Source organism: Rhineura floridana, chromosome 4, assembly GCF_030035675.1.
Source record: "Rhineura floridana isolate rRhiFlo1 chromosome 4, rRhiFlo1.hap2, whole genome shotgun sequence".
Classification (NCBI taxonomy): Eukaryota; Metazoa; Chordata; class Lepidosauria; order Squamata; family Rhineuridae; genus Rhineura; species Rhineura floridana.
The window spans coordinates 82,257,946-82,501,738 of NC_084483.1; the positions used below are offsets into that span (position 1 = coordinate 82,257,946).

Consider the following 243,793-nt stretch of genomic DNA (forward strand, 5'->3'; position numbering starts at 1 on the left):
TGGCTAGTAGCCATTGATAGCCCTGTCCTCCATGAATTTGTCTAATCTTCTTTTAAAGCCATCCAAGCTGGTGGCCATTACTGCATCTTGTGGGAGCAAATTCCATAGTTTAACTAAGCGCTGAGTAAAGAAGTACTTCCTTTTGTCTGTCCTGAATCTTCCAACATTCAGCTTCTTTGAATGTCCATGAGTTCTAGTATTATGAGAGAGGGAGAAGAACTTTTCTCTATCCACTTTCTCAATGCCATGCATAATTTTATACACTTCTATCATGTCTCCTCTGACCCGCCTTTTCTCTAAACTAAAAAGCCCCAAATGCTGCAACCTTTCCTCGTAAGGGAGTCGCTCCATCCCCTTGATCATTCTGGTTGCCCTCTTCTGAACCTTTTCCAACTCTATAATATCCAATAATGCCAAAAGTTTCTGGATATCTCTCCTTTCAAAAGAAGACAAGTCGTGATAAGCACTATCCCTGGAACATCTCACCATTTGGGAAGTAGGGAGAGCATAATGATATGGAGACCTTTTTCAACACTGATCTCATAAATATCAATTAAACAAGCTACAAAAGTATTTGCAAAATTGTGGCAGTGGATTATAATTCAGACATTAACAGCAAGTTCTCTTATTTAGGAACTTATTTACTAATACTGAATTATGAATTGGATTTTGAAAGCCGGCAACACTGATTTTGCCCACAAAACATTATTTAAACACAGTAGGATGCAACTTAAATAAGCTGAACTCTTTTGCCTCATGCCACTTTCCATGACATCCCCCAAAATATGTGTAACTATTAGCAAATAACATCTGATCTGCTTTGTGTTCTCAATATGTGATGAGGATCCATGCATGGTGCCCATGGGCGGAAATAGGTTAGGGACCCCACGCTATTCTTAAGAATGCCACTTCAAGCTCAGTGGAAGAAAGGCAATAAAAAGCTAGCATCCCACTCCATGTATGCCATCATTAAAACAAGAAATACAAACTGCAACATCATTGTATAGACACATGCATACATAGAAAAAAACTCACCAAATTATTTTCTCTCTCATTTAGTGCCAGCAATTAAGTGACCCAACAGCTAGAAACAGTCATTTAATTACTTTAATCTTCTCCTGTTTTGCATCGCTGGAAAATATTTAAATGACAATGCACAGAGCTAAGGTTAAAATGTTTTAAAATAGAGAAAAAGAAGTGAAGACTCTGTTGACATTTTTAAGCTGCTGCAGTTTGCCATTTCAAAGAGAAATACACGGGGGGGGTTCTTTCTTTCTTTCCACAGCAAGATATTAGTGATATGGAAGGGGGAGGGGGAGGGGTATGACTGCTACTGAACAAGGCAATTATGTTACCATAGACTTTACAACATGAAGATTTATTTTGGCTTGAGGCAAAGTTTAGATTAAATAGATGGTGCCGCAATGACTACAAATGCTCATAAAACACTAAGCCATTACCACAACTTTAATGGATAATTTAGGATTCAAGGCATCTATAGTAGTTTATAATAGTATTTCATTCATTTTAAAATTCAGTTACAGTTTCTCAGAGCCCCATTTCCAGTATTTAGCTAAATGGCCTTGGCAGCCCTAAGTATTTATCATTTCTTTTATTAATAGCTAAACTTACCAAAATTTACACAGGCAAAGAGTAAGATCCACAAATTCATTATGAATTCAGAAAGCCGCCTCATTGTTTTCTCCTCAGTGATCTTGGCTTCTCTTTCTTGAAATGTCTACTAGAAACTATCTGTAAGATACTCAGAATTACACCAGTGATAGAAAAAAGCATTCTTAAAGAACTGCAGTTAAAAAGCCAAACCGCATGTAATGATAAACACCACTTTAGAAAAAAGCACACTTAAACTGGTCACTTTTATTTTAAAGAAAAAGTAGGCACTAAGGGCTGATCCAGAACATGCTCCTGATCCAGACCAGACTCTGTGCCAGATTTCTGCCAAAAATCCACACATCCTAACTCAGGTGTGGGGAACCTTTGGTCCTCCAGATGTTCCTGAACTATTTATTTGAACTTTCACATGACATTAAAGTAACTTCTGGAAATCTGTGAAATACAGTGAAAGTTTAGTGCTTATTTCTGTTAATTGCTTCCAGGAAAAATCCATTTGCAACCCCATTAACCCAGAGAATCATGGGAGTAAAGTGACAGAATTTAGGGTTGTAGGGTTACCAGATCTCCAGCTTTTGGTTGGGAACTCTGGCTTTCGGGGGTGCTCTCCAGATCTCCAGGCAAATCACCCCCCTGTCCTTGGATCTCCAGTTTTCTAGACTGGCTGCTTGGCTGCAGTATGTGTGTTCTGGTCTTCCAGCCATGCATGCGCCAAAATCCGCATCCACCAGTGGAGATGCCTTGGCTATGGACTTCTAAGAAGTGCGACAAGCAGCAAAGTGAAGGGAGGCTAGAGCTGATAGAGCTGCTGCCACCCTGCGGACTGCTGGGACATGGAGTCCCAAGCCAAAATGCTGGGTACATGCAGCACTTGGGAAAGGAGGACTCCCTTTCCCAAGAAGCACCATGTGGTCACTATCTTCCTCGCCCTTTTTTCCCTTTTCCTCCTAAGCCCCAGCTGCAACAGACTCTCTAGCTTGGGGTGGAGATACGTGGGCTGGTGAAACAAGAAATTGCTCTCCATCGTCTTTCTTTTTTTCTTCTGTGTAAGTTTTCATTTACTCAGAAATACCTGCTGCAGCCTTGTGACCCCTTTGGGAACCCTCCCATGGTAGTTATTTGCAAGTAAGCATGTTCTTTCTCCAGGATGAAGACTGTAATCCTAAACACACTTAGTTGGGAGAAAGTCCACTGAATTTTGTGGAGATTACTTTGGAATAACTAGGTTTGGGATTGGACTTTAGAGTCTTTTCCTCTAAAACATATTGGGTCAACCAGAAAAGACTTCATCTTATTTTTCTATTGTAAACACCTCAGGGCAGAGACCCATCTTTTTGCTTCTCATACACTGCATTAATTATTATTTATAATAAACTGCAATTGCCAGGGGCATTATCAGAGGAGGTTGAGTCCTGGGTCTTTTGTCCTAGACCCAGATCTGCTGCTCCCCCCTTTTTATTTTTCTCACAGGGCAGCAAACTGCAGTGCCAGTGAGACCCCAGGCTGAATACACATCATACATTTAAAGTGCAAGGCTTCCCACAAAGAATCATGGGAACTGTAGTTTACCCCTCACAGAGCTAAAGTTTCATAACAATCTACATTTCCCAGGATTCTTTGGAGAAGGACCAATGTGCTTTAAATGTATTGTGTGTACACTCACTATTTTAATTTGCCCAAAGCACTCTATACATCTATGCAGATTTTTGCTCAGAGTCTTTCAAGAACCTAGCAACACCTCAGACCATTATGCAGCAGTCACAAGTAACAATCTCCCAGCCTTTTTGGCTAAATGGTGGGGTATAAATGCTTTAAATAAATTAACACGAAAAGCAGCTACGTAAAGGAAACAGAGGATTAAGGGTTGTTTTTACTGCTGCTGTCCAATATAATCATCATCCACTTCTTCTGAATAAGTCTACAATCCAATACATGTCTACTCAGAAGTAAGCGCCATTGGGTTCAATGTGACTTACTCCCAGGTAAGTGTATATTCACTAATAGGCAAAAAAAAAACCCTTGTGGTTTATGAACGTACGTATGGCCCACAGATATTTCTACCAAACTTTAAAAAGCAGGGAAATTTGGCAGCTATAGTGAATGCACCAGTGGAGCAGGAGACCTGACCTCCTGTCAGAGATGTTGGACTGCCCTACAAATTTGTCAAAATGCAAACAGATTTTGGGTTGGTCTTTCACAGTCCAATCCACTTCCCGTGTAGCTTGGAAGAATTGGGTAACATGTGCCTCTGAGCATATGGTGAGTGGTGGCAACACCTCTCATCTCCAAAGATGGAGAATTACATTTTTGTATGTTTGTTGGTCTTCTTACTTTGCTTCTTTCCTGTGTTACTACTGTTTCTACAGAGAATCTAATCAAGAAAATGGAGGAATTCAAGAGGCAGCTGGACAGCCATCTGTCGGGAATGGTTTGATTTGGATTCCTGCATTGAGCAGGAGGTTGGACTTGATGGACTTATAGGCCCCTTCCAACTCTACTATTCTATGATTCTATGAAAATTATATTTTTCTCATTATTCATCCAAGAAATGTGTCAAATTTATTTTTATTAATTTCAAAGCCTTTTTATTGGTCAATGTCATATGATGGCGAAGACAGCCTTTTGTGTTTCAAACTGGATGTTATGCTCTATTTCTATTTTGGGCACATTAACAGTTGAATCTTAAACTGCAGTTTTATGTAAAATTACACAGATTACAATATGTTGCTACTTAAGCAATGACTCTAGCTGTTGGAAAATCAAACTTGGCCTGACCAAGATGCATGTTTTCAGCCTGCTATGCTTAAACTACTCCACTTAAGGAAATGTGGGCATGGTCAATTAAAGACATACAGCACACCCAGAATATTGCTAGAATATATTTCACCTCCCATTGTTTTCTCTTGTGCAAACAGAGACACTTCTCATGTCGAATGGAAACTATTGTGCAGAACAGTCAGTGCCATTATTCCACAATTGTTTTTGGAGCTTTTTTTTTAGTGTTGCAAAGTGTTGCTGTATTTACATATTCACAGAAACAGAAGCAAACAAAATGATTTACTATAGGAAGCTTCACTAAAATTGCAAACTAAATCAAACATATTTGAAGTGACTATCTGAACCATATCAACTGTTTTAATATTGTTGCTTCCTCCCTGCTAAAACAAGATCAGCACAGCACATGTCTTGTTTCTGTTCTTTGGGTTGATTGCAGTTGTTGCCCCCATTCACCATACGCTCAGAGGCACATTTTACCAAATTCTTCCAAACTACAAAGAAAGTAGATTAGACTGTTAAAGACCAACCCAAATTCTGTTTGCATTTTGACAAATTAGTAGGGCAGTACAATATCTCAGAAAGGAGGTCAGGTCTCCTGAACATTCTGAACGGTATCATTCTTTTTCAGCATTTCCCCCACCTCTTTATTCTACAGCAGGCACATATAGTTTCCCACCCAAATTTAAATCAAAGCTGTCCCTGGCCACATCCACACCAGACCTTTATTTATCTTTAGACAATCATGGCTTCTCCCAAAGAGTCCTGGGAAGTGTAATTGAAGTGAAGGATGCTGAGAGTTGCTAGGAGATGCTCTGTTCCCTTCACAGAGGTTCAATCAGAGCGGCTGACTGTTAAACCACTCTGGCCACTGGAGCTCTGTCAGAGGAATAGGAGTTTCCTCTCAGTACCCTTTACAAACTACACTTCCCAGTGTAGAACGCTGACAGTTGGTTCTTACTGAGCATGCCCAACCTTATCATTCAGTTCAATGCTAAATTTCTTAAATTAATTAAAAATCAGCCAGGCATTTTTTTGTAACTTCAACTGCAGAAGATGAAGGTCAGGGTATGGGACAAGGTCAGTAATAGGATTACAGGTACTTTGTGAACATGGCTGATTTTTAATTAATTTCAACAAATTATGAGAACTCTGACAGAAAAAAAGTCCACAAGGGGTCTGGTTTTTCTCTCTCTCTTTTTACACTTTGAACTCTCAATTCTCTCGGACTGTTTTGTGTATCACCATGAAAATGTAGAGGGTTATTAAGCAAGCGTTTCTGAATTCAGGACTATACGTTTTGTAAGGTTTTGTTTTGAAATGAGCTTATGGGAAGCATCAGAATGGCATGAGGGGTATTTCCAATTTAACATTGCGAAATGCGAAAAATCCATGCTGACTAGTATACATTCACTCTTGTGGCTGTAAGATTAGACTGTAGTATAGTCACAAGCTTTGAACTAACTTTAGCTATTGATTCATTTACACATTCAAAGGTTTAAATAGTCCCTAATCTCTGCCACGGACTCCTCTTTTTTATCCCAGGATAAGTAATAAGAAGGTTTTAAGTATTTCTTGGTTGTTGTTTTTTAAAGTAGTTTTGTGTGTGCTCGTTGTAGAAAGACCAGGTGTGTCAGTGTATAAATAAAAAAAAATTTTTTTTGCTCTGCCAAGTTTACCTCTGGCAACATTATGTTCTTTTATTTCAATTTTTTAAAGCGGGGGGCTTTTCTTTGCTTTTTTTTAGGCCTTCTACATGGTTCTGAATTGCAACTTCTCAGGACCCAAGATCAGAACCATAACTGGAAGTCCTAAGGTTCCACATGCCTGGTGTATTCCTTCTATGTTTTTATTTTTTTGTTTTGGTACTGTTGCCCAAGATGTTAGCTTCCAGAGGAAACCAAGGCAGCTCACAAAAAGAAATAAAGCAAATCCACACAATACATTTAAAGCACAAGCAACTCACATTTAAAGTACATGACTTCCCCCAAAGAATCGTGGAAAGTGTAGCTCCCCCCTCTTAGTTAGAGTTCCAGCCATCCATGACAAAGTACAGTTCCCATGATGCTGTGGTGGGATTCATGTGCTTCAAAGGTGTGTTGAATGTGCTTTAAATGCATAGTGTGGATCCGGCCTACGTATGCTATTTATTCATTAGTGAGTTGAAAAGAACAATTTTAAAATATACTTTTTTAAACAGGGGAAGGGATGTAGGTCAGTGGTAGGGCATATGCTTTGTATGCAAAGGTCCAGTGCTGGCAGGGTCTCACTCACTCACCAACATCTCAGTCCTAACCATATCTACTCAGAAGTAAATCCTGTTGAGTTCTATGGGGTCTATTCTTAGTTAAGTGTGTTTAGAACTGCAGCCTTCAGAGGCATCCATCTTTACTCCCGAATGCTCCCATCTAGCATCTCCACAACACTAGGCTCCTTTCTTCCTACAATGGCCTTCTGGTGACTGGCCTGGCTTGAGGGTACTTAAACCCTTCTTGCCAGAATCAAGTAGGCTTGATTAAATGTTCCCTAGCAAGTAGACTAAATTTAATGTTCATTACCCAAGCTCTCTAAGCAGGTGAGAAGAAATGATCTCATTACTTCAGCTGGACCTGGAAACACCCTCATTTAGCTTTGATTAAGACAACTGTACATGTGGACATCACCAAATAGTCAATACAGGAATCAAATTGATTATGTAATTGGTAGCAGAAGTTGGAGAAGTTCCATACTTTTTGCAAAAACAAGACCAGGAGCAGACTGTGGTCCAGATCATGAACTGGTAATATTGAAAATCAGAGTAAAGCTAAAGAAGAGCAACAAATCAACATAATGCCAATATATGATTTAAATAACATCCCAGAAGAATATAAAGATCAAATAAGGAACAGATTGGAGGCTTTAAACTTGGTGTGGCCTGAAGGCACTTAAAACCTTCTTGCCAGAAACAAGTAGGCTAGATTAAATGTTTCCTATCCATGCTCCCTAAGCTGGTGACGAGGAATGACCCTGTCACTTCAGCTGCACCAGGGAACACCCTCATTTAGCTAAGATTTCTACCTTAATTTCCAATCAGAGAATTTTTTTTTAGTGGTATGCTCCAAGCAACTGTGGTTAATGTATCATGATTAATGACATCACTAGGGCGTGCCCCATGACATCACTAGGGCCAATCCATGACATCTCAGGTTTTGGGATGCTTCTGACCTGGCAACCCTAATCAGAATACAATTCCTTTCTGCCATTTTCATGGGTGAATCATTGGGGAACAGAAATGCACCTATGAAGAAAGGTTGGGGGAGTAACAACATATCCAATGACATTAGAATCATAGAACTGTACAGTTGGAAGGGTCCTGTAAGGCCATTAAGTCCAACCCCCTGCTCAATGCAGGAATCCAAATCAAAGCATTCCCGACAGATGGCTGTCCAGCTGCTTCTTGAATGCCTCCTTTTTTGTTTTCAGGTCATCTCTAAGCTTTTTGTGAAGCCACATTGGCTTCTTCTGTTGTTTCCCCCCTTTTTTCTTTGTTGGAATTGCTTGTCATTGCGTTTTTAGAATTTCCTTTTTTAGAAACTCCCACCCATCTTGGACTTCTTTTCTCATTAGGGTCGCTTGCCATGGAACAGTACTTGTTCTGAGTTTATTAAAATAAGCTGTCCTGAAGTCCAGGGTGCACATATGGCTACTCTCAGCTTTTGCTTCTGTTAAAATCAAGAATTCAAGTATGGTGTGGTCACTTCCCCCGAGAGTTCCCATAACTGCCACTTCATCCACCAAATAATCTCTATTGGTTAGAATCAAGTCCAGGATAGCTGATGCTCTGGTTGCTTCCTCCACTTTCTGTAGGAAAACATTATCTCCAACACAAGTCAAAAATTAATTGGAGGGGCCGTGTTTGGCAGAATTTGTCTCCCAACAGATATCGAGATAATTGAAGTCCCCCATTACTATACATCATGCCTCCTCAAAACATTGGCAATTTGCTTTTCAAAAGTTACATTTTTGTCTTCTCCTTGATTGGGTGGTTGATAGTAGACTCCAAGCACCGCATTCCTTTTATTATTTGCCCCATTAATTTTAATCCAGATACTCTCAGTAGAGCTACCAAGCTCATCTTCCTGTACTTCTGTGCAGGGATATATATTTTTAACATATAGCACAACTCCACCTCCCTTTTTATTCCTTCTGTTCTTTTTGAACAAGTTATATCTCTCACTTGCTGTATTCCAGTCATGGAAGTCATCCCACCAAGTTTCAGTTGTACCTATCAAGTCGTAATTACCCTCCTGTATTAAGAGTTTAAGTTCGTCCTGCTTGTTTCCCATGCTCTGTGCATTAGTATGGGCCAGATTCAAAGTGCTAGTTTTGACTTATAAAGCCTTACATGGTGCGGGACCACAATACCTTGCGGAACGCCTCTCCCGCTATGAACCTACCCGCTCACTATGTTCAACATCTAAGGCCCTCCTCCGAGTCCCGTCCCATAGGGAAGCTCGGAGGGCTGTTACTAGATCTAGGGCCTTTTCAGTAGTAGCCCCTGAATTGTGGAACAGTCTCTCCGATGAGGTGCGCCTGGCGCCTACTCTTCTATCTTTTCGGCGCCAGGTTAAAACCTTTTTATTCTCCCAGGCATTTTAATTGCTTAATGTTAAGTTAATTTTATATCAAGTTGTTAAATGCTTAAGCTGTCTGTTTTAGGGATTTTATCTGATTTCTTTTTTACTGTATTGTATTTTATTCCTTGCTGTGAACCGCCCAGAGAGCCATAGGCTAGGGGCAGTATAGAAATGGAATGAAATAAAATAAATAAAAATAGTATACAGACCTCCAAGACCATGTGATTTATGGCTTCACTTCCTTACTACATTTTTCTGAGGACTGTTACTGGGCCCTATTAGAGCCGATCTCTCTGTTCCTGTTGCTCTGCACAAGCCTTCATCAGTCGTTACCACCAAGTTTATGTCTCCCTCCCCCTTAGGATTCAGTTTAAAGACCTCCTGATGAACTTCTCCATGCTGTGGCCAAACACGTTCTTCCCAGTTCTTGTGAGATGTAACCCTTCACTTGCCAGTAGTGCATCTTCCAGGAAGCATAGCCCGTGGTCCCAGAATCCAAATCTCTCACATTGGCACCTGGGGCATCACGAGGGGGGTGCGGGGGGTGCGGACTGTGATGTTCCTATATTAATGTATATATGGTAAGTGTTGGTTGTTTAGAAGATACATGGTAAGTGGAGTGAAAGAGGAGGGGGAGTGAATGGGCAGTAGAATGCTAGATGATTGGCTGAGTGTTTAAAATGGCTGAACGTATAAAAGGAAGAGTGAGAGTGGAATCGGGGGGGAGAAGAGAAAGAGTGGGTTGTTTGGTGGGTTTGAGAGAGTGGTTTACCAGGAGAGAGTGGAGAAGGAGGGGGGTGGAGTTCGGATTAGTATTGAGTAAAACCATATGCTTATGTGCCTTAAGAAGAAATCTTGTTAATCTTGTTAGCTTTGTTATCTTTAATAAATACTTAATTTGGTTTACCAAAGGCCTGATCCTTGGCTGGGGTTTCACAGACCAGAAGGGAGGGTAAGGTAATGACCAAGGCTGAAGGGAAACTGTAACAAATGGTGGCAGCGGTGAAGAGAATAACAATACCAGTATTCAGAGTCTCTGGGAATACTAGTATTAGGACGTGCCTGGTGGTTGCCTAGCAGGGTGATCTGTTGAGATCTGTGCTAGAGCGTGGAGAGAAACCATAAAAAAGGACAGTCCAGACTAGTGGAGTCCCTGGTGGTGCCTAGTGACAGGCAGTAGCCACGCGCAGGTAGGAACCTGACAGGGAGAGCCAGGGAAGGGCGTCACATGGACCACACCAGGTGACACCATCAGAGGGGGGTGATTCTCAGCTTTCATTTAAAAAAAATTAAGTTTCTAAGTGGTCCGGTTCTCGAGATATACATAAAAACGTCAGCTGTCCCCGTTAAATCTTTTTTTAAACTACTGTATAGCACTTCGTAGCTTTAACCCTGCCCATTCAGGATTGCAGCCAATCAGTGAAGTGTTTGTTTGACCTGTGGGAGTGTCTAGTAAACCTCATTGCAAGACCAGAAAATGGTGGTTTCCCCCCCTGTTTATCTGAAAATCTCATAAATTGGGTAAGTATATACATTTCAGTTTTTTCCCCTCTTGTGTGTAGGAGTCAGATCCTGGGCAGTGTTTTGAAAACCTTCCCAATACTTGCTTTTGTGGGGGTAAAAGTATTACTGATCCCATATCTCCAGAGTAAATCCCATTGAATTCAATAGGATTTACTTTTGAGTAGACATGGTTATGAATGTGCTGAAAATCAATGGGACTTTGGAGTGAATGTAAAAAAGAATTGTGTTTGTGTTCTCTTTCTGTCCCCTCCCCCTCCTCCAGTCCTATTTTAAAGCAAGTAGGCAGGGCTTACTTAGGTATTACAGTTTTTATTCTGTAGGAAACTAATACTGATTTTTTAAAAACTAATACTGATTTTTCTGCAATGACCAACTCGTTTGACAATAAACTATTATATGGGCTGTATGTATTTATACATCTGCAGTATGTGTGTGTGTAGTCTTTCCATCAACCCTGTGAGGTAGGGCTGGAAACCAAGACAGCTCACAACAAGAAATAAAGCCATTTAAAATCCAATAACCATAAAGCAAGAATAAACAGTTGGAAAACAGCCTAAAGAGGCATGATTCTGAATTTTGGGTTGGGTGAATGAAGTTTATTTATTTATTATTTGATTTATATCCCACCCTTCCTCCCAGTAGGAGCCCAGGGCAGCAAAAAAAAGCACTAAAAGCACTTTAAAACATCATAAAAACAGACTTTAAAATATATTAAAACATCTTTGAAAATATTTTTTAAAAGCTTTAAAAAAACATATTTTTTTAAAAAAGAAAAAGCTTAAAAACATATTAAAAAGCAATTCCAACACAGACTCAGACTGGGATAAGGTCTCAACTTAAAAGAACAAGTTGAAAGAACAAGTTCCTTATCACTTGAGGCTGTAGTTCTCTGCACACTTCCCAGTTTGAGTAAGCCCCACTGAATACATTGGGACTTGCTTCTGAGTAAACAAACATCGGATTGCACTATAAATATATTTACAGATTGTGTAATTCATAAACATATTTGAGAGTCATATTTATATAAATATTTCTTCATACTGTGTCCCAATTAAGTATTTGATTTTACACTATGGTTGTAGTGTTGGCGTGTGCGTGTATAGATCATACAAGGATGGAATCCAAGAGTCGCATAGAACAGGAATAAGCCAGGCCAGGCAAGTTTCTTGTAAGAGTCTTTACTAGGCAAAGACATTAGACACAGTTCTCTTCACAGACAGCTTTTCCCCCACACTGAGCTTTTCCAAGCATCCCACCTTATCAGGCTTCCCAGCCAGCTGCTGACCTTGGCAAACCTGGCGCTCTGTTCTCACAGCTTAACCCTTCTGCTTCAGGTTTCACTCTCTTTGCTAAAAACCCTGTCTGTGAGTCTCACAGCCTGCTTCACTGACCAATAGCCTCCACCTGAGACTCACAGATTACAAAACTTCATTGTTCATTATTACATTTCTACAATATTAACTTTTCATTACAATACATATCAGTACATGGTTTGTTTTCTTACAGTTTCTATTTACATTTTTCAATTCAGTTCTTGTTTCTTTATTTCTTTATTCACACAGGTTTTACAGAGTCATTTTTGTTCACTTTTATTTGATAATACATTTGTATTTCATTCCTCAACACAAAACTTCCACATGAGATCCATTGTTTCTTTATCTATTGGTCCTTCTTTTTCCCATTCTACTGGATATTTATCTGTTTCATTATTCTGTCGTGTAACATTAAATGTGAATCTCTGAGGTGGTTGACCTTTCCTTTTTCTTTCTGACCTCCTAACATTATCTATTTCCATTTCTTCCTCACTCTCTATTCTACTTGGACCTGCACCTGTGTCTGCACTTGTACTTGGCACTTCTGTATCTTGCATTGCCATGTCTTCACTTCTCAGCCTTTTTACAGTACGTTTGCCACCGTGTATTAGATCAGTCAATGCAGTTCTTAATGGAATTTGCTGCCCAAAAGGAACATCTGCTGCTTCCTGCTTGCTTGCACTATCTAGGATAACTGTTTGACTGTCTCTCCAAGGTTTATCTATCACCTTTATGCTTCTGCTTAACACTACTTGTTGTTTCTCAGGCAACCAAACTCTATAATATGAATTCTGAAATCCCAAAATGCGTCCTGCCTGAGCTCTTGAGCCTAATTTACCATGCCTTTTCTGTTTTGCAACATGTACCCAGCATTTTGCCCCAAAACGCTCTATGTGTTTCACCCTGGGCTTTCTTCCAGTCAGTTTCTCATAGGGAGACATGCCTATTGTTCTGTGCATAAGGCGGTTCTGAATATAAACAGTGTACAAAATACATTCACCCCAATAAGTGTTATTCATATCTGCATCTGCTAGCATGGCTCTCATTGAATCCTGCAATGACCGGTTCCTCCTCTCTGCAGTTCCGTTGGAGGATGGGCTGAAGGGAGCAGTGAGACTCTGTATTATTCCCTTCCTTTCCAAATATGTTTTAAATGAATTACTGGTAAATTCCCCACCTTGATCTGATTTGATATTTTTGATAACAACCCCATATTGTGTCTCTGTCCTCTGTATAAATGCCTTCAATTTCTCTTCTGCTTCACTTTTCTTTTTCAATAAGAACACATGTGTAAATCTGGAGAAGTCATCCACAATCACTAAATAAAACCTTGCTCCACCTTTTGAGCACTGGAAAGGTCCAGCCAAATCCACATGTATGAGCTGATAGGGTTCAGTGGTCGTGCTTTCACAGCTCTTATTTACCGGAGTCACAGTCATTTTTGTTTTATAGCATACCTCACACTCATCCACATGCTCACAATGTGTTAATTTCAAATCTTGACTATGCTTTGGGGTGTTTTGTACCTTTTCAAAATGTGCGTGTGCTAATTTTTTGTGCCATTCATGTAAACAATTATCATGTTTATTTTTATTAACTCCTATCCAAGCACACATGGGTTTATCAAGATTGCACTCAACCATAAACATTTGGTTCTGTAATTTCCCTTGCATGCATATTTCACCATCTTTTCTCACAAAACATCTATCCCCTTCAAATGTAATTTTACAACCTATTTGAGCCAATTTTCTTACTGATAGAATGTTATATTTTAAACCAGAAACCAATAACACATCTGTTAATATAGTTCCCAAATTACTCAACCTGAGCGTGCCTTTCGCAATCGCGTCCTGAGACGATCCGTCAGCCAGATAAATCTTCTCCTGCGCCGGCTTTGAAGTGTAAAATAAACTAGAGTCTGTGATTAGGCAATTAGACGCTCCACTGTCGAGAAGCCACTTAGAGTTAATGAGTTTATTGTCCTCCTTAGTAACAAAGTTCACGCTTGTTCTCTGACTTCCAAAGTCCCTGTTATTTCTCTTCTTTAAACAATGTCTCTGTATATGTCCACGGGACCCACAAAAGTAACATATTTTATTCTCTTGCCTGCTTCTTTGATTTTGTTGTTGTTGTACAGCCACAGTCTCTTTTAACTCTGTTTTCTTATTCTCTTGTCTTCTATTCCACTCTTGTTGAAGTTTCTGTTCTACAAAGTCCAAATTCAGATGTCCGTCGGGTAAAGTTTCCAGACTAGAGACCATGACATCCCATTTTTGATCAAATGAAGATAACAGTATATAGACCATCTGAATGTCACTATGATGCACTCCTCTATCTTGCAGCTCAGCATTTAATCTACGAAATTCAGCCAGATGCTCTGTCATAGTCACTTCATCTGTAAAACGCATCTGATAAAGTTTCCGTGCTAAACACAGCCTGCTCCCAGCAGTTTGCTGCACATGAGCGGCTCTTAGCTTCTCCCACATCTGATTAGCTGTCGGCTCATTACTCACCAGCAACAGTTGTGAATCAGACAGCCCCAGAGTAATAAAAGCCTTCGCTTTCTCGTCTTTCTTCAACCACGCTGCTGAAGGAGCTGCCGGAGGGGGTTTTTCTACGACATCATTCAAATCTTCTTTAATCAGAACTGCTCTCATTCTCCATTTCCAGCTGGAGTAGTTTACAGCATTCAGTCTCTCCATCGGCATCCCAGATAACAGGTTTCCAGCCATGTTGTCCACTCTTACTTGCCTCTTTCTTGCACTTTGGTTCTCTCTGCACCAACGTCATGTCAACGGCTCTCGAACCCGCTACCTTGTATGATAAGCTGGGCCCATAACCCCTGTTGGCGTGTGCGTGTATAGATCATACAAGGATGGAATCCAAGAGTCGCATAGAACAGGAATAAGCCAGGCCAGGCAAGTTTCTTGTAAGAGTCTTTACTAGGCAAAGACATTAGACACAGTTCTCTTCACAGACAGCTTTTCCCCCACACTGAGCTTTTCCAAGCATCCCACCTTATCAGGCTTCCCCGCCAGCTGCTGACCTTGGCAAACCTGGCGCTCTGTTCTCACAGCTTAACCCTTCTGCTTCAGGTTTCACTCTCTTTGCTAAAAACCCTGTCTGTGAGTCTCACAGCCTGCTTCACTGACCAACATGTAGATGATTTTTTCCTCTACATTTTAAGTGTGCCCTTCTTCCTGGGGGTGGTCATGGTTCTCCATTGTTTTCATCCTGAGGGGAGGACAGGCTGAGAGATGGTGAGTAGCACATTTAAGGTCTCTTCACCTCCCCCCCTTTTTTATTTGTATTTATTTTATATTTCTCCAATATCTTCCCCTGGCTGTTTTTATGTATTTTAAATATTTTTAGATTAAATAAATAGGAAATCATAATTGTGAACCTCCCTAAAAGCAATTTACCTATCCTTATGTTTTGGCAAAGTGATGGTGTGAAGGCATGCTGGTAGAACTAGAGACCATGTTTGAGGCATGTTATAAGGTGTTTGAGGACTTTGTCACACATTGCTTTTTGAGACCTGTAGATTCATGTTGGAAAGAACACGTGCACATATTGAATGGTGGCTTGGGTGCTGTTTTTTCAGTCTACGCTGCATGCGTAGTGAAGGTGATACATCATCTAGCAGCTAGCTTCATAACGTGAGAATGAAAAAAATGTGGATCACCATTCACTTGTTTACTTTTCTCACTATTGAGACCACTTCATATATTACTTTTTCATACACAGAAATTTAATCTTTGTATAGGAAAAAGTATTTTGTAAAATGTGAAAGACAGTGGCTGCCCAGTCAGTATAACCACTGTACAAGATCTACTCAGCCACTGTAGTTACCTTTTCGTTTTGAGTGCCCTTTTGTCTGGGTCTTGGTTCAGGTGTGTATCCAACTTTGATGTGCTTATGAAAGGGGTGTGCAAGTAGTGCCCCCCCAAGTGTGGAGGCTTGGACAAACATTGTGTTATGGAAAACCAAAGTCTGTGTGAAAGTACATATTTGGGAATGCCATCAGTGTAATCCTAAACACACTTAATAAATAATATCGAACTTGCACGTCACAAAATATATTACGGTCATGTCCATAAGCACCAGGAGGGTAGTCGCCCAGGGGATCTTAGTTCCTCTGCTGTTTTGGGAACAGGGTCCCTATGTCTCCAAGCATCCTACAGTCAGCATGAAAAGGGAGTGTGTTAGTCACTGAGAAGAGTCTTCTAATAGGCTTCCTTGCCTTTCCTGCTGATTGGAGCCAATCAGAGTGAAAGGAGGTGAGTCAGCCACTGAGAAGACTCTTCTCAATTGCTAATGCTCTCCACTTACATGCTGATTGGCTCCTAGAGATGTTTGTTGTTGTGAGATAATGCATTAACAAAGATCTCATTCTTAATCCAGGAGTAAAAAAGGGTGTATGTGGCTGCAACTATCATGAAGGGACTCTGCACTTCTGCATTTTCTACTAAACAACTGATAAATACCTATGTAACTTTGTGTCTGGAGACTTATTATTAAGAATCACTTTCCATAACTGTAAGGACGTATGTCCACACGCAAGCATCCCAGGCACCTAAATGAGGGGTGAGAGCAGCATAGGGACATAAGCAGGTGTCTTATACCAGGGGTTCCCAAACTTTTCTTCTACATAGACCATTTGAAAATTGCTGAGGGTCTGAAAGTATCTGAAAATTTACTATGGGCATATGCAAGATAATTAACTCCCATTAGTGATAAGAGCAAGAATTTGGGCTGTGCGTATGATATTGTAATTTAAAGGTGTAATTTTAATTTTGCTAGTTGTTTATGTCACTACTATTGCCATTACATTCAGTGATATACGGGAATTACGATTTACGAGTAACATTAGTACAAAAAACATTCCTAAAGATTCTGTATGGTCTGGTACGGGAGGAGGTCCATGGGGGTGACACCATGAGTTACTGCACCAGGTGACACCATCCCCAGTGACGCCACTGATTGGCACCACGTTTGTAGCCATTCATTCACACGGAGTATTTTTCTTTCCCTTTCTACTCCTCTTCTAAGTACCGGAAGGATGGATGAAAACACTATCTGGGCCCTAGTCCTTCAGTTTCCTTCCCAAAGCTTCAAAGTCTATTATGATTTCTTCATAGCTCCATTTGGCAGTATATTTGTTTCCACATGGATGAGGAGAAAGGGATACCTGTCGGTGGGCTTGATGAATGATGGCAACCCTTCCGTCACATCTCTAATCCATCCTCCTGGTAGACAGCATACCTGGCAAGTCCAATTAATTGTTGTGTCACACCACACCCAGTGGTGTCAATGAAATTAAGCACAACATGACGGTATATTGGTCAAAAAGCAGCAGTTTCATAATGCATTAGGTACTGAAGTAAGAAAGGAATGTTAGAAATTGGGACAGAAGCACTACCAGTATAATCAGTAAAACTAACACAATAAGCTCATGTCTGAATGCAACATATATTGATGCATATACTGTATATGCTAAGAAAGGGTTCTGAAAACAAAAGGAAAGAGACATTCCAGTTGTTCAAAGAAAGCCATACAGGTATTTAGAAATTTATAGCTTAACATTACTGCATTTACTGCAGTAATTCAGTATTTAGACTGGCAATGGTATATACAACATTTGAAAGGATATGAATGTAACACTCATCTGGCGACACTTCAGCTTTACAAGAGAATTATACAGATGGATGCCTTGGCCTAGTTACTACCTCTTTTCATTGTAATTAAGGTTTCAAAGAGCTTCTTCACTATACTCAGCCATTTTATAAGTTGCCAAAGAGGAATTATTTCTCCACAGTTACTAGTATCTAAGACCCACGCAAGAGGGCAATTTAAGATAATGATGATACTGAAAGATTCCATGTGTCATTCATTTGACAACAGGCATTTGAAGAAGTCCCTGGCTGCAGGGATGAGACTGTGCTGGGACCATCCAGGGGCAAGCATTTCCACCTGCCTTGCCCCACCCCTCTGCCTGGGCCTTATCAGGAGGAGCTGCAGGCTGAGTCGTGTTGCTGCAGGGATGAGACTGTGCTGGGACCATCAAGGGGCAAGCATTTCCACCTGCCTTGCCCCCCACCCCTGCTCTTCGTGACATTTTTCTGGGGACTGCCCTTTACCAGGAAGATGAATGCTTTTGGTTTGCTGTTCCTGATTTTTTAGAGATGTTAGGACTTCGTTAGTTTGATTTTTTGTGTGTGTAAATTGTATTGTTTTTATTTGTATTTTGTATTTGTATTTTTTTGTGTGTGTAAGCCACCTTGGGGGCCTATTTGGCCGAAAGGCGGCCTAGAAATAAAACATTACATTACATTACATGCCAGTAATTATACCCTGGATCTTGCTCATGACTATTCAGAGACTCTCACAGAAATACACTGGTGAAAAATATGCAAGGGTTATAACTCTTCAATTAAAGGACATACATGTGTGCATTGAAAGGTAACATTCTTCTATGGCTTGCTCTTCTTACATTACATTATGGAGAGTAAAAGAACCATATTAACATATCTAAATATATAGGGTTGTATTCAATGTAGTGCTAAGGAGATTGTTCTGTCAGCACAAGAATTTCACAAGACAGTATGATCTCCCCGCTTCTTCCCCCAAGCACTGTTCTAGGGGCTTCTTTGCAGCATACTTGGAGAATCACGGAGGGAGGAGAGGTGGCAAGTCCCGTTGCACTAGTTGGAATCCTTGCACTGGCTTCCGCTAGCGTACGATAGTTGAACGGCCTATATTAAATTATATAGCCAAAAGAGAGGCTGTATACAATAGCCAGAGTGGATTTTTCACATTAAGCAATATTAAATTGAAAATACCCCCATGCCATTCTGAGGCTTCCCATAAGCTCATTTCAAAACAAAACCTTACAAAACTTATAGTCCTGAATTCAGAAACGCTTGCTTAACAACCCTCTCAATTTTCATGGCAATTCACAAAACAGTCCGAGAGAATAGAGAATTCTGTCTAAAAAGAGGGAGAAAAACCCTAGAGCCCTTGTGGATTTTTTCTGTCAGAGTTCTCATAATTTGTTGAAATTGATTAAAAATCAGCTATGTTCACAGATAACCTGTAATCCTATTACTGACCTTGCCCCATACTCTGACCTTCATCTTCTGCAGTTTAAAAGTTTTTTAAAAATGCCTGGCTCAATGATAATGTCGGGCATGCTCAGTAAGAACCAACTGTCACTGTTCTAAAAGCCAGAGTCACAGCTGCTTTGTTTGGCTAATCAGGGGGCCACATCCACACCAGACTTTGATTTCATGTGAGACAGTCATGGCCTCCCCCAAAGAAACCTGGGAAGTGTAGTTTGTGAAGGGTACTGAGAGGAGACTCCTATTCTACTGACAGAGTTCCAGTGGCCAGAGTGGTTTAACAGTCAGCCGCTCTGATTGAACCTCTGTGATGGGAACAGGGGGTCTCCTAGCAACTCTCATCACCCTTTACTAACTACATTTCCTAGGATTCTTTGAGGGAAGCCATGACTGTCTAAAGAGAAATAAAGGTCTGGTGTGGATGTGCCCTGGGTCAGATTTGGTTTAAATTTGGGTAGGAGGCCAAATGTGCCTGCTGTAGAATAAAAAGGTGGAGGAAAAGCTGAAAGCAATTATACTGTCCACCATGTTTTCCTTTTGGAAAGGAAAGGGGCTTCCCCTCTTCCCAATGCCCACCCACCCAATCTCCTCCCCTCCCTGCCCCTCCCCTGGGTCACTGTTGGACTACAACCTGGGAGACCAGGGTTCGAATTCCCACACAGCCATGAAGCTCACTGGGTGACCTTGGGCCAGTCACTGCCTCTCAGCCTCAGAGGAAGGCAATGATAAACCCCCTCTGCATACTGTTTACCATGAAAACCCTATTCATAGAATTGCCATAAGTCAGGATCAATGTGAAGACAGTCCATTTCCATTTTCAAACATGATTGCACAGAAATAAATCCCATTGAACTCAAAAATATGCAAATGATCAAACCCACCCTCCCTTCTCCTCCCTCCTATCTCCTCCCTCCTATCCCCTCCCTCTTGCACCTTCCCTCACCCTTCTCCTTTGCCCCACCCTCTCTTTCCCCATCCCCTCTTCCTCTTCCTCTTCCCCTTCTCCCCCTCCCCTTCCTCCTCCCCATTGTCAGTGTTACTTATCTTAAGCATGATTGCACGGGAGTAAATACCATTGAACTCTATAAGCATGCAAATGATCAAACCTGCCCTCCCCTCCCCCTTCCTTTGTCCCCCTCCAATCCACCCCTCCCCTCCTCCTCCCCATGGTCAGTTTTACCTATCCTAACCATGATTGCATTGGAGTAAATCCCATCAAACTCAATAAGCATGCAAATGATCAGAACTGCCTTTCCCCTCCTTCCCCTCTTCCTTTTTCCTCCTTCCCCCCTGGTCAGTTTTACCTATCCTAGGCATGATTGCACAGGAGTAAATACCACTGAACTCAATAAACATGCAAATGATCAAACCTGTCCTTCTCTTCCCTCCCCCTCCTGCCTGCTCCCATCCCCCTTCTCCCCTCTGCTGTTCCTCCCCTCCCTCCTCCTCCTCACTCCAATTCCCCTGTGGACAGTTTCACCTATCCTAAGCATGATTGCACATGAGTAAATCCCACTGAACTCAAAAAGTATGCAAATGATCGATCCCTTCTCAGCAAACTTGCACAGGATTACATTTCTTATCTCCTGGATTAAAAAGCAGGGACATTCACTAATAGGCAAATAGACTTGTGGTTTAAGAATGTACCTATAGCCCATAGATCTTTCTATCCAACTTTAAAAAGCAGGGAAAATGGGCAGCTATAGTGAATGCACCAGGGGAGCAGGAGCCCTGACTTCTTCTTTGAGATATTGTACTGCCCTACAAATTTGTCAAAATGCAAACAATTTGGGTTGGTCTTTCACAGTCCAATCCACTTGCTGTGAAGCTTGGAAGAATTTGGTAGCATGTGCCTCTGAGCATATGGTGAATAGTGGCAACACCTGCAATCAGCCCAAATAATAGAAAGAAGACGTGCTGTGCTGATCTTGTTTTAGCAGGGAGGAAGCAACATTATGAAGACAATTGATATAGTTCAGATGGTCACTGTAAATATGTCTGATTTACTTTGCAATTTTAGTGAAGTTTCCTATAGGAAATCATTTTCTTTTGTTTCTATTTCTGTGAATATGTGAAGTACAGCAACACTTTGCAAAATTTACACTAAAAAAACTCCAAGCATAATTGTGGAATAATGGCACTGACTATTCTGCAGAATAGTCTCCAGTGGATGTCAGAAGTGTCTCAGTTTGCACATGATAAAACAGTGGGAGGTGAAATATATTCTAGCAAAATTCTAGGTATGCTCTACGTTTTTAATTGACCATGCCCACCTTGCCTTAAATGAAGTGGTTGAAACATAGCAGGTTGAAAACATGCGTCCTCCTTTTTCTAACAGCTAGAGTCATTGCTGAAGTAACATATTGTAATCAGTCTGAATTTACATTAAACTGCAGTTTCAGATTCAACTGTTAATGCACCCAAAATAAAAACAGAACATAACCCGTAATTTGAAACACAAAAGGCTATCTTCACCACCATATGACATTGACCAATAAAAAGGCTTTGTAATTAATAAAAATAAATTTGACACAGATTTCTAGGATGAATAATGAGGGAAATAAAATTTTCTAGATTAGATTCTCTGTAGAAACATTAGTAACACAGGAAAGAAGCAAAGTAAGAAGAACACCAACATACAAAAATATAATTCTCCATCTTTGGAGATGGCAGATGTTGCCACCACTCGCCATGTTACCCAATTCTTCCAAGCAACACAGGGAGTGGATTGGACTGTAAAAGACCAACCTAAATGGTGTTTGCATTTTTACAAATTTGTAGGGCAGTGCAATATTTCAGAGAGGAGGTCAGATCTCCTGCACCCCTGCTTATTTAATTGCTGCCCAATTTCCCTGCTTTTTAAAGTTTGATAGAAATATCTGTGGGCTATAGGTACGTTCTTAAACCGCAAGGTGTTTTTCCTATTAGTGAATATATGTTAAATTTCTAATAGAAGGCAGTAGCAGCACAGAGAATGTTATACTAGTAAAATTCTGAAATGTTAAAGAGTAGCAGCAATGTTATTTCAGTTACCCTTTCAGTGAGATGTTTTAGACTACAACTACTTCATGTAATGGAACTTGTGGCCACCACCTACCCACATCTTCTCATTGACATTTAAGGAAGTTATGTGATCTGATGTCATCATGTTCAGAATTTTGCCATCCTTCCATTGCTTCATTGACTCCACATCCAAAGGGGGGGGAATGCTGCCTGTAATGACATATCAAACATCTTCTTTAACTAAAAATGATTTATGTATTTTATTTGTTCATTTTATTAATTATATTCCACTTTTTGGCCCTCAGTGGACACCCCAAAGTAGCCCACATAAAAACAAATTTTAAATAAACTTTTATGGCTATTTTAATTATTTTAAGTAAACCGCTTAATTTTAAAAAATGGATTAAGCAGTATGTCGTGAGCCAAGCAGGGAGAGGGCAGATAGACAAGAGCACAATAGAGGATGAGGACTTGGACTGGGAACCCAGGGAGGCGGCAGACAGTAGGGTGGACTCACAGGGTGCCCCAGCCCCCATCTGCGACAGCTCAGGCCCCTCAGCTCCTGACTCCCCTGTTGAAGTGCCACCTGGCCTGTCTGACACTCTCCAACTGGACAAGCCACCGCCAGAGATTTAACACATCAGACATTTCCCAACCAAGCATTGCCCAGCTTCCCATGACTAAACTGACAGTTAGCAGCCTCCCTCTATTCGAGGGGGAGGCTGAGATCAAACCACCTTCACCCCACACTCAGAAGAACTTGAGGCAGGAAGTTCAACAGACTAAACTGAGGTGGAGTCTTCATTTGCATGCGCAATCCAAGCCTATTTAAGCGGACTGGGAGGGGAACCCAACTGCTGAATCAATGTTTTAGAGTTGCAAAGTCATGCTTAGTTAGAGCTAGAACAGAGCTGAGTTCCTAGGAAGAGTAGTTAGGTTAATGAGGCGAACTGCTTTGGATGTATCTATTACTTTAATAAAAAGAAAAAAAAGTCACAGCGAAGTCTGAATCCCTCACCTTCAGGCAGGACACAGTATATAAATATTGCCAAATAAAATAAAAATAAATTCAAATACAATAAATCTGAGAACAGAATAAAACCAACATAATAAGGGGATTAATCACATCCCTACCAGCTACACCTCCACAAACGCTGAATACAGCAAACAGTCAGAGCCATATAGGAGAAGGTGGTCTTGTGCTATTTAAAGCTTTATGTGTAAGAATTAGCACTTTTCAGTGGATTTGCACCCAAAAGTTTTTCTGTGTTTCAAAATGTATCTTCATGTTACAGTCTGGATTCAGCCATGGTTTTCAACGCTTTTGTAGGACATGATCTGCTAAAGTCTACTTGATTGCTAAGACTGGTTCAATTCTGCACTGAAGCAGCCAGGAAGTTTGCCACACATTTAAGGACAAATCAGCACAGGGCCATGTGAATCAATTATAAACCACGTACAGCAGTGTAGCTGAGCCAAGACAGGTGGGGTAGAGCACTGTTGCTTTTCACACAGTGGGAGCAATGATGTCATCTCCCAGGATGCTATTTGCCAGTCTTCTGCATGCCAAATAATTAAATAAGCTTTTCTCAGGAGGCAAGCAGGTAAGGCAACACTAGGAAGAAAGCCATAATATAAACCCATCAAGATGATGATGATGATTACTTATCCTTCTTTCACCATTAGGTCTCAAGGTCCCAGGGTAAGTGACAGCAATTTATAACTACAATATTAAAATAAATTTAAAACAAATTACAGACAAGAAAATAAGGTAGGTCCTATTCAACAATCCCTCCTAAAAGAAGAGTTGGAAGCTGTTAGGAGCATACGGAGCAAGAAGCAGAAACAGTAGTCTGGGTTCCAAATACTTTACTTGTTCCTTGGTAGACAGGCAATACATGACAGTAGCATACTCCAACATACATAACATCTCCTAGCCTTTTCCCCCACACCACACATTCTTTTCCTGCGGTTTTATGGACCTTGGGCTTGTTTAGTGATTAGTGGCTCCAGCTGCTTGATTGCTGCAACTTGAGCCTCGTTATCTCCCTGGCTCTTCTTGGAGTTGGCTTAACTCTTTCCTTCCTACTTTGTGGAGTAAACTCTGGCTCTTTATTCTGCCAACAGTCCCCACTGTGCTTCACAAAGAATACATACATTATTTACAGAACATTTGGTTACATTGTACATTGTATTTCGTAACATTTATTTCACAGGTATACAAGTTCAACTTATACCTAGTTCACTTATTTACATTCGATTACCAAGTCATCCAATTGTTCCACATAATCCCTGCCCCCGTCTAGTCTCGCGAACCAAACTTTAAAATCCTGTTCGGTCCAGTCATCGTCCTTTTATATGTTACAGATGTTATTGCTCTTAGTATCTATTTCCTCTTGCATGGCTGCTTGCCATTTTTCTTTTTCTGTTTTAGGGAAATCATTTAGTACTTCATAAGATGTGGGCTCTGCTCTATGATCGTGTGTAGTTATCATGGACACCGTGAACCTATCCGGTGGTCTACCCAGGTTGGCTCTTTGAGATCTGCGGGGTTCTATTTCCAGATCTGCATTCTGTGTTTCTACAGCGTCTATGATGCTGCTTTGTTCTCTACCCACAGTAGAGTCAGCTTCAGCTGTTTCCTGCTTAATTACTGCAGGTGTGCTTATTTCTCCTGCGTGTAATTGTGGTTTTACTGTGAGTTTCTTTGGAGTTTCACATCCTAAATCAACCATAATACTTTCTCTGTTTGTTTCCCAAGTTTTGTCATTTCCATTTACATTTCTGCTTACAATAACATGTTGCTTACTTGGTACCCACACTCTGTATGCAGAGTGTTGATATCCTATCACGTTTCCTTTAATTGCCCTAGGGGCCCGTTTGCCTTTCCTTTGGGCTTTTGGGATATGTGCCCAACAAGGCGTTCCAAAAGCTCTTATGTGACTTAACTTCGGCTTACAACCGTAGAGCTTTTCATAGGGACTGCAATTAACTGCTTTAGCAAACAATCTGTTTTGCACATAATTTGCGTAGATAAGACTTTCTCCCCAAAACACCGATGACAATGATGAGTCATATAACATTGTTCGCAACATTTCTTGAAGATAGCTATTTCGGCGTTCAGCCAAACCATTTTGAGAGGGAGTAAAAGGAGCCGTTAGGGACTGTTTTATCCCTTTCTCCTTTAAGAAATCCTGTAACCCTTTTGATAGAAATTCACCTCCTCTGTCTGAGTACAGCTGTGTCACCTTATCATCAAATTTGTTTTCCACCCATTTTATAAAGTGTTTTATATGTGCTTCTGCTTCCGCTTTGTGCTTAAGCAGATACACAAAACTATACCTGGTGAACGCATCTACTAGTACCAAATAAAATCTGGCACCACCCTTGGACTTCCGGAATGGACCAGCTAAATCCATATGGATTAATTCAAATGCTCTTGATACTTTTATATCACATGTTTTCTGTATGGGCGTTATTGCTGATTTATGTCCTTTACAGATGTCACAGTCAACATAATTTGCACAGCTTTTGTACCTTATGTCAGCGCTGTGTTTGGGCGTCTCTTGCAAGGTTGCAAAACAAGCATGCCCTAGTCGTCTATGATACATATGTATACAGCCATCGTGAGGCGGCTTGTTTAGAATTACATTAGCTACGCATTCAGGATTTTGCCTTATCACATATAGGGAGTTTTCTAGAGTTCCTTTGGCTGTTACCACACCCCATTTGCTGATGTCGCACACCCCTTTTGAGAACCTTACATCACATCCCATATTGTTTAACTTTATAACAGACATTATGTTGTTATCTAATTGAGGCACGTATAATACATTTGTTACTAGAGTTTGGATACTTGACATAAACGATGTACCCTGCCCTTTTACCTCTCTTTTTGTGCCGTCTGCTAACGTTACGTTTTCACATACAGGGGAGAGTGTGTGAAACAGCTTTGTTTCTTTAGCAAGGCAATGGGTTGCACCAGAATCAATAACCCATTCTGTTTCTTCTGTAACTGACTTAGTCTCTTCTTCAGCTCTCACAACACGCACTGAGTAAAGTTCCTTTTTATGTCTCTCCTTTTTTGCTGAACACTGTTTCCGCAGATGCTTATCTGATCCACACTTGAAGCATAGTCTTACAGTATAAGCTTTTGTCCTTTCGTCTCTCTGTGTTGGACTGCTTGTGACTTGCTTCTGTTCTCTCTCATGTCTTCTTTCCCATTCCTGGATTAGTTTACCGGACACATATTCCAGAGTGAGATTATTTTCATCCATAGTTTCTAATGCGCATACTAACACATCCCAGGAGTCGTCTAACGTAGAGAATATCAAATAAACCTGTTGCTGAGGAGAATATATTACATCCCTCTCCTGAAGCTCTGCAAACAGGCTATTTATTGTTTGTAAGTGTTCATGCATGGAGCCTCCTTCCTTTAGACGCGTTTGAAACAGCTTCCTCGCAAGTCTTACCTTGCTTCCTGCTGTTTTTCTGATATGTACATCTCGAAGGGCTTGCCAAACGGACTTCGCATTTTGCTGGTTTCTTACGTAGAGAAGCTGGCTGTCCTGTAGTCCCAATATCACACAGGCTTTAGCCTTTTCGTCCAGACGTAGCCATTCTTCAGAGGGTGGATCCGTGGGGGGGTTCATTCAATAATACACCAAAGACCCTCTCTGAGTAAATACATTTCCATCCGGACTTTCCAGCTGGCATAACTGGAGTCATGGAGTCACTCTAAGGGCAATAGTGATGGATATGCCGCCATCACCGCCTCTCACCTTCGGAATACAAGTTAACTGTGTTCTTCTGTGTTATTTTTGCTCCGTAGCCCAAGTTATTGGTCTGGGCCCATCACCCGATGTTGGAAGCTGTTAGGAGCATACGGAGCAAGAAGCAGAAACAGTAGTCTGGGTTCCAAATACTTTACTTGTTCCTTGGTAGACAGGTAATACATGACAGTAGCATACTCCAACATACATAACATCTCCTAGCCTTTTCCCCCACACCACACATTCTTTTCCTGCGGTTTTATGGACCTTGGGCTCGTTTAGTGATTAGTGGCTCCAGCTGCTTGATTGCTGCAACTTGAGCCTCATTATCTCCCTGGCTCTTCTTGGAGTCGGCTTATCCCTTTCCTTCCTACTTTGTGGAGTAAACTGCTGGCTCTTTATTCTGCCAACAAGAAGTTGTTTTACAAGCAACTTCTCCCATCAAGTATAACGATCTGGAACAGGAGCCACAATCATTCCATCCACTGTGCTAGCATATCAGCCTGTCATCATCTGTATTAGATTAGTCTTCTGCACTGGAGCAGACAAAACAGATAAGGGCAGGAAGAAGTCATTCTGGCATTGCAGCAGATTAAGCATCTTGTACAAAAGAAAGAGGAAAGGAGTCTTCTTCTCTCCCAAGGCCTTTATTCAAGTTTTTGTGCAATGTATGGATCGGCTATGATGTCCTTGCTTCTCTTGCCAACTGCTGATGAACCCCACACAATAGGTGGATCTGGCAATTTGTCACTAATCCAAAACTACAAAGAAAATCATGATGCAATGGTCTCACTTGAGGTTGTCTTAATTATCTGGGTTAAATTTATTCATTTTTTCATCCATTCTACAACTGTAACATCAGCGGCATGTGCCAATACTAGAAACTGGTACCTAATGATTATGAAGTAAGTTGCCATGTTATAATTAACAGACTGAAATGTTTATGTTACAGTTAGTTGGCATTCTACATGAAGTCAATTTATTATCAGGCAAATCTAAGTCAGAATGAGTAGGAATACATATAGACTACACTGCAAAAAATAGGTTGACTTTAAAATGTAATACACTTTCGAAAGAACTGAAATTAACTATTTAAGAGTATGATTCACTAATAGGCAAAAAACTGTGCAGTTTAAGAATGTACCAGTAGCCCACAGATATTTCTATCAAACTTTAAAAAGCAGGGAAATTGGGCAGCTATAGTGAATGCACCAGCAGGAGACCTGACCTCCTCTCTGAGATATTGTAATGCCCCACAAATTTGTAAAAATGCAAACACCATTTGGGTTGGTCATTCACAGTCCAATCCACTTGCTGTGTAGCTTGGAAGAATTTGATAACATGTGCCTCTGAGCATATGGCGAGTGGTGGCAACACCTGTAACCAGTCCAGGTCTCCTGCTCCCCTGTTGCATTCACTATAACTGCCCAATTTCCCTGCTTTTTAAAGTTTGATAGAGATATCTGTTGGCTATTGGGATGTTCTTAAACTGCAAGGTTTTTTGCCTATTAGTGAATTTCTCTGCTTAATGCGGGAGGTAAGAAATGGGATCCTGTCCAAGTTTGCTGAGAATGGATTGATCATTTTGCATGCTTATTGAGTTCAGTAGGATTTACTGCTCTGCAATCATGCTTAGCATAGATGAAACTGACCATGGGGAAGGAGGAGGGAGGGCTGGAGTGGGCAGGGGAGGGGAGGAGGAACCGAGGAGGGAGAGGAAAGGGGAAGGAGGGGAAAGGCAGGTTTGATCATTTGCATGCTTATTGAGTTCAATGGGACTTACTCCTATGCAATCATGGTTAGGATAGGTAAAACTGACCATGGGGCAGGAAGAGAGGGAGGGCAGAGTAGAGAGAAGGAAGAAGGGGGGAGAGGGGAGCAGAAGGAAGGGTATGGGGAAGGAGGGGATTGGAAGGGGAGAGTGAAGGAAGAGAGAGGAAAGCAGCAAAAGGGAGGTGATGGGAGGAAGGAAGAGGGGAAGGCAGGTTTCATCATTTACATGCTTATTGAGTTCAATGGGATTTATCCTCATGCAATCATGCTTAGGATAGGTAAAACTGTCCATGGGAGAGGGGGAGGGGAGGGGAAAGGAAGTGATTGGAAGGGGAGGGGGAGGGGGAGGGAGCGGCAAGAGGGAGGGGATAGGAAGGAGGAAGAGAGGAGGACAGGTTTGATCATTTGCATGCTTTTTTAATTCAGTGGGATTTACTTCTGTGCAATCATGCTTAGCATAGGTGAAACTGACCTGGGGGAGGAGCAGGGAGGGGAGTAGGGAGGAGAGGAGGAGGGCAAGAAGCAGAGGGGGACAGAGGATGGGGAGAGAATGTGAGGGGCAGGGGAGATTGGGTGGGTGGGCACTGGGCAGAGAGGAAGTCCATTTCCTTTCCAAAAGGAAAACACTGTGAACAGTATCATTGCTTTTCAGCATTCCCCAAACCCTTTTATTCTACAGCAGGCACATGTAGCCTCCTACCCAAATTTAAACCAAAGCTGTCCCTGGCCATATCCACACCAGACCTTTATTTCTCTTTAGACAGTCATGGCTTCTCCCAAAGAATCCTGGGAAATGTAGTTAGTGAAGGGTGCTGAGAGTTGCTAGCAGATGCCCTCACAGAGGTTCAATCAGAGCGGCTGACTGTTAAACCATTCTGGCCACTGGAACTCTGTCAGGGGAATAGGAGTCTCCTCAAAGTACCCTTCACAAACTACACTTCCCAGGATGCTTTTGGGGAAGCCATGACTGTCTGAAGTAAAATAAAGGTCTGGTGTGGGTGTGGCCCCCTGATTCAGCAAGCACAGCAGCTCTGAGTCTGCCTTTTAGAACACTAACAGATGGTTCTTACTGAGCATGTGCAGCCTTATCGAGTTCAATGCTAAATTTCTTAAATTAATTAAAAATCAGCCAGGCATTTTTTAAAAACTTTTAAACTGCAGAAGATGAAGGTCAGACTATAGGACAAGGTCAGTAATAGGATTACAGGTACTCTGTGAACATGGCTGATTTTTAATTAATGTCAACAAATTATGAGAACTCTGACAGAAAAAGTCCACAAGGGGTCTGGTTTTTCTCTCTCTCTTTTTACACTTTGAATTCTCAATTCTCTCTGACTGTTTTGTGTATCACCATGAAAATTTTGGGGGTTGTTAAGCAAGCATTTCTGAGTTCAGGACTATAAGTTTTGTAAGGTTTTGTTTTGAAATGAGCTTATGGGAAGCCTCAGAATGGCATGGGGGTATTTTCAATTTAACACTGCAGAATGCAAAAAATCCATGCTGACTATAGTATACAGCCACTCTTGTGGCTGTATAATACCTTGGAAAAGGTGACAAATACTAAGTAAAATAAAATATTGGAAGCTCTATAAAATGTATTGGTCCAAACTGCATATATTGCATATATCGTGATCAGGTAGAATGGCAACAACACAATCCTATGCATGCCTACTCAGATGTAAGCACCATTGAGTTCAATGGGTCTTACTCCCAGGTAAGTATAGGTTTGCAGCCCAAATCAAAATCAACATAAGAGAGCACTCTTATTTATTATTATTAAATTAGCTCTACCCCTCTTTCTACACAGTATTCAAAGTGTTTGATATATAAAACCTCAGGTAATCACTAAATGTCCTTTTTCCAACATTCTGAATCTTCTACTTTATTAATGTAACTGCTTATTACTCTTCTGAAACCAGCAAAGATATCAACAGAGTTCTACAGAATTTGGGGAACCATTCCACAGAGTTTGGGATGCAGTTTTAATAACTAAGCTTACTTATGCGTTGATGCATTGATGATGGTAGGATAACTGAGACTTGTTTTATAAATTGGTGGTCATCATTTGAAATGTTTTGTAACAAAAAATAAGGATGATGTCTGGTTATATACTTTTAAAAGATATGCCTATTATATATTTTCTGCAGCTTTTAGCAGTTATTTTTAAAAGGATGAAAATGTAAAGTAAGCCACAATGGCTAACAAGTGTGTCAGACAAACATATTAATCTGCCTGGAGTTAAAGCTGAAATGTTAATGAGTTGGAAATGTGCCTAGCCCTATTTAGAGATAGAACCAATTACTTCAGTGATTGGATCCAATCTTTTCTTAGGCTTGAGTAAGTTCAGCAATAAAATTGACTCAGACTTTTGTCAAATGCTTTTCCAGAGGTGTTAGAAGTTCCCCCACAATCTTAGATGGAAGGCAATTTAACAATAAGTTGATCTAATTAGCCTTGCTATTTCTATAAAACAGCTAAGTCAATAGAAATTTGAACAAAAGGTCTGTGAACTAATTGATGCTGTAGTTAGGAGCAATAACAATAATTTTGATCAGAGAAATATTTGTCCTTTTCTTGCTCTGATTATTTATACAGCCACAAGAGTGGCTGTTTACTACAGCCGGCATGGATTTTTTGCATTCCGCCATGTTAAATTGAAAATACCCCCATGCCATTTTGCTGCTTCCCATAAGTTCATTTCAAAACAAAATCTTACAGAACTTATAGTCCTGAACTCAGAAACGCTTGCTTAACAACAGGCTGCTGAGACGACGTGTATTCCCCTGACAGACCTTTAGTGCCAGAATGGTTTAACAGTCAGCTTCTCTTCTGAGGACTGTACCTCTGGGAGAGGAATAGGCCATCCCTTAGTAACTCGACACCCTTCACAAACTACACTCCCCAGGATTCTTTGAGGGAAGCCATGACAGTTTAAAGTGGAATAAATGTATGGTGTGGATGTGGCCAGGTATACTTTTGGTATAAATTTCAGTGGGAGAATGTGATGTTCCTATATTAATGTATATATGGTAAGTGTTGTTGTTTTAGAAGATACATGGTAAGTGGAGTGAAAGAGGAGGGGGAGTGAATGGACAGTAGAATGCGAGATGATTGGCTGAGTGTTTAAAATGGCTGAATGTAAAAAAGGAAGAGTGAGAGTGGAATCGGGGGGGAGAAGAGAACTGAGTGGGTTGGTTGGTGGGGTTTAGAGAGTTGTTTGCCAGGAGGGAGGTGGAGTTCGGATTAGTATTGAGTAAAACCATATGCTTATGTGCCTTAAGAAGAACTCTTGTTAATCTTGTTAGCTTTGTTATCTGTAATAAATACTTAATTTGGTTTACCAAAGGCCTGATCCTTGGCTGGGGTTTCACAGACCAGAAGGGAGGGTAAGGTAATGACCAAGGCTGAAGGGGAACTGTAACAAATGGTGGCAGCGGTGAAGAGAATAATACCAGTATTCAGAGTCTCTGGGAATACTAGTATTGGGACGTTACTGGTGGTTGCCTAGCAGGGGGATCTGTTGAGATCTGTGCTAGAGCGGGGAGAGAAACCATAAGAGAGAGCGGTCCGGACTGGTGGAGTCCCTGGTGGTGCCTAGAGACAGGCAGTAACCACGAGCAGGTAGGAACCTGACAGGGACAGCCAGGGAAGGACGCATCACATGTGGTGTCAGTAGCGGTGGGATACGAACAACAGAGAATCCAGATACAGTGGTGTGGCAAACAGAAATAACAAAACAAGATTTCTTGTGAGAGTGACTGGCAAAGAGTGTGTGGCAAAGAGTGAGTGAACTCAAACACCATGGCTGAATATATAAAAATGAAAAGAGAGGAGCTGGTGGAGAAGTGCATAACATTCAATTTACCTCACAAGGGTAAAGGGGTAGATGAATTGAGGGTAGCACTTATAGGATTTGCAACTGCCCAGCAAAAACAACCTGTCAGAGAAGAGACCCCAGAAGGATATTTAAGCAATCCCGCTTATATAGAGTACATGAGAGAGAAGTTAAGATGGGAGGCTGAGGAAAAAGATAAGCAGAGGGAGTTGGAAGCTGAGAGATTGAGGAGGGAGGCTGATGAGAAAGAAAAGCAGCAGGTCTTTGAGACTGAGGAAAAAGATAAACAGCGAGAGTTGGAAGCTGAGAGATTGAGGATGGAAGCTGAGAAGTTGAAGATGGAAACTGAGAGAATGAGAATGGGGTTTGAGGAGAGGGAGAAGCAACGAGCAGTGGATGCCGAATTACAAGTAGAAAAGTTAAAATTTGAAAGAGAGAAGTTTCATTCTGATGAAACAAGAAAGGACAGAGATGGAGCAAAAATAAAAATTACTCCAAAGGACTTTGCTGTCTATGAGCCTGGTCAAGATCCTCAAATTTACCTCAGCACCTTTGAAAAAGCAGCTCAGTTGTGGGGGCTACCTGAAGATAAATACATGCAGTATTTATCAAATCTGATTAAAGGGGAATTGGCTGAGGTATACCAATATTTCCCCTCAGACAGGCCCGTCACCTATGCTGAATTCAAAGAAGCAGTGTTTAAAAGATTCAGACTGGGGCCTGATTATTTTAGAAAGCTTTTCAGAAATTGCCAGATACAGACAGGGAGGTCTTTTGTGGAACTGGGAGCAAAGTTGATGGATATATTTGGAAAGTGGATGAGTAGTGCCAAAGCTCAGTCAGTGGAAGAGGTGAAAAGCCTCATGATACTGGATCAATTATACCATCAGTTACCACCAGAAATAAGGCTCCTGGTCGAAGACCGTTCCCCTACATCTGTGCAGGAGGCTGCAGAGATGGCGGATCACTTCGCCTCCAATAGAACTGGCTGGGTGGGAAAAACATCAAGAGAGTTTAAACCCAGACCATATAGTGCTGGCAGAAGGGATGTGGTACCACAGCGAGTGAGTCCTCCATTACAATCTGAAGGGCACAGGACACCCCAGAGTGGATCTGTGTACCCTAAAAGTGAGGAGAAATTATGCTACAAATGTGGTAGACCGGGGCACCTACCTTTTCAATGTGAGGTTGCCAACCCCATTAGTAATCCTGCTCAGACAAGGACAGTGAAAACAGAGCCCAAGGCTTTAGAAACAGCGAAAAAGGTTCAGTTCTGCCAGATAAACTGGACAGAAGTAACAGACCTTGATTCAAGTCTGAGAGAGGAAGTGAGTGTACAAGGGGCAAATTATTGGGCATTGCTTGATACTGGTGCCGCTCAGACATTACTGAGGCCAGATTTAATAAAATCTGAGGTAATATTACCTCAGGAAACTGTGACTATCCAAGGAGTGACAGGTCAACCAGAAAGTTTGCCTGTGGCCCTGGTGGATATGACTTGGAGAGGCCGAGAGGGCCGATATAAAGTAGGCATTAATGCCCAGCAACAAGAACCAGTAATACTGGGAAGGGATGTAATGGGCGACCAAGGAAAGATCTATGTAGTGACCAGACAGCAACTTGGCAGAGAAAAAGAAGCTATATTAAGGGGGGCTGAAACAAACAGGGTGGAATCTGTTAACCAGCCTCAGGTCACCATAGCAACCACTAGCAGGCCTGCTGAAGGAGACAAACTGTATCAAGTGGTCTCTGGGGAAGAAGCAGATCAATTCAGGGAAGAGCTGCATAAAGATATAAGTTTGAAGCAGATAAAGGAACAAGCCCTGACCCAACAGATTCCTTTCACTGACAAACTGAGGAATCAAGTTGTGTGTGAGAATGGGTTTTTATATAGACTGTGGATGCCTGCTGAGAGAAAGGATGAATGTGAACCAGTGAAACAAATGATGGAAGTGGTGAAAGAGAATTTGAGTCAAGCTCAGCAGAAGCAACGTTACTGGTATGACAGAACAGCCAGGGAACGTGTGTATGATGTGGGAGACATGGTTATGGCGTTCATACCCAGGAAACATGACAAATTACAGGCTAACTGGGAAGGTCCATATACCATCAGAGAAAGGCTTGACACAGTGACATACGTAATCACCACAGACCAATTAAACAAAAGCAAAGTGGTTCATGTAAATATGTTAAAGCCTTACCATACCAGGGATGCAAAGGTGTTGCAAGTTACCTTATTCCCTGAGGGAAGTGGGCCTGAACTTCCAGATTTGGTACAGGAAAGCAAAGACAAAGGAGGGGTAGATCAAGTGGAATGGTCAGAGGAGGTAGAGGAGGAAGTAAAAGAAGAGATTCTGAGAGTTTTGAAAACCTATAGGAATCTCTTTAGCAACAAACCTGGCCGAACCAGTATAGTTATACATTCCATTGATACTGGAGATCATGCCCCAATCAGATCTGTTCCGTACCGTGTGAATGGGAAAGTTTTGAATGAGATCAAAAAGGAGGTGGAAGATATGCTGGAATTAGGAGTGATCAGGGAATCCATCAGTCCCTGGGCCTCAAGTATTGTCCTGGTTCCGAAAAAAGATGGAACGAACAGGTTTTACATTGATTATCGGCTAATCAATAAAATTACTGTCCCAGATGCGTATCCTATGCCTAGGGTAGACGCAATGTTAGAGTTATTGGGGGCAGCAACCATTATCTCTACACTAGATCTCTGTAAAGGATTTTGGCAAATGGAACTAGAGGAATCCAGAGCCAAAACTGCCTTCAGTACACCAGATGGGTTATATGAGTTTGTGACCTTACCCATGGGACTAAGGAACTCACCAAGTTCGTTTCAGAGGCTAATCAATACTGTGTTGCGAGGCATGTCAGATTTTGCAGTGGCCTATATCGATGACGTAGCCATTTTTAGCAAGTCGGTGCCTGAGCATGTCCAACACCTGACAACAGTATTGGAGGCCTTAAGAAAAGCAGGGCTCACAATAAAAGCTAAGACATGCCAGTTTGGACTAAAGGAAGTAATCTATTTAGGATATAAGGTGGGGAGTGGGAAAATCACCTCCTTATGGAGCAAGGTGGAGGCAATACAAGCGTGGCCGATCCCCTTAACCAAAAAACAAGTAAGGGCATTTCTGGGTGTGGCTGGATTTTATAGGAAGTTTATGAGAAATTTTGGGGAAATAGCAACCCCCTTGCATGAATTAACGAAGAAGTGTTCTGAGCGTGTGGTATGGACGGATGAATGTCAGAAGGCTTTTGATCTACTGAAGCAAGCTTTGTGCCAAGGACCCATATTAATAGCACCAGACTATGAGAAACCATTCACCGTGGCTACAGATGCGTCGGACCTGGCGCTGGGAGTCGTCTTGCTACAGGAGAGAGAAGGCACCAGATATCCAGTGGCGTACCTGAGTCGCAAGCTGACGCCGAGGGAGAAAAACTATTCGTCGGTCCAGAAGGAGTGCCTAGCGGTCATGTGGGGACTGAACAAGTTGCGGCCATACGTGTGGGGATGAAGATTCAGAGTGACTACGGATCATCGGGCCTTGTTATGGTTGCAGACTATGAAAAACCATAACACTATGCTGCAGAGGTGGTCCTGGGCCCTACAGGACTATCAAGTGGACTTCCAGTTCATCAAAGGCAAGGACAATGTACTGGCCGATGGACTTTCCAGGCAAGTGGCTGGGACTGCAGTGACGTGACCAGACAGAGGAACAAAGAAAGACATTTTCCCCATAGAGACTTTTATTTGTCAACGCGATGTATAAATCCTGGAACAGGAATAATACTCTGCTGTTGTTTAAGGGGGGGGAAATGTGATGTTCCTATATTAATGTATATATGGTAAGTGTTGTTGTTTTAGAAGATACATGGTAAGTGGAGTGAAAGAGGAGGGGGAGTGAATGGACAGTAGAATGCGAGATGATTGGCTGAGTGTTTAAAATGGCTGAATGTAAAAAAGGAAGAGTGAGAGTGGAATCAGGGGGGGAGAAGAGAACTGAGTGGGTTGGTTGGTGGGGTTTAGAGAGTTGTTTGCCAGGAGGGAGGTGGAGTTCGGATTAGTATTGAGTAAAACCATATGCTTATGTGCCTTAAGAAGAACTCTTGTTAATCTTGTTAGCTTTGTTATCTGTAATAAATACTTAATTTGGTTTACCAAAGGCCTGATCCTTGGCTGGGGTTTCACAGACCAGAAGGGAGGGTAAGGTAATGACCAAGGCTGAAGGGGAACTGTAACAAATGGTGGCAGCAGTGAAGAGAATAATACCAGTATTCAGAGTCTCTGGGAATACTAGTATTGGGACGTTACTGGTGGTTGCCTAGCAGGGGGATCTGTTGAGATCTGTGCTAGAGCGGGGAGAGAAACCATAAGAGAGAGCGGTCCGGACTGGTGGAGTCCCTGGTGGTGCCTAGAGACAGGCAGTAACCACGAGCAGGTAGGAACCTGACAGGGACAGCCAGGGAAGGACGCATCACAGAGACTACATGTGTCTGCTGTAGAACAAAAACATGGAGGAAATCCTGAAAAAAATGATACTGTTAACAATGTTTTCCTTTTGGAAAGGAAAGGGGCTTTCCCACTGCCCAATGCCCACCCCAATATCCTCCCCTCCCTCCCCTTACCTTTCCTCCCCTCTTCCTTCTCTCTCTCTGGACACTCTCTCACACAGTCAGATAATTCAAAAAAGCAATTATTGAATCGGGAACAAAAGATCTAATTCTATCCTTCTAACAGATTAACAGCATGGATTTTATGGATCATTGCTAGCTACAGCCAACTAAAAGCAAGAGAATACTTAACTGAAAAGTGGGCTCTCTGTTTTTAGGAACTTGCCTGTGAAATGGACACAATGGCAAACTTTGCTTCTGGATATTAAGTGTAGTGAAACAAAGGTTAATCCTGGTTGCACCACAACCATTGCCCCCTTAGGAAGGAGAACAAAATGGCAGAAACAAAAAAAAAATAACAGAAGATCAGAACAGCCTTAAAAATTACCTAGTTTTATTACCATTTAACCCGTTTCATCCAGCACTCTGTGACAAGCTTCACAAAACCTATGCATAACAAGTCCAGAGATCTCTGGGCAAGGCAGACCATGCATTGTGTGCAGTAAACACACAAAATATAGATGGACACAGACCATTTTTTTTATTAATAGACAAAACTCAAAGCACTTTGAGTCACAGCTAGCCATTCATCAGAGAAACTCTGCCAGGTTGTGCTTGCCAGGGTGGCGGAGTTTTATTTTGATTTTTAGCTGGCCCTGGTGCAGCTGAGGAGCCCTCAGGGATCTGTGGAGGTTGGATCCATCAGCAACTCTTTGTCGGCCCTGCATCCAAACCCTCCCATGAACACTAGGTGGTTAGGATTGCAGTCTAAGATTATTTACTAATAGGCCTCATTTTATTGGAAATACTGAAAAATGGACCATTATTGGGGTTTCTGCTATTCTTATATTTGACAGGGATGTCACATTAATTCCAGATTTTATGAAAACTCATATTAAAATAAAAGAATCTTGTCAAAACTCAAGTCATCTTCAACAGGTAATCTGCACAATATGCTTCACAGAAAAACAAAACATGAAGTGAAAGTATTATAGCCACTAATTTTCTTCCAGTTTCTGAGAAAAAAAATATTTTAAACAGTTCCAAAAATATAGATGATCACTCCTTTTGACAGTTTTATTTGTGTAGCATTCAATGCCTGTTTCAACACATTTCTAACTTGCTGATCTTGCTTTCTTAGCCAAATTTCTAAGAAACAAGGATGTGTGTTGAGTTTTTTAATGGCTACTCTATAATCTTGAAGATTTGCAGAGTTTTACCATGTTGCTAGCATTTATTTGATACATTCATAGGCCAAACTTCAATACAGTAAAATCAATACACTTGGAAAAATACAGCAAAGGCATAAAACAGCTCAAGTCAGCTAAAGACATCAAGATTGGTCTAGTTTCTCTGAAGAACACAATCATAAACCAAGTGCCAGAACCAAGACCTTCTCCCCATTCAACACAAGTCTAACTTCAGTTGGTAAGTAGACTCTGAAGATAGCCTCTGATGAAGAATAACTAAAAAGTCTGGATCTGAAAAGTTACTTCGAAGGAGTAGGAGGAGCTAATAGGAGGCTACTGATATTCTCCTTGATACACAGCATCTATTCTCATGGGGGACCTAGAAACTGACTACAAGAAGACTTCAAGTAGTACATGTCTGACAGGAAACAATATTCTTAATTTTTTTAAGAAAAACAATAGAAGTAATAGTAATACAGAATGCATCAGTTTCTGCTAGGGTTGCCAGCTCAGAAGCATCCCAAACCCTGAGATTTCAAGGCAGGCCCTAGTGATGTCATTATGCATGATACATTAAGCATCAACCACAGTTGCTTGGAGCATACTATTCAAACAAAACAATTTCTCTGATTGGATATTAAGATAGAAATCTTAGCTAAAAGAGGGTGTTTCCAGATGCAGATGAAGTGATGGGATCATTCCTTCTCACTTGCTTAGGGAACCTGGATAGGGAACATTTAATCTAGCCTACTTGCTGCTGCCAAGAAGGGTTTAAGTGCCCTCAGGTCAGGCCAGTCACCAGAAGGAATGTAGGAAGAAGGGAGACTAATGTTGTGGAGATGTTAGATGGAGCACTCAGGAGTAAAGATCAATGCTCCTGAAGGCTGCAATTCTAAAACACACTTACTGAAGGACTAAACCCCATATAACTCAACAGGACTTTCCTCTGAGTAGATATGGTTGGGATTGTGCTGTTGGTAAGGCTTGACTAGGGATCCTCTGCAAAGATATCCTGGAATGCCTGTCCCTGCCTTTTAACATGAGTGCCCCGAACTTCTTTAGAGACTTGACCCATCACTGCAGAGAGACGTTTGAGAAATGAGTAAGACTAAGAAGATTCTCTACCCTTTCCTGTCTACCCTGTGATCTGCTATAAACTCACTATGACAGTCAACTCAATTCCAGTGAGTAATAATTGACAGAGAGAAAACACACATGGTTTGGTCTACCTTTAGAGGCAGTAGCTTGGGAACAACAACAATAGCAGCCATACTTCCCAGTATGTGAATTCTCTTTTACCATTGCTGGGCAAGAAAGAAACCATCATGCAACCAACAAGGTGCATCAACAGTGGGTTTACAGAGAATGAACTGAGTGCATGGAACTTTCATGGATGTAAGGGAGTGAGGTCAGAGATAAATTAAATGCAAATAGAAAAAGAAAAAGATAGTGATGATTTCCTAAATGCAATACTATACCAACCACCAAAAAATCCCATGAATAAGGCAGAAAACTCAGCATCCGACAAGTCAGGGTTCCTAACAACAACAAAAAACCTCAAAAAACCTGGCAGCCAGTCAGCCAATCTCACAGAAATCCTTACGCAGCACAACCTGTTCTGGGGTTCCAGTTAGCACAGAAGAGTACATCATGATAGCTGACATGAGTGAGACCCTTGTCGGCACATAATATCTCTGCTCTGAAATCTGGACTGGTTTTCTATTTGCTATCAGGTCAAGTTCAAGGTGTACTATCCATGTTACAGGTGCCACAAAGTACTTGTTCTGCTCTTGTAAGAAATCAGGCCTTGTGGCAGCACCTATGCTTTGGAACTCCCTGCCTATTGACATTAGGCAGGGACCTTTTTGGCACCTGCTAAACACATTTTTGTTTAGGCAAGCCTACCCAGGCATGTAGAAGCTATTGTGTGTGTTTTTACTCATTTTTGGTTTTATTATTTCAAATGTTTTAAAATACCTGCCTTTAACTCTTTTTGTTAATAATTTTATTGTTTTAATTCCTCCTGTAAACCACTTTGAGGTTTTCTGCAATAAAGCAGTATATAAATGTTGCAAATAAAATGCATAAATAATTTTTTGAGTCACTGTGACCCTTGGGTCTCTTTCCTCTTTTAGGAACAAAGGAATCTGCCTTATACCAGCTTAGGTCATTCGGTACCATCTGGCTCAGTACAGTACTGATGACATGGACTAGCATTGGCTCTCCAGGAGTCCAGGCGATAGTCTTTTCCAGATATTGGATTTTGGACCTTTGCATGCAAAGCATGTGTCCTGCCACTGAGCGACAACCCTTCCCCTGTTTAAAAAAGTACCTTTTAAAATGGTTCTTTTCAATTCACTAATAAATGCACAGGATACCTAAGGCAGATCCATACCATTCATTTAAAGCACATTCAACATACATTTGAAGCACATGAATCCCACCACAGAATCATGGGAACTGACATTTAAAGATGGTGGAAACTATAACTGTGAGGGGGAAACTACACTTCCCAGGATTCTTTGGGGGAAGTCGCACATTTTAAATGCGAGTCGGATGTGCTTTAAATGTATTGTGTGGATCTGCATTACTTCATAAACCTTGCCTGTATATAAATCATTTTAATTAATCGTTTAACATGAAGATCAGCTACAAAGTTTACTGGGTGGCCATGGGCTACTTACCATCCCTCAGTCTAATCTTCCCCTCAGGTGAAAACAACGCATACAATCCATAAAGATATTTATAGTGCAATCTTATGCATGTTTACTCAGAAGCAAGTCTGAATGTATTCAGTGGTGCTTACTCAAACAGAGAAGTGTGCATAGGACTGCAACCTCAAGTGATAAGGAACTTCATTCACCCAACCCAATACTCAGAATCATGCCACTTTAAGCTGTTTTGCAACTGTTTTATACTTGTTTTTATGGTTATTGGATTTTAAAAGGATTTCTTGTTGTGAGCTGCCTTGGTTTCCAGTCAGCAATCTTACCTCGCAGGGTTGTTGAACAGACTCTATACATACACACACACTAGATATATAAAAATACATACAACCCTTATATTAATTTATTGTCAAAACCAGTTGGTCATTGCAGAACATTTTTGTAAAAATAAACCCACCTTTACATTTCCTACAAAATGAAAGCAGTGCCACCTTAGTAAGTCCCACCTAATTATTTAAAAATAGGATTGGAGGGAGAGAGAAAAATTTACAACACAATCCTTTATTTTCACTCAAAAGTCTCATTGATTTACAGCATGAGCCTAAACATGCCTACTCAAAAGTACGTCCTACTGAATTCAGTGGGGTTTACTCCCAGGTATGTGGGATTAGCATTGCAGCTTTACTCCCAGAAAAGTGAGTACAGGATTAAAGCTTCATATTGGGATGGTTTTCAAAACAAACTATGAAGTAGACAAATAAACTGCCCTCTTCAACAGCCCAGGAAAATTTAAACTTACCTAACTCCTTATCATTAGAAAAGTATAATACACTGTAATAACATCATAAGCTGTATGCATACTTTTATTGTAATCATAATTGAAATTGTTTACTGGACATACCTACCAAGATCCTGCTGTGATTCTACATTTCCTGCTACATTATTGTGCACAGAAAGGTACTTACATGCTGCTGCTGAAAAGCTATAAACTTACTCGTAATGTGCAGACAAGCAGGAAAAGGAAACTGTTTTCAGGATTTCCATAGATCCTAGCTATTGCCTGGAGGTCAACAAATCCCACATCAATCACAACCCTGACTTCACTTATTAGCTAAAAACCTGAAAGGGTGGGGATTAGGGTAGCCAGCTAGCCAGAAGTTGGGGGGGGGGATCTGACATTTTTGTATATATCTCTTGTGTATGCCTCTTCCACTTAGGTACTTAATTTTATTTTATTTTAAATGAAAGCTATGAGTCTGGAGATTGAGATGACTCTCCCAGAGATCCTGAGAGGACCCACAAAAACCAGAGTCTCCAGGCAAAAACCTGGCAACCCTGGTTTCTGCTAAGGATCCTGTGATGTTTAGTCAAACCGTTAGTTCTAGGGTTGCCAGGCTCAGGGTCTGAGAATGATTCTGTACCTTTAACAGAAGAGCCAATTCAGCCAAGTGCAGGTTTTCTTGCAATACTGTAATGGGAAAAACCACAAATTCTTCCTTCCCCTGCACAACTTTTAAAGGTACAGACCTCTTGGTTGCCAGGCCCAGCCTCCAACTTATCTCTCAAGTTCCCTGCCAACCTCTTTTCCCTCTCAGGCATTAGCCACCAGAGTGCCCTCTGATATATAGGCCTCTGAAGGCTTGCTGTCAACAGCTGGATCTCTCCACAGCTGTTCCTTATGTTTCTGGTCTCCCAGCCCTTCTTCCTCAGCAAGTTCTATTGACTGGTGTCCTGATCCTGCATCCACATAGGAGGGGACAGTGAGGCAGTCGTGGGCAGTCTTTCACAGTAGCCTTCATGACATGCAAACAGCACATGCAAATTAGGTCCATCCATAAAGCCTATACACTTGCACTATTCCCTTACAGCACTGTTCTTCACCTTTGGATCCCCAGATGTTGCTGGAGTACAGCTCCCATCATCTCTGGCCATTGGCCAAGATGGCTGAAGATTATGGGAGTTGTAGTCTAACAACATCTGGGGATCCAAAGTTGAAGAACAGCTCCTTAGAGGTTCCTCACTTCTACTCTCAATTAATTTTAATAGTGCAGAAGAAGTTTGTAAAGCTGAAAGAATCTGGCTTGATGTATATTCAAGCAACATTTTTGGACCTTAAGCATCTAACCAAAGTACATCAAATGATCCAATAATTTTGAATCTGAAATCTTATATTCCTAGCCTTGAGATCAGGGGTAAGGAACCTGTGGTCCTCCAAGTGTTGTTGGACTTCAACTCCCACTGGTCCCAGGTAGCATGGCCAATGGTCAAAGATGATAAGAATCTTAGTCTAGCAACAGCTGGATGACCAGTTGTCCTATTCCTGCTTTAAAGTATGAAGTGACATTTCCAAAATACAGAGTTCTTAGCACATCCCCCTGCCATTTGGAGTGTTTTCCCCACACTCTGACTTTAAAAGTCTCAATTTTGCCTGAAAAGGTGAACTATTTCAGGACTAGTATCGAAGGGCAAAACTGAAAGTGTACATTAGCTTTCCTCTATTGGCATGGAGAAAAGGAGTGGTTTCTACTCTCCTATCAGTAAGTATGGGACCTACCAAATCAAGGTTCATGGTACAGCTATTGAACTGGTCTTTGAGACTCTTAGAGAAGTAAAGAGCACTATATGGGAAACACTGAGAAACTCTCTGATAGAATAACATGAAAGCAGTATTATCCATCAGTGTCAGAATCCCACATCCCAAACAGACATACAATGTTCCTATGTGCCCCTTGCACATTTCTCCCACAGCAGAAAAAAAGAAAATCCTACCAGAGAAACCCTTTCCTTTGTTTTAGTAAATCTTCTCCATCAAAAATATTGTTGCACGCCTCCCCCAATCTGTGAGCAGTGAGATTTCGAGGGTCCCTGCATTCCTCCAGGGTTTGGTTTCCTTTGGGAAGAAGATCAGCGGAGACTATGGTGTCTTTATGAAATATGGTTTATTTATTTACACACATTCCAACCTGAGCTCATGGATGGAGGGGTTCAATGCATCAGCAGTCCAATATCCAGCTTTTCCATCTGGGTTACAGGAGGCACCCCAAATGCCATGGCAGAGAGCCAGTCTCTCTCTGCCTGCCTTCAGTTTCCAGCAAATCTCTAGACACAACTCAAAACTACAAGCCTCTGCTGGGCTCCAGGAGGAGAGGGGATCCTCTCCTCAAGAGTTTCAATGACAAAAGGGTCTCCCTGGTCCATTTACCATTGCTAGGCAACTGATCGGCCCATTATCTTACCTGGCCAATCTATTTGGTTAACAAAAGACTCATTTGACCAGCAGAGAGTTCCTCATTCCAAGGCACAGGATCCCAAACCAGAGGCTGGAAAGGGGACCCACAGGAATCATCCATCCCAATCCCCATGCTCAATGCTCATAACAATATGTAGCCTTTAAGAAAAATCTCAAGATGGATCTGAGGGCCTTTTTTCTCTTGGCTTTTTCCTCCCCAACCTCTTTTCTTTTCTTTTTTGGTACCCATTTTGCAAGGGCTTTGGGGAAACTAGTGGCTTATCATCATATGTATCATAGCCTTCATCCAGACAGTCTGTATCATACAGGACTCAGGAAGAACCAATGGACTTAGCTGTGCCTAACTCCAGCATTATATCTTTTTCACATATGTTTCTAGAAAGATATAGAAAGGTGGTCTCTTCTGGTCTAAAGGCTAGGATGTCCCAGTCGTCATATATCATAGAGAGTAATACAAAGGGTGATCTTCCAGTTCATAGCAGACTCCTTAAACAAGGAGTCCCCTTCTACCTCCTTTCCCTCTTGGGCAGAGCAATCCAAATGTCAGGGAGCCGGAGGAAGGGGGATCGGTGGGGGAGGAGCTGAGCAGAAAGCTCTGTGGGATCCTCCTCCCACTTGGGAGCCGCCGGCCTGTCTGAACACTGGCTGCATCGGGAGCCATGTGCACAAGCTGGCATGGAAGCACCAGCTCCGATGAATAGGCCTCCTGAGCAGCAAGCGCTCCCCTTAGGCCACAATGACAATATTTTCATGAGACTTAAGTTACTTATTTTTTATTTATTCTTTTATTAAATGTATATCCCATCCTTCCTCCCTGGGCGGCAAAAAAAAAAACACTAAAAATACTCTAAAACATCATAAAAACAGACTTCAAAATATATGAAACCAAAAGATCTTTAAAAACAATTTTAACATGCTTTAAAGGATAGACAACATATGTTCTATGAACCAATTGACACTGAACATACAGTTCTATCTTGATTTTCAAGGACAACATATAATTGTCAAGCAAAAGGTATTGTCTCGGTAGCTCCATTGTTTTGGCTATGTGGGACCAAAATAGAGACTAATACCTTAATCTTTAATTTGCCCTCACTAGCTATATCTTCAAGGGCATAAGGTTTCCATACTGCTCAAAGTATAGCTCTCATATTGCAAACACTTGCAAAGACAAGTGTGAAGTACTAGTTCTCCTCTGTTCAGCACTGGTTAGGCCTCATCTTGAATACTGCATCCAGTTCTGGTCTCTGCACTTCAAGAAGGATGCAGACAAACTGGAACGGGAGTAGTATAGGAAGGGTTCAGAGGAGGGCAACAAGGACGATCAGGGGACTGGAAACAAAGCCCTATGAGGAGAGACTGAAAGAACTGGGCATGTTTAGCCTGGAGAAGAGAAGACTGAGGGGAGATATGATAGCACTCTTCAAGTACATGAAAGGTTGTCACATAGAGGAGGGGCAGGATCTCTTCTCGATCGTCCCAGAGTGCAGGACATGGAATAATGGGCTCAAGGTGCAGGAAGCCAGATTTTGACTGGACATCAGGAAAAACTTCCTAACTGTTAGAGCCATACGACAATGGAACCAATTACCTAGAGAGGTAGTGGGCTCTCTCCGACACTGGAGGCATTCAAGAGGCAGCTAGACAGCCATCTCTCAGGAATGCTTTGATTTGGATTCCTGCATTGAGAAGGAGGTTGGACTCAATGGCCTTGTAGGCCCCTTCCAACTCTACTATTCTATGATTCTTTGATTCTATGACAGCCTCTGCAAGCTCACAAAACTCATCCCTTTTCCACAGTCTGCAGCGGGAAAGAGCCACTTGCCTGTAGGGGGTTGCTGGGCTGGACAACAGTCAAAGTTGCAACTTCCATCTGTTAGGGAGCTACGCTGGCTGAAGTCCCTCATCCTGGTTCAGCCAAAGCCAGCTGAGCAGAGGCTGGGGTCAGTCCTGAGAAAGGGGTGTTCCAGGGGAGTGGTAGGGATGTGGTAGGGGCCGGATGGGGCAGGGGAAAACTTACCCCTGGTCTAAAGTCCATTCAGCTTGATCATGTAACCTAACAACACAGCAGAAGTTACACTGGCAAAAACACTGGTAAATCAAACTATTTTAAAGCCTTGTTTTTCCTGTGCTAGGCTTGAGCTCCACCCCTGAATGGAGTTTGGAATAGGAGTAAATTTCACTAGTATAATCTACCCAGGCTGGCTTCTTATTGTTTGGATTGTGCTGTCCCTGTCTCCAGCTGCCTCTTGAAGTGCTGCATCTCCACTTTATCTTATGCAGATAGACAAACACATTAGGGTCAATCCATTTAAAGTCATGAAATGCAACCTTGGCCTTGACTGACCTTTTCTGGATCTTGTCCTTTTATACCATAAATATACTTTGTTTTCCAACTTCATTTGTTAAAAATACACTTTTGCAGTTCGTCATGGTGCTCTTACCTCAATAAGCAAAGTAGCCCTTTGAATGCTTAATTATGCCACTAATCAATCTTTTCCATTAAAATCTGGTGAAGTTGACAACCAAGATAATTACTGCAGAATCATCTTAATTTAAAAAATTGACTTCTAATTAAAAGTCATTGTTTACTTTTTCAGAAAGCCATTACGATTCAGGACATGGCTGACCTGTTTATTTAGGTAATAGTAGTAATAGTGATACCTAGAAAAAAGAAATAGAAGATGCAAGACCAGCATCGGCCTCTGTTGAGAAATGTGATACTGTCCTTATATCCTGAATAACTGAGGAATAGTTCTGCAAGTAAATCAAGAGTGCTTTTGTGTCACTCATGGGTCTCTTCATATTTCTTTCTGGAAAAATAATTTATTGTGGATTTCCATTTCTAAGATTTGTTTAAAATAACATGGGTACATATGAACATTCCCCAACATCAGCTGGGTGTGCTACTTCATGAACATGTTTTATAAAAATGACCTAAATAGTCTTATATCTGCCTAAAACAAATATATTTTCTTTGATTATTAGATGGGGAATGTCTTCCACTTAGTATGAAATGGGTTCAGGTAACTGCTGCGTTTTCCTATTATTTTTTATAACTTGGGATAAAAGCAGATGAGAATATACCAAGGCATGATTTAGCAAAGTTTACATGTAGCCCTTTGGTAAACCAGTCGTATGTAGCAACCTGTCAAGCAGTAAGAGAATTTCACTACACATCTCATGCAGGTGGCCTATAAAAAATTCTTCCAGTTGACTGAGAGCTGCTTATCCATGAGCAGAGCACATCCAGCTGGGACCTGAACAAATATTACTTGTCCATGTGCTGGATCATTTAGATGCAAGCCACAGCCACATAGGATCTGTTCATGGACGGGTAACTCCTATGCAGCTAGGAGAATGTTGAAAGGGTACTGAAAAATCAGCAAAAGGCTTTTCTAAAGGACCAAAAAAACAAACCATTCATAAATGTTGATATGCTACATGAAAGTTGGTATTAAAAAACCACCCCAAATAAATGTATGTATGTATGTATGTATGTATGTATGTATGTATGTATGTATGTATGTCCAGGACTTCCAAATCAGGTATTTGGGACTTCGTCTTCATGGACTTAAATTCAAAACATATTTTGAACATGCATGAAAGTTAGGGAACTCTACATCCTGGCTGGAATCCTCATTTAAGGAACTTTATGTAAGCCTGTTTGAACTTTTTTTTAAAAAAGAGGAAAAATATTAAGGTTATGCCATATTATAACCTTCTTTTGAAACTCCCCTCAATTTTGAAAGAAATTTGCTATGTTGCATAAGGGGCTGTAGTTCAAGACAACTAAACCTGAAGCCCGTTGATATCTACTTGCACAGGGTGTGGCCACACCAAGGCCTCAGCACCAGGTTCGGGGGGGGCTGAGGTTGGCTGCCCCTACCCAAGTTTCAGGTGGGGGGCTACTGGAATGGCCTGCACCAGGGTGGCTCCCTGATGCCCATTCAACTGCCTTCCAGTTCCCCCCACCAGTAGGCTGGGGAGGGAGTCATTGGCTAGCAGTCCTTACCTATGCTGTGCCAACCTGGATTGTGGCTGTACCAATAAAAGTTGTGGCCATGTTTTCCTCAGTTTTTGTCTCTATGTGTCTCCGCTTCTGAACACTCATGCCCTGCACATGGGGGGGGGCACAAGCAAAAGGGTCTTATCCTGGTGTCAAAAAGACATTAAATTTTGTAGCAGGCAAGCCTCACTGGAGACGGCATGCCATAACCAGAGTTCTGCTACCAAAAAGGCCCTTTCATCTCAACTCATGAAGGCAAGATGTGCATGATCCTTTTGCCCACACATGCAGCCCTTTTGCTCCTCCTTTTGCAATGCATAGCAATCAAACAGGATATCTCTAATTAACCATTAATTTCATCCAGACTAGGAAACTATAGTTACCAGCTGCTGAAATTGGTAAACATAGTCTCCAAAATAGGAAACTATGGTTAATTCTATATTTCCTGGTTTAATTGCATGAAGGTTGGAGAAAAGGGGTTGTGAACATGGGGAACATCACACATTTGGGCTAACAAGTGCTAAGGGTTGAAGGCGGTCCCATATTACCTGACCTGAAAGTACTGGTACATATATTATTGATTTAACATGTTTAGAGGACAACTAAAGAAAAAGACTGTGTAGCTTGTACTAGCCAAGGATGTTCACACACACAATTTTCATTGCCAGAAGATTGCTAGAAACACATGCTAGAGTAGTTGCTCATTGCAGCTCTATGAAATCTAGTGACATAAAACATGTCCTCTCCACCAATGTCCTATAAAATTTCAGGTTTGCCTTTTTAATTGCCAGAACCAACTCAACGTATCATCTAATTAAATGTGCCATTTATGGAGTGGCTTCTGATTTGCTTAATTTTTTACTATTACTGGAGCTCTGCTAAGTATCCAGCTAGAGAAATTTTGAGCGTAAGTGCACTTTATCCATTTCCATGGGCCTATTAACTAAATATTTACTCATTTGTACCCTGGTAAGGGCCTATTGTGAACATATCAAGTGAATTTACAAAGAAGACATCATGCAAATCAGTAAACAAGAGGAAAACTAAAGGTGCTCCCAGGCCATCAAAAGCACTGCATTGTTAATGTAATCAGGAATGTGTCTTGACTCCAAAACTCTATACAATAGGAAGCTGCTTAATAGTCAAGTCAGACCATTGGTGTACCTCAGAATTATCTACACTGAGAATTTGAGATTGGACTCTTTCCCAGCAGTACCTGAAGATGCTATGGACTAAACCTAGGAACTTTTGCATACAAAGCAAGAGGCCTATCACAGAGCCACAGTCCTTTCCATTCCTTCCCAAATAGATTATCTGTGCCAATTAGCAATCATCGCTGACCTACATCAGGGTGAAGCATAAAAAGAAACTGAGAAAGTTACAATTCCCTCCACACTTTGCATCAGGAGTGGGAACCTTTTCAATCCAGCACACAAAGTTGAGATCACCCAACCCGGGGGAGGGGCACTTTGATAGGTGGGTTGCTCCACACATCTGATGTCACCATTTGATAAAGAGAGGTGGGATATAACTTTTTTTTAAATAAAGAAATAAATAATGCACACCCATACTTAAACATATCCCACAACTGCAAAGCAATGCATTCTCTCTATATTCATGTCAATGTTTATAGTATCCTTCCCTCGTTCACCAATAATCAAGTTCAAGGACAGATAGAGGAACAATTGTTATAATCAAATATTCCACATACAAATTGCACAATGGACCTCTGGCATTATTTGAATTAAGAAAAGGCTAAACCAATAGATAACTAATGCAACCTGAGTTCAGGCATATTAAAACATGCAAGTCCTTTATTAAAAATACATTTGGAGATTATGGTTTTTTTAAAAAAAATCAACTGTCACATCTGGAGCACTGATGCACAGTAAGGAAGAAGAGATACATGAATTGGGGATATAGTCTGAATATGAGACGCTGACAAAAATCGTTCTGGGAAGGTAGATTAGCACAAACTCAAAAAGTATCCATAAACCACCATATCTCGCAGTATTAACATTTAATTATGGAAGCAGAAACACTTTGTTTTTCTAGGCATGCCCCTAAGCAAATTCTAAACTATCAGTGATAGTGCTGAAGCATCTACCTGTGTAAAAACGGCAGCAATGTGGAACACAACAGAGGGGGAAAAACAGACCATCACTTCATACTATGCAAAGGGAGGTGCAGGTAATTGGAAGGGTCAATGGCTATATCAGTCAAAGAAATAGTTCCCCTTGAGAAGGAAACTGATTGTCCTGCATTTATTCAACAGCTAACCAACACTTAGCAGGCTTCCCTTTGCATATTATTGGTGCCAGCCCAATGAGGCAGAAAATTGCATCGTGTCATTTAATTTCCCAATCTTTGTTTTCATTGTGTTAATCTTTTGGCTTTGCTTCACTTCATAATTTGAAGGCTCAGCTAGAAGCAAACCAAATGGAAATTCAGCTTACTTTCATATTTAGCTGAATGCGTCCAATGCAATTTGGGGAAGTTTAATTCTGCGTAATCCCACCCATGAATAATAATCATTTGGTTTTGTATGCAGACGTATTACTGTTTATTAAGCCTGCCTTAAAATTCTTGGGAAATATGCCCAAAAGTCAGTCACCAAAACATGATTAACAAATTAGTTTCAGGAAGGAAGTTGATAGTTTTAAAAAAAAAAATAGGAGGAAATGCATGACAGTTACTGGGGAAGGGATGGGTTTTAAAAAGCTCAGGAAACATTTCAAGGTGACATTTTTCAACTTTGAGGATATTTAAAGTGATGTAAACCTCATTTTCAAGATTAACCTTTATAGGGCTGCAAAGCTATGATTAATTACCCAGGGATAAGTCCCACTGAACACAGTAAGACTTACTTCTTAGTAAACTTTACTCTTTCTTACTGTGGGCTGCCCAGTTGGCACTGACTCATGACAGGGCTTTCTCAGTGCCTGGGGATTGTGGAATGCACTTCCTGGTGAGGTGTGTCTGTCTCCCCCATTATTGATTTTCAAGAGGAATTCAAAACATTTCTGCTGCTTACCCAGGCATCTGATGGCTGAAAGTGTCCTGCTCAGAGTGCGAGTCACGAAACGGAGGTGAGACTGGAATTAATTCCTGTTTTATTAGAGTAACATCAAAGGCAATGCGTTTCATAGACGTAGCTATGCTAACTCACTACAGTCCCTAACTAAGCTACCTAGGCGTACTCTGCAGCGTGTGAAGAAAGTTGACTCAGTAACCGGGTCAGGGGGTTGCCACCTTAAGTAGGGAAGGTCTTCGCCCGTCATCTCTGACTCCTTTGAAGTCCCACCTTCTCACGATGTCTCATGCGGGGCGAAGGGGGGTGAGCCTCCACCGGCTCATCTGACAGCACAGGCTCAATAGATGCCTCAGGAGGCGGAAAAGTTTTTTGAAGTGCCAGGCAGGGAATCCTGGGGAGGTGGAGCTGGCACACCCGCCTGGTCATCCCCCAATGGCTCTGTTGGGGCATCTGTAGGTGGAGTGAAGTATGTTTCGGCAGAAGAACTGTCTGTGGGAGGCTGTCAACTACTCCCCCTCCCTCATTGTCCTCGAAAGTCTCATCTACCTCTGATTCCTGCCCCTGCTCTATCTGAGGAGGCTGGGGCTCGGCCTGCTCCCCATCCTGATCCCCCTGGGAGAGCTGGGGCTCAACAGAAAGATACTGTTCATGGCAACCCTGAAGAAATTGGGTAAGAGAATGTAATTGTTTTTAAATAGTTTTTTAAATGTTTTAATTACATTATTTAAATGATGTATTTACCACTCAAGGCTCTTTTGAGAAGGGTACATGGAAGCCCCTAGGATCCATCCCACACCCAGCCTAATAAAGCAAAGTGACAATTACCTTCTGCAAATACTCCTTTATTTATTTATTTATTTACTCCATTTGTATACCGCCCCATAGCCGAAGCTCTCTGGGTGGTTTACAGCAATCAAAAACATTAAAACAAATATACAATTTAACACACATATTTTAAAAACAATTTAAAACACAATTTTAAAATTTAAAACAATATAAAAACAATTTAAAACACATGCTAAAATGCCTGGGAGAAGAGGAAAGTCTTGACCTGGTGCCGAAAAGATAACAGTGTTGGAGCCAGGCGCACCTTGTCAGAAATATCATTCCATAATTTGGGGGCCACTACTGAGAAGGCCCTCTCCGTTGTTGCCACCCTCCGAGCTTCCCTTGGAGTAGGCACCCGGAGGAGGGCCTTTGATCTTGAACGTAGTGTATGGGTGGGTTCGTATCGGGAGAGGTGTTCCATCAGATATTGTGGTCCCAAGCCGTGTAAGGCTTTAGAGGTCAAAACCAGCACCTTGAATTGAGCTCGGAAACATACGCAGCCAATGCAAGCGGGCCAGAATCGGTTTTATATGTTCGGACCATCTGGTCCCTGTTACCAATCTGGCCACTGCATTTTGCACAAGCTGCAGTTTCTGAACCATCTTCAAAGGCAGCCACACATAGAGTGCATTGCAGTAATCTAATTTGGAGGTCACCAGAGCATGGACAACTGAAGCCAGGTTATCCCTGTCCAGATAGGGACGTAGTTGGGCCACCAACCGAAGTTGGCAGAAGGCAGTCCGTGCCACCGAGGCTACCTGAGCCTCAAGTGACAGAGATGGTTCTAGGAGAAGCCCCAAGCTACAAACCTGCTCCTTCAGGGGGAGTGCAACCCCATCCAGAACAGGTTGGACATCCATCATCTGGTCAGAAGAACCACCCGCTAGCAGCATCTCAGTCTTGTCTGGATTGAGCCTCAGTTGATTAGCCCTCATCCAGTACATTGTCGCAGCCAGGCATCAGTTCAGCACATTGACAGCCTCACCTGAAGAAGATGAAAAGGAGAAATAGAGCTGTGTGTCATCAGCATACTGATGGCAACGCACTCCAAAGCTCCGGATGACCGCACCCAATGGTTTCATGTAGATGTTGAACAGCATGGGGGACAGAACTGACCCCTGCAGAACCCTATACCAGGGTGCCGAGCAATGTTCCCCAAGCACCACCTTCTGGAGGCAACCTGCCAAGTAGGAGTGGAACCACCGCAATGCAGTACCTCCCACTCCCAACTCAGCCAGTCTCCCCAGAAGGATACCATGGTCAATGGTATCGAAAGCCGCTGAAAGATCAAGGAGAATCAACAGAGTCACACTCCCCCTGTCTCTCTCCCGACAAAGGTCATCATACAGGGTGACCAAGGCTGTTTCCGTGCCAAAACCAGGCCTGAAACCCATATGAAATAGATCCAGATAATTGGTCTCATCCAAGAGTGTCTGGAGCTGGCCTGCAACCACTCGTTCCAGGACCTTGCCCAGGAATGGAACATTTGCTACCGGCCTATAGTTATTAAGATTTTCTGGGTCCAGAGAGGGTCTCTTCAGGACTGGTCTCACTACTGCCTCTTTCAGGCAGCCAGGAACCGCCCCCTCTCGCAGAGAGGCATTAATCACTTCCCTGGCCCAGTCGGCTGTTCCATCCCTGCTAGCTTTTATTAGCCAAGAAGGGCAAGGATCCAGCACAGAAGTGGTTGCACGAACCTGTCCAAGCACCTTGTCAACGTCCTCAAGCTGCACCAACTGAAACTCATCCAAGAAATCGGGACAAGGCTGTGCTCTGGATACCTCGCTTGATTCACCTGCTATAACACTGGAGTCTAAGTCCTGGCATAACAGTTTATGCATAACAGTTAAGGGTCTAGACCCTAGAGGTCCCTGGTGTCCCATTCACTTCATAAGATCCACCTCTGCAGTCCACGCGCAGCCTCCAAAGTCATAAAATAATAAAACAGTAGAGTTGGAAGGGGCCTATAAGGCCATTGAGTCCAACTCCCTGCTCAATGTAGAAATCCAGCTTAAAGTATACCTGACAGGTGCCTGTCCAGCTGCCTCTTGAATGCCTCCAGTGTTGGAGAGCCCACCACCTCCCTAGGTAATTGATTCCGTTGTCATACCTCTCTAACAGTTAGGAAGTTTTTCCTGATGTTCAGTTGAAATCTGGCTTCCTGTAACTTTAGCCCATTGTTCCGTGTCCTGCATTCTGGACAATGAGAAGAGATCGTGGCCCTCCTCTGTGTTGCAACCTTTCAAGTATTTGAAGAGTGCCATTATACCTCCCCTCAGTCTTCTCTTCTCAAGACTGAACATGCCCAGTTCTTTCAGCCTCTCCTTATATGGCTTTGTTTCCAATCCCCTGATCATCCCTGTTGCCCTTCTCTGAATCCATTCCAATTTGTCTGCATTCTCCTTCAAGTATGGTGTTCAGAAATGGACATAGTACTCAAGATAAGGCGTAAGCAATGCCAAATAGAGGAGAACTAGTACTTCTTGTCTTGTTGTCCAGTCTCCTCCAACAATCTGCTTCAGGGCATTCTTAGTTCCATAGTTTAACTATGCGCTGAGTAAAGAAGTACTTCCTTTTGTCTGTCCTGAATCTTCCAACATTCAGCTTCTTTGAATGTCCACGAGTTCTAGTATTATGAGAGAGGGAGAAGAACTTTTCTCTATCCACTTTCTCAATGCCATGCATAATTTTATACACTTCTATCATGTCTCCTCTGACCCGCCTTTTCTCTAAACTAAAAAGCCCCAAATGCTGCAACCTTTCCTCGTAAGGGAGTCGCTCCATCCCCTTGATCATTCTGGTTGCCCTCTTCTCAACCTTTTCCAACTCTAGAATATCCTTTTTGAGATGAGGCGACCAGAACTCTACACAGTATTCCAAATGCGGCCGCACCATAGATTTATACAACGGCATTATGATATCGGCTGTTTTATTTTCAATACCTTTCCTAATTATCGCTAGCATGGAATTTGCCTTTTTCACAGCTGCCGCACACTGGGTCGACATTTTCATCGTGCTGTCCACTACAACCCCGAGGTCTCTCTCCTGGTCGGTCACCGCCAGTTCAGACCCCATGAGCGTATATGTGAAATTAAGATTTTTTGCTGCAATATGCATAATTTTACACTTGTTTATATTGAACTGCATTTGCCATTTTTCCGCCCATTCACTCAGTTTGGAGAGGTCTTTTTGGAGCTCTTCGCAATCCCTTTTTGTTTTAACAACCCTGAACAATTTAGTGTCGTCAGCAAACTTGGCCACTTCACTGCTCACTCCTAATTCTAGGTCATTAATGAACAAGTTGAAAAGTACAGGTCCCAATACCGATCCTTGAGGGACTCCACTTTCTACAGCCCTCCATTGGGAGAACTGTCCGTTGATTCCTACTCTCTGCTTTCTGCTTCTTAACCAATTCCTTATCCACAAGAGGACCTCTCCTCTTATTCCATGACTGCTAAGCTTCCTCAGAAGCCTTTGGTGAGGTACCTTGTCAAACGCTTTTTGAAAGTCTAAGTACACTATGTCCACTGGATCACCTCTATCTATATGCTTGTTGACACTCTCAAAGAATTCTAATAGGTTACTGAGACAGGACTTTCCCTTGCAGAAGCCATGCTGGCTCTGCTTCAGCAAGACTTGTTCTTCTATGTGCTTAGTTAATCTAGCTTTAATAATACTTTCTACCAGTTTTCCAGGGACAGAAGTTAAGCTAACTGGCCTGTAATTTCCGGGATCCCCTCTGGATCCCTTTTTGAAGATTGGCGTTACATTGGCCACTTTCCAGTCCTCAGGCACGGAGGAGGACCCGAGGGACAAGTTACATATTTTAGTTAGCAGATCAGCAATTTCACCTTTGAGTTCTTTGAGAACTCTCGGGTGGATGCCATCCGGGCCCGGTGATTTGTCAGTTTTTATATTGTCCATTAAGCTTAGAACTTCCTCTCTCGTTACCACTATTTGTCTTAGTTCCTCAGGATCCCTTCCTGCAAATGTTAGTTCAGGTTCAGGGATCTGCCCTATATCTTCCACTGTGAAGACAGATGCAAAGAATTCATTTAGCTTCTCTGCAATCTCCTTATCGTTCTTTAGTACACCTTTGACTCCCTTATCATCCAAGGGTCCAATCGCCTCCCTAGATGGTCTCCTGCTTTGAATGTATTTATAGAATTTTTTGTTGTTGGTTTTTATGTTCTTAGCAATGTGCTCCTCAAATTCTTTTTTAGCATCCCTTATTGTCTTCTTGCATTTCTTTTGCCAGAGTTTGTGTTCTTTTTTATTTTCTTCATTCGGACAAGACTTCCATTTTCTGAAGGAAGACTTTTTGCCTCTAAGAGCTTCCTTGACTTTGCTCGTTAACCATGTTGGCATCTTCTTGGCCCTGGCGGTACCTTTTCTGCATTCTCATAGCTGGGTTCATAATAAAGGATCTTGACATGAGTATCTGTGTCAGATGGGCCCTGGCAGAAACAACCCTTTCTGCGAACCCTTAAGTTTTGTAAGACTTGAGAGGCAGCAAAAGCATCCTGACTCAGGAGGATTTAAACCAAATTCCTACATTTCAATAACGTCAGAAGAAAGGTGAGGCTATCTGGACAGAGGTTGTGAAATCATTTGACCTCTAAGGGATAAGGGTTCGATCATTCCAAACAGGAATTTGCAGTAACATTTCTCTGGAGACCAAAGTCTTATCAGTAACACATCTGGTAGAACCAACCATTACTTGCAACTCCAAAGTTTTCCATAGTTCTTCACTTGTCACATCAGCACTCCCACACACATACAATTTACATGTTACTCAATGTAATTCAGAACAACATTTAAGGTCTTGATTCTGTGGGTTCCGGCAGCATTTTCTCATGGCTCCCACGATCCTGATACCTTACATCACTCTCTAGGAACATCAAATCGCTACCTGGGACAATTGGATGAAAGAAAGGGTTAGATCTCTAGCTACTGGTTAAGGGCAGAGCTTTGGCTCTTGGGCTAGATACAGAACTTATTCCTGACGTTGAGCTCTAACATTCTTCAGGAAATATATACCTCTGTCACATTCTTTCTTTCCTTGAATGTAGGTTGATGTGTTTTTTATGCCTGAAGTGTCTAGCAGGAATGTCTTTCTTAATCTGCCTTAGCTCTAGGGACTGCATGTGTGATGCTAGGTAAAACGCTGCCTGTAATCTCAATTGCAGACATGTTTATTATTCTCCTGCTTCCTCTTTCAATAAACCAACCTTTATTTTATCTTTTGTGTGCTCCTTTGGGCATGGTAGGTATGGGTATACACATGTAAAGTAACATGTGGGTTACTTCCAGCTAAAGATTCCACTATGTTCTCAGGGTGCATTTTGAGTCTCATGGACATGCATGCAGGGATTCACATGTATACATGTAACACCAGACATAGCTTCTAGCCAATGCTTTCATTCCTGGTTGTGCTGAATGTAGTGTGGCCAGGATGATGTGAGACAGTGTGATTTCCCCATTTTAAAAAATATTTTATGGTAGACATTCATGTTGATGACTTGTGAATGGTTTGAATTTTTATTAGGCAGTTTCTCAAATGGCCACCCCCTCCACACCCAGTTTAAGACACAAGCCACTATGAGATCCCATGAAGTTAATCTTGAAATTTGATCAGGCTGACAAGCTAGGTTTGGGGGAGCTTCTGATATTCTGAAAAGCATCCTTATGCTGCCAAGTTAACTCCAAGGAATTCCTTCTTTCCAGCAGACAATGGTTGCCTTACTTCTGTAGAAGAAAAACATCCTGGGGAAAACTGAAGCTCTTGTTTTGTTTTTGGAATAGGTACATCATAGGTTGCATGTATCTTATTTTAGGTTGGATGCATATTAGAAGCATCAGTGTGGTGGCCCAGGAAAGTGAGATGCAAGTTCTAATTTCTTGCTTCTTCTTTTTTTTACTCCAATACTTGATTTATCAAAACAATACAGGACTTCCTGAAGCCTTTCAGCAATCACATCCTCTGATCCCATGATCAGAATATCGTTGAGTATGGTACAATGCCCAGAATTCTAGAAAGCAGGGTTTCCATGAAACATTGGAGAATTTCAGGTGCAACAGAAATTCCAAATCAGAGACACTTGTCCCAGAGTGCCCCTCAATGAATGATTATTATTTGGGCATCTGCAGTAGCATCATCAATGATCAACTGTTGAAATGTTTGGACAAGGTCAAGTTTTGCAAAGACCTTTCCCCCAGCAAGAAAAACAAGCAGTTGATTAACTGCAGGCACTGGATATGGGTGTTACTTAAGTGTCTTGTTTGCAGTACACTTGTTATCTCCACTAGGTCTCACCTTACAATAATACTAGAACAATTGATGTAGGGGCTATGTATGTATAGCTGGTTTGGGATACCTTGTTTGATGTTATGTTCACTCTCTTTCTCCATTTTTCCCATAGAGCAAAAGGCACATTTATAGCTTTCAAGAGAATTGTTGCAATAGTTGGATCCAGATGGAATGGTACTGTCTCCTCTTTATAAGCTTACCATTCCTCAGAAAACTTATTGGGAAATCTGTTATCAGCTTCCTGCTGTTGGACTGTACTAATGGCATGAATGACTTGGATTGCTAGAGGTGTGAACCAGTTCCTTTCTAAAAGGCTTTTGTGCTGCCCTTTGCATTGACAACAGGAAACTCCCTTTGAAGGAGCCATACTGCACATTTATAACACAACTTCTGGTAAGATCAGCTGTCTGTTCATTGTAATAATGAAAAATACATGGTGGGTTCATCAACCCTGTCAGATGCTCCTATGAGAAAATGTGCTGGAAGGTATCTTGATACCCCACAATCAGACAATTTCTATCTTGCACTTACGACCATTTATAAGTTCTGTTGCAAATACAACAACTTCCTGAGGTTTCATTGTTATAGACATTCTGAGTGCAATAAAACTCCTGGGTCATGGGAATAATCAAGATCACATGATGCCAGGTGATGTAAATCTCTATTACATTTTCTTGGTTTCGTTAAGATGGATTTTCAACGATATACTCATTCAAGGTGGCCCTGCTTGCAAAATCTACATTCAGCTACGGATGGGCAAATCTGTCAAATTCAACTTCTCTCTGTTTCTCATTTCTTCAGTCTTAAATTCAATTCTCTACATTTCAGTTTGCAATTTATTTTGTAAAAATATTTTGTAAAAAGCCCTCATGAAAACTCATCAGCATTTTAGTTCAAATTTCTTCTAATATACTCCTAATTTCCCTACTCCAATACCTTTTTGTACATTATTTTCACTATTTATGAAATTATGGATATATTGTGCATTACCTTACTATATACATTTTTGGAAACATCACTTGGCTAGAGAAGTGAATTGCAAAGTTTGGAGGAGTGTGCATTTCAGAGGATGGCTGTGTTTTGCTTTTCATATTCTTTCAGAAAGTATGGATTCAGTAGGTTCACCATTTAAATGCAAATTGCATCAAATCCTACCCACATCCCTACACTCAACATCCTTGAATCTCCAAGCAGTGAGTTACTATAAGCCTCCGCAGTCTGAGCAGGATTGCTATGCCTGAATGTATCAGCAGATATCACAAAAGGTGCATGCCCCATGTTCTGCTAACCCCATTGCCAAGCTCTGTCTGCTTACTAAGGACAGCATTTATTTTAGCAACTGCTGCTTTAATTCCTGTGACATGTACTGATGCAGTCTCACTAGCTAGGGCCTTTTCTTGGGCTGTTATAAATGTCAGATTTGGCTCAGTCAAGAGTGCTACTGGAGTTTTTCATCATGAACTCCACACACAAGGCAATCCCATCTAGGAAATCCCCAAAACTGCAGCATTGAGATAAATGGCACCACTCTACAATATAAGCAGCAATGCCCTCACAAGGCTCTTGATTTCATATGTAAAAATCTTTAAACAATGGTAGGTGATGCTGGTGAGATGTGCCTTCAGTAATTCTATAAGTTCATCAGATCTTAGTGCAGTGAGTGGTCTTAAAATGAATGTTCTTAATAAAGTGAGTGGATCTAGTGCATTGAATGATTTTATTATAGCAAATATCAGGACTCACAGACTGTCAGGAGAACAGCTCATTTCTGTTCAAGAATCAAGATCCTTTTCCTTGTTTGCGTCAAGATAAGATGAAAGTCTCTCAGCATATGAATCTCAGGAGGAAAGATGACTGGCATCAAATGTTTCATTTTGCCCCAAAGCAGCCATTTTAAGCACAGAGCCTGCTTAGAGCTACATCTGCACCTTACATTGAAAGCACTATTATACAATCAATCCCTCTTCCCAGGGAACTTTGGGAGCACATACAAACTGTATACACAATCAAATTTTGTCCAGCAGAAAGTCGAACCATTTAAATCAATGGACTTCAGTCATTATTAATGTAAGTCCATTAATATCTGAGTATCCAGCCCATAGCTACTTGAGATTCTTTCACCAGAGATGATAGGGGCTGCACTTGGGGCTTTCTGTATGCAAAGTATGTGCTCTGCCACTAAACTATTGGGCTTTAAGGAAGAAGCAAGGTAATATTTATATACTAGTTAATGCCTACTACAAAATAATTAGCTCTTGACTACATAAGAGTCCAGTCTACAGAATGCTTCTTCTGAGAAAAATCTGTAGTAAATACTTAGCTAATGGAAACTTTTATGGCTATTGCACAGTTATCTTGCTTTTGCACAAACTGATCTTACATCAATGAGGTTGATGGATACTGCACATGTAACTTTTGTCAAAAATACATTTTACAACCTTTATAATATAAAATTACATTTCAGGCTCATACTGGACTATCCACTATCCATGGTGGTTGGGGGAATATCTCTCCCAACTATCCCATGCTTCAGAGTGATTAAATTGGCTTATGTATGAACGAACATGCCAAAGATGCAAATCCCTACTTTGAAACAAAAAAAGGTGACTGTTTTGACCTTGCCATCATTGTTACAAGATGTGACAACAAATATGTTTATTCATCCAGCAACCATTATAGACAATTGAACAAGCACTAGAACCAGTTGCCCTATAAACTGCTAATCAGCAAGCATTTTAGCCCTAGTATCAATAACAATGCTTAAAAATTTAGCAACATTTAAAATGAAATAGGGACTATTACAGTTTAAACATACCATTATGAGCATGGGGGTTGGGATGGATGATTCCTGTGGGTCCCCTTTCCAGCCTCTGATTTGGAATCCTGTGCCTTAGAATGAGGAACTCTCTGCTGGTCAAATGAGACTTTTGTTAACCAAATAGATTGGCCAGGTAAGATAATAGGCCGATCAGTTGCCTAGCAACGGTGAACGGGCCAGGGAGACCCTTTTGTCATTGAAACTCTTGAGGAAAGGATCCCCCTCCCCCTCCTGGAGCCCAGCAGAGGCTTGTAGTTTGAGTTGTATCTAGAGGATTGCTGGGAACTGGAAGGCAGGCAGAGAGAGACTGGCTCTCTGCACCATGGCATTTGGGGTGCCTCCTGTAACCCATATGGAAAAGCTGGATATTGGACTGCTGATGCATTGAACCCCTCCATTCTTAAGTTCAGGTTGGAATGTGTGTAAATAAATAAACCATATTTCATAAAGACACCGCAGTCTCCGCTGACCTCCTTCCCAAAGGAAACCAAACCCTGGAGGAGCACAGGGACCCCGGAAATCTCACTGCTCGGAGATTGGGGGAGACGTGCAACAATACTTTCAAAAGGACGCCATCAGCTCAACCAGGAAACTTTTCCAAAGTGGGATGCAGATGTAAAAAAGGAATTACAAAAGATATTAATGCACATTGCTTCCTGCAGTTTAATCTTAAATATATCCAAGAGTGGGTCTCAGAAGCTTGTCATGAATCTTGTTCCTCCCAATTCCACCAAAATCTGAACTGATGCTCCTTACTCCTTCATATGAAGTGGCTTCCACAAGAAAGATACTTGAAGTTGTATATATGTGTCCATTGTATCCATGTGTGACATGAAATGAATTTTCCAACTGTCATGCAATTTGTCTTCATGCTACCACTGAGTTTTCCAGTTTGTGATGGCTGAGAAACCTCATAGCTCATCCATGTGGTAAGTCATTGTATTCAGAGTTGCCAGATGGAACAGCTATCAGGCAGATGTACTTTCAAATAGTCTGCATGTGCAAGCCACACCAGTGTCACACCAAAGTTCTATTCCAGAATCATTTGGGTTTTTGAAGAAGATAAAATGTTATATCAAATGAATAAGCTGGGATAAGAGAAGGCTATTCTAGTATCAAAAATTGCTTCAGAATTTCAAACTAAGTTTTATTTAAACTTTGCTTCTTCATTGATCTCAGGAGCTTTTAATCTGTTACTGGAAATCTATTCTAAGGTGGTTCACTATTACTACCATTTTACACATAATGGTTTTAGAAGTTAGAAATTCCCCTCAGGCCATGACAGAGGCATTCTCTCCATTCCACAACTAGCACACTGACTTTCACTGGCTTTAGAGGTTTCTCTCAAAGAAACAAGGATGCTGTACACTAGTTAACAGAACCACTTTTTATTTGCTAATGCCAATACGTTTTTTCCAAAATTTTGGCATTTTCTACATATGTCCATATGGTAACTCAGCACATTCTGGAACATCTTATGATCACAACCTGATGAGTTACAGTTTGGACATGTCACAAAAAAGTTCAACAAAGCAACATAAAATAAACCTATGACTATTCATTATAAATTAATACCAATTAATCAGAAAGTACCCTGGATCCCTCTAACACCTCCAAGACCTGTCACCAATCCAAACATTGCAAATGCTCACTCGGATCATCCTCTCGCAAGCTATTGAACCCCTTAAGCTGAATAAGCCTGCTGGGTTTGCTCTTGTGTACCACATGCACGGTGAACTATGCCTATAAAAATAACTGAAACTGTAGATGTTTGAAATGCAAGCTCCTAACCCTTGTCAGGAAAATTAAACTTGTTTCTTCCAGTCTCATTGTAAATCCATGCAACGGATGGGCTCTAGTCATGTGCTGTGACATGGCATAAATTTTAAAAGCCTTTTTTTCACAAGGGTAGAGGTGTCTCTGGAAGTTAATTACTTGTGCTTTCAGCAAACTGACAGGTAGATTTCGTAGACAGGAGCTGACTTGACTACTCTTCTGACATTTAATCACAAGGCTAATAGAGATAAGTGGGAATATGCATCATCAAGACAACCAAATTACAAACAACAATTATGATTACCAAAGTTAGGATTTAAGTTTGTCTTTCCAGGAAGCTTTTAAGTAGAACTCCTCCACCACCGCATTCATTTAAATAACCAGCATGCTCTTTGTGAAAAAGGCTTTCCACTAGTTGCCCTTCATTTTTACTAAGGCCACATTCACATTATACATTTATTCCACTATTATTCCACTTTTAGCAGTCATGGCTTCTCCCAAAGAATCCTGGGAAGTGCAGTTTGTGAAGGGTCCTGAGAGTTGTTAGAAGACCCCTATTTCCCCTCATAGAGCTACAATTCCCAGAGTTCTTTGAGAAGAGGGACTGACTGTTAAACCACTCTGGCAATTGCAACTCTCATAGAAGAACCACACTTAGAAGCTACATGGAGACTGAGTGAACAGAGCTAAATTAGCTTCAGCTAACGGTTAACAGGAGTGTGCACTTTTTACATATGTGATGGTGGCAGACTCTACCTGCTGGTCCCAAATGGGGTTTACTATTCCACCAATTTCTTAAAAACTGTATTTATCAATCTTTTAATTAGGGTGCTGATTTTATTTATTTATTTATTTATTTACCGCCCCATAGCCGAAGCTGTCTGGGCAGTTTACAGTAAATATATATGTTGTATACTGGCTTGATATATATTCTTATAAAAGTGTAAATATGTAAATAACTAGGGCCTGGCACCCTTGTCTGCTTCATTTACCAACCCTGCCTACTCTCACCAAATTCCCCCCACCCCTCACCAGCCCCCACTCCCCCCATGGTAACCCCTTAGACCTTCCCCTTTCATCAACTGCTAAGCCCCCTCCCTTTCCCCTTCTTTAGACCTCACTAAGCCCCCTGTCTTCCCCCTGTAGACTTTTAAACCAGATAGATTGGAGAACAAGCAAGTGAATGACCAGGGGTGGAAACAAATGAGTGGGTAGCAGCTGCAGTGGCCTGGGGGAGCTATGGAGCCACCTTCTGGAGATCTCATACCAACCATGAGGCCTCCCATGAAGCGGGTTGCCCAAGACACATCTGGCCACAGCTGATTGCACATTCTTGTGGATGTCTGCATGGTCTCCTCCCCCATGCTCAGTCACACTGCAGTTTACAGCACTTACTCACCACTGCCCCAGCCCCCTCCCCCTGCCCATCTCCCCAGGCACTCGCACTCCCCACTCCAACCCACTTGCCTTGGCTGTTGCGCTGCTGCCAGACTGCCGGCCAAACATACACCCAGGCTGCAGCCACCACTGAGTAGCCTGCCCGCTCACTCACTCATTCAATCACTTGCCAACCCCCCTGGGTACCCACACTCTCCACTCCAACCCACTTGCCTTGGCTGTTGTGCTGCTGCCAGACTGCCAGCCACACATACACCCAGGCTGCAGCCACCACTGAGTAGCCTGCCCACTCACTCACTCATTCAATCACTTGCCAACCCCCCTGGGTACCCACACTCTCCACTCCAACCTGCTTGCCTTGGATTTTGTGCCTCCACCTGCCTCCCACCCATCCAAAGTCCCCCCACTCGCTCGTTCACCAACCCCGGCACCCCCAGTCCCCACCCCACCCCGTTTGACTTGGCTGCTGCACTGCCACCCCGGACACCCTACACCCAGTCAGCCATCTTTGTGTCTAACTGACTTGCTGCTGTGCCCCACCCCAATGTCGCACATTGTGACATCATGATGGCATGATGGCATAACATCTTTACCTTTTTATTACATAGTATGAAATAAACTCTTGTAAGATCCCCACTTCATGCAGTTTAATAAAATGTATCTGTTTTTTCTAACCCTTTTACTTTACCACTGCCACCATTTAACTCCAGGTTGTTCTTTTAACCTCTTTGTACTACACACAGCAGTAGCAGAGATTGAAGACTTGTATCATACTCGGGAAGGGAGAACCTGTCCATTTCTGTTTCTCTTAGCTTTTCATTTTTCCAGTCTTAAATTCAGTTTTCCACATTAGTTTGCTTCAATTTTCATGAAAATTCTGCATTTTGGAGCAGATTTGTCCCCAAATACACATGTGTGTATGCAATTTTGCCTAATATACACATTTTCACAAAGCAATTTCCCCTAATGCTTATGTAGTTTTTGTAAAATGCAAATGAAGTAGAATTACCTTGAAATGCAACCTGAATCAAATTTCTCCCTCATCCCATATAGCACAAAGATGTTACAGTTTATCATAGCCTATTTAATATGATGTAAAGTTAGGTTATCTCATCAAGACAAAAACTAGATAAACCTTCCATGAACTGAAAAAAATACATTAATCAAATCTTGTCCGATCAAATAATGTGATTTAGAGCAATCATAATGCCAAAATACAATTTAAATAACACCCCAGAAGAATATAAAGATCAAATAAGGAACAGATTTCATAGAATCATAGAACAGTAGAGTTGGAAGGGGCCTACAAGGCCATCGAGTCTATCCCGCTGCTCAATGCAAGAATCCAAATCAAAGCATTTCCGACAGATGGCTGTTCAGCTGCCTCTTGAATGCCCACTACCTCTCTAGGTAATTGGTTCCATTGTCGTGGATCTAATAGTTAGGAAGTTTTTCCTGATGTCCAGTCAAAATCTGGGTTCCTGCAACTTGAGCCCATTATTCCATGTCCTGCACTCTGGGATGATCGAGGAGAGATCCCGCCCTCCTCTATGTGACAACCTTTCATGTACTTGAAGAATGCTATCATATCTCCCCTCAGTCTTCTCTTCTCCAGGCTAAACATGCCCAGTTCTTTCAGTCTCTCCTCATAGGCCTTGGTTTCCAGTCCCCTGATCATTCTTGCTGCCCTCCTCTCAACCCATTCCAGTTTGTCTGCATCCTTCATGAAGTGCGGAGACCAGAACTGGACGCAGTATTCAAGATGAGGCCTAACCAGTGCTGAATAGAGGGGAACTAGTACTTCACGCGATTTGGAAACTATACTACTAAACCTTCCTCTTTGCCCAGACATTTTAATGTTTTAATGTTTAATATTTTTAACACTCAATATATTAATATTTTAGTATTTGTATTTGATGTTTTAACAGACAGTGATATGATACATCCTTTTGTAACTTGATGACCAGTTGGTTTTTAAATTATATGTGAAGTGTTTTTATTTGATGTACACCGCCCAGAGAGCTTTGCTATGGGCAGTATAAAAGTCGAATTAAATAAATAAATAAATTCTGTTAATGCAGCCTAATATAGCATTTGCTTTTTTTGAAGCCACATCACACTGTTGGCTCATATTCAGCTTGTGATCAATGACAATTCCAAGATCCTTCTCACATGTCGTACTGCTGAGCCAAGTATCCCCCATCTTATAACTGTGCATTTGGTTTCTTTTTCCTAAGTGTAGAACTTTGCATTTATCCCTGTTGAATTTCATTCTGTAACTTTCAGCCCAATGCTCCAGCCTAGCAAGGTCCCTTTGAATTTTCTTTCTGTCTTCCACGGTATTAGCTATGCCCCCAAATTTTGTATCATCTGCAAATTTGATAAGCATACTTTGTACCTCCTCATCCAAGTCGTTAATAAAAATGTTAAAGAGCACTGGGCCCAGGACCAAGCCCTCTGGTATCCCACTCATTACTTCTGCCCAGTTTGAGAAGGAACCATTGATAAGCACTCTTTGAGCACGATTCTGGAGCCAACTCTGGATCCATCTAACAGTTGTTCCATCCAGCCCACATTTAGCTAGCTTGCTAATCAGAATATAATGGGGCACTTTGTCAAAAGCTTTGCTGAAGTCGAGATATATTATGTCCACAGCATTACCACAGTCTACAAGGGAGGTTACCCAATCAAAAAATGAGATGAGATTAGTTTGGCAGGATTTGTTCTTCATAAATCCATGTTGGCTCCTAGTAATCACTGCATTGCTTTCAAGGTGTTTACAGATTGACTGCTTTATAATCTGCTCCAGAATTTTTCCAGGGATTGAGGGTAGGCTGACTGGTCTGTAGTTCCCCAGTTCCTCCTTCTTGCCCTTTTTGAAGATACGGACAACATTAGCTCTCCTCCAGACATCCGGCACTTCACCGGTCCTCCATGATTTTGCAAAGATAATAGAGAGCGGTTCTGAGAGTTCTTCAGCCAATTCCTTCAATACTCTAGGATGCAGTTTATCGGGCCCTGCCGATTTGAACTCATTCAAAGTGATTAGGTATTCCTTGACCATTTGTCTATCAATCTCAAGGTCCAATCCTGACCCTTCTACTTCATGTTTCCTGGGAGGGTCATAGGCCCTTTTTTGGGAGAAGACTGAGCCAAAGTAGGAAGTGAGCACTTCTGCCTTTTCTTTGTCATCTGTTATCATTTTGCCATCCTCATTGAGTAGCTGTGCCACCATTTCTTTTCTCTGTCTTTTGAGGCTTTCAACTTAGTTGACAGAGAACCAGAAGAACTATGGACTGAAGTCAGAGACATTATCAGGGAAGAATGCAAAAAGACAATACCTCTCATTAAAAAGAGAGAAAGACCTCAATGGATGACTGACAAAACTCTTAAAATGGTTACAGAGAGAAGGAAAACAAAAGCAAAAGGAGATAGAAATACGGTCAGAACACTAAATGCAACAATACAGTGACTAGCACATAGGGACAAAGAGAACTATTACAATAGTTATTGTATAGAAATAGAGGAATCCAAGGAGCCATAATATGGTATCAGAATACATCTAAAAATGGCCACCTGAAAACATGAATATTTATGTCTTCTTCTCACACAGGAGATACACCATATTAAGTTGTTAGCCATTGTAGTTAGAATAAGTCAACATAATTATATAAATTCTGTTGTTGATTGATTTCATGTAGGCGTTGCAATAGCTGTGGGTCTGAAGGGGGAATGAATAAGCAGCAGGCAGTAGCATGCCGAACAAGCTCACAGAATACTTCTTGTTTTTCTCTCCTATAATTATGGTCTATTTTAAAATAAGTATCAGTAAATCACTGCATCTGTCAGCTCAGATAAATGTAGCGGTCACCATGAAAAACCATTACCACTTGCTTTCAAAATGAAGTTCTATGTGATATTTCTGGCATTTCACACTGAAAGTATAGGGATGCATATTCTCATATTTAGAAAGGTCTCAAATCACCACAATCTTCTTCATGCACATCCCAGAGAGAGAACTATTTAACCAAGTGTTTTTCCACACAGGTCTTGATCCTGAACAATAATGCCTATGAAAAAAACTGTCCACATTATTACTAGACGTCACAGTAATGTACTTCTTTCTAAAATGTTTAGAAACTCACTGTTTGTTTACTGCATCAATTGCTTCCAGTTCATACCACAAGATACTGGAATATAAGCACAGAACTTTTAATTTTCTTTGTATAATCTTTAAAGTAAAATAGCCATATCCAGATCTCAGTGGTGTGAAGGAATTTTAGGGTGTATGGTCAACATTTGTTTCCATTTTTCCCCAATAGAAAGCAAGGAAATATGGGAAGCACGGATGAGCATCCAGGATTAACTACTTGTTGAAGTACAAATTATTAGACTGGCAATTTTGAAAGACTATACTACAGTCAATTGATACAGAAAAGAGTGTTAGAGATGTAACTCAAAAATAGATACTTTTTCTCCCTTGCTTTGTATTTTCATTGGTACTTTTTTCACATACACATTATATTTTTCAGGTCACAAATCCTAAAGCTCTTACAACTTTTGTAATCTCCCAGAATCACCATGCAGAGTATTAACAGACACACACATATGACAAACATTTGGGAAGGTTTGTTTTCATATATTATCTTCCCCAGCCAATCAGAGACAGAGGGAAAGAGAAAGGGGGGGAGTGAGAGAGGGAGGGAGAGAGGGAGAGCAAGAGAGACCGACCTACTCCACACTTTTTCAAGTGCAGGATTGAAATATTCTCCAAAAAAACATACCCTGGTATGAATGTTGGGGAACAGCAGTGGTTCTCAAACTTTTTTGGTTCGCGGCACACTGTAAAACATATAAACATTTTCTGGCACACTTCATGTACAAAATTAAAAATATATTAATATATTTTAAACTATGAATAAAAATAAATCTCTATACAAATGGGTTTCTTCTCATTTTTAAAATATACTTTCATAATATTTGCGGCACACCTAGTCACCTCTTGCGGCGCACCAGTGTGCCGTGGCACACCGTTTGAGAATCACTGGGGTACAGGGATAAAAAGGTTTAAGAATCAATGGCTCCCATTAATTGCAGTGCTGATTTAGAAATTCATATAAGCAGTTTGGGAGCCTCTGAAGCATGCTGCTTAGGAGGTTCACTCACTGCACAAGCCTATACAGACTACTCTGAAGTAAGCCCCATTGAATTCAAGGGGACTTACTTCCAGGTAAAGGTGAACAGAACTGCATCCTCAAGCTGCTGCCCATAAAGTCTGAAGTGGGTTTACTTGAAACAGACGAATGGTTTATGGCTAACTTTCAGACAAATTCTACATACAATGTATACCAACGTTAAGCACAGAGCAAACGTACATGGACTACTGATAATCCGTGATTAACAGCAGAGCAACTCAGTTAATGGCAGTTTGGGAACAGATTTCAGAATCAATCTCCATCTTCAACTATATGTGCAGCCACCTTCTGACCTCTTTACTTCTCCCTGCCCGCGCCCCCCCAAATCTATCCACAAGACACAAACATTCAGTGTTAACAGACACCTCTTTATTTTTCCATTGGGAGCACATTCCGTGGCAGAAAGGGCAGAGAACTGAAATCGCAGAAGGCTTCACTCTATATGCAAATACCAACCTGTCAGGAAGATCATTATACATGACAGAGATGAGCAGTTTAATTTTCTGTAAAAGAGGTAAACAAGGCTCAGGCATTCATGGATGTACTGCACTTGCATAGAAGAGAGAGAACATCCCTTTGCTGTGAACCCAAATAGGGGCCTGTGTCTAAGGAAGGGATTTTAGGGGATACAGCCAACATATGTTTCCATTTTTCCTCACTAAAAAGGTAAACTAATATTGGGGACAGGGGGATACAAAGTATGAAGCATGAAGAAGCACGAAGAAGCACAAAGGCCCAGAGTACACTCTCAAATGTCACCCTTCAGCCTACATTTCACAAAAAAATCAGTCTGTCTCTGGTTTTATGACATTAACAAGGACGAATTACATGTTATAATGCATGAAACTCCAACAGACTCTTATCTATCTATCATTACATTTATATCCTGACTTTTGTACAAGAAGCTCAAGATAATACAGATAGTTCCCCTTGGTTTAATCTACACAACAACCCTGTGAGGTAGATTAGACTGAGAGATGGTGGCTGGCTCAATTTCATGCAGTAAGCTTTATGACTGACTAGTGATTGAAACCCTGGTCCTAATCTAATCCAGCAGTGACAAACTGTGGCTCTCCAGATGTTGTTTGCTCCCATCCCCTATCAGCCCCAGTCACAATGGTCAATAGGAGTTGTAGTTTAGCAAATCTGGAGGGCCACAAGTTCTCCAACTCTGCTCTAACTACCACACCACACTGGCTCTCTTCTCTTCTTCATTGCAATAGACTGTTAGAGGTTTATGCAGTCTGACATGTAATTTGGGAGGGAGTGATTTTAATCAGACAAGATACAGAAGGGAGGTTGGAACACCCTTCCCCCGGCAGCCCTTTTCCCATGAAATTTCCCAATAACCAGCAAGGAGAAACACTCACAGAGGAGAAAAACAAAATAGTGCTGTGCTGAAATGTGTTCCCCTATTTATCAAAAGTTTTCTTGCCCCGCAAAATAAAAAAAGCTTCAATTTTCCTGTCTCATTTTCAGGGCATTTTTGAATTTCTTTAGAATGCTGTTGAGGGCAGGATTTGCAGCATCCCCTATTGTTAGGGTTGCCAGGTGTCTGGTTTTCACCTGGAGACTCCATTTTTTGAGGGGTCCTCTCCGGGTCTTAGCTTTCATTTTTTTAAAAATTAAGTTTCTAAGTGGTCTGGTTCAAAAGATAAAAACAAAAATTCAGCAGAAGCCCCCCGCAACTTCTGTTAGTACCGGCTGCTCTAATCCCTGCCCTTTCACATTTTTAGCCAATAAGTGAAGTCAAGGTCGTGACTGACAAGATTTGTTGCCCCCCAGGCAATAGCTAAATCCACAGTTTCCTTTTCCTGCTTGTCTCACATCAGGAATTCAGTAAATATTAGGGTTGCCAGGCTCAGGGCCTGAGAATGATTCTGTATCTTTAAGAGAAGAAACAATTCAGCCAAGTGCAGGTTTTCTTGCAACACTGTAGTGGGAAAAACCATAAGGTGAAACTCTCCCTTCTCCTGCACATTTAAAGATACAGAAGACCTCTTGGTTGTCAGGCCCAGCCTCCAAGAGGTCTTCGAGGTCTTCTGTATCTTTAAAAGTTGTGAAGCAGGAAGGGAGAATTTCACCTTGTGTTTTTTCCCATTACAGTGTTGCAAGAAAACCTGCACTTGGCTGAATTTTCTTTTCTGTTAAAGATACAGAATCATTCTCAGGCCCTGAGCCTGGCAATCCTAGTAAATATATAGCTTTCAGCGGCATAAAGTGTACTTTCTCTGTACAGGATTGGGACCTGTTTCTGAGTAAACATGCATAGGATTGCACTACAACAGAAAATCACAGCAGGATCTTGGTAGGCATAAAAGTGTACATGCAGGGGGGTTTAATTACTTGCAAAAATGGCACATTATACATTTTATTTTTCAAATAATTTTTGAACAAAAGTTTTAAGAAGTATACATGCAGCAGTGTTATATTTTTTCTAATTCAGCAGTCAAGCAAGTTTAAATTTTACTGGACTGTTGAAGAGGGCAGTTTATTTGTCTCATAACTTGTTTTGGAAATCTTCCCAATATGAAGCTTTTCTGGGAGTAAATCCCATTGAATTCAGTAGCACTTTTTAATAATGTGGTTAGGATAGTGCTTTAAAAGCAATAGGACTTTTGAATAAACATAGCAAATGACTGTATTGTAAATCTTTCTTCCCTCTCCCAATCCTTTATTCTTTTAAGTAATTAGGCAGGGCTTACTTAGGTGTCACTGCTTTTATTGGGTAGGAAACTAATACTAGTGTGTGTGTTTTTTAAAAAAAGCTTCTTCAATGACCAACTGGTTTTGACAATAAATAATTATATGGGGTGTATGTATTTTTACATCTTCACTATCTGTAAATATGGAAACTTTCCAACGACTCTGTGAGGTAGGGTTGGAAACCAAGTCAGCTCACAAGAAATAAATCCGTTTAAAATCAAGTAACCATCAAACAAGTATTAAACAGTTGCAAAACAGCTTAAAGTTGCATGATTTTGAATTTGGGGTTGGGTGAGTGAAGTTCCTCATCACTTGAGGTGTATGCGCTGTTTGTGCATGCTTCTGAGGCATATGCATAGGATTGCACTATAAATAGCTTTACAGGCTGTGTAAATAATAAACATCTTTGACATTCATGCTTATATAAATATTTCTTCATACTATGGCTTGATATGTATTTGATTTCACACTATGGTTGTACATTATTATTTCCTCTACATTTTAAGTATGCCCTTCTTCATTGGGGTGGTCATCGTCCCCCTCTCTGTTGTTTTCACCCTGATTAGGCTGAGAGATGGTAAGTAGCCCATGGTCACCAAGTAAACTTTATAGCTGATTTTCATTTTAGAAAATTAATTAAAATGATTTATATGCAGACAAAGATTATTAACTAGATCGACACAATACATTAAAAATGCATCCAACTTGCATTTAAAGTGCATGACTTCTCCCAAAGAATCTTGGGAAGTGTAGTTTCCCCTTCACAGTTATAGTTCCCACCATCCTTAACAAACTATAGTTCCCATGATTCTGTGGTAGGATTCATGTGCTCTACATGTATGTTGAATGTGCTTTATATGCAGGGTGTGGATCTGCTCTAGGCATGCTGTGCATTTATTAGTGAATTGAAAAGAACAAATTTAAAATATACTTTTTTAAACAAGAGAAGGGCTGTAGCTCAGTGGTAGGACACATGCTTTGCATGAAAAGGTCCAAAACCCAATCTCTGGAAAAGACTATTGCCTGGAATTCTGGAGAGCCAATATTAGTCCATGTCATCAGTACATGGTGCCAAACAGCCTGAGTTGATATAAGGGAGATTCCTTTGTTCCTAAAAGAGGAAAGAGATCCAAAGGCCACAATGACTCTGAAATTATACAGTCACAAGAATGGCTGTATACTATAGCCAGCGTGGATTTTTCACTTTCCCCAATGTTAAATTGAAAATATCCCCATGCCATTCTGATGCTTCCCATAAGCTAATTTCAGAACAAAACCTTACAAAACTTAAGAGTCCTGAACTCAGAAACGCTTGCTTAACAACCCTCTAAATTTTCATGGTGATACACAAAACACTCAAAGAGAATTGAGAGTTCAAATTGTAAAAAGAGAGAGAATGCACAGAAATTGTTACAAACAGGACTGAGTAAACTCTCCTAGTTGTTAACAAAGGATGAGGCATTCTAGTGCTCTCCAGAATCAACACAATATCTCCTTCCCACCCCAAGTACTTGAGTAACATCATGGGTGGGGTGTTTCCAGTTACCCCACCACCCTCTGCCTTGAGAAGCCTTGTAAGAAGCTGCTCCAGGACTTGGACTGCGAGGAACATCATGGGTATGATGTTTCTAGAAGCAAAGTTGAAACTGTCCAATTCCCTTTCTGCTATATTGCCAAGAAGTGTAACGTTGGCTGCTAACAGATGTAATGTTGTTAAATTTATAGTATTGAAAAGGGTTTTGTGTTTGCTGTGATATTTGTTAGTACTATTGTATTATTTTTGTTATTATGAAATTTTCTGTAACTGCTGTTCACTTCATTGTAAGAAGCTTTGAGCACATTTTTTGTGGAAAGGTGGCATACAATTAAAATGATGAAGGAATGAAAAACAAGACATGGAAGAGTGGTGACTGGTGTGTTCATGGAGTGCTGCCATTCCAAACGCTAGGGGATAGCACAATGTGCGATGCACACAAACAAATCTGTAGAATGGAAATGTCACTCTGGCACAACCAGTGCTGCTTGGAAGGTGAGGTTGAAGCCCAAGTTGATTTTGGTGTTTTTCAGTGGTGACTCCTCAGTAGGACTCTTCCTTATACCAAGTCAGACCATTGGTCCATCTGGCTCAGTATAGTCTACAGTGACTGGTACCAGCACACCAGGATTTCACAAAGGCAATATTCCCAACCATACCTGGAGATGGTGGGGATTGAACTTGGGATCTGCTACATGCAAACCAGATGCTGTATCACTTAAAGCTTGCAGTCAGCTGCTGTTCCTCCATGGCAGCAATATAGATTATATATAAAGTGTTTCTGCAGGCAGCAATGCAAAGGGGTGTGCAGGAATTGCACAGCCCAGTTGATATCATTGGAAGTACACCACCGTGCATTTATTAGGCATATTTATGTACTCTAGGCTATGTCAGATGTGGCTTAATCATATACAAGCAGTATGTGGCAGTACTCACCAGTATAGCATACCATCACCTTTGTTTTTTTCTTTTTCTGCCCATGGCACCCACCACACTTTTATCAATATATGAGTACCGGTACCTCATTTTTTATGCACACAAACAGCACTGACCGTATACATGCAAGATTTCAGAACAGAGTAAGTTCTGGTGAGTTAAGCCAGGATAAGTATCACAGAACTGCAGCCTTAGAATTTGTGACAGGTTCATTAACACTAAGGACTGAGAAAATTGAGGGTTAGATCAAGATGTGCCTTCCTGAGAATGGAAGGGACTCCACTCTAGTAGAAGCGCTGACTGGTGTACAGGGGAAACTATTTTTGCTCATTCACCAACTTTTGTGAGCAGCTTTTCAGGTCACATTGGCTTACAGGGTGAAAATCGCCTCCCACCTTCCTCCAGCAAAGTGTTGTGAATGTAGGACTCTGCAAATGGAAATTCTGGATCCAACTCCACACGTTTATGCTTAACACTGGAGGGCAGTGTGGTGCAGTGGTTAGTGTGTTGGACTAGAGCCTGGGAGACCAGAGTTCAAATCTGTACTCAGCCAAGGAGCTCACTGGGCGACTTTGGTCAGTCACTTCCTCTTGGCCTAACCTACTTCACAGGGCTGTGAGGATAAAATGGAGAGGGGATGATCCCTGCACATCAACTTTAGCTCCTTGGAGGAAGGGTGGGGTATAAGGGTGAAAACAAGCAAACCAACTTAGATATCAGAATTTGCTAAAAAGGTTTTGGAAGAGCTTTAGAAATAGGATGAGCAGCAGAGCGCTCTTCATCAACATCCTCTTGGATGCACCATATTGGATTGTAAATGGTAAGGAAAGCCTTCAAATACTTGAGCCTATTCCTAAAAACATTTGAAAAACATTTGATATTTTCACAGTAACACTCCTGACTTATTTTCTCTTGCACACACACATACATATTTTATTTTATATATGAGCCTTTGAGAAAAAGCTAGCTGTAAGTTATGAAAGTAAATAAATTACATCTGATATACAAATTGTTATCTCCGCAGCTCTCTCAACTCCACTGCATTCCCTGCATTAATAACAAATGATATTCTATTCAGTCTCTGGAAAATAAGAATACTTTCCACTTTTTTAGTCCTCACTTTTCACCCTGGCAGTCATCCTTTGTTTGATTATGTTATTAACCTCCCCACCACTATGGAAAACAATTACTTTTTATTACAGTTAACAAACTCTTCTGTATTTCAGACAGTACTTACTAAGACAGGAAATATATTACAGCATTTTTCTTCTACAGCTTGTAAAGACAAAAACAGCCTCAAAAATATTCGCCCACGGCTCTTCAGAAACTCTTCGCATTTTGCACCAAGGACTCTCAAATACTGCTTGCTCAAAATGTGCCACAAAATCACAGTGTGTAATTTCACATGTCAGCCTGGATCCAAAGAAACTGCTTTAGGCACACACTGTGTTTTTATTTTAGAAATCCCATGGGCCATGGGATTCATTGGATTTCCCTTTCTGAGGGGAGAAAGAGAGGTCTGTCCATGGTGGGAAATCCAGACACCTATGCCTCCTCCATGAAACTGGAAAGGTCCTCATCCAGAGTTTGAACATCGGGGGTAGAGCTGTTGGTGGGTTCAGGGATGTGCTTGGAGACACTGGGAGCTCACAGTCCTTCTGTTCCCCCAACAGGCCTATATAATGGGGTACAAACTATGATAGCCCTGGAGCTGGTGCAGTTTATTTCCCTGCCACTGATTCCAACAGAAGGGAAATGGAAAATGTGCCCCTTCCCATTTTCAGCAATGCCAGATCATGCTGTGAAATGATAGGAAAAGGTTGTCCACTTTCTGTTCTCCCTCTCCCACATATTGGATTGCTGAGCCTGAATGCAATCCTACACCAACTTACCAGGAAGTAAGCTTCATTGCAATCAATGGGACTTACTTCTGAGTAGACATGTGCATAAAAGAGCAAAAAGAGAGGGGCATAAAACAATTGCATCAGTTCAGATATACATTGCCACAGTAAGAGTTAAAATGGGTAAAAGGCACAGCAGGTTTTCTTTTGTTTTAATGATCTTTGCTACCTTCTTAAAATGAAGAGGCCAACCAAATCTCTTAGATCTGAATCAAAGTTTTTAGCAAAGTGATCACAGCGAGTAACCAAGGGCACTTCCTTTCCACCCTTTGAATTCAGACATAACAATTCCTTCACCACTCAAAGCAGCTCCACTGGCCAACACTGAGTCAATGTAACAGTGGTAGTAAAGTGGAATTTGTTGGCACCATCACTGCCACGGAGCAGGATTTGGTATGCCCATTAGCATTTGATGTTTTGTTCATTTGAACAGGTGACAGCTGTATTATGTTCACACATTACTTTCTAAAAATCCCTTCAATTTGCAATGTGGCATGAAAGGCTGCTGTTTTGGAAAAACTGCTCATGGAAGGTAACATCCAATGTTAGTCATACTCAGAGTAGATCCCATTGAAAGCAATACACTTAAGATGGACTCTTCAGATCACAAATACTGAACACATGGCTTCTGGTGGATACAAGCCACGCAGCCGAGACATGGGGGATCACTAACAATGACTTACCCAAAGACCTCAGTGCTTGGGCAGGGATATAAGGGATCAGGTGTTCCTTGGGATATCCTGGACCCAAGTTGTTAAAAGCCTTGTGAATTAATGCAAGAACCTTGAACCTGGCCTGGGAGCATATGGGCAGTCAGTGCAAGCTTTTGAGCACTGGAGTTATATGCTGGTGATAGTCTATACCCACCAACAGTCTAGCTGCAGCATTTTGCACCAGCTGGAGCCTCTGGATCAGGCCCAAGGGTAGCCCCACATAGAGCACATTGCAATAATCAAGATGAGGTTATCAGTGCATGAATCACTGTGACCAGACTATCCCTGTCCAACAATGACCATAGTTGATGTACCATCTGTAGCTGGTAAAAAGCACTCCTAACCACTGAGGCTACCTGAGCTTCCAAGCAACAAAAATGGATCCGGGAGTACTCCCAAACTTCCAGCCCAAAGCATACGCATCCTATAATAAATCTACAGAAACCTACCCGTTCAAAACTACATTTTAGGAAGTGTGGGCTCTAAGAATTTCAACAGATGCCAGCCTTCTGCAGCAGTCAATTACATGTACTGAAATGAAACTTTTGGCAGGTGTATTTTAAAAGGCTTCGACACGGATCCTGATACTGAACTTTGCACTAGCAGGTGTGATGAAACTAGAACCGCTAAAGGGCATTGAAATTGCATCAAAAATGATAGTAATGAAGCAACATGAAAGCAGTTTCTTCTGCAATTATGCTGCGCTATGCAGAAAGGCTGTCAACAAGACTGACCTCTTTAAGTTGTCATGCAAAGAGCCTTATTATTGCTGTTTTCCCCTTTCTAGCACTGAAGAGAGACAAAGCTGTCAAGCATCGTTTTTTTATTATTGTCATTTGCTATGGATCCAGCCGCTTTGCAGAGTGAGTAAAGATGAACAAATAGAAACAGCTGGCCTGTCCCATCACTCTGTTGAAGGTTAAGAGAACCGCAACCTTGATGAAACTTTTCTTTACAACTCAGATGAATGGAAGTCAGCTAACAAAGCTCTTCACTGGTGTAAATGGGCCTATGCATCCACTACTGCTTGAGAGCCTGTTAATACCTGTTGTAGGGACGGGGAGCATGTGGCGCTACAGATGTTGTTGGACTACAACTCCCATCATGCCTGAACATTTTCCATGCTAGCTGGGGCTGATGGGAATTAAGGGTCCAACAAGACTGGAGAGCCATAGATTCCCCATCCCCAATCCATTGGTATATTTTAAAAACATGGGACAGTTAGGCCACTAGTCAGAGCTAGTGGTTCTTACATTCTGTTTCTATGGAAGACTTTGGCCTGGCCAGTCTTAAAGAATACTACATTCCTAAGGTTTCTCAATCATGTGCATACTACAAGATATTTGTATGGACATGTATGTGACAGCCTTTTAAAAAACCCAGATACCCCACCTCAACTGCCTTTTGTAACCCTTTTTAAGTTGCTGAGAGCCCATGAGGTGACTGCCCTAAAATAGGATCAGTAAAACAAATGTGCAGAGTGTGCATCCCAATAAATCTTCATATATCTTGATGGACATGACCAGTTCTATATGGGTTCCAATACTATTTGTAACTTGTCTCTCCTCCAACATTCAAGTCATCCAGGCAGTAATGAAAAACAAAAAGAGAACTTTTGTTTGTAAGCCAATAATTTCTTTGAAACAAGCATGTAAAGCTAGCACATAAGTATGGCAGTTACAATGTTTATAACCTTTTCCTGAACTTGGTCTCTTGATGTCTCTTTACTTTCCACCCAAACCTCAGCTTCACCCCTTCTCATCCAAACCCCTAACACATCTCCCATGCTCAACTGACAAAACAGACCTTTGTATGCTCTCCTCCCCTTCTGAACCTTCCACCTGCAGGAATGGCTAATGACAGAACAGTGCGGAACCTAGGCCTGCCCGTCACAATGTATTTTCCCTCTTCATACTTTTGGGTCACAGCAATGGGCTAAGAGGATTCTAGTGTGCCCCAGAGCTCTGTTTTGTCCTCCATGCAGTTCAAATCAAGTTAAATCTTCCAAGGTTTTAGAGTGCAGTGTCAACATCAGTGATGATGATCAGTGATGACACCAAACTTCGTTTCTTCTTTCCATCAGATTCAAGGAAAACTGTGGTAATGATAAAGCAGGGTCTGATATCATACAGCCACAAGAGTTGATGTATACTATAGCCAGCATGGATTTTTCACATTCTGCAATGTTAAATTGAAACTACCCCCCATGCCATTCGGATCATTCCCATAAGCTCATTTCAAAACAAAACCTTACAAAACTTATAGTCCTGAACACAGAAATGCTAGCTTAACAACCCTCTAAAATTTCATGGTGATACACAAAACAGAGAGAATCAAGAGTTCAAAGTATAAAGAGAGAGAAAAACCAGAGCCCTTTTGGAGTTTTTTGTCAGAGTTCTCCTAATCTGTTGAAATTAATTAAAAATCAGCCATGTTCACAGAGTACCTGTAATTCTATTACTCACCTTGTCCCATACTCTGACCATCTTCTGCAGTTTAAAAGTTAAAGAAATGCCTAGCTGATTTTTTAATTAATTTAAGAAATTTAACATTAAACTCAATGATATGGCTGTGCATGCTCAGTAAGAACCAACTGTCAGTGTTCTAAAAGCCAGACTCACAGCTGCTTGGCTTGGCTAATCAGGGGGCCACACCCACACCAGACCTTTATTTCACTTTATACAGTAATGACTTCCTGCAAAGAATCCTGGGAAGTGTAGTTTGTGAAGGGTACTGAGAGGAGACTCCTGTTCCCCTGACAGAGCTCCAGTGGCCAGAGTGGTTTAACAGTCAGCTGCTCTGACTGAAGCTCTGTGAGGGGAATAGGGCATCTCCTAGTAACTCTCAGCACCCTTCACTAACTACATTTCCCAGGATTCTTTGGGGGAAGCTATGACTGCCTAAAGTGAAATAACAGTCTGGTGTGGATGTGGCCAGAGACAGCTTTGGTTTAAATTTGGGTGGGAAGCTACATGTGCCTGCTGTAGAATAAAAAGGTGGGGGAAACGCTGAAAAACAATGATACTGTTCACAATGTTTTCCTTTTGGAAAGGAAAGGTGCTTCCCCTCTGCCCGGTGCCTACTGACCCAATCCTCCCCTCCTCTTCCTGTCCTCCTCCCCCCACCCCTCCCCCAGGTCAGTTTCACCTATCCTAAGCATGATTGCACAGGACTAAATCCCATAGAACTCAAAAAGTATGCAAATGATCAAACCTGCCCCCCTCCTTCTCCTCCCTCCTATCCCCTTCCTCTTCCCCCTCCTTCCCCTCCCCCTCCCCTTCCAATCCCCTCCTTCCTCCTCCACCCCCATCATCAGTTTTACCTATCTTAAGCACGATTGCATGGGAGTAAATCCCACTGAACTCAATAAGTATGCAAATGATCAAACCACCCCTCCTCCTAGCTCCCATCACCTCTCTTTTGCTCCTTCCCTCCCCCTTCCTCTGCCCCTCCTTCCCCATCCCCTTCCAATCTTCTCCTTCCCCTCTCCTCTTCCTTCCTCCTCCCTTCTTTCTCCTTTCCCTATTCCTTCTTCCTCCTCCCCTGCCCACTCCAGGCCTCTCTCCCTCTTCTCCTCCTCAGTTTTACCTATCCTAAGCATTATTGCAGGGGAGTAAATCCCACTGAACTCAATAAGCATGCACATCATCAATCCATTCTCAGCAAACTTGCACAGGATCCCATTTCTTACCTCCCAGATTAAAAAGCAGAGAAATTCACTAATAGGCAAAAAAAACCCTCCATACATAGAGATCAAGAATACTATGGTCTGAATGATCCTAACTTTAGTGCTCAGTGATACATCTTTGCATTTGAGGACCTTTTCTAGTTCTCTCATAGCTGCCCTCCCTAGTCCTAGCCTTCTTCTGATTTCTTGACTATTGTCTCCATTTTGGTTAAGGACTGAGCTGAGGTATTGATAATCCTTGACAAGTTCCATGTCCTCATTGTCAACTGTAAAGTTGCATAAATCTTCTGTTGTCATTACTTTAGTCTTTTTGACGTTCAGCTGTAGTCCTGCTTTTGTGCTTTCCTCTTTAACTTTCATCAGCAGTCGTTTCAAATCATTACTGGTTTCTGCTAGTAGTATGATATCGTCTGCATATCTTAAATTATTGATATTTCTCCCTCCAATTTTCACACCTCCTTCATTTTGGTCCAATCCCGCTTTCCGTATGATCTGCATATAGATTAAACAAATAGGGTGATAAAATACACCCCTGTCTCACACCCTTTCCAGTTGGGAACCAATCAGTTTCTCCATATTCTGTCCTTACAGTAGCCTCTTGTGCAGAGTATAGGTTGCACATCAGGACAATCAGATGCTGTGGCACCCCCATTTCTTTTAAAGCATTCCATAGTTTTTTATGATCTACACAGTCAAACGCTTTGCTGTAATCTATAAAGCACAGAGTGATTTTATTCTGAAATTCCTTGCTCCGTTATCCAACATATGTTTGCAATATGATCTCTGGTACCTCTTCCCTTTCTAAATCCAGCTTGGACATCTGGCATTTCTCACTCCATATATGGTAAGCATTCACTATAGCTTGCCCAAATTCCCTGCACACTTAACTAGGTAGCTTGAAAATGTAAAATGCCTCTCTTTTCTCTAGAGCCATCAAAAGGGTTGACAAGGTCAGGAAGACTCTTGTTCATTCATGGGAAAACAGAAGGGTGTAGAACAAGAGGAAGACCAAATAAGAGGAGGATTGATTCCATAAAGGAAGCCACAAACCTGAACTTACAAGATCTGAACAGGGTGGTTCACGACAGATGCTATTGGAGGTCGCTGATTCATAGGGTCGCCCATAAGTCGTGATCAACTTGAAGACACATAACAACAACAAAAGACTCCTCCTAAACACCTGATATGGACCCAACAAGAGCCCACCAACAAAACCTACCTGAGCCAATTATCCCAGCAGACCTCTGTGAGAACTGGCAAGAGTCAGACCCACTCAATATCTTTTACACTGGGCACATCTACTCCACCCCCCATCTCACAGACTCTCACTCTGAAGGCATCTGATAACTTTCTCCTGTCGTTCAGTACATTGCACAGCTTCTCACCCTGTACAGGAACTACACATGCGCCATACACCCTCCCCACTACAAATCTCCTCTAGATTGCTTTTTAAAAATAGAAGGAGGTAACCTTTGGTTTCAGTGGGAACCCTGCCGGTGGCAGACTGAGGGCAGCCAGGCTTTTATGCCCCCTGACTCAGCCAGGAGCTGATGCAAGAGGCTGCAAGATGGACTGCAGCCTCTCTCTGGAATCAGTTGGTTTAGTCCTTGCAGCACTTACCAGGGACTTCAAGAAACAGCAACCCAGAAGAGCGAGCAAGCAAACACCGAGATGCTCAGATACTCACTCCCAGGTCAGGTCTCCCCCAGTCCCCCAGTGCTGCAGCTGTTCCTGTTTAAAACCCTGGAGAGCCATTGCCAGTCAGTGTAGACAATGTTGAGCTGAATGGACCAAAGGTCTGACTCAGTGTAAGACAGCTTCTTTTAGGAGGAAACCCTCTTGAATCAAAAACTAATCCAGGAAGAAGCTCTGACACCTACAGGGGCATAAATAGGGGAAACCATACTACTATTAAGTAAGCATGCCCAGTTTGTCAGAGCAGGTGTTCAGCTGATCCCAGCAGGCTCTCTCCTACTGCCAATCAGCAGATCAGCAGAGACAGCAAGTCTCTCTTGCCAAAGCACAATTAAGAGTTCACTTTAAGGCTCCCACCTGTACTGGCATCCGCATCCCTACCTGTCCAACAACTGATATCACATATGAGCGTGACTTGGGGAAAGCAGCATCATGGGCCAAATTGGGCCCACCCCTGCTTTACATCCAAGAGACCATTATAAGGCCCCATATGTTAACAGAGTTCCAGGGTAGAGTATGAAATGATTTTTCTATCCTGAATTTTCTTCTATTTGATGGCTGTTCATACAATATTACTTTTTACGACCAATAGCCTACTACTCTGTACTGGAACTGTTTTATTGTTTTATTGTTATATTGTATTTTATGATGTATTTTATTATGATGTAATGTATTGTTATTAAATTGTACGTCGCCTAGAGTGGCCATTGGCCAGATAGGCGACCCACAAATTAAATTATTATTATTATTATTATTATTTTATAACAACCTCAGACCTGTAATACCAAAGCACAATGGAGAATAGTGATAACCACAGGAACAGGAGACAGAGAAAAGGATTTCAAATGAAAAGTGAAACAATTGGCTGCAATGATCCATTTTAAAAGTCTTCCAATATATCACTTAGCAGAATTTTGGCTTTTGCGGCGTGGACCAAATCTTCATCTCTTATATTTAGCACTGTAATAAAAACTGATGATTTTTCCAAAAGTCTATTTATCTAATGCCCTTTCATTTCAGAAAACAATTTTAACACAAGTAAAAGCCTCCACTTAAAATATGATGGAGCCAAAAATATAGACAAAATGACTTCATTTTACAGCCAGTAATAGGGTTGCCGTAAGGACAGCTGCCTTGAATTCTAGGGCAACCCTGGTAGATGGTTGTAAAAATCTATTTCAAAGAACAGCATAGGTATTTCTACTGTTTGGATAGATTCAGCCTGCAGTGTTCTTTGGATCTTATCCATCATAGGCCATTACCACCAGGCTTGCTTGCTGTTAAAACTACAGTGGGCAAAGTCAAGTCAAAAAGCAGATTGCTTTGAAGAGAAGCAACATTACTAGGACCAGACAAAGAGAGTAATGAAAATTAATACCTATCAGTATTCAAGATTTCAGCTCTTCCCTAGATATCAGCCTTCCAACATTATTCTGCAGTTTTCAATGCCCAGAACAGCATCTCACTCTCTGGAGCTTGAGAAAAATAGACAAATTAAGACCACTGTTCCTGTTGCTTCTTCAACAACTTTTTTTCTCTTGCACTCTTATTCCACTTCTCCCTAGTAAATTCTGTTCTATGATTGTTAGATCTACCCAACAACTCTGCTCATACTCTGTTCAGAATATCCAAAATGCAACACGAGATAGTGCTGGAAGATGAGACCCCCAGGTCAGAAAGCAGTCACCAAGCTACTGGGGAAGAACAAAGGACAAGTACGAGTAGTGCTGTGACTAATGACACAGCTGGGTCAAAGCTGAAAGGAAGCCCAGAGGCTGATGCGCACAGATGCGAAAGGAGAGTCCAGAGCTGTATGACTCACACAATAGGGACATGGAATGTGAGAAGCATGAACCAGGGAAAGTTAGAAATCATCAAGCAAGAAATGGAACGTATCAACATTGCAATACTTGGCGTGAGTGAATTAAAATGGACGGGAATGGGACACTTTCAATCAGGCAACTACAAAAAAAATTATGCAGGAAAAGAGAAATGAAAAAAAATGGGGTAGCTTTAATAGTGAGAAGTGAAGTGGCAAAAGCAATTAGGAGCTACAATGCAAGGTCTGAGCGAGTGATATCAATGAGATTAAATGGGAAACCTATTAACATAACCATCATCCAAGTCTACGCTCCAACAGCAAATGCAGAAGAAGAATTAGAGAGATTTTACACAGAAGTATAGGAGGAAATTGATCACACACCAAAACAAGATGTGCTGATAATCATGGGGGACTGGAATGCAAAAGTAGGGAACAGAGAAGAACCAGGAATTGTGGGGAAATGGGGCTTAGGAGACAGAAATGAAGCAGGAGAAAGACTTATTGAATTCTGTGAAGCCAATTATTTGTTTCTTGCAAACACATTTTTTTAGCAACCGAAAGGACAACTGCACACGTGGACATCACCAGATGGTCAATATAGGAATCAAATTGATTATATAATTGGCAACAGAAGATGGAGAAGTTCCATACTTTCTGCAAGAACAAGACCAGGAGCAGACTGCGGTACAGATCATGAACTGGTCGTATTGAAAATCAGAGTAAAGCTAAAGAAGAAGAACAAAGCAATCATAGTGCCAAAATACAATTTAAATAACATCCCAGAAGAATATAAAGATGAAATAAGGAACAGATCTGAGGCTTTCAATTTAGTTGACAGAGAACCAGAAGAACTATGGATTGAAGTCAGAGACATTATCAGGGAAGAATGCAAGAAGACAATACCTCTTGTTAAAAAGAGAGAAAGACCTCAATGGATGACTGATGAAATTCTTAAAATGGTTAAAGAGAGAAGGAAAGCAAAAGGAGATAGAAACATGGTCAGATCCCTAAATGCAACGATACAGCGACTAGTACGTAGAGACAAAGAAAACTATTACAACAGATACTGTGCAGAAATAGAAGAGGACAACAAAAAGGGAAGAACAAGAGCCCTACTCCAAAAGATTAGAGAAATGAAAGGGAAATTTAAACCACGAGTAGGGATGTTGAATCATCAACAGGGGAACACACTGACTGACAGAGATGAAATAAAAGGAAGATGGAAGCAATACACTGAAGAACTCCAAAAAAGAGATGCCAGGATGACAGATTCATTCACGGAGGATCCATATGATGAAGAACCAGAAATTTTAGAATGTGAGGTGAAAGCTGCTCTTAAAATACTTGGAAGAAACAAATCACCAGGAACACATGGCATACCAATAGCGTTGCTACAAGCTACTGAGACTGAATCTGTCCAAATTTTGACAAAAAATTGTCAAGAAATATGGAAAACGAAACAATGGACCACAGACTGGAAGCGTTCAATATGTATCCCAATTCCAAAGAAAGGGGATCCCAGGGAATGCAGTAATTATTGAACTATTGCCTTAATATCTCATGCAAGTAAAGCAATGCTCAAGATTCTACAACAAAGACTCTTACCATATATGGAGCAAGAAATGCCAGATGTCCAAGTTGGATTTAGAAAGGGAAGAGGCACCAGAGATCATATCGCAAACATATGTTGGATAATGGAATGGAGCAAGGAACTTCAGAAGAAAATCACCCTGTGCTTTATAGATTACAGCAAAGCCTTGTCAAAGGCTGTGTAGATCATGAAAAACTATGGAATGCTTTAAAAGAAATGAGAATCTGATTGTTCTGAAGCCTGGACAAGAGGCTACTGTACGAACAGAATATGGAGAAACTGATTGGTTCCCCATTGGAAAGGGTGTGAGACAGGGATGTATTTTATCACCCTATTTGTTTAATCTGTACGCAGAACATATCATACGGAAAGCGGGGTTGGACCAAGATGAAGGAGGTGTGAAAATTGGAGGGAGAAATATCAATAATTTAAGATATGCAGATGATACCATACTCTTAGCAGAAACCAGTAATGATTTGAAACGAATGCTGATGAAGTTAAAGAGGAAAGCACAAAAACAGGACTACAGCTGAACGTCAAAAAGACTAAAGGAATGACAACAGAAGATTTATGTAACTTTAAAGTTGACAATGAGAACATTGAATTTGTCAAGGATTATCAATACCTCGGCACAGTCATTAACCAAACTGGACACAATAGTCAAGAAATCAGAAGAAGGCTAGGACTGGGGAGGGCAGCTATGAGAGAACTAGAAAAGGTCCTCAAATGCAAAGATGCATCACTGAACACTAAAGTCAGGATCATTCAGACCATGGTATTCATGATCTCTATGTATGGATGTGAAAGTTGGACAGTGAAAAAAGAGAAAAATCAACTCATTTGAAATGTGGTGTTGGAGGAGAGCTTTGTGCATGCCATGGACCGCAAAAAAGACAAATAATTGGGTGTTGGAACAAATTAAACCAGAACTATCACTAGAAGCTAAAATGATGAAACTGAAGTTATCATACTTTGGACACATCATGAGAAAACATGATTCATTAGAAAAGATAATAATGCTTGGAAAAACAGCAGGGAGTAGAAAAAGAGGAAGGCCAAAGAAGAGATGGATTGATTCCATAAAGGAAGCCACAGACCTGAACTTACAAGATCTGAACAGGGTGGTTCATGACAGATGCTCTTAGAGGTCACCAATTCATAGGGTCGCCACAAGTCGTAATCAACTTGAAGGCACATAACAACCCAACAAGGTTGTTGTTTTTTGTTTTGTTTTAGTTTTTTGTTGTTGCTATTGACTGATAGCTTTTTTGGAAACAAGATCCAAATGTTCTCTCATACAACTACCAGTAAGCAAAATATATACAGTTATCACAAGAAACTAGAGTGGGAATGTGGAGGGATATCATAGTACAGCATTACCAGTGATCACACTACATACGCCAATGGCTTGGAAGGACTCAGACTGATGATTTGCAGCTATTGTCCGATTTCAAGTTCCTGTTGAGAGTTGGCAAATAACTGATTTGGAGCAAATCTACAGTATCCACAGGAAAACCCAGGGAGTGGAATCCACATAGATACTTTGAATTTTGTGTTATTATAAGGGAGGGGATAGGTTAAATTTTTTACATTTACCAGTTTTTGAAAAATCTTCACAAAATTGTGCACAATAATAAAGCAACCAGTACAAAGTACTTATAGCTGCTATTTAAGTTTGCACTGTAACTTGTTGGGTGCACCAGTGTTTCCCTGGTAATGAGTTTTCCTATCTGATTTCTGTGAATAGGACTAAAAGTTACTAAGGCGATACCTGGCCAGAGTCTTGGACATGACAAAAGACAATATTCAGGTCATGGGTCTCCATGGGAGCCTATAGTTACCCATTCAAAATCTAAAATCCAATGAAAGCATTGGCAAGAATGAATCAGCATGGTCACCACATTCAGGCTTTCTCCAGAAGATGAATAGAGCCCTTCTCACACTCAGAATAAGAACCGCACACTTAAATGTCATTGTTCCTAAAGATGGCATTTCCAAACATGGCTTTGTTACCACTTCATCAGAGCTTCCTCACTTTGCAAATTTTGCTGACGTGTCCTTCAGCTCTAGATGTGAACATTTGCTTCAAGCATCTCAAACACTTAGGTGTGAAAGCCCTTTTGCCCTAAAGCTAACAGAGGCAGATGTTTGGCATATATTTCCACCTAGTTTACCAACAATGATTCTGCAAGTGCCCAACAGCAGGCACGGAGTTTCTTTTCTCAAGTGATTTGCTGCTACCTATAACTTACATTTTCCCATGAATGAACAAGTCTTCCTGACCTTGTCAAACCTTTTGATGGCTCTAGAGAAAAGAGGAGCATTTTACATTTTCAAGCTACCTAGTTAAGTGTGCAACATCTCCTCCACAGCTCAGAGAGATTCTGTAAGCCAGAAACTGTTCAGCATATCAGTTGAATGACTGTTACTCAATACATACTTTTGAGTATTGGTGATACTAGCAAACCTGTGGAAAATGGATTCTGCCAGAAAGATATTTACATGTTAAATGCTTAATTTAACAAGAAGGTCTGGCACATCTAAAGGATTCCTTGGGGGGGGGGAATACTACTTTGAAACTTATTTCAAGAGCTATTAATTCTTTCAGAGTACCAAAGACCCTAAAACCAACCTGTGCATTTGAATTGTACTGGAAGGCATGAGCATATCTCACAGGTTTTGAATAGCTGCATTGTTTACTTGAGAGAGAAGGGGGAAAACAGGATTATGCATGCTTGCATATGTGTTTGTTGGTAGACTTCCATTTTTGTATTTTAACTCACAGAGGTGGTAACCAGCAGCATCTGCCCACTGATGGTGTCCTGGCTTCCAACCAGAGAAGCAGACTCATGGCTCAGAGAATTTATTTTATTTATTTTTATTTATTTAATTTAATTTATATACCGCCCTAAGCCCGAAGGCTCTCTGGGCGGTGTACAAAAGATAAAACAAGCACAGTGTATAAATACAATAAATCAAGAAACAAAAACAAACAAACAATAAAAGAACCAAACAACATCCAAAATACAAAATAATAGTGAAATACTGTTAAAATACACTTTAAAATGCCTGGGAGTATAAAAAGGTTTTCACCTGGCGCCGAAAAGATAGTAGCGTCGGCGCCAGGCGCACCTCATCGGAGAGACTGTTCCACAGTTCGGGGGCCACCACTGAAAAGGCCCTAGTTCTAGTCACCACCCTCCGAGCTTCTCGATGGGATGGCACTCGGAGGAGGGCCTTAGATGTTGAGCGCAGTGTACGGGTAGGTTCATATTGGGAGAGGCGTTCCACCAGGTATTGCGGTCCCATGCCGTGTAGGACTTTATAGGTCAAAACCAGCACTTTGAATCTAGCCTAGAAACAAATAGGAAGCCAGTGCAGACGGGCCAGAACAGGTGTTATATGAGCGGACCTTCTGGTCCACGTCAGCAATCTGGCCGCTGCATTCTGGACTAGCTGTAGTTTCCGAACAGTCTTCAAGGGCAGCCCAACGTAGAGCGCATTGCAGTAGTCCAATCTAGAAGTTACCAGAGCATGAACAACTGAGGCGAGGTCGTCACTGTCCAGATAGGGACGTAGCTGGGCTACCAAGCGAAGATGGTAAAAAGCATTCCGTGCCACCGAGGCCACCTGGGCCTCAAGAGACAAGGAAGGATCGAAAAGAACTCCCAAGCTACGAACCTGTTCCTTCAAGGGGAGTGTAACCCCATCAAGAACAGGATGAACATCCACCATCTGGGCAGAGAAGGCACTCACCAACAGCACCTGTCTTGTCTGGATTGAGCTTCAGTCTGTTAGCTCCCATCCATGAGAATGAGTTTTTCTGCACAAAGCTTTATTCCAGAAATCAGAACAGGGATCTAGCATCACGCTAGGCCTAAACCGGGATTCAAACAGGAACAGGCATACAGGACGTTGGAAGCAACAGTAGATGAGTTGTCACAACAGCAAACACAAGCAATGCTACTTCTTATATATAATTCATATGTACTATTAATTTAGGCTCTGCTCAGCAAGGCAGCAGCTATGATGGGGTGATGGATGAAATGGGCTACTTGTAACCTTCTCTTCTCTATCCTCCACAACCTTGGAGACATGCCATTTTCTGACTCTGCTGAGTCGCTTCCATTTTCTTCTGCCTGAGAAGTTCCAATGTTTTTGTTAGCACTTGTCTCTTTCACCATTATGCTTGATCTTGGACAGCAGACAGTCCTCACCAGCTGGCTGAGACAAGGAAAGGCTGTCTGAGCCCTCCTCTGTAACTCAAGCAGCCAGCTACAAGGCTTCTGGAGACGCATCCTCTGTAACCCCCTCATTTCCTTCATCAGTGCTGGCAATATCCTCCTCAGTGCCGGTAACCCCTTCTTCATTCTCCCAACATTCCCAGAGATTCTCTTTGGGGCCCATGACAGATGGAAGGAATCTGTCAATGGAATGGTAGAGGGAAGCAATTTTTGGTGATTCCCTTTCCTCCAAGCAACCCCGCCATTCTCCCCTAAATCTTCTCTGAGAGTTGAGGGTCCTCCAGAGAAGGTCTGGGATGAGTGCGGAAAGGAAGAATCACCAAAAATTTCCTCTCTCATTCCACTGACAAATTCCTTCTGCCATTAAACAGACTGCTTGATACCACCCAGAATTAATGTAAGAGTTTAGATCTCAGAAGCTGCTGTGTGTTTTATATTGTTGTACTCCTCAAAAATATAACATTTTAAAAGTGATAAACAAGATTATTTTCCTTCTGCAGAAAGGATATGCAGATGAATGCAAATACTCTTCCCACTATTCATTAAAGAGAGAAAAGTCTACATACTTAGAAACTTGGTACTGAATATAAATAATGAGCTTACTCTTAATTTTTACTGTATAAAGTATTTTTAACATTGTCTTCTTTGTAAGTCACTCAAGGATTTTTTTAATCATCAGCTATTATTATTATTATATTGCTTTTAATGCCTTTTATAGTCTAGTGACAGAATGAAGTTGTGGGATAATAAATTTGAACTAAATCTAGTCTCTGTTACACTATTTATGACCATGCAGGGTTGAAGTGCTATAATTAATGTAATGTTGCTTTTATACTACAAATCGCAGGATTAAGGCAAAATATGACAGTGAATGAGAAAATCACATATTTGCACATTATAAGGTTATTGCAATTAATACACTAATATTATTTCCAACTACTTTTGATAATGATACCCTGTGATGTTTGGTTTTCAGTGCAGGTTGTTTTTATTGTACCACAACTGATACCACCAGAACCTGTTCAAGAAGACAAAGATACTAGCAATATCCATATTAAGGCCAATATCCACTAAAGCTTAATAAAGTAAAGAAAGTAACATATGTTGACTCTCAAATGTTTCAGCTTAGGGCTTTGAATGTGAATTATACTGAAAAGTCTGAAGAGATCAGTGGTGGGAAACCTCTGGCATCCTGCCCAATCCTGGCCCTCCAGAGGTTCTATTGGGCCCCCGAGGCCATTTTCCCCAAACCATGCCAACCGGCCCGTCAGCTTATGTCACTATGGGACCTAAATCTCATGGACTTAAAAAGAGAATGGGAAAAGGCTTTCGCAAGTCTCCCTCCTTGCCCTTTAAGTCCTGAGAAAAGTGAAGCACAAGGGATTTTGGCAGGTGGATGACTGCACCCACCTGTCAACCACATGATGTCATGACATCGTGAGATTTACAGGTGGGCAGCCTCGTCCACCTGTTAAATTCAGCCTGGGAGGCAAATCCTGATAAGGATCTGGCCTGAGGATCCAAAAAAGGTTTCCACCCCTGTAACAGATCCTACCTTCAAATCATGGCTATCACTGCTAAGTCACAGGAGCCATCAAGTTCAGTAATCAGCAGAGCAGCCAAGATGGACCAAAATGGATGACATGGATGGAAAAAAATAACTGTGTGCTACTTTGTGCAGGCTGCTTGGAACTTATGCTGACTGTCAGTGACAGTTGTGTTGGCATCCTGGAAACCATCGTAAGATCAGCATAAGATGCAAAAGTGTGCAAAAATAAAATGTTGCATCAACAAATATGGAATCATAACATTATCAAAAATGGGAATGTGATTGTGAAGCTCTCCATAATGATATCTTCAAAGTGGTGAAGAAGAAATAAAGACAACTGTGGTTCAATGCAAGTGCAAAGTGATGCACACTGGGGCATGAAATCACAATTTCAGTATACACTGATAAGGTCTGAGCCAGCAGTGACAGACTAGGAAAAGGATCTTGAGCGTTGTGGTCACATCACCCCAGCATGTGGCAACTGTGAAATCTATGCTAACAAACTAGAAAAAGGGTTGAAAAGAAAATTACTAATATCAGAATGCCTATACAAATCAATGACCACACATGGAATCCTGTGTGCAGTTTAAATAAGGTATTGTATGTAGGCTGCTAGACAGTGCAGTGTTTCCAGAAAGACAAGGAATGGGTTAAGACTGTGCAGCAGCTCAAGGACAAACTGCAGCTGGCACAGAACAGAAAGTGTATAAAAGCCTTGGGAGTGAAAACCGCAAGGTGTGGGGGATGTTCGTCGGAGTAAGAGAAATTGTATTGTTAGTTACTTTTGCCTTAAGGATCAGTAAAGATCCATCTTTACATGAACTGCTGTTGTCCATCTTTATTCTACATTCGTGGGCATTCTATCTTTGACGCTGGATTACTTTGCGCTTAACTCAGAGCAGGGCTTCATTCTATTACATGCACCACAACAGGGGTTATGGGCCCAGCCTAGAGGCCCAGCAAGCCCAGCCTAGAGGGAAGTGCAGAACCAGCATAACTCAGCCCAGAGACCCGGAGTGGTACAGAGCTGACAGATGGCATATGCGGAGAAATACAAAAGGGAAGTAAGGATGGCAGTTTCGCTTTCAGCCGGCATGCCTCTTGAATGGCTAACAGAAGCAAATTACCTAAGTTGGCGTATGAGGATGCAAGCGTTTCTGACAAAAGAAGATATATGGCAAGTGGTAATACATGAACCCCCATCCGTGCCGCCGCCGGAGCAGTGGAAACGTATGGATGAAAAGGCAAGGTCGTTTCTCATCCTAGCAGTTGATGATTCACAATTACTTCATATCCAAGATAAGCCAACAGCCAAGCTTGTTTGGACTGCTCTTAATGAGGTGCACGTAAGAAAAACAGCCAGCAGTAAGATTCATTTGGCAAGAAAGTTATACCAAACGAGGCTGACCGATGACGTAAAAATGTCAACACATTTGCTGGAGATTAAGAAACTGTTTGCTGAATTGCAGGAAAGGAATGTAGTTCACACGCAATTGCAGCAGGTCTATATCATTCTTTCTTCATTGAATTCGTCCTGGGACACAGTTGTGTGTTCATTGGAAGCTATGCCAGACGAAGGACTGACTGTACAGTATGTGTCGGGAAAGCTGATCCAGGAATGGAAGAGGAGAAATGAAGCAAAGGAAAAAGAGCAAGACTCTGAAGCAAAAGAAAGAAGAGAAAGAAGAGTTGACAGAACTGAGATAAGTACGAGAACTTTTGGACTAAAAGCCTGTTATGTCTGTGGTTCACAGACACATCTACAAAGGGACTGTGAGTTGAAAAGAAAAGGAAGAGGAAGAAAACAGTCGTACGTGCAGCTGGTGAGTACTGACAAAAGTAAAACTGAAAGCTGCAGAAATAGAGACAATATTGAATGGATAGTAGACTCAGGAGCTACTCACAGCACGATTACAGACAGTGCATTGTTCAATACTATGGTTCCCACGGATAAGGATGTGGTACTTGCCGATGGTACTCACAGAAAGGTATTGGGGAGGGGAACTGTGAAGTTATGTCTGATTAACACTGTAATAACTGATGTATTGTATGTACCAGAATTAGAGAACAAAATCTTATCTGTCACGAAATTGAATTCCATGGGTTATGATGTAATGTTTGCTCACGGAATGTGTACAATAAGCAAAGGTGACAGGATATGTGTACAAGGAAAGTTAAAGAATTCACTGTATTATGTAACACAGAAATCAAAAGAACGCATAACGATGATTTCAAATGAAAAGCCTCATGATAGGTGTATCCACCTGTGGCATAGAAAACTGGGACATGCTTCTTTCAGCACTATTAAACAAATGCCAGAGAACAGCGAAGTCATACAGTTCAAAGAGTGTAACAAACATATAGACTGTGAGATATGTAACCAAACTAAGGCCACAGTAGCACCTATACCCAAAGAAGCTAAGAGTGAAACAACAGAACCATACCAAACCATACATGTTGACCTAGCAGGACCCTTTCAGAGATCACAGGGTGGAGCTAAGTATTATCTTGTAATAGTCAATGAATATACTAGATTTAGTACTGTGTACTTGTTAAAATCTAAGGATGAAGCAGAGAGAAGATTAAGGCAGTTTATAAAGAAAGTGGAGGTGCAGCATGGCACACACATTCGTAACATGCGCTCAGACCAAGGTGGGGAATTCACTGGTAAAGCATTTGAGCAATACCTAGTCCAACAAGGGATAGAACATGCGTTGACAGCCCCATTTTCTCCATTTCAGAATGGAATAGCGGAGAGAAAGAATAGGACACTACAGAATGCGATGAGAGCCATGTTGAGGGACTCAGAACTGCAGAAATCATTTTGGAGAGAATGCGTGTTATATGCAAACTATATACAAAACAGGTTGTTTCATAGAGCTATAAATTTGACACCATATGAACGATTACATGGCAGGAAACCTAAACTACAACACGTAGTGAGGTTTGGAGCAAAATGCTGGGTGCATATTCCAAAGGGAAAACGCAATGGGAAATTGGCACACAGAGCAGACAAAGGATACATGCTGGGATTCCAGAACGCGTATTATCGAGTCTGGTTACCTAAACAAAGCAGGGTTGTGCTTAGCAGGAGTGTCAAAGCCCAAGAACAAGAATGGGATGAAACTGTATATGTAGAACTAGAGCACTCTCAGAGCAATAATGAAAACACAGAAAATGTAGTAGAGACAGGGGTAAAGCAAGAGGAGGAGGAACAAACCCTTGCTAGTCCTGACGAAGGTAGCACACAAGAAACAGAAATGCAAATGACACTCAGAAGATCAACAAGAGAAAATTTTGGTAAACCACCAGACAGATTCCATGTTAGTTCTATACAAGCTCAGAACAGAACGGAGTTGGAAGGGTTTTCAGATGGAACTGCATATTTCACATGTAATGCACCAAACAATATGAACTAATGTAACAAGAATGTAACAAATGAAAAGTGAGTGTAACACTGTGTATTAAAGTGTATATAAACTTGTCTTTATGGAAAGGTGGGAGCTGTAGGCTGCTAGACAGTGCAGTGTTTCCAGAAAGACAAGGATTGGGTTAAGACTGTGCAGCAGCTCAAGGACAAACTGCAGCTGGCACAGAACAGAAAGTGTATAAAAGCCTTGGGAGTGAAAACCGCAAGGTGTGGGGGATGTTCGTCGGAATAAGAGAAATTGTATTGTTAGTTACTTTTGCCTTAAGGATCAGTAAAGATCCATCTTTACATGAACTGCTGTTGTCCGTCTTTATTTTACATTCGTGGGCATTCTATCTTGGACGTTGGATTACTTTGCGCTTAACTCAGAGCAGGGCTTCATTCTATTACACACACCGCAACATTGTAGAGCTGGAAAGGATGCAGAAAGGATGACCAAAATGATCCAAGGGCTATAGCACCCTCTGTATGAGGAAATGCTACCATGTTTAGTGACTAAATGCTACCATGTTTAGAAACTAGGGGGGCAGAGCCCCCTTTCTCACTTTGCTCACCAACCCCATCCACAGACACAAACCACAGGCACCCCCAAACACACACACACAGACTCACAAACTGTTCACCTTCCCCCAGCACTCACCTTATCCATCTCCCTGCCACTACCGCTGCTGCCCTGCCTCAGCTGCTTACTAGCCTTCTCCGCCCGCCCCCCAGCCTGGAACAAAGCCACTGCCCCACCTAGACCACTTAATGGCCTCCTGCTGAGGCTTCCATTACCAGCCTCCCTTCCTGCTCCTGGTCTTGAGCCCAGCACAGCTGCAGTTTGCCTCCCATCCCTCTTCGCTGGCTGTTGTTGTTGCTGCTGCCGCCAAGGCAGGCAAATGAAGCACTCATGTCACAGTTCTCTCACTTCAGCCTCACCCGCCCACTCCACTTGCTGTGAATGCTTCAGTAGCCGCCGCATGTCTGCACTGCAACACTAATGAGCATGACACTTACAAATATATACAGTATATCTATGAAGGAAAAAAATGTGAAAAGGCTATATACTACTTCCAGAATCAGAGGAATCATGCATCGGAATACCAGCTGCTAGGGAACAAGAGTGGAAGAGGGCCATTGCTCCCATAGTTTGTTTGTGAGCCTCTCAAGACATATGCGGTTGGCCACTGTGGGAAACAGGAAGCGGGACTAGATAGGCCTTTGGGCTGATTCAAGAGGGCTCTTCTTTTGTTCTTATGTACATGTCACATATGGGAGGGGGGGAAGGAGAGACTCCAACATGAGAGGTCATCATTTCCACCAGCAGCATCATACACATACAGCATCACACACCTATTTCTGCCTAATAAATTGTCAGCTGTCAAAAAAAACCAGAGGAAAATTTCTAGCTCATTCTGATCTAATCTTTGTCATTTTTCTTTGAAAATCAACTTTTGAGACCCCTTTTTTCCGCATCATTGTCATAAGTGGGGGTTGCCTGTCATGCCCAATTTCTGTCTTGACAAATGCTGTGTTTGCTTTGTTAGCTACAGGCATTTTCATGCCGTACTTTAATATAGTCCTTGCTGTCTTCCTTAAACTCCAGCCTTCATGCACCTTGGACAACTCCCATCATTCCGGACCACTGGCCACACTGGCTGGAAACAATGAGGGTTATACTCCATGGGGCTCAAGGCTGGAAAAGTGTTTTAGTCAATACCTCATGAAGCTTACTACATTTTGATCCAACCATTCATACATGTGTTTATACATTCTGCCTTGAATTTCTAAGTATTTTAATGAGACACAAGGAAGTAAAAGTGACCCTACGGAGCAGGAATTGTGTCCTCAAGGCCCAACAACTGTGCCTGAAGGGCTAGAATTACATTGGCAGAAAGCAAGCGTAAGGGTTCGAGGAAAGTTGAGAGACAAAGGGCAGAGCTTAAAGCTCTGTTCATTTGTCTGCACATCATGCTTTTGCATCAGCATCCATGGCTTTAGCTACTATTGTGTAATCCTCTGGTTTCTCCCACCAGCTAAAGCAGGAAAACAATTGAAATACTTATCTCTGCATCTGAAATTCTGAGAAGTAACATCCAACTCCAATATGTCATATGGAGGCCTCTTGAAATGCCATCTGCTTTGGTCTGTCACAGTTGTAACATGCAGCATAACACTATGTGAGCAAGCTCACCCTAAGACAGAGATGGGATCCTGTAGTCCTGTAGATGCTGCTCAAATCCATCTCTCATCAGTCTAGCCAGCATGACTAAAGGGCAGGAATAATGGAAGTTGTAGACAAAAATATCTGGAAGGTTACGCCCGATTTCTCTCCTAACTCCTATTTCTCCTCTTCTTTGGGTGAACTATGAGACTAGATCTAAACAAAAGTGGGTTTCTTTTAGTTCATTTTAATATGAAGTAACTGATTTACTCTAATGTATAAAATGGATAAATGGTTGTAATAGATAATGTATTTATCCAAGGTTGTTTTATCAGGTGTTTTAGACATTTTTATTATCCACATTGAACTATTGGAGTGGCAAAGACAAACCAGTGCTGAAATATTTGCACAAGTCTATACACACAATTTTACACTGAATAGTTATCAGGTATTACTCTTCAGTCTGTTTTATTTCCAACTCCCTATAATTTAGAAGGGTCAGAGCTTGGAAAAGTTACTTTTTTGGACTACAACTCCCATCAGCCCACTCCAGTGGCCATGCTGGCTGGGGCTGATGGGAGTTGTAGTTTAAAAAAGTAACTTTTCCAAGCTCTGAGAAGGGTATGTTATATACCAAACGGTTCTAGGGTTCTTTTCCCTCCCTCTGAAGTGTTTAAAATTCAACTAGACAGTAGCAATTTTCTTTTAATCTAAGCAAACTGATGTGTCAAAGGCAATCAGTATACAGAAGCCATCCCCAGAGATTCCTAATAATCCTGATGAATAGCTGTGCTCTCTAGAAAACTCAACCACTGAACTCTTAGTATCGAATGTCACAAGTACTTAAAGCTGAAGTGGTAAAGCAGCACAGGTCTCATACTCACGAGAGCCCACCATATATTAATTAAAATACTATAGAATTGCTACAGAATTCAATACCAGCTAGATTTTAAAGAGTTTTGGAGATTCTGGCTGGAGCACTATATTTTGCAGATGGAGGATGTAGAGTCCTAGATTTTCACATTTTTCACCATGAATGTGAGTTGCTGTATAAGAACCTTTTCCTGCACTGCACAGGTAATACCAGAAGCTCTGGGCTGCATTGGAGGAGCACACCTAAGCCAGCATCTTTTATCTTGGAACATTTCCCCATGTCAACACCACTTAACCTGAAGACAGATTACATTAGCATAGGGAAGAAACCCAGTACAAGATCATTCTCATGTGGCCCAGGCTGTCAGATTGAACCTTCACAGCAAAGAAAGGAACCATGATGCAGCAGTAACTTCCATGCTGTGAAGATAAATGTGCACTGGGGTCCTTACTGGATCCACCTCCATTGGGGATAGGCTCTGCATGGTATCAAAGTCACACAGTATTTTATTACTGTGCAAGTGTTTGGAACTACCCCCAGTTCCAGCACAGTTCCCAGTGGACCACATTGGGTATTTTCTCTCTTTCTCCACCCCCCTCTGGATTTTTTGAACCAAAAGTATCAACCAGTAGAAGCAAATGTTTCATTATGTTATTATTGTACCTAAGTCTTAATTCCTGATATGACATGTAGAACATGAGTCACAAAGCCTTAGTGGTTTTGCAATATTAGATGCAAAGTTTTCCGATCTAAAAGAGTCTTGATAACATTTTAATAAAGGTAATAAAAGTTGAGTACACACAATCTGTGGTCTGACAAGACTTTTTTCTAAGACACCTAGATATACACACAGAAAATGATCTGATACAGAAGGGAAAAATAGAACTATCAATCATTCTAAACTGTATTTCCTCAACAAGCTTGCCATCCTCACTCACTAATAGGATGCAGTTGCTCTAAAATAGCCTTTTCAATACAATTAAATCCTAACTTAATCATGTGTCATTATACTAGATGCACTCCTGTTTATGTATGGCTACTAAATAACCAAAGAATGCCACTCTGATAATGCATATTTGTTTGAAAATAAGACAGAATAAATCTACATTGTCTAATGGTATCTCTGTTCCCCAGTGTATATTTAGATGTCTTTTATAGTAGAAATAAAATACCAAAGACATCTTATGGCTTTTAAGGAAAACAACACATCAGAATTAACTCTCTCAGGGACGTTCATACATTAATCGTGCAGGAAGAGAGCTGGAAATCTTGGTTTATGTCATGCTTCACTTGTGCTTTCCGTAGGAAAAGATTCTGCATTCCTCTTGAAAAGGAACAAGTTAGGGGCTTCCCCAATTGCAGCAGTTTCACCATCATAATCACCAATGCAGTACTACATTTGTAACTGCATAGCACAAGTGAGGCCATTAAGAACCACTGCAAAAAAAAAAAATGTAATAAACAGAATATAAGTCTAGATACCCTAAGTCCACACTGTGATAGGCAAACTTTTTTTCCACATCGGCTCATCTCAGTGGAACCTCAGTATCTTGCAAAACATTCAGGGGTGTGAGACCAAAGGTGCACACAGTTCATACAGGACACTGGCCAAACCCATTAAGCCTTACAATTATCCCACCTACACAGAAACACTGAGTTGGAAAACACCCTGCATTCACACACTGCCTGCCTGTACTGACATCCCTCTGCATTCTACCTGCCACTGTGAAGGCCTAGGCCTAAAATGCATCCTAAAAAGATTTTATTTAAAGTTACTGAGCTTTTTATTGAAACCTCTGAGATAAGACGGTTCTGCAATTCCACACAACAGATTGCTGCCAATCTGCCCTGCCTTGCATATTGTGTAGAGCTGAGGGAGCTTCTTCAGAAGAGAGGGATATAAATTCAATAACTAACCAACTAACTAAATAAGCTTCAGGAAAGTGCAAGAAGCCTTCTGCCTTTTTCTACAAATGATGTTGCACCAGTTGTGTTCTTTTTGTGTCTAATCAAGATCAGGTTACTGACAGCAGCTCAATGTTTTTCTCTTCTAGTTTATTTCTGTAAACTTGTGCAAGATTCAAACATTACATGTCAACAAAGTAGCTCCAGCTTCCTCTAAAAATTTTTATAAGAAGCTTATTGAGCGGCTTTTGAGTGCAAGCCCATTTTTGATTATTTCGTGAGTAGGAAACGCTCTTTGCATGTGCTCTTAAGTTCTTTGTGCTAAGCTCTGACAAAGCATGTTGTCATGCTATCTTTATTAACTAATTAGAATACATGGAGATGTACCAGCAATGCAAGGATCCAAGCCAGGTATTATTATGATTTTTCTGTAAGTTCCTTTCCCTTTTTTTGTGGAAAGCAGAAGAAACATCATTCCTTCGAAAATACATAAAGACAAACAAAGTACCAGATTTACAACTGTTAATTCTTTGAGAAACACATGAAACCTCAGATTGCAGTTTTTAACCACAGGATCTGAATAGCTTGAGCCATCTGCAAAAATTAAACATTTGGGCCCACCACACCAGCCTGCCATTTAACACCATATGCCTTCAGGTGTGGGCAACTAAAAGGATCGCTTATGTGTGATCTAAGCATCACAGTGGTAAGATCAGACACAAACCTGCTGCCTGCTCCATAAGGCTAAAAAGCTGCATTTCTCCCCACCCTCACTCCAGCACTGTAAGTAGAAGGCTATGCTGCCTTTTACTCTTAAGGAGCAGGCAGAGGGCTTATCTTCAGTCTTAGTGCAGTGGTACTATGTACTATGATGGAGGAATAAAACTCCTCTGAGCCCCTCTAAACAGCAAAGAGAACTTCCCAGGCCAGTACTGGAATGAAGATGACTGCAAATAGTATGTGTGCGCGCATACAGGTATATGCCCACTGTCTGGTGTGCAACTGTATATGAGTGTATGACTGTATGTATATATGTATGCCTGGGTGGATGAGCTGGGAGGAGTTGATCTGACCCAACTTTGCCCACCTGGATACTCCCTGCAACAGCAGCATAGGCTGCAGGGACCGGGGGGAGGGGTTGCTGTGGTCTACAGAACTTCCCTCCGTCACCAGGAAACTCCTGTCTTGGAACTGGCTCTGAGGGCCTGCATCTGGTGTAGGGGCAAGGAAACAGCAAACTAGGGTAGCTGCTGGTATACTGTACACCCTGCTGCTCAGCACCTTCTCTGACTGAGTTGGTGGAGGCCATCTAGGCTGTGGTATTGGAGGAGCCCAGAACAATAGTCCTGGTTGATTTCAATGTCCATGTTCAGGCTGCCTCTAGTGTTCTGGCTCAGGACTTTATGGCCTCCATGATGACCATGGTACTGTCTCAAGTTGTCACCAATCTAACTCATAGTGCAGGGCACACTTTCAATTTGGTTCTTGCTCCAGATGGAGGAAACAGTGGTCTGTAGATAGGGGAGTGGATGTCACTCCACTGTTGTGGTCAGACCACTTCCTGGTGGAGTTTAGACTTGTAGCTCCAATCCTCCCCTGCAAGGGTGGTGGATAGATTAAGATGGTCTAGATTCCTGAAAGCCTTAGGGGAGTTTCCAGTAGATAGAGCAGGTGACCCTGTTGAAGCCCTTGTTACATTGTGGAATGAGACTCATAGGGCTCTTAACACAGTTGCCCCTGGGCATCCCCTCAGCATTGTGGAGCCCAGTTTGTATCTTAGTACACCAGTGGACAATGAAACAGGTTGGACGACAGCTACAGCATAAGTGGCAAAAGAAGTGTTGTGAGGCTGATCAGGCACAAGTAAAACATCAAAACTGTGCCTACTGTGTGGCAGTGAGGGTGGCAAAGAAAGCCCCCTTCTCTGCCTCCATCACATCCTCAAGTAGCCATCCAGTGAAGCTTTTTCATATTGTCATGGAACTGTTACCATCAATTCCTAGAAATGGAGTTTTAGACCCTTAGGAAACCCATTGGGAATTGTTTGAAAGGCACTTTGAGGGTAAAGTTGCTCGCCTCCATAGCACTCTTGATGCTCCATCCACATCTACTGTAGTCCCAAATGAAGTGTCCAGTGCAATGTCTACTGCAATTTCTCGGGATCGGTTTCAGTTGACAACATGGACAAGATGCTTGCGATAATGCAGCCAGCAACGTGTCCTCTCAACCCTTGCCCTTCTTGGCTTATTAAAGCTTGCTGAGGAGATATGACTGGGTGGATTCAGGGTGTGCTCAATGCGTCTTTGCAAGAGGGGGTGGTCCTAAAAGGTAAAGGTGTCCCCGCACTTGTAGTGCGAGTCGTTTCCGACTCTTAGGGTGACATCTTGCAACGTTTTACTAGGCAGACCATATATATGGGGTGGGATTGCCAGTTCCTTCCCCGGCCTTTCTTTACCCCCCAACATATGCCGGGTACTCATTTTACAGACCACGGATGGATGGAAGGCTGAGTGGACCTCGACCCCATTTACCAGAGATTTGAATTCCTCCTTCCATTGGAATCGAACTCCAGCCGTGAGCAGAGCTTCGGCTGCGTTACCGCTGCTTACCACTCTGTGCCACAGAGGGTCTTGGGGTGGTCCTAGCTGCCCTGAAAGAAGCAATGATCCAATCACTCCTGAAAAAGCCCATCCTGGATTCATGGGTTTGTGACAACTACTGCCTGGTTGCAAATACTCCCTTTTTAGGGAAGGTGATCGAGAGGGTTGTAGAAAAGCAATTGCAAGTACACTTAGATTAAACAGATTGCCTTGACCATTCCATTCTGGGTTCAGGCCTGGTTATGGGACTGAATCAGCCTTGGTTGCTGTGATGTTCCTATATTAATGTATATATGGTAAGTGTTGTTGTTTTAGAAGATACATGGTAAGTGGAGTGAAAGAGGAGGGGGAGTGAATGGACAGTAGAATGCGAGATGATTGGCTGAGTGTTTAAAATGGCTGAATGTAAAAAAGGAAGAGTGAGAGTGGAATCGGGGGGGGGGAGAAGAGAACTGAATGGGTTGGTTGGTGGGGTTTAGAGAGTTGTTTGCCAGGAGGAGGTGGAGTTCGGATTAGTATTGAGTAAAACCATATGCTTATGTGCCTTAAGAAGAAATCTTGTTAATCTTGTTAGCTTTGTTATCTGTAATAAATACTTAATTTGGTTTACCAAAGGCTTGATCCTTGGCTGGGGTTTCACAGACCAGAAGGGAGGGTAAGGTAATGACCAAGGCTGAAGGGGAACTGTAACAAATGGTGGCAGCGGTGAAGAGAATAACAATACCAGTATTCAGAGTCTCTGGGAATACTAGTATTGGGACGTTACTGGTGGTTGCCTAGCAGGGGGATCAGTTGGGATCTGTGCTAGAGCAGGGAGAGAAACCATGAGAGAGTGGTCCGGACTGGTGGAGTCCCTGGTGGTGCCTAGTGACAGGCAGTAACCACGAGCAGGTAGGAACCTGACAGGGAGAGCCAGGGAAGGACGCCTCACAGTTGCCTTAATAGACAACCTTTATCGGGAGGTCAGGGGGAGTGTGACCCTGTTATTCTTACTTGATCTCTTTGCGGCTTTTGATACAATTGACCATGGTATCCTTCTCAGCCAACTTGGTGAGATGGATATCGGAGGCACTGTGCTACAATGGTTCTGATCCTATCTCCATGGTCATTTTCAGAGAATAGCACTGAATGATTGCCTTTCGGCCCCCTGGCAGTTGTGCTGTGGGGTGCCACAGGGTACCATCTTGTCCCCCATGCTGTTTAACATTTATATGTCTATCATCTGCTGTGCCCATAGGCCTGTGTGTATTGTTGTTTAAAGCCAGATCGGTACACAATAAGACCACTCTCATCCATGATTTGATTGTGTATGAAGGTGCCGATTTGGTGTGCATTACCGAGACTTGGGTGTGTGAGCTTGGAGGAGTTGATCTGACCCAACTTTGCCCACCTGGATACTCGGTGCAACACCAGCACAGGCTGCAGGGAGGGGGGGGAGGAGTTGCTGTGGTCTACAGGACTTCCATCTCTGTCACCAGGAAACCACTTTGTCTTGGAGCTGGCTGTGAGAGCCTGCACCTGGTGATGGGCCGAGGAGACAGTAAACTAGGGTTGCTGCTGGGGTATTGTTCACCCTGCTGCCCAGCAGCTTCTCTGACTGAGCTGGCGGAAGCCATCTCGGCTGTAGTGTTGGAGGAACCCAGAACGATAGTGCTGGGCGATTTCAATGTCCATGCTGAGGCTGCCTCTAGTGTCCCAGCTCAGGACTCCATGGCCTCCATGACAACAATGGGGCTGTCTCAAGTTGTTACTGGCCCAATACAGAGGGCAGGGCACACCCTCGACTTGGTTTTTGCTCCAGATGGAGGAAGGGGTGGTCTGGAGAGAGGGGGGTGGATGTCACCCCATTGTCATGGTCAGATCACTTCCTGGTGAAGTTTAGACTTAAGGCTCTGATCCTTCCCTGCAGGGGTGGTGGACAGATTAAGATGGGATTCCTGAATGCCCTGGGGGAGTTCCCAGCAGATAGAGTAGGTGACCCTGTTGAAGCCCTTGTCACACTGTGGAACAGCGAGGCGCATCATGCTCTTGACACGGTTGCCCCCGAGTGCCCTCTCCGGTATTGTGGAGCCTGGCTTGCAGCTTGGTACATCAGTGAGCTAAGGGCAATGAAACAGGCTGGACAACAGCTAGAGTGCAAGTGGCAAAAGACGTGCTGTGAGGCTGATTGGGCACGAGTAAAACATCATAACCGTGCCTACTGTGTGGCAGTGAGGGTGGCGAAGAAGGCCCACTTCTCTGCCTCCATCGCATCCTCAAGTAGCCGTCCAGTGGAGCTTTTCCATATTGTCAGGGGTCTGTTGACATCAACTCCAGGAAATGGAGTTTTAGACCCTTCGGAGGCCCACTGTGAATTGTTTGCAAGGCACTCTGAGGGTAATGTTGCTCGCCTCCATAACAGACTTGATGCCCCATCCACATCTTCTGTGGTCCCCAATGAGGTGTCCAGTGCAACATCTGCTGCAACTTCTTGGGAACGGTTTCAGTTGATGCGGCCGGATGACATGGACAAGGTGCTTGTGATGATGCGGCCAGCAACATGTCCTCTTGACCCTTGCCCTTCTTGGCTTATTCAAGCTTGCCAAGGGGGTCCGACTGAGTGGATCCAGGGTGTGGTCAACACATCATTGTGGGAGGGAGTGGTTCCAGCAGCCTTGAAAGAGGCGGTGATCCGACCACTCCTGAAAAAGCCCACCCTGGATCCATTGGTTTATGACAACTGCCGACCGGTTGCAAATACCCCCTCTTTTTAGGGAACGTGATTAAGAGGGTTGTGGCTCAGCAATTGCAAGTACTCTTGGATGAAACAGATTATCTCGACCCATCCCAGTCTGGGTTCAGGCCTGGTTATAGGACTGAATCGGCCTTGGTCGCCCTGATGGATGACCTTTATCGGGAGAAGGACAGGGAGAGTGCAACCCTGTTATTCTTACTTGATCTCTCAGCGGCTTTTGATACCATTGACCATGGCATCCTTCTGGGTCGACTTGGTGAAATGGGTATTGGAGGCACTGTTTTACAGTGGTTCTGATCCTATCTCCAAGGTCGCTCTCAGAGAATAGCATTGGGTGACTGTCTTTCAGCCTCGTGGCAGTTGTGCTGTGGGGTGCCGCAGATCTTGTCCCCCATGCTGTTTAACATCTATATGAAGCCCTTGAGAGCAGTCATCAAAAGATTTGGGGTGAGGTGTCAGCAGTATGCTGATGATACCCAGCTCTATTTTTCCATAACATCTCAATCAGGAGAGGCTGTGCAAGCCCTGGACCACTGCCTGGACTCGGTGGTGGGTGGATGAGGGCCAATAAACTGAGTCTGAATCCTAGCAAGACAGAGGTGCTGTGGGATGGTGGTTCCTGAGTTCGGATAATTGGTCAGTTGCCTGCTTTGGATGGGGTTGTACTCTCACTGAAAGAGCAGGTCCGTAGTCTGGGGGTGCTCCTGGATCCATCTTTGTCGCTAGAGGTCCAGGTGACCTCTGTGGCTAGGAGTGCCTTTACCGGCTTCAGCTGATAAGACAGCTGCAGCCATTTCTGGACCGGGATAGCCTGACCCCTGTTGTCCACGCACTGGTAATATCAAGGCTGGATTACTGTAATGTGCTATATGTGGGGCTGCCCTTGAGGTTGGTCCAGAAGCTGCAGCTGGTCCAAAATGCGGCAGCGAGACTGCTCACTGGGGCAGGGTATCGCCAACATGTCACCCCGCTGCTGAAAGAATTGCACTGGCTGCCCATTTGCTACCAGGCCAAGTTCAAGGTTCTAGTTTGGGTGTACAAAGCCCTACACAGATTGGGACCAGGACACCTGAAAGACCATCTTACTCCTTATATGCCCAGTCGATCACTGCACTCTGCAGGTGAGGGCCTCCTGCAGATAGCATCTTATCAGGAGGTCCGTTCTGCACAATATAGGAAACGGACCTTTAGTGTGGTGGCACCTACCCTGTGGAATTCCGTCCCCTTGAATATTAGGCAGGCGCCATCTCTGCTATCATTTCGGCGCCTTTTCAAGACTTTCCTCTTTCAACAAGCCTTTTAAGTTGAGACCTATCCCAGTCTGCATCTGTGTTAGAATTGTTTATTAATATGTTTTTTTAAATAATGTTTTAGCCCTTTTTTAAAGATGTTTTTTAAAAAACAATTAAAAAATGTTTTTAATGTTTTGTTTTAATGTATTTTAAGGTCTGTTTTTATGATGTTTTAAAGTGTTTTTATCGCTTCTGTTTGCTTCCCTGGGCTCCTGCTGGGAGTAAGGGCGGGATATAAATCAAATGATAATAAATAAATATGAAACCCTTGGGAGCATTCATCAGAAGATTTGGGGTGAGGTGCCAGCAGTACTCTGATGATACCCAGCTCTATTTCTTTGTAACATCTGAATTGGAAGAGGCCGTGCAAGCCCTGGACCAGTGTCTGGACTTGGTAGTGGGCTAGATGAGGGCCAATAAACTGAGTCTGAATCCTAGCAAGACAGAGGTGCTGTGGGCTGGTGGTTCCCAAATTTGGATCATTGGTCAATTGCCAGCTTTGGATGGGGTCATACTCTCTCTGAAAGAGCAGGTCAGTAGTCTGGGGGTGCTCCTGGATCCATCTTTGTCGCAAGAGGCCCTCTTGCGACAAAGAGGCCCAAGTGACCTCAGTAATGCCTTTTACCAGCTTTGGCTGGTAAGATGGCTATGGACATTTCTGGACCGGGATAGCCTGAGCACTGTTGTCTATGCAGTGGTAACCTCCAGGCTGGATTACTGTAATGCGCTCTATGTGGGGCTACCCTAGAGGTTGGTCCAGAAGCTGCAGATGGTGAAAAAGTGGCAGCACAACTGCTCACTGGGGCAGGGAATTGCCAACATGTCACCCCGCTGCTGAAAGAATTGCACTAGTTGCCCATTAGCTACTGTGCCAAATTCAAGGTTCTAGCTTTGGTGCACAAAGCCCTATGCAGCCTGGCCCCAGAACACCTGAAAGATCATATTATCCCTTATATACCCAGTCGACACTGTGTTCTGCAGATGAGGGCCTCCTGCAGATACCATCTTATCAGAAGGTCCATTCCACACAACATGGGAAATAGACCTTTAGTGTTGTGGCACCGACACTCTGGAATTCCCTCCCCTTAAACACTAGGCAGACGCCATCTGTTATCTTTTCAGAGCTGTTAAAAGGCTTGTTGAAAGAGAAAGGTCTTCAACTAGAGACCTTTTCTCAGTCTGCATCTGTGCTGGAATTGCTTTTTAAGATATCTTTAAAAAAACAACTTTAAAAATGTTTTTCAGATTTTTAATATGTTTTAAAGTATATTGTTTTTCAGATGTTTTAAAGTGCTTTTAGTGTTTTTGTTTGCCGCTTGGGCTCCTTCTTGGAGGAAGGGCAAGCTATAAATTTAATAGCATGCAAGAGCGACCATGCACTTATGGCTCGTGTCTATTGCATGTGTGTTTGTGACAGTGGGGAGGAGGGAAGGGAGAACAGAGGTACATACATTTTTTTCTTTTTGACAGTTTGCCCCACCCACTTTTCCCTGGCTACCATTTGAATGCAGACCTCAGAAGGTTGGCCAAGTTCCAATCGCAACCATTTTAGAGATTAAAAATATACATACATATCTCAAACTAAGTCTCATTGAACTCAACAGGACTTACTTCTGAGTAGACGCTGTGCTGTTAGAGATTGGTTGGATATATGTTTTACTTTATATTTCCAGTGAAAATGTGTTTAAATATTCAGGAGAATAGCTAAGGCCTGAATATTAATACCCAATGTGTTATTAATACTTGCCTGGTAAGAGCAGAAGGGAGCTATCATGTGCTGCCCCGATTTTTCATTGTATTTTCACATTCCAAGATCCCTCAAATCAATGGATCAATACTATAATGTATTATGTATAATCTTTAGTATAATGATAGAATAATAAAATTAGTATGTTAGTATAATCATGAATTGGTAATATCGAAAATCAGAGTAAAGCTAAAGAAGAAAAACAAAGCAATTTATGTTCACTGCCCAGAGAGGTATTGCTAGTCGGGCGGTATATAAGTTTTAAAAATAAAATAAATAAATAGTGCCAAAATATAATTTAAATAACATCCCAGAAGAATATAAAATTCAAATAAGGGACAGATTTGAGGATTTCAACTTAGTTGATAGAGAACCAGAAGAACTATGGACTGAAGTCAGAGACATTATCAGGAAAGAATGCAAAAAGACACTATCTCCAGTTAAAAAAAGAGAAAGACCTCAATGGATGACTGATGAAATGCTTGAAATTGTTAAAGAGAAGGAAAGCCAAAGCAAGAGGAGATAGAAACACAGTCAGAACCCTAAATGCAACAATACAGCGATGAGTACATAGGGACAAAGAGAACTATTACAGTAATTATTGTATAGAAATAGAAGAGGACAACAAAAAAGGTAGAACAAGAGTCCTATTCCAAAAGATTCGGAAATTAAAGGGAAATTTAAACCAAGAGTAGGGATGTTGAATAATCAATAGGGAAGCACACTGACTGACAGAGATAAAATAAAAGGAAGATGGAAGCAATACACTGAAGAACTCTATAAAAGAGATGCAAGGATGACAGATTCATTTACAGAGGAACCGTATAATGAAGAACCAGAAATTTTAGAATGTGAGGTGAAAGCTGCTCTTGAAATACTTAGAAGAAACAAATTACCAGGAACAGATGGCATACCAATAGAGTTGCTACAAGCTACTGAGAATGAATCTGTCCAAATTTTGACAAAAATATGTCAAGAAATATGGAAAACTAAACAATGGCCCACAGACTGGAAACGGTCAATATTATTATTATTATTATTACATTTGAATACCACCCCATAGCTGAAGCTCTCTGGGCAGTTTACAACAACTAAAAACATTAACAACAAATATACAAATTTAAAAACACTTAAAAAAACAATTTAAAAACACATGCTAAAATGCCTGGGAGAAGAGGAAAGTCTTGACCTGGTGCTGAAAATATAACAGTGTTGGCGCCAGGCACACCTTGTCATACAGGTCATTCAATAATTTGGGGGCCACCACTGAGAAAGCCCTCTCCCTTGTTGCCATCCTACAAGCTTCCCTCAGAGTAGGCACCCAGAGGAGGGCCTTTGATCTTGAGGTGGGTTCATGTCGGGAGAGGCGTTCCATCAGGTACTGTGGTTCTAAGCCGTGTAAGGCTTTATAGGTCAAAACCAGCACCTTGAATCAAGCTCGGAAACATACAGGCAGCCAATGCAAGAGGGCCAGAATCGGTTTCATATGTTCGAACCGTCTGGTCCCTGTTACCAATCTGGCTGCTGCATTTTGCACAAGCTGCAGTTTCCGAACTGTCTTCAAAGGCAGCCCCACATAGAGTGCATTGCAGTAATCTAACTTGCAGGTTACCAGAGCATGGACAACTGAAGCCAAGTTATCCCTGTCCAGATAGGGGTGTAGCTGGGCCACCAACCGAAGTTAGTAGAAGGCACTCCGTGCCACCAAGGCTACCTGAGCCTCAAGTGACAGAGATGGTTCTAGGAGAATCCCCAAGCTACGAACCTGCTCCTTCAGGGGGAGTGCAACCCCATCCAAGACTGGTTGGACATCCACCATCTGGTCACAAGAACTACCCACTAGCAGCATCTCAGTCTTGTCTGGATTGAGCCTCAGTTGATTAGCCCTCATCCAGTCCATTGTCGCAGCTAGGCACTGGTTCAGCACATTGACAGCCTCACCTGAAGAAGATGAAAAGGAGAAATAGAGCTGCGTGTCATCAGCATACTGATGGCAACGCACTCCAAAGCTCTGGATGACCACACCCAATGGCTTCATGTAGATGTTGAACAGAACTGACCCCTGCAGAACCCCATACTGTAGAGTCCAGGGTGCCGAGCAATGTTCCCCAAGCACCACCTTCTGGAGCCAACCCGCCAAGTAGGAGCTGAACCACCACCATGCACTCCCTCCCACTCCCAACTCAGCCAGTCTTCTCAGAAGGATACCATCGTTGATGGTATCGAAAGCCGCTGAGAGATCAAGGAGAATCAACTCCCCCAGTCTCTCTCCCGACAAAGGTCATCACACAGGGCGACCAAGGCTGTTTCCGTGCCAAAACCAGGCCTGAAACCTGACTGAAATGGATCCAGATAATCGGTCTCATGCAAGAGGGTATGGAGCTGGCCTGCCACCACTCGTTCAAGGACTTTGCCCAGGAATGGAACATTTGCCACCAGCTATAATTATTAAGATTTTCTGGGTTCAGGGAGGGTCTCTTCAAGAGTGGTCTCACTACCACCTCTTTCAGGCAGGCAGGGACCACCCCCCTCTTGCAGAGAGGCGTTAATCACTTCCCTGGCCCAGCTGGCTGTTTCATCCCTGCTATCTTTTATTAGCCAAGAAGGGCAAGGATCCAGCACAGCAGTGGTTGCATGAACCTGTCCAAGCACCTTCTCAACGTCCTCAATCTGTACCAACTGAAACTCATCCAAGAAATTGGGACAAGGCTGTGCTCTGGATATGTCGCTTGATTCACCTGCTATAACACTGGATTCTAAGTCCTGGAGGATGCTAAAGATTTTATCCTGGAATTTTATGCCTAGCAAATTCATTATAGCGGGCCTCAGATGGTTCTACTATGTTCTTGGGGCAATTCTGAAGAGCTCCGCTGGGCGGCAGATTTTTGATTTGATAGTGGCAGCAAAATATTGGGTTTTTTGCTGCCCTCACTGCCCCTAAATAGAGCTTACCATAGGCACTTACCAGTGTGTAATTGCATCCACCAGGAATTTGTCTCCATCTGCACTCAAGCCATCTCCTATATTGTTTCATCGCTCTCAGCTCTGGGGTATACCATGGAGCTGTACAAGCTCTACACAGGAGAGGGTGCTCAGGAGCAATCGTGTCAACCACCCGGGTCATTTCTGTATTCCACCATTCAACCAAGGTTTTGACAGGAGTGCCAGCCCTATCAGCTGGAAAACTCCCCAGAGCCCTTTGGAAACCATCCGAATCGATTAGTCTCTGGGGGCGGACCAACTTTATAGGTCCCCCACCCTTGCAGAGGGGAAAAGCTGCTGTAAGTCTAAACTTCAGCAAGCAATGATCTGTCCATGACAGAGAGACTGATATAAGGCCCCCCACATTCAGATCACCATCTCCATGTCCATTTGCAACAACCAAGGCTAGAGTATGCCCTGCTACATGTGTTGGGCCAATGGCATATTGGGACAGTCCCATGATTGTCATGGAGACCATGAAATTCTGAGCTGACCCGGATAAAGTGGCCTCGGCATGGATGTTGACATCCCCCAGAACCAACAGTCTGGGGGATCTCAACAGTACACCCGAGACCACCTCCGTCAGCTCAGCTAAGGATTTTGTTGGGCAGCAGGGTGGGCGGTATACCAACAGAATCCCCAGTCTGTTCCGCAGACCCAACACAAGGTGCAAACACTCCAGACCAGTAGTCACATGGACAGGGTGCTTGCAGAGGGAGATGGAGCTCCTATAGACCACAGCAACCCCCCCTCCCCGACCCTCAGGTCTACCCTGATGCTGAACCAGGTACCCTGGCAGGCATAGCTGGGAGAGACTGACTTCTCCCTGCCGGCCCATCCAGATCTCAAGTTATACATGCCAGATCGGCTGACTCATCCACAATTAAATCGTGAATGAGGGATACCTTATTGTGCACCGATCTGGCATTTAGAAGCAGCATCCGGAGGTCTGAGAGCTGACTGATAGGGCAACCAACAAACCTGCGGGTGTGGGGAGAACCGGAACAAGGCACAGTCGTTAACTGCCTGGGCCGCACTCCCCTTACCTGGCAAGTCTTCCTCACAATGCCATATCTCCCTCTACCCGTCACTACACTGATTGGGGCCCTCTCAAGTCTCCCCGCTGTGAGTCCTCTCTCCCAGGCACATGACTCAAGACCCACAAAAAGCCAGGCAATCTGGAAAGCAGGAGCCACCTCAGCCAACTGGCTTATGTATCCCCTCCAGGGAAGGGACAGGTGGACGATATCAGCAACAGCTGGCTGAGTACCTGGGGGCCTGGTCCTGCAAGGCATGACCCCTGCAGAGCAGAAGTCCAACAGGGAGAGGGTGGTGGTGGTAGCCGAGCAGCAGCAGCAAGCAGGCAGGCAGGCAGCAGCAGCAACAAATGGCTCTCCTTCTTCCCTGGGCAGTGGTGATCCCCTTCCTCCTGCAGGCACTGGGTCTGGATATGGATATACCCCATATCCAAAGAAAGGGGATCCCAGGGAATACAGTAATTATCACACTATTGCCTTAATATCCCATGCAAGTAAAGTAATGCTCAAGATTCTACAACAAAGGCTCTTACCATATATGGAGCGAGAAATGCCAGTTGTCCAAGTTGGATTTAGAAAGGGAAGAGGTACCAGAGATCATATCGCAAACATACGTTGGATAATGGAACGGAGCAAGGAATTTCAGAAGAAAATTACCCTATGCTTTATAGATTACAGCAAAGCTTTTGATTGTGTACATCATGAAAAACTATGGAATGCTTTAAAAGAAATTAAAAGAGAACAACCTTTGATTGTTCTGATTTGCAACCTATGTTCTGGACAAGAAGCTAGAATATGGAGAAACCGATTGGTTCCCAATAGGAAAGGGTGTGGGACAGAGATGTATTTTATCACCTTATTTGTTTAATCTATATGCAGAACATATCACATGGAAAGCAGGATTAGACCAAGCTGAAGGAGGTATGAAAATTGGAGGGAGAAATATCAATAATTTAAGATATGCAGATGATACCATACTATTAGCAGAAACCAGTAATGATTTGAAACAAATGCTGATGAAAGTTAAAGAAGAAAGCACAAAAGCAGGACTACAGCTGAATGTCAAGAAGACTAAAGAAATGACAACAGAAGATTTATGTAACTTTAAAGTTGACAATGAGAACATTGAATTTGTCAAGGATTATCAATACCTCAGCTCAGTCCTTAACCAAAATGGAGACAATAGTCAAGAAATCAGAAGAAGGCTAGGACTAGGGAGGGCAGCTATGAGAGAACTAGAAAAGGTCCTCAAATGCAAAGATGCATCACTGAACACTAAAGTCAGGATCATTCAGACCATGGTATTCATGATCTCTATGTATGGATGTGAAAGTTGGACAGTGAAAAAAGTGGATAAGAGAAAAATCAACTCATTTGAAATGTGGTGTTGGAGGAGAGCTTTGCACATACCCTGGACCATGAAAAAGACAAATAAATGGGTGTTAGAACAAATTAAACCAGAACTGTCACTAGAAGCTGAAATGATGAAACTGAGGTTATCATACTTTGGACACATAACGAGAAGACATGATTCACTAGAAAAGACAATGCTGGGAAAAACAGAAGCGAGTAGAAAAAGAAGACCAAACAAGAGATGGATTGATTCCATAAAGGAAGCCACAGACCTGAACTTACAAGATCTGAACAGGGTGGTTTATAACTGATGGTATTGGAGGTCACTGATTCATATGGTCACCATAAGTCGTAACTGACTTGAACGCATATAACAACAAATAATCATTAGAATGCTGTTAAAACACTGTCTGAGAGCCTCTGGGAGGAGCAGCCTGATAAGGATATTCAAGAGATGGAATTTGACAGCAGCAAATGTTCCAGGCAATTTGCTAAGTCGGTAATAAAGATAAGGATAACCGGAACTTATAAGGGAGCAGAATACCCTCTCTGGGACACCTGAAAGGTCACTGAAGTGTGTCTGGACTGACACATCACAGTCTGAGTATGACCTCATGCAGCCATCTGTCAGATAACAGAAACCTATAAATCTGTAGAGAATATCATAGTAAGGTACCACAGCTTCTAAGCCTGGTTGAAGATACTGCTGTTGCTGCCAACATTCCAAGGGTGAGATAATGCAATTTCTTTCTAGATAAGACACAGGAGGATAGCCTTAAGATATATTGCAATGAAGCTTGTTTGATTCTGACTTATTGGCTAAGGCCAACTAAATGCATTCATGTAAAATGTTAAGTGTTGTTTTAAAGATACTCCACTGCTGTACTCCCATTTATTTTCCTGATATATCCCAAGCCCCAAGAATTCTTGGGTGGGATCTCCAACTATTAGCCTGCCTCTTCGGGTGACTGCTGTTGGAAACCATGCAAGGTTAGGTGCACCCAATGTCTGATATATAAGGACTCTGAATAGCCAACAGACAAAGGGGAGAATGTAAGAACCCTTACCCTGTGCATTCACAAGAAAGAGAGGGTCTTGCCAGTTTCAGAACCAGTGACTGAGTTAGTCTAAGAGACTGCCCTGTGAAAAGATCTTACTAGAGGAAGGTGACACAAGTGAGTTTTTAAAGTTGGCTGAACTATCCAAGCAGCCAGAAGTACAACCAAAGGTGTGGTGGTTACAGAGGCAGACTGTCCTCAGTAGGTGGACTGAGTTTGGGGAGTATTTGACTGGCGTGGATGTTTAGGGAATTTGGCCTGAGGTAAAACAAAGCAATTGTCTCACTCTCTTTGCTCTGTCAGAATCTGTCACCAAGCGTCACTGTCGAACAGGCTTGCAACATCATAACAGCACAAGGCCTCAAACGGTCACAGAATATTTTTTCGTTCCAAACACAAACATCTATACAGCATTTCTCCACAAAGGTCAACTTTACAAATCCTGAAAATAGAATAATGAAGGGTTAATTAAAGCATTAAGATTCACCATTCTCATCTCTAACACTTTTAGAGGAGCGTTTTTATATTTTCTTTTTAGCATTGATTTTTACATTGTTGGAGGGGGGCAATTGCAAATAGCTTCAGTCTACAAATAGAAGAGGGAAAACTAAATGCTCATTACAATGATTTACAGCACAACCCTAGACATGTCTAGTCAGAAGTAAGACCCATCAAGTTCAATGGGCCTTATTCCAAGTGAGTGCATACAGGATTGCAGCATTTCCAATGGTGTGTCTATTTGCTAGGACTTCCCATTTTTGTCTCCCCACTGTGCCCCCCCCATCTGCTCCAGAGGTCTGAAAGCTTTTGGAGCAGATTGGGGGGGGCAGAGAGAAGAGAGAAGAAAAAGGAATTCTAGTCACATGATGCAGAAAGTCACCTTCATCATTTTTAGACAATTTACTTCATTTTAGGAAACAAAACCTTCTTAGTCTAACATACAAAGAATGCCCCCCCACCCGATAAATTAATGCTTTTGTTGAACATATTTCCTTCCACAACAAGTAGCTAGCTCAACAGAAACTGGGAATGACAGTAACATCATATGATTATCCCATTTTATTGAAAGAAGATTTAAAAAACCTTTATGGACAAAGGCTTAGTATAAGCTAGTTTCCTATGACTGGATGAGCAAAACTGGATTTGTTAATTAATTTTTAGTAGAAACTCTCTGAGAAGTAAATCTCACTGAGTCCAAGGAGATTACTCCCAGGCAATTTCACTATAGGATTGCAGCCTTAGATGTTCTTTACTTGCCCTTACATTTCACAGAACTTTTATTTGCTACTGTTCAGGGCTAGAGGATCATGGTTCATGCATGTTCCACCCTTCCCTGCATTTGTGTAATACATGGATGGGAAAGCACCACTAAAGGATTTTTTTTAAAAGAAATAACTCTTACATGTGCCCAACTACCTTCTTCATCCAGGGTGTTATTCAGAGCTAGTCCTACCCAGAGTAGACTCACTGAAGTTAATAGACATGACTTAGGTTTATTAGTGTCAATGGGTCTACTTTGAGGAGGGCTTCAGACCTCTAAACCCCTAGTTTAGAGCAGCCTTCCCAAACCTGATGCCCTCCAGATGTTTTGGACTCCAACTGCCATCAGTCCCAGCCAGCATGGCTAATGGAGAGGGAGTTGGTCCAATGCATAAAGCCGGCACGACGTTGGCCAAAAGTGTGTAATAAATGGCTCAAACTCTGATACTAAGCAACAGTGTAGTTAGGTAATTTTAGACTCTGGATTACATCCCATACTAAGAACGTAATGGTCTTTGAGCAATCCTTTATATGGTAAAATGCATTACTTCACTTACTTCAAATGTGGAAGCCAGCCTTGCTGAATTTGGGAGCTATCCTACTCATTCTATTGAGTGGTGTCTTAGTCTTCTGCCCTAATGCCCTGACCTAACAGTACCACTGACCCAAACACGTTTATTGGAAAGTAAACTCCACTGAAACTAATGGAATATGTTTCCTGGTGTTTTAGTACCAGGAGAAATGAACAAAGTGTCAAACCCTTGTCAGATCATTAATATTCCCTGCTCTACTATAAATACCATTCAAACCAGTCTGTTTAGTTAAATAAGCAAATGTGCATCTTTGAAGGGCATCAGAATGAGCATGTATAGACTCACAATCAACTGATCAGTAGTAAATCACAATAAAATATTTAACTTTAATGCATACTTTTCACACAGGCATGAGAAAGTGCATCTCCCAAATAAAAGGACTCATTCCTTTAAAATATATAAACTTTGAAGGGGCATGAAGTCACTAGAACTTCTATGGTGCTTGAACAGGATGTACATTTGAAATGTATAATATAAATTATATTTATTTTTTTCCAGAAGTCAAACTTCTTTACTAACAAGAGATAAACTTTTAAAAATGTTTACATAGGTATTAAAATACAATAAAGCTAAAAAACCTCTTTGTGATATTTTCTGTAAGGTCAGCAAGAAAAAATACATTTAGTATTTTGCATACTAATTTTGAACTCACTGTACAATGCTCCCTGGAGAAAATAAATAAATGGCACTTTTTTACATGGTCAAAGACAGCGGCTGAGATCTCACACCAGTTTCCTATGCTTAGTATTCCCTTTATTTCAATGAAAAAATGGAGCTGAGTGCACTGGCTGTCAAACTTTCCTTTAACTATAGCCCTTGGGTAAGGCGACAGGACATGCCTATCCCACACAATCAATGGAGCAAGCTAGTGTCTGACTGGCAGCATCAGAAGTATCTGGTGGCCATGTCTGAGAAATCCTGACTCAACACATGTTACAGTATAGTGGACTGCAGCCCTCATTAATGATTGGCATTTGAGTGGGAGGGCAAGCACCAAGTTGCATATCTGTTAAAATAAGAACAGGTGGAATCATAATGGGGAAAGAAAATTCTGGTTAGAAAGATGGAAGAGAGAAGTATGCCATGCTTAATACAGAACCACCATTTAAAAATTGAAGCTATAATGTACTCCATATACCATGAAAGAGTTATCTCAGGCTTAGGATGACATACAGCAAAAGCTGGATCCTTCGCAACTGAAGAAAGTCAATCCTGCTTGTAGACTGCAAAATCAAGTTGTTTTCCAACCATCACCATCTTCTTATTGACAGGTTGCTAAATTACTTCTGCCACTCTGAATTGCATATCAGTAATCAAAGGCTTTCGCTGACTTCATTATGCCATTGTATAACCATAGCTTCCACAGTGTAATGCCACAAGAAGTCTGTCCTTAAGGATCTCTTTTCTGGGGTATTCAGGCAACTTCAGCATGTTGATACTGAAATGGAGGGGGAAAGTATTCCATTAAGAACATGAAATCTAGGAGTAAAAGTTTGTTTTGAGCAAGATAATCAACATTTAACACCATAATCCCAAATCTGCATTCAGGTCCAAAAGTCTTGAAAATAAACACAGGGAGAAAATGCACTGCTGCATTGCAGTCTCCCTTTAGTATTCAGATGTTCTCCACGAAAAAAAATACATTTCTTTTAGCTTAAAATAAAAAAGTAATATAGCAATTTAACATGAAGTGTCCTTTAGTGAGATTGTACTACTTCCTGTTAAAAATGTGCTACAATAGTTTGAATTCTTCAACATCGTGGAAGAAATAATTGAAAATACCTGTAGCTTATGACTAGAGCAACCACTTCTGCATTGACTAATGATACTGACCAGAGGCATTTCTCTGATGAAGTTATCCAAGAATCTCTCTGATCTTGAAAAATTCTTGCCCCTCTCTCCAAAAGAAAAATGAATGAAAAGCAAAGAGATGTTCGCAGTGCAGTTAAATGAGGCTATTAACTTACCATGTACTTGATGTTGGTAGAAGATTTGGTGTATATGGCACAGCAGCAATTGTGAAATTTTGCAATCCACTGCCACCCATTATATGGGCAAAACCACCATGGGGTACCCTGGAACTGAAAACATTCACAGGTAAGACATTAAAACAGGTGTTTAAATTATCATCTTGGACAATTATGAGCATACACTGCAATCTTGTTGCTACTAATTGAAAATGAAAATGGACTGCCTTCACGTCGATCCTGACTTATGGCGACCCTATGAATAGGGTTTTCATGGTAAGTGGTATTCAGAGGGGGTTTACCATTGCCTCCCTCTGAGGCTGAGAGGCAGTGACTGGCCCAAGGCCACCCAGTGAGCTTCATGGTTGCGTGGGGAGTCAAATCCTGGTCTCCCAGGTCATAGTCCAACACTCTAACCACTACATCACACTGGCTCTCTTCTGCTACTACTAATTAGTAACAGGCAATAAAAGGACATACCAGTTTCCAGCAGTTAAAATTATGCTGAAACTTTATGTTCCCCATTTTTATTACAACACTAGAACTTTCCAAATTGACTGTGTGTGTAGCTTACACATTAACCAGGCACCAACAACTTCTTACTAATAGTGTTAATACTCTCTAGAATCAAGCAATCATTTATGATCAATACCAAATTAGCTTTTGTTTCTGTCTCATCAAACAGGCTTAATGTATGTTAGCTTCTACTGAAGCCACTCAAGAAGTGGCCTCGGTTCCTTAAACTGAACCCTACCATCACACCGAATTGTGGTGAAAAATGAATGATCACACAGCAGGTCTATAAGTTACTTTAAACTTGGAATGCTTCAGTTACCATCAAAAAAAAATTTCTGAAGTAGCATGGAGTTTCTTCAAGGATAATTAATTAGTGAATGTAACTCTACACTGGAAAGGGTTGGGGGAAGGCAAGAGGAAGGAATGCAGAGCCAATATTCATTCCTAATCCTCTATTCTCTCCCCCCCCCGCTATTCAGGATCAAACTAATAGCTGCTGATTGCAGCCTGTTTCTGCATACAAATTAGCAGAGCTTGGAAAAGTTACTTTTTTGAACTACAACTCCCATCAGCCCCAGCCAGCATGGCCACTGGACTGGGCTGATGGGCGTTGTAGTTCAAAAAAGTAACTTTTCCAAGCTCTGCAAATTAACATGTAGATCAGCCTTCTCAACCTGCTGCTCTGGTTGAAATAGCAGTGTTGGCGGGTGTGTGTGTGTAGAGGTGTAACATCTGCAGGGCACCAAATAGGGAAGGCTGATCTGGACCAAGGCAAACAAGAGCAGAACAAGATGTAGTGGTGAACAGAAGGTACATTCAGGCATTTGCCTTAAAACATGGGCTCATGAAGTGGGGATGGGAGCAGGACCGTGCACACAAGCAATGACCCCAATATCCTATGTGCACTGTGTCCCCTCCCCACCTTAGTTCCTGACTTTCCTCACATTTTTCAGGGAAGGTATGCAGGGGGGTTCTATTTGTGTGGTCCTGAACAAGAGCAGAGTCTTCTGTGCTATCAGGGTCCCTCATAAATTAGGGCAAATGCTGGAACACACTGCAAGTTGAGGTAAAAATAGCAACCTCATGTCTATTTGCCCCTCCCTCCCACTTATATGCAGTTATGGAATAAAATGATGTTTTTCTATCCCCTTCCACATTACTGATTATCCATCAGGAAGGGGTACGATTGGGAAACGCACAATGTGATAACAAATTATTCCCTCACCTCTCTCCTGGAACATCACAACAGTCACTATTTTTGTTGGCAACCATGTGTTCCTTATCACATCCAGGTGAAAGTATAATCATTTCCCCATTATACTAATGCTATTCAACAAATTACCAAGCTGCATACATTACAAAAGAATCCCAGACAGGAAATTATTGCTTTGTGCAGACCTCTGTAGCAAGGTGGCACCATCTAGATTTATATGGAGCTAAAATTCTCATTTTAGTTTCCAATGGAACTATTAAAATTGGCTAAACACACAGATACCTCACTGCAAAGATTTAAGTGATGCATTAAAACACCACAAAGGTGAAGTACTAACTAGTATCCAATGCAAATGTTTTATATGAAATGGAATGCAAGATTTCTAGATTTCAAATCTAAATTTTAACATAGGGTGCTAAAAAAAAATGCAACATCTTCAGGGAGTCAATAGCAGCAAAGCAGGTCAAAAGTGGGTTTCATTTTTACCTCAAAGATGCACTTAGAAATACTTGGCACTGGTTTTAGTCACAGTAAATATTTAGAAATGTTTCATCCTTTAACTGGGAATAAAGTCTACTGTTAAGAAAGGTGTTGCACCATCAGACACCTTCCAGTATTCTACTAAGGTGATTTATATTAGTTAGGTTCAGCAATAATTCCACATTTGAGTTTTTTAAGAACTGGTATTTCAGCAGATGGTTTTTTATTTTTGCATAAATGATTTTAGAAATGTATTTCTTAGATATGTTTAATTATGGTACAGAGTTTTTTTAATGTTCACTGCACAGAGTACCTAGCAGGGCAGGTCCTAGGGTAAATGTACCATTGGTCTCACCTGAAAGGTGATTTTCATAGGAAGGGGCCATCACTGTGGGAAATAGTTCCACCTATCGTGCGAAGGCAAGAATGTTTTTGAAGTCAAGACTAGGGACGTCATGCCCCTCCCACTCTCCAGTTCATTCGTAGCGAGTCTAAAAGAGATATCTAAAAATACAAGAACAAGGCCAACAGGCCTGCCAGGAAAATAACATAATAGTCACATGCATAACAACATGACTCTAACATAACTTCATAACATAACAGAACTAAAAGTCTTGACTTCACTCTTAAATTTAAATATAATATGGAAACAATAACATGTAACCCATTGATAAAATCGCTAGTCATCCTCCAACTGGGAGGGTCGTGATGGCCCCTTCCTATGAAAATCACCTTTCAGGTGAGACCAATGGTACATTTTCCATAGGAAGTGGGCCATCACTGTGGGATGTACCAAAGCAACCCATATAGGGAGGGACCACCCACATGTTAATCCTCATTAAGAACCTGTTGCAACACTCGTCTGCCAAAAGAAGCATCAGCAGAGGCATAACGATCAATTTTATAATGTCTTATAAACGAGTGTGGGGAAGACCAGACTGCGGCCCTACAAATATCGGCAACAGGAGCATTAGTAGCAAAAGCAGCCGAAGTGGCAGCTGACCTAGTAGAATGAGCTGTTATACTAGCAGGAACTGGCAGCTTCAGGGACTCATATGCTAAGGTAATGCATGCCCTTAACCAACGGGATAAGGTAGGATTGGATACTTTATGCCCCATAGACCCTGGATGAAAGGATACAAACAGAGACTCCGTTCGTCGAATCTCTTGGGTCCTAGACAGGTAGGTCTTGAGAGCCCTCCGGACATCCAACGAATGCCAAGCCTTCTCGAGAGGATGGGTAGGATTCGGGCAAAAGGAAGGCAAAACAATGTCCTGGTTGCAATGAAAAACTGAATCGACCTTGGGACGAAAGGAAGGGTCAGTCTTCAGCACAACAGAGTCCTTATGGAAGACGCAGAGGTGTCTAGCAGAAGACAATGCGCCCAACTCCGAAACGCGTCTGGCAGATGTGATTGCGATCAGAAACAGGACCTTGAAGGACAGTATACGTAGGGGCACAGTCCTGATGGGTTCAAACGGAGGGCGTTGCAAAGCCTGCAGAACTTTCGGCAAACTCCATGAGGGAAACCGATGGACAACAGCCGGAGAGCGTAGGGCGACTCCCCTCAAAAAACGTTTGATGAACGGATGTGAGGAGATATGATCTCCAGGAGAGGACACTGAGAGAATGGATGACAGAGTAGACGCCTGTCGACGTAGAGTGTTGGGTCGAAGTCCCATCATAAAGCCAGTATGGAGAAATTGGAGCACCTGGTGCACATTGGCCTGGGATGGATCGTGGTGGTGGGACTGACACCACTTGGAGAAAGCCACCCAGGTATGTTGATAAATGCAAGTGGTAGATGGTCTTCTCGAGGCCAAAATAATATCAATCACAGCGTCAGACAGTCCAGCTGACCTCAAGTGTCTCCGTTCAAACGCCACGCTGTTAGATTGAGCCAAGTAGGGTCCTGGTGCAGTACTGGGCCCTGGGATAGGAGGTCTGGCGTTACTGGAAGTGTCCAAGGATCCATCATTGACATTGCCAGTAGATCTGAGAACCACGGTCGGTGTGGCCAAAATGGTGCTATCAGAACCAGCTGTGCCCTTTCGGTTCGCGCCTTCCTCAAGGTTTTGGCTAACAATGGTATGGGAGGAAAGGCGTACAATAGACCGTCTGGCCACGGTGTTGTCAGAGCATCCACTGCTTCTGCTGTTGAGTCCAGGTATCGAGCAAAGTACCTTGGAAGCTGGCAATTGTGACTGGAAGCAAACAGGTCGACTGAGAGGGCGCCGAACCGACACTGGAGACGATGGAAAATGGCTGGATGAAGTTTCCATTCTCCTGGGAAGACCTGTTGTCTGCTGAGCCAGTCTGCTGTCATATTCCAAATCCCTCTGAGGTGCTCTGCTTTCAGGGATTGTAGATGTTGTTCTGCCCAGACAAAGATGAGGGAGGCTAAGTCCTGCAGAGGACGAGACCTGGTGCCCCCCTGTCTGTTCAAATGTGATTTTACACACGTGTTGTCTGTTCGAATGAGCACATGATGCAAAGGGAACAGAGACTGAAAATGACATAGAGCCAAGTGGACAGCCTTTAGTTCCAGCCAGTTGATGCTTCGAGATTGCTCTGCGTTGGGCCAAACCCCTTGAACGTACTGGGAGTTGCAGTGGGCTCCCCAACCTATGAGGCTGGCGTCTGTGGTCACGACGGTTCTGCGGGGTTCTCTGAACGACGTGCCCTTGGAGAGGTGTTGAACCTTGGTCCACCAGCGGAAGGAGAGGCACAGAGCGGGGCACAAACGAACTTTGCGATGGTTGGAGCTGGCAATGTCTTTTTGAAAAGGCAACAGAGTCCACTGAAGGGGCCGAGTGTGAGCCCGAGCCCAGGGCACAATGTGGATTGTGGAGATAAACATCCCGAGCGCTCTGGCGAGAAGCATGACGTCTGCGGATGTTTGTTGCATCAGGGACCTTGCGATGCTTGTGATGGCAGTGATGCGATCTGGAGCCAGGAAGACCATTGCCTGCAGGGTGTCCGACATTGCCCCAAGATGTAGTAGGCGTTGGGTTGGTTGGAGATGGCTTTTGTCGAAGTTGACAAGCCAGCCGTAGGTCTGCAAAACATTGAGGGTGATCATTAAATGATGATGAGCCAGCTCTTCAGATTTGGCCCGTATGAGCAGATCATCCAAATATGGGTAGATATGAACCCCTTGGGTCCGAAGGTAAGCCACTAGGATGAGTAGCACCTTGGAAAATACTCTTGGAGCAGAGGAGAGGCCAAAAGGCATCGCTCTATATTGAAAATGTTGGTGGCCAAAAGCAAACCGAAGAAACTTTCTGTGGGCTATGCAAAAGGGTACATGGAGATACGCTTCCTTAAGGTCGATAGAAGCCAGGAAGTCTCCTTCATGCAGACTCTCGGTAATGGAATGGAGAGATTCCATTTTAAACTTGCGGTATGTTACAAAACGGTTGACAAACTTGAGATCCAATACCGCCCTCCAAGATAAATCTCGTTTTGGCACAGCAAATAGGAGGGAGTACACCCCTTCCGATCTCTCAGTTGTGGGAACTGGCTCTATTGCCGCTATGTGCAAGAGGTGATGTATAGCTGTCTGCATGATGTTGTGCCTGGCTGGTGCCCTTGGGCAAGGAGACGGGTGGAATCTGTCTGATGGGGTTGCCCAGAACTCTATGGTATAGCCATAAGTGAAGAGGTCCCTGATCCAGGAGACCTTAGTGAGGCGCAGCCATCGATCTCCAAAATTAAGTAATCTGCCACCTATGGGGATGGCGTTAATACTACTTGTGTAGGCGAGGACCTCCCCTATATATGAGGACGATGAGTTGCCCCTGCGCCCTTGGTACTGACCTCTGCCCTGGAAGCGTCGGTTCCAGAAACCCCTGAATGCGTTGGAATCATAGGGTCTGAAATCGCGGCCTCGTCCTCCTGGCCGCGTTCCTCGAAAAGGCTGGTTAGAACGAAAGGAGGGAAATCGCCTAAAGGGCCTGTGGTCGATGTTCTTGACTGTGGCTAGAACTGGTTTATGGGCGTCTTTTGGATCAACCAGAACTGCCTTTAGAGCTTCCTCGCCGAAGAGTAGAGATCCGGAGTAAGGGGCCTTGGACAGGTTCAATCTGGCCGCTGAATCAGCTTGCCAGTGGCGAAGCCAGAGGGTACGGCGAGCGACTATTTGAGTCGTCATGGCTCGTGCCCCTAATTGGGTGGCATCCAAAGTGGCATCGGCCACAAAAGCTGCTGTCTTACGTAATTTCAATAGTGCTCTTTTGAAGGCGACAGGATCAGGGTTATCATCCTCTAGAAGGTCATCCAGCCACATCATAGATGCTCTGGAGAAGATGGAGGCTGAGGCGGAGGCACGCATGGCTAGGGCAGTGGCCTCGTGGTTCTTGCGGAGGGCGAAGTCTATTCGACGTTCAGTAGTATCTTTTAGGTGGGATTCCCCTTCCCTGGGCAAGATAGATCGTGAAACGAGGCGAGCAATCGGTTCATCTATGCCAGGGACATCTAACTTGGTGGCGAAGTCTGGGGCTAGGGCGTAAAGTCTGTCAGCCATGTTCTTGAAGCGTCGAGCTTTGAGCGGGTGGGCCCATTCATCGGAAGCTAATTTGGCAATTGGGTCCGGCACCGGGATGTAGTGTTCAGTAGGTGCAGGGGATTTGAGGACCTTGGCCCCTTTGAGAGTTGGAGCGGACGAAGTTGAGGGCGCAGTCTGGAGACCAAGGGTATGAAGTACCCTACGTGCGAGCGGTTGGTAATCTGAGGTATTGAACAAGCGATACGATGTATCCTCCTCATGATCTGAATAGTCGCTCCAGTCGTCTCCTTCAACATGGTCAGTGAAAGTTAACTCCTCCGCATACGAGGCTTCGTCCGTACATCTGCCTCTGGCTACATCGAAGGGATCTGGCGAGCAGGAAGGATGAGCAGCATGGAACGCGCGTTGGTCCATGTTGAGTGGGGGTATGGCAGGAACCTGTGGTAGTGACTGCATTTGTGTGAAATAAGCCAGCATGGCTTGGAGTTGGGAGAGGAAATCAGGAGACAGCTGCAGACCAGATGTGTGAGATGTATGTGCCTGGTGGGCTGTTGGAACAGATGTCTGAGGCGGTAAGCCAGAGGTAGGTTCGTTAGGCGAACCGTGAGGGGGAAAGCCAACAAACTCTTCCTCGTCAGAGGCAGTAGCAGGAGAATGGAAAATATCACTTATGTGTGTCTGTGCTGTGGTGGTTGTTGGCACAGAAACATAACGAGGACGCTTTGGTTTACTATGGCTGGAAAGATGTTTTGTCTTAGCCAGTGCTTTGGCATGTCTGGTCTTAGACGTGTTAGTATGTTGTGGCTTGGCTGATTGTGGCATGTCTGGCTGATCTGGCACCATGTGTGTTGATGGTGACATGCCTGGCTGTTCTGCCATCTTATATGAACCTGGGTGCAGTACACTGCCACGGAGGGGGCAGAATGTAAAGACCCGAACTGGCACAGCATACTACCACGGAGGGGGTAGGATACACTGGCAGATGGCGAATGCACTGCCACAGAGGGGGCAGAATGCACAGAGGTATCCACGTTAATATAATATAGGCCGTTTTAGAGTTGGCACACTCAGATTAGTGCTGTGGGCTGGATTTTTGGCTTGTTCACGGCCCCATAGGGGGCAGGATATGTAATGTAAATCAGATTTAATACAAGTCAGCCACTGATATTAAAGCTCCAGCCTTGATAATGTAATCCAGCCACTAGGATTAAAGCTCCAGCCTTGATAATGTAATCCAGCCACTAGGATTAAAACTCCAGCCTTGATAATGTAATCCAGCCACTAGGATTAAAGCTCCAGCCTTGATAATGTAATCCAGCCACTAGGATTAAAACTCCAGCCTTGATAATGTAATCCAGCCACTAGGATTAAAGATCCAGCCTTGATAATACAATCCAGCCCACTAGGATTGGAGCTCCAGCCTTAATAATACAATTCAGCCACTATGATTACAGCCACAGTAAAAATGTGTGTAAATCAGCCTTGTGTAAGTTTGTCAGCAGCACATACACACAAACATACAGATAGGTAGCCTGCAGGGGAGGTATCCGAAGCTAAATAGATGGTAACAAAAAAGGCGGGAATTTTGAATTTCAAAAAATGGCGCCCGGAAAAAAAAAAAACGGGCGGGAAAAAACGATCAAAACGGGGCTGAGGGAGAAGGAGCAATGGCGGCCGTCGCAAGCGAACTGGGGGAAGGGCTGGCCAGCACGGACTCGCCGAAAGCCGCAGTAGCGGTTGGAAAAGAAACTCTGGAAGAGCAGGTAGAGGAACACACGGCAGCCGCCGCAGAGAGAGCCGCCGTCGCGGTCTGTAAAGCCCTTCGCAGTGGGATTTAAGCCACGTAGCGAGGGCGATCTGTGGTAAGGTAGTAACGGCGGGAGCCGCAGCTGCAAGCTCCCGCAGAGATCGGATCAGCCGCAGCCGCGGCAACGATCAGGGGGGGGGAGGGAGAGGGATTCCCCTTCCCTCACAAGCGATCAAAAGCGATCTAAAAAAAAAAGAAGAAGAAGAACCGCAGCCGCGGTCACTGAGGGAGCCCCCTGGCTACGGGGGGGGGAGGGGGCTTGAAACTGCAAAAATAAAGAGAGCCGCAGCCGCGGTCTCAGAGCACCCCAATCAAGGGAATAAAAGGAATTAAATAGCCCTGAGGAAAGGGGGAAGAGAGCCGCAGCCGCGGTCTCTGAGGGGATCCTCAGTAGGCTAGACACAAAAAACAGCAAAAAGGTTTTGAAGAGAAAAAGAGAAACAAATACGAGACTTAGCTAAATGCTACGTGAAATTCCAACCTTGTTCGTACGAAGGCAAGAATGAACTGGAGAGTGGGAGGGGCATGACGTCCCTAGTCTTGACTTCAAAAACATTCTTGCCTTCGCACGATAGGTGGAACTATTTCCCACAGTGATGGCCCACTTCCTATGGAAAATAGTGCCACGGGCAAGGAGTGCCTTCAGCATCCCTCCCCACGGTCAGCTTTGTAAGGCCACCTAGAGGGTTTATGGGGCTTGGTGTAGGTGTGATGTTGAGGCCCAGCTGCTGCCCCTTACAAGTACCCAGGCATGTGTGTACAAAGCTGGGGGGCGCATGTGAGAATGATTGTATGCATAGACTGTGTTCCATTGATATGTACATAGTGCAAATGACATCAAAATGGAAACTGAGAAAAAAACATACTTTAAAACTAATTGAAGGAAGGTCACTTTTGTAGTTAGTACCCAAACAACCTATAGAGCCTTAGGGAAAAAAAGGTTTGACGCTTGATTTTTTTCCACCCTAGCTCACTGGAGAAAGTATGTTCAAAAAATCCAGCCACCAAGCTCAGCTAGGAACCCTGGGAAACTACCCAGCTTGCCCACCCCTAAGGCCAGCCCTGGCTGTCCTGCCCAAAGTTGAGAGATCCAGACTCAAACACTGCTCTGAGTTTTGCTCTTTTTATTAAAGTTACAGTTACATCAAAAGCAGTGACGCTCATTAACCTAACTACGCTTTCTAGGAACTTTTCCCTGACTAACTCTAAGCATGACTCTGCAGCACTATGACGTTGACTCAGCAACAAACACCCCGCTGTGCATCCCCTTAAGAAGGCTTGGCTTTTGCGCGAAGCCATTGGCTCCTCCTCAAAGTCTGTTGAATCTCCCACGTCAGCCTCTGGTGCACACGGGGCAAAGGGGGCTGGTTCTTCACTTCCCTGAGAGAGATGGGCAGTCAGCTGGCTCAACCACGGGAACCTGTGGGGCACCAGGCTGGGAAACATCAGGTGAAGCAGGCGGACCTTCACTGTGGGCACAGGTGTGGGAGGTGTGTCTAACAGAAGATTCCAAAGGGGCAGTACTGGTTGCACTTCAGCGGGGGGGGGATCAGGGGGAGTCGAGGTGTCAGTGACTGGGATTTGCATGCTCTGTGGTCTATCCCAACTGCTTGTCCCCTCCCCCTGCTCATCTTCACAGACCTCAGTGTCAGAGCCTGATGCTTCAAAGCCTCCCCTCCTAACCTGGGTCACAACACTGGCTCCTAGACACATGGTACTTTAAGTAACATATTAAAAATGTTTTGTATCTATTTAAAAACATATCTATCCCACTTTTCCAAATGTTGGCTCACAGATAAAACATATGTTTATTTTTAACCATTTTCCCATAACATAGGAGCACATATTTACAGGATTAGAACCCAGAGCACAACCAACATTTATTTATTTGTTACTTTGTACCCCACCTATGGTCTCAAAGGGAGCCCAGGGCATCATATATCCAATCCAACATACACTCTCATAAAATACAGCAAAGTTTAGTTCCAAATATTATTTAGCCCCAAAGCTTCATATTTTGTCTGTTTGATTACCCTTGTAATTATACTGCCAGAAAACAATGGTTCAATTGTGGATGTACCACAAACTCAGTTTGTTAGACTGAAGCAAAGAATCCATTAGGTTTTGCTAGAATCTCCTCACATTCCTTTGGGACTCCTTTTATACCTTTTGTCATACAAAGCTCTTCCCATCTTAGTACATGATCCACACCACCAAAAATGGTGAATCGGTACCAAGCGTGCTGAATAACGCTGAATGTGATTTTCTGCAAGATCTATACCTCAGTAGTTAGAAAATAAGTTAGTGATAACTGCAAGGTCACCACCTATGTGTTTTTTATGATGCTGAATTTGGTCCCTGGCTCCCAGTTCCTTTTTCAACAAATTGCTGCATGAATAGCCTAGATATTTGATCCTATACCACAAAATATGAGTCATGATACCCAATATCACACATCTCCATCACTCTCCCCTTCAAGATGCATCATCATTCCTTGGGGCAAAAGGTGTTGTTTTTGGGCAAAGAACACCAATGTGCAGTGACCACAGTCTACAGTTATGAATAAGGAAACTGTAACTGTGCACCCCAAATAAGCATTGGGCCACCCTCAATGACATTCCACACCACTATGGGAATGTCCCCTACAGCATGCCATAGAATAAGTCCAGACAGCCAGAGTTGTTTTTAAGCCATCTGAAAGCCAGCCTAAATTTGCATTTATTCATATAAATTAGCTTGTGCAAACTTCCTGCAAATTTGAGTCATGAGCATATGTCCCAAGTCTCATAAATACCTAGCAAAAATCCTGCTTGGATATGTTTTAATTCTAGAATTCCATCTCTTATCTTTTCAAACATACACTGGGATGCAACAAGCCATAGACCTAAGAGAATGAAAGCATAATCCAAATCACCTGGCCATGTACATAGATCACACCTTTTACTTGTCACTGATAAGGTGTTTTGCAATATTCTGTTTCAGAGATATATGCACAAAGTGTTATTAAATTAGAATACAAACGGCAATATGTAGTTACCGTATATTCCGGCGTATAAGACGACTTTTTAACCCAGGAAAATCTTCTCAAAAGTCGGGGGTCGTCTTATACGCCGGGTGCTGAAAAAGAGCGGGAAAATTAAGTAAAAAAAAAGCTGCAGCGGGAGTGGAAGCAGTCGCAGCCGCCGTCCAGAGAGATCGTCGCGGCGAGGAAGGCAACGCAGCAAGGCTCAAGAAGTTACTGCCGTGAGGAGTGAAGCCTCAACGGCGTTACTGCCGTGAGGAGGGAAGCCTCGGCAGAGCCTGAGATGAAATTGACTCGAAACGGCGTTACTGCCGTGAGGAGGGAAGCCTCGGCAGAGCCTGAGACGAATTGACTCGGAACGGCCAGATACAGGAGGGAGAAGCCACAAAAGGCTCCCGGGGAGAACTTGGGCAAACGGGGGGTAACGGCGGGAGCTGCAGCCGCAAGCTCCCGCTGGGAATAGAGAGAACCACAGCCGCGGTCTCTCTGATGGCCGTTAGATGAAAAACAGGAAAAATTAGCGACCCGGGTCAGGAAGAATCCCCCCCCAAGGGAGTTCCCCAGGAATAACAACAACGTTACAAACAAGACAGAGGGAAGGGAAAAAACTTGGTAAACGCACAAGTAACAAATCCTCCACACCCTGTCAGACAAATACACACAAAATACACACAGAGACTTAGCTAAGCTACGCTATAGGATCTCTATCTTGTTCGTACGAAGGCAAGAATGAACTGGAGAGTGGGAGGGACCTGACGCCCCTAGTCTTGACTTCAAAGACATTCTTGCCTTCGCACGATAGGCTTTGTATACAACAACCAGCCAATCGCCGGTAAGGTACATCGCTTGCATGTCATAAGCAGGGGTAGTCTTATACGGCGAGTATATCCCAAACTCTATATTTTAACTGGAAAAGTTGGGGGTCGTCTTATACGCCCAGTCGTCTTATACGCCGGAATATACGGTATGTGAAAACAAACTGGGTTTGTTGCATAATACTGAAGAAGCCACCCACAATACCATGCAACTAGGTCATGGTCAGTACAAATAAAAATCCCGAAACCACACACACAAAATCAAGGGGCTACTGGTTATCTTCTGCTGACATTTATGGGGAAGAGATAAAAAATGATTACAATGATAAAATATAACATAACGCATATAAAACAGAGTAGTTTACTAAAACACTTAAGCCAAATGTATCAACCCCATGCTACTTTATCCTCAATGGAAATGCATATTTATTACACGTGACAAAACATAAGTTAAAGATAGAGAAGCACAAGATATGCTTAGGAGATTTCTGCAAAATAACACTTATAGTTATTTGTATTACTAGATCAATAAAATTAATTTGATGGTCTCTGACTCAAAAAGGAAATTTGATTGTTCACTCAAGTGGCACTAAACGTTTACTCAGGTTTTAGGTGAAACCTATTTCCCAGATGCTGAACACAGACAGCCAAGCAGCTAATACCAAATCTGACCACAATTCCTCATTAAACATACACATACATGGCTTTTAGAGAGCAATTTAATGGTTACAGAATGGCAGGCTTGATAAACATCAAGCAAGATGTTTTATTCACAAATGACAAATAAACATACAGGATTTACAAATGGGATTTAAACCCAATTTCAATTTAAACTTCAAATAAGCCTAACCTCTCCACAGACAACTCTAAATCTGCAAATTCAGCATAGTGGTGGCTTAGAATATTTTTAGGATGCTAAAGAATGGTAATTACATTCCTCACTGATAATGATATTGTACATCAGTGCCCATTTATAAATAGCCAATTCATTAATGACCTCACAGAAACTTCAGTCAACATTAATCAGATGTACAGTTCATCTGAAACAGGAAATATGACAATCCCCTTTTTGATTTCTTGGTCCCTGCCTTAGAAAAAGAACAGATAAATAATGCATTTTGGATTCCAAATGGATAGCAAAAACATATTTTTTTAAATAGGTTTTTATGACCAGCGACAGTAGACTAAGAGCTAAACTAGACAAAACGATAGCATGAAAGGGAAGTTAACCTTCCCTTCACTGCCATCTCAAAAAAAAAAATATGCAAAAAACACAAACAAAACCACCCAACTGCTATTTGCCTCAGAAAGGAAGCTGTAATTATATATCATAAATGAGACTTCTCTCACTGTTGCTCTTTAATAAATGGGGGGGAATTAATCATGCATTCACCTAGTGACCCTAATTCAGTGGTTCCAAAAGTCCAATGACTTCACTCTCCTTAAACCTAGATGGCCTCCTTTCTTTCCAAAGTGATGAAGAACCTTGTATAACTAAAACATTTTAAAAGCTTAATTTTATGCTGTCAAATAGACAACTGAACCAAGGGAAGAGGTTTTAATATGAATGAATGAAAACGTAGCTTCATGGGTTGTGCAAAACTAATGTAGTTTGTTTAAAGATACACTGGTCTTGAGCATCACCTCTGAAACTTTAACACGCACCAAAGTCTGGTGGCAAAGTACAAGGACTCATTGCTATTATTCCATATAAGAATGAGGTAGGAAAGCTTTAGACCATGTCCTAGGACAAAGTAGGTCTGGGTCTGGTCAGTGCCTCAATGGGAGTTCACCCAGAAACATTATATATGCTGCTTTGAGTTCATGATAGAATATAACCCCTCCCCCATCCCCAAGAAGGCACAATTTAAATCTCCAATAGGTATGTTCTGTCATAAAAAATACTCATGGGGTGGGAAGCATTATCAACCTCCTCTTTCACAGGGGTGCTGCACATTCCAACAAACTTTCTTCCCCTCACTGGTTTTCTTTGGCTACCAGCAGCTCCTTGATAATGTTAACCTGCTCCCATCCTGAAGTAAGGGTTGCGAGGAAGGTAGGCCCCAATCCAACATTGTTGAAGGAGGCCTTCGTTTGACCCTGCAGATTTTAACAACTTCCGCCCACTCTCTAATCTCCCCTTCTTGGGCAAGGTGATTGAAAAGGTAGTGGCTGCTCAGCTGCAAGTTTTCCTGGATGAATCAGACTATCTAGACCCATTTCAATCAGGCTTCAGGCAGAAGCACTGTTTTACAGTTACTCCGGACCTACCTGATGTATAGGACCCAGAAAGTGGTGCTGGGAGACTACTGCTCAACCTGCTGGCCATTGGCGTACGGGGTACCGCAGGGTTCCATTCCGTCTCTCATGCTCTTTAACATTTATATGAAACCACTGGAAGAGGTCATCCAGAGGTTTGGAATACAATGTCATCAATATCCTGATGACACTCAACTCTATCTCTCCCTACCACCTGATTGCAGGGAGGGAGCGCTCATCCTAAACCGATGCCTGGAGGCTGTGAAACAGGGCTGTGGAGTCAGTACACCAAACCTTTGACTCCGACTCCTCTATTTTTCTACTGTCCGACTCCGACTCCACCCAAAATTGCTTCTGACTCCGACTCCACAGCCCTGGAAAGCGCTGTAAATGTCTTTTTAAATGGGAAGCTCTCGTAGGAGCATTTTTATCGCTGCCTGAATATGCGCTGATCTTGGCATCACAGCATTTGTCTTCCACCTTGAGTTATGGTGAAATGCTCAAATACAGCTGACTTCATGGGAAGCTTCTTTGACATTTTGAATTTATATGTTAAAAAAATTGTCAATCAAAATTTATTTTGAAGTCGGAGTCAGTACATTTCTACCAACTCCAACTCCACCCAAAATTGTTCCCGACTCCACAGCTGGATGTGGGCTAACAAACTGAAACTTAATCCAGACAAGACAGAAGTGTTGCTGGTCAAGGGGAAAACTGCACTAGGGACAGGGTTGCAACCTGTTCTGGATGGGGTTGCACTCCCCTTGAAGGAGCAGGTTCACATTTTGGGAGTCCTCCTGGATCCTGCCCTGCTGCTTGAATATCAGGTGGCTGCGGTAGCCAGGAGTGCTTTTGGCCAATTCAAACTGGTCTACCAGCTGCGTCCATTCCTGCAGGCAGTTGACCTGGCCACAGTGACACATGCATTGGTGACATTGAGGATTGATTACTGTAATGCACTCTATGTGGGGCTCCCTTTGAAAACAGTTCGGAAATTACAGTTGGTTCAAAACGCAGCAGCCGGAATGTTAACTGGAGGATGGCGCAGGGAGTATATCACTCCTGTGCTTTATTGATGCCACTGGCTCCCAATTTGTTTCTGGGCCCAATTCAAAGTGCTGGTTCTGACCTTTAAAGCCCTAAATGGCCTTAGACCAATGTACCTGAGGGACCGCTTACACCCATATGTACCTGCCCAGGATTTAAGATCACCTGTCTCTGGTCTCCTCTACGTGCCTGGAATGAAAGATGTTAGATTGTCAGGCATGCGGGAGAGAACCTTTTCAGCTATGGCGCCCAAGCTTTGAATACCCTACTCCAAGAAGTCTGCTCTGCTCTCTCCCTGATGGTTTTCCGGACACTTCTGAAAACCATGTTGTTCCAGAGAGCCTTTGGGAGGGACTGAAGGTAGAGCCTGAACTGATTTTAGCCTTCTATTTTAATTTTACCTCTTTAGTCCCTTCAGTACCACTCCCCTAGCTAGCTAGCTATTTGATATGTATGTATGTGTGTGTATATATATATATATTGTATTTTATGTAGTTTATTTTAATGTTTTTGTGATCTTTATTGTGTACAATTTTATTATGTATGTGTTCGATTTTAGTGTAAGCCGCCCTGAGTGCCCTATTATAGGGTAGAAGGGCGGGTTAGAAATATTTTAAATAAATAAAATCCAAGGTAACTGTACTGGTTGGGGCTGATGGGAGTTGTGGTTCAAAACATCTGGAGGGCAACAGGTTGGGAAAGGCTCTCTATAATCTGACATGCTGTCTTATCACTTCAATGAAATACCTACTGGGCCCCCGAGATAAAGGAAGGGTAACAATTATTTGTCTTTTTTGCAGTCCATGGTGTCCACAAAGCTCTCCTCCAACACCACATTTCAAATGAGTTCATTTTTCTCTTATATTTCACATCCATACATACAGATCGGAAATACCATGGTCTGAATGATCCTGACTTTAGTGTTCAGTGATACATCTTTGCATTTGAGGACCTTTTCTAGTTCTCTCACAGCTGCCCTCCCCAGTCCTACCCTTCTTCTAGAGCAAATTAAACCAGAACTATCACTAGAAGCTAAAATGAGGATATCATACTTTGGACACATAATGAGAAGACATGATTCATTAGAAAAGATAATACTGGGGAAAACAGAAGGGAGTAAAAAAAGAGGAAGGCCAAACAAGAGATGGATTGATTCCATAAAGGAAGCCACAGACCTGAACTTACAAGATCTGAACAGGGTGGTTCACGACAGATGCTCTTGGAGGTCACTGATTCATAGGGTCGCCATAAGTCAGAGTCGACTTGGAGGCACGTAACAAAATGTTTTTAGCAACCAACAGTTAATTGCAATTGATTTCCACACCAGAGGATAACGGTAATAGTCACTGTGGAAATTCATGTGTCCTAGAGGTTGGACCTTGAGCAAGCAGGTTTACAAAAGTGTGTACATGATTCTTTCTGCTTGCCCTTATGGAAGCAGATAGATTATATGGAAAACTCTGCTTCAAAACCGATGCCCACATCTAGGTATTTTCCTAACTCCTATAGTGGATCAAATACAAAGGGATTTTGAAGTATGGAAACATTTCAAAATATCACAGATGGCAAAATGAGTTCAAATTTGCTATTTCCAAGTTGCTGTTTCTTTTCATGATGTTATTCTTTTTGTTAAAGACCATCAATTAGGAAAATAGCAAAAGATGATACCAAGGTTTTACTTAAGAAAACAATGGATCCAAAAAGTGTGTGTCCATCACATAACTGCTTTCAGTCTTCCTCTGGTGGCTGTGTTCAACTCCAATGTTAGACAGGATACCCTATTCACTGAAATTTTTCTAATTGAGATGTAGCAAAAAATGAAGATCTGGATGTTTCCTGTTCATATAATCGTAGAGTTGGAAGGGGCCTATAAGGCTATCAGGTCCAACCCCCTACTCAATGCAGGTATCTAAATTAAAACATACCCGACAGGTGGATATCCAACTGCCTCTTGAAGGCTCTCCAGCGGAGAGCCCACCACCTCTCTAGGTAATTGGTTCCACTGTTTGTTTATTTATTTTACTGCATTTGTATACCGCCCCATAGCCAAACCTCTCTGGGCGGTTTACAACAATTAAAAATATTAAAAACAAATAATTTAAAAACACATTTTTTAAAAAGCAATTTAAAAACACATGCTAAAATGCCTGGGAGAAGAGGAAAGTCTTGTACTGTTGTACCATTCGAACAGGAAGTTCTTCCTGATGTTCAGTTGAAATCTGGCTTCCTGTAACTTGAGGAGCAAAAAAGCAAGGAGGGAGGCACTCAAAAATGCTCCAGCCAAAGAGAGGGAGACCCTCAACGTGCCAAACCAGCAAACAGCAGAGAATTGGGAATGAGAAATTTTTATTGCAGCCCAAAGCATTTCGGATGTTGGCACAACCCTTTGTCAAGGGCAATCTGCAAAAATATATATGTAAACACCATTAAAATCAATTACATTCTAAAATTTGACAAGAACTACGTATGTCTGCTCAAAGTAAACAACACTCTGCATGATGCTGGCCAAATACTAAAATTAATAAAGAAAGTACAACCAAAATGAAACACAATGAAAATGAACATGAAAAACCTTTCAAAAACTAAAACTGGTTACACATGAACTGAACACAAAAAAAATTAAACAAAGCTATTAATTAAGAAGGATAAACCATAACAAAGAAAATGGAAAAAAGAATGAGAATAAATGACTCGGAATACCTTGTGCAAATAACAAGCTGTTATCTCATCAAAGTAACAAACGAAATTCTTAAAAGCAGCTGGCTCTTAAAAGAAGAAAGATAAAGAGCACACCCACTCATGTGGGTGTAGCCACTCACTGGAGGATGGTTTCTGCATTCTACAAGGTATATGGTTCTAATGAAGATTTCAGATCATTGCCTTTGTTGCATTCTGAATTCTAAAAGGTATATGATGCTGATTTCAATGAGAGTAACTACTTCTTAAAGGTAGATACAAACATCCATATAGATGGCACTAAGTGGAGTGTAGGGTAAAAAATAAATGCAACAAAGGCAATGATCTGAAATCTTCATTAGAACCGTATATAAAGGGTTGTGTCAACACCCGAAAGGCATTGAGCTGCAATAAAAAATTCTCATTCCCAACTCTCTGCTGTTTGGGGGTTGGCACCTTGAGAGTCTCCCTCTTTGGATGGAGCATTCCTTTAACTTGAGCCCATTATTCCATGTTCTGCACTCTGACATGACCAAGAAGAGACCCTGGCCCTCCTCTGTGTGGCAACTTTTCAAGTACTTACTTCCCTGGGCTGTTGCTGGGAGAAAGGGTGGGATATAAATCAAATAATAAATAAGTACTTGAACAGTGTTATCATATCTCCCCTCAGTCTTCTCTTCTGAAAGCTAAACATGATCAGTTCTTTCAGTCTCTGCTCATAGGGCTTTGTTTCCAGTCCCCTGATCATCCTCACTGCCCTACTCTGAACCTGTTTCAGTTTGTCTGCATTCTTCTTAACCTCCGGTGTCCAGAACTGCATGCAGTACTCAAGATGAGGCCTAACCAGTGGCAAATAGAGGGGAACCAATACTTAACATGATTTGGAAACTATACTTCTGTTAATGCAGCCTAAAATAGCATTTGCCTTTTTTGCAGCCACATCACACTGTTGGCTCATATTCAGTTTGCGATCAATAACAATCCCAAGATCCTTCTTGCATATAGTACTGCTGAGCTAAGTATTCCCCATCTTATAACTGTGCATTTAGTTTCTTTTTCTTAGGTGTAGAGCTTTGTACTTATCCCTGTTAAATTTCATTCTATTGTTTTCATTCAGCCCAATGCTCCAACCTATCAAGATCCCTTTGAATTTTGTTTGTCTTCCAAGTTATTAGCTATCCCTCCCAATTTTCTATCAGCTGCAATTTGATAAGCATTCCCTGTACCTCCTCATCCAAATCATTAATAAAAATGTTGAAGAGTACTGGGCCCAGGACCGAGCCCTGTGGCACCCTGCTCATTACCTCCCACAGTTTGAGAAAGAAACATTGATAAGCCCTCTCTGAGCACGATTCTGGAGCCAACTGTGGATCCACCTGATAGTTGTTCCATCCAGCCCACATTTAGCTAGCTTGCTAATCAGAATATCATGGGGCACTTTGTCAAAAGCTTTGCTGAAGTCGAGATATATTATGTCCACAACATTCCCACGGTCTACCAGGAAAGTTACTCAATCAAAAAATGAGATAAGATTAATCTGGCAGGATTTGTTTTTAATAAATCCATGTTAGCTTCTAGTAACCACTGCACTGTTTTTAAGGTGCTTACAGATTGACTTCTTTATAATCTTTATAATCAGAATTTTCCCAGGGATTGACGTCAGGCTGACAGATCTGTAGTTCCCAGATTCCTCCTTTTTTGCTCTTTTTGAAGATAGGGACATTAGCCTTCCTCCAGTCATCCAGCAAATTGCAAATGGCCCTCTGTGTGTCTAGCACAGGGTAGGAAACTGGAGGATGAGACTAACTAGTGCAGCCAATGTAGCTCTTGCTATGTCAGCTGTGCTGCGACAGCCCAGGCTATGCTTATTGATAAGGTGGCATGCTGGCTATCCCTTGCGAGGACTGTCCTTTGGAGCAGACCAAAGGAACTGTGATCCCTCTGATCTACTCCAGGACTATGAACTCCAGCACCTGTCAGGAGTCAAGCCAATGTTTTCCTTGCCTGCACTTTTGCCTTCCCTAATATGCACAATCAGTTAGTCATCGGTTGACAGGACTGAGAAGGAGTCTGCATTCCCAAGCCGGCCCTTCACTTCCCGAGTTTATGCCCAGCACATAGCAAACATCCATTATTAGTAGGGTTTCCACCTTAATTTAGCAGTTTTCTTTCTATATTAGAATCTTGATCTGTTTTGGTCTGGCACTGGGAAACTGGACAGGGACCATAGCGCAACATGCCCTTCCTCTGGAGGAGGTCTTATGGAGCCTTGGAGGCAATGGCTTACTTCCAAAAGCCCAGCTCAGCAGCTTCCGTATCTGCCACATGCCCTGGTAGGTCACAGTGGGCAGCATGGGCAGCATGTGCTGGCTGCAGTCCAGCTTGGGTATCATTGGCAGAAAGGAAACTGTTTTGGTGTTCTGATGTGTTGTCAACACCATGCCAATATACACTTGGAAGTTGTAATTTAATATAGCTATACCTGGATTTAATCAACCATTATGTTGGACCTCTTATTTCCCCCCCTTACCCCCTGCTCTCCTTCCAGCTGTGGGCACAGAACAGCTGAAACAATTGTGTTTATTTACATAGGCTGACCCCTATGTGATATTAACTATGAATGTTCAATAAAATGACTAAATTGTGTTGCCAAAAGAACACAGTTTGCCTAGTTAACAGCAGTGAAAGAACTTTGGCCACTGAGTCTAGGATAAATTTTTACAAATTTCTCAAGGTCTATCTTGCTACTACAGAAGAAATTGAGGAATTCAGACTGCAAACCTAATACCATTTACCTGGGAGTAAGCACCATCAAAATAAATAGGACTTATTGCTGAGTAGACATGGCTGGAATTGCACTGTTTGACAAACCATGTTACTAACCAAATTTTGGATTATTCATCAAAAAAGATGCTCTAAAGCACATTTATTCAGTTGCTGCTACACTAGAACTATAACCTGGTTTTCTACAGGATTGGTAAGTGTCACTCCGCTGATGGTAAGGCTTCTGTGAGTGGAGTCCAAAAACCCCCAGATACGATCCAGAATTAATCTGTGGGGAGCCCAAAAGTTGATGGCTGATAAATTTCATCCACCTGACCAAGGATTAACCAGCCATTATGTTTGCATAATCAGACCCTACAATCAGTATGTCATCAAGTGGATATGTTTAAGTGAATTACAACCATCAGTGTTAGTGAAATATTTTCATTGAACTACTATCTGAAATTTTACTAACAAATGTTACAAAAACAAAAAAGCAGCACTCACCTCCCAGTGACAAACTGCAACAATAATACTCGCTCTTCCTGACTTAGTTCTTCTACAACTTCCCAAAACCACTAGATGAAGAAAATTTTTTAAAGAGTAAGCTGATTTCTTTTTCAACAAAACACTAACCAAAAGACAGACATATACTTGTTGCTTTAAGTTATGGAAATTAATAACTGCTTGATTCAAACAAATCATTCCCACGATTACAATAGTCTCAGTTATATTTTAACCCAGAAGTAGAAAATCTCTGATATACTCAAGTGTCTGCATCCATCTCATGGAAATATTACCTGAATCACTGTGTCATCTCTTTCATAACCACTTGTATATTCTGTATTTTTTATCCAGTCACTGACATCAATTTCTGGCATGCCTGAAAGTAGCAGTTCCTTCAAAAAGAAAGACACCAAACCAAAACTGTGAAGATGATGGACAATTTTAATTTAAAAAAAGTTTGGATTAATTTGATGCAATATTAATCTGGGTATTTCTTTAAAAAACTAGCTTCAATACTATGTGGAATATTGTTACCATGATCCCAAATAGGGGGAATTACAAATCAAAGTGGCACCTTTCCCATGATTGGATACAGAAGTTTACAGTCACACGCAGTCAAACTGTTCTTTGAGCATTTATGTAAAAAAACTGAGTTACATAAAACATTGTACCCATCTCCAACAAAATAAAGTGAAACTTTTAGCCAAATGAATAAATACATGAATTTATCTAATGGTGTGAGTTGATGGCAGTCCCCTGCATCTGGTCAGGGGGCTGGGGGTTGGCGGATACCCCAAAGTGCAGGGGAGAGAATGAGTAATAGATTAAAAATGCTCCTCTCCCCACTCCACTCACAGAAGCCTTACCATCAGCTGAGTGGCACTGTTGGATACAATCCGCAAACTAGCTAGCTTCAATACTATCTAATTACCGGCTGTTCTATCACACTGAATGCTATCCCACACAACTGAGATGAACCATTTTGCTTACCAGTTCATATTCATCAAATAGCTGTATCAGAGAAGGTGGAATGAACATATGGAAGCCTTGGAGAAAAGCATTTATTTGAGGCTGAATGGCTCTTGTCATTCGAAGCTCAGTGACAAGTTGAACATATTCGGCCTGAAAAGATACAGTTATGTGACACATACATATAAAATCCAATTTGATTGGGGTTTCAGTACTTTAGTCACTCATTTCAAACCAGTTCTGATCAAACTGAAGTGTAAAAAGGTGGAGGAGTTAGAGCAGAAACAAAGAACAAGGTTTCTAAGGAAGATCATAAAATACTGTGGAGAAAAGTCTTATCAAGACCTTATATGTATGTGTGGGGTGATTTTTATTTTTTTGCAATACTATTAACGACCCTTGGAAAGTCTTGCCTATTACATTAGACACCCTTACTGTTTTAGATGCCTGCCAAAACCTTGGTTATTTAAACAAGGCTTTCGAGATAACATTTAGTTTTTGCTTTAAAATTTTACTGATTTTATCTATCGTTGATAATTTGATATAGTATACACACACGCGCACACACCCTGCTTAGAGAGTTTTTTTACTTAGAAGTTTTGTTCTTTTCTAAACAAATAAATACAAACAATGAAATAAGTACACAATAGTTATTATACAATTATCAGAATATTGAAGAGTAGTTTATTTTTGAAGAGTATTGCATACCTAAGGTGATTAATGTATTTATGGTTTTCTTACACATCTCTATCTGCACATGTGTGTAGATTCAGTTGCATAGGCTCCATGTGTCTAATCCAGTGAACAGAAAGATGTGGGATTTACATGCACCACTCTGCAATTAACAGCCATCCAGCTCCATGATATTGTGAAGCCGGAACTAACCATAGGATAGGATACGATACCATACAATATTGCCTATATAACACTATAATTATGAAGCTATAATTTCCTATATTTTTGGTGCTTGAGGGAACATGTTAAATCAAAGATTTTTTGTTAACTTGATCATGTTTTGAGAAGGCTATGCTGATAACATTCTCATCAAGCAAAATTGAAAATGAGAAACTCATTGGAAAACTTTGAGAGAGATGAGAAGCAGGGCTCATTCCATCAGCTCTGCTGAAAAACCAGCTCTATCAGGCTTCTCCTGTCTCTGAACTGTTTCCAGCTGGTCACTATGTAAACTGCTGTTTAATTTTAGGAATTGGTGGCTGAGTTTGCTTTTCCCGCTCTTCCCCCCCCTTTTTTTTTCATTCTGTGTTGTGTCATTTAGATTATAATGCTGCAGACAGCAACTGTCTTGTTTTAATTCAGGTACGGGGAACCTTTTAACCTCCAAGGGCCAAAACATCAGATTCTAGCCTTGCATATGAAAACAGCCTTGCAGGCCAAATTTGAACCCCCACAGGCCAGAGGTTCCTCAACCCTGTTTTAATTGACTGCATGTAAGCCACTAAGAATATTTTTGGTTGAAGAGTGGGATCCAAATGCTCTAAATAAAGGAAAAAGATATTCATTAGTAAGAAATTACACACCATTTAGAAGGGTAGGAATTCATACACAACTTATTTTATGCCAATTAACTGGCTAATTTACTAAATGAAACCAGTTTAGAAATAAAGGTTGCCAATTTTTGTCCTACCCAGGCTCTTGTTTGTGTAATGGAGTTGCCATCCCTTACTGGCTGCTGCTGCTTCTCTGCTTGTAACAGCCAGTTCATCTGATTTTTTTTTAAGTTTCTCTAACTCTAGAGTTGTCTCACTGTTTTCTACCAAGTTCTGCTTGTATTATTCCCAATTCACTTCCACCCTATGCTCAAAGCTGTCACCATTGTATGATGAAGCTAAGTGTAACAACCTTCTCAACTATCACTGAAAATCCAGCAGTCAAGTCTAACTTGATATGGTCAGATTGGCCATCGCTGCCTAATGAATGGGTGATGTTTTCCTTCCATCTATAAAAATATTTATCGCTAATAAAATTGGGAGATACTTGATTTGAAGCAAGCAGAACTATACAATCTGAGGAGAGTTATTATGTTTTAATTAATTCAATTTCTGGGCAAGATACTGGCATATGTGGTGGCATCTTAGCTCCAGGGGTTTCTGGATGAGATGGATTATCTAGATCCATTTCAATCTGGCTTCAGATTTGGACAAAGACAGCTTTGGTCATCTTCATAGAAGACCTATGTCAGGAACTGGACAAGGGGAGTGTGTCCCTGTTGGTTCTGCGGGACCTCTCAGTGGCTTTCAATACCATCAACTATGGTATCCTTCTGTGCCACCTCGCTGGGATGGGACAGTGTTTTACAGTGGCTCCATTTCTTTCTGGAGGGGTTGACCCTGGAAGGTCGTGCTGGGGGATTCCTGTTAGACTCCCTGGCCATTGGCCTGTGGAGTCTGTCATGGCCCCGTCAGAGGACTCCTCAGATGAGGATGACTCGGGAGTAACAGCAGCAGACCCAGGAGCAGCAGACCCAGAAGGAGACACGGAGGAGACTCCTGAGAATCCAGCTCCTTCTCCCCCTCAGCTGCAGAGCACCCCAGATACAGCGGAGGCCCTGCAGCCAGACGCAGACAGTGAACAGGATACTCCTCCCTCACCTGCAGAACGTAGACAGCAGAAGGTCAGGCAGAAGAGAGGCAGGCCTGTCCCCTTAAGGCCAAAACGCTGAGGGCTCACACCTGCTGTCAAACCTGCTCTTTATAAGGCACACCTTGGGTTCAGCTTGTTGCTGACTGCAATGTCAGGCGTGGCTTTGTGTATTCCTAGTTTCCCTGCAGCATCTCTTGGATTGACCCCTTGGCAATTGATCCCGGACCTCTACTGACCTCGCTTCTGGACTTCTGACTTGGCAAGTAAGCTTCAGACAGGCCTGGTCCTTATCAGGTTCCCTCCTTGTTGGCCTGGCAGATTTACAACCAGACTGCCGGCTAAGGACTTCCCTTCCCTGCTAACGACCCAGGAATTTCCAGCCCCCACCGGCACTGCTGACTCAGTGCAGAGCTGACAGAGTCCTGGAGTCTCTCGGGGTTCTGTTATGTCCCCCATGCTATTTAACATATACATGAAACTGTTGGGAGAGGTTGTGATCCAGTGCCACCAGTATGCTGATGACACCCAACTCTATTTCTCCTCTCCATCTAAATTCAAGGTAGCTGTTTCCATTCTAAACCAGTGTCTGTCATCAGAAATGGATTGCATGAGGACAAGCAAATTGAAGTTTAATCCAGCCAAGACAGAGGTGCTCTTGGTCAGTTGAAATGCAGATAAGGAAACAGGGATTCAACCTGTGCTAGGTGGGGTTACTCACCCCATGAAGACACAGGCTCACATTTTGAGTGTACTCCTGGACTCAGCCCTGAGCCTGGATGCTCAGGTTTCAGCAGGGGCCAGGAGTGCATTTGTACAGCTAAAACTAGCGCACCACCTGCGTGCATTCCTGGAGATGTCTGATCTGGCCACAGTAACACAACCTTAGTCACATTCCATTTGGATTACTGCAATGTGCTCAATGTGGGGCTGCCTTTAAAGAATGGTCAGAAACTTCATTGGGTCCAAAGAGCTGCAACCCAATTGTTTACCAGAGTTGGTGACAGAGAGCACAGAACTCCACTGGCTACTAGTCTGTTTCTGAGCCCAATTCAGAGTGCTGGTTATGACTTATAAAGCCCTATGTGGCATGGGTCCAGGCTTTCTGAAGGAGTGTATCTTCCCATATGAGCCTGTCCGAGCTCTGAGCATCCCGTGATGCCCTGCTCTGGGTCCCGAAACCCTCACAGGCACATTGGGTTCGAACACGGGAGAGGGCCTTCTTGGTGGCTACCCCCAAGCTCTGGAATTTGTTACTTAGGGACATTAGACTGGCGCTCTCTCTGTTGTCCTTCCATCGGCAGGTGAAAACTTTTCTGTTCTGACAGACTTTGGGGAACTGACTACAAGGACTTTAATAGGGTTCTGTTTTACTGATTTTTTTAATCAATGTGTTTTAAATATTCTAATTCCATAGATAGTTATTAAAATGTGGTTAAACTTTCTGCATGTTTTCAGTTATATGTTTTTATCTGTATTTCTTTTAATTTTTGTAAGCTGCCTTGAGTCCCAGTTCTGGAAAAAAGATGGGATATAAATAAATAAAATCATCACCACCACCACCATCTCCTCTTATAGTGGAAGCACTTGTCACAAACAAAGCACAATAACTTTGTTATTATTATGATAGTGCCATTAATGTATGGAGAGATTTACAGAACATAAGCTTTAAAAAACTCCTGCATCAAAGAACATACTACCCAAGCTCCAACAGAAGAGTTAGGAGAGAAGAAAGACAAGTCAAGTATAACAGGGAACAGATATGTGCAAATAGGCCTTTTCACAAACAGTTCCAGCGTATAGGTTGTACATGTGATAGAATATAGAAGAGAGTGTCCCAGGGTTGCTGGCCTTCCATTTGAATGTGAATCTATGTAAACTCCACCCATGTATCTGGCTCACCCTTTCCCCATCAAATTAACTCATGAAAAAGACATTTGATCTTACCGTAAAACGGTTTTCTCTGTGCATGTTAAAAGATGATCTCAGGTGGGGTAGCTAGCTCCACCTAGCGATTGAAGGCATAAGAGTGCTACTGAATTTTTTTACAAGAGCTTCCTGCTCTGCGCAGCTCTTGATAACATTACCAACGAGAAAACAAAAGGAACCACAGAAATGAAACAGTAGACAACAGCACTTATACACTCTCTGCTGTAGGCCTATGCTGAAACAGTGATGGCAGCGCAGCTCTCCTAGGGAGTGGCCCTAAGATCATCTGTTGACATGCACAGAGAAAACCGTTTTACAGTAAGACCAAATGTCTTTTCTCCTGTGCATGTAAAAGATGACCTCAGGTGGGGCATACCAAAGCTGATCCTTGTAGGGTGGGAACATCGCTGGGCTGAGAATACTACTGATTTGGGAGCACGTGCTGTAGCACTCTCCTCCCGAAGGCTGCCTCTACTGAGGCGTACGTGTTAATCTTATAGTGCTTAACAAAATATTAGGAGTGACCCATGTTGCTGCTCTACAGATCTCTATGAGAGATGCATGGTGTGAGAACGCTGCCAATGTGGCTGCTACCACTATGCTGGCCAGCCGGGCTAACCTTAGTGAGGCGTAGGCTAGTATGATACATGCTTTGATCCACCTAGTGAGAGTGGATGAGGAAACCTTCTTCCCTAATGACGCTGGGTGAAAGGACACAAATAAACTATCTGTCTTTCGGATATGTTTTGTTTTAGAAATATATACTTTCAGGGCTCTTTGCACATCCAGCGAATGCCATGCTTTCTCTGTGGGGTGAACAGGATTAGGACAAAAAGAATGGAGCACCAGCTCTTGCTGACAGTGGAGCCACCAGGGGGCTATCAGTAGAACTGTCACCCTTTCTGCTCGGATCTTTTGAAGTACCCTGGGAATGATCGGAAGTGGTGGGAAGGCATAAAGTTGTCCTTGAGGCTACCGGGCCGTCAGAGCATCTATGCCTTCCGCCTCTGGTGTCAAGTATCTGTAAAAGAATCTCTTTACCTGGCGGTTGTGGTGGGTGGCAAATAGGTCCACTTTGACACTGCTGAAAGGCCATCGGGTGCAGCTTCCATTCTCCCTGATGAACCTTCTGTCTGATGAGCCAATCCACTTGGCAGTTGTCCTCCCCCTCGAGATACTCTGCGAGGATCGAATCCAGGTGTGTTTCTTCCCACCGAAAAAGGAGGGCAGCTTCGTTCTGCAGTTGGGGGAAGTGTGTGCCTCCCTGATGGTTCAAATGAGATTTGGCTGATATGTTGTCTGTCCTGACAAGCACCACCCCCAACCGTCTGACCTCTGCGAAGTGTCTCAGGGCCAGCCGAATTGCCAGAAGTTCCAGGAGATTGATTGGAAGTGCAGACTCCTGTGATGACCATGTCCCTTGTATCATCTGGCCATTGCAAGTGGCTCCCCAGCCTACAAGGCTGGCGTCTGAAGTGATCAGGGTCTGTGGAGGATCCTGGAACGGCACTCCCTTTAGTAGACTGGGTTCGTGCATCGACCATAACAGTGAACGATGGACCGCTGGAGACAGTGCCATCTTCCGGTGCCGCCTGGCTGCAATGTCGCTTTGAAAATGTAGTAGAACCCACTGGAGTGGTCAAGAGTGATGACGTGTCCATGGTGTAGTCTCATAGGTTGAGACCATCAATCCCAAGATGCCTGCCAGATACATGAGATCCGCTAATGGCAACGTTAGAAGTTGAGTTACAGCTGTGTCTTGCACCAATGTTCTGATTCCCTGCTGTGAGTCTATGGTGGCTTATGCATAATGTCTTATGCAGTGGGCTGGACAAAGGTAGCTCTTGGTTTGGTTGATGAGGAAGCCATGATCCTTCAGGCATGCTAGGGTGATGTGCACATCTTCCCAAGCCTTGTGGAAGGAGGCAGACCGGATCAGAAAGTCATCTAGGTAAGGAAAGACATGGACCCCTTGCGTCCTGAGGTATGCCACCAAAGCAACCACAATCTTCATGAATACTCTGGGGGCAGATGCCAGACCGAAAGGCATGGCCCTGTACTGGAAGTGATCCTCCCACACCGCAAACCGGAGGTAACATCTGTGAGGCGGAAAAACTGGGACATGTAGATAGGCCTCCTTTAGATCGCTAGACGAGAGGAAATCTCCCTTTCTCAATGCCTCCTTGATTGACAGCAAGGTCTCCATGGGGAACCTGCAACATTTTATGTACTGATTTAAGTTCTTCAAATCGAGTACCACCCTGAAAGATCCATCTTTTTTTGCGACCGTGAAGAATATAGAGTAGTTTTCTGAAAACCTCTCGCCAATTGGGACAGGTTCTATTTCCGCAATATGCAAGAGGTGGGCAATCGCTTGTAGGGTCCTTTCCTGTTTGTCTGGAGACAGTGAGAGAGGAGAGGGGATGAATCTGGTTGGAGGGATGGAGGTGAATTCCAGCCTCAATCCATATTGAAGGGTGTGCAGTACCGATTGGTCCGAAGACGTGTCCCTCCAGTGGTGGGCAAAGTGTTGGAGATGGGTCTCTGGCATCAGAATTGATGATTATTCCCTCAAGACTGGAGTCCAAACCCTGATCTATTGGGGAAATGTTGTTGGCCTTTAGTCTGGGTACATTGGCTACCCCAGAAGGGGCGGCTGGTACGGGCATCCTTTGCTCTTCCAAATGCCCTAGAGCCTCAAAAGGACTGAGAGGGCAGATAAGGATGGAATGGCCTCCGAAATGATCTCCTATCATCCCGTTTCTTGGCAGAAGTCATAGCTTTCTTCTTTTCCTTCAATTCCAAGACTCCCACTAGGGCATCATCTCCAATCAGTTTGCCTCCCACATAGGGCTCAGACGAGAGATTAGAGCGGGCTGCAGTATCAGCCTCCCAATGGCGCAACCATAGAGTCCTTCGAGTGAAAACACTTGCTGCTAATGACCTTGCCGAAAACTGCATGGCATCCATGGATGCATCTGCCATAAATCCGCTCTTGAAATTTTTAGAAGAGACGAGTTTGAGCCAGATCCTGCTGCGGGCCATCCAACAGGTCCTCTAGCCATAACAGGAATGCTCTTGCAAGGAGCCAAGGAGGCTGCTGCTGCACTGGCTTCATGAATTCTCCTGAGACCTAGATCCAGCTTGCGTTCTGACGCATCCTTGAGGTGGGCATCCGAGTCCTTCAGGTTCAAGGATGGATTTAGTAAATTGATGATGGGAGCATCCACCAGTGGGACCTTGAGTTGGTCCATGATGTGTTGTCCTAACGTATAGTATTTGTTGGCAACTGAAACAGATTTCTTGCACTGCAGTGGGACATCAAATCCGGACTTAATCACCTTAGGTAGTAGTGATGGAAGTTTTAGTACCCTTGACTTGGGTTTCGGGTCTGGACACATGGCCAAAATTCTAGATGCTGAGGGGGCTGGAGGGTCTTCCGGGGGATTTAGGCTCAGAGCTTCCATTGCCTTGCACAGGAGTGGAAGGAAATGAGCCTGCTGGAAAATCCTATTGGTTACTACCTCCTCTGACTCTGAATCTCCACTCCATTCTTCCTCATCGAGGACAATCAGATAGTTGTCTGGGTCAACAGTTGCCTCATCCGGAAGTTGAGGATGTCTGCCCTGTGAGGCAGCATAAGGGTCAAGTGTTGCACTGCCCCGTGGATGGCGCATGTTTGAAGGACAGCGGGCTGTAGCCAAGCCCTGCACCACTTGCGTTCTCGAAGATAGCTGAGTGGATGCTGCGGCTGGTGTGTTCTGTGGAAGTTGTTGTGCAGTAGCTACTGATGTAGAAAGATCTCTGGCTAGATCCATTAGCAGAGAATCTCTCAGCTGTTCCTTTAATTGTTGCAGCATGTGCTCTGACAGTTGCAACTGGAGAGGTTGAGCATGAGAACAATGTGGGTTGTGCACCCCCCCATATTTGGGATTCCTGACACGAAGAGGGGGGGAAAGTTGGATGCTTCTCTCCTAGCCTCCTGCAGTGCTTGGTGAGACGCAGCTGTCTTGATGAAGCCTGTAAAATCCTCAGGAGATGTTGCAGAGAAAATTGCATCTAAGGTAGGCTGGAGCTGGGTGCCTTCCTCCTCAGATAAGGATTCTTGATCCCTCTATGCCCTGCATATGATGCTGTGAGCAACCTTCTCTGCAGCCCCCTGTGGATTATCAGGCCCTTGCCAGTCGTGACTGGTTCCCCTATTTTTCTTAGGTGCCAGTCCTTGAGAAGCTACCCTGCCCGCCACAGTAAACGCCTCAGCCACCTCATGCCTGCAGGTAGAGGGGTGGGTTATGGCTGCCTCCACCTAGGGTTCCATAGAATATAAAGGCCCTAGGGCCTGTTTAGGTAATAGCAGCGGCACAACGTCCATTCTGAGGGGAGGCGTGAGTAGCTTAGGCTTCTTTGGTGGATTTTCCGATTTGTGTGTTGCTTTCCCCATGGGAGCAAACCATGCTGCGGGTCTTACACGGGCTGAGGGCCGCAAAAACAGTTATGCTTTGTGTGGGAGTGTTGGGGGGGAAGGCAGACTGTGCTTCCGTTGGCCCGCTGAGACCTTCCGCAAGTGAGGGGATGAAGAGGAGGTGGTAGGAGATCGGCGTCCTGTGCTAGCACATTGAAATAGGCTCCCCTGTTCAAGCAAGGGATCCAAGGAGGCTGTTCGGGCATTTACCACTAAAGCCGCTCAGACGCAGCTGTGATAACGAGGCTCATGGGGGGGTGCTGGAGCCAGCAAAGGAGATCAAACTGGTCTTGAAGAAAGAAGGGGGGTGCCCACTTGTCTCTGGGGGGGGAACTTAAAACTAAAAACGTCTAATTTATTTTAATAAAACACACAAGAAAGGAATATAGTAAAGGGAAAGAAACACAAACACACATAAGACAGACACAAACTATACAGGCCTGAACCAGAGCAGAGAGAAATCAACCGTTCTTGGTGGAAGGCAGAAGAGAACTGAAGTAAGGAGCTGCACAGAGCAGGAGGTCCTTGTAAAAAAGTTCAGTAGCACTCTTCTGCCTTCAACCGCTAGGTGGAGCTAGCTACCTCACCTGAGATCATCTTTTGACATGCACAGGAGAAAGATTTATCCACATAGGCAACTGACCATATGTACAAACAATGAATGTAGTGGTATAAACCAATTCTATATCTTGCTATCAAGTATATATTTGTAAAGTGCTATAATAATTCATGTTCTATATATGTATCTAAAGCTTAACCCTGATTAATATCTGGCCTGCTTTAGCTAAGAATACAAAAATCCTTTTGATCACCCTATTCTTTGTTGGAGAAGTCTGTTCATCTGTCTGACAGTATAATTACCAACCTGACCTTGAAAAAACTTAAAAGGACCACTTTACAGACCATGCTCTTCTTACATTATCTCCCTGTAGGACAGAACCCCTGCCCATCAGCACCTGGAAAAATAAAGTAATCTCAGTTTGTGTGTGTTAAGGTCAGGATGTGCTTGTGTGAAGTAAGGTCCTTAGAAGAGCAGAAGTCTATCTAGTGCACATCTAGCCCCCATAGCCCAGATGTGTCAACAGATTTATTCTATACAATCTGCTGCCTTATCTGCCCTTCCATACTGCAGCAAGGACAATTAGAAGGTAGTGCAGTGTCCGCAGGGGAAACATAATTTCAGGTTGCATAAAAATAAAAACCTACCACCCACTGTATTATTTATTACATTTATATCCCACTGCCCCTCCAAGGAGCTCAAGATGGTTCTCCTCTCCCTCCCCATTTTATCCTCACAATAACCCTGTGAAGTAGGTTAGGTTCAGAGACAGTGAGTGACTTCACAACTGAGTTGGGATTTGAACCCAGTCACAGATCCTAGTCCAGCATTCTAGCCACTACATCACACTGGATTTTAGAACACAAATTACTTACAGAGTAGGGAAACTGGTATATATTGACATGGCTTCCTACTGACTTAAGTTACTGAAGTCACGCTATGCATCAGAATAGAGAACATGTAGCTTGAGTGCCAACAGCAGGATAACAAAATATTGTCAGTCTATATACCCCAGACCATGTTCTTTGGCATACAGTGTGCATCTACTTTGGGACAAGGAGAGAGCTACAGAAGGAGATCTTAATAAAATACACAACACCAGAGTGTCTTCATGAGGATTATTTGTGTTCACAAGAACTTTACATAGAACTCCAAATATTACTGATTTCTGTTTCTTGAACAATACATTTTCTACCCCATTCTTCTTATGGCCAGAGTCATGTTCCAAAACAACAACAAAAAGACAGCTTTCGTATACATTCCTTCACATACAGCAGAAATGGCAAATATAATTATAAGAAGATGTGGCTTAGTTTATCTATATTGGCAGCCCAAAAGTGCATATACATATACCTGCATCTTTGTAAGACTTAATCACATATTTGTTTTGACATAAAATTACAGCACATTCTGAAGGAAATCCCCAGAGGCCCAGTTCTATAATCAACAAGATGTTCACATTTGAAGAACATCTGTATTTCAAAGCTGTTTAACACGGAAGCACTTTTTTTTATACTTGAATAGCTTAACAGGTGCTGAGGTAAGCTATATGAAGGTATGCAGAACATAATTTAAAAAGATATGAAAAACCCTGAAGTTGGCAATTCTGGCTTATACTTTTAAAATATTGTACTCCCTTCTATCATGCCCAAAAAGGAGTTCCAAAGGGAAAAATCACAAGGCAGGATAAGGAAAAAATACAAGGCAGGAGCCAAAAGTGCTGAATTAAGAGCTGGGGGGGGCGGTTCTATGGTGAACTTAATGCTGAATTTTTGCAACACATGACCTATCTGATGCAGGTTCTTCAGAGGGAGACATACTGAAACACAGACAATGATTCCTCACGCATCCTGCTCCTATTAAATAACGAATATGACACCTCTGTTGCTCACGCTGCAGCTTCAGAGATTACTATGGTTTAAACTTTCTCAAGCACTGTGAATATAATTGCTGCTGTTATTATCAGGAGGTGACACAACCACCACCACCGTACTGGACGTTTAATCACTAATTTCAAATGAGCATGTGGCATATTTGTACAGAGGTTTCAAATGCCAAAAAGCAAATAGCATATTTGTAGCTGCATATGTAGGGACTGCACATTATGCAAATCTGGCTTCTCTACAACCACTGGGGACAGCTCACAAGGATCTAAACAGCACCAAGGTTATTCTAGAATCCTGCCATCCACATGCTCTTAAGTGGTAAACAGTTAATCTGTTGGGCTCCTACTGGGAGGAAGGGTGGGATATAAATATAAATATAATAATAAAAAGTAGGAAGAGATGTGAATAGCAACACATGAATCTGCAAATTTGCAGTAAGATAATTTATTTCTTTATTTAAAATATTTCCAACCCACCCTTCTACCCTACAATAGGGCACTCAGAGCAGCTCACAATAAAAACATACACAGTAAAAAACACAAAAACATTAAAATAGATGAAAATATATAAAATTAAGAAAGCTATGGGAGGAATATTAAAGTGGACTAAAGTGGTAAAACTAAAACCACATTTGTTTCAGGCTCTACCTTCAGTCCCTCCCAAAGTCTCCTCTGGAACAAGATGGTTTTCAGAAGTCTACGGAACAATATCAGGGAGGAAACAGAGTGGACTTCTTGGCAGGGTATTCCAGAGCTTGGGGGCCATGGCTGAAAAGGCTCTCTCCTACATGCCTGCCAGTCTAACATATTTCATTCCAGGCATGCACAGGAGACCAGAGCCAGCTGATCTTAAATCACAGGTAGGTACATATGGGCGTAAGTGGTCCCTCAGGTATATCAGTCCAAGGTCATTTAGGGCTTTAAAGGTCAAAACCAGCACTTTGAGTTGGGTCCGGAAACACACTGGGAGCCAGTGTAGTCAGTCAATGTTTGTAGGGATATATAAAGGTAATTTCCAGTTATCTTTCAATACTGAAAGCCCTATTATTAACATATCTTAACTACTGTATGTAGACCTTTAGAATTTAAGGGCAACATTGAATTCCAGTTGTTGCATCATGCATCTCTTTCACTCTTCCTTACAAATAAACACTCATATAAAAATTGGAAGCAAAGACAACATTTGCCTTTTCTTACCGGCCCACTACAACATAATTATCTTTATATACAATGTGAGCAATATTTTACTAAATCACCATAGAACTTCAAATAGATGAAGATCAAGACACAGGATATCACAAATATTTGTTATTTATGTAAGACTTTTGTTTAAACAGAAATTAGCTTCCTACATTATTAAAGTACAGAAGTGCCAAACACACAACGAAGTGACACCAAGTGGCCACTGGCTACCATGGCAGATTGGTATTCTCCTAAAAAAAATCAGCACAGAAATGATAGACCAAAATGGATATCCATACATAGAAACCGTTCTGAAAAGGACATTTAAGCAGCAAATCCTATGCCCTTTTACTTGAGAGTAAGCCCTAAGAACTCAAAGGGCCTTATCTTTGAGTAGATGTATGCATGATTTCAGAGTTTGTATGAACAGTCAATGAAGGAGGCCTCACTAGCACTATTTTCCTATACCAGCACAAAGCCCCTGGTTATAACTTTGTCAGAACTATAATCTATAATCACTCCCTTTCTACCCTTCCATAAACTTTTTTTTTTTTAAATATGTTTGGTAGATGTTATCCATAGAAATCCTAACCATAAGGAAGAACATTGCATTTTCACTCTTTGTTACACAGATGCAGCTGCTAGACATGCAATGGAGAGCACTGCATCCAGAAAGGAAAGTACCCAGGGAGCAAAAGGTACAGAGTTCTAGTTATATATCTGACAATGCAATATTGAAAACTGGATGTGGTTTAATGGCACTAAGACATGGCCGTACAACTTAGGCTATATGCAGACAATAATATATTGATGCTCTAGCTCCAGTGCTTTTGTGCTAATGCAAAAACCAAAATTAGCAGATGCCAGTAAATCACAGATAACTCATAGCTCTATTTCTGTGTATGGGATAGATGGTCTGGGCTAATTATTTTTCTTTAAATCTGTTTTAAGATATATATTCTACTATATAAGTTTCCAAAGAGCCTTAGGATTGTCTAGCTATACAGTATGAAAATAAAACCATATATGCACAGCAAAGCTTTTTTTAGAACGCCTCAAAAGCACACTATCTCACTGCCTCTCAGCATGAACAAATACAGAAGATGAACACAACATTGAGTCACTGGTAAAGATGGTGGATTGACTTTAGAGTTGTAAACCACTTAAAAGCCATTTTGGCATATAAGCAGTATATAAATCAATCAATAGCAGCTTTCATTTTTAAAGAGTTTCCATAGATTTATCTAGAGCACTTTAGAGCACCAATATGCCACATTCAGTAGCCCAGTGTGCACAAAGTAATGCTTATGGCATCGTGTTACCATGATACCTTACACAGTATAACTACATAGGCAATGCTAACATTTTTCAAATAAGCCAGTACTCAAATTTGTCCAAGATTGTACTGTTTGACCTTCAAGTTCTCCTCCTTTGTCCCATAAGTATGTGCATTGGTTATGGTTACTCAGCAGTGAGAGGGAGACTCTGTATATGCTTAGAGATTCTTAATTCACTATAAGCACCTGAACAGGGTCCCTAACTAAACTGTAGTTAGATCCAGCTGAAGTTAAACCCTTTAAATTGGCAACTATTCTGGAAGCACAAATGGTAGGGTGCTTCTGAGGTTTGTTAAAAACACAACTCTTTACACAATTTTTCCCTTATTATTATTATCAGCAGCAGCAGCAGCAGCTAAATTTAAATCCCACCCTTCCTCCCAAAAGGAGCACAGGGTGGCAAACAACAAGTGATAAAACAATAAGAACATACTAAAAACAATTCCAAAACAGATGCAGACTGGGACAAAGGTATCTACTTGAAAGGACTGTTGAAAGAGGAATGTCTTCCGTAGGAGCCATTAACTCTAGCCCTATATTTTCCAATTGTATCTGTGATATGTTTTATGTGTGATTTTAATGTATAATCTGTGTGGTAAGTGGTACTGAAATGTTTCTAAACCAAATGACCAACAAACAGTTGCAGGCTTATTTGATGGGCTTGCTGCAAGAAGTTCAGATCATATTCAGTACAGCTATGACCAGATTCTTCAAATGTTACTTGTTTTTGTTTTCATGTTCTGAATAAGAGGTCAAAATAGGACAGTAACACAATCTCTAAGCTCTGTCTTATTTTGTGTGTAGTACATTTTTACTTTGTGGGCAACAAAGCTGCTGCCACCAGTTTCCACGGGAAAGCATTACCTGTCAAAGAGCCGTAACATGCAAATAGAATCCAAAGGACTCACTTTATTTTCCTGTGTGACAATTATACTTGCACCGCCTGGTTTCAAAGGCACTTCCTCCATTGCTCCAAATACATCAGTCTCAACAGAGAAGGTCAGCTCCAGTCCCAAGTCACTGATGTCATTATCCAGAATCCACTGCAAGTTCTTTCCATACTCTGGATCAATCGATGCCACATCTTGATAGTTTACAGGAATACCTTGGAGATAATACAAAGGAAAAAAACCTCATGCACGTTAGTTCAGGAACTGTTTTGCTGTTCTATGTTTTATTTGTGGTAAAGGACTGCCCTCTACAGATACACTGAAACAGTGCAAGATGAAGGGGTGGATATATTATGGTCATGGCAATTCACAGATTCCTTCTGGCAAGATATAATTTAAGAGCAGCTCTGATGTCGCAAAATGATATTTTTGTTGCCGAACACTAAAGTGGTTAAGAACATGGACTATGCCCACAGAGAGGTTCTCACTTCAAACATCAGCTAAGCTATCAACCCAGGATGGCCTCTAAGGTAAGTCCTCTTCCTCAGCTTCCATAGACCATCTGTAATATGGAAATCACCCAAGTGCTTCAAATTAAATCTATAGCACTGCTGAAACTTTTTTTTTAATCCTCTAACTTTTTTTAATTTTATTTTACAATATCGGTCTGCGATTGAAGTCCAACAGATCCCTTTAAAATCCTAGGTGGAGATAAAGAATATGGTTGATTTCAAAATTATTCCAGATTAACAAGTTATGAATATTAGTCTAATACTGAAACTCCTGGGGAATACTGGACGCCATAATGTTAACTTAGGCTGTTATCCAATGCACACATTCTATCAGCACAAGGATTTACACTTGTGGAATGTTCCACCCCCCTTCTCCCCCAAATGTACCCCATACCCTACTCAAATCTGCTCCAGAGGATTGGGGTACCCCCTAGAACATATTTGGGGGGGGGAGGAGGAGGAGGGGAAGTTCCATTGCACAAGAATAAATGCTTGAGCTAACAGAACGAGTTACTTACCGCTACATTGGATACAACCCTTAAATTTCTCATTGGACTATCGAGAAGTCCAGGAGGAGGGGAGGGGAAAAGATCCAAAATTGAAAACCTGGGCTCATAGTAAGTAATAGCAGCAGTCCAAATGTATCCAAACAGCTAAATGGGAAGGTGGCAGCTTTGGGGTTTTGGATTACAAATAAGAAATCATTCTTACTCCTGTGTCAAGATAAAACCAACTTGGAGCAGAATTAACCCATTGGGTAATATTTTCTCCCGAGATTCAATAGACCCCCTTCAGCCCTTTATTATTAAATTCATCATAATCAACTTCATCATCACAGGAGTGCAAAGAAAAAACAAAAACAGAACAATTCTATTCCAGTGCTCTTGAAGCTGAATAACCATATACAAATGGAATTTATGATACAAGCAACATTCTACGATTTTCCTCATTCCATCTTGAGAAGTTGCTGAGGCCAAAATTGACTTTTGTTAGCTTAGGCATTGGGTAATTTCATTTTCCCATTCATTTCAATAGGCGACAACTGGACCCAATAGGTTCACGTAAGCTAAGTGGAAAAACTTTGAACAAAATTGAAAGGGGGATGGGAGAAGGCATGAAACACCACAGCATAACTGGCCCATGACTGTGAAGAGTATATGGAGTATACTTAAAATGTTTGCTTTTAAAAACAAAGGTTCTTCAAATATTTCAAACAGCTGCTGAAGTCCACAGCAACTCTACCAATGCAGGGTTTTTTAAAATAAAGCTCTGACTCGTGCTTAACTAAGGAATGGGGCAAGAATGAAAATGAATGTAATAAAAGCCATCTTTTTAGCATGACTGCATGATATACTGCACAATTTAAGAGATTAAAGCTTAATAGAACCCTACCAAGAATATGTTTGTAGAATGACCTTGTGAAATAAATGTTGACTAGTTGCCTGTGGTTTAGTGCTAAACCCAAGATCTGTCCAGCAAATCTGAAGTAGTTCAAGTGATCAGGATTTACAGAAGAGTTGCTATTTGGCTGGAACGTGGTTCCTACAAAAACAACAACAAAGTATTAGATTTCACTTATTATGCAGCCACAAGAGTAGCTGTTTACTATAGCCAGCATGGATTTTTCACATTCCGCATTGTTAAATTGAAAATACTCCCCCATGCCATTCGGATGCTTCCCATAAATTCATTTCAAAACAAAACCTTACAAAACTTATAGTCCTGAACTCAGAAATGCTTAACAACCTTCTACATTTTCATGGCAATAAACAAAACAATCAAAGAGAATCAAGAGTTCAGAGTGTAGAACGAGAGGGGGGAAACCCAGATCCCTTATGGATTTTTTTCTGTCAGAGTTCTCATAATTTGTTGAAATTAATTAAAGATCAGCCATGTTCACAGAGTACCTGTAATCCTATTACTGACCTTGCCCCATACTCTGACCTTCTTCTTCTGCAGTTTAAAAGTTAAAAAAAATGCCTGGCTGATTTTTAATTAATTTAAGAAATTTAGCATTGAACTCAATGATGTTGGGCATGCTCAGTAAGAACCAACTGTCAGTGTTCTAAAAGCCAGATTCACAGTTGCTCGGCTTGCTTAATCAGGGGGCCACACCCACACCAGACTTTGATTTCACTTCCCCCAAAGAATCCTGGAAAGTGTAGTTTGTGAAGGGTGCTGAGAAAAGTCTCCTGTTCCCCTGACAGTGCTCCAGTGGCCAGACTGGTTTAACAGTCAGCCACTCTGATTGAAGGTTTCTGAGGTGAACAGGGCGTCTCCTAGCAACTCTCAGCACCCTTCACTAACTACACTTCCCAGGATTCTTTGGGAGAAGCCATGACTGTCTAAAGCGAAATAAAGGTCTGGTGTGGATGTGGCCCAGGACTGCTTTGGTTTAAATTTGGGTGGGAGGCTACTTGTGCCTGCTGTAGAATAAAAAGGTGGGGGAAATACTGAAAATCAATGATACTGTTCACAATGTTTTCCTTTTGGAAAGGAAAGAGGCTTCCCCTCTGCCCAGTGCCCACTCACCCAATCTCCTCCTCATGATAAGTTTTATCTACCTTAAGCATGATTGCACAGGAATAAATCCCATTGAACTCAATAAGCATGAAAATAATCAAACCTGGCCTCCCTTCCTCCTTCCTCCCATCACCTCCCTTTTGCTCCTTCCCTCCCACTTCTATTGCCCCTCCCCTTCCAATCCCCTCCTTCCCCCCCCTCTCTCCTTCTGCTCCCCTCTCTTTATTTATTTATTGTATTTGTATACCGCCCCATAGCCGAAGATCTCTGGGCGGTTTACAATAACTTTCTCCTTCTCTCTCCTCTCCCCTCCCCCTCCTCCTCTCCCATGGTCAGTTTTACCTATCCTAACCATGATTGCATGGGAGTATATCCCATTGAACTCAATAAGCAGGCAAATGATAAGACCTGCCTTTCCCCTCCTCCTCCTCTCCCCTCTTCCTCTTCCCCTGCCCACTCCAGCCCTCCCTCCCTCCCTCCCTCCCCCTGGTCAGTTTTACCTATCTTAAGCATGATTGCATAGGAGTAAATCTCACTGAACTCAAACATGCATATGATCAAACCTGTCCTTCTCCTCTCCTCCCCCTCCTACCTGCTCCCCTCTCCCTCCTACCCTCCCCATTCCCTGTGGTAAGTTTCACCTATCTTAAGTATGATTGCAGGGGAATAATCCCACTGAACTCAATAGGCATGCAAATGATTAATCCATTCTTAGCAAATTTGCACAGGATCCCATTTCTTACCTCCTGGATTAAAAAGCAAAGAAATTCACTAATAGGCAGAAAACCTTGCAGTTTAAGAACGTACCTACAACCAACAGATATTTCTATCAAACTTTAAAAAGCAGGGAAATTGGGCAGCTATAGCAAGGGGAGGGCAGCTGTGAGAGAACTAGGAAAGGTCCTCAAATGCAAAGATTTATCACTGAACACTAAAGTCAGGATCATTCAGACCATGGTATTTCCGGTCTCTATGTATGGATGTGAAAGTTGGACAGTGAAAAAAGCGGATAAGAGAAAAATCAGCTCATTTGAAATGTGGTGTTGGAGGATAGCTTTGTGCATACCATGGACTGCGAAGAAGACAAGTAATTGGGTGTTAGAACAAATTAAACCAAAACTATCACTAGAAGCTAAAATGATGAAACTGAGGTTATCATACTTTGGACACATAATGAGAAGACATGATTCATTAGAAAAGATAACAATGCTGGGAAAAACAGAAGGGAGTAGAAAAAGAGGAAGGCCAAAGAAGAGATGGATTGATTCCATAAAGGAAGCCACAGACCTGAACTTACAAGATCTGAACAGGGTGGTTCATGACAGATGCTCTTGGAGGTCGCTGATTCATAGGGTCGCCATACGTCGTAGTCGACTTGGAGGCACATAACAACAGTGAATGCACCAGGCGAACATGAAAGCTGACTTCCTCTCTGAGATATTGTACTGCCCTACACATTTATCAAAATGCAAACACTACTTGGGTTGGTCTTTCGCAATCCAATCCACTTCCTGTGTAGCTTGGAAAATTTTGGTAACATGTACCTCTGAGGATATGGTGAGTGACGGCAACACCTGCAATCAGCCCAAATAATAGAAAAACGACATGTGCTGTGCTGATCTTGTTTTATCAAGGAGGAAGCAACAATGTTAAGATACAGTTGATATAGTTCAGGTTGTCACTTTAAGTATGTTTGATTTACTTTGCAATTTTGGTGAGGTTTCCAATAGTGAATCATTTTCTTTTGCTTCTGTTTCTGTGAATATGTGAAGCACAGCAACACTTTGCAACACTAAAAAAATGCCGAAAGCTATTGTGGAATAATGGCACTGACTATTCTGCAGAATAGTCTCCAGCAGACATTCGGAGTGTCTGTTTGCACAAGATAAAATAGTGGGAGGCGAAATATATTCTAGCAAATTTCTAGGTGTCCTCTATGTTTTTAATTGACCATGCCCACTTTTCCTTAAATGAAGTGGTTGAAAACATGCATCTTAGGTAGGCCAAGTTTATTTTTCCAACAGCTAGAATCATTGTAGCAACCTATTGGAATCAGTCTGATTTTACATCAAGCTGCAGTTTCAGATTCAACTGTTAATGCACCCAAAATAGAAATATAACATAACCTGCAATTTGAAACACAAAAGGCTGTCTTCACCATCATTGACTAATAAAAAGGCTTTAAAATTAATAAAAATAAATTTGATATAGGTTTCTAGGATGAATAATGAGGGAAATAAAATTTTCTAGATTAGTTTCTATGTAGAAACAATAGTAATACAGGAAAGATGCAAAGTAAGAACACCAACAAACATACAAAACTGTAATTCTCCATCTTTGGAGATGGCAGGTGTTGCCACCACTCACCATATGCTCAGAGATGAAAAATGGAAATGGAATGCCTTCAAGTCGATCCCGAATTATGGCTACCCTATGAATAGTGTGTTCATGGTAAGCGGTATTCAGAGGGGGTTTACCATTGCCTCCCTCTGAGGCTAGTCCTCCCCAGCTTCCCACGGCCTGCTCAGCTTGCCACAGCTGCACAAGCCAGCCCCTTCCTTATCCGCAACTGCCAGCTGGGGAGCAACTGGGCTCCTTGGGACTATGCAGCTTGCCCACGGCTGCACAGGTGGCAGGGCACGTAACCCAAGCCACTCCCTGTGGGGGTGATCTTTAGCTGGCCCTTGACACCCAGGAAACATGAGCAGGGATTTGAACTCACAAACTCTGGACTCCCAAGCCAGGCTCTCCTCCCCACTGTACATGTCACCAAATTCTTCCAAGCTACACAGGAAGTACATTGGACTGTGAAAGACCAACCCAAATTGTGTTTGCATTTTGACAAATGTGTAGGGCAGTACAATAACTCAGAGAGAAGGTCAGATCTCATGCTCCCCGGTGCATTCACTACAGCTGCCCAATTTCCTTGCTTTTCAAAGTTTGATAGAAATATCCAGTGGCTATAGGTACGTTCTTAAACTAAAAGGTTTTTTGCCTGTTAGTGAGTTTCTCAGCTTTTTAATCTGGGAGGTAAGAAATGGGATCCTGTGCAAGTTTCCTGAGAATAGATTGATGATGTGCATGCTTACTGAGTTCAATGGGATTTGCTCCCCTGCAATCATGCTTAGGACAGGCGAAACTGACCACAGAGAATGGGGAGGGGAGGAGGAGGAAAGGCAGAGGGCAGGAGGGGGAAGGGAGGAGGCAGGAGGGGGAAGGGAGGAGGAGGGCAGGTTTGATCATTTGCATGTTTATTTTCAGTGGGACATATAGTCCAGAGCATAGATCAATGGGCCAAATGGAGCTTTTGGCTGGAGCCTGGCTTTGAAACTGAACAGTGCAGCAATTTTTCGGAGAATCTGGTGGGCTATTTAAAGAAAAAAAAAGTCACAAATCTAACTGAGCACATGCAATGTTTTGAAAATACAAGTCTACCACAGCTGAATGTTTAATCTCAAAATCATCTTCTTTATGTATCAGGAACTGAACTCTTTTAAAAGGTTTATACACCTTTTTTGGGTGCCAAATGTAAAATTTTACAAGTGGAAGATTATTTCAGGCAACAGCCTTTATTGATTGATTGATTGATTGATTGATATCCCACCCTTCCTCCCAGCAGGAGCCCAGGGTGGCAAACAGAAACGCTAAAAACACTTTAAAACATCATAAAAAGACCTTAAAATACATTAAAACAAAACAATGTTAAAAACATTTTTAAAAAGCTTTAAAAACATCTTTAAAAACAAAAACAATAAAAGGGTTAAATACATTATTAAAGAAAACATACTAAAAGCAATTCTAACACAGACGCAGACTGGGATAGGTCTCAACTTAAAAGGCTTGTTGAAAAAGGAAAGTCTTTTTTTTTTTTTTTTTTCAATAATTTTTATTCAGATTTTCATAAAACATACAAGACAAAATCATAAAACATTCAAAGACAAAAAACAAAATCAAAAATAGTTAAACAAAAAGAAAAAAAAGAAAAAAAGAAAAAAAAAAAACAAAAATAAAAAATAAAGAATAAAATATTGACTTCCCATTTGTCAAAGATCAAATCAGTTATAAGTCTATAATATATAACAATCCTGTCTCTTAAGTCATATTATAAAATCACTTTCCTCCAGTAGTTATCTTACTTAATCATCAAATCTCATAAACATTACTTTATTCTTTCCACAAAAAGTCAAAGAGAGGTTTCAATTCTTTAAGAAATATATCTATCAATTTTTTTTTCCAGATAAGCATATCGATTAATCCATCTCATTACTAATTATGATAATCTTATTGTCATAACCATAGTCAAAATAAACATTTCAATTAATCCATCACATCAGAATCTGTTAGGTTCAATAATTTCAGTAGCCATTGTTCTATTATCTCTATTAGTTCCATTTTCCATCTTCCATCTTCAGTAGTCTTGTTAAGTCCAGTAATTTCAATATCCAATCTTCCATTATCAGTATTCCATAATAATCTTGCTGTCAAAGCCATAGTCATATAGTAAGAGTCTGATGGGGATTACCTCTATCCCAAATATTTTCTTGCCATCCATTCTGAATAGGTTGCTGAAATACTGCTGTAAAATCATATCTCTGTTCTTTTTTTCAAAATACACTGGGTCATCTCTTAAAAGTTTTTCCATTGTCACATGGCTGCAGTTAATTCCATAGATTTTCTCTATATTGGGCTCCATCACATCATTCCAGTCCAGAAGATTATCCATGCCATTGATAACTTTATCTCTAGAATCTTCATTCATTTCTTCAGAGATAACATTGAGTTCCAAACAATAGATTTTATTTCTAAAGTCCATAGACTCCAAATCTTGTTCCTGTTCCACGTTGGTTCCAATCTCCGGGATCTCCTCTCTCACAGGGACCCCTATTCCAGTCTCCAGGGTCACCTCTCTCACAGGGACCCCTGTTCCAATCTCCGGGGTCTCCTCTCTCACAGGGACCCCTTCCAGGGTCACCTCTCTCACAGGGACCCTTATATCTTTAATCTCCTGCTTCATTTTACTCAATTCAATTTTCATTATCTCAATCTCATCCATTATTTTCTGAAACATAGTTATTTCCAGATTTTCAGCCACTTTCTTAATTGCCATTTTAAAAGAAAAATATAGGAAAACCACTTCTTATTTCAGCAACAATTGGGTTAATACTCCAAACTTGGTGACATCACAGTATAAACAGAGCAGACAGCCTTATCTCTCCAATAGTTAAGTAAACAAAATGCAGTTCCCAGGATCGAAACAATTAATGGCAATCGTCAAGAAACAGATTCGTCAAAATAAAATAGACCAAAAAGAGAGTAGTCTCAAAACAGTATAATATTTTTCAAAATAAAAATCTGGAATAGAAATCCCTCTTCTGTGTATATCTTTAGAATGCAAATCCAGGACAGCTTTTTGCAACAAAAACAGAGATAAGCTATTAATTAGTGCGTAGCAGAGAGAAGTTATGGCTCCCCAGTGAGATGTCAAAAACCGATCAATCTGGCAAATCTCTTTTAAACAGCAACAATTTAAGTCAAGTAAAAGAAAAATATAGAAAGAAGGGTGCTTGCCTGTTAGTGCGTTCTCTCTTAGAAGATAAGGTGAACGTTCGCTTTATCAGATAGAGCTTGCTGTTAAAAATCCGTCCCACCTCCGTCGGCTGGACCTCGTCCCATAAATTAATGAGATCTGGTCGTCCCAACAAAAATAGGCTTTGAGGTTAATCTCTTCGTTTCTCCCTACCCGGGAGAAGTTTAATCAGTCAAAAAAAAAAGAAAAAACTGACTGATATATCTGAATAAGCTTCTTTTGAGGCAGGAGCCCGTCTCAAAAGCAGGCACAGGCTAAGTCACCCTTCCCGGAAGTCCGAAAAAGGAAAGTCTTCAAAGGCACCGAAAAGATAGCAGAGATGATGCCTGCCTAATATTCAAGGGGATGGAATTCTACAGGGTAGGTGCCACCACACTAAAGGTCCGTTTCCTATATTGTGCAGAACGAACCTCCTGATAAGATGGTATGTGCAGGAGGCCCTCACCTGCAGAGTGCAGTGATCGACTGGGTATATAAGTGATAAGACGGTCTTTCAGGCATCCTGGTCCCAAGCTGTATAGGGCTTTGTACACCAAAACTAGAACCTTGAACTTGGCCCGGTAGCAAACGGGCAGCCAGTGCAATTCTTTCAGCAGTGTAGTGACATGTTGGCAATATCCTGCCCCAGTGAGCAGTCTCACCGCCGCATTTTGCGCCAGCTGCAGCTTCTGGACCAACCTCAAGGGCAGCCCCACATATAGCACATTACAGTAATCCAGCCTGGAGGTTACCAGTGCATGGATAACAGTGGTCAGGCTATTCTAGATTAAATTTCAAACTATTGTAAGGAGATTCCAACATACCATCAGCTGATTGAGTAAAAAGGGCATAATCTGGGTTAACTATTTCATTGGATAAAATATCAAACCACTCGCGTACCACACCTTGACCCTAGAAGCAAAACACAAAGAGGAAATACTTCAGTTATAGTTTTGTACATTGTATATTCATTTTTTCAGTCCTATACAAGTATTTAATGATATCAAATTTTTATTCATATTATATATGTATATATACACACAGACTTTAAACACGTCAGGTGATCTTTCCTAAAAACATAGCCCAAATTTTATCTATTCCACACTGTTCTTTCCTGCCCGGCATATTTCTGTATATCTTGAGGCAGGAAACAGAAATTCAATACCCCAGAGTGTACAGAACTCTTTGACAAAAATCACATTCAGTTGCAATGTTTAGCAGCGGCAACAAATAGTCTAAAGATGACACACCATTCTTCTGTTAGGCATTTTACTCCTCAAGAGTTAGCCTGAAAAAACTTCTCTGTTGTGATCTATTGGCATCAGGACCTAGTATAATAGTGAGCCAACAGGCCCAAGTAGGATTTTTTCCTTCTTATTTAAGAGAGATATGCTGTGACAGTCTCTTCAGGATAGGAATTCTGAAACTATATATGCATCTCATAAAACCTATGCTTTACACATTATGCACATTTTACTCACCATGCCTTCTTCACCATGGAAACGGACAGCAATCCCCTGTTTCAGCTTTGCAGAATTTGCTTTAGATACAACTTCACAGCTGCTCCTAAAAATAGAATCTAAATATGAAAAACAATTAATTTCTTAACTTTTGTCAACAGAGAAGAGTTTGCATGAAGAGGATGGCACAAGTAAAGTTTCTTACCTCTGTGGACCAACAGAATGTCATTTTCACTGACTGGCCTGTGAACCATGTCTGAATCAGGCTGTCCTGAATGCAAGTGCTCATAAAACCATTCGCAGCGATCTTTAAAGGGCTAAACGGGAAGAAAAACACATACAAAACCAAATGTGTCAAACGTATTATGAGATAGGATGGAATGGAAGACAAAAAGGCTTGAGCTGGACAGCAAGTGACAGAAGGCCAGGATCCAGAAAGCTCGTTTCCACCAGCCCAGTGGAATTTTTGACTGTTTTTTTTAACAACATATTCACTTTTTTTTTTTTTTTTTTTACAACAGAGTCGCTTCTGAAATCTTCCTCTATCTTGCAGGATTTTGGGGGACAAAATAAAATTGATCTTCAAACACCATTCAAATTAAACTGTCATATCAGTTTCTTGTTTGTGCAATCAGTGGATTGACTATATCAATAAATCTCCATGAAGGTAAAAAACATATTTAGAAGTTTGACCTTATGGCTTCTGGAACCCACTTGGTTTAGCAAGTTGTGTTACGTACCTTAAACATCTATGTTTAGCTGAAATTTAGCTGAAAGTTGTATCAGACATTAAATTATGCTTTCAACACTCACCTGTGCTTTTATGATATGCATGAATCTGGACATGAGCTCAGGACACTCAAGAAGAAAGTGGAAATGATCAAAAATAATTTTGGGATTTCTGGAAAAAAGCAAACCCAAGATTAAGATACAGGGCCACTGCTTGATTCAGTAGGTATACAGGTCCAAACTTTGAAGCAAATGGGCATCATCTTAATCTCACACATATTAAAGACAAGTATCAGAAGTATTGACTCCTGAGTAAAGCCTCACAAATGAAATAACAGAAATAGGTTGAAGCTGTTGACTATGAAAAATGCTTTGCCTTGAATATGCCATATGTGACAAAAGATCTAGTGGCAGCATGTATATTACAAACATGATGGCTCCCACATTCAGTGCTGCCCTATGATGAACTATAATGTACAAAACAGCAGAGAAATGTGGTGTTTTTTCACCATGTCAAGTTGCATACATAAGAACATAAGAAGAGCCTGCTGGATCAGGCCAGTGGCCCATCTAGTCCAGCATCCTGTTCTCACAGTGGCCAACCAGGTGCCTGGGGGAAGCTCGCAAGCAGGACCCGAGTGCAAGAACACTCTCCCCTCCTGAGGCTTCCGGCAACTGGTTTTCAGAAGCATGCTGCCTCTGACTAGAGTGGCAGAGCACAGCCATCACAGCTAGTAGCCATTGATAGCCCTGTCCTCCATGAATTTGTCTAATCTTCTTTTAAAGCCATCCAAGCTGGTGGCCATTACTGCATCTTGTGGGAGCAAATTCCATAGTTTAACTATGCGCTGAGTAAAGAAGTACTTCCTTTTGTCTGTCCTGAATCTTCCAACATTCAGCTTCTTTGAATGTCCACGAGTTCTAGTATTATGAGAGAGGGAGAAGAACTTTTCTCTATCCACTTTCTCAATGCCATGCATAATTTTATACACTTCTATCATGTCTCCTCTGACCCGCCTTTTCTCTAAACTAAAAAGCCCCAAATGCTGCAACCTTTCCTCGTAAGGGAGTCGCTCCATCCCCTTGATCATTCTGGTTGCCCTCTTCTCAACCTTTTCCAACTCTAGAATATCCTTTTTGAGATGAGGCGACCAGAACTCTACACAGTATTCCAAATGCGGCCGCACCATAGATTTATACAACGGCATTATGATATCGGCTGTTTTATTTTCAATACCTTTCCTAATTATCGCTAGCATGGAATTTGCCTTTTTCACAGCTGCCGCACACTGGGTCGACATTTTCATTGTGCTGTCCACTACAATCCCGAGGTCTCTCTCCTGGTCGGTCACCGCCAGTTCAGACCCCATGAGCGTATATGTGAAATTAAGATTTTTTGCTCCAATATGCATAATTTTACACTTGTTTATATTGAATTGCATTTGCCATTTTTCTGCCCATTCACTCAGTTTGGAGAGGTCTTTTTGGAGCTCTTCGCAATCCCTTTTTGTTTTAACAACCCTGAACAATTTAGTGTCATCAGCAAACTTGGCCACTTCACTGCTCACTCCTAATTCTAGGTCATTAATGAACAAGTTGAAAAGTACAGGTCCCAATACCGATCCTTGAGGGACTCCACTTTCTACAGCCCTCCATTGGGAGAACTGTCCGTTGATTCCTACTCTCTGCTTTCTGCTTCTTAACCAATTCCTTATCCACAAGAGGACCTCTCCTCTTATTCCATGACTGCTAAGCTTCCTCAGAAGCCTTTGGTGAGGTACCTTGTCAAACGCTTTTTGAAAGTCTAAGTACACTATGTCCACTGGATCACCTCTATCTATATGCTTGTTGACACTCTCAAAGAATTCTAATAGGTTACTGAGACAGGACTTTCCCTTGCAGAAGCCATGCTGGCTCTGCTTCAGCAAGGCTTGTTCTTCTATGTGCTTAGTTAATCTAGCTTTAATAATACTTTCTACCAGTTTTCCAGGGACAGAAGTTAAGCTAACTGGCCTGTAATTTCCGGGATCCCCTCTGGATCCCTTTTTGAAGATTGGCGTTACATTGGCCACTTTCCAGTCCTCAGGCACGGAGGAGGACCCAAGGGACAAGTTACATATTTTAGTTAGCAGATCAGCAATTTCACATTTGAGTTCTTTGAGAACTCTCGGGTGGATGCCATCCGGGCCCGGTGATTTGTCAGTTTTTATATTGTCCATTAAGCTTAGAACTTCCTCTCTCGTTACCACTATTTGTCTCAGTTCCTCAGAATCCCTTCCTGCAAATGTTAGTTCAGGTTCAGGGATCTGCCCTATATCTTCCACTGTGAAGACAGATGCAAAGAATTCATTTAGCTTCTCTGCAATCTCCTTATCGTTCTTTAGTACACCTTTGACTCCCTTATCATCCAAGGGTCCAATCGCCTCCCTAGATGGTCTCCTGCTTTGAATGTATTTATAGAATTTTTTGTTGTTGGTTTTTATGTTCTTAGCAATGTGCTCCTCAAATTCTTTTTTAGCATCCCTTATTGTCTTCTTGCATTTCTTTTGCCAGAGTTTGTGTTCTTTTTTATTTTCTTCATTCGGACAAGACTTCCATTTTCTGAAGGAAGACTTTTTGCCTCTAAGAGCTTCCTTGACTTTGCTCGTTAACCATGCTGGCATCTTCTTGGCCCTGGCGGTACCTTTTCTGATCTGCGGTATGCACTCCAGTTGAGCTTCTAATATAGTGTTTTTAAACAACTTCCAAGCATTTTCGAGTGATGTGACCCTCTGGACTTTGTTTTTCAGCTTTCTTTTTACCAATCCCCTCATTTTTGTGAAGTTTCCTCTTTTGAAGTCAAATGTGACCGTGTTGGATTTTCTTGGCAATTGGCCAGTTACATGTATGTTTAATTTAATAGCAGTGTGGTCACTGCTCCCAATCGGTTCAACAACACTTACATCTCGCACCAGGTCCCGGTCCCCACTGAGGATTAAGTCCAGGGTTGCTGTCCCTCTGGTCGGTTCCATGACCAACTGGTCTAGGGAATAGTCATTTAGAATATCTAGAAACTTTGCTTCTTTGTCATGACTGGAACACATATGCAGCCAGTCTATGTCCGGGTAGTTGAAGTCACCCATTACTACCACATTTCCTAGTTTGGATGCTTCCTCAATTTCATATCTCATCTCAAGGTCGCCCTGAGCATTTTGATCAGGGGGACGACAGATCGTTCCCAGTATTAAGTCGCTCCTGGGGCACGGTATCACCACCCACAACGATTCTGTGGAGGAGTCTGCCTCTTTTGGGGTTTCGAGCTTGCTGGATTCAATGCCTTCTTTCACGTATAGAGCGACTCCGCCACCAATACGTCCTTCCCTGTCCTTCCGATATAGTTTATATCCAGGGATAACCGTATCCCACTGGTTTTCTCCATTCCACCAGGTCTCCGTTATGCTCACTATATCAATGCTCTCCTCTAAGACCAAGCACTCCAGTTCTCCCATCTTGGTTCGGAGGCTCCTAGCATTAGCGTACAGGCACTTGTAAGCAGTGTCTCTCTTCAAGTGTCTTTGGCACTTGTGGTTAGGCCTGTGGTAATTTTGCTCTTCTGAATTTATATCCTGTGCCCCTGCTCTCACAATGCCTACTTCTAGGCCTACCCCTTTTAAAATTTCATCATTTCTTTGGTTTTTATCCCAGGGGGATAAAACACTCAGGCCGTAATATTTTACTAAGCACTAAGAACAGATTTTGGAAAAGAGAGAAAAGAATCTTCTGAATGAATGAGGACTTTAGTCAAAGGCCCCTTGTTGAAATCACACACACATACACACGCACACCAGTACTCCCAACAGTGTGTCCATGTAGCCCGGACCTCAGCACCACTATGGCACACCCCAGCACCATCGAAGTAAACTGCAGCAACACCTATGTCAGGAGGATGGTTCTGCACTTCAACCCACTGCACTGCTGGTGAGAACACTCCACAAACAGGCCACCACCACAGGAAGGACCTTTCCCCCATTACTTCCCACCACTCTTCAGATAGCAATTCTGAATAGACTTCTCAACATATGGACAGATGTGTTGGAGAAGTTGATCTTAGCATGATATTACGTCTGAATTGGATCAAAGAAGCAGCTACAAAAGTTAGGTTTACTCTCCCTAAACTTACTTATATTCTTACAGATGTCCAAGACCATTATTAAATCACCATTAATTTTAAACGTTGTTGTTAATTAAGCCTCAGGTAAGCATTCCAGCTATATAGCTGCTTTATCTAGCACAACACATCACAGATTAAAAGGGTTATCCGTTTAACATGTTTCATGAAATATTCTTGTTAATTTCTGATGACATACCGGTTTACAAAGCATTTAAGAACATTGTCGTGTTTGCAGACAAACTCTATGAAGCGAGGAGATGTCATTCTGCAATAAAACGTTCAGATTAACAAAACATCCAAATCAAAAGATAACAACCCATCACAACACTTCCTTTTCTAGGAAACAATCCAAACAATTTACATTGGAGCAGCTACGTTAAAATCACTTACTCAGGAATGAACAGGGTGGCCCTAGTCACAATGTCTAAAATAGGATCGATAGGCCGGGGGGGGGGAGATGAAAGAGGAGGGGTGTATGGTCAAACGTATCACAATGTATTGGGAGGGGAAGAGTTGCAAAAGCACTGACTTATGAAAGCCTGCTTTTAGACAAAAAGCTAAAAGTCCTGTAGCAGTCTAACAAAAATGTGTTCTGAACAGGCACCAATCCTGGAATAAGACACAGCCTCAAATTTTAACATAACACACAGGACTGTAGTGAACATACAATAGGATAAATGCCACATAAACCACTCTGAGCTCTTTGGAGGAAAGACAGTATACAAATATGTTAAATATTGTCTCCTATAGCCTCCAGTTCCTATGTTTTCAGACTTCTGGACCAGTTGATCTAGAAGTCCTTACTAATCAATCACAACATAAAAATTCTTCTGCTCTCCCCACCGCAGCCAGCAGTATGAACCCTCAAAAGCAGGGTTAAAATATCTTAAGTAAATAAATGACCAGCTTTAAACACTTCTCCACATATGCTAGATCAGGGGTTCCCCAAACGATGGTCTGTGGACTACCAGTGGTCCACAATCTTCATTCAGGTGGTCTGCAGCATATCCACATTTATATTAATTTTTAATTGCATTTTACTGCTTCTTTCATTTCTTATGTTGTATTTTATTGTATTACACTTTAAATTCTATGAAATGTGGGTTGTAATACTATAACATAAAAAACAGAAGAGGTTTCAGCAATTCCAACATCCACAAAGTAGATAAGCAGAGTATGTTATTCTGCCCTTGTCCTCCAGTGGTATAGATGACAGAAGCCAGCAAAACAGGCCATCTGCTTAGGATTCTACAATACATGAAAAGATGGAAAGGTGTATACCTTTCCCTGAGGCACTGCAGAATCAAGAAATCAGTAGCACTTTCCTCTGCAGACACACCCTCTGTTTCCCAGGATAGCTTCATTATTGGTCTCTAATGGAACTAAACGAGCAACGCTTATTTAACTATCATTTCCTATGTAACTAACATTTCCTGTGCAAGAAGAGTGAAAGCTTACAGAAACCAGTTTAGTGTTTTTAAAAGCAATACTCAGTACATGGCACATTATAATTTAAATTATACAATGACTATTTTAATCAAGGACACTTGTTGTCTATAAAACAGGGCATTTACTTGCTAGAGTTAACAGGTTGTTTTTATTATTGAGGGGTCCTTTTTTCCTTCTTAAAAAAATTCCAAAACAAAATTGCTTCAGTTCAGAAAATACTTTCTGTAAAGATTCCTTGTCATGCCTGTGCTACAGAAACTACAGTCAACAAAGCAACAATCAGGGAAGTGAAGAACTTTGATGAAGTTCAACCAATTTAGGGAGAAGCAGAATGTGGAAAGGTGTGATGGGCTAGCAAGAGATGGCAGGCACTCTTAGGAAAAGTTGCTCCAAAAAGGTAGGAAGCCACAGGAAGCTACTAGAATCTACAGAGAATGACTTAATGATATACCACGATCACTGCAATACCATGATTACTGAAAGCTTCATGAAAGTATCCTGTACCCCAGGAATGGGAAAGCTCTGGCCTTCTAGATGTTGTTGGACTGTAACTCGCTGGCCTGGGCTAGAGTCCAGTAAAACCTGGAGCACCACATGCTCCCCATCCCTGCTTTAACCTATCATTTACAGTCTACTTTTCAACTGTATTTTTATAGGAAAGCATTAAAACTTCATGACATTTGGCATTAGAAGCCATACGCTACACACTGTGTGACTGTGATCATGTCACGCTATCACATCAAGGAGATTCAGCTTTGGGGCAGCCTTCCTCAACCCTGGGTCCCCAGACGTTGTTAGATGACAACATTAGCCATGCTGGCTGGGAATTATGGGTGTCGTCCAACAACAGCAAGGGGCCCAAGGCTAGGAAAGGCTGTTTTAAGGATTTTTCAAAGAAATGAACAGCTGTCATTCTGATTCCACACACTTCCTCTTTAAAAAAAGCATTCTTGATTTGTTGTTTTTCCTCGATTAGATCCACTACTCTAAAGACCCCCATTTCAAATTAATGCTGTAGGAATACAGCCCCTCGTCTGATGTGTGCTTTAAATTCCCATCTGGATCTAGAATGAGTGAAAGAAAAGTTGTGTAAGTCAGATCCTCCTTACCCTTGAGGCATCTGACAGGAGCAACACATATAAAATGCTTGAATGACAGCACTCAGCCGGTTTGCTGTCACAGAAATAACATCCTGGCAATCTGCATAAGCTTCCTGCACGCCGCCAACTTCATACATTTTAGGGTCCCCCTTCTCCGCAGGTAGCTTTTTCCTGCCTTCCGATGGAGCCACATCAAAGATATGTGTAGGAGTGCCATCTTGTTGATCTCGTCCCTTTTGCTTCAGTAAAATAGAAGTAATGTTGGCAGAGTCCCTTTTGTTTTTAATCAGTTCTGCAGATATTAGAGCTAGCCATTCATCTAATGAGTGCCAGAGTAATTCCAGAGGCTGCAAAGCACAAGAAAACTGAATTTATAGCAGATGCATTTGTAGATTAGAATAGGGAAGCAATTACAATTTTAACGTTATCTAAAAAATGACACGATGGGAGAAAAAAATTCAGTAAAAGAAAATAATCTATTTTATTAAAAATCATTAACCCAAGTGTGCTGACAGTGTGGTTTTGTAAACATTTTCATTTCATTTTGTTCTTAACAGTTACTAAACTGACAGCTACTAAACAAAATGGCTGTAGAAATTCCCAAAAGTATTTGTATCTTCTTCATTATCAGACATACTGGCACATGAGTGGGTGATACAGTAGTTTATGAAAAACCTTCCTTCCCCTTACACCAAGGCACCCAGAATCCAATCACTGTCATGGATAGACCAAGCAGCACTTTAAGTTAGCACAAGGTAAAAAGTGACTACAGCTTTCTGCTATAGTACCCCTCATCACAAGCTGCAACTCTTTAGATATCAGAGTATCCAATATTCCCCTTTTTCTGTGAACAGGTTTTAGATTTTACATCAAGAATGCCAGATCAAAGTTGCAGAAAAGATCACCTTAAAGACTTGGATAAAAAGATAATCTTCCCTTTAAATAGATAGTAAGCATGAATATTTTATATTTTAAACTTCTTAGGATTTCATTCCTGAACGAAGTTAAAACAATTTTCTTTTACTTTTATGTTTGGGATTTTTATCCAATTGTATTCCTTTTCTCTGAGAAGAGTCTTTCCTCCAGCAGAGGCTTCCATGAATAGAAGTTGGGGAGGGGGTTGCTGCCCATTTCCCCTGTTTTCCCATGGTTTTGTGCAGTGTAACTTCTCCCTATCTAGGGGTGTGTTTTTTGTTGTTGCTGTTTTGATTGTTTTTTCAGTTTTAAGCTTGTAGTCATCCTGCCACCTGGCAGCCTTGCTGGCCCAATGATAAGCTTAATTCCTATAAAAGACTAACTGGCATAACAATTCATATAAATATCATGCCTTGATAAGATCACAATCTAGTCTCCATAAGCAAATGTGACAGCAGGTTTTGGAGACAGCAGGAGACACAGCCCCTTGTGGCTCATTATTGCCTATTATATTAATGGATGTATGAAGAATATCGCTATGGTTGCCATACTTGTGCCTTGCTATATGTTACTAAGCATAACAGATGAAATGGGCAAAAAAAAGAGGCTTCCACCATATGGGGACAGTATTCGATGCCTATTGGGTGATAAAAGTCAAGCTTGCCCATATGATTGTGATAACCACACACTTCTCAGAAGCATCAAGGAGAAGCAGCTCTCTTGCCACTGGGCAAGAGTGTGTCAGCATGGATGTGCATGTGTGTGAGAAAGGGGCCTTACATTTTTGTGAAAAGGAGAGAGATCCATAACTAGAAAGGCCCAGAGTTTGACACCAAGGGCTCAGACCTGCTCTCTCTATATAAAAACACAAGACAAGAGTTTTCCAGAAAATCAAGCACACAGAATTCTCACAATGTTTTCTAAAGCAAGGCTATTATGTCAACTACAGTTAGGTAGAAAGCAATGAAACTAATAAAATTATGATTGTGATATGCTGTCTTAGAGAACTCAGCTTCGTACTATACATGGAATAAAAGAAAAACATTTTGAATGATATGGTAACCAGTTAACATTGATTATAAATGAGAAAAAACAAATGGTCCCAACTTAAAATGGGTATCAACCAAACTTACATCCTCCTCATGAGATGCCTGATTAATGAATGCATGCTTTGTGAAATTCATCTCTTTAAGGTCTATCTTCCTAATAACGTCAATTACTTTTCTGACCTTGAACGCTTGACTTCTCGGAGTTTTATTTCCATTATACCCCATGTCATTTCCATTATTGGGTGAGGATGGCCCAAGGCGAAAGACATGACAAAAAATCCTCACAATCCTCAGCAGGCTCTTCATTTGAGCTTCATAATTACTTGATAAGCTGGAAAGAGCAGGACATGAAGCATTTCAATACAACAGAGAACTACCCCTACGACCCAAGTTAGCACTTCAAAAATTTAAATCTTCAAAATAGCCACAACCAAAGACCCATCCATTCTCCACTGACATATCACCAATGCTCAACTCTTTGGCTGCCTATAGCAATTGCTCACAAATACAGTTTTGTTGTCTTGCTACTGAACTCTACATTTTATAAACAGGAGGTTTAGGTCATGGGGGCAGACCATCCAATCAACTGCCATACTGTATCCCCCTTCTGAGTGGGACTCTGTGCAGAAAAGATACAAGTTAGGTATCCATAGACATAAATACCAACAATGTAGTCACATGTTTAGGTCTGCTTTGTTTCTTCGGGCAAACCGCAGCAAAAACTTAACAAGGTTAAGCAAGTTAGGCATTACTTTCAAATCTATTTTTAAACAAGAGTATTTTGATGACAATTATCAAAATCTTCCATTCTAGAAGAAAATGCACAAAAAGGAAACACAAAAGAATATATTATCTACGGTGATGTCCAAGTTACCTGAGTAGTTTGTGACCATTTGTTGTAGCTACCTCAGCAAGGCTAGTCAAAATTTTAAGATACTGGTTTTCATTCTGCTGAGATAAGTGTTCTAGGACTTGACGCAACTAGGTACAGAAAAAACAGTCATTAAATTTTTGATCACACCAGATGCCAGTAAAATGTTAAATTCAACCAGCAGCTTCTAGCACAAGGAGGGTTATAGCCATGCTTTTTAAAAAAACGAGTTGATGAACTGTATGCATTTCAGCTGATTAAGTTACCATATGTATAAAATTCTGGGAGGAAGAGCAGGATATAAATTTAATAAATAAAATCACATTTTGAAGGAAAACTTCAAATTATTGTTTAGAATAATTCAATATTATCCTAAAAATGAGAACGCAATGCAACAATGTTTAGCTATCACTCAGTTCACATATGTGTACTCCAAGGCTCTTTTTTGGGTGTTGGTCAGAGCTGCCAGTTCAGCTGTCTTTGCTTGGCACCCTCTGGTATTAGTCATCAAAATAGCAAAGCAAGGAGAGTGCTGTCAGGACCCTTCCTGTCAGGATCCCACCTCAGGTGCCACCTGCTAGGATCCCGCCTGTGGTCACCGCCTTGTCACGGTCCACCTCAGGGTCCTGGTCTTTAAATGGTTCTCACTGGCTCGAGCAAAGATCTCTCAAGATCCCACTGCTAGGCAGCACCACCAGTCACTACCTGTAATTCAGTATTGCCTTAGTCTCCTCCTGGCCTATTAGGGTTGCTAGGTTCATGGCCTGAGACTGATCCTGTATCTTTAGGAGAAGAGAAAATCAGCCAAGTGCAGGTGTTCTTGCAACAATGAATGGGAAAAACCGCAAGGTGGAATTCTCCCTTCCCCCTGCACAACTTTTAAAGATACAGAAGACCTCTTGGTTGCCAGGCCCGGCTTCCCAGAGGCTCCCCACCCCTGCTGTATGAAATGTTCTTGCAAGATGGTGCCTACCATCCATTGATGCTACCTCCTGCCTTCAGTAATGACCATCTATTTAAAAAAAATTAAACTTTGAGTCTAAAAAACAAACAGTGAAGTTTTCTTCTTTTTCAGAAGTTATGGCTATAACATTTCATAGGACTCAAAACTGCAAGTCACACATGTTCATTTATTTACTTAGTCTATGTATAAGCCTCCATTCAGGAAGAGTCATCTCTGAGTAGCATGCAATGTAAAAACAAATATAATGAAATCATAGACACAAAAACAAATGAAAAAGAATCACAGAAGACCCAGTAAAAATCAGTACAATCCAGCTAATAAAACATTCTGGAATGCTTAGCCACATTTTAAAAAGTATACACTTGGTGCCAAAAAGACATAAAATTTGAAATCAGCAAAGCTTCTTTGGAGATGGCATACCATATCCAAGGCATCACAGCCATAAAGGCCCCATTCTCAGTCATCTTAAAAAGGCAGGGGAGCCAAGAGAAAGATGTCAGAGGAAGGAAGGGAGGAATGGCCCCAAGCCATTCAGGGCTTTATAGGCAACAACCAGCACATTGAACTGTGCCCACAAATGGACCACAAACAGTCCAGCTCAGGGGTTGGCAATGTAGCGCCTACAGGCACCAGTGTGCCCACCAGTATCTACTATGATAATCATAAAAGGTCTCAGTAAATATCCCCTCAGAAAATCCACAATCTGCATGAGAGACTGTTTGCTTTTCCTCTCAGTTCCTATGTGCACTGACTTGGTCTCTCCTACACTGAACATTATGGAGAAGGGTCATAGCTCAGTGGTAGAGCATCCTCTTTGCATGCTGAAGGTCCATGGTTCAATCTCTAACATCTCCAGATAGAGTTGGGATACATCGTTGTCTGATATCCTGAAGAGCTACTGCCAGTCAGTGCAGACAATACTGAGCTAGATGGACCACTGGTCTAGCTTAATATAAGGTAGCTCCTTATGTTCCAAACATTACCTCCTCACTTAAGCATGCCTACATGTCATTGGATGTTAGAAGACAGGGTGACTGTCCAATCCTAAGGAAAGTGAACCGTTGGTTCTCACCTGAAAGGTGATTTTACTGGATGCCAGTCCATCGCATGGGTAGTAGTCTGCCATCTGGAGTTCAAGGACAGGAAATGCACTGAAGCTTACAGCTTGAGGAAGTAGTTAGGCGTCACTGGCTTGCAGGTCCAGTTCATTTTCAGACATCATCCACCAAGATGTGTTACTGGAAGAACCTATGTGCAGACCTGCAGGAGAGGGAAAAAACAACAGCGGCCCACCACAGGCCACGGAAAGGAAGCCAGTGACGTCCTAAAATAACTTGACTTTACTTGTGATCATGACTGATAAGCGAGAATGGTTGTAGGGAAACACAATGGGAAACTACAGTGCTAAGCTTAGTCCTACAGTGCTAACTTAGACCTAGGTATCTATTATATACATAGGAAAACTTTCAGTCTGCCGCTCTGGCAGATCCTCCTTCTCTTCCTAATGTGGATCTTTAACCTTAGAACGAATTAGTGGCTATGCCCCAATAAGCTGAACCGGGCGGGCTGTGATGGACTGGCATCCAGTAAAATCACCTTTCAGGTGAGAACCAGCGGTTCATTTTCCCTGGATGCCAGTCCATCACATGGGACATACCAAAACTCTCCTAAATGGGTGTGTCGGGCGAGCCAACTAATCCATGGAAAACCGCTTGTTGCAGTAAGGGTACTAGCCGCGTAGGCCATCCGGATGCATGTCCTTAGCCAGCGCGCTAAGGTTGGTGTTGAGGCCTTTTTTGCCCAGAGATCTGGAATGTATGGATATAAACATCGTCTCTGTGGTTCCCAGGTCTCTTGTTCTATCTATGTACGTCCTGAGTGCTCTAGTGACGCCTAGGCAGTGCTGTTCTTTCTCCCTTGGGTGTACTGGTCTGGGGCAAAAGGACAGCAAGACCAGTTCCTGCTCCTTGTGGAAGGTTGTATTGACCTTGGGGATGAAGGAGGGGTCTGTCCTCAGGACTACGGAGACCTCATGGAGGATGCAGAGTTGACATGCAATGGGCAGGGTACCCAGCTCTGAGACGCACCTGGATGACGTGATGGCAGTGAGGAACAGGACCTTGTAGGTGAGGGACTGAAGCAGGATGGTATCAAGTGGCTCGAAGGGTGACCTCTGTAGGGCGTATAGGACCTTATGTAGGTCCCATGATGGGAAAAGGCGGGTGACGGGAGGTTGTGAGGCCGCCGCCCCTTTGGAGAAATGCCGGACCAGCAGGCAGTTGCCAACTGGCTGACTGGACGTGGTCGGGAGAAACGCCAAGATGGCTGATGCCTGTCTCCTTAGCTTAGTGACCTTCAGACCTAATTGGAGGCCCCTGTGTAGGAAACCAAGGACCTGAGAGGGATTGGCTCTGGAGGGGCATATTTCCCTGGATTGACACCATCTGGCGAATGCCTTCCAGGTAGCCTGGTAAATCCCTGTCATGGAATGTCTACTGTGGAAATAATTATGTCAATGACTCCCGAAGTAAGGCTTGATCATTTCAGGGTTCTCCGCTCAAGAGCCACGCTGTCAGACTCAGCCATTCTGGGTTTGGATGTCAAGGTGGTTCCTGGGACAGGAGATCTGGCCTGAGGGGTAGTCTCCATGGTTCTGCCACCGAGAGATTAAGGAGCTCCGAGAACCACGGTCTCCATGGCCACCAGGGGGTGATCAACACCAGGTGGGCCCTTTTCTCCCTCACCCTCCGCAAGGTGCAACCTAAGAGAGGCATAGGTGGTAAGGCATAAAGAAAAACCCTTCGGCCAACATTGTGAGAGGGCGTCTACTGCCTCCGCTCCCGGTGACCAGTGTCTTGTGAAGAATCGAGGCAGCTGGTGGTTGTGTTCTGTTGCGGAGAGATCTATCTCCAGCAGGCCATATCTCTGCTGTATTTCGGTAAATATCTGTGGCTGTAAGTTCCATTCCCATGGAAAGACCTGCTGTCGACTGAGCCAGTCTGCCGTGGTATTGGACTCCCTGCTGAGGTGCTCTGCTGTCAGGGACGAGATGTTGTGTTCTGCCCATTGCATGAGAAGGGTGGTCTCCACCTGTAGGCTCCTTGAGAGTGTTCCCCCCTGCCAGACGATATGTGCCCCCACTGTTGAGTTGTCAGTGAAAATCAGGACATGGCTGAGATGGAAACACTGGTTGAAGTGAAGGAGGGCGAGATGGACTGCTCGAAGTTCTAGCCAGTTGATGCTGTGACTTGCTCCCTCCTCTGACCAAGTGCCCTGGGTGCAGCTTGTGTTGCAGTGACCTCCTCATCCCGGCAGGCTGGCGTCCGCTGTAGTTATGCTTCTGGGCGGATCCCTGAAGGGGGTACCTCCTAGGAGGTTGTCCTGTCTTGTCCACCATCGGAAAGACTGCCGGAGCTCCTTGGACATGGGGATACATTTGTGCCAGGACCTCGCAATGTCTCCTTGATGGGGAATCCAGGCCCACTGCAGGAGTCGTGTCTGGTGACGAGCCCAAGGAGCTGTCTGTACAGTGGAGATGAAGAGACCTAGAACCCTGGCGAGGCTCATGGTGTCCACTGCCTTGTTTCGGTAGAGGGTGGATGCTGTCTCCCTGAAAGCCTGTACTCTCTGGGGAGAGAGAATTATAGCTCTGTGTCTATCAGGGCCCCCAGATGTTGGAGCTGTTGGGAGGGGGCTAGGGCTAGATGTGAATCCCTTGTAGGTGGTGTGCCACCACAGCTGCCATGAACCTTATGAAACCGTTGGAGCTCAAGGCAGGCCGAAAGGTAGGGCCCTGTATTGGAAGTGGTGTTGTCTGAAGGAGAACCTTAGGAACCTCCTGTGGTGGGAAAAGGACGGTTGTAGCCACAAAGTGGGCGACCACCAAACAGCTGATCGCTAAACTGTGATCGCGGCACCTCTCCAGCCTGGAAAACAAGGGAGGCTGGTGGGAAAAGGACAGCTGTAGCTGCAAAGGTGGAGGGGTGCCGAACAGGTGATCACCAAGTCGCAACTGTGGCAGTGCTGCGGCCCCAGTAGCGCTGCTCCAGCCCCAGAAAACAAGGGGGGCTGGTGGGGAGACTAGCGGTGGAGCTGCAAAGGTTGCCTGCAGCAACCGCAGCCCACCTGCTGTGGAAAAACGTGCGATGCCTGGCATCTGTTAAGAGGCTGAAAGGGCAAATGACGCCTGTTCACACCAAAAATAAACAGAGGTAAACAGGAGAAAAGACGACCCTTAAAGAAGAAGAGGAGAAAAAATGGCACCTGTTCACGCCGAAAGTAAAAAAGCCCTGTAGAGGAAGGATGCGGCTCTTCTACTCTTCCCTGGTTGGGAAAGGGAGAGCAAGAAAGTGACTCCGGCTGAAGGTGAGTAGGGCTGCCTAAGTTCAGCTAGGAAGAAAAAAGTGTGGGGAGAGTCAGGATGGAACTCTACACGTGCTCCCCCTGCTTGGAGATGGAGGAAAAAGACAAAAATGAAAGTTCCCAACCCAGCCACCAGGAATCAATGAAGAAAAAGGGGAAAAGGAGAACAGGAGGGAAAGATAAAGGAAAGAAAGAAAAGGGTGGTTAGTAACCAACTCACGTAGGGAGTAGAACTAAGACATCTGCCTTGGACGAGGACAGGAAATGAACTGGGGCCTGCAAGCCAGCAAAGCCTAACTACTTCCTCAAGCTGTAAGCGTCAGTGCATTTCCTGCCCTTGAACTCCAGATGGCAGACTACTACCCATGTGATGGACTGACATCCAGGGAAAATTGCAAAGAGCTGCTCTTTGTGTGTGTGTGTGTGTGTGTGTGTGTGTGTGTGTGTGTGTGTGTGTGTGTGTGTGTGTGTGTGTGTGTGTGTGTGTGTGTGTGTGTGTGTGTGTGTGTGTGTGTGTGTGTGTGTGTGTGTGTGTGTGTGTGTGTGTGTGTGTGTGTGTGTGTGTGTGTGTGTGTGTGTGTGTGTGTGTGTGTGTGTGTGTGTGTGTGTGTGTGTGTGTGTGTGTGTGTGTGTGTGTGTGTGTGTGTGTGTGTGTGTGTGTGTGTGTGTGTGAGACTATGGCTGATGTAGATACCTTCCTTCCCCCCCCCCATTGATGAAAGTGGGAGCATCCCTAAACCATTTTGTGGCTCTGTATCTTTCTCTGCTCTTTTAGATGTGGCTACCATGTTGTGCTTATACCACACATCCTATGGCTGCCATTTTGTTACTGGCACCGAAGTCACTTTCTCAAAATTCCAAATGGGTTCACTGGTCCAAACAGGTTGGTGACCTCTGGTCTAGCAGTTTACAAACTGAGTTATCTGAATTTTGCACTAACTGAAATTTCCAAGAAGTCTTCAAAAGTAAGTCAATGTACAACGCACTTAAGTAGTAAAAAAAAAAAGATTGTAAGGGCACTGAGATCTGTGGCCAAGCTACCTCTGTCACAACTGGCATCCTTAGCCATATAGGAATCTCACGCTTTATCAGACTATGAACCTGATCGTTTAGAGTGTACAACCTTATTCATAAAGGCTGATCACTCTTCCCCAGTCAAATAGACCACCTATCAAGATGAAAAATGAAGGGTTCAGGGCAGATCAAACTTTAAGTAGGAAGGCTCCAAGCCCCAACAACTCCTCCATTTTATCTGGACTGAATTTCAATTTACTGACCCTCATCCAGTCCATTACCGGATGAATCCAGACAATGGTTCAGTTCTTTCACTGTCTCACCTGAAACAGATGTTGTTGGGTATGCTAATGACACCTCATTTCATATTTCCAGATGATCTTAGTCATAAGATGTTAGACAGCATGGGAGACAGAATAGAACCATCTGAAGCCCAGTAATATTGATGCCACAGGACTGAGCAGTTGCCTCCCAACACCATCTTCTGGAACCAGCCTTCCAGGCAGGAATGAAACCACTGAAATCATGATTTCTATCCCCAACACCATATGGCCTGTCCAGAAGAGTATTATTTATTTTAGTTATTATTTGATTTATATCCCACCCTTCCTCCCACCAAATTAATGGTATCAAAAGCCACAGAGGAGTCAAGAGAATAAGCAGAGTCACACTCCCCCTGTTCTTTTCCTGGTATAGGCCAAGTGACCAAGATACTATCAACTAACCAAGATAGTTCCTGTACAGAAATCAAGCCTGAATCCAGATTGAAATGGAGTTAATCAGTTTCATCTAAAAGTGCCTGACTTGCATGACAACCACCTACCTACACATCTTCCCCAAGAAAGGGCTATTTTCTACTAGTGAAACCATTGTTACAATACTCAGAGTCCAGGAAAGATTTATTGAAGCATGATCTCACAACCAATTCCTCTACAATATTTAATTGTTCTGTTGATAGACTAAAGTTACAAACAATGCATTCTAACTTGGGAGCAAGTTCCACTGATATTTACTTCCAGGTAAACAGGCACAGGATCATATTATAAATACCGTCTATTTTAGAAATGTGTGGAAGAAAAAGTTTATCTGCTTGCAAGATGAGCACCTACACATTAGTCTGTAGATTAAACATAAGAAGATAATCAAATTTACCATGTTTTCTCTGAGATCTTCATTTTGTGTCATTTGAATAATCATTTGGAAGAGTCTAGGATGATGCTGTATTAGAATTTCACAAGTCTCTCCATAGCCACCCTGAAAAGGAGAGCATTTTTATGTAAGCAGTCATTCTAAACCTTTCCTTCAGAAAATGGTTTCTTGAGTGCCATAACTAAAGTTCTAATATCAGATGAAACACAGAAATACAATTTTAAAGGATAACTACTGGAAAGCAAGATCATTTTTTAAAAAAAAATCAAGGGGACTGATTAGCAAGTAAATAATTTTAGGATCAAGGTGTAAGTGTTCTAATTCATATCTCAAAACTAGAAGCTTCCTTTTTAAAAAAATTATAGGCATATTCATTTGTGAGAGAGAATACCAAGACTCCAATCAAATAATGTATTTTACACTGGGAAGAGGAGCAGAGACGCATTAGCCCACAAGTTGCACTGGTTTCCCATCACATAAAGAACTTCCATACCAAATTACTGTGTTAACTGGCTTCAAGTCTGAACGTTGTGCTTGCTGTATGATGAAAGCTAAACAATTTAGGACTGGGTTACTTGAGGAAACCCTTCTTCCCTTATAGAGCTGCAGTGACGGTCCTGTGTCTCTGGGATTATCACCTTCTGATTCCCAAATCAGGAATACCCAAGAAGTTTGTCTCAGCCTGTGTCAGATATGCCCTCTGAACTACAAGCTTCAGACCCACCACTTTTTCCCCAAAAGGTGACCACTGGTGTAATCTGCCTGTAAAATTGGTATAAGTACAGGAATACAGATACAGAATAGGACCTTAGTATGGTGGCACACTTGGGATTCTGAATCAAACAAACACACTTTATTATACAAGATGTTAAATGTGATAGTAAATGAGTAAGTTGCTATCCCTATCCTACCTACCCTAACCCACTAATCCCAATGAAATCCTTCACCAAAACCACGGTTCTTCTAACTAAGAGATATGGCATGTGATATCTATATTATGTTTTGAACACATGTTAAAAACTTACTTGTTCACCGAGGCACTTCCCAGATTGTTATACTGACCACATGTACTACCGCCTATTGAAGAGTTTGTTTTATTGCAATTACTGGAATAGATTGTACAAAGATTTATATGGTTTTATTATGTTATATTTTAATAGAGCTGTGTATATAAAGCAGTACAAAATGCTTTAAAACATTTAATTAATTAATTAATAACTTAGTTAATGTAAACACATTAGACTGACAAGTGTGGCATTTTTAAAGGGACGAACACATTATGGTGGAATGTAGCCTTTTTTTAAAAAAAAGCTGATCTGTTGTTGTTATGTGCCTTCAAGTGGATTATGATTTATGGCAACCCTATGAATCAGTGACCTCCAAGAGCATCTGTCATGAACCACCCTGTTCAGATCTTGTAAGTTCAGGTCTGTGGCTTCCTTTATGATATCAATCCATCTCTTGTTTGGTCTTCCTCTTTTTCCTACTCACTTCTGTTTTTCTCAACATTGTTGTCTTTTCTAGTGAATCCTGTCTTCTCATTATGTGTCCAAAGTATGATAACCTCAGTTTCATTATTTTAGCTTCTAGAGACAGTTCTGGTTTAATTTGTTCTAACACCCAATTATTTGTCTTTTTCACAGTCCATGGTGGCCGCAAAGCTCTCCTAGAACACCACATTTCAAATGAGTTGATTTTTCTCTTATCTGCTTTTTTCACTGTCCATACATAGAGATCGGGAATACCATGGTTTGAATGATCCTGACTTTAGTGCTCAGTGATACAACTTTGCATTTGAGGACCCTTTCTAGTTCTCTCATAGCTGCTCTCATCAGTCCTAGCCTTCTTCTGATTTCTTGACTATTGTCTCCATTTTGGTTAATGACTGTACCGAGGTATTGATAATCCTTGACAAGTTCAAGGTCCTCATTGTCAACTTTAAAGTTACATAAATCTTCTGTTGTCATTACTTTAGTCTTTTTGACGTTCAGTTGTAGTCCTGCTTTTGTGCTTTCCTCTTTAACTTTCATCAGCATTTCTGCTAGTAACTGCTCATCTACAAGTAATAATTTATTTCACAGACTAGAATTAGGTGAAATTTTATTCAAGGAAGAGCTCTGCATACAATCAATCTTTAGCCACCTATCCAAATTTGAGTCGAAGACTTACTGCATAAAAAATTTAAGATCTACTTAGTAATATCCCAGGTGCTGCACAGGACACAGAAGCCTCTATTCAGAGACCTTTAATCAAACTGTGGCTTTGTTTATTAGGATGATGAACTGACAGATGATGCACAAGTGACTCATGAAACCTCTTTCCAGGTTTCCAGGGCCAGAATAATATATGGAAGAGGAAGTCACACATCTCCCTATGGCACAAGGAGAATGCTGCTCCTGCACCAGAAACCACACATTTTGCTCAGGAAGATGGGAAGATGGGAGAGACACAACCTTTTTCTTGGACAGATAGAGAGAACAGTAGCATCTCCCATGAACAAATCCACACATTAGAAAATGACACCCTCAAACTGATGGCAAAAGATTCCAATGGTACTGGACCGCAGTTTTAAGCAACACATGTAAACATGAAGCCAGTTTGTACCTGTACACAGAGATCAAGTGGAGTGACTCCATTTTTGTCTGGCAAATATTTGGCTCCTCTTATTAGAAGAATCTGTGCAGTGTCTCTTTGGCCATGACTAGATGAATCAAAGAGAGGTTATAACAACTGTTCAGTACATGTTCCGCTGTCAGCCAACTCCTACCTAAATCCATTAAATATTGTAAAAATGAAACAAGTAGTTCTAAGGAGCTCTTGACTAAAGGACACTTAGGATGTTCCAAACATAAATCAGAAGCAGCAAGAGGAAATGGATGAATGATTCATGCTTTTGCTTCCTATGCTCCCAAACCTGGCATGAAGGAGGACTATGCTTGTTCGCCCAAATGCAGAACAGAACTTTGTGAGTGACCTTGAAGCCTCGCTCACTCATGCTTCCTCTCTTGCTATTTCTATAGAATATCTAAAGCAGCCCTGAACAAGGCACCTACTTTGTTTCATATTGCAGCTTAAATCACAGGTGAATTAAGTTGTTCTGGAATTACTCTACTATAAAACTATATTTACTAATACTTAAAAGGCTTTTTTCTTTAAGCATAAGAAGATATTTATCATTAACTTAATTACAAGTAAAAGCAGAAGAAAAAAGACTGATTCAAGCAAGTACAGATTTTCCCCTTTACTATTTAATGACTAAGGCTGTAATCCATGTCTACTCAGAAGTAAGTTCTACTGGGTTCTATGGGACTTACTCCCAGGAAAGTGTGTACTGAATTGCAGCCTTACATGATTAGCATATTTAGCATGATAGGTAGAAAACCTGGGGACTGCTGATCAAAGAGACTTTCTTACCACTACAGGACCTTATTAATTGGCTCTCCATCCAGACTTTGGTCTGGATTCCATCACGCTTCCATTTGCAAGGCACTGAAGGAATGAACTGAGCATGCATGTATGCATATATTAATAAATGTGTTTTTATGTGGGAGAGTCTAAACACCACACATTTTATTCTTGGTCCATTTAGATTATCCCTTATAAACATACTGCTTTATGCATACATTGTCCAGAGAACAGTTGTATAGTGACTAGATGACTGTCTTAGATTTTGGCTTGTGTGAGCCTCTCTCTCAAGATAGCCTGCCTCACAGAGCTGCTGCGAGAAATCAATCTACACATTGATCTGAACTCCTTTGTGGAAGGTTGGAATGTTAGTCTGACAAAACTGAGCTACTCCACCCCAATAGGAATTATTTGGACCAGCAAACAGAAGCAAGCAGTTGACAAATTTTGTTTGACTTTCAAAGATCAACACTATCATTATGGCAAAGCAAATTGCCTACCCAAAATAAGTAATCTTTTGCTATTCTCGGTTTTACAACCTCAACAAAGAAGAACTCCAGATATCACAGATGTTATGTACTCCACCCCCACACCCCTCAGGGGTTTACTGTATTTGAAGAGAACATAATGAAAAATTCTGAGTGCTAGTGCTAGATTAAGTGCTTGATTTACTAATTCAAAATTTCTAATATTTACCAACCCTCAGTATTGTTGAATGTTTTTCATTACACTTTCTATTTAAAGCATCGAATAAAAATTATACTTCAGCTAAGAACCACCATTGTTCAGCACTTTTGACACCGCCTTCTGGAAGTTGAAAAATGGCCACATACAGAACATCCCAGCAGCAGTCTCTGACCTCAATTTGGAAGAACCCCAGTAAGTAGGGCTGGAAAAAGACGGCGGCCTCCAAGTCACAGCAGCCAGTACCGGCTATGTGGGCCACTAGTCCAGTTCAATACAAGGCAAGACTGAGATGTTCAAGAAAACTGAGAAAGTGATTCATTCAAGGCTATTCAGTGAGCGTGATGGTGAAGAATGGATTTTACAGACCTAAACCAACATTATCTTTATTTCCTTAGATATGAACTTAAACATTTCATATAATAGTTTTTTTTAAAAAAAAAAAATCCCATACCTGCAAGCAAAGTAGAGTGGAGTTGCTCCTGAAACATTGGGTCTGTTAATATCTGCACCACTGTCTAGAAGACATTGAACTGTCTTTTTGAAAGAAAAAAACTGAATGAATTCAATCTACATATATGTACTACTGAAGCTTCAATTCTATCCCACTTAGGATTAAACACTGATGAACTCAGCAGACATGTCTAGGATTGTACTGTGTTACCCTCTCTTTAGTTACCAAAAAAGCATGTCCAACAATTAAAAAAAAAACATTTACAGAGACATCTTTTTTAAAAAATTAGCTAAACTTAAAAGTGTCATTTCTCTCCCACCTACATTTCCAAGTTCAATAGCAAAGATTTGCTTATTGTATAACCCTCACTGATTTCAAAGGAACAACAAACACATGTTTGAGAATTAACATGCATTGTGCCCATTGTGTTCAATTTGGCTCATTGCAGGATATGTCATTATGTGTATAAATCTAAAAATGAGTAGCTTTTAACTGAAGCTAATTAGAATAAACTACGTACTCCTAATAGACTGGTGCCAATTCATTAACTTTTTTAAAAAAGCATGTGTGAAAGAACATTGCAGAAAAATGTACAATCCCCATGTAAATAATTCGTCTGCTACAGAATCAGCTACAGTACTAAGATCCACAATTTCCACAGGAACAAGAAACTAATTTCTTACCAGTATGATAGCTGAGATTCAGTAATATATCAAAACTCTTAACGTACCCTGTTAAAGTGCATCTTTGTCACAGAAATGCTTACAGTTTTAAAGCCTTAGCATCTAATCAAGGTAAGTTATATGTACAAGCCTACCGTCTTGTGGCCATTTTGACATGCTACATGAAGTGCTGTCTGTCCCATTGAATCTTCAACATCTACGTTGGTAACATGCTGCACAAGATCATGAAGCAACTCAGTTCGCCCATTCACAGCAAGCCAATGGATCTGGACGCACAAAAATAACAGAGTTGGGGGGGGAGAAACACATTCAGCAAATAAATTCAATAATCTAAATAATGAAATTTGAGGCAACAGGCAAATATTAGCATTAACAATATATTTTAGCCTATAAAAAGTATGTAGGTGCAAGCAATAGCTTAATATTCATAAATACTGAATACACAAACTCCCTTAATAACTTGAAAGTTCCAACGGTGCATGAAAGTGGAACCCACAAAAGCTGCACCAGACAAACAACATGTTTTTCTCTTCATTTAGGAAAATGCACTCACCTGGAGCAAGATGCCCAGGTTCCAACAGGCATGCAGTGTTGCAAATGTATACATACCCAAAAAATATAAAATACATACCCTATAAAAAGCAGCTGCTGCATGAACACTATGGGTTTTGTAAGTTACACATATCCCACACTTCTCTAAGCTTGGTGGACATGCTCGCTCTCGCTCTCTCCACACACTTACTTTATGAACACAAACATATTAGGCTAGGTTGGCACAGTGACTAATCTAATAACATTGACTTAGGGAGCTTCAAAGCTGAGTGGCCTCCCTAGTCCAAATCCAACATTCTAACCACTATGCCAAGTTGGCCCTAAGAATTCCCATACTCACATGGCAACCTCTCCTTGTACAGAGCAAACGCTATAAATGTGCCCCAAATCGGTAGCTGCACTTGTCTTAACAAAAAAAGAGCCCTTGCTAGATAAGGCCAAACATCCACCTTGTGTATCTATTTGTTTCTCCAATATGGACAGCCTGTTTCTGAGAAGCCCACAAGTACTGCTTGCCATCCCACCCCAGGCAACTGATATTCAAGAGCAAACAGCCTTCTATCCCGCTCCATAGCAATGTGAATAACAAAGCTGGTGAAAATGATGAATAAGCAGCCTTCATCTCAACTTTGAAGCTGCAAAGATGGATAGTGATCATTTCAGCAGTTATGAAGCAATCCTCACTACCTCCCCAGTTCCTCATTTGGGGAACAAAGCAGGGGTTTGGCAGCCAAACTGGCAAACTCCCCACCCACCAGCCTTCCAAGCAGCAGACCAGAAAAGGACAGTGAGAAAGGCTTATCTGTAGTCACAGCACATGAAGTTAACTGCTGCACCACACTGCCAGATATAGCGGTGCTACTGCTTGTGGGGACTGGGACAGGACAGCAGCAAGGGTGGGGTTAGCACTGGGATCTGTACCCATTACTGCCAATCTGGTACTTTCTACACCCTCACCACCACCCTGTCCTATCCTCTCCCAGTACTGGCAAGCAACAGTACCACCAAAGCTGAGAAGGTAGCTCAGCAGTAGCACCCCACTGCACACACTGTGACCTCTTGCTTGGGCACCATTGGTGAAGCAACCAAGCTGGGGCATTCCCTTCCCACTGTCCTTCCTGTGGAAAAGACTAGAGAGGGATTAGTGTTGTTTGGGTGCTGCTACCTTAAGGCACTCAAGACACCTTCAAACAACAGAACCCAAACAGGCACTTCCTCCTACCACCAATGAACTCAACTAGTGTTCACGCCAAAACCACTATTAATCTCTCATAGCTGTCCTATATTTTACCTTACATAATATAGGAGTGGAAGACTAAGGATTTTGTGGTGATGGTGACAATTTAAACAAAAAGAAAAAAGATTCAAGATCTGTTGTACATACAAGTGAGTGTTTGTTCAGCATTAATGTATCATCATAGATTATAATACTTGCTTCATATCATGTACCTGGTTAAATCTTCAGTGAGAAGACTGCATGTTTAAAGAGTACAATCCAGTGCACGTCAACGTATTTTACAGATTAAACAGCAATTCAGCATCACCAGCCAGACCTTCAATTTTCAGAACCCTAGATATGTTATTTCCACTAGCTACCAAGGACTATAAGTACAGCTCATTACATTTTTTATTATTATCAGAAAAAGATCAAGCAGTAAAATAAGCAAGTTTAAGTATGATCACAGAATAGAGATATTAAATGAAGGGTAATAAGAACAAAATTACAGGACTTACTGCTGTCAGGCCCTCATTATTGCAAATATTGACATCAGCGGTATATTCTAGAAGCTTGCTCATGCATTTCTTCTGGCTGTGTAGAAAATAGGTTCAATATTAGCCATAAGCCCAATAAAATAAGACTTTCTCAGTTTCTCCTCTAGCTTTTTGGGGCTGCTTCATTAGCTGGATATCCATATGTGGTGTAATAACTGAGTGTTCCTACAACGTAACACTACATAATCTGCAAGACAGGTAGTACACCTGGAGACCTGACATACATGATTTTTTTTCCTTTTAAAAGAAAAATTACATAAACTGAGCTTATGGGGGTGCAAGAAAGAGAGAGAGATGCAGACCCAATAACAGGGCAATCCTTTGCATCTGATTTCAGAAGAAAGCCCCTGTGAGGTCAATATGGCTTACTCCCAACCACAAGTGTATAGGTTTAGAGCCATAGTGTATGAATCAGGTTTCAACCACTATATATTTCCAAGGTTCATTTGAAGGCCAGAACAGCCATGTTTCTAGTTTTAAAAGAAAAATTAAAAGGATAGGATTATTTATTTATTTCATTAAACTTATAGACCGCCCCATAGCCGAAGCTCTCTGGGCGGTTCACAAGAACAGTATTAAAGTATTAGTACATGAAGCTTTTCAACATAAACATAACTGTTCTGAGACTAACAATTCATAGAAACTAAAAATACACAGAAATACTTGGGCTTGGTGACTGGGTTATAGGATTGTATCCAACACTACAGCTCCATCTGCACAAAAGGTTTATGTGTACACAATGGAAGTCCTAGACTATGGTCTGCACATGAGGCCACCACCTTGCTAAAGCTAAGACAATCTGGGTCTGGTCAGTGCCTGGATGGGAGACTGCCTGGGAACCACATGTATGCTGCCTTGGGTTTCTAAGATGAAAGAAAGGCGTGGTATAAATGTAAGAAATAAAATAGAAAATAAAAGTTCCCCTTCATTTCTTACTGCCTGCAGCCCCCTATGTGTCCTCAACATCTGCTCCAGAACATTGGGAACCCTCCAGAAAAGATTTTGGGGGTACATGGGAAGAGGAAAAGAAGTCCCACTGCATACACAGAATCTGCTTGCACAGCATTGCAAACAACCTAAGATTTTCATGATACCAAATTCTACCGTGTTGCTATAGAATAAAACAAAATAGAATGGAATAAAAACTCTTTCAAGCTTTCAAAATAATGCTAAAATACAACATAATACAACTAAAATTATCCAACTACTAATAAAAGCTAGCAATAACAGAAACAAACATCCACCTAAAACTAATACACAATGCATAACTATAGCCAACAAAAATCAGCAACAAGAGAAAACAGTAACAGAACACCCTTCAACTATGGAGATGCCCTCTTCCCTCCAAGAAACATATTTATATAAAAAGTAGGTTCATGACAGCAACAATATTCTTAGATTTAATTTGAACAAACATTAAGTTGGCATGCTTCCAAGTCTTAAAAAAAAAGGAACACAGTCATATTTATATAAATAACACTAAAACACTGAGAAGATAAAATAAAATGCTAATCCAGCAGCCATATTCTATCCATAGAGCAATGAAACAAATGTGGCTTCTGCTCTGCTATAGAGCTTCTGCAGGACTCCTATACAAGCCTCACCAGAAGACCAGAGGCTGAATAGTAGCTATTCTTGAAGGACTACTCAATTTAGGATTGAAAAGCTAAATTGAATAAACCACACATCTTACCCATTTCTAGCAGCCAAATGAAGTGGAGTACACCCTGAAATATCTTGATAGTTGGGGTTTGCACCTTTCTTTAACAGGAGAACTAGACATTCAACTGACCCACAGCTGAGAAAAGAGGTTAGAAAGATTTTAATAAAAGGTCAAAGAAGCTTGAATAGAAAATGATAACTTCCAGAACAAAAAGCATGACACTGTATCAAATTTGAAAACTATAGCTTGAATGTTAAATAACTCTTTTGAATAAGCAAATAATTAAGATTAATTTTGCAGTAGCCAATCTCTTTTTTTTAAAACTGTATTTTAACTGATTTCTATTTTCCATTGACATTTAGAAAAAAGCAGATCTGCATACATTAAACAAGTTAGTATGCATTTAAATGAAGGTATTCTGTAAAGCAGGGGTGGCTAACCTGCAGAGGCTGTTGAACTACTACTCCTATCAGTCCCAGTCAGCACAGCCAATGGTCAAAAATTACAGGAGTTGTAGCCCATCTTCTATCATCCCTAACCATTGGCCATAATACCTGGGGATGATGGGAACAATAGTTCAAAACCATCTGGACGGTATCAGGTTGGGGAAGGCTAATCTATACTCTGGAAACGATGCACCATGTTGTATTGATGGCCTCCAACGTTGATGGCTTTAAAAGGGGATTAGACATGGACAATAACATTATCAATGGCTAGCAGCCATGATGTCTGCATTACCTCCAGTATCAGATGCCTCTGAATACCAGTTTGCTGGGGAACACAAATAAGAAAGTGTTATTTCTCTCATATCATGTCTGAGGGCTTCCCACAGACATCTGATTGGCCACTATCTACTGCTGCATCTTGTTTTGATAACAGGCTCCTCTTATGTCTTATATTCACCATTACCGTCCATCCCAATCAACACTGGTGCCACTTCAAAAACATTCCATAAACCTAACAGGAAGTATCAGTTTAAGTTTGTTCTTTGTCTGCTATCCACTGCTTTTAACAGTCCAAATTTTTCCCTCCCTTCAAATATTGATATTTTCTTTCAAATTATTGATATTTTGAAAGGAAATATCAACGTGAAAGAAAATATCAATATTATCTTCCAAGCAGGAGGAAGCAAGCCAAGTCTTGCCCATGTTAAGGACAGCTTGCAAAGCTGGTGGAGGAGCACTGAAAGCTGCTTTCCTCCTTTCCAAAAGGAAAACAGCCAGTCTCTGATCACTGATGCGAGAACTGACCAGCTTCAGTCACAGCAGAGGAAGAGGAGGCAGCAGAGATAATTTGAAAGAAAATATTGATAAAGAATAGTGGCTTCACTGCCTCCTCCTCTCCTGTGACTGAGGCTGGTCAGTTTTCATGAGAGCAAGCAGAAACTGATGTTTTCCTTTTGGAAAGGAAATAAGGAAAGCAGCTTTCAGTGCCCATTCCCCAGCAAGCCTAGAGTCCTTAACATGGGCGATTTGACTTGGAGCTTGGATTATTTGAGTGGAGGGGAGGTGGCAGAGAGAAAGAGTAAAAGAGAAAAGTGTACTGCTATACTGTGCTGCTGTAAAATCAATAAAAGAACAGTATGTTCAAAGGGATATTCAAGGGTAAAAAAACCAGTGTCGGGGGAAAGCTGCTTAAGTTCAGAGCAAACAGGATTGCTTCTCCAAAACAGAGAATATGCAGACCATTGAAAAATCTGGTGCTGAATCCAAATTCAGCTAAATTCTCGCTCACCCCTATTCAACACACCAAGCAATAACATTAACAATAATAATCTGAAAGCAAGTGTCTTCAACAAAGATCTGGAGAACTAACGTAAACCTGTCCTTCATAATGTAACAACTGATGGGCTTTGGAACTTGATCTTACTTAGCTGCAATATGAAGCAAGCTCCTCTTCACACGTCCAAATGCATAATTCACATCAAACTTTGAATTTGACAGCAACTCTGAAACAGACCTAAAACATGAAAGTAATTTTTAGTTAGCAAGAAATCCGTATTTTCAACTACTTGTGAGAGTAAGCAGATGCCTGCAGCGTATGCCACATCACTGAAGAAGAAAATAGGAACTCCAACCTACAACCCAAATTAAACATTGGTGCCCAGCTGAATTCTAACAACTTTAACAGGAATACTTGCATGTAATATACTTAGGACAGGACTTTGAGTTCTAAATCTCAATAGAATTTATGTTTCTGTAGTGCAGTCAGCTTAAATACAGATACTTCCACTGTTGGGGATTAAGTAAAGTCTTTCTAAAAAGATCTGTTTTCATCTCACTACTGTATACCTATGAAGTTTAAAAACAAATCCTAAAAAAGGCATCAACTTTGTACAACGTAACGTCTTGCAACCTCTACATAATTAGTATTTAATTTTGTCTTTTTTCTTCAATTTATTTTCCCCTCCCCACAAAATCCAAGGTGTTAGATGTTTATTATTTTGAAATGAATTCTAGCCACACTCATTTAAAATTGTATCCTGTACTAGGAAATTGGAAAAGAGCTATCTAATTCTGCCATACTTACATAGTCCCATTGTTACAAACAAGAATTGCTCTGCTTTAGGAGAAATATCAACAGAGAAACATAATTTGTTTAACGTGTGTTTCTTCCAAACTCAACTTGGCCTAAATGGCTTTCAGCAGTTTGTTTGTTTTTTAAATCCTTGGGCAAGATATAATCAGTTTCAATGACTGCGGCCTGAAGATGTGGACCAGCTGCATGAAGAGTGCGACCCACCACCTGCCCCCTTGACCCTTGCTTATCCTGGCTGCTGAGAACTAGCCATAGGGGACTGACTGGGTGGGTCCAGGGAGTGATTAATGCTTCGCTGGAGAAGGTGGAGGTACCATCTGCCTTGAAGGAGGCAGTGGTGTGTCCCCTCTTTAGGATGATCTCCATGGACCCAGAAGTTTTAATCAACTATTGCCCAGTGGCAAATATCCGCTTTTGGGGCAAGATGCTTGAGAAGGTAAAGGCGGTTCAGCTTCAAGCATGCTTGGAAAAAACTGTTACTTGGATCCATTCCACTCTGGCTTAAGGCCTTGCCACGGCACTGAAACTGCATTGGTAGCCCTGGTTGATGACATCTTTTTGACTATGGTATCCTTCTGGAACATCTCAAGGAGGTGGGGGTTGGGGGTACTGTGCTTCAGTGGTTCCGCTCATACCCTCAGAGCCATTTCCAAAAAGCAGTTATGGAAGGCTACTGCTCAGCACCATGGGAATTATACTGTAGTGTTCAGCAGGGTTCCATCTTGTTCCCCATGCTATTTAACATCTATTTAAAGTCACTAGAAGCTGTCATCAGGAGATTTGGAGTGAGGTGCCATCAACATGCAGATGCTACCCAGCTCTACCTATCTATTCCAACTGAATCAGGAAAGGCAGCTGAGGTGTTGAACCAGTGCTTGAAGGCAGTGATGGACTGGATGTGGGCCAATACATTGAGGCTGAATCATGAAAAGACAAGTGTATTATGTGTCCAGAGTTCTCAAGTCCAGCAGGTGGGAAGATGGCCCGTTCTGGATGAGGTTGCTCTTTTCTTGAAGGAGCAGGTCCGCAACTTGGAGGTACTCCTTGATCCAACATTGTCACTGGCGATTCAGGTGGCCTCAGTGGCTCGGAGTTCCTTTTTCCAGCTCTGGCTGGTTTGCCAGCTTCAACCCCATTTGGATGGAGAAGGCTTGGCCACAGTGCTCCATGCTCTGGTAACTTCCAGACTGGATTATTGCAATGTGCTCTATGTGGGGCTGCCCTTGAAGACAACTTGGAAACTTCAACTGGCCCAAAATGCAGCAGCCAGATAACTGGCTGGGATTCACTTTAGATCTCGTATAACCCCTGTTTTAAAACAACTGCAATAGTTGCCAGTTCATTTCCAAGCACAGTTTAATGTGCTCATGTTAGTGTTTAAAGCCCTAAACAAATTAGGTCCCAAATATCTGAAAGACTGCCTCCTTCCCTACAGACCCTCTCGGGTGTTGAGATCGGCAGAGGGGACTCGTTTGGTAGTTCTACCACCCTTGGAAGCTCGGGGGTGGTGGCATTCTCTGTGGCAGCCCCTAAGCTGTGGAACTCTCTCCCCACTGAGGTCTGTCTGGCAACACCATTGTACAACTTTCAGCAAATGCTGAAGACGCACCTCTTTATCCTGGCCTTCTACCCGAGATGTATATTTTTAGGACCCACCATATTTTCTGTGATGTTTAGGTTGTTTTTAACTGTTTGAATTATGTGTTTTAAAATTGTTGTAACCCGCTCTGAGACCTCTGGGTGAAGGGCAGGTAATACATTTTAATAATAATAACAATCTATTTTAGACCTGTGATCATTAAGACAAAACCCTTACCTAAATTGCAAAATAAAACATTCATGTCATAGAAGATTAACAACAGCCTATAGCCAAGCCAGTACCTTAGGAAATAAATAATGTGTATATCTATACTGTGTATATAAATAAATATTGCGTATATCTATATACTATGTTATACTAAAATTGGGGCTGCTGTAGATCCAATATTTGCATGTTGTACAGATCTAGATATGAAAACTCACCTGTGTTGGTCAGCCATTACCATTGGCATTAAAGTGTAGACGGCAGTTTCATTATCTGTGCAGAAATTAAATTATCGTTATGACACAGAATGGAGGCATCAGCTTAGCAAAATCTTTGAGCACCACTCTAGAAAACAAAAGCTTTCTTCAAACGTAAGCATCAAAGGTTGGTCCGCCTATGGCCGAAATAACAATGTCAATCTGGCTGCTATCAGTTAGACTAAAGTGAACATTTGACAATATTGAATATTTTTGAAGGACTTTTAAAAACAAAATAGACTTGCTTGCCACTATGATTAGTCAAATAAATTCTCTTGTTCAGTTGCAGAATCAAGAAATCACAATATCCTCAGCTCCAGAGATTTTGGGCTACAAAATGAGATTGTAAAATTAACAAAATTAGGAAGGATCTTTTGTTATGCAGATGCAAACTTTAAAGCAAATTGAAACTGGTGAGGATGAGGTATGAAGGGAATATTAAAAGTTTCCAGTAACTAGACGAGAATAGCTATCAAAAACCACATAACGCTATAGAAGAGTTCAAAAGAGCTTTCAGTAAACTCATTTCCTTCATCTTTACTTTGAGATTAAAAAGAATCTCATTCTTACTTAAATAAAATAGTGGACGACAGAGTTGTATTCACTTTTTTAAAAAACCCAGTCCTCTCAGAAAAGGGTCCATGTGATGACTTCTGTTAACCTTCCCCCACCATGCCATATTCATTGACAGTACAATCCTTTGCATCAGGGCTGTGGAGTCGCAGTCGTGGAGACGGGAGTCGGAAGCAATTTTGGGTGGAGTTGGAGTCGGTAGAAATGTTCCGACTCCAACTCCTTCATAAATGGCAAATGTATATTAACTAGTAGTAACAAATTTACTGTAGTAAAATGGTAGCACAAGGCATTTCATCACCACCACGTGAATCCAGAGCTTGGAAAAGTTACTTTTTTAAACTACAACTCCCATCAGCCCCAAGGATTGGGCTCGTGGGAGTTGTAGTTCAAAACAGTAGAAAAATAGAGGAGTCAGAGTCGAAGGTCTGGCGTACCAACTCCACAGCCCTGCTTTGCATGTTTCCTCAAGTTTGTATTCAGTGGATTATAGGATGACAGCCTGTGTTGCATAATATTTGTTATGAACACATACATGTAATCAGTGCAGATAATAATTACTGAGAAACATTCCTGGTAATGTTTTGTTAGTTCTGGAATAGACACATTCTCAAGATGTGTCAGCATTTTATTTTTAGTGCAATCACGTCCAAAAAAAGTGTATGATGCAGCCACTGTCATACACGCACCGTCTCTCCCTCACTCTCCACTGGTCATTTGTCATTCAATTGGACTAATAAAGTTAGACAAAATAGGGATGTAAGGCTTTCTCAGTGGTGGCCCCCAAATTATGGAACGATCTCCCTGTGAAGGTACGCCTGGCGCCAACATTATTATCTTTTCAACGCCAGGTTAAAACATTCCTTTTCTCCCAGGCATTTCAATAAATTTAATAAATTTAATAATTTAATAATTTTAATTTTAACATTTTAACATCTCAACTTATTTTTAGCATCTTAGTATGCTAGTATATTTGTATTTTAGTATGTTTAAATTGTTCTATAAATGGTTTTAATTGTATTTTGCTGTCTTGCTTGTTGTGAACTGCCCAGAGAGCTTCGGCTATGGGGCGGTATAGAAATTTAATAAATAAATAAATAAATAAATAGGCATGAAGGAAGCCATAACGTTCTTACCCTGAATTCCACCTTTCCCTTGCCTTGTAAACTACCACACCAACCAACACCTGACCATTCCAAGGGTCCCTTACAGAAGCCTCTACCTCGTGGAGGACTTCAGCAAGGGAATAAGGTTTGCACACATATTTTTGTCATACTAGAAGAAAACCAAACTACATTCTTTCAAACTGCTAGTTCATACATACCCAAGAAAAATGGAAGTACTTGGTTTCTAATGTGAATGATGCTATGGTGAAGCCTGGACATTACACTGCTGGTGAAGAAGCCCTTTCTCAGATTCTCAAGCTCCCCTTTGTATTTTTTTCATATGGATCTGCCATACACAGGGTCATATTGATGGTCTATCTAGCCCAGCATTACTGTCCTGACTTACACTGGCTTTCAGGGTCTAAAATAAGAGCTGGCAGACTTTAGATCAGCATCAGTTGGTCAAACTCTGGGCCATTAGCAGCCAAAACAGTTCCATGTAGCTGCCCTCCTGACATCGCTATTGCTACCGCTTACCTGGACTAGGTGGGGCAGAATAGCAGCAAGTGTGGGACTAGATGAGTTAACTGGTGTGCCCACACAACCTCAGTCTCACCAAAGCTCTGCCCCAATCCCACACTGCCCAGGTAAGCTGCAGCAATACCAATGTCAGGAAGCCTCTACAACACCGCCCCACTACACCAGCCACACCTGCTCTGGATGGTTTACAGTAGATTGACAAGAGCTTCTGGCTCCCAGCTGCTTAACAACTTCTTCCACCTGGATTAGGCTAACAAAATTAAGAAAACTTCATTTTTTGTACAAAAGGACTGTGAACTCAGTGCAGTTCTAGTACTGAAAGTCTATTCCTAGGCTCAGAATACGCTCAGAGGCACCCAGTTCTTTAACTGTATGTCTTTGCACGTGGCTCTGCTTGGTAGATCTGGGATTTTTAGTAAAACAAACAAAACAGTTTTGTCAAACCTGAAGTCTGCCCAAGTCTGGGCAAAAAGATAGGGAATCAACACCCAACCTTATGTGCCTGCCACATGTCAGCTACCACTTACACACATCCTAGTGCTGAAACTTTGCACTTAAAACATGTTCCAAGTTGAAACCCAAAAAGTTATCTGAGTCAGTGAGACTCCCACTATTCTTGTTCTGCTGTTTTGTTGACGTTATTGATGTAAAACTCAACAAAACATTATATTAAAAAAATACATCCCTGTAACACACACTTAAACTCTGTCCAGAGATCCCTCTCACAGAACACCACTAACTGGAACCCAATATTTAATTGTCTAAGATAAGTACAGGAATGTGAGCTACCCCAGAAGTACCTCTTAACACGTACCAAGGGCATTTCCCTCATCAAGAAGCAATCCTATAACCCTGTCAACAAGTCGTCTCAGCAAGCTCCCCACAGATCCGGGATTAGAAGGAAAGGGCACCAGACTACAAGCCACGACTTCCGTTCCAGGAAGCCTTGAGGCTCTTAGCTTAAGGAAGCGCTCCCTTATTATAAAAAATGAAGCACCCCACTTTCTCTCCCCAGAGACTACCGTGGTCCTAACTTCCTTTCTACCTGCCAGTCCTCACGGGTCGCCTCACCACCATCACAAAAAGCCCTCCCGCGCTCTCTTTTCACTCCCCTTGCCTCTCAGCAGCACCGGTGCTTCCTGGCCAATGGCCTCTTCCCATGCTCCTCTGACAAGCAACACTTATCTGCTATTCCCACCTCCATCCTCCTCTTACCCTCGGGCAACTCGACGGTGCGGGCGCGGCGCAAGGACCTGGTAAGACGGTTGAGCTGCTCCATGGCTCTCTCCATGCTCGGGGGAACAGAGAAGCCGCCGCCTTCCTTGCCGCCAGCCCACAACTGCGGACTTTCCCAGCTCAGCCCATCACCCAAGCAGCGGAGACGGCGACCGACTGGTATAAGGAGAACGAGCTGGGCGAAGAGTAAGAGCGCTTGGTCTTCAATACGCATGCGTCAACTTACTGGCTAAGGCCATAGAGCTAAGAAAATGGGGAGCACCATGGATAGGCGCATGGCAGGCAGAGAACGACGTTTGACGGAAGCTTCTGCCCTTAACTTGCCCATACTTTCTTTTTTCTTTAAGGGAGGATCACGCTTGCGTATTTGCCAAATAGCTATTCCATTCTTAAATCAAAAGTTGCTTCTTTAGCACTCCGCCTGCACCCTAACTACACATTACTGAAGAAGCTTTTTCCTCACGTGCACTTATTTATAACCATTTATACACCACGTTTCAGATAACCTCCAGAAGCAGTTTACAAAATCTTGAGAGGATACACTAGCAATAAAGACTTATATAATACAAGAGAAAAATATTGCGTGATAGAAAAGTATTTAACAACGCAATCCTATACATGCTTATCGCAAACGGGTCCTTCAGATCAGATTTTTCTGTGTGCGTGACTGGGACATTAACTTTCACACTTTCCTTTTTTAAAAAAAATTCAGTCACATATTTTTGCTATTCTACTGTTTTGGCAACCACAAGAGTGAGCAGAGCTTGATGGAATATATCTGTGGTATGATTTTGCTTATTTATGTATTTGTGCCTTTCCCTTTATCACTGCTTCCCATCAGCAGCGTAGTGGTAAATATAGAAGTGCAGGAGTCCTTCTTGATAGTCACACCATGCACCCTCACAGCCAACCCCCCTTCTAAGATTATACAATAAAATGAACCTTCAGTCTGTTACTTCGTTTAGAGTACTTTCCCTTAGTGGTGTACTGCAAGGATCAATGCAGGTCTCCGGGTGTTGCCTTTCAGCTAGATCTGCTATTTTCTGGGTGGGTAAATGTACTAAGATGCTGTAAGGGAAGGAACTTCCTCTGCTGACTTTCCCTTTTTGATTGCTATACTAAGGGGAGTATGTTAGCTACTGACAGGAGTCTTCTCAGTGGCTTACTAACATATTTTCACTCTGATTGGCTCCAATCAGCAGGAAAGGACACTGGAGACACAGGAACCCGGCAGGGACTCTTCTCCCAAAAACGTAAGGGGTCTAAGGTCTGGATGACTACACCCCTGCTTCCCATCCCCCATTTTCCACTCTGGGCATACATGCAGGTATTTCTATGCCTGTGTGCACACACCTATAATTCACCAGAAGTGTCCTTTCATTTGCTGATCATGCTTCACAATGTACAAAATGGAGGTTTGTGCTTTTAGAAAAGTGAGCAAGGGAGATATCCTTTTGTTTTTGTTTAGACATAGAGGTCTTGCACAAGAGTGATATTTAGCTACAATTGCTTTTTAATATGTTCTTAAACTTTCTTTTTTATAATGTTTTTAATCTTAGAAGATGTTTTCATGGCTTTTTTATGTAACATTTTTGAAGATGTTTTGTTTTAATGTTTTTTAAAGTTTGTTTTTATGATATTTTAATGTTTTTAGTGCTTTTGTTTGCCGCCCTGGGCCCCTGCTAGGAGGAATGGCTGGATATAAATATAATAATAATAATAATAATAATAATCCATAAAATTGCAAAATTATGATAAAAAGATCCTGCACAAGAGCTCCAGATATTTTTTAAAAAATAAAAAGACCAATATATGTACTCCAATTACAGTCTCTGAGGTAGTCCTCCATGTTTACTATGTGGACATCTTGACAGAATAACTCCTTCAAACTGGGTGGTTGAAATTCAGAGGTGCTTTCAGCATCCAGCAGTTGGCTGAAATAGGCACACTTGCTTTGTTTCGACTACCAGAAACAAAATGGCTAGGTTGTGCTTTGGTGAGGAGCAAAGTAAAGTAGGTATGACAGAAGAGATCACCCAAAGAAATGTCACCATACAGGATATCTCAAAATAAGGGAAGCTAATGAGCTTCCACATTGACGGTGACTGCTGATGTTTAATAACGGGCTATTTGTACTAACTGGACTTTTCCAGGTATGAGAAAAACCAGATTACATGTAATGATGATGATGATGATGTTTGGGCCCTGGGTAAAACTTGCATGTGCAAGCCACTGAGACTGCACACAGTACATTTCCACTTAGAAGTTCCCTGAGTCTTACTGAGTCCAATGTGACTTGCTCCTAGGTAAGGAAAAGGGAATAGAATTGAGCATAAAAACAAATAAACCTGTCAGTCAAACTAATCTAAATTTACAGTATAATTACATACATGTCTACTCATATGTAAGGGCCTTTTTAGTTCAATGGCAGCATAAGGGGAAATGACAGTTGAATTTGTAAAGAGAATTAAAATGCCAGGGCTCAAATCAGATGCTTTTCCCCTTAATTCCTGATGAGATACTTACTGTGGTACTTACTTCAACAGCATGGAAACAGCAATTTGTCCATGCACAGAGAACCCTTATTATTTTACTGACCCCTGAGCTAGAAAATAGCACCTGAGGCCTGTTTTGCTTCATTTGTTTAATTGGATGAGACATGTATATGCATCCAGAAGCACATATTGTAAAACGTTTTGGGTGTATTGATAAAAGTAGAATGTGTGAAGCAACTCAGAGCCTACTTAAATCAGAAAAGCGATTCATGTAAATGTGTGGCCAATTAAGAGACACTTCAGCACTATTCACTAGGAAATGTTCCAGACTCCAGAAAACAAGTCCACAGCTAAAACAAAAAAAGCAGATTGATGATTAATATTTTTAAAGCAGTGGGGCTGCTCTGGAAACATCTTCAGTATCTTCAAACCAAACACACCATTCTCCTTTCAATAGAGGGATACGGTTGGAGGAGGTAGAAAAAGTTCTTCACGTTTCAAGCAACAGCCAGCTGTGCATAGAATGTCATATTAAAAAAAAACAGTACCCACCCCTTTTTCATTTTCAGTTTTGTCCTCTTTTCTTTATTTTTACTAGACAGTGATGAATGGTCAAATGTACTAACAGTCATGCAGTGCTTTTTAAATATATATATATATATTGGGGTTGGGTATGCCTGGTTACCAGTTTTCAAATTGTGAATATGAATGTCTGCTGTTTCAGGGACAAAACCAGGAGAAACCTGGGATCACACAAACCACTAAGGGGACACACTGACTGTGTGCTTCCTTTAGATTACACCTCTTTCATTCCAAAGTAGCTACATTGATGACAAATAACTATGTTGTTAGCTACTTGCTCATAGAATCATCAAACAGAAAGATAATGTGGAAGATTTCCCCCCATCCTTTCATGTATTTCATGCTGCTGTTTCTATTATCCCACTCACATAGGGTTGCCATATTGCCTGGTTAGCCAGGTTTTACCCAGATTCTTTGCATGCCACCTGGCACCTGTTTAGCCCCTTAGGTGGCCCGGATTCTCAGCTTTAATTTCCAAAAGAAATTAAGTTTCTAGGTGGTCCGGTTCTCGAGATATACATAAAAACGTCAGCCGCCCCCGACTGTTAAATCTTTCTTTAAACAGTACTGTATAGCACTTCGTAGCTTTAACCCCGCCCGTTCAGGATTGCAGCCAATCAGTGAAGCCAGGGTTGCATTTGGTTGACCTGAGGCAGTGTCTAGAAAACCTCATTGCAATGCCAGAAAATGGTGGTTTCCCCCCCTGTTTATCTGAAAATCTCATAAATTGGGTAAGTATATACATTTGTTTTTTTTCCTCTTGTGTGCAGGAGTCAGGTCCTGGGCAGTGTTTTGAAAACCTTTCCAATACTTGCTTTTGTAAAAGGAATGCTAATCCCATATGCCCAGAGTAAATCCCATTGAATTCAACAGGACTTACTTCTGAATACACATGGTTATGAATGTGCTGGAAATCAATGGGACTTTGGAGTGAATGTAAAAAAGAATTGTGTTCGTGTTCTAACTCTTTCTGTCCTCTCCTCCTGTCCTATTTTAAAGCAAGTAGGCAGGGCTTACTTAGGTATTACAGTTTTTATTTTGTAGGAAACTAATACTGATTTTTTTAAAACTAATACTGATTTTTCTGCAATGACCAACTGGTTTGACAATAAACTATTCTATGGGCTGTATGTATTTATACATGTGCAGTGTGTGTGTGTGTAGTCTTTCCAAGAACCCTGTGAGGTAGGGTTGGAAACCAAGGCAGCTCACAACAAGAAATAAAGCCATTTAAAATCCAATAACCATAAAAACAAGTATAAACAGTTGCAAAACAGCATAAAGTGGCATGATTCGGAATTTTGGGTTGTGTGAATGAAGTCGCTTATCACTTGAGGTTGCATTTCTGTCCCTGTTTGAGTAAGCCCCACTGAATACACTGGGACTTGCTTCTGAGTAAATAAACCTACGATTGCATTATAAATATCTTTACAGTTTGTGTAAATAATAAATATATTTGATAGTTATGCGTATATAAATATTTCTTCATTTATCATATTTTTGGTTTTTGGTTAGGAATCCTGACTGGTTGTGAGATGCTTAGTTTTCTACCTTACTCATAGGAATCTTGTTGTGGTTGGTATGGTGTTGCATTTAAGAAATCATGGTACGAAATGGCCTGAATCAGTATAAGGCAGATTCCTTGGTTCCTAAAAGTGGGAAGAGACTCAAGGGCTACAGTGACTCCAACATTTATTTATGTATTTTTATTTACAACATTTATATACCGCTTTATTGTAAACAATCTCAAAGCGGTTTACAGAAAGAATTAAAACAATAAAATTATTGGCCAAAGCGTTAAGGACAGATACTTAAAAACATTCAAAATAATAAAACCAACAGTGAGTTAAAAACAGATTTAAAAACACAATAGCTTCCACATGCCTGGAGAGGCTTGCCTCAAGAAAACTGATTTTAGCAGGTGCTGAAAAGAGGTGTCTGCCTAATGTCAATAGGAAAGGAGTTCCAAAGCGTAGGTGCTGCCACTTTACAGGACTGATTTCTTACAAGAGTAGAACAAGTACTGTACTATGTGGCACCCATAACATGGAAAGCACAGCTTGAACTTGGCCTGGTAGCAAATCAGCAACCAATGCAGATTTCAGAGCAGAGGTATTATGTGCTGATAGGATCTCACTCATGTCAGCAATTGTGCTGCAGTGTGCTGCAGTATTCTGCATTAACTGCAGTCCCCAGGTCAGGTTGTGCTGTATGGGGATTTCTGAGACCTTGGCTGACTGGCTGCTAGGATTTTTTTAGTTTGGGTTTTTGGTTATGAATCCTGACTGGTTGTGGAATGCTGAGTTTTCTGCCTTACTCATAGGAATCTTGTTGTGGTTGGTATGGTATTACATTTAGGAAAGTGTTACTGCCTTTTGTGTTGTTGTTTTCCTATTTCCATTTCACTTATCTTTAACCTCACTCCATTACAGCCATAGAAGCAACAGCAGCATATGCAAGATAATTAACTCCCATTAGTGATAAGAGCAAGAATTTATAATTATTATTTTAATTAAAACAAGAGGCTTATCAGTACTTTGAAGAGGACCAGATATTTATTTTCTTTCTGAGCCCAGGACTGGGTCTTTCATGATGCCCGGGGGGGGGGGGGAGCAGGAAAGTAGTCGATAGGACAGACATCCTGGCATTGGTAATCTAATTAGCAAGGTATGTGGGGGTTGTTGCACACTTCCAGGCCCAGTTTCATTTTGAGTATGGAGGTGGAACCTGTGTAGATGTGGTTGATCAAAGGGAGAAGAAATTTTGAGTTAAGCAAAGCTCTGCTTTTATAAAACCTAAGAAACATACAGATACTTTGAATGTCTGAGTGCCTGCACCAGTGGAATACTGGAGGAACTTGTAAAACTTGCTGCAACAGTATTTAGAACTGAGCATGTGGTGTGAAAGACTCCTTTTTCTAATATTTTGGCTTCTTGTTTTTCTCCACCCACCACATCTCTGAAATATATCGTATATGTAATGGTTAACCATACTAAAAAATCTAAATAAGTTTATTTCGGTCAATGACCAGCACTGCTGCCCTGACTTACTTATGTTTGTTGCTATTTTGTGTTTTTATTATGTTTTTATATTGATTGTGTATTTTTATTGTTTTTATTATATTTGTAAGCTGTCCTGAGCTCTGTTTTTAACAGCAGAAGGGCAGGATATAAATCCTCTTAATCAATCAATCAATATTCCATAGTGTTGGAAACTAGAGTCTAGGCATTTAAGGCTGAAAATGTTGCTTTTTAAAAAAAGATTTCTCACATCTTTCCCCAGTTTTTGGTGGTAATTCCTAGGTACAAAAATAAAACAACTGGACAATCTAAATATTAATATGCAAATATTTGCATAATATGCAAATATTTGCTTAATATGCAAATTAGCCTGCCCGGATTTGTGGAACTGGAATATGGCAACCCTACACTCACATAGCATTTAACATTTGAGCTAAGGTTTCCTTGTTGGGAACATTTTGATTATTTCAAATATATCGTCTTACCTATATCTACTTTCCTTTATCCTTTTTTGCTTATTGAATTTTCAAACATATAAAAGATTGTGTGTGTATGCACATGCAAGTAACTCAGTGACCTTTCAATAAAACATCCAGTACTGTTAGAATTAGGATAATGTCAATGTGTACAGTCTGCTCCAAAAGGATGAACAATGTAATGTCAACAGACAGTCCTCTATCTTGCCTCACAGATGAGTCAGCAGTGTTTCATATTCATTTTAGCTAATGGAGCTAAAACTCATTAGATAGCAAAAGCAGATAAGCTATTGCAGTTCCATTGCCAATTCCCAATCCCATCCTGATCCGAAATCTAGTTGTTATTAAGATTTTGAAGGTGCTTGCCAGGTGCTAATTTGTTTAAGAGGTACAAACAATCTTACACCCCCTTAAAGTCTAATGATTTATTGTGCCATAAGCAACTGAAGTGAGATCTAGTCCGTGAAATCTCGTGCCACAATAAATCTATCTTTGAGATGGCACAAGACTTGTATATTTGCTGCAGCAGACTAAAATGGGTACCCCTCTAGAATTTGCTTAAAGAATGTTCCTTATTCCAACTTGACAACTGTCAAACAAACTACACTGTAGTGGACCACCCTTCTTTTACAAAAATGTGCTGTCAGGGCGTGCTCTATAAACACATATACTCAGTTATGACATTCTGTAATACCTGTAAAAATACAGAAGAGTTCCATAAGCAGTTCTGCCTGCTTTCTCTGCTTTAGGAAAATCAGACATGTTGAATTGGATTGGAGTGGGCAGACTTCAGACTTGTGTATTTAATCGGTTTGCTTTTTTATTAGAACCAAAGATCCACTAACTGTAGTCCAGAGTGATGGACATGGTAGTAAATAATTCTGCGTCCAATAATTTGTAACAGTAATGAACATCATTCATCCATACAAAAATCCACTCCTGGTTACCACCCTCCTGCTTCTTTCATTTTGGCAGTATCATTTGGGGTCAGGATGCGGGGAGAGCCACTTTACTGTTGCCATCATTGAACAGCTGTGAGTCAGAAATACTTTCTGGTCTGCTTCAAATAATCCAGAGATCTATCAGAAGACCCCAATCTATTAGATGACCAGTTTAATACCAAACATAAAATGACAGCTCAGTTTTATATGTGTCTACTGAACAGTAAGCCTTACTGAATTCAATGAGGCTTACTCCTAGGTAAGTGGGTATATGGCTGCAGTTGAGTTAGCGGCCATTTGCATGTATGCATATATGGTGAGACTCGGTGTCATTTTTTAGAAACTAGTTGGGTTGAGCCAAAATGAGGTAAATCTTGTTTTTTGCAATATTTGCAAAAAGAAAAAACTGTCAAATGCCCACTTACAGCAGAAACAAAAAGTTATCCTATGATAACTTCACATCTAACTGTTATCTGCACCTATATAGAAAGTCACTGGTTCAGGGTTGTTGTTTTTAATCATATATTAAGAAAGTTCAAGGAGACATATTTCATTTCCTTTTTGCTTGACTTGAAGGTAGAAAAGGAACAATGAAATCCATTAGTTAATCGGCTCTTTTAAATTAATGGTTCCCTCCCCCTCCCAGCTCTTTCAATAAGTATAGAATTAAATACCTCACCAAAGAGGTGATCTTATAGTAAACAACATCACTTAAAAGCAGTAAAAATGGTTCTTTGTCCAAATTTCTTTACAAGTGAAAGAATGAAAAAAGAGAAGCCTTCTGGACACGTATTTAAAACTGCTTCCAACTCTTAAACTGATTATACCTTGAGATAATCAGAATAAGGATATTCTGATTGTTTTAGTCCATAATCAATTCAAAAGTTGGAAACAATTTTAAATATGGGCTCCTGCTGGGAGGAAAGGCGAGATATAAACCAAATAATTAATAAATAAAATATGTGTTCAGAAGGCTTCTTTTTAAATAGACATAAAATGGAATCTTAAAGGCAAAAATGTTACAGCCACTGATTTCACACCCAGAATATTATAAAGACTGAATTCTAGCACAGTGGTTCCTAACCTTTATGAGTACGGGACCCCCGTTGTAAGCTCAAAATTTTTTGTGACCCCCCCCCACACTAATTGCAATTTTAGTCTCTGTTAATTGAAAAAATGGTGTGTGGCGTAGTGTTTAAGGTGTTGGACTACGACCTGGGAGACCATGGTTCAAATCCCCACACAGCCATGAAACTCACTGGGTGACCTTGGGCCAGTCACTGCCTCTCAGCCTCTTGAAAACCCTGTTCATAGGGTCGCCATAAGTCGGAATCGACTTGAAGGCAGTACATTTACATTTAAATATCCCTTTCCATAAAAAGCTCCCTGCAAACAGGGAGGTGTTGCTTTCTTTTCTTAATGCAAAGGTCCAATCAAATTGGGATCCCTTCGCCCCCCAACAATCTGAAGATGTGCAGTCCTGTCTCCCAACACCAGTGGGTTACAGTGTTGGGCTAAGATCTGGGTTCAAATCCACACCCAGCCATAAAGCCCATTGGATGACCACAGGCCAGACATAGTCGCTCAGCCTGACCTATCTCACAGAGTTGGTGTAAGGATAAAATGGGAGGGGGAGAACCATGTGCACTACCTTGAGCAACGTGGAGGAAACGTGGGGTATAAATGCAATAATAATTAAATAAATAAATTTCAGCTGCAGTATGTGGACCCCAGCCTGAGCCAATCTGCTAAGCTTTTTAAAAATCATCAGCAGCAATATGATAGTGGTGGGGGTGCTAGATTGTGAAGATAAAAGGTTGGCTAGGTTGTGGAGGGTGGTTAGTGCTTTTAGGCCTTGGGATGATCATCAGAACTGATAACTTGGTTAACATGCAGTTGGGGAATGAGAGTGGAACAGAAGACAGGTCAGTGCACACACACACACAAACACACCTGCCCCTCCTGCAAGCATCTGCAGGCATGCATGCATTTGGGCACGTGGGAGGGGGGAAACCCTCAACTGCTGCAGCATCTTGGAGAGAGAGGTTGGGGGTGGAATGTAGGTGGAAGAAAGGGGGGACACTGGCACAAACACTTAGCCTCAGAGATGGGGGATGAGCAAGTCCTGAGCTTCCTTACTGTTCTGTGGCTCTGTCTGGGCCGAAGGCAAGATCTGGACAGCCTTGCAAATAAGAATATTTTTTTAAAGGAGGTGACAGCAAAGCAGGAGTCAAGAAAGGCAGGCTGTCAGGAAGAAAGGGGGAAAGCAGGCTTTCCTCACAGCCTTGCTTCTTTCTGTGTCATGAAAAGCCCTCTCCTCTCATTCTGAGTAAGGGTGTCGTCGACAATGGCAGTGCGAGGAACCGGGATACTAATCCCCTCTTCTTCCTGGTAGCACCTCCCTCAGCCTCCTTTGGCATCTGCCATGGGTGGTTTAGGCAGATGCCTACCCTTGGCATGCCTGAAAGATGCTCTGGCACCTCAACAAAGTCCTCCCCTCTTGTTTGAAGCAAGGGGGAGGTGTCATCTGCAGCAGCAGTGGGGAGCACACAGCGTCCCGGTAGTGAAGACTTTTTTAAAAAAAAAAATCATTTCTTTACTCTTTGTGGCCCCCTCTGGATTGCTTTGTGGGGCCCCTGGGGGTCACGGCCCCTAGGTTGGGAACCACTGTTCTAGCACATCACTTTAAAAATGGAAAATATGTTGATATCCTTAAAACCTAAGGGCGTTGGGACCTAGAGACAAAATACCCAAAAGGTAACCCAATAACAAGAACAAACTGGTTTGTTCTCTTTTTAATTTTCACTGTCACTGCTAGAAAATAAATACAGGCGGGCCCCACTTTACAGCGCTTCCACTTTAAGGCGCTTGTTCTGCTTTTACGGTGGTTTTTGCTTGTCGCGCGCCATTTTCATGTCATTTTCACACACCATTATCTTCAATAGGGTTGCCAGGTCAGAAGCATCCCAAAACCTGAGATTTGAGGGGCGGGCCCGAGTGATGTCATGAGGGCGGGCCCGAGTGATTTCATTAAGCATGATACATTAAGCATCAATCACAGTTGCTTGGAGCATACAATTAAAAAAATATATCTGATTGGAAATTAAGATAGAAATCTTAGCTAAAAGGTGGAGCCTGAGTAGGGAACATTTAATCTCAGTGGTGGCCCCCGAATTGTGGAATAGTCTCCCCGAGGAGGTCCGCTTGGCGCCGACATTGTCATCTTTTCGGCGCCAAGTTAAAACCTTCCTCTTTCCCAAAGCATTTTAATAGTACTTTTTAACTTAATATAACTTAATTGGATTTTTGCACTGTATTGTTTTTCTTATTGTATTTATTGTATTTTTCTGCTGTTCACCGCCCAGAGAGCTATTGCAAGTCGGGCCGGATATAAGCCTAATAAATAAATAAATAATCTAGCCTACTTGCTTTCAGCAAGAAGAGTTAAGTGCCTTCAGACCAGGCCAGTCACCAGAAGGCCACTGCAGGGACAAAGGAGCCTAGTGTTGTGGAGATGTTAGATGGGAGCATTTGGGAGTAAAGATGGATGCTCCTGAAGGCTGCAATTCTAAACAAACTTACTAAGGGATTAAGCCCCATAGAACTCAACAGGACTGACTTCTAAGTAGATATAGTTTGGATTGGGCTGTTGGTGAACCTTGACTAGGGTTCTTCTGCAATGACATCCATATCCAAGAAGGGTTGGCAACCCCAAGCCTGGAATACCCTGCCGTTATCTTTTAATGTGGCTGCTCCAAACTTTTTTACACATTTGACCCTTTACTTCAGAAAGAGGTCTGAGAAATGAGTAAGAGTAAGAAGTATCTTTTAAAATTGTTCTTTTCAATTCACTCTTGAATGCACATCATACCTAGGGCAGATTCACACCATTCATTTAAAGCACATTCAACACCCATTTGAAGCACATGAATCCCACCACAGAATCATGAGAACTGCAGTTTGTTAAGAGTGGTGAGAACTATAACTGTGAGGGGGAAACGACACTTCCCATGATTCTTTAGGGGACGTCGTGCACTTTAAATGCGAGTTGGATGTGCTTTAAATGTATTGTGTGAATCTACTTAATAACTTTTGCTTGCATGTAAATTGTTTTAATTAATTTTTTTTAAAAAATGGAAATGAGCTGTAAAGTTTACTGGGTGACCATGGGCTACTCACCATCTCTCAGCCTAATCTGCCCCTCAGGATGAAAAAAATGGAGAACCATGACTACCCCAAGGTATACTTAAAATGTAAAGGAAGTATTGTACAACCATAGTGTGAAATCAGATACTTATAGGGACACAGTATGACAAAACTGGGCGGAAGTAATGAGTGGGGTACCACAGGGCTCGGTCTTGGGCCCAGTGCTCTTCAACATTTTTATTAACGACTTGGATGAGGAGTACAGAGCATACTTATCAAATTTGCAGATGATACAAAATTGGGGGGCATAGCTAATACCGTGGAAGACAGAAAGAAAATTCAAAGGGACCTTGATAGGCTGGAGCATTGGGCTGAAAACAACAGAATGAAATTCAATAGGGATAAATGCAAAGTTCTACACTTAGGAAAAAGAAACCAAATGCACAGTTATAAGATGGGGGATACTTGGCTCAGCAATACGACATGTGAGAAGGATCTTGGAATTGTTGTTGATCACAAGCTGAATATGAGCCAACAGCGTGATGTGGCTGCAAAAAAGGCAAATGCTATATTAGGCTGCATTAACAGAAGTATAGTTTCCAAATCGCGTGAAGCATTAGTTCCCCTCTATTCAGCACAGGTTAGGCCTCTTCTTGAGTGCTGCATCCAGTTCTGGTCTCTGCACTTCAAGAAGGATGCAGACAAACTGGAACAGGTTCAGAGGAGGGCAACAAGGATGATCAGGGGACTGGAAACAAAGCCCTATGAGGAGAGACTGAAAGAACTGGGCATGTTTAGCCTGGAGAAGACTGAGGGGAGATATGATGGCACTGTTCAAGTACTTGAAAGGTTGCCACACAGAGGAGGGCCGAGATCTCTTCTCGATTGTCCCAGAGTGCAGGACACGGAATAATGGGCTCAAGTTGCAAGAAGCCAGATTTCGACTGGACATCAGGAAAAACATCCTAACTGTTAGAGCCATACAACAATGGAACCAATTACTAGAGAGATAATTCAACACTGGAGGCATTCAAGAGGCCGCTGGACAGCCATCTGTCGGGAATGCTTTGATTTGGATTCCTGCATTGAGCAGGGGGTTGGACTTGATGGCCTTATAGGACCCTTCCAACTCTACTATTCTATGATTCTATGAAAATATTTATATGAGCATGACTATCAAATATGTTTATTAATTATACAACCTGTAAAAATATTTATAGTGCAATCCTATGTTTGTTTACTCAGAAGCAAGTCCCAATGTATTCAATGGGGCATACTCAACCAGGGAAAACTGTACCCTGAAGTGATAAGGAACTTGTTCTTTTAACAAGTCCTTTAAGTTGAGAGCTTATCCCAGTCTGCATCTGTGTTGGAATTGCTTTTTAATATGTTTTTAAACCTTTTCCTTAAAATGTTAACCATGTCTTAAGACTTCCACTTGTGCTCCTTACTTGGGCATTGCACACCAACAATATACGCTTAGAAAATCAGCTCATGTTCCAATGCAGCACTACAACAGAAGCATCTGTGAACAGTTTCAGTGCTTATTACCAAGGAGATATTAAATAACTACTTAGCTGAGAGTTGGATTAGCACTGAATAGCCAATAATAGCTTGTGCTGCTGTTTAAGGTGAGAGTTTTGCCTTGGAGAAACAGGATCAAGCTTACAACAGAAGTGAAATAAATAACAATGAAGTCTTCATAACTTTTATGTGAAGCAATAATAGTATTCCCAGGCTAGTTCATTTATTTACAGGTATATCCAGGTTCATTTACATGTGTATCCAATGTGTAAGCTTTAAAAGATGGAATACTTTACGCAATGAGGCACCAGCTTACACATTTATTAGAATCATGTGATAAGTTTTTGCTGGGGTGTGTGTTGCATATTTGTGTGCCTTTTCATTAAAAAAAACCCCTCAGTACATGAAAACTGTCATATCTGGATAAAGAATTCATCCTAGGATCAAACAAGAGGTGATGGGGGCAGCCGTATATGTTTGTCTGCCCTTTCACATACAAAACAGAGGGTTATTTATTTTTTTACTACACTCTTCCTTCTCTAGTAATCTCGCTGTGTTCCATAGTTTCCAGCATTTCCCCCCCTCCATTTTTCTCTGACATTTCTGATGTTAGAGCTGAACTGGCAGAAAAGAGAAAAGGGAGAGTGATTTAGCTTCTTTTTCACTGGTAAAGAGAGCTTCACCAACTCTGTTTATACTTGAACAAGGCTGGCACTTGCTAAATACTGTTAACAGAGTTCATCTTTGTTCACAAGATTCTTGGTTTGTGCTTCAACGGAACAGACTAATGTGGGCCACATTCACACTGTACATTTATTCTACTATTATTCCATTTTAAACAGTCCTGGTTTCCCCCAAAGAATTCTGGGAAGTGTAGTTTGTGAAGGAAACAGAGTTGCTAGGAAAGCCATAGTCCCCTTACAGGCCAGCAATTCCCAGAGTTCTCTGGGGAAAAGGACTGACTGTTAAACTACTCAGGGAATTGTAGCTGTGTGAGGAGAATAGGGGTCTCCTAGCAACTCTTAGCATCCTTCACAGACTACACTTCCCAGGATTCTTTGGGGGAAACCATGACTTTTTAAAGTGGAATAAATGTACAGTGTGAATGTGGCCCACGTTAGTCTGTTCCGTTGAAGCACAAACCAAGAAATTTGTGAACAAAGATGAACTCTGTTAACCAGTTCAAACATCACCCTTAACCAAACTATGTTGAGCCCAGGGGTGACAGACCCAGCCTCCTTCCCGAGAAAGGAGAGGGAAGGCATGAGTTTCAGAAGCCTCAGCCATTAGAGAGCATGAATGATCCAGCTGTTGTTGAGTCTAACCCTGACCTTAGGGAAGAGAGCGAGTCGCCCGCCCCGCCAGTTCCCATGGCTGGTCCTGCCCCTCAATGGGACAGTGCTCAGCCCCCCAGCACTCCCATGGGACTGTTGGGGGATGCTCCTGAGAGAGCAGACATTCCTCCTTCACCAAGCAATATCTTAGAAACACTCGACACTTCCCTGCCTTCCACTCTCCCGCCTGCCAATCAGGAACCTGTGCTTTCCGATGAGCCCTTGGAGGCTCGTCCCCCTTCACTGCGCTCACAACATCAGGAGAAGCAGACAGGGCAGAAGGAGGCTTGTGTGCGACGGAGTGAGAGGTTACACCCCAAGACCTCTCCTATTTGAGGCTACCACGCCTAGAAGTGGGCGCTGAGTCAACTTTCCTCACAAGTTGCAGAGCATGTCTAGAGTGCAGTTAGGAATTGTAGTGAGTTAGCATAGGGGTTTCTATGAGGCGCACAGCCTTTGATGTATCCATTACTTTAATAAAACAAGAATTGATTATACCCTTGTCTCCGACTGGTGATTCTCGCTCTGAACTGGACAAACTATGACCTAGGGTATACAATGGTTGTAGCTGTGCCCTTTTCATCAACTTGATATGCAGGAATTAGCTGGTAAAGCTTTTTACAGCATGGGGACATATTACCTATTGCAGATCATGCCACCATTAAAGGCCCAGTTCTGGATGCTAGTTGAACAAATAGTAAACCTGAGTAGATGGGGAGTGGGGGAGAGTTGGTTATGCCTATGCTAAGAGCCAGGCTGTGGCCCTTTTAGTATTTATCATCCATTTCCCTTAATAATATATTCAGGGAGATCATACATTACTTCTTGTTTTAATGCTACCCTTCTTGCAAAGTAAGACTAGGAAATGAGCATGGTTATTGAGAGATGCATCACTGCAGCCCTTTTTACTGTCAAACCTCAGGAAGGGAGCATTTAAGAAAGTGTTATTGTCAGACCTTTCTTTGGAACAGATTCCTTTTGATCCCACAGATACTGTAATAATTAATCCTTGATCCACTTACGCTCACTATCTCCTACCTGCTCAGTGGCATCACTAGGGTTGGTGTCACCTGGTGCGGTAACTCATGGTGTCACTGTGATGTTCCTGTATTAGTGTATATATGGTAAGTGCTGTTTGTATAGGAGATACATGGTAAGTGGAATGAAAGAGGAGGGGGGAGTGAATGGGCAGTAGAATGCTGGATGATTGGCTGAGTGTTGAGAATGGCGGAGAGTATAAATGGAAGGATGACAGTTAAATCTGGGTGAACGTGAGTGGGTTGTTTTGGTGGGTTTTTGAGAGGAGATTGGGTGGAGAGTTGGTGGATGTGAGGAGAGTGTGGAGTTCGGATTAATACTAAGACCAGTACCTCAGGAATAGATGAAACCATATGCTTAAGTGCCTTTATAAAGTAATCTTGTTATCTCTGTTATTTAATAAATATATTTGGTTTACCAAAGGCCTGATCCTTGGCTGGGGTTTCACAGACCAGAAGGGAGGGTAAGGTAAATACCAAGGCTGAAGAGTGACAAATGGTGGCAGCGGGGAAGGGAAGAATAACACCACAAGTATTCAGAGCAAACCAGGATTATCTGCATTGATACAAAGGGATTGGGACAGCTTGAGCACGCAGTCACAGAGGTAACCTGATAGAGAGACTCAGGCAGAGTCTCTGGGAATACGGGTTATAGGACGTGACTGGTGGTGCTGCCTAGCAGGGGGATCTGGTGAGGTCTATGCTACAGCGGGGAGAAAAACCATAAAAAAGGACAGTCCGGACTGGTGGAGTCCCTGGTGGTGCCTAGTGACAGGTAGTAACCACGAGCAGGTAGGAACCTGACAGGGAGAGCCAGGGAAGGGCGTCACATGTGGTGGCAGTAGCGGTGGGATACGAACAAAGGAGACTATGTCACAGGTGTTGGCTGTAGCGGTGGTACGAATACTAGAGAATCCCTAACAGTGGTGTGGCAAACAGAAATAACAAATCAAGATTACTTGTGAGAGTGACTGGCAAAGAGTGTGTGGCAAACAGTGAGTGAACTCAAACACCATGGCTGAATATATAAAAATGAAAAGAGAGGAGCTGGTGGAGAAGTGCATAACATTCAATTTACCTCACGAGGGTAAAGGGGTAGATGAATTGAGGGTAGCACTTATAGGATTTGCAACTGCCCAGCAAAAACAACCTGTCAGGGAAGAGACCCCAGAAGGATACTCAAGCAATCCCGCTTATGTAGACTATTTGAGAGAGAAGTTAAGATGGGAGCATGAGTTGGAAACCGAGAGATTGAGGAGGGAGGCGGACGAGAAAGAAAAGCAGAGGGAGTTGGAATTGAGAGAATGAGAGTGGATGCTGAATTACAGGTAGAAAAGTTAAAATTTGAAAAAGAGAAGTTTCATTCTGATGAAACAAGAAAGGACAGAAATGAAACAAAAATAAAAGTTACACCGAAAGATTTTGTAGTGTTTGAGCCTGGACAAGATCCACAAATTTACCTCAGCACTTTTGAAAAGGCAGCTCAATTGTGGGGGCTACCAGAGGATAAATACATGCAGTATTTATTGAACCTGATCAAAGGGGAATTGGCTGAGGTATACCAATATTTCCCCTCAGACAGGCCCGTCACCTATGCTGAGTTTAAAGAGGCAGTATACAAAAGATTCAGACTGGGACCTGACTATTTTAGAAAGTTATTCCGAAACTGTCAGATCCAAGCAGGGAGGTCTTTTGTTGAACTTGTTGTTGCAAATGGAGGCGAACTCCCGACGGCTGTAATCATGCACTTGTGAAGCTCTCTACCAAACTCTATGTGAAGGCAGTGAGAGCAGCAAAGAAGCAATACTTTGCTGTCTCTATTCAGTCATCCCTTAACCGCCCAGCGGAACTTTATAAAGTTGTCCGGGGACTTTTACACTCTGGTCCCCAGGACGCAATAACACCAACAATTGCCCGCTGTAATGAATTTGTGCGACACTTTCATGATAAGATCATGAACATCCGCCGGGACCTTGACTCCATTATTGTAGCAGTTGATCCTAATGAGGTGTCCAGAGCACAGTCTTGTCCTGTTTTATTGGATGAGTTTCAGTTGGTACAGCTCGACGATGTGGACAAGGTGCTTGGACAGGTGCGGGCGACCACTTCTGCTCTGGATCCTTGCCCCTCATGGCTAATAAAAGCTAGCAGGAATGGAACAGCCGGCTGGGCCAAGGAGGTGATTAATGCCTCTTTACGAGAGGGAGTGGTCCCACCCTGCCTGAAACAGGTGGTGGTGAGACCGCTCCTAAAAAAATCCTCCTTGGACCCTGATAATTTGGACAACTATAGGCCAGTAGCAAATGTCCCATTCCTGGGCAAGGTTCTAGAGCGTGTGGTCGCTCGCCAACTCCAGGCTCTCTTGGATGAAACTGATTATCTAGACCCATTTCAATCGGGCTTTCGGCCGGGGTTTGGTACAGAAACGGCCTTGGTCGCCCTGTATGATGACCTCTGTCGGGAGAAAGACAGAGGGAGTGTAACTCTGTTGGTTCTCCTGGATCTCTCAGCGGCGTTTGATACCATCGACCATGGTATCCTTCTGGAGCGACTTACGGATTTAGGAGTGGGAGGCACTGCTTGGCGGTGGCTCTGCTCCTATCTCGGGAATCGTCTCCAGAAGGTGATGCTGGGGGAACATTACTCGAGTCCCTGGGTACTCCAATATGGGGTCCCGCAGGGTTCAGTTCTGTCCCCCATGCTTTTTAATATGTATATGAAGCCGCTGGGTGAGGTCATCAGGAGTTTTGGAGTGCGTTTCCAGCAATATGCTGATGATACGCAGCTCTACTACTCCTTTTCATCTTCGTCAGGTGAGGCTGTTGATGTACTAGACCGCTGCCTGGCCGCGATAATGGGCTGGATGAGAGCTAATAAACTGAAACTCAATCCTAACAAGACTGAGATGCTGTTGGTGGGAGGACCCTCTGCCCAGATGGTTGACGTTCGACCTGTCCTAGATGGGGTTACACTCCCCCTAAAGGAACAGGTACGTAGTTTGGGGGTCTTATTAGATCCGCTCCTGTCACTTGAGGCTCAGGTAGCCTCGGTGGCACGGAATGCATTCTACCAGCTCCGGCTGGTAGCCCAACTACGACCCTATCTGAGCAAGGAGCATCTTGCCTCAGTTATCCATGCTACGGTAACCTCTAGATTGGACTACTGTAATGCACTCTACGTGGGGCTACCTATGAAGACGGTTCGGAAACTTCAGCTAGTGCAAAATGCTGCGAATATTTTAATTCAACATTCTAAACTTAATATGATCTTAATTTAAATCTCAATGGCAATTTTATTAATGTTTTATAATTGTACTATATATATATTTTTTTCCACACTTGCTCATATTTTAATTGTGATTTTATTTGTTGTACACCGCCCTGAGAGCTTTCTGCTATAGGGCGGTCTAGAAATGTAATTAAATAAATAAATAAACTGGGAGCAAAGCTGATGGATATATTTGGAAAGTGGATGAGTAGTGCCAAAGCTTAGTCAGTGGAAGAGGTAAAAAGCCTCATGATACTGGATCAATTATTCCATCAGTTACCACCAGAAATAAGGCTCCTGGTCAAAGACCGTTCCCCTACATCGGTGCAGGAGGCCGCAGAGATGGCGGATCACTTTGCCTCCAATAGAACTGGCTGGGTGGGGAAAACATCAAGAGAGTTTAAACCCAGACCATATAATGGTGGCAGAAAGGATGTGGTGCCACAGCGAGTGAGTCCTCCAGTAAAATCTGAAGGGCACAGGACACCCCAGAGTGGATCTGTGTACCCTAAAATGGAGGAGAAATTTTGCTACAAATGTGGTAGACCGGGGCACCTACGTTTTCAATGTGAGGTTGCCAACCCCATTAGTAATCCTGCTCAGGCAAGGGCAGTAAAGACAGAACCAAAAGATCTAACCACGAAAAATTTTCAGTTCTGCCAGATAAACTGGACAGAAGTAACAGACCTTGATTCAAGTCTGAGAGAGGAAGTGAGTGTACAAGGGGCAAATTATTGGGCATTGCTTGATACTGGTGGCACTCAGACGTTACTGAGGCCAGATTTAATAAAATCTGAGGAAATATTACCTCAGGAAACGGTGACTATTCAAGGAGTGAGGGGTAGACCAGAAAGCTTGCCTATGGCCCTAGTGAAAATGGAGTGGAGAGGCCGAGAGGGCAAATATAAAGTAGGTATTAATGCCCAACAACAAGAACCAGTGATACTGGAAAGAGATGTTATGGGGGCACAAGGGAAAATATATGTGGTGACCAGACAGCAACTTGGCAGAGAAACAGAAGCCATGTTAAAAGGGGCTGAAGGAAAGAGGGTGGAACCTGTTTGCGAGCCTCAGGTCACCATAGCAACCCTTGGCAGGCCTGCTGAAGGAGACAAACTGTATCAAATGGTCTCTGGGGAAGAGACAGAGCATTTCAGAGAAGAACTGAATAAAGATACAAGTTTGAGGCAAATAAAGGAGCAAGCCCTGACCCAACAGATTCCTTTCACTGACAAACTGAGGAATCAAGTTGTGTGTGAGGATGGGATTTTATATAGACTGTGGATGCCTGCTGAGAGAAAGGATGAATGTGAACCAGTGAAGCAATTGATAGTACCTAGCAAATACAGAACCAGATTGCTAGAGGTAGCCCACGATGTCCCATGTGCAGGACATCTGGGAATAAAAAAGACCAAGAGGAGATTGGCTGCACACTATTATTGGCCAAATATCTCCAAAGATGTAAAACAACATTGTCTATCTTGTGGTATATGCCAAAAGGTGGGGAAAAGTGGAGTAAAGACTAAGGCACCCTTGAAGCCCCTTCCTATAATAGGGCAACCCTTTTATAGAGTGGGAATAGATTTGGTGGGCCCTTTTTCCAAACCCACAAGGCATGGCAAGAAATATCTATTGGTGGTGGTGGATTTTGCCACCAGGTACCCAGACGCAGAAGCACTAAGATATGTAGAAGCCCCTGTAGTGGCAGAGGCTTTATTAAAAATCTTTATGAGGCTGGGTTTCCCTCATGAAGTGCTGACGGATCAAGGCAGTGTATTCATGGGAGAAGTGATGCAATGTATGTGGAAATGTTGTGGTCTAAAACATCTAAAGACCACTACTTACCATCCCGCCACTAATGGGCTAACTGAGAGATTCAATGGGGTTTTGAAGGGCATGATAAGAAGTTATGTTCAAGATCACCCACAAGACTGGGATGAACGTTTGGGATGCTTCTTATTCGCGTACAGAGAAGTCCCTCAGGAGTCAACAGGCTTCTCACCCTTTGAACTAATGTTTACTAGAAAAGTGAGGGGACCTTTGGAATTGTTAAAAAATTCATGGGAAGGAACCCTGGGAGAGTACAAAACATCTGTAGTAGATTTTGTATTGGAATTCCGCAATAAATTAACATCAATGATGGAAGTAGTGAAAGAGAATTTGAGTCAAGCACAGGAGAAGCAAAGTTACTGGTATGACAGAACAGCCAGGGAACGTGTGTATGATGTGGGAGATATGGTTATGGCATTCATACCCAGGAAACATGACAAATTACAGGCTAACTGGGAAGGACCATATACCATCAGAGAAAGGCTTGACACAGTGACGTATGTAATCACCACAGACCAATTAAACAAAAGCAAAGTGGTTCATGTAAATATGTTAAAGCCTTACCATACCAGGGATGCAAAGGTGTTGCAAGTTACCTTATTCCCTGAGGGAAGTGGGCCTGAACTTCCAGATTTGGTACAGGAAAGCAAAGACAAAGGAGGGGTAGATCAAGTGGAATGGTCAGAGGAGGTGAAGGAGGAAGTAAAAGAAGAGATTCTGAGAGTTTTGAAAAACTATGGGAATCTCTTTAGCAATAAACGTGGCCGAACCAATATAGCCAGATATTCCATTGATACTGGAGATCATGCCCCAATCAGATCTATGCCGTACCGTGTGAATGGGAAAGTTTTGAGTGAGATCAAAAAGGAGGTCGAAGATATGCTGGAACTAGGAGTGATCAGGGAATCTATCAGTCCCTGGGCCTCAAGTATTGTCCTGGTTCCGAAAAAAGATGGAACGACAAGATTTTGCATTGATTATCGGCTAAACAATAAAATTACTGTCCCAGATGTGTATCCTATGCCCAGGGTAGACGCAATGTTAGAGTTATTGGGGGCAGCAACCATTATCTCTACGTTAGACCCCTGTAAAGGATTTTGGCAAGTGGAACTAGACGAGCAATCCAGAGCCAAAACTGCCTTCAGTACACCAGATGGGTTATATGAGTTTGTGACCTTACCCATGGGACTAAGGAACTCACCAAGTTCGTTTCAGAGGCTAATCAATACTGTGTTGCGAGGCATGTCAGATTTTGCAGTGGCCTATATCGATGACGTGGCCATTTTTAGCAAGTCGGTGCCTGAGCATGTCCAACACCTGACAACAGTATTCGAGGCATTAAGAAAGGCAGGCCTCACAATAAAAGCTAAGAAATGCCAGTTTGGGCTAAAGGAAGTAATCTATTTAGGACATAAGGTGGGGAGTGGGAAAATCACCCCCTTATGGAGCAAGGTGGAGGCAATACAAGCGTGGCCTATCCCCTTAACCAAAAAACAAGTTAGGGCATTTCTAGGTGTGGCTGGTTTTTATAGGAAGTTTGTGAGAAATTTTGGGGAAATTGCAACCCCCTTGCATGAATTGACAAAGAAAAAGTGTTCTGAGCGTGTGGTATGGACGGATGAATGTCAGAAGGCTTTTGATCTGCTGAAGCAAGCCTTGTGCCAAGGACCCATATTAATAGCACCAGACTATGAGAAACCATTCATCGTGGCTACAGATGCGTCAGACCTCGCGCTGGGAGTCGTCTTGCTGCAGGAGAGAGAAGGCACCAGACATCCAGTAGCGTATCTGAGTCGCAAGCTGACGCCGAGGGAGAAAAACTATTCGTCGGTCCAAACGGAGTGCCTAGTGGTCGTGTGGGGACTGAATAAGTTGCGCCCATACGTGTGGGGACGAAGATTCACGGTAACAACGGATCATCGGGCCTTGTTTTGGTTACAGACTATGAAAATCCATAACACTATGCTGCAGAGGTGGTCCTGGGCCCTACAAGACTATCAAGTGGACTTCCAGTTCATCAAAGGCAAGGACAATGTATTGGCTGATGGACTGTCAAGGCAGGTGGCTGGGACTGCAGTGACGTGACCAGACGGAGGAACAAAGAAAGACATTTTCCCCAGAGAGACTTGTTTTATTTGTTAACGCGGCGTATGAATCCTGGAACAGGAATAATACTCTGCCGTTATTTTAAGGGGGGGGAAATGTGATGTTCCTGTATTAGTGTATATATGGTAAGTGCTGTTTGTATAGGAGATACATGGTAAGTGGAATGAAAGAGGAGGGGGGAGTGAATGGGCAGTAGAATGCTGGATGATTGGCTGAGTGTTGAGAATGGCGGAGAGTATAAATGGAAGGATGTCAGTTAAATCTGGGTGAACGTGAGTGGGTTGTTTTGGTGGGTTTTTGAGAGGAGATTGGGTGGAGATTTGGTGGATGTGAGGAGAGTGTGGAGTTCGGATTAATACTAAGACCAGTACCTCAGGAATAGATGAAACCATATGCTTAAGTGCCTTTATAAAGTAATCTTGTTATCTCTGTTATTTAATAAATATATTTGGTTTACCAAAGGCCTGATCCTTGGCTGGGGTTTCACAGACCAGAAGGGAGGGTAAGGTAAATACCAAGGCTGAAGAGTGACAAATGGTGGCAGCGGGGAAGGGAAGAATAACACCACAAGTATTCAGAGCAAACCAGGATTATCTGCATTGATACAAAGGGATTGGGACAGCTTAAGCACACAGTCACAGAGGTAACCTGATAGAGAGACTCAGGCAGAGTCTCTGGGAATACGGGTTATAGGATGTGACTGGTGGTGCTGCCTAGCAGGGGGATCTGGTGAGGTCTATGCTAGAGCGGGGAGAGAAACCATAAAAAAGGACAGTCCGGACTGGTGGAGTCCCTGGTGGTGCCTAGTGACAGGCAGTAACCACGAGCAGGTAGGAACCTGACAGGGAGAGCCAGGGAAGGGCGTCACAGTCACCTCCATGGACCTCCTCCCGTATCAGACCATACAGAATCCTTAGTAATGTTTTTTGTACTAATGTTACTCGTAAATCGTAATTCCCGTATATCACTGAATGTAATGGCAATAGTAGTGACATAAACAACTAGCAAAATTAAAATTACACCTTTAAACTACAATATCATACGCACTGCTCAAATTCTTGCTCTTATTACTAATGGGAGTTAATTATCTTGCATATGCCCATAGTAAATTTTCAGATACTTTCAGACCCTCAGCAATTTTCAAGTGGTCTATGTAGAAGAAAGGTTTGGGAACCCCTGGAATAAGACACCTGCTTATGTCTCTATGCTGCTCTCTTCCCTCATTTAGGTGCCTGTGATGCATGTGTGTGGACACACCTCCTTACAATTACGGAAAGCGATTCTTAATAATAAGTCTCCAGACACAAAGTTACATAGGTATTTATCAGTTGTTTAGTAGAAAATTCAGAGCTGCAGGGTTCCTTCATGATAGTTGCAGCCACATACACCCTTTTTTACTCCTGGATTAAGAATGAGATCTTTGTTAATGCATTCTCTCACAACAACAAACATCTCTAGGAGCCAATCAGCATGAAAGTGGAGAGCGTTAGCAACTGAGAAGAGTCTTCTCAGTGGCTGACTCACCTCCTTTCACTCTGATTGGCTCCAATCTGCAGAAAAGGCAAGGAAGCATATTAGAAGACTCTTTTCAGTGACTGTAGCATGCTTGGAGACATAGGGACCCTGCTCCCAAAAAAGCAGAGGGACTAAGATCCCCTGGGCGGCTACCCTCCTGGTGCTTATGGACATGACCGTAATATATTTTGTGACATGCAAGTTCGATATTATTTATTAAGTGTGTTTAGGATTACACTGATGGCATTCCCAAATATGTACTTTCACACAGACTTTGGTTTTCCATAACACAATGTTTGTCCAAGCCTCCACACTTGGGGGGGCACTACTTGCACACCCCTTCCATAAGCACATCAAAGTTGGATACACACCTGAACCAAGACCCAGACAAAAGGGCACTCAAAACAAAAAGGTAATTACAGTGGCTGAGTAGATCTTGTACAGTGGTTATACTGACTGGGCAGCCACTGTCCTTCACATTTTACAAAATACTTTTTCCTATACAAAGATTAAATTTCTGTGTATGAAAAAGTAATATATGAAGTGGTCTCAATAGTGAGAAAAGTAAACAAGTGAATGGTGATCCAAATGTTTTTCATTCTCACGTTATGAAGCTAGCTGCCACATGATGTATATCACCTTCCCTACGCATGCAGCGTAGACTGAAAAAACAGCACCCAAGCCACCATTCAATACGTGCACGTGTTCTTTCCAACATGAATCTACAGGTTTCAAAAAGTAATGTGTGACAAAGTCCTCAAACACCTTATAACATGCCTCAAACATGGTCTCTTGTTCTACCAGCATGCCTTCACACCATCACTTTGCCAAAACATAAGGATAGGTAAATTACTTTTAGGGAGGTTCACAATTATGATTTCCTATTTATTTAATCTAAAAATATTTAAAATACATAAAAACAGCCAGGGGAAGATATTGGAGAAATATAAAATAAATACAAATAAAAAAAGGGGGGAGGTGAAGAGACCTTAAATGTGCTACTCACCATCTCTCAGCCTGTCCTCCCCTCAGGATGAAAACAATGGAGAACCATGACCACCCCCAGGAAGAAGGGCACACTTAAAATGTAGAGGAAAAAATCATCTACAACCATAGTGTGAAATCAAATACTTATTGGGACACAGTATGAAGAAATATTTATATAAACATGACTATCAAATATGTTTATGAATTACACAATCTGTAAATATATTTATAGTGCAATCAAATGTTTGTTTACTCAGAAGCAAGTCCCAATGTATTCAATGGGGCTTACTCAAACTGGGAAGTGTGCAGAGAACTACAGCCTCAAGTGATAAGGAACTTGTTCTTTCAACTTGTTCTTTTAAGTTGAGACTTTATCCAAGTCTGAGTCTGTGTTGGAATTGCTTTTTAATATGTTTTTAAGCCTTTTCTTATTTTTTTTTTAAATTTTTTTAAAGCTTTTAAAAAATATTGTCAAAGATATTTTAATATATTTTAAAGTCTGTTTTTATGATGTTTTAAAGTGCTTTTAGTGCTTTTGTTTGCCGCCCTGGGCTCCTACTGGGAGGAAGGTCGGGATATAAATCAAATAATAAATAAATAAACTTCATTCACCCAACCCAAAATTCAGAATCATGCCTCTTTAGGCTGTTTTCCAACTGTTTATTCTTGCTTTATGGTTATTGGATTTTAAATGGCTTTATTTCTTGTTGTGAGCTGCCTTGGTTTCCAACCCTACCTCACAGGGTTGTTGGAAAGACTACACACACACACTGCAGATGTATAAATACATACAGCCCATAGAATAGTTTATTGTCAAACCAGTTGGTCATTGCAGAAAAATCAGTATTAGTTTTTAAAAAATCAGTATTAGTTTCCTACAGAATAAAAACTGTAATACCTAAGTAAGCCCTGCCTACTTGCTTTAAAATAGGACTGGAGGGGGGGCAGAAAGAGAACACAAACACAATTCTTTTTTACATTCACTCCAAAGTCCCATTATCTTCAGCACATTCATAACCATGTCTACTCAAAAGTAAATCCTATTGAATTCAATGGGATTTACTCTGGAGATATGGGATTAGCAATGCTTTTACCCCCACAAAAGCAACTATTGGGAAGGTTTTAAAAACACTGCCCAGGATCTGACTCCTACACACAAGAGGGGAAAAAACTGAAAAGTATATACTTACCCAATTTATGAGATTTTCAGATAAAAGGGGGGGGGACCACCATTTTCTGGCCTTGCAATGAGGTTTACAGGTCAAACAAACACTTCACTGATTGGCTGCAATCCTGAATGGGCGGGGTTAAAGCTACGAAGTGCTATACAGTAGTTTAAAAAAAGATTTAACGGGGCGGCTGACGTTTTTATGTATATCTTGAGAACCGGACCACCTAGAAACTTAATTTTTTTTTAATTAAAGCTGAGAGTCACCCCCCTCTGATGGTGTCACCTGGTGCAGTCCGCACCCCCCGCACCCCCCTAGTGATGCCACTGCTCTACAATATTTTCCGTAACATCAGCTACAGGATCTGCAAAGGCTTCAACATCATCAAATAACTGTGGGCATAATTTTTTCTAGGCCCCTTTCATTGTTGTTTCCTTGATGTCATTCCAAGCATCTCTTATAGTTTTGATGCAATCCAAGATGTTGTAGCTTTTCCAGAATTTCTTTAGGACTTCTTGCCCTGTCCCCTCTTCATTTTCTATTGCTGCAATACACTTGCTGAAGGTTCTTTTCAAGTAGTTCAACTTGAAGGTGGCTATGACACATTGATCCATGGGCTGCAGGAGTGAGGTGGTATTCGGTGGTAGGTTCAGCTCATCTAACGTTCGAGGGTGGCCAGGAGCATTGTCTACAAGGAGCAAATTTTTAAAAGGGATATTGTTGTCGCTGCAATAGGCTTTCACCTCTGGTACAAAGCAGGTGTCAAACCAATCTTCGAAAATGGCTGCAGTCACCCATGCTTTTCTATTAGACCTCCAATGCACTGGAAGTCTAGTTTTAACGTAGTTCTTTAAAGCTCTAGGGTTTTCCCAACGATAAATTAGCATAGGCTTTAGTTTCAAGGTACCAGAGGCATTGCCGCCTAACAGAAGGGTTATTCTTTCTTTAGTTGGCTTGTAGCATGGCGTTGTTTTCTCCTCTCTGGCGATGAAGGTTCTTGCAGGCATCTTTTTCCAGTACAGCCCAGTCTTATCCACATTAAAAAAAATTTCTTTGGAGTAGCCTCCCTCTTCAATAATTTTGGCAAGGTCACGTGGATAGCTTTCTGTAGCCTTAGTATTTGCAGCATCTGCCTCTGCTTGCACTCTGATGTTATGTAGGTTAGACCTCTTCTTGAACCTGTCAAACCATCCATGGCTTGCAACAAATTCGGCATCCTTCGCTGCCTCGCCTTTCTTAGCCTTCAGGTCATTGAATAAGCTTAAGGCCTTACTTTGAATCATTGCCTGGCTTACAGGAACCTGGCATGCAGTCTGATTTTCTATCCAAAGTATTAAGAGTCTCACCATGTCTGCAACAAGGCTATCCCTTTTTCTAATTTTTGTTGTGTTCACTGGCGAAGCACTCTTAACTTCTGCAAGAATCTTTTCTTTGCTCCTCATGACTGTTCTAACAGTCGTTTGAGTGAAGCCTAGCCTTCGGCCTATCTCAGCTTGAGAAACACCTTCATCAGACAGTTTAATCATTTTAAACTTCATATCTAAGGTGATAGATTTACAATTTTTGTTTGTATCTGCCATTATGTACTGTACTGTAATACTGTATAGTACTGTACTGTACAGTACTGAAGGCAAGGGAAAACAAGACCAATACAGTACACACACCCCACACACACACACGCTAATGGGAGTCACAAGCTAACAGTGGCAAAAGCCAGAACTAATGATAGGCAGAGACAGAGAGAAAAAGCAGGAAAGGAAGATGGGACAATGGAGAGGTATAAAATGGGACAATGGATAGGTATACAAATGAAATCAGGGTGATCTAAAGATTTTTTTTATTTTTTTTATCAAACAATTACAGCAAAGCATATGGGACAATGGAGAGGGAAAGGTATAAAATGAGACAGTAAAATGAAATCAGGGGGATCTAAAGAGCACGAGGTGCCTCTTCTCTCTCTCTCTCTCTCTCTCTCTCTCTCTCTCTCTCTCTCTCTCTCTCTCTCTCTCTCTCTCTCTCTCTCTGCCGCCACCAACCTAGGCCGGGGCAGGCAGAGCTCCGATCGCTCTTTACAGTACTGTACTGTAAAGTAAAGTACTACAGTATTACTTAAATGTAAAACAAAATACAGTACTGTATCTTTAAATGTGTCTCCAAGGCAGCCGCCGCTCCACTCGCTCAGATCGCTCTGCTCAATGCTCTGCTCCGCTCACTCAGATCGCTAAGAAGGCAACGCACATGGCATGTCAGTGTCCGTTGTTGCGAAGCGCACCTATGTTAAAGTGGGGTATGGTGGAATATGGAACATGAACGTGTTGTATGCTCAGAAGCAATGTATTTCCACAAGGACAGTAAAACAGGCAATTGTGGGGTTAAGCCAGCAATGTGTTCGTGCCAAGGCCAAACTGCAGATGTTGCTGAGCAAGGGCACGGAATGAGATAAAAGCGCTGGGCAAACCGAAAGCAAGTGTGGGGGTTGTAGTGGAGCTAGTGATTCTTGTAACTGAATGTCTTTTGAAATAAAGACTCTTAAACCTTTTAACGCATCTGAATCTCTACCGGACCTGAAATCCTTTAACCGGGATACTCTCAGCAATCTCTTGTGCCAACTGGGTTCGCTGCATCACACAGAACAACAGGGGTTATGGGCCCAGGCTACCCAGCGTAACGCAAAGGTTGCAGGTTCGAGAAGACGTGTAAAAACTGTGGCCGAGTGTTGGAGAGGTGAACAGAAGTGTGCTGATGAGTATGGCTGTGGCAATGTCAGCAGGGTTACCTCTGGAGCGGCTTACAGAGAAGAATTACAGTAGCTGGAAACTACGGATGAAAGCATTCTTGACTAAAGAGGACCTCTGGGAGGTGATAGATGCAGCCCCACCGGCGGCTCCATGGAGTGAATGGCTACGCAAAGATGATAAGGCAAGAGCGTTTATAATACTGTCATTGTCAGACTCTCAATTGCTATATGTGCAGAATGAGCCCACTGCTAAAAGGATGTGGACAGTGTTAAATGGGATCCATGTGAGACAGACAGCGGGATCTAAGATATTTCTGGCTCAGAAATTATATCAGATGAGACTGGAAGAAGGCTGTTCCATGTCTGAGCATCTGATGGAATTCAGACGGCTGTTCGCGGAATTAGAGGAGAGAAACATGGCACATTCTAGGCTTCAAAGGGTGTTTATAATCTTGTCGTCTCTTGATAAATCCTGGGATTCCCTTGTGACGTCGATCGAAGCGATGCCTGAAGCCGGTCTTAATGAGGAATATATTACGTCTAAACTTCTTCAGGAATGGCAGAGAAGAGAAGAATCAGCAAAGACGGAGCGAGAAAGAAGCAAGAAGCAGAACTTCAAAGACACAGTGAATGGGCAGAAAGCATGTTATTCCTGTGGAGCTACAACGCACTTACAGCGAGACTGTGCAGCCAAGCGTGGCAGACGAGGCTGGCAGCAATCCAGCGTTAAACTGGTGAGTGAAAGAGCTCATAAATCAGAACCTTGTGAGTGGATTTGTGATTTGGGAGCTTCTCACTGTTTGATAAATGATCCAGAACTGTATCATACATCAAGATCCGTGTCAGAGACTGTGGTGTTAGCGGATGGCTGAAGAAGAGACGTGTTGGCTACAGGAACATTGAAATTAGGTTTGCTGAAATCAATAATTACAGATGTATTGTGTGTTCCGCAATTGGATTGTAATATATTATCTGTCAAGAAACTGAATGAAATGGGTTATTCTGTATTATTTGACAAAGGGAAATGTAAAGTGATTAAGAACAATGAGGTCTGTATGGAGGGGTGCCTTAAAGACGCTCAATATGTGATTCAAACCAAACATGCAGGGTGTGCAACACTAAAAGCAAACAGGCAAACACATGAGAGTTGCGTGCACACATGGCACAGGAATCTAGGGCATGCTAATTATGAAACCATTATGAAAACTCCAGCACATAGTGAAGATTTGAAAATAAAGGAGTGTGGGCAATTCGTGGATTGCGAATCATGTCATTGGGCTAAAGACACTGTAGCACCAAAGAACAGAGAGGCTGAGTGTAGCACTGACGCACCATACCAATTAATACATGTAGACTTGTCAGGACCATTTCAAAGTTCAAAAGGAGGTGCGAAATACTTTATGGTGATTGTTGATGACTTTACGAGGTATTGCAATGTTTATTTGCTTAAGAGCAAAGACGAGGCAGAGAAGAAACTGTGGTTGTTCATTGAGAAAGTGAAAGTGCAACATGGTGCCACCATTAGGAGAATACGCTCAGATCAGGGAGGTGAGTTCACTGGAAAAGCATTAAAATAATATCTAGAAAGTAAAGGAATAGAGCAAAACTTTACTGCCCCATTTTCTCCATCTCAGAACAGGGTAGCTGAGAGGAAAAACAGGTCCCTTCAGGAGGCCACGAGAGCAATGCTGGGGGATTCTGAACTGACGAACGCATTCTGGGGAGAATGCATAATATATGCTGCTTACATCCAGAACAGATTGATACATAGAGCCCTTGGTGTATCTCCATATGAGAAGCTTACAGGGAAGAAGCCAAGGGTGGCTCACATTAAACAATTTGGGGCAAAGTGCTGGGTGCACATAGATAAAGGGAAACGACATGGAAAGTTAGCCCCGAGAGCACATAAAGGACATGTGCTTGGATTTGAGCATACATATTTCAGAGTATGGGTTCCAGAACTAACACAAGTTGTGCTGAGTAGAAGTGTAAAGGTTCCAGAACAAGAGTGGGAACAAAACACAAGTGTTATTTTGAATGGTTCACAAGTATATGAACAGGTTAAAGACAAAGAGGATGATCTGTCTGGTTCAAATGGCACTAGTTCAAATGGTGAAAATACAGAGGAAGAGGAGTCCAAACCACCAGTGAGCAAAGTAACGGGTCAAGGTTCTCAAACAGGAACATTAACATGATGATACGTTATGCATGACATGTATGGAACCTAAAGTCATGTGAATAAAGAAACTAAGTGTGTATAAACTGATGAAATGTAAATGTACTGAAATGGGATGGAAAACAATGTAATGTAAATTGTCCACTGTCTTGTGGGGTGGGGGCTGTTGTATGCTCAGAAGCAATGTATTTCCACAAGGACAGTAAAACAGGCAATTGTGGGGTTAAGCCAGCAATGTGTTCGTGCCAAGGCCAAGCTGCAGATGTTGCTGAGCAAGGGCACGGAATGAGATAAAAGCGCTGGGCAAACCGAAAGCAAGTGTGGGGGTTGTAGTGGAGCTAGTGATTCTTGTAACTGAATGTCTTTTGGAATAAAGACTCTTAAACCTTTTAACGCGTCTGAATCTCTACCGGACCTGAAATCCTTTAACCGGGATACTCTCAGCAATCTCTTGTGCCAACTGGGTTCGCTGCATCACACAGAACAACAGAACGTTATAACGAGGCAACATTAAGCGAGGTAACGTTAAGCGGGATATGCCTGTATATATGCAGGTGTAAAAATACACCCCATATAATAGTTTATTGTCAAACCAGTTGGTCATTGAGGAAGATTTTTTTAAAAAATCAGTATTAGTTTCCTACATAATAAAAACTGTGATAAACCCTGCCTAATTTCTTTAAAAATAGGGTTGGAGGGGGAGAGAAAGATTTACAACACAAACACAAGTCTGCACTATGTTTACTCAAAAGCCTCATTAATTTACAGCACAATCCTAACCATGTCTACTCAAAATTAAGTCCTAATGGAGTTCAATGGGGTTTGCTCCAGGTACATGGGATTAGAATTGCTTTACTCCCAGAAAAGCAGATATTGGATTAAATACTTTCATATTTCATAGCCCAGGGTCTGACTCTTGGACAGAAGAGAAAAAACAACGTTAAGCCATATTACTTATGCAAACTGCAAAAATCTTAAAGCCACCATTTTCTGACGTTTAAATTAAGCCTAGGCATGATCAACAAGTCACAACCCTGGCTTCATTGGCTACAATCCTGAAAGGGCGGGGTTACAGCCAGATCTTTGAAAAGTTACTTTTTTAAACTACAACTTCCATCAGCCCCAGCCAGGATGGCCACTGGATTGGGCTGATGGGAGTTATAGCTAGAGCAAAGAATTGTGCTAGAGATCTGTAAAAAACAGTCGCGCGAGGGGCGGTTGATGTTTTGGTGTATATCTTGGGAACCAGACCATCTAGAAACTTTTTTTTAAAAAAATTGAAGCTGAGAGTCTGGAGATTAAGGGAAGCTAGCCGGAGAGCTGGAGGGCCCCCCAAAAAAACAGAGACTCTGCCCAAAACCAGAGACCTGGTAACTCTAATCTTCAATAGGTTCCGCTTTTCGGCAGTTTCTGCTTTTCGGCAGCAGTCCAGAATGGAATCTACCATATAAGCGGGGCCCGCCTGTAGTCAGGATGAGCATATAACAACATAGTACTGTGTTGGTATTGCAGATAGACACACCAGGAAATTTCTTTGCACCCATGCACACAATTGTGTGTGTAGATATCACTCATTTCTATTGCATAGTTTAACTATGGAATTCACTGACACAAGATGTAACTGTGGCCGCAAACTGAAATGCCTTTTAAAAGGGCTTGCACAAATGCATGGAGACTAATGCTGTCAATGGCTACTAGTCATGATGGCTATATACTACCTTCAGGATCAGAGCAACGGTAGAGGGCTATTGAGCTCATGTCAGGTTTGTGGACTTACAGTAGGCATCTTGCTGACCTCTGTGGGAAACAGGGTGCTGAACTAGGTGGGCCTTTGCTCTGATCCAGCAGGGCTCTTACGTTCATATACCACGCCAGGCCCCAATAGCTGAAACCCTATGTGCGTGCTACCTGAATTCTTCCACTGCCTGAATCCAATGATTCTAACAGCAAAGTACAAGACTCCAGGCTACAGTGCTTCCCTTAACATACCAATTAAAGGGAGACGATGGAGTCTGGTGTAAGCAGTGGGGTTCGTATGGAGTTATAAAGGCTCCAATCTGGTTTTATCACCTGACTATGGGCATCATCAACCAACACAGCCCACACAATCTTCTCAAAACAGAGAGTCTATAGTCATTAGAGGGGGGGAATCTCTAAAAATTACAGATTCAGGTCAGTGAGTCAGATTTAAGTACTGGAGCATGCCGAAACTTTTATAATATAAAATAATCCTAGACACTCGGAATGTATCCAATTAAGAATGATTAACACGATTTTATGATGAACCATTATTCCATAAGCAATGTTTTAGAGAAGTTTTAAATGACTTGAATTCATGGATTACACATCAGGGGGGTATTGTTGGGAAAAATGCATAATTCTGATGATCACTTGATATTAGAATGCTATAAATGCACAACATTCAGATACTTGAGTATGCATTCATGTTGCTATGTTCTGAAGCTTCTTCATAGACAAAAATGAATGTTCTTAGTTATATATAAACTTGATAAACTAAACTATTATGCAATTATTATTTTCTTCCAGATTGGTTTCCTTCAAAGTGTGCCTTTAATCTTGCTGTCAATAATATTGACAATCTAAAAAAATGCAAGTTCAGCTCTTTTTCTTTTGTTCAGCCTGCCTGGAAATCGATTGACCTGAACTACAATCAATGCAATTTCACTCTGATGTCAATAGGACCTTTCTGCACAATTAACAATTCATATGGACTATGTTCACGTCAATGGATACTGCTAATTGCAATTTGATCTGATGCACGGCAAGACCTCAGTAATTGAACCTTAAATTCATGAAAAGCCACACTTAAGCCATGGGGGCTGCTCTAAAAGTCACTGGATTGAGTAGTCCACCTCAAGGCTTGTGAATTACAGTGCCAAGTTCTTTTCATTACTTCAGCTATTATACTAAAACTACTGGTCACGGTTGCTGAATTATTTTCTTTTCTTTACAGAATGTGTATGTGTTCAACATACTTTAGATATCAACCAATTTCTCTCCTGTGTCCCATTAAAATATCCAAGATCTACTGAGGAAAATCTCTTAATATTACATGAGGTGCAATCAGTAAGGAAGAGGAGAGGTGTTCTGATTGAGTCCTCCTTTAAGTTACAGAAATCCCTCCCTATGTAGATTCACCAAAGGCCTGACTTGAACACCTTTGGGAAGAGCTATATGTTTAGACTCTTTAACATTTGAGGCTCAGGATTAAGTAAAGCATGTGGAAATTTCATCATACAAAATCTTACTCCATTTTGCTGATTTTTGTATTTAATTATTTTATTTATATATATGCAGACTATAAATCCCATACACTGAGTATGGAAAGCTCAGGTTTGAGTGAGAGCTTAGAGTAGACAATGAACTTGTATTTAGTGCAGGGGTGTAGTTGTCCAGGATCTCAGGGGGGCTTAGACCCTTTACTTTTTTGAGAGCAGGGTCCCTCTGTCTCCAGCATCCTATGAGCCAATAAGCAGGAAAAGGGAATGTGTTGGTCACTGAGAAGAGGCTTCTAACATGCTTCCTTGTCCTTTCCTGCTGATTGGAGCCAATCAGAGTGAAAAGAGTGAGAAGAAAGCGCTCCTCAGTAGTTAACACACTCCCCTTTCATCCTCATAGGGTTGTATTATCAGAAGAGGGTGTGGCTATGAGGGGGCGTGGCTGTGACTATCATTAAGGGACCCTGCACTTTTGAATTTACCACTGCACTACTGATTCATTGTCAGGCTTCTGTAAAGTAAAGTAAAAAAAATGCCTCAGAACACTAACATCAGGCAGGCATCTTCGTTATACTCTTTTCAGTGCCTGCTTTAAACATTTTTGTTTAGACAAGCCTAACAAGACAGGTAGAAGTTACAAGTGTTTTTAGCTTTTAGCAGATGCCAGTACTGGATAGAAAGTAGTTATTAGTATTACAAATATCCCAGCTGGTCTAGACTTCCTACCAGCTGTTTAAACTGTGGAGACTGAAGTGCTGACTCCATTACTGATTAATTTTTCAAGCATGAATATTTTTACTGCAGGCTAGTTTTAATGCTGATCCAGTCGCTGATACCAAGAAAACAATCTACGTTGCTTTAAATAGAAAAATTGTATCAGTTATGATACCCTACCTGGGACTGGGTTATAATTTGTCCATCTGCAACTATTCAGTGCTGCTGTTCAGATTTATAATCTGCTGACATTGAATGCTGGTACAGATTTTTATGAAGAGCAAAGCACTGATGATGGTAGGTGAATGTGAAATCCAAATCAAATAATTTTTTTAAAAAGCTAGAGAACATTTGCAGCAGAAAGGTAAAAATGTCCCCATCATATACTTGTAGCATATAGGGGTGCAATCCAGGGGGGGAAAGCTACACCAAAACAATGAAGTTAAGGTGAACACACTTAAGCTGTAAAATTTGTTTTCACGGGGACTTTAAAATATCTAACTTTCTTTGCAAAACATATTAGATGAGATGTAGGGCTGGCTACTTATTTTGTCACATGGTGATAATTTATACAAACCTATTGTTACTCAGTTTGTGCTGCAGAGGGGAATCTTCCTTGTTCTCATGCAGATGCTGTGTGTATTCAGTTTGAACTACTTTGCTTGTCATTGCAAAGCCACAAGAGTGAGTTTTCATGCTCTCTTATTGTCAGTGCCACAAAGGCTGCCATGCCTTATGCTGCCATGTTGTCCGTATTCTGTGAGATTTAGCCTTGCGTGTGTGGTTGGGTAGGGTGCTTTCATGGGGGCATCCTGATCACCATGCATATATTTGCTCCCTCCTTTCCTGACAGCTGACATAGGGTTGCTGGCATGCTGCTCCATCATTTATGCTTTTCAGTGGTGTTGCCATGGACACAAGGGGAGCGGCTGTCAGTATTGCTATGCTCTTTGTTGTTTGATGCTTTCATTTTCTTCTCACCTTTTCTGCTGAGCAAACATAGGGATCCTAACAAAGCTATGTGGAGATTACACAGGCATAAGCTGTCTTCCATAAACTGATTACCTTTTAAATTCCCTAAAAAGACTTACAAAGCCATTGAGAGACATGACTGATTTTTGTACTTTGAATATAACTGAGTTTTCTTCTTTGAATTCAAATAAAACAACAAATACAAACTCCACTAACACTAATATTTCCCCAAATATCCCATTACTAAAGTAAACATTTGCTACTTACACCAGAAATTAATTTCAGTCTTTGATTTATAGGGACAAGAGGAAGAATCACGGAGACATTATTCAGAAACTTGCCACAAGATGTCAGTATAAACGAAGTACAACAAAATGGTTGTTTGAGTCAGAGCTAAAAGAGCTATAAAATGTGTACTTTGTCCTGCTAAAATATTATATTCTAGAGGTATGTAATAAGAAGGTCAAAATAATTTCTTCCTTTGTAAATAGTAAGCAATACTAGAAATAGAAAGCAGATAAAGCAGTTGGCTGCAAAGACAGATCAGCATATTTATCTGAATCATCAAACCATGCAATTCTGCTTATAGATTTGTTTGTTGAAGATGAACACACACCCATCCATTGCTGACAATTCTGCTTCTCCTCATGTTCAATGGGATTTCTCATCATGACCCAGAACCTAAAGGTGGTATTCAGCAAAATAATTGTGTGAGCAGAACGAATTCTGTTTGTGCAATGGGACTTCCTCCCCCTCATCCTCACTCCTGTGGGTGCCCCACATGATTCCCAATTCTGCTCCGGGGGGTTGGAGGAACACCAGAACAGGTTTAGGCAGTGCACAGGGGGAGGAGAGGGGAGAATGTTCCATCGCACAAGGAGAAATCGTTGTGCCAACAGAACATTCCCCTTAGCTACATTGTATATAACCCTCATTCATAAGGGTATGGTTTCTCTGACAATTTTCCTGAAAACAGTACCAACACATAATAAAAGAGGGATTCCCCTTGTAAATAAAGAAGCAATAATGGATTGTTGGAATCAGCTAGGCGAGAGTAACATTTTTCAGCCCAAGGGCTGTATTCCTTCATGGGCAAAGTCCCAGGAGCCACATGGCAACAGTATGTGGAGCAATGAATGTGAATCTTACTTTGAACAGTAGGTTATTTTGTCTCTTGCAAAAGTCAGAGGTTTCTACAACAACACCAGTATCAGCCACACATATATATCTTTTCACTTTCGAGTCAGGCTAGCAAGGGACTTTCTTACAATTCAAAGACACTTTCTAGCCTGGTACAAATGCTCAAGGAGGGTCCAGAGCAAGAGTGATGAGGCACGTGACCTTGGGAGAGGGCCAGACAGAGGAGTCTGGAGGGCTGCATTCAGCTCTGGGCCTGAAATTCACCATCCCTGGAATACACAAAAGCAAATAGCATTAACTTTAAGTGCTGTTGCAGGGGTGATTCAGGGCCAAGTACCTCCTGTGCTATCCACTCATTATTTGTTAGCATTTTCAGAGTATACTGACAAAGATATTGGGGTCCAGTGAAATAATATAGAATATTTTACAATGTTCTAGGGTTGACAGGTCAATAGTATCTCAAACCCTGAGATGGGTGATGGGGCAGGCCTGAGTGATGTCATTAAGCAAGATACATTAAGCATCAACCACAATTGCTTGGAGCTTACAAATCAAACAAAAACATTTATATGATTGGAAATTAAGATAGAAATCTTAGCTAAAAAGATGGAGTCTGGGTAAGGAACATTTCATCTAGCCTACTTGCTTCTGGCAAGAAGAGTTTCAGTGCCCTCAGTCACCAGGCCAGTCACCAGAAGGCAACTGTAGGAGGAAAGGATCCTAGTGTTGTGGAGATGTTAGATGGGAGCACTCAGGAGTAAAGATGGATGCTCCTGAAGGCTGCAATTCTAAACACACTTACTAAGGGACTAAGCCCCATAGACCTCAACAGGACTGAGTAGATATGGTTTGGATTGTGCTGTTGGTAAAGCTTGAATAGGGATCCTCTGCAAATATATCCATATCCAAGCAGGGTTGGCAACCTCCTGCCTGGAATGCCCTGCTCCAATCTTTTAATATGGCTGCTCCAAACTTCTTTACAGATTTGACCTGTCACTTCAGAAAGAGGTCTGAGAAATGAGTAAGAGTAAATAGATTCTCTTCCCTTTCTGTCTACCCTGCAAGCTGCTATAAACTCACTTTGACAACCAACCCAATTCCAGTGAGTAATAAATGACAGTGAGAAAACACATATGGCTTGATCTACCTTCACAGGCAGCAGCTTGGGAATAACAATTACAGCCACACTTCTCAGTATGTGAATTCTCTTTTACCACTAGTGGGTAAGAAACAAACCATCATGCAACCAACAAAGTGCATCATCCGTGGGTTGAGCTGAGTGCATGGAACCACTGTTGTTGCTTTAATGGATGTAAGGGAGTGAAGTTAAAGGTAAATGAAATGCAAATAGAAAAAGAAAAGGACACTGATGATTTTCTAAATGCAATACCATACCAAACACAACTAGATTCCTATGAATAAAGCAGAAAACTCAGCATCCCACAACCAGTCAGGATTCCTAACCAAAAACCAAAACTAAAAAAATCCTGACAGGCAGTCAGCCAAGATCACAGAAATCCCCATGCAGCACAACCTGACCCGGGGGCTGTAATTAATGCAGAATGCTGTGGCACGATTTGCTGACATGAGTAAGACCCTGTCAGCACATAAGACTTCTGTTCTGAAATCTGCACTGGTTGCTAATTTGCTACCAGCCAAGTTCAAGGTGTGCTTTCCATATTATGGGTGCCAGATAGTACTACTTCTGCTCTTGTAAGAAATCAGTCCTTTAGTGTGGCAGCAGCACCTACGCTTTGGAACTCCCTGCCTATTGGCATTAGGCATACGCCTTCATTGTACTCTTTTCAGCATCTGCTAAAATCATTTTTGTTTAGGCAAGCCTATCCAGGCATGCAGAAGCTATTGTGTTTTTTATCTGTTTTTAACTCATTGTTGGTTTTATTATTTTGAATGTTTTAAATACCCATCTTTAACTGTTTTTGCCAATAATTTTATTGTTTTAATTACTTCTGTAAACCCCTTTGAGATTTTTTACAATATAGTGGTATATAAATGTTGTAAATAAAATACATAAATAAATTTTAGAGTCACTGCAGCCCTTGAGTTTCTTCCCCCTTTTAGGAACAAAGGAATCTGCCTTATACTGACTCAGGCCGTTTGGTACCATCTAGCTTGGTACTGATTACATGGACTAGCATTGGCTCTCCAGGATTCCAGGCAACAGTCTTTTCCAGAAATTGAATTTTGGGCCTTTGAATACAAAGCATATCGCCTACCACTGAGCTACAACCCTTTCCCTGTTTAAAAAAGGATCTTTTAACATTGTTCTTTTCAATTCACTAATGAATGCACATCATACCTATGGCAGATCCACACCATTCATTTAAAGCTCATTCAACACATATTAAAGGACATGAATCCCATCATAGAATCATGGGAACTGTAGTTTATTAAGGATGGTAAGAACTGTAACTGTGAGGGGGAAACTATACTTCCCAGGATTCTTTAGGGAAAGTCATGCGCTTTAAATGTGAGTTGGATGTGCTTTAAATGTGTTGTGTGGATCTACTTCATAAACTTTGCCTGCATGTAAATCATTTTAATTAATTTTTCAAAATGGAAATGAACTATAAAGTGTACTGGTTGAACATGGGCTACTCACCATCTCTCAATCTATCTGCCCCTCAGGATGAAAACAACAGAAGGGAACCATGACCACCCCAAGCAAGAAGGAAACACTTAAAATACAGGGGAAATAATAATCTACAACCATAGTGTGAAATCAAACACTTATTGGGACACTGTATGAATAAATATTTATATAAGCATGACTATTAAAGCTGTTTATTTTTTACACAACCTGTAAATATATTTATAGTGCAATCCTATGTTACTTTACTCAAAAGCAAGTTCCAATGCATTCAATGGGGCTTACTCAAACAGGGAAGCATTCAGAGAACTGCAACCTCAAGTAATAAGGAACTTCATTCACCCAACCCAAAATTCAGAATCATGCCACTTTAAGCTCTTTTGCAACTGTGTTACTTGTTTTTATGGTCATTTAATTTTAAAGGGATTTATTTCTTATTGTGAGCTGCCTTGGTTTCCAATAACCAACCTTACCTCACAGGGTTGTTGGAAAGACTGCATTTACACTCACACACACCGTAGATGTAAAAATACATACATCCCATATGTTTATTGTCAAACCAGTTGGTCATTACAGAATGTTTTTTAAAAATCAGTATTAGTTTCTCACATAATAAAAACTGTGATACCTAAGTAAGTCCTGCCTAATTGCTTTAAAAATAGGATTGGAGGGAGAGTGAAAGATTTACAACACAAACACATTTTTTTGCTATGTTCACTCAAACGTCCCACTAATTTACAGCACAATCCTAACCATGTCTACTCAAAAGTAAGTCCTATTGAATTCAATGGGGTTTACTCTGGGTATGTGGGATTAGAATTGCAGCTTTACTCCCAAAAAAACAATGACTGGATTAAAGCTTCATATTGGGAAGATTTTCAAGATACTGCCCGTCTTCAACAGCCCCGGAAAATTTAAACTTGTTTGACTCCTGCACACAAGAGGAAAAAAAACCCTGAAAGCTATATACTTATTCAGTTTATGAGACTTCCAGATGAACAGGAAAAAACAACCATTTTCTGGCATTGCAATGGGGTCTAGGCACTGCCTAGAAGTCAACAAATCACAACCCTGACTTCACTTGTTGGCTACAAACCTGAAAGGGTGGGGTTAGAGCAGCCTGCTATGAGCTGATTTAACAGGAGTTGTGGTGGGAGGGTGACTGATGTTTTGGTGTATATCTCGTGAACCAGACCACCTAGAAACTTAATTTTTTTTAAAAAAAATAAAAGCTGAGAGTCTGGAGATTACGATAACTCACCCAGAGACCTGGAGAGGACCCCCAAAACCCAAAAACTGGACACCTGGCAACCCTACAATTCCTTTGCTCAGCATCCAAGAGAAGGGCCATAACTCAGTGGCAGAACATCTGCCTTGCATGCAAAAGGTCCCAAGTTCAATGCCAGGCATATCCAGGTAGGCCTGGGAGAGAATCCTGCCTGAAACCCTGGAGAGCCACTGCCAGTCAGCAGAGACAATACTGAGCTAAAGGACCACTGGTCTGATTCAGTATAAAGGTAGAAACATGCTCACTGTTCTGTCTGTTCCAGTGCTTCTCCACCTCTCTCTTCTGAAAATGGGGGTACACAACCCTAGTCAAACCCTGTCCCTTTTTACTGTAAAACCTGGTGGAATCAGCTTGGGTGCGTTTTTTAAAAAATCATCTTCAAAGTGATTGTGCAACTCATCAGCCGATCAACCCATTGCCCCTCCAGGTGTGGCTAATGGAAACGCTTTGATCTGGCAACTAGTGTGTTTACAGCCTAAGGCAGTTTCCTATGATCCTATGTTCCTGTGAGAAGAAACAACCATTCTCTGTGAGGTGATCTGAAGTATTTTTTGAACTGCTTTCAGTGAGAAAATACCCTTTGGAATTCCCTCTCCTTAATATTAGACAGGCACCATCTCTGTTATCAGGCACCTACTGAAGACCTTCCTCTTTCAACAAGCCTTTTAAGTAGAGACCTTATCCCAGTCTGTGACTGTGCTGGAATTGCTTTTTAAGCCTTGGTCGCCCTGTATGATGACCTTTGTCAGGAGAAAGACAGGGGGAGTGTGATTGTGTTGATTCTCCTTGATCTCTCAACAGCTTTCGATACCATCAACCATGGTATCCTTCTGGGACGACTGGCTGAGTTGGGAGTGGGAGGTACTGCATGGCAGTGGTTCTACTCCTACTTGGCGGGTCAATTTCAGAAGGTAGTGATTGGGGAACACTGCTCGGCCCCATGGATTCTCCAGTATGGGGTTCCACAGGAGTCAGTTCTGTCCCCCATGCTGTTCAACATCTACATGACCTGCTCAGCATCCAAGAGAAGGGCCATCACTCAGTGATTACAAAAAGGAAAAAAGAGGGGCCTCTTCTCTATAGACTGACAGCTGTGTCTGTATAACTGCCACTTTGATGTTTTTAGGTATTGCTTATCACAGCAACAAAATGGGTGCTCTGTTA

General features: G+C 42.0%; 1 protein-coding gene and 3 long non-coding RNA genes across 9 annotated transcripts in view; 1 reads left to right on the top strand and 3 right to left on the bottom strand.

The window, feature by feature from the left end:
• Positions 1-1,835, bottom strand: part of LOC133384371 (uncharacterized) — a 13,852-nt gene extending 12,017 nt beyond the window's left edge. Inside the window, exons 1-2 of the long non-coding RNA XR_009762536.1 lie at positions 1,633-1,835; positions 1,036-1,131 (exon numbers count right to left, since the gene is read on the bottom strand). This is a non-coding gene — a long non-coding RNA (uncharacterized LOC133384371). The remainder of the gene's footprint in view (positions 1-1,035; positions 1,132-1,632) is intronic.
• Positions 1,836-18,244: 16,409 nt separating this feature from the next.
• On the bottom strand, positions 18,245-23,930 carry LOC133384372 (uncharacterized). The gene is made up of 3 exons (XR_009762537.1): positions 23,858-23,930; positions 22,079-22,194; positions 18,245-18,615 (listed from the first exon to the last, which is right to left on the bottom strand). It is a non-coding gene; the product is annotated as an uncharacterized LOC133384372 (long non-coding RNA).
• A 93,223-nt stretch (positions 23,931-117,153) lies between these two features.
• On the bottom strand, positions 117,154-201,582 carry HACE1 (HECT domain and ankyrin repeat containing E3 ubiquitin protein ligase 1). Of its 6 annotated transcripts, none has more exons than XM_061623445.1 (24): positions 201,303-201,579; positions 197,830-197,884; positions 195,139-195,228; positions 193,300-193,404; positions 191,568-191,643; positions 189,416-189,547; positions 188,599-188,681; positions 186,660-186,756; positions 184,059-184,160; positions 176,570-176,676; positions 175,780-176,026; positions 173,741-174,078; positions 171,379-171,447; positions 167,117-167,204; positions 166,509-166,620; positions 166,325-166,422; positions 165,668-165,755; positions 158,147-158,296; positions 156,261-156,457; positions 141,422-141,553; positions 140,725-140,823; positions 140,432-140,502; positions 118,819-118,932; positions 117,154-118,289 (listed from the first exon to the last, which is right to left on the bottom strand). In XM_061623445.1, the coding sequence occupies exons 1-24, from the start codon at positions 201,535-201,537 to the stop codon at positions 118,187-118,189; spliced, it is 2,988 nt and encodes a 995-aa protein (XP_061479429.1). In that variant the 5' UTR covers positions 201,538-201,579; the 3' UTR covers positions 117,154-118,186. The 6 variants fall into 6 exon arrangements, with proteins under 6 accessions (XP_061479429.1, XP_061479431.1, XP_061479430.1 ...); XM_061623447.1 differs by having other exon boundaries at positions 175,876-176,026; positions 201,303-201,578; XM_061623446.1 differs by lacking the exons at positions 117,154-118,289; positions 118,819-118,932 and adding an exon at positions 136,609-136,885 and having other exon boundaries at positions 175,876-176,026; positions 201,303-201,582.
• On the top strand, positions 201,313-241,440 carry LOC133383204 (uncharacterized). The gene is made up of 3 exons (XR_009762210.1): positions 201,313-201,509; positions 237,890-238,037; positions 241,380-241,440. It is a non-coding gene; the product is annotated as an uncharacterized LOC133383204 (long non-coding RNA).
• Positions 241,441-243,793: the final 2,353 nt, after the last annotated feature.

Coding starts and splice junctions, on each gene's coding strand:
- HACE1 (XM_061623444.1), bottom strand. CDS start 201,537: ATGCGTATTGAAGACCAAGCGCTCTTACTCTTCGCCCAGCTCGTTCTC. Junction 189,548..191,567: donor ATAATGAGGGCCTGACAGCA/GTAAGTCCTGTA, acceptor TTGTGCGTCCAG/ATCCATTGGCTTGCTGTGAA. Junction 141,554..156,260: donor TTGTCACACAGGAAAATAAA/GTGAGTCCTTTG, acceptor GTATCTTTTCAG/GCCGAATATGTTCAACTTGT.